Below are 235,290 nucleotides of genomic sequence, written 5' to 3'. Positions count from 1 at the left end.
TTGAGGGGACTGCCAGAATACAGCCCCAGAATACAATATTTTGCTGTATTTCAATGCAGAAAGAGATGTTTAGATTGTGATATTACCTTTCACAGAGGAAGTCTCATGCCCAGATTTTTATGCTTCATTGGTCTGTAGAGAAATTCTCCTTGATCCCATGAAGAATAGCTCTCCTGATGCCTCTGCACCGAGTAATGAATCCTTGGAAGTACATACTCCTCCTCTTCCGCAATGAAGATCATGACCCTGGAGCTGAAGGGTTAGACATTTTAGCTGACTGTTGCACAGATCTCATGTACTCTCCTAATTCCATGGTCTCCCCTCCCAGAGGCTGCTCCGGCACATTTGGAGCAAAAACAGAAGCTGAGAGAAACAAGACTTCAGTGCTCGTTCATGGGGCTGGTGCTGGATAGAGCTGGGGCCTCATGGCACCAAAGACACAGCAAAGCATCTCTGCACTGATGCTCTCAGAAGAGAAGCTCCAGACACCAAGACATACACTCCCCCTGTGCAGCCCCTGGCTTCCACCCAGTCCTGACATCAATCTTCTTCTGAAAGTTAGACACAACACCTTCAACTGATCTGACTCTGCAACGTCAACACGCAGCAGCATTCTTCCTGCTTTTGAGATCCCACCGGACCATGAACTCTAACACTTGCAATTATTTGCTAAGCCTCCATGTTGCTCAGGAGCTAGTTCAGCATCCTTAGAGCTGAGATGAAGATCATGCCTGTATCTCTGAGGTGTTCTGCAGCAGAACACTAAACTCCTTCTTGCTGGACTCATTCAGGGTAAGGGGTTTCTGACAACCAGCTTCAGCACTGGAGGGCTAGCCTCTGCTGTCTCCTCAGTAGTTAGCAGAAAGCAGCACCTCCAGAAGGCAGTTCAGAGTAAGAGATTGATGCTATGAGCTATGTGTTGAAGGGCTGTGATTGTCTGCTGGCTGAAGAAGCAGCCTTGGGAGACATACTGCAGTGTGCTCAAGTTGGGCTCTGTGCATCTGCAGCACCATCAAGATGCTTACTCTGGTTTCCTATAACCTGTGCTGTAGTCCTTACTGAGTCCCATGTCCAGGGGCATTTTCAGGCTGCTCTTCCCACCAGATGTGCCTGGGCCTCCCTGTTCCAGCTATTTCTGCAGCTCAAAGTGCTGCAGCACTGCAGTTACCTGGAGATCAGTGTGACCAACTGGTTAGGAACCCATCCCCAAATTGCTACTGGCAGGCTGATGAAGGCGCTGAGGCGCCACCATCACTTGTCATCATCAAGGAATTGTCATCTTAGGAAAGTTCCTTTGGCTGAAGACACTCTGTGCATGCTGCAGCACAGGCTCTTCATTTACTTCAGCACCAAAGCATGATAAGAGGCATGGGAGGGACTTAGGGCAGGGTGCGACAGGTCAAAGTGGAGCATCTTCCAAGAACTGAGCCCCAGGGTGGTAACTATTGCCTAGAGGATCTTTTAAGATTGCGATCTCTTGAAAATCAGTTGCTGGTTATTTTCACTTTCCCCTTATCCATCAGAACAAATGAGCTTTTCTTCTTTCCTTGGCTTTCCTCACCACACACACTGTTGGCCAGCTTATTCATCTGGAATCTGCCATTTGCTAACTGATCTGATTAGAGTTAATTACTAATTATTTGTATTACTACAAACCTGATGTTATACGCACCATGGGAATATAATTTAATTACAGCATAATATCAATTAGATGCATAAATTAAAATGTTCACATTTTAATATAAGCCCACTTTCTGTTTTCAGTTGTATGAGCTGCCAAGTTTGGAGGAGAAAAAAATCTGTTGCTCCAGGCTGTTGAGCAGTGAGAGGTGGGCAGTTCTCCCAAAAATCAGGTGGGAGAATGGGCTCACAATTCCCAGGTGTGGGAAGAATTCTTCCTGAAAGGATTTTTTTACCAGAAAAGCTGTGATTCTACACTATGTAAGTTCTACAGCATCTAGAGCAAAGAGTTTAACTACGTGGTTTATGAAGAACCACCTCTTTGTGTTCACTCTGACCCAGACAACAGCTGGGGCTGTTGCTGGACATAGGTAGAAATGCAGGAGAGACTTCTATGGTCCTTCCTTTCCTCTTTGCTAAATAGGTCAAAGCGGGGAGGAAGGACTCCGCGCTGATCTCCATCACGCCACATCCAGTTGCCTCTGACTGATGCAGGATAAGCCACCCATCACTCCTCACCAAGACATTTAGTTTAAACGTAAGGCATTTTTTACTGTGAGGGCGGTCAAACACTGGAAGAGAGTGCCCTAGAGAGGCTGTCATGCCTCCATCCTTGGAGATACTCAAAACCCAACTCAACATAGTCCTGAGCTACCTGCTCTAGGCAACCCTGCATGAATGAGGCAGCTTGACTGCCAGCCTCAGCTCATCTTTGGTGCTGCAAGACTCTCACAACAGCTTGAGCCATGACAAATTAAGATGCTCAAGCCCAACATCTGGCTCTTGACATGATTTCTCAGGAGTTGGCTCGTAGCGAATGAGAAAGAGACTTGCTAAACCCTGGGATATGCTGGAGCCCAGGAAAAGCACAAGGGATTTAGAAGAGACAAACTCCTCTCATCCCTTCAAAGTGACATTGCTGAGGCCACTTGCATGAGACAGACCTTCTCTGTGTAATGTGTTTCTACCTCTGTAAGTTCTCTGGACCTCTCAGAAGGGTTTAGAAGGGACTTCAGTGTTCAGGTCTGACCCAGCCCACGGCACCAAGCCACATGTGAAGCTGAATAGCAAAAGCATTCGACTCCAGCATGAAACCAGCCCACCTCCAGCGCGCACTGCTGCAAGATGTTGCCCTCTAGTGTCTCCTCTACTATGAGCTTTTCTTCTTCCCTAAGCTGTGTACCTGGAAATTTGGGCAGCCCACTGGCAATGAGAAAGGGTTATAACATGCAAGACGATTCTATTACATAAAATGAGGGGAAAAAGTTACCAACTTCTGGCAAAAAAACCCAACAAATCAAAAACCACAGAGTATAAAGTTCTTCCATGGGAGACAGCCATCCGTGGTCAGTCACCTAAGTGTATTTCCCCCATAGCATCTTTTCCTCTCCTCTGCTTGAGGAGGGGACCATACCTACCTGCCCCACAGCCACTACATCTGCTCACAGGAAGCTGCAGTCAGTGACAATAAGGGGGATGAGAAGTTGCTCCACTGAAGCTTCTGTGCCTAGCATCAGTATCTGAGCTGTCTCACTCAGACACATCAGCCCACTTCATCTCTTTAAGCACTGCCAGTACAGCAGGAAGGCAACCTCCCTGCTCAGCTCTGGGTGGATTTATCCCAACACTGGCTTTTTATGTAGCTTGGGGAATAATCCAAAAGGAGAACATCACGAAGTGGACAAAATAGCACATTGGAATAGGTCAGCTTAACAAGGGGGTTCCAAGGAAAGCTGGAAAAAAGAGACATGGTCACTGGTGACCTTAAAGACATCTACACAGTAACAGAGGGGTATGTAGGCTCACCAAGCCTCCCTAAAGAGCTTATCAAAGCTGTCTGGTGTCAGGCAGGTCGCCAGTCTGCACTGATGGGGTATTACTTTCGAACATTCTGCGATTGTCCCTGTGCTGTCTCTATCACCCAGCAGGCAGGCAGGAAGCAGATTACAAAAGGTAATCTTTATTGACAGCTCTTAAAAGAAGGACTCCTTAAGGCTGGCTTCCCAGTGTCACTTTTAATGTGTTGAGCTTCGCCTTATCCTGAGCAGGTAAAAAAGGTAAAGATGTCAAGAAGCTGTATTTGACACCGTGGTGCCCATCACAATCTGGGCTTTTCTGGTTCACCAACTCCAGGAGAGTAAGGACAGCAATAAACTGAAGAATAGGCACATCATTTGTCTATACTGCAGTAACCACCCATGATCCCCAGCCCAGCCCAAAGCCCCTGGGTGCTCAGTGCTCTAAAAACACATCTCTGAATTTGCACTTCCCACAAAACAACTGGTTTCCGTTCTGCCCCTGTCCGTTTTTGGTGAGCATGAAACAGGTCAGCTCATGATTCCCCTGGGAGGTGTCCTGTGGGTCTTTAATACCAGGATGGCCATTCTTGCACCTAGACAACGCTGTCCTTCAGGACATGTCACTTCTCCTACCTAAGCTACTTTGCCCTTCAAACTGCCTCCCATGGGATCTCTTGCTCCCCTGCTCTGAGGCACAGTTAGGAGCCTGGTTCTGAGGAACTACTTCTCCCATCTTCCCAGACCCACAGCCTCGGAGGGCAATAATGTCTTGCCAACGCTGCAAAAACACAAGCAGAGTGAAAGGAATACGTAACATCAATCCAGGACAGTGCTGTAGAAATCTCCATACAGGACCCATTCTTTGAAGAAGTAAAGAAGGGAATGCAACAAGGCAAATCAACCAGGGTTTATGGAAAATAGGGCTTGTCAAACAAACCTGATTTCACCCTGTGATGAGATTACAAATTTGGTTGATAAAGGGAACTGTCCAGAGGCTAATAGGCTTAAATCTTCAGAGGGCTTTTGACTTAGTATCAAATGATATTTGGTTTTAAAAAATGTGTACTATATAGCATCAATAATACATGAACTAAACAGGTTAAGAACTGCCTACCTGATAGATACCAAGAAGCAACCAGTCAGGGGAAACCAGCATTAAACAGGAATAGCTCTAGCGAGGTGGCATGAGGAGCAGGACTATGCCCAGAATGGTTTGCTGTTTTCTGCTGGGCTCTGGGGTTGATGCAGATGAAGTTGGAAAGTGATGCAAATGCCAGCAGCTCAATAGAGAGTGATGAGGATGAGGCTGCTGTACCAAGACATTTGGGTCACTGAGGGAGCAGAAATCATTTACCCAGAGTCAACTTGAATAAGCAAAGTCATGTGTCTAGCAAGAAGAAACACATAAAACAGGGATTGTACCCTGAAAAGGGGGTTTCAAAGGCCACAGGACTGAATGTGACCTCCCAGCATGAGGATTTGGCAAAGAGACACAATCCTTGTCCACCAATAGAACACATGTGACTTCACGCTGCGACAAGGAGACCAGTCCTGGCATACACAGCCTTCTGACACGAGGCAATCAAGAAAGTGTGGAAAAGTCAAAGACAGTGACGAAGACTGCTACCTAAACTACCTTGGGCGTGGGGAACAGGGAGAGGAGTGCATTAGCAAAGAGGCTCAGCCAGCTTGAGCTGCTGAGAGCTTTGTGGCAAGCCCTCACCCTATGCATCCTCATTTCTTCTGAGTACTGCCCTTCAGCTTCAAGGACTCCTCTTTCCTCCTGATGTACAGCCAAGATGGTGAGCAAAGGCCACGTCCACCCACAGCCTCGCTCCTCTGGGCTGACACAGCCCTGTGACCATATGGATTCTGCAGACCAGTCCCAGCCTCTCCTGCACAACCCCTCACTGCAGGTAGGGTTGATCTGCATACTTGGAGTGTCTCGGTGATATTCAAGCCTCAGCAGTGCACTGTGTCACAGGAGCAAGGCTGGGAATAACCTCTCTCTAATTTGCAGCATCATAACCATGCAAATTTGCAATTTTCCCCAAATGAGACACTTGCACGTCAATTGTCTGCTACCAATTACAGGACAGACAGTAAATGCCTCAAAAAAGTAGCATCAGCCTCTATTGGGATCATTAAAAGACAGCATTGTAATCTCACCCAGGCATTTTAGGTGCTTAACAAACCAAAAAGGGCAGACTTTCCTTAAGGAAAGCAGCAAGAAGCTGCCAAATGTGTCTTTTAACCAAGTGGAGCTTGCCAAGGTGAGTTTAGCAGTGCTACCTTGAGCCTGCCAGGCTGAATTACCTTGAAGATTAGGTTGTTCCTTTGGTTTTGTTGCTTTTCTAAGGAAAAGAAAAAAAGACTAGGATAAAAGAAGAAATACAGTAAGGAAAGAGAAGGAAAATAGCAACCTATAGCACTTCACTAGGAGAGCTGCAGCTCCTTGCTAAAAATGCAGGCAGGAAACTCTGGAGAACACACAACAGCAACAGAAGCATAGACTCTGCCAGTTGTAAAGTGTCCCTTATGCCAATCCTGCTGTACAGCTATTCAGCTTCACTTCTCTAACACACTCTTCATATCTCTGTGCCCTTCAGGAAGGGTTTTCCCTGACTCAAGGCCTTGAGGAGAGTGGAAACAGGACCCTCTTCCTGAACGTAGCAGAACGGGCTGCAAGGCAGGCAGGATGGCGTGTGCTTGGGTCATCTGCCAACACAGAGCCTGCCTGCTTTGCTTGTTTGTGATGTTGTTGCCCCTTTCTGCTAGATGAAGCCTCAGCTGTGGAGCTGTGGAGGAGATATTCATCTTCCCACATATGGATGGCCCTACCTGGGGAGCAGCCTTCTCCACTCCCAGCTGCTTCAGAGAACAAGACTTTGAGGTGAATCCATGTGAGGGGCATATTCTACTCCACTGGGTAGACCTCACGGATGCAATATACTGCTCCTCGACCCTTGCCCTGACAAAGAAGACGACATAAGGGAAATTAGGACCTCTGCGCTCCTCTTTGCAGAAGTGGGACACTTTATTGGTAGGGAAGCTGGTTATCAGTGCATTTAAAAGAACAGGATGATTTTTCAGAGCATCACCCATGCATGGCTGGAGCTCCTCTCACCAAACTCCTGGGCTCTGTGTCATTCCAGCTGCTTCCCCTATGACAATAACACTCCACTTCTTTTGGGTTCAAAAGATGCAACACACGCAGCAAAGCTGAACGAGTTCTCCAGCAGCACAACTACTGCTGCAAACTGGCCCCAGCAACCAAAATGACTTGGAGCAGCCCAAAGGAGGCTGAAATAAAACCAGTGCAAGTGAAAGGGAAAGAAGCACTACATAGCCAAGAGGCTTCTTCTTCAAGTATTTGAGAATTAACCTCCTTGTCATAGGGCTGGACAATGGAAGAGGCGAAAGAGCAGAAGAACTTCACTACCAAGACCAACATGCCCATGTTACGGCAGCTCTTTTAACTGCTACGGCTCTTCAGGAAGCTTTCTGATTTATGCCTTCCTCATCAGCTGCCTGTTTGCCCATCCATAGCTTTGCCTCATTTCCTCTTCCAGCCCTCACACTGCAGCCAGCATTACTTATGCAGGCCATGTTTTCCAGCAGACAGCAAGCCCTTGCACTGCTAAAACACATGGCACAGCTCTTCCCTCAGAAACCCAAAATGTACTGCTCACGACACTGGAACTGGATGTTGTCCCCTACTCTCAGAATTCTGATTAAAAATTCATCATAGTGTTTACAGTGGAAATTCTGAACATAACTACCACTGTAACTCAGGTCTCCTCATATTTACTCATTTCTTGCTTAGTTTTAAATCTAGCCAACAATATTCACAATAGAAAAATTCTGTAGAGCCATATTGGAAGAAAACATATTACATTTTAAAAGGTGAAAAGCAAGAGGAAAATTATTCTTCTGTACTAATTCAGCCATAACTATACCTGTGAAATCTATCATGCATGAAAGTCTTAAACCACTGCATGGTTTAGTGTACTTAATAGGCAGCAACAGTAGACTCTCCTGTAGGCTGGCATAGTTTTTCCAACATCTCAAAGAAAAACAACATGAAAACATGATAAATACCTCTGGATTCCTATTGCCTTTTAATGTACACTTCTCTTGCCAGTAGATCACATTTACAAACCATGAATAAATGTACACCTCAAAAAGCCTGCAAGCTTCATTTACTGAGATTGAGCATGGCTACTTGTGAAGAGACCCCACAAATGTTCCTTGGACATTTGTCAGTCAATCAGCCTGAGAGCCAGCCCAAATTTCTAGTCTGAAAAATGTATTTCTGCCTTTGGTGGTGTTTTTGAGGTGGCAGGGGCTGTGCAAACATGCAGTATATATAAAACTGATGCTCACCTGCAAGCACACAGGGCTACAATTGCTCCTAAGCCATTGCAGAGAGATGTCCCCTGCCAGAAACAAACAGGAGCTCTATAAGTCTGAGCTGTTAATAATGCAGAGAAGTCTCATTGTACACCATAAGGGCTCATTTGATCATGATAAAGACAGGGATGAAAGGCAGCACAGAGGCTCACAAGGTCTATGTGAATGCTGCACTTTAAACCAGCAGAGCAAATTAAATTCTAAGAGAAAAATGCCATAAGGCACTTGGCCAGGGTGCCTGAGCTGGAGGGTTATTTACGCAGTTTCTTTCTTTCAACAAGTAAGTTTTCTGAGTGAAGCTAAGGCAAAGATTCCCTGGAGAAACTAATTTGTAGTAGATCTTGAACACTTAAAAAAAGAAGGCAGAAGAGATCAGACTTGCCAGAAAGAGATGGCTTCATCCATGTTTAAATTATTGAACCACTTGCTTCTGAATAAGCTCTCAAGAAAGAAGTTCAAACCAGGAAATCCAGACATGGATAGTGCACACCCCTCATGCTGTACTCCATCTACAACCAACATGCTGCATTAATGTACAGGAACTGAAGACTGCATCCTGAGTTAATCAAAACTGGTATTGCCCTTTTAAAGTTCAGGTTGAGTTCAGATAAGCTTGAATTTGACCATCAAATTAAGACTGAGTCAAAATGCTTTTTTAAAGCAGCATAAATTACTCTCCACAACAGGACTGCCATCTCATGACCAAGTTTGGTTTTGCTGGGGTTACTTTTTTGAAGTCCCACGTTTTGGAGTCCACTAAGTCCAAGATAATAATTCTCTTTTCCAATCCTCTAATTTCTAAGTTCATTACCAAGGAGTAGAGAGATACCATCCCTATTATTTACAAGAGGGAACTGAAGAAATCTGAAAGACGAGAAGTTTGTCTGGTAAGAGCTGTAAATTAAACAGAGGCTCTCCCCATAATTTTATGTACCACGTTAATAGCAGGGTGTTCTGGATCAGGCTTCCAAGATGACTGGTGAACATAAGATGGAGCTCAACATGGAGTGGATACAATGACACTGAAGATGCTGTCTGGCTCTTCACCTCCTGTGTGCCCATCATCAGGCCACAACACGACACCCACTACAAGGCCAAACACTCCCAGTGACCAGAGAAGACCAAGGAGAATAAAATCCAGATGTGAGACTTCTATTTGATCAGAACATCTCTCTTAGGTGCTGTTAACCACCAGGTGAGGTCCTAGAACATAAAGGAATGAGGCAGGAATAACTAGTGCTCTGACCACATGCAGCAATTCAATCTCCATCTGCTCCAGAAGAACCCAAGGTCATTACTTAGTGTTGTCAAGGTTGTTAATGGGCTGTTTACTTTGGTTGGTAATATGCCAGCACACCTCAAACACAGACAGCAAAATGAATGGATCAAGACAGGCAAAACACTGACCCAGATATTTCACTTTTCTCATGCAAACCATGACAGAAACAGAAGGGAGATAGAGGAGAGCAAAGAGCTCATCAAAAATACTTCTGTCTTCACAGAATTACAGTTTTCAGCAAAAGCTCTGGCTGCCCTCAGATGAATTTTTTACTAGAGAAGAAATATATTCAAATTTAAAAAAGAAAAATAAAAATAATTCCTACTACAGAAACTTCAGGCAAAATGTTCCTTGTCCAGCCACAGGGAATATCAGATAAGAACAAAGCAGTGCTTTTAGACTGTAACATATCCTGTATCTATTTTTCCAGATGAAGGTTAAAGAAAAAAGAATGGTTCAAAAGAGGGAAAAAAGCCTACTGGAGTTCTGGAAAAGATGCTGTATAAAGAAAAACATATTCCAAAGCTCCTGCCTGTATTAAATTATTTCAATGTGGGTTATAAAAGTTATGGAGAAGTATGAATTCTCCAGTTTCCAAAAGAAGCAAAATACAGTTCAACACTGAAAGCTGAACATACTTAGCAGAGAGTGAAATCAATCACTCGGGAAGTGGTAGAATCACCATCACCCAACGTCTACAGCCGGCTGGCTATAGGATGCACATCCTAACTACATCAGGAGCTATGGACTAGCTATAGAAATTGCTGGGTAAAGTTTCAAGGCTTGAATTATTATAGAAGGACAGGATATGGATTCATAATGACCCCATCCAGCCTTAAGATCCATGAATAATGTCGTTAGTCCTGCTTTCATTTTGGCAGCAGCCATTGTCTTCGGTGCAAGTCCCCCGAACTCCACTGTGCACCCTGGATCTAAGCTAAGGAAGCGAGGATACCAGCTGAGCATACAAGCTCACAGGATGGAAATTTACAGAACTGAAATGAATTCACAGCTTCCCAAGCTCAGCAGTATTCATCTGGCTCTTCTACTCTGATGTGGTGAGAACACTTGCACTTTGATGGCTGTAATTACACAGCCCTGTTCCTTGCTTCACTGCCTAGCCAAGGTTTATAGAGCAACACAAAATCTGTAGTTGTTAATCCTGGCCATTAGTTACTGCTTTCATTTCATCTCATCCCAGTCACAACTGATGTTTATATTTACCACGTGCTTTATGAGGGGTTTGCAGTACTTCTAAGCCCAGTTTCAGTCTGGCAGCACTGCAAGCAAACCGTTGTCCTTCTCGCTTGGTAGGATCCTTCATTCTGAAAACAGGTTTGGAACTGCAAGCTGGGGAGATGAGCTCCGATTCCCCATTCCTCAGGCCAGCCTTGCTGCAGTTTGCCTTCTTCCACATATTCCAGTATCTCTGTCATCTCGTTTGGATCCAACACAGGGATCTTTTCCTTTCACCTAGCAGTTTTACAAGGTGATCTTCAAGGCATCCAGAACTGCTTCATCATTGCTTTGTAAATGGACACTTACCTTTTAATATCATGTGGTGATTGTATGGCAAACATGCATTACTCTTACATTATCAGCTGCCTCTGATTTATCACCACATTTATTGCAGATCCATAATGGACTCAGATTTATGCTTTCATTTATGTCTTAAAGAGACCAGCACGTTTCATTTTCCTCCTTTCCTGCTCTCCAGCTGAAGACACTCTTTGCAGCTTCCCAACCAGAGATTTCTTCCAAACAACCACAATCTCCCTTCCCACATGGGGAGAAACCCAGCAACTAACACTCTTAAACAAAGTTTTTACTTTACAACTCCCAGTCACAACCATTCTACAGGCTAACGTGCCTAAGATCGGATTTGGGAGTCTTCTTAATTAATCAGACTCTTAATAGCATTAATAGCTCTATATTAGCACCTATTTTTTCACACAGAAATCCCTACACCTCTAAATGTGACAAGAAAAACCCAGCACTGAGCCAATTAGGGTTTTCACAGCACATCTTCCTTTATGGTCTCACGTAGCTTCTAGGCATGAATTGAACCCCTGCTTGTTCTGATATCCCCACAGCCTCAGCTGAAACCTGGTTTCAGATAGGAATACAAAAGAAAGCATAAAGCAACAAAGATATCAGCCCCTTCCTGGACAAAGCAGAGCACTGCCAGGGAAGGAACTTCTTAGTGCCAACAACACTGTGCAACATCAATACAGGTAGAGACTGCAAAGTTATCCATCTCACACCGTTATAGCACAACTGACTGTCCTTGGTAAGCATAGGCTATGGTTAATAGACTCCTCTTTATTAAAGTACTGGAAATTTGTCTTCATTGCAGTTCCAAAATGGAGAATGCCTTGATTTGAGTTTCTCTTCTGGCGTTAAACACTTCAGCATCTCTTTTCAGGCACAGTTTGCTCCCTCTTCCCCTAGTGACTCCTCACTTAAGAAACATTAAATGTCTCCCCATTCTGCTCCCTCCATCAGCTGAATCGTTTTTATATTAGCATCCATCATGTCTCCCATTTGCTAGATAGGTTCAAAGTCAAAAGGCTCAATGCCTGCTAGAGAATGGAACACATTTGGTTTTTTTGAGAATCAAAGGATCACAGAAGGGTTCAGGTTTGAAGGGACCTTAAAGTTCATCTAGTTCCAACCTCCTGCCTTGAAATCAAGCAGACTGTACAGCAAGGAACAGTGGTAATACCCAGCCCAAAAAGGTAGTTTAGAATATGCCTTTACATGGGGTCCCAGACTGGCCACGAGCCTCAGCTCTGTGACAGCCCATGCCTTGCTCCAGCAGAATTGACACAGTTTGAACACACAAAACCTCCTTGCTGCTGCATGGGACTGTCAGACCATTGCCACATCTATCATGCCCCACTTCACTGGTACCATTCACTACCACTCAAATTGGTACAACTAACCCCAGCTGGACTGTATGGGCCTGAGCAATCAGGATGACCCTTCTGATTCAGCGGCCCAGGACATACACAAACCAGAACCACAGGTCTTTTGCCTGTTCCCCATCAGCAAGCAGCTGGCCTGCTTTCTGCAGCATGTAGTATTTATAAGTCTGAGAAGGGAAGACTTCAGTGGCCTATCATTTTACACATCTGGGGCTTTGTAAAACTCTAGGCTGAAGGCTGATTGCCTCCAATCACCCTCGACATCTATTATTGGTCCATAAAAACACACAGTGCACCGCCCCGGAGTTGCTAATAGCAGCTCAATTACGAACGAATTTGCACTGGAAGCAGAGAATCAGTCTCATTCTTATGTGTGTCTCCACCCCAGAATTCAAGCACTTACTCGTGGAGCCCAGAATTCATTTTCTGAGGCAGCCTATTCACTGGTGTCTTGCTGAAAGATAGAGAAGTGGCCTCTTCTGGGTCTTTCACTTGAACAAAGCATTCCCTCACCCTTGCTTAAAGCAAGGTGGGACACGGGGAGCTGTCACTTGGCTTAGGATAGGTTTTAACTACAACAGATGACTAGGGCATGTTGCCCACTCACTGAGCTGTAACGTCCCAGCCTGTGAAAGGAGAGACTGAGAAAGCCTCACTGCAGTCCCAGGGGCAGCACAGAGGCAGCAAAAGGAAATCATAAGAAAAAAAGAAAGAAAAAAGGGGGGAAAAGGCAGTAATCACCAAGGAGCCCGGGGGCTGGATCATCCTGACATCCAGGCCATGCTGTGCCAAGCCCAGAGGGTAAGACTCAATGAGCAAAGGGAGGCTGAAGCCCTGATTAATGGACAGATGCAGAACACTGATCCCCAGTTCACCCCAGGCCTAAGAAAGCACCCTGCTTTGCTGAGACCACGTCATTCTGTGCCATCATCTCAAAATGCCTTAAGAGACAGCAGGGAACAATATGAACAGGGAGGAGAAACACTGCTGGGTTATGCAGAGGGCTGGAAGTATACCTGCCCCCATCTGCTGTGACCCACTGCTTGAAGAGGGCAAAGGGCTTTCACCTTCTGCTCCTTCTCCTCCCTTCCCTACCTGAACAATCTTGCCTTGGGTAATGGCTGATTAAACCCTGCACACTGCATAATTTTTTTTGCTGCTGTGATACAAAGCTAACTTCTTCCAGAGGCAATACCTGACAAAAACAAGCAGAGATACCTAAAGCTCCTGGAGGAGGAATTTAAATTGGTCAGAAAGACTCTAAAAAACAAAAACTAATTACAAAGTCCATTTTTGAAAAGCAACCCCATGGAGAACTGTGTTTTTCCTCACATGATCCTCTCCATTGACCTAAAATACAATCAACTGTCATTTTTGCTGTTGATAAGAAAGACTAACTTAATAAAGCCCCTTTGCTTGTGATCTTCAGGGTTTACTGTAACCACCTAGAAATGAGGGTGGATACCCAAAAAAGGGACATGGACCACTTTTTGTTTACTATGTCCACTTCATAATGGCAGTACTTGGAAAAAAATAACATAATAATCTTTTATGTATTAGACGCTTCAAGGTGAACCAACTAAATAAGCTGCAAGGAGTGCCGCAGGATTTATGATCCAAAATCCTTGGGGTGGTTGCCAGGCCTAAGGATGAATTCTTCCCTGATGTTAGGACAGGTCTATTTGCTTCTGTGTGACCACAGTCAAAAGGCAAAGGAAAGATTAGAAGGGACAGGCTGTGCCCAGGACAGGATGAAGACAGGAAGCCAATATAGAGAAAAGGAGGTAAGAGGGAATATGGTCTCCTGTTTCATATTCTGAAAATCAAGATGTTGCTCTCTACAAGTACCTGACAGGAGGATGGAGCCAGGAGGGGGCTGGCCTCTGCTCCCAAGGAACAAGGGACAGGACAAGAGGAAATGGCCTCAAGCTGCACCAGGGGAGGTTTAGACTGGATATTGGGAACAATTTCTTCCCCAGAGGGCAGTCAGGCATTGGAACAGGCTGCCCAGGGCAGTGCTGGAGTCACCGTCCCTGGAAGTGTTCGCAAACCGTGCAGACAAGGCCCTCAGTGACATGGGTTATTGGTGGCCTTGGCAGTGCTGGGGAACGGTTGGACTTGATACCTTGAAAGTCTTTTCCAACCCAGCTGATTCTACAATTCTATGGAACAGCATGAGTAGCTCCAGCATATTCAGTTCTGCTTTCTTGCTAGCAGGCTAGTGTCCTGCTGGAGGAGCAATCGCAGGAGACCAGCTCCTTGGAAAAAAACAGAATTCCAGCTGTCCTTCTCCTTGCCACAAGTTAAGAAAATACATTAGATTATTTACATCATCACAAGCTTTCCTTAGGTAATGACTGTCTCTTGCTGAGTATGCACAGCACTTATCACCTGCCTGCTAATTACTAGGTTTGATTTGGGTCCAATACAGACAGTCTGGGGGGGAAAGTATTGAGTCACATTCATTTCGTCAGGTCAGCCTCTGTGAGACGCTGCAGCTCTCTCTGCATGGGTGATTTTCCCTCCCCTCTCCCTTCTCCCTTTAACAGTTTTATTTTGTGGAGCTACAAGACTTCTTTTTTCTCCTGCCGAGTGCTGGGTTAACAAAATGCAGGAGGCATACATATATTAACAGTATTCTTTGGAGACCACCTGCAGCAGTGGGATGAACAATAGGCCTCAAGCCATGACTAATTTATAGCCCAGAAATATAGTGTATGAATATTTTTTAAATGTAAAACCATTAGTCACACTTAATAGTTTATTTGAACTAAACCCATATTATTATCCCCTCATTATTTTACCTGGTGTATTTTAGACCACTTATCTCAGGGGTTGCCATAGCTACCTGCTGAGTGCCTTTGACTGGAGTGTTTGCAGTAATCAAAGTTAAAGACTCCTTATAAAAAGAAGCATGTTCTGACTAGAGAGGAACCTGGGCAAAAATTGCCCACAATTGTGTTCTTTCACTCAGTGCTGCAGCTGTGGGGTGAGCCGGTACCTTGGTCTCCCAATTGGTCGCTGAGGAGGGACCCTTCAGGTACAGTCCTTATGCTGTGCTATAACATCACAGGAAAATGAAAGTTTGGAAGGGCATCTGGAGGGCTCTAGTCTAACCTCCAGCCCAAAGTGCGTCCAGCCATGATCATGGCCTTGTCCAGACAGATGTTGGAGATCTCCAAGGACAGAGAGGGTGTAAAGAAGCACTTCTCAGTGGTGCCCTGTGTCAGGACAAGAGGCAACGGGCACAAACTGAGACACAGGAGGTTACATTTGAACACCAGGAAACACTTTTTCACTGTGAGGGTGGCCATTCCTGGCACAGGTTGCCCTCAGAGGCTGTGGAGTCTCTTGGGATATTCCAAAGTTACCGGGATATGGTTCTACGCAGGGAGCTCTAGGTGACTCTATTTGAGCAAGGAATTGGATGGCTCCAGAGGTCCCTTCCAATCTCAACCATTCTGAAATTCTGTGAGACTTCCTGGAAGCCAACAAACCTACGTGAAGCTCTGCTCTGCTTTCTGAACTGAGACAAAACAACGTAGACATCTGATTTGCAGAGACACCTGCAGAGCAGCCTATGTGGAGTCCAGCTGGGGGGCATGGGGTCTGATCAGGAACATGGAGCTAGTGAGCTATCTCTGAGCAAAGGCAATGGCCTCACCACCAAGGATGCAGTCCCACACATCCTAGAACTGCAGGCAGGACAGACCCAGTGAGACCTCTATCTTAAAAGCCAAATGCAATTAACAGCAGGGAGACCCCCCACCTCCTCCAAAAGCTCTCGTCAAAGCTGAACGCCTGCGCCATGCCTAAGGTGACCCTGAACCACTACTTTGCTAGAGTGCCATTCCCTCTTCCTGCTCCCTTTGCTTCAGCCACTCCTGCCCTGTTGCGCTCTGTGCAACAGGAGTAGAGCCCCTTCTCCTAGATAACTCTACACAGCACATTACCCATGCTGGGAAGTGCTGGAGCCCAGTATCACACATCAGGGACCTGTAGATAACAACAACTGACCCCAAGTCCCTCACAGCAGTAAGAAGAGAGGTACCTCAGCTCTTCAATCCATCCATTCCGCAGCAATGTTTCAGGCTACCTTAGCATGCATCTCAGTATTTAAAGAAAGAAGTAAGAGGAAGAAAGATGATACTTTTGGAAAGAAACCAGTTCTAATCAGAGCTAGTAAGCACTCTGGAATCATCCAAATGAACTGCAAGCAATTAAAGTCAAGGTCATTAGAAGTACACCCTGAGCAGCCATCCTGACAGAGCACAGAAGTACAGGGGAGCTGGATACTGCAATTAAAACAGTTTGCACAAACACAGCTCTGTTGGATTAGGGACTGACTTCTCTAAAATTTACAGGAACAAATCAATAAGGCAACAGGATTCACACTGGTTGTACTGAGAAGACAGATCCCTTCCCCGCTGTGGCTAACAGCAGGTCTACAGTTTAGTGGATCTGAGGGCCATGAGCTTCTCCCCTGTTTACACTCCCCATTCCTGCACAGCTGGAACACCATTTCCTATCCGAGAAACCTGCAAAAGGGATCTGTCCCTTCGCAGTTCACCAGTCCTACCACACAGAAGAACATGGTGGCCTTTCAAATAAAAGGGAAAATTGGGAATGCAGATGTTAAAGAGATGCTTTACCTCAAGTTTCACAGCAAACACCACTCCCCTGTTTGACCAGAGCACTTGTTCCCTTTTAGCATCAGGAGTGGGTAAGTCCCTGCGATAACCTGTAGAAAGACAATGCAGAGTGAACATTGTGTAGAGTGACTGGAACTCTACTGGAACTGCCCTAATGCGGGATTGCTGGCCCCCACATCCAGTCATCCAAGCAACAAGAGACCACCATCCTCCACAAATTCTCTTCATTCTGCCCTGTAGAGACCTGACTAAATGCCCTCCTTCACCCCATCAGTGTGACAAAGGGCAGCCAAAGGACACTCCAGCTCCTGGTTTTGCTTGGAGTTGTGATACACTCCATGGGGACACCATAGCTCCTAAGGACAGGCAGGCTTGCCAAAGGGGAAATAACATTAACACTTTTACAATTTCTTTTGCAAAATGGCTGCTTTACAATACAAAGGTCCAGTATTCCCTGAATTAAAGGGAAAGAAGATAATGCTCAGGCCCTAAAGTAATAGAGGTGACTAGAGCAACAAGTCCTAGGAGAGAAAAGAGCGCGATGCTGGATGACTGCTGGAGGAGCTGAATCCCCAAATCACCGAAGAAACAGCTCTCAAAGCAAGAGGTTTGAAAGGGAGAGCAGTTTAGCACCACCTCTGTAAGCCACACGTGGCAGCAACAGGCTGGTGGAGAGTCATTTTAGGAGGTGGTGTCCATGGATTTTCCAGAACCAGCCTGCCCCATGCCCACACCTTTGCTGTAAGGGCTGCACTTCTGCCCTTCTACACTCGCATGTACCCCACACCCAGAATAGCAGATGGGCTACTTGGCTTTGCTTGTGGTATTTCATATCTTACAGCTTCTGTTCTTTCCAGCATCTCTTCCCCTTCTGCTCCAGACCCAGAAAGATGTCTCCACTGATAAACTCAGCACTGGCAGCCTGTTCGCCAGCACCCCTATGCTGCCCTGCACCACTCTTTAAAAGGCCTTTTTTTACTGTACAACTGAAATACGAAACAAGGAGCTCTCCAAGCACTGCAACCAGAACCTTCTCATCCAAGCTTTCCAGGTGAAGCACCAAGCACAGCTCATGCTACTCTGCCTGGGTAGAACAACAGCACTGGGTTAGGTTTTAAGCCTTTTCACCAAAGCAGTTTTTCCAGCATACGCTGTAGCATGAACATTAGTAAAAAAGCAGGTTTGTTAAAAACTTATCTTCAGAATCTGTGTGTCGAAAAAGATCTGTAATTTTTCCTCCTTCCCCACCCCATGCTGCATTTCCAAATTTGCTTTTCATTCTATAGTCTTCTCTGCAGGCCTGCAGCAACTGGAAGAGAGGGCAGTGTAAGGGGATTTCTGGGTTATTACAGCTCTGATAACACACGATGTAACCAAATACTGAGCTGCAGAAGAGAGTAACAGACTAAAAATGAATGCATTCGTTGAACCTCAGGTAAAACTCAGTTGCTCAGTGGTCCGTGCACTTGACAAGAGCACTTCATAAAAATAAATGAAAAAAGAGTCAGCAGGAAAAAAATTACAGATTTGTTCCTCTCACAAAAATACATACCTTGGACTCCCAAGGAAAAGTTCTCTTCACAGCTCAGAAATCACCCAGGCTAGCCTCATGCACTGAGAGCATAAATCAAGATTTCTCCACTTCCAGGGCTTACCCTCTTGAAACAGCTGGATTAATGGCTAATCCTTAAAGCAACCTTATACATTTCTCTTAGGACACATCACCAGAAGTACTGAAAAAATGACTTTGGAGTGAAACAGAGAGCAACTAAAATAAGCAAAACCCAACTTTGGTAAATTGCCAGATGACATTACCATTACACTAGTCTAGAGAACATTAGTTTCTAGCAATACCATGACCCTAACCTCATCTTCATCTATTTTGTTCCACCTCTTGACTTTCAAGGACAGCCACATTTCAAAGTAACTCACATAAATGGTGATGGGAGAAGAGATACTGAGCTATATTCAAGACAAGCATGTTTTCCTGGGATGCTTTCCTGGGACCTAAGGCTGTTCAGCTCAATGGCCTTGGGATCTGACCCCAGTAAGCCCATGACATGTAGTCCATATACTATGCAGATGAGTTTCACTGCCTTGCTCATTCATTCCCACACTTCCAAACCTGCTCCTTGTGCTGCACTGGCTCCCAGTCTCTCCTTAGCTCAACTGTGTGTTAGGCACCATGCAAATGGGCCCCTTCCTACCCCCAGCACAGCAAGGCAGCCACCTCCAGGGCTCCATGGAGGAATATGGCTTCAAACACACCTCTACCCTGAGCCTTGGCTTTGAGACTCCTGCAAAAGTCTTTTACCCTTGACTTCTAGAGAACAGTGGGCATGAATTGTTCCTGCAGGAACCACCAAGGAACAGATGCTAGTGGAGAAGGGTGAGTCCAAGTATTTGCACCTTTGCTCTCACTCTCAGGTGTCACAAGAGATAAGGAAACTGGTCTCCATCTCTGGAGAAGAGGAAGAGTGGGATCATACATTTACAGAAGCATTGGTGTGAAGCAGCTCTGCAGGTCTCTAGTCCAACATCTCTCTCAAAGCAGCATGAGCACCAGAACTAAACCGGATCAGTTGCAGCTTTGTCAAGCAGAGTCTTGAAAACCTCTAAGGAAAGAGACCTCACCTCCTGCCCCAGGCCTGCTCCTGGAATCCACCCAACCTCTCACACCTCAGCCTGTGGACATGGCATGCTTTTATGCTGGCTGGCACTGCCTGAACAATTCAGCCCCATCTTCCATGCAACTGCCCTTGAGGTAGCTGGTGGAGGAAATCAGACCGCAGTCAGAAACTGATATGTATTAATAATCCTTATTATAATGAATGAACTATTCTTCACTTGTCACAGGTGAAAGCAGGGCAGGGGTTCACAAAATAAAATTAGTCTTTGGTGAATAAGCAGCAATTTGAAGTAGCTAAACACTGTGACAGGCAATCTGCACACACACACACACACACACACACACACGGAGTTTTCCATGTATTCAAGCATCAGCTGTTGGAAACCAGTGAAATTTTATCTTCCACACAGGAGGGAGAAAAGATAAACCTGAGCAGTCTGTTATAGCATGAAAACAGCACAGCAAGAGAGATTGTTTATTTAAAACAGATTAACTGTAACATAATTCCCAAATCTTTTTAGCTGATAATGGAAATGGTCTGGGCTTGAATATCCATTTTAAAACATGTTTATGTCACACTTCAGAGAAAGGTCAAAATTAATGTTATACCGAAAGAATTTTTCAAAGTGCAATTATCTTGATTCTCAGAGCAAAGAACATTGCTATTAGGTTTACCACCTAGGGTTTAAATTACACCTTTTTTTTTAGTATCTTTTTTTTTAACTAGGTAACTCACAGATTATATTGGGAGCTGCATTAAAGAGATCTTATCGGACAGAGCTTTGAGCAACCTGGTCTTGTGGAAGGCATCCCTGCCCACAGCGGGGGGTTAGAACTGGATGAGCTTTAGGGTCGCTTCCAACCCAAAGCATTCTAGGATTCTATAGCTACTAACTATGATGCCCACTAGCTGCTTTTCCCTCACTAACCCACCAACCCTAATTCTCAGGGGGTTCCCATGTGATGTCTCCACAGAGAAAGGGGAAGTTATTTCTCTGTCTGATCAGCCTGCTGGACCCATTGCCATGTTTCTCTCAGTTTAACTCAAGGGCTCGTGTCTCTCCTCTTGCAGGCATGTCCCCAGAGACAGTGGAAAGGGAGCAGATTCAAAACCCAGACTACCCAATCTCATGAAGGCAAAAGTCAAGACAGAAAAATCATCATTTTCCTATGCCCTGGAGCTTGCAAATTCTCCTCCTCATTTTCACAAGCTTCTCAAGCCTATTTGTTGACATCCTTACAGCGACCCAATGCTCTGCGAGCAGATGGCATCAAGCCTGGAAATCTTACACACGCCATGTTACATTAAGCCCTGGCTGACTCAAAGCAATTCCCTGAGCGATATTATTGACTTTCTTGGAGTAAGCTGTAAACCCATCTTGGGAGTTTTGCAGGCTGTTGTATTAGCAAAAGCAAGCAAATGCATAAGCCAGACTCCCCTGGACGCTGGTCTGTTTACAAAGAGTGTATCTCAACATTTTTTCCAAGTGTGGTTCAGAAAGAAATCAGCTCATAATTCCAAGTCTACTTTTCCATTGAGTTCTCAGCCCAAAGAGTACAGTTGGCTTTCCCCTCTCGTTATTTCTAGAAGGACTCTTCGTTCCTGTCCTCCACCTCAACCAAGTTCTCTCTTCTGTCCCTCCTCACTCCAACAGACACATAGATCATCATGACCTGCTTACTCCTTAAGTCCCACACCTTCACCCAACTTGGCCTTTGGGTAGTAGCCTTCATTCATCCAACCATCACTGTGCTTCTCCTTCAGTTGCTGTCTGTGAAAGGTACTCACAGGACACATCAACATCAGCAAGGCCCAGGTTTGCTGATGGAATAAAGCTGTTCTAGTTGGGACCCACCACAACAGAGGCAGCTCTAAAACAGGCTCAACAAGTAGTTGAGTTACTTCAGCACACCCCAGCCAGGAACGAGCTCTTCCTTCACCACAGCTCTAGATAGAGCTGCTTCTTTCCCCATCAAACACCAGCTCAGATTTTGCACTTGCCTGCATTGTTTGCACAGGAGTCATCAAATGCAATGCTCTTAGAAGCCAGGCATGCTGGAAGAAGAAAACTGCTCCAGTCCTCTGCCCTACAGCAGTTAGTGCCTTGCCAGTGAAGCAGCTATAACCATGCTGTGATTGACCAGATGAGCCCTGGTCAAGGTTTTGTATGCCAGATAAACATCCAGGCCTGGGCTCTTACCAATTGCACTGAAATGGAAGTGATGAAAAGGTGGTGAAGCTCCATATAGACAGATCTACACAGCCAGAAGGAGGTTGGAGGAGAACAAACCTGTGCTTTGCAAGCGTGCCCTTTGAGTCTTACTCCAGCTCTGTGATTTTCAAACCTCTTAACTTGGGAGTGAGCAAAGCTTTTCATCTCCACCACTTGGAGTTTTGCACAGTGTCACACAGCACCAGAAATTGGTCTGTGCTTCAGTAACAGAAGGTGCAAACAGATGCTCCAGTTTGCACAGAAGAGCACACAGAAGGGAGCCAAGGACAGTGCATGTGGGCTCAGCAATGGTGGTGATGCCCCACAGAGCACAGTCCAACACCAACAGCACCAACTACTCCTGGCACATCAGAGGCCTCAGCACAGACTGACCTCCCAAGGAAGGATACGGCAATGCAAGATGTGCCTGGGGCCCCTCAACGAGGCCAGGAGAGGGGAAATGACCTTCTTGCCTGCACAACAAGGTGAGCACTTGTTGGAGAGCTGCAGGAGGAGGTGGGATGTCTGCACAGCATGAGAGATCATGTAAAAGAGGACAGTATCTTCTCCAAGACCCTACAAGAGCCTCACTGCAACTGCACAAATGGAGGAGCATTCAGAATCTGTACTCATTGGGTTGGGAAAAGGAGACGCGCATGATGGAAGTTGGTAACTTCTAGCATCAGGAGGAAGGCTGCTGCTCCACCTGTAGATTGGCAACTACAGAATAGGTTTAGTGCCATGGTATCAGATGAGGGGCTGGGAGCTCTGTTCAGAGCAGCATTGGAGGCAACTGAGCCTAAATCACATGGCAGCACCAGGAGAAAGTGGGAGCAGCAATAGGAGACTCCCTGCTGTGCGGGACAGAGGATGCTGCCTGGGGAGATTTGGTAGGATCCAGGACACTAAGGATAGTCTGAAGGCCAGAAAAGCCTCAGAAGTCTATTATCCCCCATTGCTCATCCATGTGTGCACCAACAAAATTGCCTTTGGAGACCTGGAAGGTATCAAGCAATACGACACGGGTCGGGGGATGATGGTCAAGGACACAGGTGCTGTCCTCCGCAGTCTTGCCTCTAAAAGGGACTGGTAATGGGGAAAAAGCTCAAGGAAGAATGGACTGATCCTGCAAATCAACAGCTTGTTGCAAAGGGCTTTTACAATCATGGACCCTCTCTGAAGATCAAGGGCTGTTAGAGAGGGGTTGATAAGTGGAACAAAAGTATCTGTGCCAGTAAGTTTGTAAGATGGTGAGAAGAGCTTTAAACTAGGAAGGATTGGAGGAGCGGGGAATGACAACCCCCAGCTAAGAAAGGAAGTGGTGTGTTGGGTTGGCAGCATCAGCGTGCTTTGAGGTTCCTTTTATTATTAATGTATCCAAAAAGAAGTGAGAGAGCTTAAAGGGGAGAAGACTGCAGGGCTGAAGGGACTAATTGGAGACAGATGGTCAGACATTGGCTCTTAAAAGCATGAAGATCAGCTAAGAACATCAGTCATTTATCTGAAAATAGCTTGAAATACTCAAAGAGGGAAATCATATCTCACACCATCAGTGCCTTGAATCCAGCTGCAATCTCCAGCTGTAAAACCCAACGCAGCCCAGTAATAGGAATCTGGTCATAACCAGCATAGGACCACAGACTTTCTGTTGATCTACCAGTACAGAAGAAACCAGTAAAAGACTCAGCTGCTCTTGTTCCCTACTTCACCCATTTTTGCCTGTAAGCTGATACTACCTGCCTAAGGCTTCCTTCCCTTTTCTTTCAGAGTTAAGCTTTTTGTCCTGATCTGTTAAAAATACTTTAAAATGAACAAAAGCTGCTGCCTCTCGCCTCCCCTGAGCCAAGCCACAGGCTGACAGGAGCAGGGGGCAGAGGAGTCACCTGAAAAAGCAGCCAGCCATGAAGTCAGCATGAGATGCAGGGCAGCAAGTCTGCCTCCAGCATGCCTCACAATAGCCTTTGCACCGGATTTGGGTCTACTCCAACCTGAAGTTAACTTAAGGGCACTGCTTCAGGTCTCACATTTTTCATCTGCTGTCACATGAACTTGCTCTCTCCCAGAAACCCAAAAATCATTTCCCACTTAAATAAAGGCAGGCACAGGCTCAGGACATTGTGTGGCTTTCCAGGACTCGGAAACCAGTTAGACACAACTGCACAGTGCCTTTTGATTTAGCTGTAAATTCTGCATGCAAATCTCTTCTCGTTTCTTGTTCTGAGACCCAGTTAGTAGAAACACTTCGAGAGCATTTGGCATGATCCCAGAAGCCTCCTGTGAGATGGCTGTGTGAAGAATTCAGCCACTGGGATTGCGGTGCTGAGCCTTCCAATCCCTGATGCTCTCCCCGTGCTTTCCCAGAGAGCCAGCCCTGCAGCAGGTCACAGTTTTCTCTCTCTGTATTTCCTCCTCCCTGTCCCAGTCACCCTCCTGGACCCAACCATAAGCAGAAGGCTAGTGCTGCATTGAGGCAGCTGCACAGTATGGGACAGATGACCATAGAGTCATAGAATCAGCTGGGTTGGAAAAGACCTTTAAGCTCATCCAGTCCAACCGTTCCCCAGCACTGCCAAGGCCACCACTAACCCATGTCACTGACGGCCTCGTCTGTACGGTTTGTGAACACTTCCAGGGACAGTGATTCTACCACCACCCTGGGCAGCCTGTTCCAATGCCTGACTGCCCTCTTGGGAAGAAATTGTTCCCAATATCCAGTCTAAACCTCCCAGTTCTAAACCCTGAGCCAGTGGAGCAGAGGGCTGTGTGTCCCAGCAGACAGCACAGGAGGCTGCCCATGTCCCCAGCATGATGCCTGGCTATGCGAGAGCAGGCTCCCCACCAGTGACGCCACACAGGCAGCTGAGTGACACCCCACATCAGCACTAACCTCAGAGCAGGCAGACCTTCCCCGCTGCAAATGGCACCAATCTTTCACGCTGTCAAGAGGACAATCAATCTTGGGCTAATGCGGCTTGTTACAGCAGCAGCCATCACTTTGATGAAGCAGCACAGCTTGCATCCTGAAAGACTCACAGTGAGAATGTAGTTTCCTGGCTGCCACATTTAGGGAGATGAGCCCAGAGGTCCCAGATAATGAAGCTATTACAGAAATCACACAAAGCAGCAGACAAGCCTTACCGTGCTATCCCTGCCCACTCCTAAGTTTTTTTTCTCTCCACCTTACGTATTTCTCTGTCATGTTCTGTACACATGCTATACTCCCTCCTTCCTTCTCCTGTGTTTAGTATAATGAAGTTTTACTCCATAGAGTCAAAGAGTTTAGGTTGTAAAAGACCTTTAACATCATCAAATCCAACAGTTAACCTCTCCATCCCAGAATTTCAGAAGCAGCATCTGTTAAGTTCATAAGTCAAATCCATCCTGGTGGAAATCAAGCCCTTTGTGGCACATAAGACATGCTCGAAAATCCTGTGCATTAACTTGCCCCCGTTATCCCACACCATGCAGAACTTAGGGAAGTGATGCTGATCTTTTGGAGCCAGGAGGATGAAAACCCAAATAGGAGAAACACCACTTTCAGGGAAATATTACCACACACAGGCTGCGAATGGAGTCAGAGCAAATGATATTTAGACATATCGATAGATTTCTTCTTCCTTGGTAGGGACACTGTACCTATGTGAAGCTAATGTCTCTGCCCCTCCAGGTCTCCCTCCCTCTCTCTCCCTCTTCAGTGTTTTCCTTTTGTTTGAGACTCCCTGCCATCAGACTTCCAACAGCATGAATTTGTTCCCAAACACTGCTTGTCATGCCTCTTTTTGAAGCATGTTAAGGATGTGACACAGCTCTGAACTTCTTTTTCTTTTGGGGGTGGGGGTTAATCATCAGATTTCATATCTTTGCTATTAAAATCCATCAGACAACAGATGAATCTAAGTAATGAGACAAGGCTGTCACTTTGTAGGAAATCAATGTCATGGTGTTTTAGAAGCAAAATCCATTTACAATTACATTCCAAGAAAGAAAATATCTGGGCCACTTATTTCAGTGTTGGTAATGCAAAACATTGCCTTCCTGAGACATGCACCATCAAACACCAGCTATACAGCATGTGCAGAAGATGAATATGAGTACACAGGTTCGGAAGTTAAGATGCTAGACTCCACTTCCCTAGATTTTTGGATAAAGGCTTCCTATTTCTTGTAGCTTACCAGTCACATTGGAAGTTTTAACTGGAAGTGGTCCGTGTTTAATCTGCTTCCTCAGATCACCTGGACCTGCTGCCTTTTCCCATAACCACAGCAAGTTGCTGACTCTCCCTTGGAAACCCTTGTTCTGCAGCAATCTGCACTTCTTGCAGCAGGTCCAGTGGACACACATAGTTCCACACTCTCCTCTTCCACAGGCACACATCATACATCAGCACAAACCTCCAACCCCAGACACTTCTTCCATCCATACTCCATACCAAGATTGTGAGTCTCACTCTGTGTCCAGCCCTGGCCTTACACATTCCGGTCTTCTACTCACCAACTACTAGAGCTTGAAGTTTGCCAGTGAAACATCCACATATTCACATACACTGAGACAGAGAGGGAAAACAGAACTATGAATCAAGTTTAGTATGAGACCAGGGCTCAGTCAGAAAAGCACACTGATTAGCAGCCTGCTTACACACAGTGGGACCCTTTTATCCTCTCTCCTACCCACCCTCCCATGCTTTTTTCTCCCCGGTTTGCTCTGATTCCCCCTTTCTCTGCCTCTGGCCCTTCCCTTAAACATCCCATAATGTTTTGTGCATTCCTGTAATCCCCTTTAAATATCTGACTCTTGAAAACTGCCAGGGATGGGGCAGCCACAGCTGCTCTGGGCACCCTGTGCCAGGGCCTCACCACCCTCACAGGGAAGAACTTCTTCCTAATGTCTCATCTAAATCTCCCCTCTGTCAGTTTAAAGCCATTCCCTGTTGTCCTGTCCCTACAGGCCCTTGTCAAAAGGCCCTTGTCTCCAGATTTCTTGTAGCCCCTTTAGGCACTGGAAGCTGCTCTAAGGTCTCCCCTTAAAGAGCCTTCTCTTCTCCAGGCTGAACCAGCCCAGCTCTCTCAGCCTGTCTCCAGAGCAGAGGTGCTCCAGCCACACAGGCCCATGGAAGCAAGCCACCTTTCTACTGGACGGCAAAGAAAACAGGATTTGCCCTTCTCTGTGAAACAGTATGTGTCCCCAGTGCTGAATCTGCCTGTATTTAACTTCCCAGAACTGTGTCAGCGTGCCCTCATGTCTCACGAGCAGCGCATTTGTCATCTACAGACACAGAACCATTTAGCTGCTAATGGAAGCAGTTGCTGCTCCCCTGACACTGGTGTTCATGCAGCCAAGCACAGCCCAAGGCTCTGACAGGGTAATGCTCCATCATGACTGCCCCAGCAAAGCAGCACCCACGTGAACCCAAACACCACCAGGAGTTCCCCAGCTAAGTTTAATTAGTGCAGAGCAATGGCCCAGCATTGCTTGCTGAGCTGAGGGTCTGCAGTGCCAGAGACCCCGCCTGTCTACACAAGCGTCTGTGTTGGCAGCAGGGTCTCCATACTCAGCCCTGCTCTGAGCATCTCCTGTCCATCCTCTTTCACACCTCTCCGGGGTGCTGTCTGCGTGCATCCTAGCACTTGGTTTACCCCAGGAATGCCTAAATTAATTAGAAAGGCTAGCTTGGACAGGGCTTGGAGCAACCTGCTCTAGTGGAAGGTGTCCCTTCCCACAGCAGGGGATTGGAACTGGATGAGCTTTAAGGTCCCTTCCAACACAAACCACTCCATGTTCCTATGATGAATACATCTGTGTCACCCTTGCTTCACCAGCGTGACTTCCAAATGTAATATGAAAGCTGGAGATGCTCAAGATGTGAGTCAGGAGGCTGCTTTCCTTTTCCATGCCCTCTCCCAGGAGAGAAAGGCAGGCACCTTTCAAGAACAAGCCCCAGGAAAGGCCTGAGTCCAGAGCCATGGATAGCATGCCTCCCTCAACTAGTGGATAGCAGGATGCTCAGGGCAAGCTTTTACAAATAAGCACTGCACTAGGTCTGGGTTTAGCATTTTAGCATCAGTCACATAATGGGGATTGTGGTCCCCTTCTGTTCCAATGTCTTTTTAGACCCACCATCCTAATGAGATGGAGTTGTCTAAGAACAATCATTATAGACACTTTCTTAGCCATTGGAAACAGCAGCAATCCTCTGTGTGCCCCATTACTAAAGGGCTCATTTATGACCCAAGCGAGAGGAAGAGGCTTCATATTCTCCTCTCCTTGATTAAGTACTGTGCTTGAAAAGCAGGGTTAAGTGTTTACGAGCAGCACAGGACTTAAACTATTTCTCACATTCTACCACACTTCACAGCTTCCTGAACACAGCCAGACACAGCAATAAAAGCATTCCTGCCAGCAGCACAGACCACACGTGGAATATTGTGCATGGATAGACACAGCACTTGCACAGAGTCCCCCTGGTAAATTGCTGCTGGTTTCCCCATGCTTTGGCATGGGACAAGTGGCAGCCCCAGACAACCCATGGATCTCGCAGGATCCTGAATGTCCCTCTGCAGAAATCACTGACAGGGATCAGAGAGAATGGGGGTGAAGGGATGTGACTGGTAAATAAACACGTCTCTGAGTTTCAGTGAGCCCGAGCCCAGTATGTCCCCAGACACTGACATTTTAAGAGGCAATATGTAACTAGTGAGTAAAAATAACTTCTTTTAGGTCTATTACCATGAAAAATGGGAAGGGACTTTATTGACTGGTAATTAGAATCTTACTACTTTTGGTAGCATATGGCAACTAAGGAACAGGCATTTTTGTTAAGGGTATAGAAGCCAAACTGCACTAGCAATAACTGTGTTTTATCTTCCTAGGAATATACAATAAAAGATTCGGATCTTGTAGCTGAAGTTTGTGAAAGGCACCAGTAGTCAAATGTCAGCACAGAATCTTATCAAACACTAATATTTAAAGACCTGGTTTTGTGCCTGTCATTTTCATTCTGGGATGTTGCACCTGTCTCATCTTAATGAGCTGATGATGAAATGGAGATGAAAATTACCCAGCATTTCTCCTGAAGCTTGCTCAGTGGGACTATCAAAAGGATGCTCTCTGCAGCATGGGAATGTGGGTCAGAGTGAGTTTTGGTGGGGGTATTTTTCTCAGTGTGTCTAGATCAAAAGATGAGAAAGGAAACCATGGAAGGGATGGAAGAACTGCAATAATAAGTGGTGTTCCCAGTGTATGATCACTTTGACTCAGGAAACTGCACCAGTAAAAGCCTGCTCCAAAGGCCATCAGCAACTATGCAAAGGCTCCTGCAGCATTGGAAGGCAAGGGCAAGGTCACAAATTGGGTCTAAGCCACGGCATAGCGACAAGGCTGAAAGAGCCACTATACTTGGCCGTTCAGGACCCGAGTCTCATTCCAGTTGTGCTTTCCAAGGATCACTCAGATGTCCTAAACCTTCACAGAGAGAAGGGTTTGAAAGGTCCATCCTGCTCTCCAGCCCCTCCAGCCCCTCATGGCTTTATTGGGGAATGAATTCTGCCAGGTTCAGCAAAAAGGAAGTTCTCTGCCGCAGTCTAACTTATGCCTTTCCAAATGCATTTGTACTTCTATTAAGCAAGCCTCTCCTAAGGCACTGCCAGAACAGTCCAGATCTTGCATTCACAAAGCTAAGATACTGCTACCAATAAAAATAAATAGATGGCAATTACTAAGGAATTATGTTTACACCAAAAATGACTGAATTTATTACCCTCTGAATACGTGCAGCATAAAATGGAGGTTCCTGCAGGAAGCCTGAACTCTGGCTGGTGCATCATGCAACAGAGTGACAAACAGGCACTTGCAACACACAGGAGTGTGTTGGGATCTGGTGACAAGGGTCCCAACCACTCACTTTTCTTGTATGCTGGAGGACTCTACTACAGGCTTACAAAGATACCCACCTCCCCCCCCCCGACTCTCAGTGAGACAGGAACTGCAGAGCACAGCTCTTGAGGAAAAAGGGAAGGCTGAAGATACTCGATTCAGTCCCTATCTGTGCCACAGCTGAGGGACAAGCCACCAATGCATTCCAGAGGCTCTGGAGTCTGATCAGAAGCTCTGTGCACGCAGGACTGATGATCAACGTGACTCACCATGCTTGCCCCGTTCCTTCTTGGTGAGACATTTCAACAGAGGATTTACCTAACCCCTTCCTACAAGGAAAAGATTTTCATCCAGCTTCTTATGCATCACCCACACTACCCTGCATTAGGACTTTTCTTCAGGCAATAAGATGTCTTTGCTCAGAAAAGAGCATATTTTTTTGCTGGAGCAATGAAAGGCAACCATCACCTTCCTGCTTGCCTGAAATAAGGACACATACACAGACTGAGGTCCACCACTCTCAGCCCTGCAGTGAGATATCAGTTCATCTCCCAGCCTCCTGAATCTGGCTGCTGGTTATTTCAGGTCCATCACAAGGTCTGACAACAAAGCCCCTTCCCCAGACTTGCAAGCTCCTCACCCTGGGACAATCCTGCCTGGAGAGGACCTCACTGGAAACCAAGTACTAACCCTGGGGAATCCAGCCCCAGAGCTGGAAGGCCCTTCAAGCCACAGAGGCCAAACTACCCACTGCCCATGTTTCTCTTGCTCTCTGGAGAGCATCTAGAGAAAACCTCACGTCCTCTGAGCCAAACACAGCCCTTTCCTGCTGTCAAAACACCTTTTGTAAATGTGGGGCACAGTGTTTGTTCTCCTCTGCCAACAAAACCAAAAACCTCTTGCAACAGGCTCTGGTCCACACAGCCCCACAAGGCAGGTACCCCTAAAACTTCCTTGTCTTCCTCACCCAAATCCCCCCATCTCCATGTCAGGGGAAGCAAGACAGTGGGCCATCTTCTCCATCAGGCTTCTGCCCACACGGAGACCCATTTACCTGGTCTACTTGAAGATGTCCCTGCTCATTGCAGGGGTGTTGGGCTAGATGAGCTTTGAAGGTCCCTTCCAACCCAAGCTATTCTATGATTCTATAGAAGTCAAGAACAACATCCCCATAGATCACTTCCCATTTCTTAGGGATTACATTTCCCCATGAATCTTAAAGCACATGATGGGTATTCCCTGCGCCCCACCCCACCACTTCCCAGTGCCACATCACACCTATCTGCCCATGCTTTTGCTTCATGATCCTCAGAGGTTGTGCAAAGTCCCTGTGTGATGCGGGGTTGGTGCTACTATCACCAAGCCTGAGTGGCTGCGCTTTGAGGTATTTGGTCATTGGCAGGAAACGAAGTCTGCATCAGAGCTGTGATGATTATGGGGGTTTTCCTCTTTCCTCCCAGCCAATAAGAGCACCCAGACGCACATCTTTCCCTGCAGGAAGCAGGGCTGTCACTCCTGTTGCAGGCAGGCTCCTCTTCTGAAGTGGTGGAGATGGCAGTGAACTCGACCTGCAGCTTCACCACGCTTTGCTGTGTAGCACTCTGGAGCTTCGGCAGGGCTTCAGGAGGTAAGACTGGAAAGTAACTTCTGTTTTCCTTGTGCTTGTCCTATGAGTGCTGCTTTCTAATGCATTGGTAACTAACCGCCCTTCTCCAACTGCTGCCCATGCTGGCTCAGCACAGCAGGGTTCAGGCTGCAGCTGAAAACCCAACTGCTTAAAAGACTTTCTCCCCTTGTAGCCAACCATGTTATCTGGGGACAGCATCGAAGGATTTTAAAGGCAACTGAAGGCTTTAAGTTATTTGTCAGTATTTAAACTCTGCACGACCTTGATTATTAAATCTAAAGACTGTGGGTAACAATTTGACTGCTAAGTGCAGATGGGCACTTGAGTGCCGATTAGCTGCCTTTAATGAAGCATTACTGCGTGTCATTTCTTTCTTTGCTGAGCAAGGAAACTCTCTTGATTGCAGCTGGCCTTAAATCTTTAGAATGGGAGCTGCAGACAGGAGTGTTTTCTCTGCAGGTTTTAGCTCTACTTCAGTTTTACTCTGGCTCCCATACACGCAGTACTAATGCACCCAGGGGCATTGTACTTGGTTGGCTGGTAGCTTTTTTTCAGCTGTGGTTTCCTCTGGGGGTTGCAGAGGCATGCAGGAACTCTGCTGCATCTTAAATGTACAGATAAAGGCTTGCTCCTACTAATGGGGAGGAGGTTTTGAAAGCACCTCATGGGGAAGAAAAAAAAAGCAACCTGTTGCAATCTGTCTGCTTGCTTCACTGCAGGCTGGGAGGGAGCATCCACAGGATTGCTGTCTCCTACTGCAGGAAGAGAGCCCCCAGAGTATTTCTCAATGAGGAAAGCACAGGAGAGAGCTTCTAAGTACAGTATTCAACTCATGTCTGCAAGAACAGCCCTCTCTCGCTTAATAGCAGACAGTTTCCTGTTAACTCAGAGCAAGAGAAGAGTGTACCCTGCTACCACTTAACGGGGGGGTGCGGGTAGGGCAGATTTTCTCCCACCTCTTCCCATTTCCAAACCCAGAAGCAAGGATGGGGTCTGAAACACAAATGTTCTGGCTCCAAGAGCTGTTTTTCCAAGCCATGAGAGCAAATCCTGTGGGCCTCTGTGTATTGTAGGTGCTTGGCCAAGTCATGCAATGCAAGGCCAGGTTGGATGGGGCTTTGAGCAACCTGGTCTAATGGAAGATGGCCCTGCCCATGGCAGGGGTTTGGAACTGGATGAGCTTTAAGGTCCCTTCCAACCCAAACTAGCCTGTGATTCTGTAAGAAGCTGTCATGGAGGTTGTGGTGAAGAGAATCAGAACTACAGGTGCCCCACACCAGAGAGTTTCTGGGTTTTGGAAGGAGAGATTCCAAACATCAAAAGTGATCTCAGAGCAGTGCGAGCACCTTGCAGCAACTGCCTCGAATAAGACTCAAAGTATATAAAGAATAAGTAGTCCTAATCTTGAGGAATGTGGGTCACTAGAGGAAAGCAGGACAGGGAGGGTGGGTAAAGTTCTCCCAGGGCTCAGTAGATTATATATTCACTTTGTTCTGGTCCGAGTCCTTCTCAATACCAAGTTGCAATGGGTGAAGAAGGTGCAGTGCCCTGTGAAAGCTGAAGCATCTACACTAGCCTACCACCTGACTACAACACATGGTTTATTACCAGCCTGCTACCTGTCTGCATCTGTTCCAGCTTGCTAGACTGTGAGCCCACCTCTCCGTTGCATTTGAGAGGCCTTGACACATGTGACACTGCTGGATCTACCAGGCACTAGAGTCAGGAACAAGGGACCTTTGGGCTCCAACTCTCACTTTGAGCATTGCATTTCATAGTTTTCTTTCCATACACACAGCATGAGCTCAGCCTCACTCACCCTGCCCCACATGCCTAAAATAGATGCCACCATGACTCTCGAGGTGTTGAGGGACATTAAGCAGCAAGAGACCTTGTGCTGAGTTTGAAAAAGCCCATGGTTATCTCCTCCTCCTACAAGGGACAGGTTCTGCTGTTGACACCCCAACCACTGCCACATTTGATTTTCCAACAGGCATAAGAGCATAGATTCCAGCAAGGTCCTGCAGAGCAGGCAGAAGAGCCCAAGCCAGTGAGCTGCTCTCAGCCTGGCACACTGTCCCACCCAGTGCTAGGTAAGCTCAGGTTGCCACTCTCTATTCTGCTCTGCTTTCTCAGTAGAAACTGGCTTAAATTCACAGTCCACATTTGGCTGTGAGTGAGAAATCTAGCTGTGAAAAAGCTGGAGGTGATAAAAACCTTGACTTTCACAGCATATTTAGCCCAAGCTCTGTGTGCATGTTTGCATGCATAGGCAGGCTCACTGCCTACACACACAGAGCATGAGCTCCAAGGGCCATGGCCTGCACTGGCGGGTCTTGACATCAGCCGTGGCTGCACAGCAACTTACAAGCAAGAGGGAGAAATCCTCAACCTGTGTATTTCACAAGCAGGAAAATAGAAGGGAAGGCAAGTGTAAGAGGGGAGGAAATAAGGACAAACTGTGAGCTTCCAGCTTCTTTAAAATTATTGAAAAAACAAGCAGGGCATGGGGAAATGAGCCACACAACCAAGTAAGAACATATAGTATGTGGAAAGGAGTGCTCAAACTCAAAAGCTTGTGGGTTCCCCCCTCCAATCTCCATCTCCTACACACCTTGCTCCTCCACTTCATGGCTGTGATAAGATGGTCCTTTGCATTTTGGTAAGGGCAGCAGCACTTCAGCACCCAAAGCAGCCTGTTCTAAATAATATTCATGATACCTTGGCTTCTTCTAAGTCACTCTGAGCTCTATACCACTTCTAGCAGCATCTTTTGATGTCAATTCATTCTACAGGATTGCTTCATTATTTCAAACATATAAAGGAAAATGACTTTGTAATGGAGGTGAGTAGAGTCCCGAAGCTGGTTTAGAGGACTGAAGCTCCATGACTTCGGGCTCCTAATGTGTTTTGCACTCCTGCTTTGTGTCATTTCAGCTACTTATGTCCCACCACCTAATTCGACCGTGAAACCTGGCTTCCCTGTCCCCATGAACACTGACAATCCTGGTGTCCGCAAGGCAGCTCGCTTTGGAGTCTACAGATACAACAACAGTTCCAATGACCTCTTTCTGTTTAAGGAATCACAAATAAACAAAGCTATGGTACAGGTAAGAAGAGCTCAGACTTCTGGCCATCCTCCAAATCATTTACCAGTTGACCCTCCTACAGAGTACCCAAGAAAAAGGAGCCCTGATCCTCCTCAGGACTGGTATGGATGCCTAAAGAAAAATAGCTTGTGTCCCTCTGTTCCCTTCAACTGCTCCACAGAGCTTTGTCACCCCATCCCTACCCTAGTAACAGCACAATCCACACACAATTCACAGAGGGACTACTTGATTTCTAGCCAAAACCTTAGCATCCCTTTCCCCTGCCCTTACTTCAGAGCAGGAAACTGCTTTCTCTAGATCGTCAGAGGGCTGAAATACATGCTCTCTGTGGAGATTGGACGCACCGTGTGTGAGAAGAGGGAGCACTCCAGCCTGGATAACTGTCACTTCCAGAAGGAAAAAAATCTGCAACAGGTACATATCTAATTCCTTTGGGGTACTCAGTAGCTGCAGGTGATTCTTGGCCACCTCTAGCTGTACAGTCACCATCAGAGCAGCTCTGCCATGTCTCAGGACATATACAAGCGTCCTCTGTGCAGCACCAGCTGAAGTAAGGCAGGGTTATCAGTATATCAGGGTTATCAGTTATTTGTCCCTGTGGCAGGGGAGTTGGAACCAGATGATCTTTAAGGTCGCTTCCAACCCAAACCATGCTGTGAGTATAAGCAATGTAGTACCTCTCATGAATCCAGGGCCCGCTCCTGTCTGTTGACCCAGGCACAGCCATCTAGCCCCTCTTCCTCTTTGACAGAGTCGAAGTGTGCTGAAATACAAGAGGTTTTGAATAGAGATTTCCCAGGTGGAGGAAATCCTTACACGGGCTTTCCAACAAAGATACCATTACCTAGCAAACCACTTTCCCTAGGATAAAGAGGGCAGACAAAAAGAGGCTGTGCTGTCCTGCCTCATAGCTCCCCATGCCAAGACCAACCAGCAGCTCCCTGGAATTTCCTCACCAATTCCCCTTTTATTTGCAGATGCTGAGATGCTATTTTGAGGTCTGGATAACACCCTGGTTACATACAGCATATGTTCCCGTTGCTCTCTGTCACTGACTCACCTTTTCCCACGAGAGCCTGACTTACAGGGGATCTACCACCATGAGTTTTGTTTTGCCTTGCCTGGTCTGTTGAGGCCAAAACTGAAGTGGGGAAGAGCTGTACAGAACTACCACAAAGCTTTTCTCTCAAAGCACGTGGTTCCTCCCTGAGAAAGATGCTCAAAAGTGACAAAGACAAGACCTGCCCTAACTGAATTCATTGCTATCCAGTTATGTATCTGTTTTTCCAAAACTAAACTGTAGATGAGAACATGTTGTCATTCATTCAGTAGAGCCGTCCACACTCTGGCTGAATTTCCAAGCCATGTGAACACACCTAGGGAGCTCTGTTGGACTTACTTTATCCTGTGACAAATCTTCATGCAGCTGTGATGTGAACAAGTCTATAATCACACCACATGTGACTACAACACTGAGGAAAGCTTTACAGCAATGGGGTATCTTGCCTGGGGATACATACACATACCAGAAAAAGAAGTCTTAAGAGCATCCTGTGCTAGAGAAAAAGTTAAACTTACCTGTCAGGAATGCATGAGGCAGAATTGTTCTTTCTTCCAGACAAGAGACTGGATAAGGCTGTGCTTGAATCAAGTGCTTGAAACACACCCACAACCCACAAATGACACAGTAACTACTGCTTCTATTTAAATCAAAAGCTAATCTAGGCTATAAAAGGGCATCATTGCAAATGTCAAGGCAAATAATCCCAACCATATTCCCAAAGCATGTTTTTGCTGAGGTTAAACAATGAAGTTTCATTCAGGTTAATATGTGACATTCAGTTGCTGGCTGATTGCAGTTTATAGTCAAGTTTAGTAGACTGATGGTCTTTTCTAGGTGAGTACCCACCCTTCCTTCAGCTTTCACTCTTTACATATGCACAGATTGTCGGTTACAGTGGACTAAAGCACTTATTTGTCAGAATTTGGGTAACTGCTTCCTTAAAATAGGCATAAAGTCTGGGCTCTGCTGCACTTCCTTTCCACAAACACCCCTTTTCTGACAGTTGTTGCCTTTCTGCAGCAATATTGAAATCCCTATTAGCAGTTACACCACCAATTTCAGCCTTTATAACAACCATCCAGTCAAGAAAGGGCACTCTGTTAAATACCTCTCATATCTGATATTCTCCTTCCCCTTCCCCAAGAAAAGCAAGTTATTCACATGACTTCTGGGTCTGCTGTACTTGCTGCTGAGCTTCGAGTGAACTAAAGAAGACTCAAAAACTTTTTGGTGGGACCACAGGTTCATCAGTGTACTGAGTTAGTCTCCAACAGTGGGTAGAAGAGTAGAAAAAGGATCAGAACCAAAAAATTCCCAAGGGACAACTCTTCATATATCTTATCCCTCCTGAGCATCAGCAGCACTACTGCCTATTTTCTTTCCCACTTCATACCTTCATGAACAGTGTCCTAAAAGGGAATTAGTCACACAAAAGCCATCCCATTTGGCATGGTGAGGTCTCCTTCACTGCAAAAGACAGCACAAGTTGTTCAGTTAAGATACTCTGGCAAATGAATCACTAGAGGTAACTATGCACCAACAGGCAAAGCTGCTTGCCCCAAGGCTACTGAAGTACCAGCATGACACAAGCCCCACAAAAGACTTGGTTTTGCAACCCCAATTTAAGATCCCATCCAGCTCAACTTTCATAGCAAGAGGGCTTGCAGCCACAGGACTGCTGCAGCCTGGCAGTCACACAGAACAAGGAGATGGAAGCACTGGCAGAAAAGAAACACTTTCATTTGCACATCCCTCCATTACTGAGGACAAGCGCAGAAGGCCAGCAAAAGCAGATGACATTTTTAACATCACCTTTCCCTTCTCTGGTGCTTTGCATTATATCTCAAGCAAATCTTGATTATTTCCTTTTCAAAGGTGAGGAAAATGAGCAGTAGTGTAGCTTTATGTTTGACTATCACCCAGTGGCAGAAAAAGAGAGCGCAGCAAAGTCTTCAGTCGCAAAGCACGACTCAATCCACTAAATGACACAGATAACCAACCCCTTTAGCTCTTCAAGAGGCAAACCCTCTCATTTAAAATGTAACCACACAGCCCTTCCTTTGTAGTAGCTGACAGAAAAGCATTCTCTGGATTTACTAAGCAGGGTATCTGTTAATAGAGGAAGTAAACAATTTCCTCTGAAGGTGCCAGAAAGCATCCATGAGTTCCTACTGCATTCCAAAATATTCCACCAAAGCCTTCCTTATCTGTTATTACTATATTTTGCAGAGGCCTTTTAGCCCATGTACATCTTCAGACACCAGTTTCCCCAAAATCTTTACCAGTTCTCCATAAAAAGCATGCTGAAGAGGATTCCTAGAGCAGGCCCTCTTCCCTCCCACATCCCTCAGGAATGCCCACCTACATCAAGTACAGGAGACATACAGGACCTGGTAAACATGGAGGAAATACCACCACTGACTCCTTTTAAATCACCTGGAACTAGTCTTTAATAACATAGAAAATGCAACTTTCATTCATCATCTGACTATAGTGCTACAAACAAACACAGGAGTCCACAGATAATGAGCAAATCTGATTCTGCATCTTGATTAACAGCTAATTGTAGCGTCTGATGTTGATTACGCAGGCTGGAACTGAAGAAACCCAAATGGTATAACTAGATTTCTAGGCATGTTCTGGATGTTGCTGCCTCTACCACAGCACCATGGTATGACATTAGAACATGCACTGTAATCACTCCTGACCAGGAGGTTCTAAAACAGAAATAAACACATGCAAGACATCCTCTTCAATCCAAATCATAGACAGTTAAATTCCATACATCACAAATCCTCCCAGTACAAGATGACATACAGTTACATTAAAGGTGACAGATGATGTTTAGGACGACTCCGAACAGAGCTAGGCATGGAAAAGCAATGGATTTTCTTTAAGGAGCACATATTGGTATGAAGATGCCCCACCATACTCCTCAGATACCAACAATGAGGCATGCCAAGTCCAAAGCAAGAGCAGTCAAACCAAGGAAGAGGACAGGTACAGTGAGCTGTACGTTTTCCTATGGCACCAGAACAGTGCTACTGCACATGAACAGACTGTCTTTCACGTTTTGTCCTTGGTCACGTGCTGCCTGAAGCACACACTTCCCTCGTACCTCTGGAGTATTCTAGGACAGTGGCACTTTATCATGGATGGGCAGTTAAACATGCTGAAGATTAAGTCTGCAAATAAACGGAGACCGGAAGGAGCCCAGGTAAAGATACCCATTGTGCTCATGTGCCTCGCTAACATAAGGTACTGTTACTCCATTGGGATCATGAAAGCTGCTTTTGTAGGCTCCTGTCTCGCTAAGTTCAACAACAAGGCTGTATTTGGGCACAAACTTTGTCACGGTTTCCTGACTCAGCAACTAAAGAAAAAGAGAAAAAAAGAGCATTAACAACAGAAGATTTTGTTCTCCACAATTAGATCTCAGACACTTAGACAAAGACCACACTCCTTGGACAAAGCACGTAAGAACATTTTGAGTAAGCAGTACTACACTGTTCTATGTTCACCTTTTAAATTTCAACTAATGCTTTAACACATGGTGGTCTTTCTTCTGTAGGATCAGGCCAATTTTTAAAGCCAGAACTGAGGCTTTAGGAACAGGTCAAACTGGAACTGTTCATCTAGAGTCTGATGGGCAAGAGTAAGGATTAACCAAAGTCACTGACTTCCCATGTACTACCTAGGCTATCTTAATGCCATCTTCTTCCTCCATAAAGGCAAATTTAAAGCATACAATCTTGGAAGAAAAGGATGCCAAAAGAAGACACAGCCAAGGAAATGACCCTGTAAGAGGTCTTCCTAAAGAGGCTATTCTTTCACTGCCATTCACTGCAATGGTACCTCACTGAAAAACATTTCACATTTTCAGTTTTTCGAATCTTAGAAGGGAAAAAAGATGAGTTACACTACGCCAGGGAACACACTGAACAGTTGTCAGATCTTGTCTTATATTGCTACCAAGGACTGATACTTTCAAGCCATAGCTGAAGACACATGTAGAATTCAGGTACCTGTGTTAACTCTACTCACTCACAAACTGCTTTCTTATGAAGACGTTTTTTCTCTCTGTGGTTAGAGTTTCAGCCTATTAAAAAGCCCTGTTCTTGCACTTGTCACATTTGCTTGAAACATTTTTTTGCCTTGAAAAATGCTGCGTTTACTCTGAGAAAGAAAAGAAGACTTCTTAAAATATCAAGGAAGAATTCAGAAACTCATTATTTTTGAGGAATAGGCCTTTTTCCCCTTTGGATTTGTCTGCCTGTAGCTTAATACTGTCCCTCACACTTTCAATGCAGCTAAATGATTTTGCAGTTTTGCCAGTTTTTTTTCCACTGTCAAAAAAGCGTGAGGACACGTATGGAGGGAATCCCACCAGGCCAGTTCTGCCGCCACTCCTGTTGATAGGAATTAAGAAGTCTGAAATTTGTTTTCATTGAGAACAGGTTAATGGTTGGACTCAATGATCTTAAAGATCTTTTCCAACCCAAAGGATTCTGTGATTCTATGAACAGGCTTAACACATTAACTTCCACACTATACACTGCTTGTTCATTTATTTGGGGTTTTTTGAGAAATGTTTTCAAGTCTCTGTACTGTTTAAAAAGCACCATGCCATTTCTTTAGCATCAGATATCCCTTACAAAATACATTAATCTTGCTCATCCTAAAGGGGGATGTGTCGTACCAGGCATACAGAGTCAGCACCTAGCAGCACACCTAACATGCACACTGTCCTGGGATGCCTATGGTAGTCATTAGAACAGGTCAGACTTCCCAAATGCTCTCCAGACATCTGGCATTAAGTAGTTTAGGCATTTGGGGCACAAAGGTGAAGTCTTCACATATCCAAGTGTAGATCCTGTGTTGCTGCATGGCTAGGGCAGAGATAGTCTCTTTTTCTTCCCTGACATCAAGATGGAAAGCAACTTAAGAGATGTGTACCTGCTACTCAACGTGTACATGTTACTCAGAGAAGCAAATGTTAGTTTTACTTCCTATGAATACAAAAGGGCTGTTCTACCTGGGGACAACCACAACAGTTTTAACCATGGCACTAAAAAAATCGTAAAAACTTCCTGTCAAGAGGAAGAAACAGGACAAACTAAATATTTATCACTTCTACTCCTATACTAAAGGTGATTTTTTTTTAAAAAATAATTTTTCTTCTCTCTCTCTCTTTTTTTTTTTTTTTTTTTTTTTTTTTTACCTTAAATATCAGCCTTTTAATCCATGGTTTTTCAGACAAGAAATCCAACAAAGAAAATCCAGGATTGGGCCGGACAGCTGCCATAGCTACCCAATATCCTCCAGAGCTGCTTAACCTGATATTATCCGGAAGACCAGGCATATTCTCAACAAACATATCTGCTCCACCTTTCATCAGCCCAGACACGTAATACCTGAAAGGTATAGATAGTAGGATTAGGACATCTCAACTCAAGCAGTCTAAGTAATAAATAAAAGTCCCAAAAGGAATTGACTTCAAAAAAAGAAAAAGAATTTATTTTTCCCTTCTTCTGGTGCAGAGAAATACAGCACAGCCACATTCTGCTCCCCAGAAAAGGAGGCTATGATAGAAATATTATGTAGTCCAGATGTTTACAGTGAAAGCAAAACATTAAGTGTCAAAGAAGGCCACCTTCTTTGCCTTGGTAACTTGGAATGAATAGTGTAGTGTTTCTTTTGTGATTCATTTATTTAAACAATATCTGAATAGAAAGTAGTAATAATTTCAGCAAAATCATAGTCACCTCCTGATTCTAGCCATGGTTGTCTCCTGCACCAGGACAAAATCTTCTGCAGGAGAGAGCTGGACACCATTGGGAAACCTCAGCCCCACCATTAAGACTTTCACTTCTTTTGTCACTGTGTCATATTCCAGCAGACTAAAAAGAAAGCATAAGGTTTAGAGTGAAGATATATATTTACTCATCCTGGTTTCCTTCTCCAGGCATTAGATCTTCTCTCACATGTACTTCACCTAAGTTAAAAAGGCAGAATAGCCAGGAAGCATTTGTTTATGAACACAGCAGAAATACTAAGCCACTTGAGACTGGCAGCATTCACGAAGGATGTAGGCTGGATGTAATGCCAACATCTTCGCTTTTAAAATAGATGGTCCATGAAAGTCCTCTTGAAGGAAAAAGAGGAATCTCAATTATTTCACTACAACTCTCTTTAGCCATATCCACCTTCTCTCACCCTCTCCTGGGCAGTGCAGTGTTTACACTGGGGGTGCATAAAGAGAAACAGACGACTGAGGAAGTGGTGAAGTACCTTCCTACAGCTGAGCTTACAATAAGTTAAATGTCTTGGGAAAAAGATACTTGCCGCCCATCATCTGAGCCTTCCATGATCAAGTATAAGTAATCTCGTCTTTGCCATTTGCTACTGGAGTCAGTGAAGTAGATTTTCCTTCCATCCTTGGTCACTGTAAGGTCATTCACAAATGACAGCTTCTGACCTTCAATTAGTGTTTTGGTTGACACAAGCATTTTCGTTTCACCTGGTTACAAAAAAAAAAAATAAAATTAAAAACAGAAGACACAAAACATAAAAAAAGCTTTTTTTATGTCCTGCCTTGGAAAGGAGTGAAATACTAACAGGAAATTAGCAGCTACTTCATATTTTTTCCATTCATGCCTCTGTTAACTAATAAGGTTCTGGGTTATAACAGAACAACACAATACCAAACGTGAATGACCAGAAGAAAACACTCTTTGGAAAAACTGGAGCAGTAGATGATGTTCCCCACTGCTAAGTGCCAGACTTTTCAGGTTTCTGAAGTTCATATGAAACCAAGTGCTAACTCAGGCCCCAGCCCTGTAAAAGAATGCAGGCAAGCCAGACACTATTGCCTCTTTCCCTATAAATCTGTAGGAACAAATAGTACTTTCTCAACATTAAAACATTGGAAGGTTCACTAAACTGCTCTCCCACAGTCAGCTCTGACACATATTACCAGGCAAGTTATTAAGGTCAAATCTCTAAAAATTAACCAAAAATCTATTAAAGTCATCTTTGGTTATGAGTTTTGGGTTGGATTGTTTGCTTGGCTTTGTCATGACTGAGGTAATATGGCAGTTGTTTGCCATCAAAAGAGGAGACCTTGATCATACGCTCCCAGAGCCACAGAGTCTGAGCCCTTCTGTTACATCTCACCTAGCATTTGGCTAGCCTCCCTCTCCCTTCCTGAGCGAATTTGGAGATGTAAACTGTAAGAAAATCAACCCTACACGAAAGCAACTCTTGCTTTCTGACAACACAGCTCTGAAACTGAGGTCCGGCTCAGGGACATACAATGAAGGGCACGAAGCAATAGTGCCTTTCTCAGCAGGAACAAGCCACTTGATCTTCAGCTGTACCAAAAATACATCTTTCTTCACTTTCTATCGACTGGGGTTACAGGGAGTTAAAAGCTCTTCACTAACACACCACAAGGTCAAGACAGAAACAAAAGTACAGCAAACATGGCAAAAAGCTTGTGTAACAGCAGTATTTTTAATTCCTTTAATGAAAACTGAAACAGCTACACAAAGCTTTATTCAGGGATCCTGAGGTACCAATTTTGACAAGCAAAAAGCATATGTCATAAGAAGATAAGCCAGTGGTAACTCTGATCCAGACATACAGATAGAGAGAGGAAGTGATTGCTACAAGAAAATACACACCGAGTTCTCGCATGGCATATTTCATCCCGACAGCTCCAAGGCACTCTACAAAGGCAGCAGGCATTGCTTTGCCTGCAGTGCCTGACAAAACTGCAAATGAAGCCCAGGTTTGGAGGAGAACTTCTGAGCAGAAAAGTCATACCTGTACCAGGATTAACTTCATAGAGTCCATAATAAGCATCTGCCACAAAAAGGGTGTTATTTGGTCCCACTCTGATGCCAAGTGGTCTTCCACACGTTGGCTCATCATCACGGGTTCCTTAGGAAAGAATTTTAAGATGGTTTTCCAAACAGAAATAAATACAAGGCATTCAGGCTACCTACACAGGTCAAACTGTACAGACAGACCCTAAAGACTTCTATGTGAGGAGGAAGGGGAATACTGCAAATCCATAGATTTTGTCTACTTGAGAGAGTCCTGAGGAACATCTGTAGTTTCGAAGATTAGCAAGAGAACTTCAAGAGTGCTTCCAAATCAGTCCAGAGCCTAATGATAGAATCAACCATGTTGGAAAAGACTTTCAAGAAGAGAAGGCTCAGGGGCGGCCCTTCACCTCAGAATCCTGCTGACTTCAGCTTCCATAAATATTAGGCCAGGTTGCTGCCCATTTTTATTTTTTTTGTTTAGAACACGTGATTTTTCTAGATCAACTAACAGGAAAAAGGAATGTTATTTGTGATGCACTTCAACCTCATCTTCCTCCCAGTGTTATGGTACAGGATCTTCCACCAACACATCAGACATTTTAGTCAGGCATGGGAACAGGCTGCCCAGGGCAGTGGTAGAGTCACTGTCCCTGGAAGTGTTCACAAACCGTGTAGACGAGGCCCTCAGTGACATGGGTTAGTGGTGGCCTTGGCAGCGCTGGGTTATCAGCTGGACTTAATGATCTTAAAGGTCTTTTCCAACCTGGCTGATTCTGAGTCATCTATGCTTACAAGAGCGCAGGCCTTGCAGTCATGACATAAACCGAGTGCTCCCACTCTCATTCTTTGGGCCCTTTGTTCTACTGTTCCTTCCAGTGCTTATATACATATTTCCACTCACATTTCATTCATACAAATCTATTAATATTTCTGTTATCATAGAATGGTTAGGGTTGGAAAGGACCTTAAGATCATCCTGTTCCAACTCTCCTGCCATTATAAATCTCTATCGAGGAAGATATGCACTTGCACAAGGAATCTGGACAGAATACCAGTTTATTCGACACATGCCTTGACCCAGACACTTTGAGGCACATGATGTTCAGGAGATGTCACTCACCACAAGGACCATGGCCAATTCTGGCTATTGTTTGTATTTCCCCATCTTCAATTTTGATAATCTTCCCATCAGCTGTCCCAGTAAATAGCACATCTGCAAAAACAACTGGTGTGATTAGCTTGATCACAAAACTTCAGTGGCATCCTTCTACACAATCCTTCTATTAGCATGAAGTAGAATTCACGTTTAAGATACAGTGAAATAACAGCCTTCCTCACTTGTAGCAAAAGAATAAAGAGGGAAGGGGAAAGATGAAGGCAAATGAGAGAATTTTGTTAGATTTTTTCCAACTCAGAAAGAGGAGGAAGGATTTAAACCTTAGGAGTTATGAATATGGATATGAAGCTTTTCACCGATAAGTAGTCCAAACTCTTGGTTAAAGATGGATGTAACAACTTAACAGACAGTCACTGGATTGATCCCTCTGGGCAAATTTCTACATCAGCATCAAACTGGATCAAGCACTGCATCCATCTTACCACTCTTCAACAAGAGACTGACTAGATAAGACTTCTCATTCTGATACAGTCTACAGGCTGCTGGACACCTGCCAATGCTCATATTATATCAGGTCCGGAGAAGAATTGCAAAACCCACAGCAACTGAACAACCGCTCAGATCCAAATCATTGCCAAATTACTATATTCATGCCAAGTGATAGCATCAGACAGATTCACTGAATACAAACACCACACAAACTTTTCGATAGAACCAAATTAAATAAAGACCATTGGATTAGAAGAGACCACTGCTTCGACTTTTCCATCTCCAATTTAACTGACTTTGTTTTCAGTTTGCTAATTACACTTTCAGAAGGGAATAAGAAGACTTCAACATTTATTCATCCCAAACTTATTTCCAGTCTGGTTGATTATTTCACCCATAGGTCAGTTGTCCCTGGCAGGAAGGTTTCCTTCCAGTTTCCAATGAGACCGACGAAACATTGGAACGTTACCAGGCCAGCCACCTTGTTAAGAAACTGCTCTGAGGTGGCATGGCAGCTGTAATGCATGTACCACAAACATCTAAATATGCTATTTATCAATCTGAGATATTTTTTCTGACATATAAGCAAAAATTAACACCACAAAACTCAGCTCCCTCAGTGGCAGTGAGCATTAAAAGAGTAGATATTATCCTACAAATATTAGTTCCCAGTTAAGAGCTAACTAGATGAAAATTGGGACCACTGCCTCCAAATATAAGTGGCCCCTGACTACACTGATGATGCTTTCAGTCCTGCAATACAGGGATTTATTTTATATAGGTACAGAGGAGAAAAGCAGTATCATAGAATCACAGACTGGTTTGGATTGGGAGGGACCCTAAAGCTCATCTAATCCCAACTCCCTGCACCTTCCAGTAGAGCAGATTGCTCCAAACCCCATCCAACCTGGCCTTGAACACTGCCAGGAATGGAGCAGTATATAGCAGCCAGGTTTTGCTGCATAACACATTTCTATAAAAAACCTGCACATTCAAAATAACTTCCAGAGTTTGTTACCTAAGAGTTATACCGCTGAACAAACAGTTCAATAGAGCAACATTTCGAGACCCTTCTTTAAAAGGTTATTTTGCCAGTGCTTACCCCCGATGTTGGCGATGGACTCGGGTCCAAGCAGCTGATTTTCCCATAACCGTTCAGCTTTGCGCAATTTGACATTGGGCTCAAGCACACCCGTCAGGAGGGGAGGTTCCTTCAAACTGCAAAACAGAACACAGACCTCATGATCCTTCACACTGATCTGCAAATATGCTTGAGCAACGCATTGCGTCGTTTTCTTTTCCTGGTTTGCCAACTGCTGCAAACCTGACCTACGCTTTACTTACAGCATATTTCCAAAACCAAAACACAGCTGACAAGCTGAGAAATCGATCCTAATTTTCTGGTTCTGATCAGAAAAGTTGCAGTTATGTTTTCCTAAGACATATCTGGATATCTATATAGCTTAGTCCAACAACAGCTTATCACTCTGTACAACTGCCTGAAAGGAGGATGGAGCCAGGAGGTGGCTGGTCTCTGCTCCCAAGGAATGAGGGATAGGACATCAGTAAACAGCCTCAAGCTGCACCAGGGGAGGTTTAGGGTGGATATTGGGAACAATCTCTTCCCCGAAAGAGCAGTGAGGCATTGGAACAGGCTGCCCAGGGCAGTAGTAGAATCACTGTCCCTGGAAGCGTTCACAAACTGTGTAGACAAGGCCCTCAGTGACATGGGTTAGTGGTGGCCTTGGCAGTGCTGCGGGAACAGTCGGACCTAATGATCTTGAAGGTCTTTTCCAACCTGGCTGATTCTGTGATTTCTGCACTGGCACCACACAAAGAATAACTACTTTCTTACTCAGCTGAACGAGTTGTTTGCACCAAAATAATTTTCCCTAGTAGAGATACAAAATTCCGAAGCAAAAAGACTTTCAAATTCAAAAGCCTGGCATTTTACAGTACGCTGAGAGCTGACGCTATATAGCACTTTCATCATGCAAAAACAATAAAAATTGTTAACTGGCATACAGCTAGAGAAAAAAAGTGTTCCAGTACTTTGAGCACCAGCACACACCTGCTTCTGTACCATATTGAAACATATTCCTGTTCGTGACTTGAATTTATTCCCACAGAGAAAGGCCAACTCAAAGCACTAAGTTACACAAACTTAAAGGGTATGGAGTCGACTCTCAAAATGACAAAGTAAGGTCCAATCTTGCAAACCCTTATTCACATGAATAGCCATGTTCAAGCCAACTGCAGTTCCAACTAACTAGAGATTGATTTAAGCTTACACAGCTTCGGCTTAAATGCCAGGCTCCAAAGCACTGTGCTTCAAAAACAGCCTTAACTGTGCTGACAAACTTGGAGATGTTTCAATCTCTTAGGTTCTTAAAAACTCACACATAAGCCACCTCAGTCCCTGTGACTTAAGCGTTTCAAGTTACTACTAAAAGCTGCACACGTCTAAGGTGGTAAGCTCATTAGGGGTTCATTCACAAGAGTACAGTAAAGACTCCTCACATGAGCATATGCAAATGCCTTCCACCTGTAGAATCTTTAAAAGATGAGTTTTGACTCCCAACCTTGCCCAAATTCACATGATCCAGGACCTCTTTGTCATCAACCACACTGCAATTCATGTGGTGAAAACCATTACAATTTCTAGAGCTGCAGTGACTGGGGGAAGTCAACTGAAGTTGCAAACTATAACTGACAGAAACAGGTTCACAACACAAAGAATTCAGAAGGAGAGAAAAAATACATACTTTTATCTGTCTGGTTACAGGCAGCAAACCTTCCTTTAAGTATCTATTACTGCAGTTGCAAAGCCAGATGAATTACTAGCTCCTGTCACAGGTGATTTACAGCAGAGTTGTCTTCACAATGCTAACACAAATTCGGTTTCCATCCCTTCTTCCAAGCATTAGAGAGGTTAAGATGAGAATAGCAGCCTTCAGATAAGGAATTCATTTGCTGGTATCTTTGGACAGCTGTGTTTGCAAGCAGAAAATCCTCCCTGAGATCAGTATTATCCAAGACAGGCTCATAGAAAAAGGAAATAAACCAGAGATGCAGGAATTTCACATAGAGTTTCACATCTGATCTCTGTCCCCCTTCTTATTCCTCATTATTTCCAGTGGCTTACAGGAATAACATCACTATTGACAAATGAGATTTCTCAAATGTGTCCTATCACCAAAGGGATTGATTCAGGCAGCATCTACCTCCTTGAGCTTCTTCCAGATGTCTCATAAACATCACACAGAATCATCCTTTCTGCTGCACAGACCAGAACCACCTCTGCCAGTGAAGCTAAGCAGCTAACTGAGAATGTACAACAATATAAGCCAGGGATTTGGGTATGAAGAATAGTTCTCTCTGTCTTGTAAAAGGGACTTAAAGTAAGAAATGTAAGCATGCAGAATACTTTTACTCTGGACCAGAATTAGACCAGGCCTATATAATAGGAAAAGCATTATAAATATCCTACTGGCTTTCAGAACTACTGTTCAGTTGCAATGTAGTTCAGGGAATTAGGTTTTGTTAAACCAAACCACAGCAGAAAGCATTTCATTATGATTTGCAATGAGGCAGCTTATGTCTCATAGCCTAGTGGCAAGACTTGCAAGTACTACCCTCCCACATTAACAGTTTCTTTCAGCTCTAGAGATATTTACAGTGTTGTTCCTTTTCACTAAGGATTTATAGAGAATATTGTAATATTTATCAGACTGAGCATTTTCAATTACTTCAAAAATGCCAGGAGCACTAAACAGCCTGACTTCACCCTACGCTAGCAGTCAAAACACAACTTCTCCCAAAACAGGTCACATCTTCTCACATAGAAGATTCGCCGTTACACCACACATTTGATACAGACCTCAATTCAGACAGGGCAGAAATCACCTAGCTGCATTACGTGATGAGATTTGCTTTTACATATAACATCACCATGTGGTTGTGCTGGTACAAAGCACCACATCAACCCAGTCAGGTTATCCATTTCAACTCCCATCCTCAGACAAAGAGTCTCTCTTTCTGCAGAACTACAGTAACAGGGGTAGAGCTTGGTCCTTAGTGAAAATGCAGTTCTTGTCTCACAGAAGGCAAGAGTGCACATAAGGAATCAAAAGCTCCACTGACAGCTTGGACAGCATTAAGTCTTTTTCTAGATTAACGATCAAAGTAATACAGCTCCTTCAATGATCAGTAGTAACACAACTGCACAAGATGGCTCAGAAACAGGCTGGGTATGCAAAGCAAGCCATGGCAATGAATAATACCACAATCACTCCCCAATTTCTTAACCCAGTTAGAACCCCTTTACACAGTTGACTCCTGTTGGGTGAAAAAAAACCCAACCAAACCACCAAAACCACTAACAGAGCACATACAAGAAGTCACCCTTCAATAGCATTTATTTTAAAACAAAGCAACAATTTACCTTATAGGCTGAGGGTCTATAGGACAATCCAGTAGAACAGTTACTCCAAGCAGGGGTACAGTTAGAGATGCAGCCAAAGTCAAGAAGGTAACCCGGAACACCTTGCTGCTGTAAGCACTGCCAAAGCAGACAAGAAATAGGATTAGCATGCTAAGCTGTTTTAAGATACAATAGTCCTTAAAAATCCTTTAATGGCCTATTTCTCCACAAAAGGAAATAGGAATACTTTTGCCTAATCACCACCCCAAATGACCTTTAAGATCCATTTTAAATTCATTGAGACAAGAGAAAGGGATATTTAGCCAGTCTCAGCTTACTGGCACCATACATGGTTCTCATGTACACGTTTCATGCATGCTGCAAGTTACAGCTGACTGATAACAGAACAAAAAAACCCTAGAGCAACACAAGAGTGAAGTGGACCTTCCCCCAGCATAAGAGGGACATAGAGCTGTTGGAGAGAGGCCAGAGGATGCCAAGGAGATGCTCCAGGGGATGGAGCACCTCTGCTCTGGAGACAGGCTGAGAGAGATGGGCCTGTTCAGGCTGGAGAAGAGAAGGCTCCAGGGACACCTTAAAGAAGCTTCCAGTGCCTAAAGGGGCCAACAAGAAACCTGGAGAGGGGCTTTTAACAAGGGCCTGTAGGGACAGGACAAGGGGGAATGGCTTTAACCTGACAGAGGGAGATTGAGATGAGACATTAGGAAGAAATTCTTTCCTGTGAGAGTGGTGAGGCCCTGGCACAGGTTGCCCAGAGAAGCTGTGGCTGCCCCATCCCTGTTTCATTCTGGTGACACTGAAGGGCAGAGGTAAGAATCTGCAAGGTACTCCAAGCAGAACAAACATAACAGATGGTGAACTAAAGAATTAAAAAATCATTAACTACTTTATTCAGTGGAAGGCAAAGCAAACACCACCACTTCCTTATTGCAGCTACTGCCTTTAGTTACAGTGATGCTCGTTTTTTTATAAAATTCCTAAACAGAGAATTGTAAATGAAATCATCTTTAACTTAACCACAAACAAATAAGGTTAAGATTTATAAGGTTATCCTATCTCAGACATACAGAGTAGTCTTTAAACCACAAATTATTCTTTAAACTATTGCCAAATATAAACAGGCTAACCAGGGTTATACAGGATTTAATCACACACACAATAAACCTGTGCAAGCCACAACGGGATAACTGCTATTTCTTCATAGGGAGAGATAAACCGTGCTTAAACAAATCCATTGAAAACAAAACAAAACAAACAAAACACTCCATAAATTAACCCGTTTTATTTTTGTTAACAGCTCTTCCTGCAGCCTGGCAGGTGTGCAGGCCCTGCCCTCACACTCCTCTCTCTGTCAGCCACCCCCAGCAGAAGCCGAGCACTGGAGAGAGGAGCCCGCGCTGCAGGGTCGGGGGTGCTCCCAGGCTGACACCCACGGGATCCCCAGCACCAACCTGCGCCGCCACCCAGGAGGGGAGCCAAGGCCTCTCTCCAGCCCCTTCCACTGCTGCCCCCAGGGCACTCTCACCCAGACCGGGGCCCCCCTCAGCAGGGCCGGGCCGGGCCAGTGGAGCCTCTCCTCTTCCAGCACATACAGAGTCACAGAACCAACTCGGTTGGAAAAGACCTTCAAGATCATCCAGTCCAACCGTTCCCAGCACTGCCAAGGCCACCAATAACCCATGTCACTGAGGGACTCGTCTACACGGTGTGTGAACACTTCCAGGGACGGTGACTCCACCACTGCCCTGGGCAGCCTGTTCCAATGCCTGACTGCCCTTTGGGGAAGAAATTGTTCCTAATATCCAGTCTAAACCTCCCCTGGTGCAGCTTGAGGCTGCTTCCTCTTGTCCTGTCCCTTGTTCCTTGGGAGCAGAGACCAGCCCTCTCCTGGCTCCAACCTCCTGTCAGGCAGTTGTAGAGAGTGACAAGGTCCCCTCTGAGCCTTCTCTTCTCCAGACTAAACCCCCCCAGGTCCCTCAGCCGTTCCTCATCACACTTGTGCTCCAGGCGCTGCACCAGCTCCATTGCCCTGCTCTGGACCCGAAGATCTCCCTCAGTCCGGGCGCAGCCACTGCCCTACAACACACCTACTATGAGCGCTCCTCCTTGGCTCCCCGGACTCTTCCCTCAGGTCCAGCCGAACACCCGCTCGCACGGCCCAGGCCCGGCCCTCAGCACCCCCGCACCGGCCCTCCTCTCCCCTCAGGCTAGGCCCAGCCCCACCCCGGCGGATCACAGCAGGCGCCTCTTCCCTGCCCACGGCGGGGGACCGCGCCGCGCCGCACCTGCCCTCCTTGTCCTGCTGCGCGGGGCTGTCCTCGGTGATGACCTGCGGGCGCAACGCCCGCCGCTGCCGCAGCCCCTCCGCCTCATTCATGCTGCCGCCGCCGCGCACCGGCGCTGCCGCCCGGCCCCGGCGCCGCCCCCTCACACACCCCCGCACGCCCCGCCTCCGCGCTCCCCTCAGGCCGCAGCCGCCCCCTGAGGTGGCGGGCGCTGCTGTCCCTCGGCCGCCGCTCGGACCGGCGCCGCTAATGGCTGTACCCAGCGGGGGTCTGGGCGGGCTGGGGCTCCCGGTGCGGCACCGTCCCGCTCGCAGGCGCTACCAGCCAGAGCCGCAGGGCCCCGCAAGATGGCGCCAGGAAACCGCGAGGGGGGCAGGCCGGCAAGGGCGGGGAAATGGCGCCCGGTGGGACGGGGAGACGGAGGGGTCGCCGAGGGCCTTGGGGAAGGCAAATCCCTCTTTGGTCCCTGGAAGCGTGAGCTGGCGGACCTACCTTTATGTCCCCCCTGCCCCATCAACAACTTGTGCAGCCATGAAGGCTGACACCCATAGCTCCCAGAACATCGCCTGTGCTCCTCTCTTGGGCTTTTGGGTAACACCGTGTGCCCAGGTTTTACCCTTAACTTGCTCAGGAGCAGCCGTGGTGCAGAAAGGACCCTGGGTGCCAGCAACAAGATCAGCCCCGCGGCTTTGTGAACACTGCAGAACACTTCTAGCACGTGGAACTCAAGTGCAGCTCCACAGACAAGGGCTGGAACAGGGCACTGGCCCAGCTGCCAAGGAGGGGGAAAGGTTATTTGGCGTCATGCCTGGTAACAGAACACGTGGGGTTTTCCAGAGAGGGGCTGTGGCCAGGAAAGGGGTTGGGAGCGGCGGGAATGGCTTTTCTCTCTGCTCGGGTTGAATTCAGGCAACAGGCGCAGCAGCTGCAGGAGAGCTTAGCAGCATTGTTCCCTGAACACCCATCTCGCCCCAGCCCTAGTTATTGCACAACCTAACTGCCATGAGGCCACTGCTCTTACTAGGGGTGCAGAGGGCTGAGGCACAGAGGAGTAAAATGGCATCTCCAGGGTCTAATATATAGAAAAAGAAATGTAATTGAGTCGTCCTGCATGCCGGGTGCAGGATGAGCACTGACAAGCACCGGGTTTCCACTCAACACAGCAAAATAGCCAAAGTAAGCTTTGTCACTGCAGCCACAGGGAGCCCAGGCAGAGAGACACCAGCTACAGAGGAACAGAAGCAAGAGTGCAAAAGCTGCTGTAGCAGCTCACTCACCACCAATGTTTGTAGGCTGGTAATTTTGCACAACCATCACCATTTCTACCCCAGAAGATGGTTACATCTTCAAATCCTTCTAGCCATGACAAAGCAAGGCTAGGCTCTCTGCCATGAAAAACATGCTGTGCCTCTAGACTCAGCCAGAAGGCAGTTCCCTATCCAGAATTGTCTATTCCAAGCTGAAAAAAAAAATCATCTTTTCCTGCTTAAAGACAGACACTTATTGCTGAAATCAGTTTCTATAGCTTTAACTGGACACAGAGACAGCTGCTAAATCTAATTGTGTTAGGCTGGAAAACAGTCTCCATTTTACCAGTAAATTCTCAGTAAATTAATGAGGGCAGCTGCAGTAGCAAACACAAAGTGAGGAGATGGGCACCTGCCTTTCTGTCCAGCCCTTTCCATGTCTTGTCAGATACTTCCCAGACTGTTCCAAGAGCGGCATTGGAAGCTTTCCAGAAGCTTTAGCCGGAGGTAACAGGAGAAGTGGCTAATGAGGATGTTCAGTGTCCATCCCTGCATTACAACTGGGGTGCTGCTCATGTGGCACGCAAAGGGTGAAACAATCTTCCTCACTTCTTCATTGACAAGGCACCCTGTAGAGGGTGTGTTCCTGGCACTTCAAGTGATCCATGGCACCTGGAAACAAATTTCTTCTCATCTGCTCAGCTGTGGGACAGCTACATGCTCACTTTCTACACCATGCTGTCTCTCGTGTTCCCCACACACCCCCCATTTTCATTCCTTTTCTACCTGTGCATGCTCTGCATAAGACAAGGAGATTCGTGGCTGAACCACCCATATCATAGGTTGGAAAAGACTGTGAAGATCATCCAGCCCAACCGTTCCCCAGCACTGCCAAGGCCACCACTAACCCATGTCACTGAGGGCCTCGTCTACACAGTTTGTGAACACTTCCAGGGACGGTGACTCCACCACTGCCCTGGGCAGCCTGTTCCAATGCCTGACTGCCCTTTGGGGAAGGAATTGCTCCCAGTATCCAGTCTAAACCTCCCCTGGCACAGCTTGAGGCCATTTCCTCTTGTCCTGTCCCTTGTTCCTTGGGAGCAGAGACCAGCCACCTCCTGGCTCCATCCTCCTTTCACATACTTGTAGAGAGCAATAAGGTCCCCCCTGAGCCTTCTCTTCTCCAGACTAAACCCCCCAGTTCCCTCAGCCGTTCCTTATCAGACTTAACAGCTAACAATATCAATTAATGGTAATTAATTGTTCCCACTAATTGTTCCCTCTTTGCATCAGAGGAAAATTAGTGTAGAGCAGTGGGACCTCAGAGATATGCGGCTTATTGACATGCAAACACTACTTCAACTTTGAGTTGTTATGCAGCGGAAGTTTTCTGGTACTAACACGTTTCCTGTGAGCTACTGTTCAGAGCAAAGCAAAACAACAGTTTGGACCACAAGATGACTCATGCTGACCTCAGTCTCCTTTGGCAGACTAAAATAATCAGGACAGGCAGAAGCAAGCCCAAAGAACTGAGAAAGTCCCAGACCCTTTAGGGCATGGAAGGCCAGACACCTACAAGACAAAGCCAACCCATCGCACAGAGAAAGGTATTTCCTTTAATGAAAGTATGAATACAGACATCATTGAAGAAACTGGTTTTGGTCAAGGACAATAAATGTGTTTAAAGCATGATTACAAGAAAACAAATGAAAGGCTTAACATTAGGCTGTGCAACACACACCTCATCTCTAGAAAGATGGACTTCCCCCTTCTAAAACCTCACTGCTCCTCTCCCTGTCCTACCAGATCACCTTGCCATTTCCTGCCTCCAGTTAGGTGCACAGATTGTTTTTCCAGTACACAGTCCCACTGGAAAAGGCAGTGCTGCTCCGCTTAAATCCAGCAATAAGTTGTCCCTGTAAAATTAGGGCAAAATCTGGTGATTCTGCCTATTACTATGAGGTCAAAACACACAGCTCCATGAAACTAGGCAGACTGTCACCTGAGAAAGACAGAGGCAGGACTGCAAAGTTTGATGGAGTGACCCCAGCCACAGCGTGGCATGCTCCATAGCCTCCTCCAACCACTCCAAACCCCTCAGCCAGCTTAAACCAAATTTAGCAGTGGCAGAAGTCTCAAAGGCATCCATCACCTACAGGCTTCTCCATGACCTTCAGTAGCGTACTAGAGGACAGGAGACCTACTAGCAAATTCTTCTGAACAGCCCAAATATAAGGAGTGCTTCAATCAAAATGTGTCCATCATAAAATGAGTCCAGAAATAAACCACTTAATATATTAGTTGCAATTTTGAAAGAATACGAAAGGCAAAGGTTATTGTTCCCTGCTGTTCTGAGGTTGCTGGTCTAGAATGCAACTAGCACTTTCCAGAAGGCATCTAAGAGGCACTTTGTTCTTTTTTGTGGATTGTGCAGTTTGTGGGTTCCCACCTGGCACTTGACTCTTTGGAAGATCAGCATGGCAGCATGCTGATTATGGAAACAATAAGCATTAAGTCATAACTTCTGAGAGGAGAACCAACCTACCTCCAAACTGCGTCCCCATGTTTGTTGGAGCAGAAATCACACAGTCTGACAAATGACAATGAGCCCTCCAGCACACCTCTCAGCTTCAAACCTCTCTTGAGTACTTCAGGACTTGTTTCCCAATGCTTCAGAGCAAACATTGTCCTTTTTCACACTGACTTGAAGAAACAAAGGCACCTACACAAATCACCAACTGGCAACAAAGATCTCCCAGTTGTTGACCACCAGTTCTCATATGCAGAAGTGAACCATGATGGACAACATCAATGCAGTTGTCATCACCAATGAGGAAGAGTTACTTTAAAAGCCAAGTTAGTGATCTCAGTTTCTCGAGGCAGAATAAAACCATGTGGAACCAGACCCTTTCTATGCAACTGGTAATGCATTGAGGACATGCAGGGAGACCAGCAGCAGACTTAGTGGCTCAGTTTTGCAGCTGGAAGTGCTAGTGCTGGGTTGCCTAGTTGGGGCGCAATGAAAGGACACAGGGTCACCATCTCCGGCCAGTCCCAGGACATAGAGTGGTAGGAATGAATCCTTATAAGTAGAGCAGAATGAGGTATTAGAACAACTGGGTAAACACAAGAAAGAATTATCAGACTAGCCAGGTCCTTCTCATTTCCCTAATAGCATAGGTGAAACATCTACTGGAATACCCAGCATTGCTGAAAAGGCACCACAGTTGCAGTGAAATACAGCTACCTGGACTCAGGTATCACAGCCGAAGGAAAAATTGAAGTAGTGCATTCCAGGGCTTCTTTTAAAACATCAAAAGTATTGTATAAAAACATTTCCCTGTAGAGTAACTTTAAAATGGGAAACATGAACATCTGCCTCTTGCTTCAGCTAGTATTAAATCTCATCATAGCTAATGGGAACCACCAGTGGCTGCTCTACAACAGCCCTAAAAGCAACGAAAGGGAGTTCACTGACTGTGCAAACCTGTGGGTTACTCCTAGCTCTGTGCATCTCTGCACAGATACATTTCCCAGATACATTTCATACATTTCTCAGGGAGTGGAAAATCCTGTTCCCCTAGAAGGGGACAGAGGTTTTTTAAAAAAACAAGAAAACAGAAAAACAAAAAAACCCAAAACAAAACAAAAAAACCAAGAGAGAACTATGTCATTTGCCTTGTTTTCTGAGACCTTCCACGTTTCCAGAGGAGAGAGATTCCAGAGCTGCCTGTTACAAGGAGTTCTTCTCCTTGTATTTCTGGTAAGCATCCAATATCTCCTTGATAACATTTGGATCATCAAGTGTGGTGACATCTCCTATGTTGCTTGACTGTTCAGTGACTACTTTCCTCAGCAGCCTTCTCACTATCTTCCCTGATCGGGTTTTAGGAAGACGTTTCACCACCTGCAGAGAAGGGGAAGAACCTGGGTCCTGCTGGAAATCACAAGGAGGATGGGCTGAACTGTCCTAAGGCTGCCAGAGCTCTTGCCAAGCACAGTGCTTTCAACACTCTCTGTACATGCTATTTAAAGGGTCGTTCAGCACAAATGGAGCAGTCTTATGGTAGCTCTAAAACATGCTCTTGTAACAGCCCCACCAAAAAGCAGCTGTAATATTCCAGCCACCCTCTGCGTCACTGCTGATTCTCAGGGATGGAGGAGGAGCACGTGCAGACCACTGCACCCACCCTCCCCTACCTGGGGATCCCTCCAGCTACTTCTGGTTCTCTGCTTCTTCCTCCCACCAGAGAGGAACCACAGCAGCACTGCAGGCAGGAAGGTGAGGCTTGCTCAGTGTGACCATCTCCTGCTCCTGGTACCACAGTTAAAGTCTCCCACTTACCAGAATGTGGTCAGGCACAGCGTATTTTGCTATCTTAGAAGCCACTATAGTTTTGAGCTCTTCTTTGACACGCTCTATATTGTCTGTCTGCTCCTTTAGCACTATGAAAGCGAAGGCACCTGGAAGACAAACAAGCAGAAGCCACACAGCTCATATTAGATGCCAGCTGGTAAGACCAGGGATGCTCACTTGAATGCCAAGGCAGGTTTCAAATCACTCCTATGCACGATCTAGGGACTGCCAAGAAAATTATAGATCCTGTTTAAAAAAGGGAGTCAGACTCCAGCCTTCAAATGGTGGCCCAGCCTTGTCTTGGCATCTACAGACCAGACTGTGACAATGACAACTCAACATAAATGACCAAGGTGTCACTGTCATCAAAAGCTGGCCAACACCAATCAGCTATTCCCATTCCAGGACATAGAATCAACTAGGTTGGAAAAGACCTGTAAGATCATCAAGTCCAATCGTTCCCCCAGGACTGCCACCACTAAACCATGTCACTAAGGGACATCTCTGAGCACAATCATTTTAAAGGAAGCTCTGCCACATACATAAACAGCATGAGCGAAAACAGTGTAGGAAGTAATACCCGAGCCCAGCTTAGGAACATGCAATTATTTTCACTGCTGGCTTTGCCTCTTGGGGCTGCAATGCCAGGCATCCTAAGGATAACTGCTCTCCCATTCCCTAGATACCTCCTAACACACAGCTCAGGTTAGAAGCTGAAGAAAGCATCTGTAGGCGTCACATCAGGATGCTGCTTTTCACATACCTTCGCCCTTGATCTTGTGTGGATACCCAATCACAGCTGTCTCAGGGACCTCAGGGTGATCAGCCTTCACAAGAAGGAAAACAAAAATACACAGAGAGTAACAACTGCTTCAAGCTCTGCAGAGTTTGCTCTAGGAACAGAACACCTTTCCTTATCTCACCCTCCCCTCTGCAGATCCTACTGGAAGCACAACAGGACACCTGCATGCCGCCTTCCTACTGTGTGGTCAGCTGTGGTCATGATCATGGCCACATCTCTGGGATGGCTCTGCTTTTAAACACAAAAATAAGCACTCCTACACACACTGCTAAGCCCACTGCACACCAAGCTGCACTTGCACCAGCTAAAAACCTGCTTTCTTTTTCTCTGCCTATGCTCTTGTGCGTGCATGGCTTCGGTCCCAAGTGGTGACTGCCATGGATAAATCAGAAGCAAAACCAGTTCTGCATTGCTCTGTGCCACAGGGAGCTGTTGCCAGCACAGCAGAAGCAAAGCTGCCAACATCACAGTCCACATTTGACCAGTGTTTGTAAGTGCCCAAAGCACACCGGGAGGCAGAAACAATCAGGCTTCTTCACCTTCCCACAAGGGGGAACGGTTGTTTTGCCAGATGCATATTATTATGCTACATGAGAGTGATTTATTCTGTCACACTTCAGAGTTTAACTTAATATTCTCTGCAGCAAGGAGACAGTTTGGGTGTACAGACAGGAAAAAATCACAAATCTGAATCCCACACCAAAGACTGGATTATGCTATCTTAAATGAGATTAAAATATGAAAGAAAACATCATAGAGCAATCTAAGCATATAAATATATTTGTATATACACATACATAAACATACATAGAGTGGGAGAGGAACTGGATCCTACATCTACGATCAGAAACCCACAGAGACACAAAATGACAAAGTAGGATGCTGTGTGACACACAAACACAGCTTGGGTTTTATCGAGTGTTACATTTAAGTGCCATTTGCAGGCAAGGCACACAATACAGGAATAAATATTCAGGTCAAGCTTTGAAAATAAATGCTCTGAGGACTTTTTGTTTCCAATTCCCTGAGCTAATATTGTTTTCTCTCAAAATGACAGGCTGGCTTTGCAGCTGACATGAACTGAGATTACTTCATACACTGCTGAATTCTCAGCCATTACTCAGTTGAATTCTCAGCCATTACTCAGCTAGTTCAAACGAGCAAGAACCACATATGTGGGAACAAGAGGCTGGTTGTTAGCAGAGGGGAAGGAACAAACAGGAGAGCCAAGCCCTTATGGAGACTCCACCAGCATCCAAAATGACAACTGCAACAGCAGATCACCAAGAGGAAGCACAGCTCTGACAGTGTGACTGCAATGACTGCCCATGGCGTAACTCCGCTCTCACTTCCCTGGTCACTATTTCCTTAATATGGGAGCTGTTCCCTTTTGCTGTTCATGATGTATCAAGCTGTGTGTATGCAGGGGCAGGGGCTGGAATGCAAGAGAGCCTGTGCTTGTTTCGATTCATCAGCTTCTTTGAAAGGGCCACCTTGCCCCACAGATATGTCCTGTCAAGATACCTCCACCTGCTTGGAACTTACCATTGCATCTTCAATCTCGGCTGTCCCGAGCCTGTGTCCACTGATGTTGATGACATCATCCATGCGCCCTGTTATCTGGTAATAGCCTTTCTCGGTCCTGTAAGCACCATCCCCTGTGAAGTAGTAACCTACAGCAAAGACATGGTGGTGCTCAGCAGCAGGAACTGTGCCAGCCTGGCACTCTGGGCTCTGGCGCAGAACAGGCTGTGCTCTAGGATGGCGGGTAGCTTAGGTGGACTAGGCAGCTCGTGAGGCCTCCTAAGCCACACACACGATTTCCCACCTTCCCAGCCTTTGTCTGCTCTGCCTGGGCTGCGCTGGCTTCTAGTAAGCACATGAGCAGCATGAGCTCAGATCTCTGCCAAGATGGGCAAAATCAAATGGGGCACTTTGAGCTATGGAGACAGGCTGAGAGAGCTGGGCTTGTTCAGCCTGGAGAAGAGGAGGCTCCTTAAGGGGAGACCTTAGAGCAGCTGCCAGTGCCTAAAGGGGGCAACAAGAAAGCTGGAGAAGGGCTTTTGAAGGGCCTAATATTGGCATATCTGGGGAGAGAAGTGGCCCCAAAGAAAAGGTATTTGGATGTTAAAATTTGTGCAATAACTTTTCTAAGAAAGAAAAAGAAAAATCCCTTTTGACAGCTGGAAAGGTCAACACCAGCTCAGACTATCAGTGCAGGCTTGCAACACAGGACACACAGCCCCAGGGAACCCAAATCTGGCTGGCACAGAAACATCACAACGTGCTGCTGCAAATATTCAGTGTGCTTATAAGTGGAGTGCAAACTGCGTTCCCCTGGCACTCCCCTTACCTGGGTAGACTTTGAAATAGGCATCAACAAACCGCTGATGATCTCCATAGATTGTTCTCGCCATGCCGGGCCATGGCTGGGCAATGCAGAGTGCACCGGACACATCGTTGCCTTCTATAACCTTTCCCTGCAGGTTCAAGCACAGGAAGGATGATCAGGTGAACCAAACAGGATTCTATGAGGACTTCTGTGCCATCAGTCTGGCAAGAGCCACCCTGCTGCTCACAGGGCCACAGTGGAGAATATTAATCAACTCATGGAGCTACTATGCACTGTCTGTATTGTGCCTTCCTCACCCCTAGAGATTTGCAGACAGTTTGCACTGCTCTGTTGGCAATCCATATGGACATCTGAGGTATGCTCAATACATAAATTGTTCATCCATTCCACCATTTTAATGGAGGAGCAAACATCCTCCTGGATGCTGTTCCTCTGCCATCAGAAGAGTGATTAAGGCAGAAGCACATACCAGCTTCTTTTGGGCACCCAGCACAACCTCAACTCACCTTCTCATCCATCAGCACGGGCATGATCCCAAAGAAAGGTCTCATGGCCATAGCAGGAATGATCTCAGCTTGCTCCTCTGAAGGCCGTGGGGCAATGCAGATACCACCAGTTTCTGGAAGAATAATGAAAAACAAAATACATGGGGTCCATCCAATGCTGGATGAAAGCAAATGACAGCTCTTCTTAGTTAAAGAACAGATTAGTGAAGCCACCTCGCAAGAAAAAGCCACTGGGAATGAACTACGCAGCACCAAGTAGCACAGTCATCTGAAAGCAGCATGGACCTGCTAAACTAAGAGCTCTTTATGAGCAGGGACAGCACTCACCAGCCTCATTTCCTACTCCAGAGGTGACTTTACAGGAAACTATAAGCATGACAGGCTGAGAGAGCTGGGCTGGTTCAGCCTGGAGAAGAGAAGCCTCTGGGAACACCTCAGAGCAGCTTCCGGTGCCTAAAGGGACTGTAGAGGGCTGTAGAGGGACTTTTGACAAGGGCCTGTAGGGACAGGACAAGGGAGAATGGCTTTAAACTGACAGAGGGGAGATTTAGATGAGACATTAGGAAGAAGTTCTTCCCTCTGAGGGTGCTGAGGCGCTGGCACAGGGTGCCCAGAGAAGCTGTGGCTGCCCCATCCCTGGCAGTGTTCAAGGCCATGCTGGATGGGGCTTGGAGCAACCTGCTCTAGTGTGAGGTGTCCCTGCCCATGGCAGGGGGTTGGAACTGGATGAGCTTTAAGGTCCCTTCCAACCCAAACCAGTCTGGGATTCTATAGTTCATGTCAGGGGATTTATTTCCCAGTGCTGTTTTTACAGCTATCTCAGGTTACAATGTAAAGCATTCAGGAGTCTGAATTACTGTTATTACAGAGGATGAGATTAACCCACCACTTACAGGCAGGCCAAGCTCATCTTCTATTCAAAACTGAACCATTTAATTATCCTTTTTCATTCCTGGTGGGATGAACATTAAATCAGATTCCAACCTTAATCAGATCTTTTCTATTCTAAAACTAATTCACAAACACAAGAGAGAAACAGAAACATAGGAGCATAAGGCTTTTAAAAATACAGCTCTATAAATCACAGAGTCATAGAATCACAGACTGGTTTGGGTTGGAAGCACGTAAGGAGGTGAAGTCACAATGCAGAGGGAGCTGCATGGTGGCAAGAGGGATTTAAAAATTATTAGCATGGTAAAGACCAATTTTAAACTGGGCCAGCTTAGACAGGATGCACACAGCTGGGACGGGATGCACACAGCTGGGACATGCATGTTGCCAAAACAGAAGCACACTGGTTTTGGGGGCATCAAATTTCCAAGGCCAAAGCAACTACAAGACAGTACTTCACTCCTCAGAGAAGCTGCTCCCAGGCAGCCCCCCTGGGTGACAGCCCCTGTCCCATACCCCCTGATGCAGAGCCAGCAAAGCTTCCCCTCACTCCTTCGCAACCCACCAGCTCCCTTTGACTACACAGCTTAGTTTTCCACCTTCGTCTGACCATTCCCAGGGTGGGAAACAAAGTACACCTAACTGGGGATTGTGGCTTCATGGTGCTGTAAATGCATTTTCATGATAAGACCATATCAACATCAGTACATCTGGAGAAATAATTGAAAACAAGGTTTCCAATTCAAGCTGCCCACTCACAGCTTCGCCCTGAAATTCAATCTCTGTCTCCTGTTTCTAGAACCCATCGAGATTTCCCAGCATTCAACATATCAAAGAGCATTTATAGAGAAGAAAAAAAAAATTACTATTGCTTTTATATGTTTTTACATTGCTATTATGTGCTGAAACTCCCCAGAGACCTTCAAAAGCTGATCAAAAAGACAGTAGGGGTTTTTTGAGAGACTTGTTGGATCAAATTGAAATGTATTAATCTTTCTTTACCCACCAGCAACTGCCAACAGTCAGGACCCTCCATGTTTCCCAAGGATGCCTTTTACCTGTCTGCCACCACGTGTCCACAAGGGTACAGCGTCCTTCTCCCACCACATGGTAGAACCAGTGCCAAGCTTCGCTGTTGATGGGCTCTCCCACTAGACCAAAATAAAGAAAGAAGCAGCCTGAGGCAGTTCATTCTCCCTTTTGTTGTGCAAGCTGAATGCATGATCTTTAAGCACAATGCTTAAAGAAGCTTAAAGAAGATGCTCCGAGGGCTAGAACACCTCTGCTCTGGAGACAGGCTGAGAGAGCTGGGCTTGTTCAGCCTGGAGAAGAGAAGGTTCCTTAAGGGGAGAAGGGGCTTTGGACAAGGATCTGTAGGGACAGGACAAGGGGGAATGGCTTTAAACTGACAGACAAAGACATAGATGAGACATTAGGAAGAAGCCCTTCCCTGTGAGGGTGCTGAGGCGCTGGCACAGGGTGCCCAGAGAAGCTGTGGCTGCCCCATCCCTGGCAGTGTTCAAGGCCAGGCTGGACACAGGGGCTTGGAGCAACCTGCTCTAGTGGAAGGTGTCCCTGCCCGTGGCAGGGGGTTGGAACTGGATGAGCTTTAAGGTCCCTTCCAACCCAAACCAGTCTGGGATTCATTCTGTATGTTTACAGCATTTCCTCTGGGGTGTGCACAGGACTGCAATGCGCTCATGTAATTGAGGACTGATTTTTCCAAGAAAGTCCAAAAGGCAACCAACAAATACCACTGAAAGTAACTAATCAATGCAGGTCACGTATAACAACTTCTAGAATCCTAGATAATGCAGGAAAATGCTGCTTAGGTCACCTCTGTTAATAAAATTCAGTGATATCATTTACCACTGGATAAATCATTTTAGCAAAGAATGTGATCCTGCAAAATAAGCTAGGAAACAGGCAATCACACTAAGGTCAAACGGCTCCAACTTCAGCTTGTTTCTCCTTCTGCTGAGAAAATATCTGAAAAGCCAGATAGGAGCCTGCTTTATCCTCTATTTTAAACCACATCCCATGTCATCAGCCAAGCTCCTCTGATACCTAGCTTTTTTAGATGAAGATTTTATGCCCCCTACCTGATCCCAAGGTCTTCAAGGACGATCTGTCATACTTCTTCACCCACTCTTCTCCATAATTCAGCAGCAAGCGTATAGCCGTGGGTGCTCCATAAAACTGATTAATTTTCAATCTCTCCACCATTTCCCAGTAACGACCTGCAACAACACAAACAGGCTTCTCATGTGTCTAGCACTGATGTACCACTGCAATTGCTCAGCAGGAAGCTGAGCAGCCAAAGCTAAAGCTGTGACTACTGTGAGTACAGAGCAAAATCAATGTCAACTTGTCTTTTCTCTTTTCACCTGGATGCACAGATGTTCCTCAGTGTCCTAGACACATGTTCCAAAGAAATGGAGCTTACCTCCCCTGTGCAGGCAGGTCACATTGGACAGGTTTCTAAATCTCCTCTGTCACACCACCATGTCTAGCCAAACCTTTGCCCACCACTTCCTCACCTGGGTCAGGGTACACTGGAGTGCTTTCAAATAGGACAGAGGTGGCTCCATTGCAGAGTGGTCCATATACAACATAGCTATGTCCCGTGATCCAGCCAATGTCAGCCACACAGCCAAAAACATCGCCTTGCTGGTAGTCAAATACATACTGCAAAGATAAACGTAACGCCAGCTGACTTCCTGTTGGCAGGCACAAAGAGCTTAAAGGTGCTGGACTGGACATCCAAGTGGAAGCAAGAGAGCACACAGGGCAAGTGGAGCCAGGCACACAGGACACAGCAGCACAAGGGCTAGCCCAAGGTGAGGAAGCAAGTCAGAAGGGCAAGTACAAGGGCTTCCAGGCTCCTGATTGCTTTTGCAAACATAAAGGGAGCATGGCTGTACCAGCAGCTCCTCAGATTGAAGCAACAGAACTACAACCGAAGCCCAGAGCCCTGCATACCAAAGGTTTCCTACTCCAAGCAGTACACATGGGAGAGCTGACCCTGAACTGCAGGGAAGCTGCAGGCCTTGGAGGCTCAAACCCCTCACCGATATCAAGAGCTTGGTTGAGAGATGGAGAAACTTGCATGAGAAAGCTGGAGGAACTGAGAGGTGCCTGTGAAACATTTTCTGAGAAATATTCTTAGCTGCTCAGCCTGTCAGTGTATCACTTTCCAGATGCTGCCTGCTACCCTGCTCATCAAAATCAGGATAAAGATCTTGGAGAACACATTATCTTGTCTTGGTTATAGAAAACGCTTCCCATAAATGTAACTCCTCTCCCTTATGGTGAAGAGGTCCTGACTCATAAAGCAGAGTCAGCTTTACGTTTTAAATGAAAGAAAGTGGATCAGAACCAAAAGAAAACCCGATGAGTGTGTAAAGACCCATAGGCCATGCAAGTTGTCTCATCCCTCGGCCTAGGAGAGACAATTCTCACCTTATTTTGGCAAGTGCCTTTCTCTCTCAGGCTCTAAAGTCCCTATAAAGGGACTGCAGCTGCACACAGTGCCTCCCTGCACCTCTGCATTGGGGTGCAGGATCTACCTTCTGGACTAAGAGATGCCTTGGAGGTTAGGCTGTTACTAGCAAAGCTGACGTAACAAATAACCCTCAGGCAGAGAAGGCTGGCACTCGCACATTCAGATGTTCTAAAAACTCCACCGTGTCAGTCTAAAGAAAGCAAACCTCTGCCTGAGGTGCGGGTGATGAGAAACAGGGTGATACCACCACAGCCAGATGGAAATCTTTCACCACAGCTCTCTCCACATTTCACTGTTACCTTTTCATACACAGAGCTCAGAACAGAAGCTTCAAGCAGCAATGCCTTTACTTTTTCCTGTGAGAAAGGGGGTTAAAACATTTAGCGCAGATCACACAGAATAGCAGTGCAAAGGTGCAGCCACAGAGCATGAATGTAACTTTTGATTCAGACAAGTGCTACGCAAAGAGGTTGTTTTAAGTCCATATCCTTTCTGAAATAAAAAAGGTCAGAATCCCGCTGCAAAATACTACAGTAATATCCACAGTACCAATGCCAGTAAGATACTTACCTGCATCTCCTCACCTGCGTCACTTTAACGCCTGCTGGCTGGCAACACTAGCACATTTTAAATGCAAAAGTAGCAGCACTGCAGTTTCCTTCCTTTCATAACTCAAGCTCTTGTTTGCAGAGCATGACATTCCCCAGGAACAAATCCTGAAGATTAATTACGCATTTTCAGCCATTCTTCAGTTTGTTGAGACCCAATAAGCCAGCTGGGCAGCGAACACAAAATACGCCCCCCCTCAGCAGTCCAAGGCCCTCTCATTAGTACTGTCAGAAAATAAATGGAAATAAATAAATCCACCTTTCCTGGAGGGTGCAGCTGACGTACCTTGTGCGTGAGAGCAGCATACAGCAGGTATCCAGCCTGGGTGTGAACAATTCCTTTGGGTTTCCCAGTGCTGCCTGAGGTATACAGCATGAAAAGCATGTCTTCACTGTCCATGCTCTCTGGAGCGCATACAGAAGCTGCCTTGGCCATTTCCTAAGGGAAAGAGAGGTGGCAATAACAGAAAGACTTTGCTTGAGCAAGTCCAGAGGAGGCCACGGAGACATTCCGAGGGCTGGAGCAGCTCTGCTCTGGAGACAGGCTGAGAGAGCTGGGCTGATTCAGCCTGGAGAAGAGAAGGCTCCTTAAGGGGACACCTTAGAGCAGCTTCCAGTGCCTAAAGGGGTTGACAAGAAACCTGGAAAGGGGCTTTTGACAGGGCTTTGAGCAACCTAGCCTAGTGGAAGGTGTCCCATTGCTTACAGATGAAGTACTGATTGGCTCCATATAGAATCATGGAATCACAGAGGGTTTGGTTTGGAAGGGACCTTAAAGCCCATCCAGTTCCAACCCCCTGCCACAGGCAGGGACACCTTCCACTAGAGCAGGTTGCTCCAAGTCCCGTGCAACCTGGCCTTGAACACTGCCAGGGATGGGGCAGCCACAGCTTCTCTGGGCACCCTGTGCCAGTGCCTCACCTCCCTCACGGGGAAGGGCTTCTTCCTAATGTCTCATCTAAATCTCCCCTCTGTCAGTTTAAAGCCATTCCCCCTTGTCCTGTCCCTACAGGCCCTTGTCAAAAGCCTCTCTCCAGATTTGTTGTAGGCCCCTTTAGGCACTGGAAGCTGCTCTAAAGTGTCCCCAGAGCCTTCTCTTCTCCAAGAAGAACACAACCTCAATTCTCCAACCTCAATGAGGTTGAACATTTTTCTTACCCATGTACAAACTTGGAATAATCACCTTGTGTTCCAGATGCTCAACATATGACTGTAATACAAGAAGCTGGCTTGCTTCTCTCAGCTATGTCCTGTCCTAGATGAATTCCTGCAAGGGTTACAAGGTGGCTCTTTGAAGGAACTTCTAGGTACTGCCTTGTTACAAGTATACACTGTAAACATGCTGCATTAACAAGTGAGAACACTACCAAGGGCAGGCCCACTTGTTTAAAAGTGTCTGACAAATAAAGCTTAATGAAAAACAAAGAGTTGATACGGTCAGATCTAATTCTTAGCCTCTGAGTTATAGCACTCCTGCTCATCTCAGGTATTGTGACATTTCAGCACAGCCAATTTGGGCTGACTTGCCAGTTTTTGAAACTAAGATAGAGTTCTCTTATGCTCCATTACAGCATAAGCTTAAACGTTGAAGTAAGCTATTGCACAAGAGCTGGAAAGCACCACTGTTCTGAAGATCAGTAACAGCAGAATTAAGAGCATTAATGGTTTAATTCTTGCTATGTTTCAGGCCCTACAACTAACGGTGGGCTGAGCTCAGCTCCTGGATCACCAAAGTGCCTCAGATTGCTTGCAGCCTAAGGAAAACCATTGGAATATGCTTTGTGGAGTAAGTACTAACACAAATTCTGAATAAAACCTGCCTTCTCCAGTGTTTATCTTACCCTAGTAGCTTCTCCTATCTCATGTGACCAGCACATGGACTCCTGCTACGTATCTGGCCTGCGCATGGGTGTTTCCAGGCATCATTACAATGAGCAGTTTCTGTTTATTGCTGCCAGAAAACTGATAAGACTACTTCTGCGTTAGGCTGCTGTCCCATACGTACCAGCTAAACACATTACAATGATTGCTGTTTTCTCCCCCAGGACGCACAGGTTCTAAATATTCCCAAGCCATGATTGTCCTCCCATCACAGGGTAACCACCACACATCCACAGGCTATCTTAAGCCTCTCCAGGAGCTTGATTATTTCTGCACTGCCTTTCAACAGTGCATATGACAACCCCTAACAGAGTGTCTGAACACAATATAATAGCAGCAGCAATTGTATCAGTGCACTCTGGGTCTCAGGAAATACTCCTTCCTTAAATCTCAGCAGTGTTTGCAAGACTACTCAAATGGAGCAGCACACCTCATCCCCACATTGAGATGAATCGGGCATAGACTGAGCTGCTTCAACTCACAATCCTAGAAGACTGTAGATACAGGCAATCCATTAGAGGATGGAGATCCCAGTGCCGTAAGGGGCAGAACGGAGGTCCAAAAGGCACAGATGGAGAGAAAGATGATCTAGCCAACACTAAAGACCTAAAAGGAGTTACCCAGAGTGCCAGGGGGTATCTGCAGAGTGAGGTGACTGCAGGGATGTGCAGATGCTGCCACTGCAACACAGGTGTGTCCACTAGCCCATCAGGGTACTGCGGCAGCATGGGAAGCACACCACAACCTGAAAACCTGCTCCAGAGGCAGCATAAGGGCCACTCATCACTGGTAGGTCTGGTGTGGATACACTGTCTGGTTCTTGCTATTATTAGTGCACCATATTTCTGTCCCCAAGCACAGTAAACAACACATACTTCAAGAAACATCTGGAGAAACAGGCAAGGTTTACCAACACACCTCGTCAAGTGGAATATCATGGTCACCCATCTGGACTTTGTTATCTGTCCTCTGAGCCACAAAGACATGTTTGATGTTTGGACAGTTCTTCACAGCTTCATCCACAGTCGTCTTCAGCTCTATGGTCCGTCCTCCCCTGACGCCCTGGTTGTAGGTGATAACTGCTTTGCATCCAGCTAAAAAGAGAAAGAATTAGCAGACACACAAGCCCGTCTACCAGGCTCGTATGCGCACCCAGCTGTCATTACTTTTGGGGATGATGTATAGGACAACATGTGTGACAAGCACTCAGAAATTTTATCTGTTAAAACCAGTCAGTCACTGACAAAAACACTTTAAAACCTGAGACTCACAAGGATTACGAACAGCTGGAATGTCCATAGTTATCTAGTTCATCTCTCCTAGCCCAAGGCAGGGTCCACTCCAGCTATAACACTTCTGATAGCTGTCAGACCAATCTTCCTAACACTCCAATGGTAACTGTTATACTCTCTCCCCACCAGTCCACTCCAATGCAGACATGCGGAACAGTTTCTTCTCAATTACCTCTGTTACAGTGAATACTGACTGTTACTTTAGCCTAATTGCTCACACACTGCAACCAGGGCGAGACTGCCTATGATCTTAGTGAACAAGTACCTTTGCCCCTTTTTCATCCTCTCTCTGGGGCTCCAGAGACCTGCTGTAGTGAGTCCAGAGGAGGCCATGGAAATGTTCTGAGGGCTGGAGCAGCTCTGCTCTGGAGACAGGCTGAGAGAGCTGGGCTGGTTCAGCCTGGAGAAGAGAAGGCTGCTTAAGGGGACACCTTAGAGCAGCTGTCAGTGCCTAAAGAGGCTACAAGAAACCTGGAGAAGGGCTTTTGACAGGGGCCTCAGGGACAGGACAAGGGGGAATGGCTTTAACCTGACAGACGGGAGATTTAGATGAGACATTAGGAAGAAGCTCTTCCCTCTGAGGGTGCTGAGGTGCTGGCACAGGGTGCCCAGAGAAGCTGTGGCTGCCCCATCCCTGGCAGTGTTCAAGGCCAGGCTGGACACAGGGGCTTGGAGCAACCTGCTCTAGTGGAAGGTGTCCCTGCCCATGGCAGGGGGTTGGAACTGGATGAGCTTTTAGGTCCCTTCCAACCAAAACCAGCCTGTGATTCTATGATAAATGTCCGTTGCAAACGGAAGTGAACAGCACCAAACTCAGTAGCTTCTCAGAGACATTTCCCTGCTCAGAGATACCTGTAGCCTTCCAAAACTCACATGGATCTTGAGGGGAAACCTCCTGGACACAGCAGCACTCTTGCAGAGCACTTCCTATTGAATCATACTACATTATTGCAGAGGTGTGGCTGCAGAGAAACAGCTTTTTAGCCCATTGCCTCCAAACAAGAGGCCTGAAGTGAGGGAGAACTAAAACATGTACTTGCTCTCTATACCCTACCTCTACCAAAACAGGGGAAAAAAGCACGAAAATTGTTGTAAGACTTATTCCCTCACACTACCCATAAAGAAACTGATGCGACTGCTAGAACATGAGCCACTTGCTATTTTGTTCTTCTGCTGGTATTTTTAGTATTGCTTTTTACCTAATCACCCTGCAAGTGCTTTGGGCTAAGAACAGCTCTGCCTGTAGATACAAAGGCTAACAGAGCAGGGGCAGGCTGCCAACACTTCCAGTGCTACACATAAATCATAGTGCCAGTTGAGGCTGCGGAATTAGCACTGTGCGGGAATATCAAAGGAACACTGCAATTGCACTGTGAAAGAACAAATCAAGCCCCATTCCTAAGCTCTGGTTTTCCCTCCAGCTTCGCTGCTGTCTGGCAGTAACCCAGCACAGACTGAATTTTAAGCAACTTAGAAAGTATTTTAAGGCCAGAGGATGCTGCCGCTGCCACTAAGGAAAAGGCTTTGCAAGGGAAGGTGTACTGTCCCACCAGCTGAGAATGAACCTCTTCTCTTTCTGCCAAGAAAACATGGAACTGGGATACGTCCTGGAGCACTGTCCAGTGGGGTTTGCTCCCGGGTCTGCATCTACTTACAGTCCACGATCCTCCCGGCCAAGGAATCTGCACTGAATCCAGCGAAGACCACGGTGTGGATGGCACCAATCCTGGCACAAGCCAGCATGGCTGCCACTGCCAAGGGGGACACGGACATATAGATGGCCACCCTGTCCCCTTTCTGTATGCCATATTTCTTCAGGGTGTTGGCAAGACGGCAGGTCAGGTCCAGGAGTTCCCTGTGGCATGGAAGCAATGCTGTCATGTTAATGCACAACCTGGTTTCTGCCACAGAGCAATAAAAGGATGAACTTGAACTGAGTGAGGGTCACAATCCCTTCTGGATCCTGTCATCTCAGCAGTATAGGGCACGTCAGCTTTGGCATCTTAAAGAAGGGTGAGAGCCAGGCTGCTTATGCCACTAGGAAGAGAAGAAAAGCAGGGCAGAGTCACACTTGCTGCAGAAGTAACAAGCCAGGCTCTGGTGTGGATAAAGCAGCCAGCGAGCCAGTAGCTGTCCTACTGCCTCCAGAAGTCAGTGTCCACTTAGCCATCCTTGACGACTTTCTCACCTATAAGGGTCAGTCAAAAGCTACTAGGAACTAATGTGAGATAAACACAATATGAAATGGAAGCATTGTTTTACAACTGGTAGCTTCTCTTTAAAGTGCAAGGGTAAAAAACACATTTCACAGAGTGGTTTGGGGTTGGAACGCACCTTAAAGCTCATCTAGTTCCAAGCTCCTGCCATGGGTAGGGACACCTTCCACTAGAGCAGGTTGCTCCAAGCCCCTGTGTCCAACCTGGCCTTGAACACTGCCAGGGATGGGGCAGCCACAGCTTCTCTGGGCAACCTGTGCCAGCACCTCAGCACCCTCACAGGGAAGAATTTCTTCCTAATGTCTCATCTAAATCTCCCCTCTGTCAGGTTAAAACCATTCCCCCTTGTCCTGTCCCTACAGGCCCTTGTCAAAAGCCCCTCTACAGATTTCTTGTAGCCCCTTTAGGCTCTAAGGTCTCCTCAGAGCCTTCTCTTCTCTCTCAGCCTGCCTCCAGAGCAGAGCTGCTCCAGCCCTCAGAGCATCTCCGTGGCCTCCTCTGGACTTGCTCCAACAGCTCCACGTCCCTCTTGTGTTGTTGCCCCAGAGCTGGACACAGGACTGCGGGGGGGGGGTCTCCCCAGAGCAGAGCAGAGGGGGAGAATCCCCTCCCTCGACCTGCTGGTCACGCTCTGGGGATGCAGCCCAGGACACTGTTTGGAACAACAACTGTAAAATCCATCACCAACACACAGGGTTTCTCTGACGTACTTCAGGGATGCCTGGCAGAAACATTTTCCCCAGAAGCCTGATGCTAATCTTTTCCCGCAGCGAGACAGCCTGCAGCTTTCTAAACACAGGAAGCCAGTTCCTTGTACATCAAAAATCAGAAAGCAGCCTATTGCAAAGTGTTTCTAGACTTTTTCCTAATACCTTCAATGTTATATATGAGCTCTGGCAGTGCCTGCTTAGGAGGCTCAGCACAAGCCAAGGTCTCTGATGTCTCTGCTGGGTTGAGTATTTCTGGCAGCGACCAGTTTATTTCCTGGAACCATTGTTTGGATCAGGCTGAAATGATTTGAAAATTCAGGTCAGATGTCCCAAACAGGTTAGTGGAGGAAAAAACAAAACAACAAAAAACCCCAAACCAAACAGATCTGGGCATCTCTCAGCCCAACACCCTCCCATCTCACCTCCTAGCTCTACATGAATTACTGTGAGTAGCAGAGTTCAAAGGCTGCCTCTGCACCTTGTGATCCCAGAGTTATGGGCACTGCCTTTGAGATGTTTGACTGAGAATAGCTGAAAAATATAAATCTCAACATAAGGTTTTTTGGTTGTAGGTCATCCAGTCTTCCTGCAGACATCCTAAACCCAAGACAAGGAAAACCTTCTGTGCCCTTTTTCAGGCGAGAAGGTGAAAAGTCCCTGAGCTGCCTCGGATGGAGAAAGCTGAAAGCCTGAGCAAGATTTAGTTGCAACTTCAGCTTAGAACGCCAGCCTTAGGAAAGAAGGAAAAGAGTTTGCTGCCAATGAAAAACACCTTCTGCATTGCACAGCCCAGTAAGAACCCACATGGCTCCTGGCTGAGGTCTTCACTGTGATCTCTAACACAGTTACAATGACTTCCTCTCAGGCTGAGGAACCACCACCCCTTGGCTTGTCAAAGGCTTAGCTGTGATGTGGCTAACAAAGATGTCGAACTGCTTCTCTCCCGCGCACCTAAGAACCCTACAAGTAGCTACTTAAGACCCTAATTTCTGGCCCTTCAGCTTCTGCTTTCCTCTTTGTATTTTGAACATTCCCTCTGCCTGCATCAGAGGGAGATCCTTTGTAAATTAAAACCCTTCCATTGAGACCCAGCCTGCAGCCCTTTCCAAAACCAGGTTAGCTAACGTGTTCTGCTGCCCACTTCTCTGCACAGCTTCAGCCACCAACTCCTGTTTATACAAGGCACTTGATAATACAGTTCCCTTTAAAACCCAGGCTCAGCAAGGCTTTGGGGAATTCCTCTGGAAGATTTCAAAGCTCCTGGGCCCTGACAACACCCATGGAGCAGGACAAAGCACTCCCAGCTGGGCTGGATCCTTCTGCCAATAAATTCAGCTGGCTGCTCACTGCAGCACACTCCTGGGGCTTAACTGCTGCTTCACCACTGCCTACCAAGGACTTTATGGTGGTTCAGCCTCTGGAGAGCCAGACCTCTTGATAACAGATTGGTATGATCTGTCCCCACTTGCTGACTGCAGTCACCAAGTCCCAGGAGAGCTGCAAGCCCTGTTTGCACAAAAGCAGTAAAAAAACCAAGTCTCCTGCCTTCCCATTGAGAAGTGGATATAACTGGAAACTTAGATGAACTTCTGCTTAATAAAAATGAAACCCAGAGGCAGGAGAAAGCACAAGTGGAGCTTTTTTCCCCCAAAGGCTGAGTTGCATCAGCCAGAGAGACAGGAGAAAACTCAGGAGTGAAAAAGATGATCACAACTGAGCTTGTGATGCAGCAATCACCATGCAAGCAAAACTGAAATGTTTCACTCACGGCTTTGTGTATCTTTGCCAATAAGGAGATGTCTAGAATTCTCTCCTAGTACAGAGCACTTGAACCCAGCTGCGTAACCACAATCCACCTTGCTGACAAGCAGGTATAGGGATGTAGGCTGACCTATGGCACAGCCACACTAGCCCTTCACCCGCTGTGAGGAGGCAGTTAGTGTGGGGCAGCAGAGGCAAACAGGGGCTCTTATTTGTCCCAGGGATGAGCAAACTGGGACAGCACTTTCCAATGGCACTGTCTTGCTAGTGCACAGAGGAGGTCCCACTGATCGAGGCTTTCCCCTTCCTCAGGGAGGAGGACGCCTGTTCCAGCCCTTTTCCTGCACAGCCCACTTCCTTTGCAGTGATGGGAATGGGGCCAGCACTCAGATGTTTTCTCCCCAGAGGAGAAGGGGGAGTGCCCATGCCAGCAGCCATGTCCTTCCTTGCGCCACCCAGGCCTTATCTATAAGGACAAACAGCTCACAGCAGCAAGCTTTGCAAAGGAGATAATGCAAAAAAATAGTCCCTTGTACCTCTCTGAACATAAGCCCTGGACACCTCCCAGCCCAGGTCCATAAGGCAGTGGCCAAAATAAAGTCTTTATCTTCCTAGCGCTTGACTTTAAATCTGTTGTCCCATAAATGGCACATCCAGATCCTAAGGAAAGGGGAACATCTTCTGTGCCACAGAAACCAGATTTTGGGTCCTCTAAAGAGTTAGATACCAAGACTTCCTATATCTCTTCTGCTTTCTAATCCAGCAGATCAAACATTTGGCTTCCTAAAACACACACTGAAGAACGTACAAGTCTGGGAAACCTTTAACTCTCACTAGAGAAACAGATGATGTAAATTGCATTTTGGCAGGCAGGCCTGTCTCCTGAGGGAGGGCACACAGCAGGGAGAAGAGAAATATCCTTGGAAACTGCCATATTCTAACAAACCCTACAACCTATAGCAGCAATTACAAGTCAGCATCACGCAGAGCAGCCTCAAGGTTGCTCTACACTGCACCGAGGATGGGGAAGAAAAACAAGATGATGCCAGATCTCAATTTGAGCCACAGCACTGGGGCTGCATGTCCAATGCTGTGAGTATCTTGAAGAAAGCAGAGTTTCACAGAGGTCTCTTCTCCCCATGCCACCCCCAGGCATCATGAAGCCTCATGAGAAGGTGCCATACCTGTAGGTGACATGCACTGCGGTGCCAGGCTCATCTCTCTCCCAGATCAAAGCCACTCTGTTGGGAGACTTTTTGACATGCTGATCCAAGCAATTTACTGTAAGAAAACAGAGGTTTAAACAAAGCCTGATCATATGCAAGGTGCTCTGTAAACTTAGCTCAGTCAAGCCTAACAGCAAGCTAGCCTAAGATGAAACACCACTTGTTAGCTAGCTAACCACACGCTTATTTATAACACCGGAAGTGAGAGCATTTGTAGCACTGGTAAAGCTCTCCTTTGCCATACCTGTAGTACGCAAACACTACAAACACTACACTTACTCGGTGTTCAGCTGCCTTAGAAATGGCCTCCTGATGACAGGCCTCAGCTGATTCAGCTCAGCTTAAGCTCCACTGGTTAAGCTGAAACCAGCCCAAACCTCTCCGCTGCTCCCAGCAGCACAAAGACAAGACACTCTTGATGGTTTGTGCTGCCCAGAGCAGCTCTGCACTATGTCAATCCGACAGGCTCCCTTCCTCAGCCTGCGTGTTTAGCACTGTCTCATTGGAATTTTCTAATTAAAGCTCAGGTGAAACATTTTAATTCCAGGGTATAACAGAAGAGCTGAACCTCAGCTAACTGAAAATATCTAAACTTTTAAGATCTAGGGTAAGCTCACAAACATCTACACATTACCAGACATCCGGGAAAGGTGAACATGGCTCAAGCTGTGTGCTACACCTCCTAAAACTTGAAGGTATAAAACTGCCTCCTGAGGGTGCATCTCTACCCCCAACAACTACATGAGAAGTTCAAGTGGACTTAGGGAGAGAGAGAAAAAACCTGCCTGCGTATCCAGCAGCAACTTGCCTGAAGGTTAGAGGTTAACCTTGAAAAGTCTTAACTCCAAGGCTAAACTATGCTCACTCGTTATAATCTTCCAACTTATTCTATTTCAACAGACAACTATTAAAAACCAGTCAGGCACATTGCTGTATAACTCACAGAAAAAAACCTTAAAAACAGGTGCTGAGTTTCAGATTGTGTTTCCTGGAAATGTAATACTGGTGGGGCAGGATTTTGTTGTTTTCCCCAGATAAGTTAAGTGCAATGAAAGCTGCCTGAGTTTAAGTCACCTGCAGCCTGGGAGTCAGCTGAGGCTGGTCTGTGGTCACAGTTGATTTACATAACCACACAAAGAGTGGGAATGAGCTCCTAAAGGCACAACGAGAGACAAACCCCTCAGAATTCCACATATTTCATTACAAGAACAATTATCAAACTCAAAAATGTGAAGAAGCTCCCTCCAGCTGTTTAAAGTCTTAATTTTTTCATATAAATTCCTGCAGCAATACTATGAAAATAAAGGAGATAAAGCCATTTCTTAGGCCACGTTAATACGAAGTTCATCGAGTTCCAACCTCCTGCCACGGGCAGGGACACCTTCCACTAGAGCAGGTTGCTCCAAGCCCCTGTGTCCAACCTGGCCTTGAACACTGCCAGGGATGGGGCAGCCACAGCTTCTCTGGGCAACCTGTGCCAGTGTGACTGCCGGGTCGTGGGGAGCTTCTGACTGACCGACACCCGAAACCCTTCTCCTCAGGGCTGCTCCATCCATTCCCCACCCAGCCCGTGTTCGTGCTGCGGACTGCCCCGACCCCGGCGCCGCGGACCCCCGGAGCCCATCGCCAGGGCCTTACCGGAGACGTTGAGGCGGCCGCCGAGGAACCAGCGCACGGCAGCGGGCGGTCCGGCCCCGCGGGCTGTGTGGAACGGGCGGTCCCAGCGCAGCGCGCCCCGCGCCACCTCCGCCCAGAACGCGGCGGGGTCCCGGGCCGCCCGCTCCTGCCAGACCCGGTACCCGCCGGGCGGCAGCGCGCCGAGACCGCCGCTGTCACCGCTACAGCAGCGCCGGGCGGCGACCGGGACATGGACCGGGACCTGTCCCGGCGGGAGCGGGCGGCGGAGGGCGCGCAGCACCCGCGCTCGGGCAGCCGCCAGCGCCATGGGCACGGCCCTGACCGCGGCCCCGGCACCGCCCCGGCACGGACCGCCCGCGGGGAGGGGCTGCACCGGCGGGGCGGCTCCGGGAGCTCCCACCCATCCACGGACCCGAGACAGCCCTGAACCCGCACGGGACCACGACAAGAGACAGCCCTGGGAGCACCCCACAGCCCTGCGAGCATCCCACAGCCCTGGGAGCATCCCGCACCCCTGGGCGCATCCCACACCAAGAGACAGCCGTGGGAGCATCCTGCACCAAGAGACAGCCCTGAACCTGGGCAGGAACACAAGAAGAGACAGCCCTAAACCCGGACTGTCCCAGGAGCTCCCGACACCCTGGGGCACCCTTGGGAGCACCCCATACCCAGAAACACCCCTGCACTCACAGGGCCCTGGGAGCACCCTGCACCCCAAAAGAGATGCCTGCACCCTCACAGCCCTGGCACAGACGCAGCATTCACACAGTTACTCTCCACCCCGAGAGACACCTACCCAAAAGCATCCCTGTGTACACACAGCCCTGTGAGCAACCCCTCTGTGCCCCCAGAGTCACCTGCAGATGCACTCTGTGCTCACAGAGCCCCAGGAACATCACCTGCACAGACAGGCAGACAGAGGTGCACCCTGCACGCACCCTTCTCATCACAGACAGCCCAGGTACAGCCACGCATTTCAGCACACACAGAAACACTCCACCACCAACTGATGGCCATCACCATGTGCTTGGACACTGTTGCCAGAGTCAGCACAGCCAAGACATGAGCCTCAAATGTGCCCAGCTCTCGTGCACAGACAGTGCTTGTGCACCTGGGTATGTAGCAAGCACATTGCGCCCTCATGCACTGCCATGTGCCATACCCCTGTCCCCTCTCTGCTCCAAACGGCGTAAGTCTCTCTAAGTGGACACATGCATGTTTTGCTTGGCAGCCTTGCGAGCATCCTCATTACCACAGCGTGGAGCTCCTGGCTTTGGTATCACAGAATCACACGTATGTGGAGCTGTTGGAGTGAGTCCAGAGGAGGCCACGAAGATGCTCTGAGGGCTGGAGCAGCTCTGCTCTGGAGACAGGCTGAGAGAGCTGGGCTTGTTCAGCCTGGAGAAGAGAAGGCTCCAGGGACACCTTAGAGCAGATTCCAGTGCCTAAAGGGGCTACAATAAAGCTAGAGAGGGGCTTTTGACAAGGGCTTGTAGGGACAGGACAAGGGGGAATGGCTTTAACCTGACAAAGGGGAGATTTAGATGAGACATTAGGAAGAAGTTCTTCCCTCTGAGGGTGGTGAGGTGCTGGCACAGGGTGCCCAGAGAAGCTGTGGCTGCCCCATCCCTGGCAGTGTTCAAGGCCAGGTTGGACACAGGGGCTTGGAGCAAACTGCTCTAGTAGAAGGTGTTCCTGCCCGTGGCAGGGGGTTGGAACTAGATGAGCTTTAAGGTCTCTTCCAACCCAAACCAGTTTGGGATTCTATGATTCTATAGCTCACTTATATGAACCATTTCTGCATGTGGTGCAGTTTTGGTAGTGACGGAGCTGTGCCCAGCTGTGGCTGCTGGGCCTGTTCCCAACCCTGGCAGGGCAGGATGGGGACTGTGCTGGTCCTGGTGGTGCAGTGTCTGGCGCAATGCTGGCGGACCCGGTGCAATATCCAGCCCAGGCTATGCTGGTGCTGGCACTCACAGCACAGTGTAGGGCACCAGACCCTTGCTGTTGGTGCTGGAGCTGGTCCTGGCCCTAGAGCACCAGAACACAAAACCTCAGGCCAGCAGTGCTGGGGATGACTCTGCTGCCAGTCCCAGTGCCACGCAATGCCCAGCCCCAAGCTGATGTGCTGACTCTGGCCTTGGTCCCATCAGTTCAGTGCCCAGGTCTACGCTGTGACAGTCCCAGGCTCTGTGGAACAGCCCTGGTGAGACAGTCCCAGGACAAGGAGTGCTGCTTCCAGTCAAAGCACTGGTCCCAGTCAGACCGTGCTGTGCCCAGCCGCAAGCTGGTTATGCCAGTGCAGGTCCCAGCCGCGCAGAGATGAGCCTTGCACCAGTCCTCGTATTGGCAATGCCCGCGGTCATGCTGCCGGTGCCGGTCCCAGTCCCGGACCCGGGGCGGTACTCAGCATCCCGTGTCCCGGCAGCTGCAGCGCCCAGCCCCGTGTGCCGGCGGTGCGGCGCCCGGTGGCGGTGCCCGGTGGCTGCGGGGCGGTCCCGGGGCGGTCCCGTTGGGCGGGGGCGGCCCGCGGGTGATGTCAGGCTGATGCTGTCGGTGCGGCACGCGGTGCATTGTGGGCAAATCCCGCCGCCCGCCGCGGCTCCAAGGGGGAGGATGCGCCCGGGGTCGTCCCGCCCCACAGCCGCAGCCGCAGCGCGCCGGGCCGGCGGCACCGAGCCCGGCGAGCCGCACTGAGGGGCGCGGGGCATGCGCTGCCCACGCCGGCCGCAGCGGGAGGCGCCGGCGGCGGGGCCAGGTGAGCCGGGCCGGGCCGGGCCGCGGCGGCCGCTGCGGGCACTGCCGCCGGGGGGGCGCGTCCCGGTGGCGGCTAGGGAAGGCGCGGGGCCGCGGGCCGCACCGGGCCGGGCCGGGCTGCGCCGCTGCGGGGCTGCGCGCGGGGCACTGTGGGAGCTGTAGTTCGCCGCTCCGCCCGCTGCCGGCTGCGCATGGGGAAGGGTCCCGCGCGGAGGACTCGGGTTCCCAGCATGCCCGCGGGGCTGGGCGGGCTCGAAGCGGAGTGACGGGACTGCACCGCCAATAAGAAAGCGGGACGGGGTGGGGCGAACCATCTGCCGAGAGGGGCGGCGGGGGGGGGCGGCGTGCCGGCAGCTGCAGTGCAGGGGCGGACGCGGCCACCTCCTCGGCGGGGGGAGGCGGGGCGGCCGGAGGTGAGGGGCAGGGCGGCGGGGGCCGGGGCGGCGGCGGCTTCTCCTCCTCTTCCTCCCTTTCCTCCCCGTGCCCTCCGCCTCCTGCCCGGGGCGGCTGCGGGCCGGGGCTGCCGCGGCTCAGGGCGAGGCCCGGGGGGTGCCCGCCGGGGGTGGGGCGGGGCGGGGCGGTGGCCTCGCAGGGGTGCAGGCGGCGGCAGTGCCGTGTGTTGCCGCGGGCGCCTTGAGCGGAGGTGTTCTGGTCCCTCACGCTTCGATAGTCCCCGCCGAGGCGGGAATGGCCCCGCCGGGTGGTTCCCCGGTGTCAGGGTGCGGGCTGAGGTGCGAAGGCAGCCGGCGGCCCTGCTGCCGGCCGGGGCTTGCGGGCGCAGGTGAGGCGAACCCCCGGAGGGTGAGGGCAGGCTGCGGCCGGGGCGAGGGGACGAGCATCCCTCCGGGTGTCGCTCGGGTTAACTGAATGCTACAAAGCTTCGCAGGTGTTTTGGGGTGGGAGCGTTTGCATTGCATTATTTTGGGATTGCTCCTCAGTGCCTAGGTTTGAGGCTGGGAATTCTCCTTGCTGAGCTTTCACGGGGTGGGAGGTTTTACTCCGGTATGTGTTGAAGAGTCTCCTGCAGGTCTCCTGCTATTGTGTCTTTATTACTCGTGGTGTCCCAAGTTTGCACTGGGGAATGTGACTGTAGCCATTCTGCTTTCCCTGCACACCAGGAGAGGAGGTATCCGGTAACCTGGGTCTGACCCACTGAGAGCTTTCAAGATGAACACGGTGACCTTGAAGTGCATCTTGTATTTACCGAGGAACCAGTGTGCTCTGTGAAGCGGTGGAGTGACATTGCCACTCTGTCAGTGTTACCGAACTATTTGCATGCCAAGTTCAAGACCCTCTGTGTGTGTTTCGAGGTGTGGAGATTTCAGTACCTGTTCGTATCATGTTTCTGAGCAGTACAGACCAGCTCTATAGTAAAATCTGTCTTCTGTGTGTTTGAATTTCCTTAGGCTTGCAAGGAGGAAGTATAGACAGTTTGAGAGAAAGAAAGGCTTTGTAACTTATCATTGCACATGAATTTCTTTATATTTCTTGTACTGCCACTGAAAATACTGCCTTTTAGCAGCAAACTTCTCAGCGGGTCACCACGGTGGTGTTCAGCCTCAGAACTTCTTTGTACGAGGGAAATCTCACCCCACGTTGTGTGTGAGGTAGAGTGTGCTAATGCTTCCCAACACTAATGCTTACAGGCGCTGTATTCAGGTGCTCTGACTGATGCGGTGTGTGTCAGTACTGCCTCACCTGTAGCTGCTCACCACAGTGTATCTCTCAGTGTAAGAGGGGTAGGTGAGGAATTAGGTGTTACTTTGGGAGCTTTTCTCCCTTTGTGTGCCAGTGATCATCCAGCTCACAACATTCTCATGGCAATGTATGTGGGATCAGAAACTTGAGCTGCGATGCTCAGGAGTGATGTATGTGGTGTCCACTGCTGTGACTTTTGTGTTCCGTGTGCTTTTGCGTGCTCTGTGCTAACCTCATTCTTCCAGGAACGAGCCAAGTTTCTCTTCTCCAACTGGCAAAGCAAAACACTGTAATTACCATTCCCTTGTAGGACTCTGGGGTTAGGAAATCTGTTTCACCTGCTCCCCAGGGTTGATGATAATGAAGCGGCATCCATGTGTGGATTTCCTTCCCCTTCCCTCTCCATCCCAGCCCCAGCTTTTGGTGGTGAAGGCCAAAGTATATCTCTACAGTGCAACAGGCAGCATGGATCTCTGCTCTGATGGAGTTGATGCTCTTTTTCCAAAGCAGGAGTGATGAGACAAATCAGACTGCCGTGTCACCTTAGTTTATTAGGTAGCCCACTACTCTTGTGGATCTTGCTCTTCAGTTGTGTCCTGTCTGTTTTCTGCCTTGGTCTTATTTATGTATGTCTTCATGGGTCCAGACTAATTCTGCAGGAATGGTTCCCCATCCTGGGAAGGTCCTAGGTTAGATTCATTTGCCAGTGCTCCATCATGACCTTCCAGTAACATTGGTTCACTTTGAAAATGGAGCAGAAGACAGAATATAAGGCCTTCTAGACGTTCCTATAAAGTTCTCTAGGGTTTTGCAAACTGTTCCCTCATTTTTAAAGGATCATTGGCTTTGTTGGCATCTTCTCCTTTGAACATTGCAAGGCACAGCCCAATATTTGCTGGAGTGATTGTGGAAGCATTTGCTAAAAGGGATAAGATATAGAATGGGCATGACAAGTGCTTCCCTCCCCTTCTTTCATCAAAAATAAGTAAAAACTGGGTATTCTTCTGAAACATCCTGAAATCCCCTTTAATGTCTCTGTGGGACACTGTCCGAATGGAGTAAAGGTTAAGATTGCTTTGGGAGAGAAGAATATGGAAGGCCACCAACTATGAAGCCTAGGGCAGAGGAAGAATGGGAGAATCTGCTGGGCATCTTTTGGAGCATTAGGAAGGAGAACTGGGAGGTGAGGGAGATGATGGGATTTTTGAACTGTGCGTTTGAACCCACATTGAGACTCCCTCACCTGTAAGAGCCTCACCAGCAACAAATCAGGCAGTGTCAGGCCTCTGTGTCATGCAGGACCAGCTCTTGGTCTTCTCTACCACAGTGCCCACACACAGCCTGTGTATAACACTGAGACCCACGACAGTCATCCCCCAAAAACGTAGGAAACAATCCAGCAATAGCAGAGTAACTTTGAGCTCAGTGTTTCAGGTGTCTTTTTTCACATGAACTTTTCTGTTTCTTGGAGACTAGACAATACATCATATTAGACTTGATGGGGGGAAGAAAAAAAATGCCACAGTAGCTTCTTTTCATCACTCAAATCCCTTTTGGTCTTACCCAGCTCCATACTCTTTTCCATTAAGTCTTCACTACTCAAGAGCTGTTCACATAGGAAAGGGTCTTTTTTTGTAGTCAAGAAGGAAGATGTTGACAGCTTGACGGACTGTAGAGGTAATGAGATAAGATGTACTTAGAAACCCTCTCCTTTGGGTGTCAAGCTGCGTCATCTCTAATTTGGTGAAAAATATGAAAGGGACATACTGCAGCTCATGGGTTGGCTCCAGCTGTAGAGGCACAACAGGAAGCAAAGGTAATGCCAGTGGGTGCAAACTGCCTTGTCTCTGAAGAAACGGGGCAGTCCAGCCTCAGGAAAGAGATCCAGCATCAGCCGTGACAGATGGAAGCAGTTTCCTTGCTGCCTGTGTGACAGTAAATATTGGGAGGCTCATGGTCAGCCTTGAGGCTGTATTGTAGTGAAATGTGGTGGGCTACCAATCGGTTATGAAAAGATTGCAAAAGGGATAAGGAGAAGTTGATGTCAAGCGAAAAAGGTTTGATGATAGGATTATAAACCCAACTGCTCAGGCCGAAGCCTTGTATTGCTCCAGTCCTTTTTGCCCAGTGACCAAGAGATGATGCTAAATGAAAGGCTCAGAGGACATGTACAACATGCTTGCTCTAGTGAGACCTTTCTTGATGTTGCAGTCTGCAGTTTGTCAGTCTTCTTGTATGTTATCCTGAATAAGCTTGTATGTACGTAAGGTGTGTTACCCTAGTGGTGACAGCACTCTGTTGTGAAAACTAGTTGTGTGTTCCTGTGTGTTTTCTTCTCTTGTAGCCAGTTACTAGTTTTAGGGAATCATAGAATTGGCTAGTTTGGAAAAGACCTTCAAGATCATCAAGTCCAACCATTCCCCAGCACTGCCAAGGCAACCACTAACCCATGTCACTAAGGGCCTCATCTACACAGTTTGTGAACGCTTCCAGGGACAGTGATTGCCCTGGGCAGCCTGTTTCAATGCCTGGCTGCCCTTTGGGGAAGAAATTATTCCCAATATCCGGTCTAAACCTCCCCTGGAGCAGCTTGAGGCCATTCTGGCTCCATCCTCCTTTCAGGCAGTTATAGAGAGCGATAAGGTCCCCCCTGAGCCTTCTCTTCTCCAGACTAAACCCCCCAGGTCCCTCAGCCGTTCCTCATCACACTTGTGCTCCAGGCCCTGCACCAGCTCCGTTGCCCTTCTCTGGCCCCACTCCAGCCCCTCAATGTCTCTCTTGTAGTGAGGGGCCCAGAACTGAACACAGGGTTCAAGGTGCGGCCTCACCAGTGCCCAGTACAGGGGGATGATCTCTGCCCTGGCCCTGCTGCCACACTATTGCTGATACAGGCCAGGATGCTGTTGGCCTTCTTGGCTGCCTGGGCGCAAGCCGCTCATGTTCAGCTGGCCTGAACGTGAGCCAGCAGCTGAAATGGATCTGAAGTACCACTCCTTCACTGTGCTGGCACTTGTGTTTGACCCTACAATGAACCAGTTCAAGGGGCTCTAAGCCAAGGAAATAACCTTATTAGGAAGAGGAACAGTTTTTCCATTGGTACAAGTCACTGAACTGCCCTGTGGTGGAATCCTGCCTGCAGAGGTTCAGGGCTTGCAGGAGAGAGGGGAACTGTTGCTCTTCATTGAAGGTAGGGTTTTATATTGGCTAACCAGGCACCTGAAGCTGTGGATTCAGGATCGGCTTTATGGAGGAAGGGATGTAGGTAATGCGATGTAATGGTATTTCCATTGATTGTCAGCTTCCATTCACTAGTGTCCAAGCACCCAAAAATGTGACTTTTGGTTTTGGGTTTTTTGTCATTGTTTGCCATAATGTTTGCCTGTTAAATTAGTAGAGGTTAAGCTGGACATGATATTAGAGGGATTTCCTGGTGTTGAATTTTCTGCTTGGATCAAAACTTGGAGCAACTCAGTCAAGGAGACTGATAGAAGGTAATAGACTTTGTTCTCAACCTCTCCTGCTCCCTATTTGCTTAGCTTTGTTGCTGAGATGTAGTTGGAGAGGATTAGGATCACATGAACTGCCAGGAGGGATGAAATTGTGTTTGGAGGGGTTGGCTTATTTTATTTAAGTCCTATGCTGTTACTTGTACGTCACTGTGCTGGCAGTAAGACATTCAGTTGGCTGTGCAACCAGGTAGCCATAAGAGTTCTTTCGGGGTGCATCTGTTATCATATTTAATATATTTCGTGGATGTCCTGTGTTAGCAGAGAATCTGGACCTGTCTGTCTGGATTGCAGCTTTTTTTGAGGGTGTTTGTTTGGTTTGTTTTGTTTGTTCTTCCCAGTCATGGCTACATCACTCCTTAATGGTCACAAACCTTTCAAAGGTGAAAACCAGTCCCAGTGCCTTGCAACCTCACCTTTAGATGTTTTGTTTTTTACAGAAATGAAAGGCTGTGAATAGCAAATCCAGAATTTCTAAGGCTGATGGTGCCCTTGCATGCCTATGAGAAGAATATCTCCCTGAGGAGACTTTAAGCTGCAGCTGCTGGGAGCTGAGCCTGCTCCCTAAGCAGGGTTGGCTACAGCAGTGGCAGGCAATGAAGGAGGAGATGTGTCTTCAAGGAACGATTCAGAACCTTGCGAGCTCCTGCTGTCAGACCTACCCTAACAGCCTATGACTTGTTTTTCATTGCTGTTTCAAGTTCAGCAGGAGGTATGGTGTATTCCAGGGCTGAGGGGCTGTTTTAGTCCATTGTGCTGTATTTTTTTTAACCAACTTGTTTTCTGTACTGTCATATGCATTTTTACCCTAATAACAGAATGCTAATGCATGGTACAACTTCTTTATACAAAGATTTAAGGGGTGATTTTTGATTCTTTTAATGTGAGAGATTTCATTTTCATAATTGGTGTTGTGTGTTGGAAGCAAATGACATTTGTAAAACAGTGAGGAACACTGAGTGTGTGCAGTTAATGCTGCCATTAGCTGAGCCCCAGTTCTCCTGATGCTCAGTTGCACTTGGAAACTCCACTGGTTTTCTTTCTTCCTTTGAAGCACTCTCAATCCTACTTGCTATAGTCTCCTCTTATTCCTCACCCCATCTGTTTCATTTTGCCTTAATGCCAGTAAAGTTCATGTTGGGAACAGCTAAGTTATGCTTAAATTCTATTTACAAGTGGTTTTTTGTTTGTTCCTCCCATGCATGTATTGGGCAAAGAGATTGATCTGATTTCTAGATTGCACTTTACTGGGGTTACTTCTTTTGTATTTGCAGATGTCGAGCTTTGTAGTTTGCATCAGCTTTCTAAAACAGCACTGGGATCTGCTCTTAAGGTGGATCCTGTGTTCATGGAGGGGAATTTGATCAGGTAAAGAGAGTCATGGGCTACAGCAGTCTAAATAAACTTCACTTGTTCTAATTGTTCTAATTTGTAGGCTTCCAGAGGTGAGGATGTGTCCTGAAATAAAATGGGATATTGCAGTTCCTCCACAGTGAGATTAAGACACTTAAGATAATCCAGGACCTTTAGTAAGATGGTGAGACAGATCTCCATAGCCTTGTTCTGTTGTTTAATAACCATCTTGCCTCTGAGTTTTCAACTTGATGTTTGTTTGGCTGTATTTTGAGCACTGCCACCATGGTGTATTTGGGCTGAAGTAAGCTATCATAGGAAAGATCTCATATAGATGTAAGGAATTTCCACAGGGAATGCTCCATTTTTTTTTCCAAGTTTAATTTGAAGAGTGCTATGATCCCCTTAAATTAGGAAATAATTTTTTTTTCCAATAAAGCTATTTAAAATGTTGTTTGCATGAAGGAGAACATCATAACGTAGGGAACTGAGTTGTGTATGTGAGACTTCTTGATTGATTGTTTTTTGGTCTCTGACCTCCTTGAAGGGATAAAAGAGACATATATATTATATACACACATTCCTCTGAAAGTAACTGATAAAAACACAAGTCTGGCAATATTGAGTCATATCACAGGTCCATCTAGGCCAGTATCCTGTCCTAAGTTGGCTAAGAGTGGGTATATAGGGTAGAGAATAAGAGCAGGGAAAGCACATAAAATGACTCTGCAGAATGCTTTTGCCACCTTTAGTGATTTGTGAATTGAAGCTTCCTAAGCTAAAGATGGAATATTTGTATGAAACTGCTTAATGGATTTTTCTATTATTATTTTTAGTGAATTTGTCAAGTCACTTTTTGAATCTATGTAAGCTTTTAGCATCTGCAGCGAAGATTTCTTCAGCTTAACAACTTGTATGAAGTTACTTTTGCTTGGTCTGGTTTATCTCCTGATGAGCACACGTGTGAACAAGGCATTTGATGTAAGAATCTGCCACACTAACTACAACCTCAGGCCTTGCACTGAAATTCTGCAGGCTTTCCTCCTAAGTTTGTTATGGTTGCCTATCCAGGTCATGCTTCTCTGCCCGGCCTTGATTTTCCTTTTGGCTAAATCATAGAATCCCAGACTGGTTTGGGTTGGAAGGGACCTTAAAGCTTATCCAGTTCCAAGCCCCTGCCACGGGCAGGGACACCTTCCACTAGAGCAGGTTGCTCCAAGCCCCTGTGTCCAACCTGGCCTTGAACACTGCCAGGGATGGGGCAGCCACAGCTTCTCTGGGCACCCTGTGCCAGCGCCTCAGCACCCTCATAGGGAAGAGCTTCTTCCTAATGTCTCATCTAAGTCTCCCCTCCGTCAGGTTAAAGCCATTCCCCCTTGTCCTGTCCCTACAGGCCCTTGTCAAAAGCCCCTCTCCAGATTTCTTCTAGTTTCCTATAGGTATTAGAAGACTGTTATATGGTCTCCCTGGAGCCTTCTCTTCTTCAGGCTATAGCGCATCAGATTTTTGTAAGGTGCCTTAAAAATAAGGAGACCATTTACCTGTGGGTGCTATTGACTGGAACTACCTTGATGGCACATAGAAGGAGGAGCTAGCAGGCCAACATGTCAGAGTTTATAGCGGGGATTATTGACCTGCTTAAGCATGGGGGGTTTAGATTTCTTTTTCAAGGTCAAGACTAAATTTATAAAACTCTAAAGATTCTCCAGTATGGGCTGGAAGAGATGGCAGTATGCAAGAACTGATTTCACACTTCTTCACGCTGAGGTTGGCCAAGAGACAGGATTTGGTCCTGTCGTCACTGTTTCTTTCTCACAGCTGCTTTCATTTCTGCTTCAATTCCTATTTCTAGGAAGCCAGTTTTAGTCTCTTAGGATTGCTCAGCTCTCTTGCCTGTTTTCATGGGAGAGTGGTACAGTCATTTCTTGACAACCTGTACATGTCCTACAGGAAAAGACAGCCTGAAAGTTCTTGTCTTCTCAGTCACTATCTTCAAAATGGTGCATCTTTACATTCTTATGGTCTGTACATTTTAAAGCTAAGAGTGATGCAGATATGTCGAAGTTCATATGCTTGGTCAGCTTTTGAATCAGGAGCAGCTTTACTGAGTTGGAGAGAGAGAATCCTTCCATCTCTCCTCCAGCTACCTTTAACATCACTTAATATTTAACATGCAGAAATTACGCTCTCTGCTGTGTGTTGGGGAGGAGGTGGTAGTGCCTCACCTTTCCCTCACTGACCATCCTTCACCACCTTCCTTCTGTAGCTACATTAGCAAATCCAGCTCTAGCAGAGGGCTGGCTGCAGGCTTTGATGCTGGTCAAACGATATTGACACTGTATTTTATTGATTTTAAAGGTACTACAGTAATGCATAAGTTAAAAGCATGATTTAAATGTGCTATTTATTCTGCACAAAGGTAACTTCATCCCTTTTGCCCTCAGGAATAAACTTTTGATATATTAACACTGCTTTGTGCTGCTGCTGTGATCTAAAACAGCTTGAAATTTGTCTCAAGCTGTAATTCAATTGGCTTTTGGTTTGTCTGGTTTGGTTTCACTCTGACTATACCAGAGCATATCCATAAACTTAGGTCTGTAATTCCCTATTGCCAAATGGCTGTAATTCATGGGAGTGCCAAGGAGGATTTTGGTCTGTTTCAATGCCAGCGAAAATGTGACTCCTTTAAATAACAGACACATTCTCTACTTTGTACAGATGTATTATAACACTGATAAAGGAACATGGAATAGTGCACCAGGGAAAGCAGCTCTACCTTGCGTAGCTTGGACAGTGCTTATAGACTTTCATGCTGTGTGTCTCCTCTGAAGTGACTCCTCAGGGTTACTTTCCACCAGCAGTCACTAGACTGAAATCTTGCTATGCATATGCATCATAGAATGGTTAGGATTGGAAAGGACTTTAAGATCATCCAGTTCCAACCCCCATCCATGGGCAGGGACGTCTCCCACCAGACCATGTTGCCCAAGGCTCTGTCCAGCCTGGCCTTGGACACTGCCAGGGATGGAGCATTTACCACTTCTTTGGGCAACCTGTTCCAGTGCCTCACCACCCTCACAGTAAAGAACTTCCTTATATCTAACCTGAACTTCCCCTGTTTAAGTTTAAACCTATTACCCCTTGTCCTGTTGCTACAGTCCAGATGAAGAGAATCACTAATGTGTACATCATGCACCATGCATGCTTTTGAGTGTTCTGCTTCAAAGTGGAAAAATCGTGGCAGATTTCTTCTGGAAAACTCCTAAACTTCCTCCTATCTGTCTTTGCTGCTACTACCACCCTGCATCCTGGATCTTGAGCTGCCTTTTTATCCCCTGCAGTCCAGAGCCTGCATTGTGCTGTACTTGTCTTGATGAAATGATGCCAAGAGACCTGCAAGAGTACGGAGGGCATACCTGCCTTTGTACCAGTGTGTTAATGTTGACGGTTTGGGACAGGCTGTAAATGACTTTCCTTTAACTAACGGGGAAAAAAGCTACCCTTTGGTTTTGACAGGGGTTCTCTCTCTCCTGTGCAGTCTGCAGGGAGGTGCACAGCATATGCAAAACTCACTGGTAGCTTAGAGATGCTCAGTTCAGGTGTTCTGGTGAGGATAATGTAGCCTGGGCATGGCATTAGGCTTGCTCATTAGGAGGAAGAAGCACCAACATTGCTGCCAAACACAGCAGGTACTTTCTCATTGGAGAGCTTTGCAGTTTCTTCTTTTAGTACCTGGAGACTGAAAAGGCTGCTACAGGTGCAGAACTCTTTCTATGAGAATTCAGTGTTGTGCAGCACTTTTCTTCTGAATTTCTTTACTATTCAGTTTCCTCTTCTTTCTCTTCTATCATTTTGATTGTCCTTTAGCAGATGTCGGATTATATGAACATATCTCAGCAGCCCTCTTACTGCATTAGTCTGGTGCTGCTTTATTCCATGTAGTTACCTTCTATATCTAGAGTGAAATCCCCTTTTGTGAACATCTTTTGAGAAGATCTCTCTGAGACGATGTTTGATCATCCTCCGTCTTGCGCTTCTGACGCACATCTGTCTGCTGCTTCCTTGTGCACACTACATGCTGGTCACTTTCTGTCCTTCTTTCTCAGCCCTTTTATTGCTAGGGAATGAGCACTTTATTTGAGCTCCTAATTCACGGGTGACTTGTTCCCTTTTTTGGAGCCTGAAGAAGTGTAGTGGTTGAATGATCACCTCTAGTCTTCTTTTTCCAATTTGGCATTTATGTTGTTAATCTGATTTAAGTCTGCAGTCAGTGCCTCAGTAACCCTCATTTTTAGGAAGGAAAATATTTCATATTTGGGGGGGAAGGACAACAGAACTGCCAGGAAAGCTTAATAAAAGGTCCATGCTTAAGAAAAGATCTGGCCTACTTCTAAAGTTAGAAAAATACCTTACAGGAAGAGATGAAATGCATTAGGAAGATCTTATTAGTCCTGTTTCAATTCATTCTCTTCCAGGAAAGTGGAGTTAATGTGTATCTGAAAGTCATTTTTGTAGAAGAATTACAACCAAAAAACCCTCAAAACAAAATTAATTTGCAGCATAAGCTGTCTGGAGCTCCCTCTAAAAGCAGGGAAAAGGGGCGTGAGGTAGAACACAAACCCATAGGAACAAGATATGTCTGTATTTTAACTTGATCCTTTTTAGCACTGTGTGTATGCTCTGAGGAGGACTAATTCATACATGGCTGAAGCCCTTTCTAACCATCCCTGTCTTCTTTGCTTGGCTCTTCATCACAGTGAGAGTGTCTGTAATCCTTGCTCTGTAAAGGCCCTTCTATCCTGTTCAGATGCTTTTAGGCTTATTGAATGTAATACCTGGCAAACCTTTCTGATTTGTGTTGGATGTCGTCCAGTGGAAACCATAAAAAGTGCCTATGCAGCAGCTGCTCTGTGAAGCAAGACCTTTTTGCCTGGTAACAATAACAGCTCTTGCAGCATTTGGCATTGGATTCTCTCTGACTTGTTGGCTGTCAGGCCCAAGAGCACTGGAGTCCTGCATGGTGTAGCCAGTAATTGTCACCCTTTTAGTTTGTGCTGCTGACTTGAAGCATGGTTGTGTCTGCCCAGTTTATGCATGGAGTGAGCTCAGGTGTTTGCAAGGTGAGTTTGCCTTCTTTCCTAAGAGACTGGATCTGATCACGAGCAAAACGTGGAAGTGTAGCATGTACTTCTGCCGTGACCTGTACTAATGTTGTCATTCATTCCCCCTGCCCCTTTTTTCCCCAGATAAATGGCTCATTTAAATTGGGAGCTACTAAAATACTCTCTGGCTGGCAAATGCAGTGCCTAGCAGCAGTCATCAAGGACGAACCAAACATGAGTGGAGGAGGGGAGCAGGTCGACATTCTTCCGGCCAATTACGTGGTGAAAGATCGCTGGAAAGTGGTGAGTAGTTCCAGCTTCGTGCTTCCTTTGGTAGCCCAAATAGATCTTCTCCTACTGTAGTAAGATAGAGACTTGTCTAGTTAATTCTGGTGTTTGGCAAGTGACGGAGGAGCGTATGGTTTGATGTGTTCAGGAAGATGGTTAATATATTGCTCTAGTGTTTTTTAGACCGTCTGGTATTTTGAGAAGACTAAACCTGCTGAGGATTTTTAGGCAGGATTGAGCTCTTGCAGCAGGCTGAGTCATCTTTGATTAAGAAACTTATATTTTGAGTTACTGTGGCAAAGAATACTACAGGCATGCCTATAAATAAGTTGCATTACAATAAAATAGTTTAAAGGTAAATGTTTAAGGTTGGAATGTCATCTACTTCAAAAGTCAGAAATTCCATGATTAGCTGGTTGATACAACTTCTGTGTCAATTTATTAGGCTACTTTTACAAGTAACATCATCACATGTTGAGAGTTTTAGTTCTTCATGGGCCAGTTGCCTCATCTGCCGTGCAAGCTGGATGGGACACACTGAATTAAAAGCCATTTCATCTTTTATATATTCATTGTATGGCTTCAGAGCTTGCTATCCACTTAAATTCATTACATGAGTTTGCCATTTAAACTCAGCTCTATTTCTTACTGCTGTAGTATGTGTCAGACATATATATATTGGAGGGTTTTATTCATGCTTTTACCAGGTGACACAAGAGAGAACTATTAGCTTGCTTTTACAGCTAGGATTTCAAATTGAGTTGGATCTTGATTTTTATTATTTCTTAGAGACTGCTTAATATTTATTACCAAAGCACAGCCCCATTAGACATCATGGGCATCTATGCATCATGCTCATCACTCCTACAGATTGGACCTGGCTGTCTAGCCTTAGGCACCCAGCAGATGAGTATGTGATTAATGATGGCTTGTGAGCAGAGACTTCAGCAGCTTGACCAGAGTCATGCAAGAATGCTGTGGAAGAGACATGAGGAGAATCTCATCCTCTGGGCGTGTTTCATTGCCATCAGATTTGTTTAGAGGATGCAGTTCCTCTTTGCGTAAGGCTTTCTCTTTGGTTCTAAAGTGAGGTCTCTGGGATGGAGGGGAGGTAGCATCATATTATTACCTCAGTTAAAGAAACTGGAATATCACACGTGAAGGGATCATATACCTTTATACTTCTTTAAACTCTGCATGTGTTTTCTGAGAGTTTTTGTTTTCTGGCTTTAAAAGCTTTGCTTTTAATAAGCTGAAAAAAATGTAAATCCCTTGTGTGCCATCATGTTCATTTTTAGCTTGGGTTACCAGCAGTGTCTGAATCATTAAACTCACAGCAGAAGCCTTGCTAGTTTGGGCTGAAAGTGATCTGTAGTAGTAGCACTAAGTAATTTCTTTGTGCTAACTAGCTGTGGTGCAGCTTTGCAGCGAGCTGTGAAGAGCAGAGGACTAGAGAGACTCAGAACTTTGAGCTCGCTTCACTTCCAGGCTGTGGGTGTTATTTTCAACAGCCCACTTCAGACAATATATTATCCTCTTGTTAGACTTGCCTCAAGCCTGTATCTCTTTGGTGCCCTGGACAGTTCCACCTGGCTCTGTTCTTGTTAATCCCCCATTGCCTCCCTCTCTTCTTTGTTCTCGGAAACAGCAGAAGTCTTAAAAGTGCCAAACCCTCAAAATATAGCCTAAAATAGGCTCAGTTATGGTCATAGGGGAACATTTCAAACTAATTTTGTTTGGTAGAGGCACTAAATGGGGGATTTGGTGACTTCACTGCTGCATGAAGCTGTGACTGGGGAATGCTAGAAGCTGCATGCACTGATTCTGCCTTAGAAAATACAGAAATGTGCAGGTGTATTGTCAAAACCAGCTATCTCTAACTGGAGAAATCCCCTCACATGGAAGAATTTCCTCTTAATGTCTAATCTAAATCTCCCCTCTGTCAGGCTAAAGCCGTTCCCCCTTGTCCTGTCCCTACAGGCCCTTGTCAAAAGCCCCTCTACAGATTTCTTGTCACCCCTTTAGGCACTGGAAGCTGCTCTAAGGTCTCCCTTAAGGAGCCTTCTCTTCTCCAGGCTGAACCAGCCCAGCTCTCTCAGCCTGTCTCCAGAGCAGAGCTGCTCCAGCCCTCAGAGCATCTCCGTGGCCTCCTCTGGACTCGCTCCAACAGCTCCACATCCCTCTTGTGTTGTTGCCCCAGAGCTGGACACAGGACTGCAGGGGGGGTCTCACCAGAGCAGAGCAGAGGGGGAGAATCCTCTCCCTCGACCTGCTGGTCATACTCTGGGGATGCAGCCCAGCACACGGCTGGTTTCTGGGCTGCAAGCACATAGAATTTATCAAAGGGCACTTGCTTTTTATCATAGACCTTCCTGAAGCTAAGCCATAGCATGCAAGCTGGACAGTCCAGGCTTTGCTGTGAGTGATGGCTCCTGATCACGCAGGTGTGTGGCAGTTTTGTGATGCTGGGGTTCAGCTGCCAGCAGGTTTCTTGTGTAATTTGTCTTCCTATTGTGACTGTCTCTGGCTGGGCATCTGCTTGGACCTTGTAGTTCTTAGTGCTGGCATGCTTCCAGTATTGAGCCAATTTCTAGTGTTAGATTGATGTAATGTATTCCTTGAATTCCTTTCTTCCTCTCCATCTAGATGCTGCCTGACAAAGCTTTGACAAATGAAGATGGTAGTTCTCTGCAGTTAGCCTGTTTGTAGTTCATTTTCCTGCCACTCCAAGTCAGTAAAGTTTGGCTGTCTGACAGCAATGATGTTTTTGTCCTTGTTTTTGGAGAAAGGCATGGGCAGGAAATGCTTATGCTTTTATTGGACCTGAAGTATTCTTTTGAACCATCATTCTTTACTTGCAATATGTTTGATGCTTTGACTGGATGAAATTTGGACAGTCCTGGAACCATGTGGCTTTTGCTGAGACCCCAGAGGGTGAACTGATCCACCCGTGCTCTGAATGATGTAAACTGCTTTGTTCAGGGGAGAGAACAAAGTCAAACTTCACTTGTACTTGCTTTGAACTAGGTATAGATGTCAAGGCTGAATGGATGTATCTCCCTTTTTCACCTAAGTGTTTTGCACTGGGGAGTCACGACTGAGATTTATTAGCAAGACAGAGCTGGCAGCTCCTGTACTGAGCTTTGAATACAAGTGGTGACTCTTGTACACGTGTATGCTCTGTTGTCAGGTGCCAAACCATGCTTTGGTTTCTTCCAGGTTGCTCAGGTTCTTGAGCTAAAGGTTTAGTTACACTTGTCCTTCTCCTGTTTATTTTGGAAACCTTGCTAGAAGCCCCACAAACTTTTTTGGACATTTACCTTACCTTGGTCACCAAGACCACTTCTGATTCCAAGAGGGAACTTGTGACAAGGAAGGTGTTTTGTCAGTCTTGGGGCCTGTTTTGGGCTCACTCTGTGAAGAACTGCTTTAAGTGGTCTTTGGCATGCCTTCAGATGATTTAAGATGTGGCTGGTTGACTTCTCTTTGATTGGCTTCTTAGTTCATGCCTGTTATATGTAAGTTAGTTTTCCCTTGAGATCAGTGTAACTCCAGTCCTCCTAAGCAAGTTGAGTGGACTATGGAGAGTTTGGTGAATGTAGGTCCACTCTTCATCACCTTTTGTTAAGTCAGGTGAGGCTTTGATCAAGTTTCCAATGATTTCTGGATCAAGTAACCCACTGAGTTGGGCTGTGGGAACTGCAGTGACTATACAAGTGCTCCTGAAAGCCAGTCACAGCTGCCACTATTTGACCTGGTCAATGTTTGAAGCTTGTGAGTGACAGCCCTGACCCTGGCTGAGTTCACCACGGGTCGCTGGTTCTCATGCCTTGGTCCTGGAGTGTTTTCCTGGGAAGGTTTAGACTTAGTATCCATGGAAGGCAGACTTTGTTTAGAGCAGTGGTGTCTTACATGCTTGCTGAATAAAAGATTAAATTTGGAATTCAGTTCTATTTTTGGTTGTTTGGAGTGGTGGGGGGGTGTTGCCTTGGTTTTCTGAACTGTCCCTCTGAGATACTGATTTCTGCTCAGTGGGAAGGCTGTGTGTTGGGGTTTTGTTGGTTTGGGTTTTAATACACTCTGGAGGATCAGGCTGCAAAGTCGTTTCAGGATAAATCCAAAATATTTCAGGATACTTAAAGGAGACTTTGAAGGGAGCCATCTGTGCCCTCTGTAACTACTGATACATCCAGGGGGGCATTGAGGAATGGCTTTCTCCATCAGGATATGGCTGGGTTTGTATCAGTAGTCCTGAGGGACAGTCCAGTGTGGGGGATTCCTGGAAGCCCCTAGTTGAAGACTGCCACAATGAGGGGCCGAGTAGAGTGGCTTTTCTGTAGCAGTTTATTCCAACATGGCATGAAACCTCTTAACATATGGGAGAAGCACTGCAAGGAGCTGTATGGTCGTGTGGCTGTTAGTGGGATGCTGAAAGGACTATTGTGTCTGAGAGGCAGGTTACTTACTTTTAATTGTCTATGTGCAAGTGCTGTATTTGGTCAGATGAATGCTTCACTTAACTCCACAGGCTGTGATGGAAACCTGGACGCTCAGCTGATGTACAGGCTCATGCAGTTAGATAGAATGGATCCTGCTGGTGGTGTCAGCCTGTGTCCCAGTCTTAACAATAAATTAACTGGTGGAAGGTAGGAAGCAGGGTGAGAAGAGAATATTCCTGGAGCAGCAAGGCTTAGCATGGGCTAGTGGCTCACTATTACCACTTAGGTGATTCTTGTTAGATGTTCCCTTCTCTTTCTTGACTTTGTGTTTAAGGGTTTCATTATTCATTTATTTTCTTGGGTGATGTATGCCCATCTCTCCTTTGTGTCCAGCAGAAGGCTGTGCTGAGTTCACCTTAGACAGTGAACTCGCAGACTACCCAAGCAATGAGTGGTAAGCCCCTGACCTCAGGCAAGACCCGGAGTTGCAAGGTATCTTGCTCTGCAACAAAGAAGAGGCTTCTGATGTTGCTGAAAATTCAAGGAGAATGGCAGTGCTGGTGGTAATGATGAATAGGGCCATCTGGAGTGCTGGAATAAGTATGCCACATAGTAATTTCCATAAGGGGGTGTGAAAGGATGTGAGGAAGCAGAGGCAGCTGGAGGGCTCTTGGGCAGTGAGGTGCACCCATTAGCTGGAATGTGTGTATTCAGCGGAAGCTCTGATCTTGATCTCATTTGCAACCCAGCAAGATGTTTGGGTAGCCTCTTTCTTTTCCATCCCAGCTCTGCTGTGTTACATTTATTACTATTGACTTTTCCTGGATCTGTTACCCATTTTCCCACTGACTTTTTTAATCTTCCTCAAAGTCCTTCTAGATCCCAACTATTTTGCCTTCTGCAGCTTTTCCCGTTCTTTTCCCTTTCCCTTCTGTGTCGCTCATACCTCTAGCAACAGAAGATCTTGTGTACTGAGTGCTGAGGTATTAGCTGGCATGTTGTTGCTATGCTGAATGCAGCATTGTTTTGCTAGGAAGATTTGTAATAGCCATCTCAGTGTAAATTTCCAAGTAGAAGTAGGACTGCACTGTAATGATTTATGAATAATACGTGGTGACCTAGTTATTGGACTGTTTACTGCATGAATATGCCTGTTGAGCCTAGTGCAAAGTTGTGAGGAAAATAACAAGCTAAAGGAGAAGGATGACCCTGGACAGCACCTTTCAAAGGGTTATCAAGAAATAGCTTTAGAGATGACAGTCAGGCTGTTCATACCTGCTTCGTGCAGAGCTGATCTTCTTGACCTGGGAGCCTGAAAAGCAAATGTCTTTGGTCACCTTCAGAAGAAAAAAAGCCCGCCCTTGAAAGGCAGGGCCCTTTGTTCAGCGAACAGGACAAATGCACATGGCAAGCCTTCTGCGGTACAGAAGACACTAAAATATCATCTAAACCTCATTAAATGTTGTCAAAGATACATGTTTGACTATCTGCCTGACTTAAACTTCTTTTCTTCTTCAAATGTTATTGCTGTTTTGGAAAGGAGCAGCACTCTGGGCTTCCTGAGCAGTTGTTAACAGAGGGAACACGACATGCTGAAAAGAAGGAATGCAGCTAGGTTCAGTGACAAAGTGCTAATCAGATCAAAGGAACCCTGATCTAGCTCTGCTGTAAACCTGAATTTGTTCCCGAGCAGCATAGTGTCCTTTAAATATATCCAAGAGAAACAAATATAAAATGATTTTCCTGGCATAGACGTTGACACTTGCAGCATGTTGGGAGTCTGCCTTATACATGCATATGTGGAACTGTATGTGCATATGCTGTCAAGTCTCTGCAAAAAGAGAATCAAGGAATCACCTTCCAGGAAAGGCAGAGGATCCCAGCTTGCTCTCTGGGTGAGTCGCTGCTCTAGAACAGGCAGAGGATCTGCCTCTGGTAGGTGCATATCAAATACGTTGGGACTTGGACATCTTTAGCTTTGAGTTTGTCAATTGAAATGGTTTTGATTTCTATGTAATGATGCCCTCCCATTGCGAAACAGTCTTCAAATCAGCTCAGAGACATAAAAGGCATTATTTGGTGCAGTTTAAGGTTTTTAAAAAGAGAAAGAGAGAATGAGAAACAATGGAGATGTATTCGTGGCTTGTACATGACATTTGAGGTAATGCATTTGGGCAGTTCTTTGGAATGTCACGCTGAAGTGACCTCAATAGCAGAGCAGGTCCAGCATCTTGTCAAATATCCCAGTGGATGTTTGGTTCTGTATTTAAAATCCTGTGAATGAGATGTAAACTGCATTTAACTTATTTCTTGAAAGCATTAGTTCCAACACCATGGTTGTGTTCTACTGCAGAGATGTGTTTGCTGAGAGGGAATGACAGTTTTTATCTGCCAAGGTCTAGATAGGGGTGCTACCATCTCCTTGAAGGGTCTTGCCTTGAATTTTGGCAAGAACATTATTGGGGTATTATCATTTGCTTTTAAATGTATCACATGTCATCACTTGCTAGGCTTATTCTTTGTTGTTACAGCAAAGAATTTATACATAGCACAGTCAAGTGGGTAGCTGGAATTTTGCCTAGCTTTGCGGTGAAGGGATTCAGGCACAGCACAGATTGGGAGCTGAGTTTGTTCTCCCCTTGCAGTAAAGGAGCTAGCGCCTAGCTCTGTGAGAGCCAGTTTGATGTCTCTCATGTGCATGGTAGCAAACCTCTTTGTCCTTTTCTAGTTGAAGAAGATTGGTGGCGGTGGCTTTGGGGAGATCTATGAGGCAATGGATCTGCTGACCCGTGAGAATGTGGCCTTGAAGGTGGAATCAGCCCAGCAGCCCAAGCAAGTTCTCAAGATGGAAGTGGCCGTCCTGAAAAAGCTGCAAGGTAAAGCAGAAAACTCCTCAGAAGTGCTAAAAGTCACTGTGCATGTTAACAATTAGAATCAGAAGTTGCAGATGTTAATCATTTTCTCTTCAGCTTCCACCCGTATGTTATGTTACAGTAAGTCCTTCAGCTCAGAAAGCTAATACATTCTGCAGAGTGTCTAACTACTCTCTGCAGTGAGATCCAACTACAGGGAGTATTTTTGTCTGCCAGGCTGTAGGAACAATGAAGAGACTCGAACTGCACCAGTGGTACACTGTCTGTGCAGTCTAGTGACACTGATTAGATAGTAAGGAGTAGACCAAGTAATATCTGATGAAGAAATGGGAGTAGCTGATTGCCTCCCAAGGCACCAGGACAGTGTTTGTGACTGTAGCACTGGCAGAATGATGGGGTGTCCAAGTAAAATGGTTGACTGAGTAGAGGAGTGCAAGAAGTGGATAACATGAAGTATAAGGAAACTGGCATTTAGTTGATTTTTCATGTACCTGACTGTCCTGAAGGAGGATGTGAACTAATTTTAGGTCTCTTAGTTTTGGAAGCGGGGGGGTTCGAATCATGTTAAATTATGTGACTATTCTTAAGTTTCCCTAGTACAGCTTTATATCAGTTTGGATGTGGAAGTCAGCCCTGGGAGCATCAGTTTCTGTAGTTGAACCCGACAAAGCTTATAAGCAGGTTTCAAACTGACTGGGAAGCAGCAGAATGGGAGCCTGCCTTGACTTGTGTCCAACCCTGCTTCCACTTAAGCAAACACACTGAAGGGAGACTTGCTTTATACCAGGTGCTGTTTGCTCAGATGAAACCATAAATAAGGTTAAAAGTTAAAACTTTCTCTGCAGCCCTTTAAAGTCTTTAAAGTCACAGTTATTCTCAGTGAGCTAGTAGAACAGTGTGAAAGAAGCCAGCCACTATCCCTAAGGCATTTGCAATGCTGATGAGCTACAGTTTAACACCAAAGGGTACACCAAGTCTTGCTGCAGTTGTTCCTGGCTGAAGGAACAGTGAGGGGACTTTTACTAAAAACTGATCACTAGGGGAGGATGTAAACTAGGAATTCCCAAATCTGTCTTTGGGGAACAGAGGAACTGCTCTTTGCTAAAGTGCATTGGGCATGGATTTCCTTGCGAAGGCAAGGGCAGCTCTTGACAGGTACAGTTTACATGTTCTAGTATATGCCTTTCAAGGGATGTTCCTTTTTGCAGGCTTCCCGTTTTGGATGAGGAAACACCTTCCCACACATTAGTATCCTTATCACCAGGGCTTATCCTTCAGAGACAGTGCTGTGGACCTGTGTCCGTTTCTATACTTCTGCCCTTGTATGAAATACCCAGGGATCTGTTTGAATTAGAGTGAGGTTGTTGCAGGTCTTGCGAAACGGGTTACTCAATGGTTGTGGCAGATTGCCTCTAGCTAAGAGTCAGTGAATTATTCTTGAAGGTCAAATGACTTTCCACAGTTCAGCCTTTCTGAGAGGAGGACTGATAAGGCCTTTTTGAATACACTGGATTGTAATAAATGCAGCTAAGCTGTGTAAAGAGAATTGAAACAAAGGAGAAATCAACCCAGGTCATTAGGAGGCAGCTTGTTCATGATCTGTGACAGGCCTGGAGACACAGAGCTCTCAGAGCAGGTGGCAAGGCAGAGATTTTGATTTTTGCATTTGGTTGTACACTTGGAAATGCTCTGAATTGAGTGAGGGCATGACTGGGTAAAACAGCAGATCATTAGAATACCAAGATGCTGTCATGCTGGCTAGTGTCACTGTGTGGTACATCTGCAGCAGGGAATGCTTGAACAGCAAGTCACATCAGAACTGTGGTGCCCCATCCCTGGCACTGTTCAAGGCCAGGTTGGACATGGCTTGGAGCAACCTGCTCTAGTGGAAGGTGTCCCTGCCTGTGGCAGGGGGTTGGAACTGGATGTTCTATAACTTTTAAGTCCCTTCCAACTCAAACCAGTCTGTGATTCTATGAACTAGCATCAGAAAATGTGCAATGAGTTGACTAATACTCATGTTTTGCCATCAGTGTTTTATGTCTGGAAAACTGAGAATACCAAATGCTTGAGAAAACACCCACCAGTGTACACTGTGTGATCCTGGGCACTGGGGAGAGGGAGCGGTGGTGTGTGGCAATAGCGAAGTCCCTTGGCAAAGCAGTTAGCAAATATTAAGGGACAGGAAAGACAGAAGCAGCAGAATTGGCTCTGCATCAGCTATCCTGCATTTGAGAACAACAGATTACTTCTGCCATATTTTTATAAATCAAGCTGTTCTGTGAAGAATTCAGCGTTTTTGGTTCAAGGTTAATCCCCAAATGCCTTCCTGAAATAAATGCTGGAGTTAAAATAAGAAATTAGGTTGAGAGAGTTGGGAATCATGTATTGTGTATGTTTTCACGGTGAGCTGTTGCAAAGAGGTAAAAAACATTTCAGAAAGGAAGAGACTGACTTCTTCCAAACAAGTGGTGGATGGAGGAGGTTGGTGGTGTTACCATAGGTGATGTGGTCGATTCATGGTTTTCCAGGTGAAAAGCAATGGAACAGTGTCGTCTAAAATTCCTCTGTACTTTTCTGGTAGAACTGAACATTGCAGTCCCTCTTAAATAGTACAGCTGAATTGTTTTGTATTCAGGCATCACATCAACATTAAAGGATTTAGGAGCTGCTGCTGCTCTTCTCAGAGCTTGTGATCAGGGTCTTGCAAGTTGCTAGAGCTTCACAGAGTTTGGGATAGAGCAGGCTGACCATTAGCCCATACTGCAGACCTACATCAGGACCTGATCTGGGTGCAGCTTGACCTCTCAGTGTGGTAGCTTTGGTTTGGACTGCAGGCTGTTGTCAACAGCGAGACTTTCTGGGATACTTTCTGGAATAGCCACATAATGAACACAGCTGCAGGTCCCTCACAGTGTCCCTTCTGCGCTGGCAGTCACAGAATCATAGAATACCAGATTGAATCATAGTCCACACCTGCAGGTCCCTCACAGTGTCCCTTCTGCGCTGGCAGTCACAGAATCATAGAATACCAGATTGAATCATAGTCCACACAGAACAACTGGGGAACTAATCAGTTAATGACTCTTCTAGAGAGTCTCTGTACCTTCTAATAAACACTGTGTGGAGTTTTCCACTGTGAGGGTGGTCCAACACTGGCACAAGTTCCTGAGAGAGGTTGGGTAGTCTCCATCCTTGGAGATCTTCAAAACCCAACTGGATGCTGAGCTGGAAAACCTGCCGTAGCTGTCTCTGCTTGAACTGGGGGCGTATGACTAGGTGATCTCAAGAGGTCCCAACATAAATGATCCTGTGATATTTTTACTTGGTCTATGTGAGATCACTGCCACTTCAGTGTCTCTCAGCTGCCCTGCAGAGTTGTTCTTTTCTGCTCTTACTTGATTTCATTTTTCTAGCTGTATAGTGCTTTTTGGATATTAATGTCTTTGCCAAAGGCAAAGTTCTTTCTGACTTGTATTGTTACTTCAAAGGATTATAGATCATCTTCTGACCAACCTTCCAAATCTTTATACTGTCTTGGAGCTGGGAAGCACCAGCAATGGTGCCCTTTTAGGCTTTGGGTGAAACATGATTGAGAAGTCAGCTTACAGTTCCTTGCTCAAGCAGGTGATGAGCTGAAGCTCTGTTTTCCTGTTGTTACACATTCACCCAAAAAGTTTCTACCAGATTTCTGTCCTGTTTTTTGCCTTCTATGGGCTATTTTAGTGAAAATCAAACCCTCTTGGTCCAACAGAGTTGCTGTAGAGTATTTCCTTGTTCAGGCTGGGCTTGCAAGGCCCAAAACACTCTGGTGCTACTCTGTCTGGCCAATTCTAATCAGATCACCACAAGGTAACACTTCTTTTTTCATCTTTGAGAAGCTGTGTTTGTCTTAGACTGTCCTGTTGCTCCCCTTTTCCAACAGGGCCTTGGCACTGTTGAACGAAAGCTATTTTCTCAGTGTGTGTAGGTTTTCTTGCTTGGGGAACACGGAAATCACATTCTCTTTTTGGTACCATTAGGAATGTTGACCTCAGTATCACAGTGTGTATTACTGTCCGTGATGCTCAGGAGGCCTGCATCCTCAACAGTGCCTGATTTTACCCATATAATCACTGCAGATGGGATCCTCCAGGATGCTGGGCCTCTTCCATGAGGAGTTGCTATTGGAAAGCAAGTCTGTCTTTCCACATCCTCACCACGTGGTGGCATGCAGGCAATCCCACCTTACAGAACCATTGGGGTTTCGAACCGCTATAGACTATGACCTTAGACCTCTCTTTTACTTCAGATCCCACCATGGGTTTACCCACTGTCTGCTGGAGGTGAAGTCGTCTGCTGTTTATCAACACCAGCCTGAGCAGCTCTTTTGGCCTGACTACAGGAGTTGCTCACCACTTGTTTCAGGCTTGGTTATCTCTGGCTTATCTGTCCCTTCCATGGATGAAGGAGTAAGCAGGACTAACCTTACCTGAAGGATCAGGAACTTCCCTTCCTTGAAGAAGGCTGCTGTGCAGTTCCCAGCTACTGGGTGTCATGGGGAGTCCAAGGAACCACATCAGAGAGTAGACTACTGCAGTAATATATATTTATCTCCAAAATTTTCCATAAGTAATAAGTAATATGGAAATGATGAATGAAAAATTCATAGTGTACAGCAACAAGAAATCTGCGTATGTAGTTGCCAAGTATAAGGATAATAAATCTAAGTAATACTATAAAAAAAGGTAGTAAGAAATACTACTTTATATCAGCTAATAGAGAATTACCATACTAGGGACAAATAACAAATTCAGAAAGCATTTCAGGGCTAGTCTGGCACATCTGCCCAGGGAAATTCTGCATGAATACAGCTCCTCTGTCAGAAGAATACTATTTTAGTGCCAAGCCCTCACTTTATTACCTTAATCACTACTGTAAAATTATCTTGAAGTGAGATAATTGTATATGATTGTACCACTTGCACATCATTTTAACCTATTGGGCTTTTCTACTTTGCAGTCAAGCATTTTGAAACCAAGCTAAGCTGCATTGGCACAATATTTCTTGCAGATACAGCATGGATCCAGCAGAGAAGGTTGCTGGTTTAGTTGTATCTGCAAGTGTTTTACTGTGTAGACAAGCCTTTTGGTCACATGTGTTAAAGAGCAAATGGAAAAAAGACCTGCACGGCTAAGTGAATTAGCAACTTATCCAGAGAGCAAGAAGGGCCTTTGCAAGGTTTCAGCTGTTTGACCCTCTTAAGCTCTGTCTACATTAGTGAGCAGTGTAGTACCAGCAGATCAGTGGATAGAAGCAGTTGGTCAGGCCAATATGTCTCCAGCATGTGCGGTTTGGGGATTTTACACTATAAACAACACGTGTTTGGGGGTCTTTGTTTTGGGTTAGTTTTAATCTGGTCCCCCTTGTCTGAAGGGCCAGTTGTTCATTTGGACTGTCTCCTTTAGGATTTGGGGACTATTTGGTGTGTACCTGGAACGGAGCTTCTGGGCCTGTTTGCTGAGGAAAGTTGACGTGACCCAGAGGCACTCAGTGAACAAGACTGGCACACAGTAATTGTGATGACCTAAGGCAGTATGGAAGCTTGCTTTAAAAACTCATTGCCATTATAAACCAGGACTCTGAGATTCCTGTTCTTTGGAATCATGGGGAGAAAAAAATGGGATGGTTTACTGTCATTGAACACATGGAAGAGTCCTGTTGCTTCTAGAAGAGCAGATGTCTTTGTGTCTTCAGTGCTTTTCTAACCCTTTGGAATACAGACAGATGGAAACCTGCCTGCTCTCTCTGTGACTTTTTGTCCCCCACCTTGGATTTGCCGCGGAGGAACATTCAGGTGGCAAAAGAGCATCTGTGAAATACTATCCAGACTCTGGTTTCCCATTTCTGAGTCTTTGAGGTTAATCAAAACGCAGTGGCTCTGTTAGAACAACTCTTGCACAGCTTTTGGGGAACTTGGCATGGTTATCTCAGTGTCAGTTTGCCTTTCCAATGGCAGCCTTAATTGCAAAAATAGTAATCCAGTATCCCTGCTTAAATCCAGTTGATTACTTGCTCCAGCTTTTGGGCTCCTGCAGAGAGGGATGTGGAAACCATCTTCACATGCGAAACCAGGTGCTGTGTCTGCTCTAGATGATCAAGTGGGGCTGTGTGAGGCCCAGCATCAAATGCTTTGAATTCAGAAATATTTTCCCTGTCCTTATGCCTCCTTGAGAGGTCTCTCTGGGAGCACTCTGAAGGCTTGTGAGACTTGGATGGTGCAAAAAGCTCTCTCATGAGGCATACAGTCCAGATGCCTTCTGGTCCACAGGCTCCCCAAAATACAGATTTGGCCACCGCATTCGCTTTCCTTTGCTGGCATTCTCCTTGGAACAGCCTAACAGTCAGGTCATCAGCTGAAATGGGCAGGTTGTTTTGGTGCTGAGCCCTGCTTTATGTCACTGTGGTGGCAGTTTTGCCCTGGTGTGAGGCCCCGTGTACGTGCCTTTGACCTCACTTGCAGCCAGATGCTCCTCGGCTCCTCAGCGTGTCACTTGCTCTGTCAAGGCAGCTTTTCAGCTGAACCAATCTCGTTGCGTAGGACTCTGATTAATTTTATTCTGCAGTGCAGAGATCTTCTGCATATTGAGTAGTTGTGCAAGATGCAGCCTGGTCACAGGCACTGTGGGGTTTGAGTACCTGATTTTACTACAGCAGATAGGGAAGTAGGGCTGTGTTCCTTGGTCCCCATTACAGCCAGGGGTTGGAAAGGTAAGGGTTTCCTATCAAAATACGAGAAGAAAAGGGATCTTGCTTTTTTTTCTTTTCCCTCATTTGCCAGTCCTAGTCTTTTCTTTTTGCATATGTGAGTTTTTCATGTTCAAGTGGTGCCTTAACTCTCTATGGTTCAGTTTGTTACTTTTATATACATGTTTTATATGTCTCTATTGTATTTTGCTAGGTTGATGTAACCAAGCTATCTGGAAAGCAGAGTAATTTACCCCTGGCAGGGGGTAAACCTAGCAGGTTTTTAGGCTGTCACAGAATGGCACATTCAAACACTTGATGCAGCTCTGCCCAGCACTGCATTTTTCTATGTGGAAGAGTCAAATGAACTGGCATTTGGACCACATGTTTTCTGTGTCAACAGTGATGTCACGAGAAGGGTGGATGAAAGAGGATTTAAAACACACTTTTCTTTGAGGTTGGGTTGAATTTTTGCTCCTTCAGTATTCTGCCTTGCCCTATGTGGGATCTATTATCAGCTGCTCATCTTAAAGATTTTAGTGAGCTTGGGAAAGGAGAGGAGGAACCATGCCATTCAAGGTCAGGCAGCTTTACCTTTTACTGTTTGATTAGAAGGTGACAACCAGCCTTTTGTTGCTATGTCCATTAGTTCACTCATTTATTACAGAAGCACTAGCAAGGATAACCCAGTTGATTAAATCCTGGTTGATTACTATTGGATAACATCATTATTTGAGCCTTACTTCCAGCATAGAATTTGTTTGCTTTCATGTTCAAAACTCCTTGTCTCCAGCTGGGTTGACAAGTCCCTGAAGTCAGCTAGTTTGTCTGGCCAGAGATGAAACTAGCTGCAAAGGAAAGAAAACTGTATGCAGGTCAGCTTTGCCAAGCTACAGACACTGTTTCCAAGCAAATTAGATAATAACAAAAATAACTCTCATCTCATTTTCTAGTCCTGTTGGATCCTCCATTTCTTTAGACCGCTTTTACAGAAGTGAATGCAGTATCTGTGATAAGCTGATAAACCCGATACTGATGTGGACAGGCAAGAGGACAGCTGTATAATGTATCTCTAATGTAGGAGCATGAAAAATAGCTGCAGCTTCCCAAACGGTGGTGAAAGCAATTGTATAGCTGGATGTCCACAACTGTGCGTATTACAGAGACCCTGGCAGTGCCAAGTGCTCAAGCAGGTTATGTCACTAAGGACTCGGGCTTTTCCTATGCAGCTTCCTTCAGGGTTGAGCTGCTGGGTGGCTGTGCCATGCTGGTTATTTTTGACCACCAGTATTCTGTTAGTTTTGATACTTTCTGTATTACCTGAATAAAAAGAAACTTGACAGACGATTCTAGAATTAAGCTGATTTTGTGATTAGAGGGGTCAGAGGCCACTGCAGATGTGAGAGGCAGGCCTTAAAGAAAATGGGTGCCTGGCATGGATAGATGCAGGGGATGATTTGGGCTGGGAGGGAGCACCTCTGGAGGTCCCTAGTACAACCTCTTGCTCCATGCAGAAAGGAGTAGATCAAGTTGTTATAGGCAGTGCCATTACTGATTAATGTATATTTTTGTGTTCCTCCTTTTAAAATAGGGAAGTATGAAACAATAAGCTTTGGTTGAAAAACTAGTTAAAATCACCATTATTCAAGTTCTGCAAAGATATACAGGGCAAAGCTCTGCAATGATACTCACCCCCTTCCTTGCCTAGAAACCCCACCAGGAACCAAAATACACTGTGGTGTGTATCAACCTTTACGCTGTTATCAACAGTCTGCTGTTAGAGGAACTCATGCAGCATACAGAAACCACACGATCTCAACTCCATTACAGGTCAGGATCTGAAACCACAGCCTCTGCTCCCTCTGCATTTTGTATCACAGAGAATGACCGTGAAGAACGAGCTGAGTGTTGCGGGGTGGCTGGTTGGCTTTGATTTTGCCTGAATAGATGTCGTTTGTACTTCGAGCACCACGCCAGAACTCAACATGAAACTGCCTATGTTTATTTCCTTCTTTTATTATGAAATTGCTTTAATGGATCCATGGAGTTTTTTTCCATAAGCATCTTTCTTTTCCAGATGCTTCTGACTATTAAAATCAAAGTTTGTCCATGTTGAAGTAGGATTAGTTTAGCCGTTCCAGGGTATGCAGTGCTAACAGGCAATTGTAGTGGTGCTACCATAAGTAGTTCAGAGATGGTGGTGGCTGTGCAGGTGTTGCCTGCATGTGGTGGTGGTATAAACTGCATTTTGGCACACTCACACTTGTGCCCTCTGTCAGTTTGAGGATTTGAGAATCCCTGACACAGATTTCCACTCATGGCTATTTCACTGGCAGTTTTCTTGCTGAATGTCAGTAATCTCCTGAACTATGAGACTGGGAAGGAGAAATAAAATCAGTTTGTTCTGCAGAACTCCCTGCCTGATGCCACTTGCATTTACAAGCCCTTGAGCAGAAACCATCTTTCCAAAAATCGTGATCGCAGGATTGCTATCTTCCATTTTGTATGTTTCTTTTCAGGGAAAGATCATGTTTGCAGATTTATTGGCTGTGGAAGGAATGAAAAATTTAATTACGTGGTCATGCAGCTTCAGGTGAGTTCTGGGCTTCCCCTCTATCCCTGTTCCATGGAGATGGCATCACGGTGAAGGATTCACAGTGAGAGAAGATGGGCAAGCGCTGGAGACTGGCAAAGTGTAGAGACTTTGTTGTACATAGAAAGTGGGTGGAATGGGAGTGAGACAGGGAGGGTGTTGCTGTGATATCCTCCCTTGGGATAACTCCACTTGTCAGGATGTGCTAAGATATTTCACATCACACAGTTTGAGGCAGTGCTGTCTATGCCGTGCCTGTTTCCCAAACAGAACATCAGTTGATTTCCCAGCATAATGGTCTGGTATCTTCTTATCAGCCAACACAGCATTTGAAAATTAAATGAAGTATTGGAAGATCTTGTACAAGAAATAAAGCAGACATAAAGTGAGCACCTGTCTGAGGAGGATTTCTGCTTTTGGGGGGATGCATGTTAGAACTTGCAGCTGTGAAATGCTGTGTGTGATGATTTAAGCATTTTATTGATTGTTTCAGGGCCGGAATCTGGCAGATCTCAGGAGGAGTCAGCCTCGAGGGACTTTCACGCTGAGCACCACGCTGCGATTAGGCAAACAGATTCTGGAATCAATAGAAGCCATTCACTCTGTGGGATTCCTGCATCGTGACATCAAGCCTGTATGTTGTTTTGAAAATTTGGGGTTTGGTTGTATGTCTGTCTGTTCTGCTTGAGTCAATCAAGACAGTCTGAATATGGGCAGATCTGAGTGGAGGCACTTTGTCCTTGCGCACTCACACTGTCTGACACATTGACTATTTTCTCCAAGTACAGACTAGTAATACAGTATTGTCGTTCCTTTAAGTGCATAGAAAACTAGTTAGTATAGACAGAGGCTGCTCCATGGTGGGTTAGTAGCTGTCAGTCATACTTGTACCAGTTAAGATCACATGATGAAGCAATCTAATTTTGAACAATCATTTGGAGTCCAACCAATTATTACTATAAAAGGGATTCAGAAAGGATGTCTTGCTCTATGACCCATCACGTGATAAATGATGCGGCCACAAATCCTTTATGGTAAAGGATATAAGTGTAAGATGAGGGGTTAAAAAAGAGCTGCTCTATTTGCTTGTTAGTTTATTTACTAGGAACCAAACCAAGTGATTTTTAGATGTCTGAATGTTCAGATCAATTGAGGTAGTGCAGTACAGCGGATGGAGATTCTGGGGGTTAGGGCAGAATAGTAAATGCTGGCAGCTGAACCATGATCGGAATCATTTGTCTGCAGTAACTCCAGGCTGGTATGCATGTGATGGAGCTCTCACTTTTTCGTGTAGCAGCTGGAATTTAGTTAAGCTAATGTGCAGTTTAGTTACTTTGAGACTCCACAGTCATTTGTCTGCATAGTTAACCTCTTAACATAGCAGCGATTGGCTAATCACAAGTTTAGGATGCACCTTAAAATTCTTCTCTTTGGCTTATGTTTCCACCAGAGGCATGTGCGGCTATGTGACAAAGTTTTGTTACTAAATGGCCACTCTTACCCAAGTTGCTGGTATCAAACTGATCTGGTTTTCTTTTTTTATCTAGTCCAATTTTGCCATGGGCCGCTTGCCTTCAACGTACAGGAAGTGCTACATGTTAGACTTTGGTCTGGCCCGTCAGTATACCAACACCACTGGTGAAGTCCGGCCAGTAAGTACATTTGAAGTCATTTCTTCCACTTCTGCAACTGCTTAGGCATGGAAAGCTTTGGGATTTTGTTTGGTTTGTGGTGGTTCTGCTCGGTCATTATATTGGACTGCATTGTCTGCAAGGTGAGACTTCAGCTGAGTTGAGAATCTAAGAAGGGATGCTTGTTTTTGTCTTACAAGGTGTGTGGCTTTGTTTTCTTCCTTTTCATTTGAGATAATCATGCTTTCCACAGGCTTGCAATACTTCCTGAGTACCTAATGGCCAAGCAAAGAGGGTGAGCCCAGTGCTGGCCATGTAACTTCTGTAGTCCCAGAGGACTGGTCTAGTTCAGTCCTCTGTGATCTGGGGAACAAGGTTGGTGTGTTCTTAAAGCTTTTTATGACAAAAAATTAAAATGCTGGAAGTTAGAGGCTGACTTGATCTCTGAGGCTGGGCTCACTGTGAACTGCAATCTGTGATGCTGTTCTAGCCTTGCCTGGCTTTGGTTTTGTGTACATTGCTCCCTGATAAGATTTCTTAGCAGGTGGATTTCAGCGTGCCTGCTTGGAGGGGAGGTAAGGGCAGAGGGCATAGTTGCACCACATGGCATGTGTGTTATCTTCAGTCCTTTTATCAGCACTGTGTTATGTGGGGTCACTCATAAGGATACATTAAGCTTCAGATGCTCTAGGTATCATTTAGAGCATTCCTAGATTTATTTTGGAAAACAGCTCAAGCAGGGAGGGCTCAAGACAATCTCTATGCTTATCATCCTAAGCCTGTACCTTTGGGGTCTGCACATCTCTTCCACCTGCAAGATAACTGTTGTTCTGGAAAAGATTGACAATGTGATAGCTAAATTCCAAGACTCTGTAGTGCAGGATAGTTGGGTAGTGGGAAGAGAGCAAAGATCAGTGAGCAGATTCTGTGTCTTTTTCTTTTTTTCTTTTTTTCCCCCCTGTCTTTTCAGTTGGACATTACAAGCCTTTTCTTTTTAGCTGTAGATGGGAGCAGCTCGAAAGGTTGTGTTTGCGTCTTATTCTTAAGACGACACACACTATGTATTGCTGGTCTTTCTTGTTAATGCTGTTGAGCTTAATGATAACCCTCCTCCATACTGCCCTTTGTAAAATGCAGTCCCACTCCTTTCCTCTTTCTGCAGTCAGAATTCTAGCCCAGTACGGGTTGAAACAGGGTTTCTGCAAAATCTCTACATTGCTTCAGTGAAGCCATGAATATGTGTGTATTTCAAGTCCTGTTGTTTGAACAGTGTTCTGTCTTTACAATTAAAGAAACCAGTTGTTCCCGATGTCTCTTCTTCTGGATCCTCTCTTTTCTTCCTTTCTCCCGGTAAAATTACTTTGCTTTTATTTTGCTACATCCTTGGACAATACTGCCAGGCCCTGTTTTTGGAAACAGCACTCCATCCAGCCTTGATGTATTTCAGGGCAAAAGACTCTTCAGCATGTCTTACAGGCTGTGTCCTGTTTGGGTTGGTGTGGGTGAGTTGGGGCTTTGTTAGGATGCAAGGCTTGGAGAAGGTTGGTCTTAATGCTGGTTGCTTGCTTGCTACAGATGGGTCTTGTGGAAGAACTAATGACATATAATCTTGTCTTGAAAAAAGACTTGGGGATCCCCAGAGGGGTGGGGTATCCTCAGCTGAAAGGTTGGTTTGGGTTGCAGGAGGATCATGGGGGGTGAAGTCTTGTATACCAACTGTGCCTGTTCCTCCTCGCCACACTGCATGTGGTAAGGGGTTTTGACAAAAATTATGCAATAAAAAAATACTGACTTCGGTTCCTTTTAACATTGTTATGGTCACTGGCCTGTTCGATCTTTTTGTGTCCCTGCTGCCTGGCCCCGTGGATGAGTCCCTCTTACCAGACTGAGACATTTGCCTGGAGGAGCATGGTGGATTGCTGCCCAAAGAATGTGCTGAGGATTGGGAAGGAGATGGGGGTGAAGGGTAGTGTGAAGACAAGTGAAATGAGATTTTTATGTAGGGAGGAGGAGGTTTTTCCTTTTTTTTCTTTTTCCTTTTTTTTCTTTTTCCTTTTTTTTTCTTTTTCCTTTTTTTCTTTTTCCTTTTTTTCTTTTTCCTTTTTTTCTTTTTCCTTTTTTTCTTTTTCCTTTTTTTCTTTTTCCTTTTTTTCTTTTTCCTTTTTTTTCTTTTTCCTCTTTTCTTTCTCTTTTCTTTCTCTTTTCTTTCTCTTTTCTTTCTCTTTTCTTTCTCTTTTCTTTCTCTTCTCTCTTCTCTTTCTCTTCTCTTTCTCTTCTCTTTCTCTTCTCTTTCTCTTCTCTTTCTCTTCTCTTTCTCTTCTCTTTCTCTTCTCTTTTCTTTCTCTTTTCTTTTCTTTCTCTTTTCTTTTCTTTCTCTTTTCTTTTCTTTCTCTTTTCTTTTCTTTCTCTTTTCTTTTCTTTCTCTTTTCTTTTCTTTCTCTTTTCTTTTCTTTCTCTTTTCAGAACTTTATAATTTATTTCACCAAAGACTATTTCAAGCCAGTAGGTAGATTCTTCTTTCTCCATTCTCTTTCAGTTTCTTTATCCATGAAGAACCATAGAATCCCAGACTGGTTTGGGTTGGAAGGGACATTAAGCTCATCCCATTCCAACCCTCTGCCACGGGCAGGGACACCTAGTCTGTGCTAATGTAGGACAGGTTTTGGACCATAACTCCTTGATCATTACTGGTCTTTATTCAGGTCTGCCAGTTGTGTCCTGAACACGCAGTACAGACAGCTTTATTCTTTTCCACTGCCTGTGACACCCTGCTTTCAGGGACATGTTCCCTGTGGCTCCACAAATAGTAATTGAAAGTGGTCCAGCGTTTAGCAGCTTGGTCTTAATTATTTATTTGAAAACAGAGGTGAGGCCATGTTTTTCATGGAGCCTCTCTCCTGTTGCAGGAGCTGACACTGGCCTGTTCTGCTCAGCAAGCAGGTTTTTTAGCTTAGTCAGCTGCAGCCCATTGATCAGCTCTTGATCTCCTCGTGGCTCCAACTGCAGTGCAGCACTTTGCAGCGCTGTGCTGAAGGCACCGCTCAGCTGTGAGGGCGGCTCTGTGAGTCAGGGAGCAGAAGGAAGATGCCGTAGGCAGGACAGGGCATAGCCTGTTCAGACGAGCGTGATGAAGGCTGCAGAAATGTGTCAGCTAATTGAGAAAAAGGTATTTCTTTTCCACAATATCTGCCTCGGGTTAAAAATAAACCTTGCTGCAGTGAACAAGGTATTAGAAGAGGAGAGTGTGATATGTGGTACGTTTTTCTACGAGGTAGTTTTCCCCCCACTGGAAAATGAGCTGTAAAATAGCATAAAGGATATGAGCTCCAGTATCGTAAGACCCCAAATGTTCAAACATAGAAGTCCAGTAGCTTTTATACTTGCTTAGTACCTGAAATATATGTACAGCTGTAACATTATGTAGGAGATGAGCATTTTGCAGTAAAATAAACAGATTTGTGGAGCTGTAGTACTCCGTGTGCTTAAGAAGAGATCATTTTTGTCTTGAGCTTCATATGTTTAAAAGGTAATTGAAGAAAAGGCTGATAGCACAGCACAGTCACATGGATTTAGCAGAGATGGGGAAAGGGAACAAAATGGACCTTTGTCTTTAAAAATATCTCACATTTAATATATTATAGAAATGCCATTTCTGTGGGAATGGGTCGGTTATAAAACAGATTGTGAAAATTACATAAAGGTTCTTGCTGTTACTTTTATTGTTGGTGCAGCAAATTTGGACTTGAGAAGGGAGTTCGTGTTCCAGTTTAAAACACTGCAACTACAGAAAGCCAGTGCAGTTGAAATGAAATGTATGAAAAGCAGGCCAGCTGATGGATTTTGAAATTTATTAGCAAGCAGGGGCTCTTGTATCTTGTTACAGCTAGTTGGTTCTCTATTTTCCTCCCCTGGTTCAGTGAGGGTGACCTCAGATCATGAGGTTGTTGGTGGTTTGATTTTATGTAGCAGCTCTGGTTAGAGCTCTTGTGCTACAGGGGTGAGGGAAACAGGAGGGCATCTCAGGCTCAAATCCCATATATACCTGCAGGGAACTGAGATCCCATTTTCCATTTCCAAGTGCCTTTGCTGCTAAGCTGCAGGGGGGATTTGGTACATCTGGATGTATCATTCCTTCTGGCCAATGCAGTTCCACTTGAAGCCTTGATTATTCTTCCCACTGGACTGCAGAGAGAGGAACAGGAAATTATTATTATGTCTGGTGGTGGGGGAACAGGGGCTTCACCCCCTGGGCAAGTGAATATTGAGTCGGATTGCAGGTTAAGTCTTCCCTCAATCAGGTAAGTGTATTTGCTGCCAGGTTACAGAGTGCCTGCCATATACTTTTCTCTCTCTCTTTAATAAATATTCAATTATTCTGTGCAAAAGAGGTCCATTCCAACCGGGATGTTCTTAGACTTGCATCTCAAATCACCCTGTGGTGTAGGGGTGAGGGTGTGCTCTGGAAGGAGGGTGGTGTGGTTTTCATTTTTGATCAAAGGGTGGAGAGGTTTGAACTTGGCTCTGCTGCATCTCAGTGGTTGCCACAACTCTCTCTTGTCTTCCTTTTAGTAGAAGAGGGTCATCTTCTCCATCTGACTCCAGGAAAGCATTATGAGCTGTAAATCCCAAAGGCAATGTGGTTAACACTCTACAACGCTCTCCAAAATATTTCAATTTCAGTGGCTCCCCAGCTCTGTGTTACAGCTCATGACGAACTTCTCTTCCTTCTTCAGCATTCCCCATGCTTTCCATGGAGGTATTCAGTACTGCATGTTCCCCAGTGGGACCATGCCTGTAAGAAACAAGTGCAGCTTTGAGACCAAAATTCTCTTGTTAAAAATAGAATTATAATTGAATAATAGGATTATAGCTGGAGTAAGCCTTTGAGTAAAAAAAAAAAAAAAAAAAAAAAAAAAAGCTCATTCTTAGCCCTGTTTCTAATGTGAGAAAGGCATCCTCATCTCCAGCACAGGTTCTGGTGCACAAATTGCATGATGAGGTGGTTGGCATGTGCTATTTGGAAAGACAAAATTATTACCTTGGTTTCTTCTCATGTTAAAATCCATCGGTAATTTTGAATTCTCCTGAAGTAAAGAAGGGAAGGTGTCATTTTAACTGATCGCCTTCAGGTCTTTTGCTTTGCAAGTTAACAGGAGATTCATGCAAAATCTACAGAGTTCCTAGAACTTGCACATTTTTAGGGAAGAGGAATAGCAAGACCCAGAAGAAACACCACTGAGTTGGTTGCTCTTGAATAGGTTGGTTTCTGTTGGAATCAGTGTCTCCTAACTGAGGTCTTTCCTCAGTTTACTGAATTGAGTTTTAAGGCTGTACAATGTATAATATTAGCTCTTGCCTCTGATCAGGGTGGCCCTCATATTTCTATACTGTGCAATGCACGTCGTAAGATACAGTGACTGCTCATGTGGCCTAAAAGCAGCACTGACTTTTGTTTTGCTCTCTTTCAAACCATCATAGAATCCCAGACTGGTTTGGGTTAGAAGGGACCTTAAAGATCACCCAGTTCCAACCCCCTGCCACGGGCAGGGACACCTTCCACTAGAGCAGGTTGCTCCAAGCCCCTGTGTCCAACCTGGCCTTGAACACTGCCAGGGATGGGGCAGCCACAGCTTCTCTGGGCAACCTGTGCCAGCGCCTCACCTCCCTCACAGGGAAGAACTTCTTCCTAATGTCTCATCTAAATCTCCCCTCTGTCAATTTAAAGCCATTCCCCCTTGTCCTGTCCCTACAGGCCCTTGTCAAAAGCCCCTCTCCAGATTTCTTGTATGCCCCAGATAACTTTAGGAAGAGAAATCACGGTAGAATCACCCAACTGGTGTGTGGTTAGGCTCTATGCATCTCTGCTCTAAGCTTAGGGGTTTTATACCGTTAGGTGTGATCTGTGAGCAAGGGGAAATCGGTCTCTAGAGGGACCCCTTTCACCACTTGACAGCACTCACACACCACAGGCTCACCCAGTGCTTGGGGTCCAGATGAAACTAGATATAGCATGGGCCAACAGCCCTGGGGAGGATGCTGGGAGATGGTAACAGCTAAACAGGACACCAGCCTTCTAGAGGGATACAATATTAAATTGTTTTTTAATTCATTTCTGTTTAATTTTTTTCTCATTTTGTTGTTTTTTATCATGTTTTTCTTTGGGTTTCTCTCTGTTTTACAGTTCTTTTGGGCTCTTCTTTTGAGGCTGTGTTTGATGCGTTGGCTTCCCATCCGCTGCTCGTAACCATCTCTGCTATGAGTTGTGAGTGAGCCATCACCATGCTTCTGGGTTTTCATTTTGTTTTGTGCTTTTGTTATATACCGAAGTCCGAATGATACCTGGTTTTTTTTTTTTTCCCCTCATGATATGTTTGTCTTTCAGCAGGAACGTGACAGCCACCTAAATGTGCTGCAGAGGCCTAGAACACTTGGGATGCTGCCTGAGGGGCTGGCAGGCATTTGGGTGGTGCCAGAGACTGTGTTTTTGTCACTTCTGTTGTTGCAGAGGCCAGGGGAGGGGAGTTCTTTCCTCTTATGCTTTTGCCTCCAGCTTCCTCTAGTCGTTTCTGACTGCCCATTGGGATAAAATACTACAAAGTGCTGCTGTTTAAATTAGTGTAAATCACATATAAGAGGTGCAGAATTTGCCTCCACGGAAGAGGTGGAAATGCATATCCCTGTGTCTCCTCCATGACCCTAACTGATGGAAGCAGAAGGTTGCTAGAAGTCACAGAGATACTTCCTTTTAGTTCAGTTAAAGCTTCCTTTCACTTTTCCTTCTTATCACAATTTTTCCAAGGAGTCATTTCAATTCAAGATATATCTCCAAGTGCTTTCCATGATCTGTGGCATTTCCTCTCTCCCGTTACCACCTTCTATTCAATCTGCACTCTCTTCTCATTTTCTTACTGCTGGGAATCCTTTCCATGTTTCCAGGAGAGGTGGGTCCATAATCTTAGATGATAGCAGGCCTGCCAGGGGCAAAGGTGGTGGATCTCATGGAATGTTTGTACCTGAGGCTTCCAGACACTGGGGGAGAACCAGCAGATATGTTCCATGAGAGTAAATTACACAGGCATAAGAAACAGCAGGAGGAAAATACTAGCATCCAAACATAAGTTTTTAGGAAGGAAGCTGGAAACTGGGACATCCAAAACACCAATCTAGGATCCAGTGAGACAAGAGGAAAGATTCAGATTAATGAGGAAATATGAGCACTCCTGACATAAAGAGAGCATATCTAGGAAAGACAAACTTCCCATGAATCATGAGGGTTGGCACTTAAAATACCTATGGTCATGAGTGTTTGAGCTGGAGAATGATGAAAAGCTGATAGGTGCCAAAGGGCACAGTTTGGAATAATGCATCTACTTCCTGTAGGATTTTATTACCTAATTCTGTCTTTGTCTGTGAGGTAGTGTTCATTGCTAATGTACTAAAAGAAACACAGAGTGTAATTTTTGCTCTGTGATGGTGATCTAACACATTCTCCCAAGCTGAAACTCATTTTAAACCAAGCTTCTACCAGTGCAATATACTTCATATCTTGATCATCTCCCTGACAACACTGCGTAATAAATTACTTTAGCTTTGTGCTAGACACAGTCTGAATGCAGGGAGAGATGCACTTTACCCCGAGTAACATTTTTGATAGTAATACTGACATGGAAAAATTAAAGAATAAATCATGTATGGTTTTAAATTGTATTTCAGTTTATTACTTTCTTACAATCTGGGGGATTCACATAGGTTGGGTTATTCCATAGTCTGAAGCTCCTAACTTCTGCGCTTTCAGTTCTGTGTCAAATGTGGACTGATCTGGACAGCAAGGATGCTTTATCTAGACTCTTTTTCCACTGCTGGACAATTCAGTGGTGGCATGGAATTTATTAACTGGAAGAAATGAAGCATGTAAAGAAATCATCTGGAAAATTAATGTTGATGAATTCAGAAAAGAAGTCAATAACAGTTGGGTAGACAGCATGTGCTACAATAGATGCTCAGGCATCTGTTTGCTTGGATGGAAAACAAAGTATCTCCATAGCCATGGAAATATTTGATTGCAATGATTAGTGACACAGTCAAAAGGCATGACTGACTGCCTTGTGACTGCCTGGGCAGTCAGATATGGTTAAAAGAGGTGAAACCTTTACAAGAAGATGCTGTTCACACAGCCTCTGCCTGTTGTATTCAAAGCTCTAAACATCTCGTCAAATAAATTGCATAGTCTTGCTCAGTTGCAGTGAGGTACCCCACGAGAGAAGACTGGGGAGAGCCCCTTATCCTCAGCTGCAGGACTGGCTTGGTGAAGTGCCCTGTGTTGGCTGTGGGACATGCTCAGTTAAAAGATGGCTGGGCTTCTGGCTTGCTTCTGAAAGAGGAGGGGAATACATTTGCGAGCTGCCTAGAGTTGGTTTCAGAATAGATCTAATTAAAGACTGCAGAGATAGCCTGTCTGCCAGGAATAGTGAGTATTGATCTAAAAAGATTTTCAGAGACATTGCCAACCGTGCTGAAACCATCACAAGTGGTACTCGCCTCAGGATATACACAGCTGATAACTGAAGACACTGGAAGTAGGGAAAGAACATGAAAGACAAACTCCCATGGGCTGCAAACATTGAACAATGTTTGTTCTGAAAGAATCAGGGGTTACACATTAGAATTGTTCATAATACACTTATGGCCCATGGAAAGTAACCAAACACGCTGTGTTCCACTTGTAATGGAAAAGAGGAATGTCCTCTTGCTTTTGAATATGTAGAGGACATTTACAGTGATGGCTGACTCCAACAGATGTATTCCATTGGCCAGTATTCTGCTTTTCAGGAACTCACATCAGTGAAATCACAGGAATTCTGAAAACTATTTTGCAGTCATTTGTCAGTAGGAACCCTAAATGTGTGCTCCAGGAGGGATGAGGTTCATGTATCATGAATAGAATATCTTAACTATTACCTGCTGCTAAATAAGTAGCTTATAGTTCAAGCTGGAGTACTGCAAGATTAAAGCCTGCATTAAGTGCATGGGGTATGCATATGGGTTCACCTCATGGAGTATTTGATTAGCATAAAGGAGCTGTAAGATAGATGTAGCTTTTTTTGCTTGGAGTCACTATAGAGAGCTGCATTATGCACCATTCAGGAGTGTGTTAGTAGCATGATATGGTGAACTTGCTTAAAAACCATTTTCTTTTTTCTGAGAGTACTGAAACTCAGAGCAACTTCCCTGTACCCAGCTGAAGCAACTGAATTGTATGTATTTAAACTGATAGAAGAGTGCCCTAGAATAAAAGTGCAGAGCTTTAGGCTTAGTTCTGAAAGCACAGGTACTGCTGAAAGAACAGACATGGATCAACTGACCTAAGGTGGGACAAGTTACATAACTAGAGTTGTTATTAATGTGCTCAGATTCCTGCCTAGAGTAGGATCTTTATTATGAGTCCATTTAGTTCTTTGCCCAAGCTTAGCCCAATGGTGGCTGGGCCTGAACCCAGTTTTGCCACATGAATTTTGAAAGCACTGCTGTTAACTCTAGTGCTTGTAGCTAAGCTGGAAGGATTATGTGGATGTCTTTATTTAAAAAGCATATTTTTTTTCAGAACAATGACATCTTCAGTAAGTGCACTCATATGGTATGATGTTCTTGTGGAGGCAGCAATGGAAAGAGTTGGAAGTGTTGCTCAGCCCCCAGAACAGAGAAAGCCTCTAGCACAGAGGAACAGTCACAGGAGCACTGCCTTCATCCCAAGGCTGCTATATCAAGCTGAGGATGCAAGGAACAAGAGAGTCAGAGAAAGAAAAAATAGATACCTGGTTTAGGATATACACGGAAGAACCAGGAAAAAAACCAAGAACTTTGAAAGTCAGAGGTTATTGATTTGTTTTAAGTCTCACAGAGGATGTTGACAGCAGTGCCAGCAAATGCCTATGGCTCTGTGTCAGAGTAGGGATCCCTGTACCTGTCCCAACCAGGCTGCCCTCAGACTTTGCTCAGCTCATGTTATTCACGACTCCGTTTTGCGCTTGCACTTCTTTACCAGCTTTTCCCTTAATCTGGAATTTAAAAAGGAAAATATGATCTTGAATAATGTTCTTAGCTCTGTGCCTAGACTTTTACTGTTCTAACACTGTCACCACCTTGCCCTCTCTGTAAAATCAGCCTTTCTAGAAATGCACAATTGGAGACTGCTGGCTGCTACGGCAGATGAAGGCAAGTAGGAGCTTTTTATTCCTTGGGTGCATATGAAATAGCAGTATAGAGGAGGAGTTCTCAGCAATTGGCTGCACAGGGGGTTTAGTAATCTGCTCTGTCACTGAGATGTTTCTTGTCTCCCTTCAGCCCCGCAACGTTGCTGGTTTTCGAGGAACGGTTCGCTACGCTTCTGTGAACGCACACAAAAACCGAGTGAGTATTTGGGCTTATAAGGAGCTAACAGCAAGGTTATTTCTCCTCAGAAACCCATTTTCAGGAGCAGAGGAGTAAGAGGTGTGATTTGTGGTTTGTTACTTTTACAGAAGTTGGTGTATCAGATGAATTCTATGAGGTGGTCAAGGGTGTTGGCTGTAAAATCAAAGTAATGATTCAGTTTTTGGATCCTCTCTAGATTTCAGCCTTAATAATTGCATTGTCAGACACTTTTTAAGGGAAAAAAACCCAAGTCACACTAAAGTGGAAATCAGGTTAAGTGCCAGGCTGCTTGCTGCTCGTTTCTAGCAGAACTTGGCTGTGAAATACCAGGTGCCAGGTCCCCAAATCCATTCTCCACCTGAAATATGTAATATTAACATCATGCCATCAGATGAAGAGCCACATGTGAAAGCTAGGTTTACATTTCCCTGAAAATATCCATTATTTACCCAGTGTCTGGCCTGTTTTATTCTAAATGTTCCAGAAATCTCATCTAACATTCTTCTCAAAACACTTGTTTGTCCTATTTGATCAGTTTACGTTTCTGTGTAGACAGTAAACAGTAAGTTCTCTGGTTCTGCTGCTAAGTGCTTGCAAGATGGAAACTCAGCCCTCCTGAATTACCTTCAGGTTTCTGGCCTCATTGGGGATGACTCTGTAGGATGACCTGTGACACAGGAGGAGGTTTCAGGTTTCTTTAGTGAAAGAAGTCCTTGTCTGCAGAATGTAGAAAGTGTGATGTGGGGAGGGCAGTTGAACACCATCATGAATCCATTTTATTTTCTGAGAGATGCTAAGAAACCTGAGGTATCATTTTTGGAAAAGCTGAATAGTGCCAGCTGTAGCTGGCATCAGCTGAAGGTATATTTAGACACGAAAATGGCTGTATAATGCTTGCTATTCTGAGAGATAACATTCTAGACATTGGATGTTGAGCACAAAAATGACTTCATGTGCTTTGACGATTTCAGCCTTAATCTCTGTGTTTCACTTTCCCATTCGCTGAAGACTTTCTACACACAGTTTGGGGGTTTGTTGGTTTGGGGTTTGTTTTTCTTAATCTGGGTTATTTCACATCCCATTAATAAGTATTCCCTTTTGTACACTCAGTGATGGAGAGTCTAATGGAAAACTTGTGCTTTGCTGTATAGATAAACTCTTTCATTGTCACAAAAACCAAATGAGGTTATTCAGGTAGCTGTATTGACATTGCCAAGTTTAATAAATACTTGGGTTTGCATCTTTAGTCTGTAATCTGGCTTTTTTAATCGTTGAATGGGAAGTATGACTTCTCTTCCTGCTTTCTAAAATGAGGTAGCTCATCTGGCGAGCACAGCTGGACTCCTGAGCAGCAGGGAACTTTGCTCCTCAGTCTTCATCTCTCTCTTCTCCAGGAGATGGGTAGACATGATGATCTGTGGTCCCTCTTTTACATGTTGGTGGAGTTTGCGGTTGGTCAGCTTCCATGGCGGAAGATCAAAGATAAGGTAGGAAGCCCCACCTGTGTGCTTAAGATAGGCTGCTACATGTTTATTAGCATGACTCTTATCATTCCTCTTGCAGCTCAGTGCAGCTTTTTGCTGAAGAAAGGCCAGGGCCTGCTTTTCATCAGATCCTGCTGCAATATGCTGACCTGCTTTAGTGTATTCTGATGCACAGTGTGGAGCTTGTCTTACTTGGAGTAGCTAGACACTTTCTTATGCATATTGTTCATCACATTTGATCAAGTAACTTTGACTCTGTTCTCGCAAAGCAAACAATAAAAGTGCAAAGGCTGACAAATAAACAAGAGAGGAAGTGTTCCAGGAATGATAGGACTGTGTGAATATGAAGCAATAAAAGAGACTTTTGGCTCTGAGATATTTTCTTTTTTTTTTTTTCCAGGAGCAGGTTGGCATGATAAAAGAGAAGTATGAACACCGAATGCTGCTAAAACACATGCCTTCAGAATTCCACCTTTTTCTTGATCACATTGCAAGCCTAGACTACTTCACCAAGCCAGACTATCAGGTAGGAACTTTTCTTTCTTACCAATCTGATGCATGGCACTCTGGATTGGCATTTGGATTTTCTAACATTTCCATGCACGTGTTCATATCTGGCTGAGGAATACCTTTCCTAGGACCAGGAGAAAAAGATTGGACTGTACAGTTCTTCAACATCTCAGAAGTTTTTTCTTTTCCTTCTATTACCCTGTCCAGAATAATTCCGTACTCCAGACCAGAAAGCACCAGAGTACTTTTGGCTTTCATTAAAATACAAAAGTATTGAGATACTCCATATGTAACAGAATTTTAGCACAGCTTGCCAAATGCAAAGAGCCTATGCCAACAGCTCAACAGTCATAGAATTATAGAATCAGACTGGTTTGGGTTGGAAGTTCATCCAGTTCCAACCCTCTGCCATGGGCAGGGGCACCTTCCACTAGAGCAGGTTGCTCCAAGCTCCGTCCAGCCTGGCCTTGAACACTGACAGGGATGGGGCAGCCACAGCTCCTCTGGGCAACCTGTGCCACTGTCTCACCACCCTCACAGGGAAGAACTTCTTCCTAATGTCTCATCTCAATCTCCCTCTGTCAGGTTAAAGCCATTCCCCCTTGTCCTGTCCCTACAGGCCCTTGTCAAAAGCCCCTCTCCAGATTTCTTGTCAGCCCCTTTAGGCACTGGAAGCTGCTCTAAGGTCTCCCCTTAAGGAGCCTTCTCTTCTTGAGGCTGAACAAGCCCAGCTCTCTCAGCCTGTCTCTATAGCAGAGCTGCTCCAGCCCTCGGAGCATGTTCATGGCCCTCCGCTCACTTCATGACATTTACTTTCATTTCTTGGTACCACTCATAAGCAAGATGGAGATTATAAGATGTGCTTAGTCCTTATGCTTATACTTCAGATTTTTTGAGAGCCATCCTCAACTACTTCACATAAATTGTCTTTTTTGTAAATTTATTCCAGCTAATCATGTCCGTTTTCGAGAACAGCATGAAAGAAAGAGGTATCACTGAAAATGAAGCCTTTGACTGGGAGAAGGCTGGTACAGATGTCTTGTTGTCCACTAGCACCTCTACTCCACCCCAGCAAAACACCAGGCAAACAGCAGCCATGTTTGGGTGAGTGTTGCGGTTGCACAAGACAGACTATTGACATCCTCAATGATAAGCTCAGTATCAGCTTGTTTTTTGAAATGTTTCAAGGCCTTTATGATCCTGGGAAGTTGAAGTTGCACGGCATTTGCAGCTTCAAGGCATAAAGTCTTGATTTGACTTTATGTATACTGATGTGTATCTGAAGTGGTAGAACCCAGTTTGAGACCCTTGCTGTCCTGAAAACACGTCTTCTACTGGGGATGAGTGTGTGGGTTGGAGTCACATTAAGGGATGTCTGGAGATCTTTGGCCAGATTGATGAAGCCCACATGCTTGTAGATTTTGCGTATTGTGTGGCACACATGGCTGAAGCTCCTGTGAGAGCGCCTGCTGTGAGGCAGTTGTTGCCTTGCTGTGGGGCGGGTTTATGACTGATAGTGAGCTGAATCCAGCAGAATGCATGCACTGGTCATGGCTCGAACACAGGCCCTCAACTTTTACAGGGTGTTTCATGTGCTGGTGCAAAGGTACACAGAGCTTGGTGCTCAGAGATGGTGATGGGTCCAAACAGAAGTTGATAAGGTCCCCAGATCCACTGCTCTGTCTTGGTGCTTTTGAGGGGGCTGACATTAAGGAATAATGATAATTCTGAGTAATATTATAGAAGATAAAAGCTTAATATTTTAGAAAATAAAAACTATAAGGCCTTTTAGGCCTCATTTACTCATGCAGAGAGGGGAAGTTTCTTCTAAGCTAAATACTGTGTAATCGGCATTTCTGAAGAAGTTTGTAGCCTGCATGTAAAGGGTCCCAAGGTGCTTTCACTGATCCACCCGACTGTCTTTGTGACTATAAGTTAGGTGGAATCCTTCTGTTCTGTTTCAGATTGTCGTTTCTGGGATAATGCTGGCCTGCCTGTTTTTTCAACCCTAAAAGCTGCTAAGGAATTTCTGTGGGCAGAGTGGTAGGCCTCCTTCTTTAAGTACAAATAATTTTACTTTTCTTCTTGTCTCTTCCATAGGGTGGTTAATGTCACTCCGGTGCCTGGGGACTTGCTTCGTGAGAACACTGAGGATGTCCTGCAGGGTGAACATCTGAGCGACCAAGAGAATGCTCCTCCCATCCTGTCCGGCCGGCCAGTGGAAGGTCTTGGTCAGGCTCCAAACACCGCGTTCAATGAGGGGGAAATTTGGGAAGAGACAGATGTGAATCGCAACAAACTCAGGATCAGCATCAGCAAAGTAAAGAACATTTCTTTGCCTCTGGCGGCTGTTGAATTTAGGGAAGTGGATTCATAGACTGCTAGAAGCTGCTTGGATCCACTACATCCAGTGTAGTGCAGCCCAAAAAGCACTGTAGAATTTCCATGTGGAAATTGGAAATTACAAACAATTTTTCCACAAAGCCATTGGGATTAATTTGGATCTTCATGCAGATTACCTTTTGGGAGCCAATAATGCTGGAGTGAATTGTTTGTACAATCGTTATATCAATATCTAGGACCTTGCTAACTCAAGCAGTGAAATTCTAGTCCTTGTGTAGCTGATGCAATATCAGAAACGTCCCAGGTTTGGAAATTATAAACCAAGATTTGGTTGTGTCCTAAGGTCTTGGCTAAATACATTTCATCAGAGATGTCTTCATAAGCCATATTTTTCTAAATCTTGAATCATTACTAATTTTTCACTTCCAATTTTTTAACTTTCTGTTCTAAGGGTAGCACAGTCTATAAGGAGCATCTAATGGTGTTTTCAACCCTATGAAGAGTCAGATAAACTATCACTTAATATTCTCATTTTCTGCATTCTGAGATCATACTAGACTTTTTAGCTTGCAGGAAGTATGAAAACCAAATCAGTTGGTTTTCTTCATAATCCCTGAGGTGTTTCTCAGTCGTTTCTTGTAAATGTTACCTAATTTCTTGGAGGTGTCCCCACTGAATGATGATTTCATAGTAAATGAATGTGTGAGAATCTGCCAGTTAGTTTATTTGTGAGATCAACTTACATATTGTAAGTAAATTAATATTTGTTGTGTTGATCCCAATTCTGATTTAAAAATCAGAATGTCACATGGCATGATATGAGATACATACAGAGTCTGTTAACAGAGAAACCTCACTAAATAGACTTAAAATCTTATCAGGGCCTATCAGATGCACTTCACAAACCTGTCTTTAATGGGCTAGCATGTTAAATCTACCAGACTTCTGTGTCTGACAAGAATTCACTTCAGTCTCTACTGACAAAAAGTTAGTCCTTTCAGCCCTGTAGAGATCTCCACTATCCTTGGTCTTATTAGAAAACATTATTCTTGGACAAGAAATAATCTCATCTAACTTGCTTATAATTCTCCAGTGCAAATCACTTGGATCAAGATGTTATCTGTATGGACCATTACCAGTGGCATCCCCCCAGTTCTTCATCTCTATCTGGGGAACTGTGTGCATTCCCAGAAGTTCTCATTTGAAGGCACATAAAATAAGAACAGTCTGGCAGAGTGGAACAGTTCTGTTTCCCCAACATACCAAAAAAAAAAAAGTATTACAGAAAAGTCCTAGTTACTCCTATGTGTTTCCCTGTTCCTTTGAACCACCAGCTGCCTTTATGCTCTTCGGTCCAACTGAGGTGTTGACGAGGGAGTCCCAAATGTCCTTTCGGCATGCCAGCTGTACATCATGACTTAGGTACCCAGCACTGTCATTCACAAGCCCTGTCATAACAACAGCTAGAGACAAGAGAGGTTTCTACAAGATCCACAGCATGACCAGGTGACTCTTCTGCCAAGAGATATGCTATTTCTTGTCAGTGTACTGGCAAAGGAGCTTAGGGAGTTAGTCGGCGTGGCAATGAGCACTTCAGTTCTGACAAGCTCTGTAGCTACGCAGCAGTCTGTGAAACAGAGCCCAGGGCATCGTGCTCTCCAAAGCTAAAGAAATCTGTCCTTTCTCTCTGTGAGGGTTATCTTTAGTCTGACTGTTCTCTCGGAGAGAATCAGGTTTTATTTTTCAGTCTCAGTCACCACATGGAGAAAAAAACAAAGGAGGCTGCAGATTTGATCTGTAAAAGGGCACAGCCCCACCTCTGCTTGTGATCTCAGGCATCCCTTGTGTCTCTCAGAACTGCAAAGGCAGCTGGTGTGTAACACACCCTTCTGCTATTCACAGCTTCACCATCCTTCATCTTCCAGTCCTGTAGCACTAGAAGTAATTCTGGCTCTCCCTGTCTTGCTCTTTATATTTAGGTGATGAGTAGATCTTGCTATGTTTTTTCTCCCCAATACCTCCCCAAGGTCATTCTTATTTCTCTGTTCACACAGCTCAGATGTCCTTCTATTCCACTTCTCCCATTTCTCTGTTAAGGACAGTTTTTCCTTGCTTACTGTCACTGACCTCTAAGTCCTCCTTCTGGTTCTCCTTCCTCCACTGGATCAAAGTTCTCATTCTGTGTTTCTCAGAAGCCTCTTCCTTTTCTCCCACACCCTCCCCCAATTTTCTGCTCTTGGATATTATTGAGTTGCCTGTTACTCTACAGTAACATCAGCGCTTTGCTCCTCTCACAAATACGTTTGACCTTCACTAACCTTCTCCTGGCCTGAATGGGTTACAGATTAAATCATTGTCATCTATTCTGTTTTTCCTACAATGCCTGAAAGTTCTCCACCCTTCGTAGCTGCAAAGGCTCTGTAGTTATGCATTCCAAACCCAGCCTTGGATGGTTTAGATTTGCTCACTCACAGACACTGACTGACTTACCATATACACAGTACATGCACAAAGGCAACTGTCTTGATCAGCAGCATTTTGCTGAGAAGCCTGCTTACGTTCAGAGCCTCTGGCATTAATAGAGGACAAGCGAATGTAGGGCATGCTGCAGAGAAGGGTAAACACTCTCCACACCGGGAACTTACACTGGCACCTCAATGCACATCCCCACCCAGAGGCACTGTGTGGCTGTTGCATGCTGGGCAGCACAACAGGGTTGAACTCAAATCCTAGGCTGCTGTTGCATTCTGCCTCTATGCTTTTGCTTAAGCAAGTGGTCTCTTCTAAGGGGAAGCAGCACAGTGGAAGGCAGAAGATATCTGTGTTAGTCACCTAGTTTTGCTCCTTAACCTGTCAAATTCTCTAAGGCCATATGAAAACAGAAAACATGTATGGTAGAGTATGAACACTCAATGCTCACAAGTGACCATGAACATGTTCAGGTCCCTGCATGACCTTGGATCTGTGGAAAGCTCTTACAGATCTTATGGTTGAGTATATGTCCGGGGAGACTTTGTTTAGAGGACCAAGATTAAAACAATAACACAACCACAAAAGTCCCAAACCACCCTGGGAATTAAGAGATACCCAAGTCATGTCAAATTCATTAAAAGTGAAAGTATGTGCATTGTAATATAATGCATAGAGAAATATTGACAAACAGGGGCTCTTGGGCATCTGGAATAACCAGGGTTTGTGTGTGCAGTAGGTTAGCCCATGATAACTCTTTGGATTGACTATTCAGGGTAACTGAAACGCAAAGGCTACCTTATAAAGATGTTTTAATATTTGAATGGATTTAAAATCCATACCTTGTTTTAATACTGGATAATTGCCAGGGCATCCTTCAATGTAGATTGTGAAAATGCAGCTGGAACTGTATCCTAGGAGAAAGCACTGAGCAACAGTGAAGGATGGGAAATAAATGTCCTTGGTCAGAGTTTGAGGTTCTCTGTGTTTACCCCCTACAGACTCAGTGCATGGTGGAAGAGGAGCAGAGGAACGGTGTCTGCCCCAGCTCCCCTGTCCGAGTGCCTCCGGAGTCCCCCACCGCCCAAGCGCGCTCCCTGCGGTACCGCCGTGTGAACAGCCCGGAGTCAGAACGCCTCTCCACTGCTGATGGCAAAGCAGATCCACATGAAAGAAGGTTTGCTCACCCTCTGTAGCCTCATGGCTTTTAGCAGTGTCTTGAGGATTGACTGTTGAGACCAATTCAATCATTAGATCCAGGCGCTGGAAGTTTGTTTCTGATGGGAGGTGTTCATGGGCTTCATGATCTTTCTGGTGAGACATTCATGTCTGTTAATAAGGAGAATTAGTGGGAATGATTCTTATCCTGTCCCTGGATAGGAAGAACTCCACAGATGGAGGGGGCAACATTTGTCAGAGGGAAGGCAAAGCGTCAGATCAGAGATAATGTGAATAGTCGCAAAGCTTTCAGGTGGCCTGAGATGGGAGGGAAAAACGGTTCTTGTTAGGGAACATACAGGGATGCATGTATTCTGGGAGCTAGCTGCAGATCCTGATCTGGTGGGTTTCATGATTTCATTATTTTCCATTAACAGTACTAATAGTATTCATTCTTCAGCATATAGCATTGTACTTATTTGCATGTGAAAAGTACCCCAGGAGGGTCATGGGAATACCTTCTCTCAGATCCACAGCAAAGAAATAAAAAAGTAAGATTAGTGAAAAGAAGCTTTTAAAGTATTGTGTGCTGGAGAAGATGTGTTACAAGACACAAGCCCTGGGTGCTGGTAATCCCCTTCACATCCTTTCCTACTCTGTATTCCTCTGTCCATTGGAAGTCAGGGCATGGGCTGTGTTGCAGGACATACTGGTGAAATGGACCCTCTAAAAGAGGCAGGGGAGAGACAGGCCTTCTTAGAGACAAGCTGACAGACTTCAGCCAAGAGGAAAAGCCACAAGGAGACAGTAGCTGGAAACAAAGGAGGATCAAAAACAACTAGAGAGAAGATGCACCCCTAGCACTACCCCGGTCTGTTAGGCACTGGTTTATCCTGGGTGGCTGTGGGAAGCTGTAATGCTTCTCTGTAATTCAGGAAAGATTGCGTTGCTATTAATAATTTAGGTTTTAAATAACGAATCTTGGGTCTTGCTATCTCTTCCTTTTCTTGCTCAGAAGGAAGGCCATTTAAAATAGGAAGGGAAAAAAGCCATTTATAACAGCAATACTAGTCCTGTATGTTCACTGTATATATATATGAACAGCTTTTAACTCCTTCCTTTATTTCTCCCACTCTTCCTTGTCTACTCAGTATCATGCTAGCTTAATATAGAAAATCTGTATTCTGCAAAACACATCCCTTTCTCCTGTGTTCTTCCTTCCGCTCCTGTTTTTAAAATCACGATCTTTTTTCATCTTCCAAGTAGCCTGCACCAAGTGTGGTGCAAATACAATCTCACTCTGCCACACAGTCTTCCCTTTATCCTGGTTTTGTCTTTTCACAACACAGACCTGAATCCCAGCACTGGGAAATTCTTCCACTCCGGGAGCCTCTCCTCTGCTGCAGAATGGGTGAAGATATTGGCTAAATCCAGAGTTTGTTCATTTTTTTAGCAACAGCTCTTTAAAATCCAGTTTTAATTCACACACACAGTACAGGTCATTTTTCATTCCTCCCTTGCATATTTAGTGTTCCCTATTCACAATGATATAATTGTAAGACTTTAACAAATGCAGCCCTGCTTCTTTCACATCCATCAGATGGTTTTGTTTTTACTTACAACTTCCTCTATATCACCCTTTGGTTCACCTCCTTCTCTAATTCCCCTTTCTTCATAACAAACATTTCATTTTTGCTTGTAATTCTTTCCATCTCAGCTCTGGCCTTCCATGGTGTTAGCGTTTTGCTTAGCAACCCTCACCCAATGGTCTGTCACTTCTCTGTTGCCCCTCATGCTTTCTCGTGCATGGAAGGCTTTTCCCGAAAGAGTCTGTAAGGCTCCTGCATGGTCCTTGTTGAAATCCTTTCATAAAGCACACTGCAGCTGTCTTTTGCTGGGCAGCAGACACTGGTTTGTGCAGCAAGCTGCTAGCCTCTGGGATAGAGAAGTAAAGCAGGTGCAGGCCAAATGAGAAGCATGGACCATAACACTGTGGAGCAGAAAGACAAATGCCACTGGCTTTTTCAGCTGCGATGCTGCTCAGGGCCACTGGGGCACAGGGAGCTTCCAGGGCCTCTTGGAAAAGAATTTCTGCATGGCTGCAGAAGCTGCTGCTTAGACTGAGCTACTGAATGTGATACTACTCTTTGCAAAAGGATTCTTGCCATGTTTTCTTCCTGGGGGTCATCTATGCACAATGGGATCAAAGATTCTTCAAAGAACTTATGTGGCCACCTTAGATGCCTCAGTGGCCACCACAGAGACAGCACAGTGCAGTTGAAGAGGTCATAGGAGCCCAGCAGAGGCACTGTTAAGTCAAACAGTAGATTTAGTATTTAGAATCATAGAATCCTAGACTGGCTTGAGTTGGAAGGGACCTTAAAGCTCATCCAGTTCCAAACCCCTGCCACAGGCAAGGACACCTTCCACTAGACCAGGTTGCTCCAAGCCCTGTCCAACCTGGCCTTGAACACTGCCAGGGATGGGGCAGCCACAGCTCCTGTCATCTACAAGGAAGAGAGATGCTGAACTGGCTGTCATACTGAAGCACTTTAGGGCAAACATCTTTATGCATCATAGGTTCTAAAGAAATACTTTTGCTTAAGCTTGTCTTTCTGAAGCATACCAAGAAATGTGTGAGAAGGACTATACAACTCTTATGGTCCCTAACTTTAACCACAAACCTGATGTATTTTTAATGGCTTCATATTCTGTCTTTAGATCTCGAATGGATTTACCTGGCTCTCCATCACGGCTTGTGTGCTCCTCCCAGCCAGCCCAGATGCTGTCCATTGATACTGGCCAGGCTGACCGGCAGGCAAGTGGTCGGATGGATGTGTCTGCTTCAGTGGAACACGAAGCCCTCAGCAATGCTTTCCGCTCAGTGCCACTTGCAGAGGAGGAGGACTTTGATAGCAAGGAGTGGGTTATCATTGATAAAGAGACAGAGCTGAAAGACTTCCACCCAGGTGCTGAGCCAAGCACCTCTGGGACCACGGATGAGGAGCCCGAGGAACTAAGACCAATTGAAGATGGTGAGGAGAGAAGGCGCCTGGGGGCAGATGCTGCTGTCAGGCCGAAGACGCACGATGGGCGAACTCGGGGTATGCAGCCTGTGACTGAGGAGGACAGTTCCCACAGACATGAAGGACCTTCTCAAACAGTATCTGACAGTAAACACGAACAGCAGACAGGAAGTCCAGCCCACTCCCCCCTACATTCAGCACCAGCTATCCGACAAAGGAGACGAGAATCCGAACCTACTGGTCCTCAGAGACAGGTAAGATCCCTGGGTCTGTATCTTGTTGCCTAGCATATCATCATCTTAGGAGACCTCAGCTGTGCTGGAGAAGTCTGTGGTTCCAGGCGTGGATGCTCTTGTGAAACTCCTTCTGACAGTGCTTGCAAATGTTGTGAACACCTTAGAAGCACTCCCTATAGCTAATAACGTTGTCCCCTACTGAGGACACACTGTTATCAAGATCTTTCAGCCATTTTGGCACAGGGACAAGAGGAGAGCACTGTTGTGATTGTGGGTATCTTTAATCAGTTCTCTTACTGCTCTCCCATGGTGTTTTGTTAATAACTGCTTAGTTCTATGGAGGTGTTGCTAGCAAATCTCCACATAGTTTCTCATCAGCAACAGCAGTGTATGGCAAGAGAATGCTCTCCAATCTAATTCTCCATCAGCACTGGGCCGGCCTGCAGCAATGCAGATAACAAAATAACTCCCTGAAATGAAACTTTCTTCTAAATACCTAACAAAGCTCAGAGTAACCAGCACGCACATCCCGTCAACCTTACTTCAGTGACTGGCATTGCTGTTACCAGGTATTTACTCACAGAAATGTTCTTGACCTACTGTTTTTTTTCCAGATAGTTGTAGAGGGCTTTTTTTCTTCCAGTTTTGCCTTTTATTTTTCTCCTGTGGTCATCTGAAGATATAAAGAAGTTCAGTTTTTAGTGGGAGCTAGTTTATTGGATTACCTGAAAAAACATGATATACTTTTAGGTTCAGATTTCCTCTATCATATCTAATCTTCACTTCTCAGACATTCAGAAGAAGGCTGTCACAGAGTGTCCACTGCAAGAGACAGTAAAATTGTTCTCCTGAGGGCTTTATGTATTTGTATGTTGATGAAGATCTCTCATGCACATGGGTTCCATAAGTGCAGCAAGGAGCAGGCGAGTCTCAGGTCATGTACATGGTGGTACCCTTCTACAGCAGGTGTTTGTGCAGTCTGGAAAATGGTAACTCCATCTCTCATTCCCTCTTGTTCTCAAAGGGAGTGTTTGCTGGACTGGAGCAAGTTAAAGGAATATTCTTCTGTCCAGGCCTTGCCCAGATTCTTTTCTTCTCTGGATCCCAGAGACGTATAAGAAAAAAGGACTGTTACTTTTGGCAGCAAAACCTGAATGATACAAGAAACTATATGAAAAGAATCAAATCAAATCCTTGACTGCCAGGCAAGGGTGCACCTTGCTAAGGTGTATGAGGCTGCAGCGTTTACAGGAAGGATAGAAGTACTGACAGCAGCACTAGTGAGACTGTCCTGCTAAGCATGAAATAGTAGCAGTACATGCTTCTCATGGAGACTGCATCCAGTGGCAAGGTTCCTAGGTGGAGGTGTTTGCTGTATAAAGTCAATATGTTGGATAACCCATATATCTAGAGGTTGCATAGGCAAGATCAGAGAGTTGGAAGAGTCTGTGTATGAATTTGCTCTGGACACTTACAGTGCTGGTCAGCGCAAGATGCGTAAGATCTGCAAGATGCAGTGAACGTGGCAAGAACCAGCTGTAAGAATCAGCAGAGGCACTTCACTGACATATTTAGTGTAGCTGAAGTAGGCTGGAGGCCTTCTTGGCCATGGCACATAATACTACTATGTGAAATGACTGGAGGAGTTGGGTATGATGCAGTATGAAGGCTGTTTATCACTGCACAGGGATACTTACAAAGCAAGCAAAAATAAAGGGAGTGAATGGGATTGTGGGGCTCACTGCTAATATATTAGACAGCCTTGGTTCTCCAGCAGATTATGCATTTTATAACTGCTATGTTCTGAAATACCCTCTAGTTTCTCCTGGGTGGCTTTGTGCATACAGACCTGCACTGGACTTTGTTGGCTGGCCAGGATTTAGTTGTGCTTCCTTTGATGTTTGGATCTTTCAGTTGCCTCTCTGTACACAGCTTTACAGTGACATTCACGTTTTTCCATTGCTGTCACAAAACCGACTGCTGACTCAAAGGAGAAATGACTTGGTGCCTACAGGAAAGCAGAAAAGTCTTGGGTACAGCAGAGATGGAGGGACAGTTGGTTGGGACACTAATAATAAGTTCATAGAATCCTAGAATGGTTGGGGTTGGAAAGGACCTTAAGATCATCTAGTTCCAACATTTCTGCTTCTCTGGGCAACCTGTGCCAGGGCCTCACCACCCTCATAGTAAAGAATTCCTTCCTAAGATCTTGTCTAAATCTCCCCTGAACTGAAAGTTTAAAGTCATTCCCCCTTAAAGCCATTCCTGTCCCTACAGGCTCTTGTCAAAAGCTCCTCTCCAGGTTTCTTGTTGGCCCCTTTAGGCACCTGAAGCTGCTCTAAGGTCTTCCCGGAGCCTTCTCTTCTCCAGGCTGAACAAGCCCAGCTCTCTCAGCCTGTCTTCATAGACATGTCTTCACTTCATGCTGACTGCTCTCAGTCACCTTCTCTTTCATATGTTTGGAAATGGCTTCCAAGAGGATTTGCTCCATGGCCTTTCCAGGTTGCACAGCCTGTAGTTCCCCAAGTTGTCCTCATGTAGAACTCAGATGTTTGTTCAAATGAATGAACCTGTTGGAAGAAAGATGGTGTAGTGCAAGTGTGAGGAATGGTGGTGTCCTCGTGAAACTGTGGGTGTAAGAGGGAGCACAGTATGATCAGATGCTGCTGTGGGGAAAGTCAAGTGCAGAGGAGGCTCTGAATAGCCTGAGGGAGTTTCTAACCCAAAGATTCTCACATATTAGTTCTCCTAGTTTCAGCTGTCAAGAAGACAGCTCCAGTGGAGCGTAGACCCCGTGGGAAGCCCTGATATAGGAGGATAGGTCTGTTGTGAAACTATGTCCTGGCCCTTCTGTCTGTGCAGCGCTGAGGACCCAGCAAGCTGTTCAACAGAGCTCTTGGGGTTTGCTTTGATGTGTGTGTTTCAGGAATGTACTAATAAATCTCTGCTTGCTTTTGTGCACTGATGTGCAGATAGAGCTATAGAAATAGCTAAAACCGAGTGGAAGACAACAATTGAACCTGCGTTTCTGTTTACATATTCATTCTGACATAGGATTGCTGTTATTGTTGGAAGTAATTTATAACAATATAATTTAAGTCTGTCATGTTCTTAAAGACATGGCGTAAATTCACTGACACTTGGCAGGAATGGCAGCTAGCTCCTGCCTTCTCTGTTGGAAAGAAATGCAATTGATCGTACATTGATGAGTTTAGCAATTACTTCTGAAGACTGAAAGCTGAGCAGGGCTTGATCTGGGTTGTATTTTGGACACTGGAGTAGTGATGAGGGAAATCCTTGTCAGTGCCAGAGTGCCTGTAGACAGCAAGAGGGTAGGACAGAAATTACAGCTTCCCTAGCTCTGAGGCAGAAAGAAGAAAAGCTGTGCTGAAATCATCAAGCAATGGTAGAAGCAGAGCACAGCAGGTTCTCATGTTTATAAACTCAGGATTATAAACCTGAGAGAAGAGGTGGGCTGGGAGACGAAGGCAGCAGGACAGATGAGATATGAAAAGGTGTTATGTGTCTTGGTTTCCTTTCCCTCCTACAGCATAATCCGTGAGCTGGTCTGAGGGACCATTTCTCAGTGGGGATTTCTGTTTGCAGAAGAGGAGCAGGCTCATTGCCCCGCACTCAGTGTAATTCCCATTGAGCTCCACGTGGTGCCTTTCGTAGATGATGTGATTCTTTGACATTCATCTCCTCTGGCTTCCCTCCACATGAGAAGAGCTTGCCAGCTGTTGGAAAAAGGTGTATGTAGACTGACCTATGTCCCTAATGCTCTTCAGATTGAAGGTTCCTGTCCATCCATGTGTTGGGAGTAAAGGATCAGCAAAAGGGTGATGTTATAAGAGTATTGTCAGGCCTGTATATATACATATATACACACACACATAGGTCATAACTATCAAAGCCTTAAACTCAGTAGAAATTCCTAATTACATTTTATAACTTTAAAATATATTGAGCTTTACCAATATCACATTTTTCTGGGACCTCACATGAGAGGTGTCCCACTGCTCCTGTCCAAACAGAGCAGAATAGGCCTGGTGGAAGGTGGTCCACCCTGATTGCTGCCAGTGGCAAAGGGATAATGGGGGCAACATCTCCAGCACTGGCTGTGTAATTTAAGCATTAGAGCATCAGTGAAGAAAACTGACATGTCTGTAACCTCAGCTTTAGCCAGGAGGCAGCAATACCAAAGTGTGCTTGCTGGTGAGGTGCAAGGTCCTTCGTCCTGTGCTGTAAAGGAGGTCCATCTGGGCAGTTGGAGTGATCCTTTCTGATCTGAGAAGTCTTTACCATGTTGGGATGGTACATTCATTGGACATCATACAACATGCTGAACCCAAACATGGAGCAAAAAGTAATAATAAGAATTCCGGTATACTTAGTCAAGCAGCCTCCAACCAGTACACCCAGGACTGAATGTCTGCACCATCTACACAAAGAAGAGATGGTTGTCTTTATGAGAAATCAGAGCTGCTGTCTAGAATTTCTTTGTGTCTCTCAAATACTCTGTATGACAGCATTACATTATTATTATCTGAGAGTCTGATCCATGCAGTGACATGCAGTACATTTAGGACTGTGAATAACTGCTTTTCACATTTAATGCCCACCACAAGCTGAGTAGTTCTCAGATGCTTATGAAGATAAGGTACCTGCCTCAAAGCACTGCAGAGATACTGAAGGTGACAGGAAGGAGATGAGACTGCATGAAGTTCAGCTCTTTTTCTTGTATCATTTGCAAAGGCAGCATCTCTAGTAAGGTAAGGAGAGCAGTGCTGGCGTAAGAAAATACAAGACTGCCTTTTCACATTTCCCAATTACATTGTGAAACCTACAGAGAGACTTCCTGAAAAGAAATGCAGTACGAGGAAGGGAATGGATTTGAAAGGGAAAATGTAATTCCAGGAAAAATGACCTGGTTTTGGAAGTTGAAGTTGCTGGCCCCTGTGAAAGCCCTGTTTCGCAGCAGAGGTAGAAAGCAGAGGAAGGGTTTAGTGTTTTCAGGGTGAAGAATCTGAACTCATTCTTGTAATGCCTCTTTCTTCCATTGAGTTTGTAAAGGGAAGGTAGGGACTGCGATCTCATCCTGGCACAAGCTGTTCTCTGTGAGTCTACTTTCCTCCCTTTCCTGGCCATCCCAGGATCACAGAAGCAGAAAAGGGACCTAAGAGCACATCTTCTCCTCGTTTCCTCCTGTGGCTCTGTGGTTTGAGTTTCTCACTGAAAGGAGAACTATACTTTGCCTGCCTTTCCAGCTGCTGCCTCTCTCCTCCAAACTGGAAGCATTAACACTCCCCCTGCAGGGACTCAATATAAAAGTGTATCGGGAGGCCAGCAGCGTGAGAAAAGGAAAGTCCACTAACAAACAGCCCCGAGAGTTGCCTTTGCAAATCCCTGGAGCGAGTTTTAGTAAGAGTCATTGCAAGAGCCCCTGAGAATCCCTCACTTTGAAATACATATAATCATTTTAGCACTGGGTGTTTTGCCTTCTCTCGTACACGTGTTTTCCAAGTGGGTTTGTTACCTATATGCAAGGTCTATGAGTAGCCTAGTGACAAGCTGAGTGGTGCTAGAGGAACAGAGAGGTGAGGCATGTGGCCTGAAGAGCCAGAGGAAGGGACTGACTTAGCAGAGGCTGACACCGCTGGTGTCACTGTGTCTGCACATGGCTGGGGAGAGCAAGGCAGGCCCCTTGTAAAGGCAGGATCCCCGGGAATTTGTAGGCACAGAGCAGTAAGTAGAGCCCCACATAGGGCAAAAAAGCATTTTTCATCCGTCGGCGAAGATGTCTGCAGCATGCGCATCACAAACCAGGGGCGAGTCAAGTCTTTGCCTGACACCTTTTCCTCCACTCTTCTTGGTCTTTTTCAGTTGGAGGAGGACAGGCCTTCTCAGCACTCCCTCCCGAGGTACAGCCCCCTGAGAAGACTGGCGTCCTCCGTTTTCTCCTCCTCAACCCTGGAGACAGAACACTACCCTCACGTTGGTGGCACTTTCATACAGCGCAGCCGTTCGGCGGAGAGCAGCCCCGTGCGCATGCCCCACCGCAGGCACATGCCCCTCACGGCAGGAAACCACAGACTCATGCCTTCCGTCCTCCGCATTTCCAGGTCCCAGCTCCAGCAGGTGTGGGCCCGCTTCACACACAAAACATAGCCTGGTCAGGGAAGCAGCAGCCTCCATAATGCAATAATAGATCCCACCTGCCCACAATGTGTCACCACTTAATGCAATATTGAATCCCAGACAACACTGGACTGAGGTACCTGTAACTTCCAAAGCCCCTGCAACCAGACCCCACCGAGACTGAAAACATCTGCCTTTCTAAACCTCCCAGCACCCTGGGCGAGGGGTGGCAGCGTGGCCGAAGAGGAGAACGCAGAAGGGGAACGTATGATGTGTGAAAGAGGGCTCATCTCAGAGGCTCCCTCATGTGTCCTGCAGCCTTGGGGTAGGAAGTGCAGGGCTGCCTCACTGAACACGGGCAAGCAAGCCACAAACAATGTCTAATTGTGACTGGAGGGGAGAGACTGTGGAGGTATCGGCAAGCGTTGTCTTCCCCGGGGCGAGTTGGTTCAAGCATCTTTGTTGGTATCTTACACTAGGCCAAACCTATAGGTGGTTTTATTCCATATCTAGATATAGGCAGACTCCCATTGGAAGCTCATCTGAGGCAGGACCTCAGGATCTGTCCCTCTTGTGGAGTTAGGATTATGTATCTCTTTGTTTCTTTGCTTTTGTTGCAGTTTGGTTTCCATAGAGTGACCATCTATTTCTGTCCCTTTGACTTTGCCTCTGTTCCATGACAGAGGACCTGTTTGTCTGGTCTCCACTCCTAAGCTGCTCCAAATCTACCTGCCTTCCCCCAGAGGCGCTGACTGTCAAGAGTTGGACAGCAAGGATTTTCCTACTGGTCCAGCTGTATATTACACTTTTTCTAAATCCCAGAACTTACAGGCACCTGCAGCTTTTCAGTGGCAGAGCAGCCCTGCCTTTCGGCCTTGCTTTGAAATGTCCGTGGTAACAGATCTCACTTGAGAAATAAACCAGCTTCAGCAGTTGTTATGCAGAGCCCCTGAAGCCCTTGTCTAAACCTGACTTGAATCTCAGAGGAAAAGGGGGGTCAAAGTTAATTTAAATGGTCATGAGTATCCTTATTTCCCTAGTTTGCAGGGATATATTGCCCTTTCAGTATAGCTGCAGTGCAGAACACCAGACTGCACAAAGCCATTCTGTAAAGTGAATGTAGTAACTGTCTTCTATTGAAATGAGCCTTGAGTCTGGTCCTCTGGAGAAGAGACAGTATGGATGTTAAGTGTAATGAAGAAAGGGTCATTGCTGGTGCTCAGTGCTCTAGGAAAGTACAAGTGCAAAGTAAAATGCTCTGCGGAAAGTATATAAACACAGGATACTGACAAGGAAAGCATATAGAGAGCTCAGACAGATGTGGCTTTACAATGACAGAGGGGAGATTTAGATGAGACATTAGGAAGAAGTTCTTCCCTGTGAGGGTGCTGAGGCCCTGGCACAGGGTGCCCAGAGAAGCTGTGGCTGCCCCATCCCTGGCACTGTTCAAGGCCAGGTTGGACACAGGGGCTTGGAGCAACCTGCTCTAGTGGAAGGTGTCCCTGCCCATGGCAGGGGGTTGGAACTGGATGAGCTTTAAGGTCCCTTCCAACCCAAACCAGTCTGGGATTATATGTGAAAATGGGTGTTGGAAGAAAGTTGTGACACAGAGGTACTACTACATAGGTAGGGTCTTCCCAGTGGAGTTACAATGAATGCTTCCTTCCAAATACTTATTTCTGTAGGTGTATCTGCCCTACCTGAGGCTCCCTTAATGTCATTCACTCTTCTATAAGCCACCTATGGTCCTTCCTGAAGCTCATAGCACCTGGTTCAGTGGGTCTGCATGCTGCAGGACATGCTCAGGAAGGCTGGGTGTGTGCTGCCTGCCCACGGAGCATCCTGGTGGGATGGAGGTGGAGGGGGCAACACACCCTCCTTGAGAAAATGCAGCATGGGCACGACCAGTCTCTTCCCACTGTGCTTCTTGAACTGGTGACATCAATTTGTATTGATTTGCCCCAAGAACATCAGTGAGCAGGACACTTCACTGCCCAGCCAAAATTCATATCTGCAATTTTTTGATCAGTTTTATTTTTGCCAGAAATACTTGGACTGAATTGACCAGTTGCCTAATCCTGTTTCCAGTTCTTCTCTTGTCAGGCACAGAAACCAGAGAGAGCAATGCTTTGCTTTTCCCAAAGTGACAGGAGAAGGGATGAACTCCTTAAGTAGACTCTACTCTGATGTTATTTTTATCGTGTTCAGTAGAGTCTTTACCATTACAGCAGGTTTCAGAGAAAATGGAATTTGTGAAAGAAGTTCATTTAAAATCAGTAGCTCTTAATAACTTGTAGTTCCTAGTCTCCAAAATGCTGATGGTCGCTTTTCAAGGTCAGTTTTAGGAATGAAAATTTCTTTTGTTCTATTAAAAAAAAATTCAATAATTTAGTTTTCTCAGAGAGAAAAGGGAACAAGCAGGATAACGGGGTCTTGACAAACTCTAACGTTCCCCTTTCAGCCAAAACCAATGACTAGCTGATAAGTAGCTCCATACATCAAATTTACAGGGCAGTAATCTATTTAACACTACTCATCATGGTTATATATAGATCCGTCCTTGCCAAGTAAGCTTAGTACTGGTATTCTTCCAAGTTCAAAAGTGCGATTGATAAATATGGTTGATTTATACAGACTTTTTATAAGACTTTCTTCTAGATAAAATTATTAATAAATTGAAAACCAACTAACCAAACAAAATATGTTTATATGTTGGTATCTCTTAAAAGAGGAGATGTTTCTCCTTAGGACTCCTGATCTGCCCTTAGCTCAGCACTATGCCATGCCTTTAGTGGCTGTCCAGAAGAGAAAAGAAACCACTGTGGAGAAAGCTTGCAGTGACAGGATGATGGGTGGCTTGATAAGATAAGTGATGTGATTGCTTTTAGGAGCACCTGTCTGAAAAGAGCAGGACAGGTTTTTCATCTGCGAGGCAAAAATATGGGTCTGGGTGCTGGAAGATAAAGTAACAGAGGTCAAACTAGAAGTAAGATGCTCATTTTAAAGACATAGGTGGGTGGTAAACCTCTGAAATATGTTATTAAAGACACTGAATTCTTTGCTGTTCAGATTCTGTAAAGTGGGATATTGATTTCTAAGCCAATCCTGTTAAACCATCAGATTTGGGCTCTATACCAGAATAACTGGACGTGCTGCTGTTGCCTGGGGTTTATGGGAAGTTTTTCATGCTCAATATGTCTTTTACAGTTTAATTCTGAACAAATTAATTGGTGCTAATGGCTGGAATCCTGATGTTACAGTAGTATGCAAAGAGTATTAAAAATAGTCAATTTGCAGATTTTTTTTTTAACATCTTCATCTAATGCTGTAATTACTATGGAATCCACACATTGTAGAGGAACAGTTGGCAAATGGAAGAAATGTGAAAATAGCTCTTTTTATATATCTGGAAATGTAATAAATTAATATTAAAACTAGTTACAGTGCCATTTTAAAGAAGAACTCTGTAGATTACATTTATATTGCATTTATTTATCGTTTCATTCATAATGACTGCAATTATAAATGTAAATATGTCCAAAATCAAAACAAAAAAACCCAAAACCCTCAACTAGAAAGCTCAAGGGAGGTGGCAGGCAGCCATTTCCCATTGAAAGCTGCGCTTCCGTGGTCAAGGTAGGGGAACAGAAGCGTCAGTTCTCTAAGAGGTACCCTCTTACCCCCACCCCATCCCAGCCACCCCTTTGAGCCCTTCCCCCTGTGCCAGTGCCCGTGTTTATGGGGCTCACGGACCTGCAGAAGCAAAGTTCTTTTCAGCTTTGGTTCATTTCCTGCTTTGGTTCACTGTCCATTTGCACAGCTGACAGCACTGGCAAGCCAGGGTCAGTGGGGAAAAAACCAACTGATGGAGGGCTGTCAGTCCTCATGGGCGTGATGATGGAGTTAATGGGCTGAAAAGTTCGGTGCCCTAGTTATTTTTACTTTTATGTTTGATAAGGTTCCTTAAATTCTTCAGCTGGGGTCAATCAGTGCAAGTCAATCCCAGTGCAATAAAATTCCCTTTCAGCATCAGGCTCTTAGGCAAATTGTGTTCATCAGAAGGGTCCAAGAATCGGGTTTGCATCCTGAAAGAGATGTTCTTGTTCTGCTTCCCATTGTACATACGCTTGTTCTCCTCAGATTCCAAAATGAGGATTGAAATGAGCATTTGCTACTCCTTTACGATGCAGTCCATTAGCATCAGAAGGACAGGTAGCTGCTGCTAGGATCTCATGCTCTACTTCAGTGAGCAAATGCACATCAATTGTATATACATACAAAAGCCATCTTTTTATATCTTGGTCTCTTGGTTCCTTGCACTTTCTTTCTATGCAGAATGGGAAATGTTTCTAATTGATGACTCTCTTCCCACCCTCCTTCCCACAGGAGATAGGATTCCTGTGAAGATGTTACTGTAAATGCTTCAGTTAAGCTAGCATGAATTGGGTAAATGCAGCTATGCAGCACATGTTCACTTCCAGTGGAGAAGGCGGTAGTGGGAGGGGGTTGGCTCCAAATAAGTGAAGGGCAGGTAAGTGGCAGAGTTACGTTGCATCACCTCTTTCACTGTTTAAAGTCTCTTTTGTTACAGTGAATACAGAATGTAAGATAGAAATGCCCTGTAAGATAGCCATATGGTGATATAATCCCATCCGTATGCTACCTCTTCATGATGAAAAGCATCTTTTGCTCTTCCACTCCTTCTCTTTGTTGTGGGTCTGAACCTGGACTTTGTGGTAGTCAAGGCTCCTGCAAGGCTATTGCTCTGAAAGGGACAGACTGGTTCAAAAGTTGTATTTGTTGGGCTAAGTGTCTTTGTGGATCCTAAAGACTTCCAACCTGGACTGATGCTTTCCTTTCCATGTGACAGATGTTGACTTGAAGACCTTTCCTGCAGCCTTTTTCCTGTAGTTCATGTGGGGATGCTTTAAGGGTCCCCAAGGACAGAGGCAGATGAGCCCACCTCTGCAATCCTGTGCCCAAGTGACTTCTGAGGAGTGTGTATGTAGGAAGGTGCTCTAGCTGCCTTTCTCTTACGCGGTACTCAGAGTTTGAGCATACCTTCTCCATTGCAGAGCTGGGAGGCATCTGAGCTGCGCAGGATGTTGGGAGCTGGCACTTCCCAAGCCCAGGATGAATAAGCTGCATTTGGACAGTTGGCCTCCAGGCTGGATTGAGATATTGAGATAAGGCAGCTGACTTACCTGCTGGCATTCTCCTCTGGGATCTCATGGATTGCTCCATAAGCAGAGATACTGCTGCTTAGCTGCGACCTAATTAGCTTATGTTTAAATCTGAATTTGGATGCAAGAGCAGCAGTCAGCAGTCTGCTGAGCTGTTGGTGGGCTTCATATACCTTCACCTCACTGCTTGAGAACCTCTCTTAGATCTGGCTGCCTCTTTGTTCCCCTTTGCCTATCCTATATCTTCCCTGTAAGACTAAATTTCCTACTCCAAGCTGGTTGCCAGTGTCTTACTCCACACATCCACCTGCCCCATCCTTTATTTCCATTGGCATTTGTGGTATCTTATCCCTTGCATCCTTGCTGTGTCCCTGGGTACCTGCTCTACCTGCTGCCTTTGCTGTTCCCAACAACATGGGAGCCTTGCCCCCTGCACCAGTTTCCTACATATTGCATATCTCATGTTGCACCATATAGTCCCTGTAGCACTTTGATCATCCTCTTGCCTTCCCTCCTTCTGATTTCCTTGGGGGAAACAGTGAAAAATGACACATTTGGCACTTGGAGCAATCTCAGCTCTGCATTGAGTCTGCGTGAGGAATAGTGATAATATTGTTTAAAGGCTGTTTGATTTCAAAGGTGATAATGGAAAATACCTTCCATTTTCAGGAGACGTTCACAAGTTTCAAATCCTGGAATCCTTAGGACTTAGAAACTCCCCAAAATGCTTGTGTACGTGAACAGCTAAATTTAGAGAGCTGGCAATGCTTTTTCCCTGAAGGCACAGCTACCATCTGATTGCAGCCCATGTAAATGCCTGGTTAAACACCATTTCTGTTGTTGGGAGCTTGCCTCTTCGGTTCCATTTAAATTGGTGCCTGGTCTCTGTGAGTGAGAAGATGTCTCAACTTCAGCTGCAAATAGTACAAGTTCTTCATCTTCTGGATGTCTTCTGGGCTGGCAAAAGTGGCTGTGCCCATTCTCCAGCCTGGAAGCTGGGGAGGAGTTCCAAGTGAAAACAGTAATAAATAGGGTATCTCAAACAGCCAAGACAGGGCAATTTTAAGTGCAACAAAGCTGGCACTTTGGTCACGTATTCTAAACTTTAACTCACTGGTGTTCCCTCTCATTGCCCGTGCTATCTGGAGGTATCACAGAGTGGTGGATTTTTTCCTTGAGGATGGGTGTTCTTCACTTTGGCACATATCATGACAGTTCTTCCCTTGTCTAACCTGTGCCACTGGTATTAGGCTGTCAAAGGATCTCGTTGCTTTAAAGAAGCTCTGTGTTTCTTCTGCCATCCCAGTTGTCGATCTCCCAAGCTGCTGCTGCAGTGTTACGTGAGAAGGCAGTGCACCTTTAAGAACCAGACAAAAATCTTTTTCACTTTTTGAGGTGAAAAAAAAAAATATCAATTTTTGATCTATTTTTTGCATACAGGACTTCTGGCAAAAGGCCTATTGTTTCAAACTGATCAGATAATAAGGAAAGGTGTCCTCAGCAGCTTCCCTTGCCCACTCATGAGGCGGAGACGTTGAGTGACTCTTCAGTTGTTTGGTTACGTTTCTTTTCCAAAGGTGACTCCAAAGCCAGTTAGCATCCGCCGCCTTTTCTGTCTCCTCTAGGCTGTAAGCCTGTAAAGATGAGAAACGAAAGAGATGTCATTTGGGACATTTCTCTGCTCCCCGCTTCAGACATTTCTTCCAAAGGGTTTCCTTTCAGAGCAACTCCAAAAAGCTTTGGAGTGTTGAACTACCTCATTTGTCTTTTGTTTCAGTAGCATTCCCAGGCTTTGGTACCATCTTTATCACTGGCCACACTGCCCCAAGTTGTATGGCCTCTTCTGAGAGACTTATAAGTTGTTTTCTAGTAGAAGCCTTCTGCAGTCAGATGGGAAACCTCATGTCAATTTAGCCTTTCCAGAGTTTATTCAGAAACAGTACTAATGGTCACAGTCCTTGTATCTTCCTATGGCCTCTTAATCCAAAAGATTCCCAAGTGCTTTATTTTTCCTGTGAGTCACTTCCCTGCTGTTTGAGGAAGCCAGCAGCAAATAAAGCCTTTTCAGAACATGTCAGGATGAAGCCAGATGTGAGAGTTTGATTGCACAGAGAGAATTCAGGAGGCAGAATATCATTTCATGATCTGGACATTGTCAGGACAGCGGGTGGGACCTACATACCAAATATAACCAATATCACTGAGGTATTTCCTTGACTGCGAATCACCAGGAGCTTCACTTGCTCTCTCTCGTGAAAGTGCACTATTTGACTCTGGTGCTGTGATCCTATGTAAATAAAATTAAGGCAAGAAAATATAACCACTGCTAGTTTAGTCCTGTATTGTAAAATAGCTCAACAATAGGCTGCACTGTGAGACTGAAGATCAGAAAGCATGGAAAAATATGTTCAGTCCTTTCCCTGTTTTCTAATGCCCTTCCCTCTCACACCTCCATCTGCCATGATGTGTATATGTGGAACCTCAAAGTGCTTGGCAGCAGCACAAGATTGCTCTTGAAAACATAAAGAGATTTTCTGCTGCTCATCTGGAGGGATTGATGATTCCCACTGTGTTTGTCCAGGGGATCTAGAATGTCTTCCTTGAGCTATATAGAGTCTCTCTGCTATCCAGTCACATTCACACTTACAGGCACATAATACTGTGTCAATGACCTGCTTTATTCTTATTGTAATTGTAAAGTGTTGGGTTAGATGAATGATGCATTTTATTGATGTTTGGTTGTCAGTGGAGATTTATTCATGCCACTCTCAGAACTCAACCTGGAGCTGAGATCAATTTTCACATTGAATAAGAAAGGGCTCCTTTATCGCAGTCTATTCAAAAGAGAAGTTTTTATATTTATTTTTCCTTTTCTGTTTTTCCCAAATGGGAAAGAACTATTTGGAGATAGCTATGGTGTATTCATGGAGCTCTGTTGGCAATGATGGATGGGCTTCAAGGGGCAAGCTATAAAAAAAATAAAACTACATTTCCTAGCAGACAAGGTCCGAAGCCTTGAAAATCATGGATGATTTGCAAATCCCTAAACTCCTGTTAAAGTTTGTAATGAATGAACTGCCCCAGGTATTTCTCAGCTGGAGCACAAGGGGTGCTTTTCCTCTTGACCTGCTTCCCCTATAGTTGCCAGAGTCAGAGGTTCTGGAGGAGTTGACAAAACTAAGCCAGATGTGCTTCCTGAGTTCACTCTTGTCCCCAGGGTGGTGTTGGGATGCTTTTTGCTGGAGCTTCCATTTCTGATTGTATGTATGTTTCTATGTGTTCATGACTCACACATGGCGTGTGAATGGCCATATGTGGTCATGCCTTACAGAAGCGTTCCCGTGCCGGTCATGGGCCACTTTGCACACATCCAAGTGCTCAAAAGGCTGTTGCAAAGAACGGATCTCAGTCAGTTACAGCAGGTATCCCCGTGGTGTCTGGTTCAGGTGGCACACTGGCCTCCTTTGCTTGTGGCAGATCTGATTTTGGCAACCTGGCCCAGCCCAGTTTCTTAATGCAGTGTCCTGTAGCACACATACCTCTCCATTTGCCATCAGCTGGTGGCAGGTGCTGCCACTTGGGATGTAATTTATTAGTATGCAACCACCTATTTTGGGTAATGTTAGAACATTAAATGCATAAAGGCTGATCACTGCGGTACTAACTTCCTTTTGGTTGCATTGTTATACCACGAGGTTTGTGTTTGGGCGGCTGGAACGCACAGACCTGCGTTTGCAGTTCCATGGGCCAGCGCCAAGATTAATTTCTGGGAAATGTTTCTAAGGATTATTTGATGTATTGCAACTCCTTTGTATTAAACCTGCTGTTGAGAGAACAATGTCACAATGAATGTACATTTTAAACAAGCTGCTAACCATGTAAGCTGGGGGTTGGAAGCAGTCCCCGCTTTACGTTCACCTGCATGTCTCTCAGTGTTTGAACAGGAAATTGCTTTGTGTTTGGAGGTTTTATTTTTCCATATGCAAAGTGTTTCAAGTCGGTTACCTCACCTCGTGCACTTGCCTCGTAAGAATCCCCAGGGCTTCCTCCAACACGTTTCTTTATTTAATTCTGAGTGCAATTAATTGATCTGGCAATGTGAAACGCAGTAATGGCAAACTTCCTCTGAACAAGTCTGATAAGGAGGATTTCCATGGGACTCCTTCCCCTCCAGCTTGGTCCTTCCTAAGGTAAAAAAGCCAGATCAGGTTCTTGCTCGGCGCTGCTGACTTCTGGTTATTTTTGTGGCTAAGGAAGATGTTTAGCTTTCAGAATTTCCTCCTTCTTCTTTCTTGCTGCTATTAAGTTGCCTTTACAATTAGGGACTAGGACAACTTTTGGATTATCATTTCCTTCCACTTTGCTCACCATTTCCTGAGCCTCTTACGAGTGATAAGAATGAGGTGGGAACCCCATGTCTGCTCAGACCAGGAGCTCTGCCTTTACTCTTGCTGGAGACACTGGTGGGGCAGAGGTGTGAAGTGAAGGGGCAGGTATTCCACCTTCACAGAGCTATTGCTTCCGTCCAAGACACTAGGAAAACTGGCACAAACCTAAACATCTGAAAGCACAAATAGGGAGGAGCAGAGCATTTATCCAGCATGGGACTGGACTGTCATGTTCACCTTAGTAAAAAGAAAAAAGAAGAGAGAGGCTGTGGAGCATTTGATGCTGGAAAGAACAACATCTCTCTGACATTTATGGTGCTGATTCTTGGAATGCGGAGGTCCTGCAAGCAAGCATGGCAGCTCTAAGACCCCTGCTCCTTTTACCTCATCTGATGCTGGGCTGAAGAAAAAGCTGCTTCAGAAAGTCAGATTCTAGGGTTTTTCCCACTCACTGTTGTCAGTCCTGCCCGATCTCCCAGTTCCAAACAAGCTTAGTCTATGTTGGCAGAGGATAATGTCACTTCCAGGATATGCTAAGGTCCTGATAGTACCCAAATCAAAGCCGTTACAGGGAAGACCGGACTACGGCTCTTGCTGCCTGTGTGCCACCTGCATCTCTCAGGACTAAGGCCTCTTCCCATTCCCAATGGAACAATTAACGTCATGTTGGGAACTTGATTTCTGCTTCTCTGACTTTTCCAGCTCCCATTAAGAATCTCAGGGACCAGCATATCCTTCCTTTGCATTACCTTGTGTCACCTGCTAGACTTCTGTTGCTGCTAAGCAGGAGAGAGTCCAAACTATATAGAACCAACTGCTATTCAAAGTAGGAGATGATTGTGGGTTTCTGTAGTCATTTCTACTTGGAGGAGACGAAAGCTGTAGGTAACCTGTCGTGCTTCCTGGTTTGCTTGAGAAACTTCGTCTGCTGGGATTTGAGTTTGCTGGAAGCAGTGGATCTCAGGGAAGTCCCCTTCGGGCAGGTCTCCGGCATTCGGAGCACAGCAGAAGGGCTTCCTCAAGTTGCCAGAAGTCCTCATCAATGGCCAGGGATGGGAGGTTTGAAGAAGTTGTGGAAGTTCGTCTCAGGGGGAGGGCAGCAGGGAGACGAGGGGAATGCTGTAGCTTTAAAGGCCGTACTGAGCAGGGATCCACTTGGGAGGACGTAGTTGACTAAAGGGATCCAAAGCTTGTTTTCCTTGGGTCTTTTTATTCTTCTTGTATCTAATCCCTTTAGAGCCTAAGGTCAACCCCTTTTTGTACTGCAATAACACTGTAATATATGCTTGCACTAATTCTTCTGGCACACCGAGCATGCAAGACCAATTTAAAGCTTTTTTTCAGAAGAAAACCACTGTATTATTGTGTATATAGAAATACTGAGAGAGAATTGGAATTCTGTCTCCTGTATAAAAGCATGCATTGATTACCTGTATGTAGACCATGCTGTAAATGCTGCAGAGTACTGTAAAATCCTACACTTGAAACCACAATGAACAGGCAATGTCATCAAAAACAAACAAAACAGAAGCTGTGCAATGGATTTTGTGCCTTTTTTAAATCCATGTATGTTAATCCAGACAATCGGAAAAAAAGAAAAGGAAAAAAAAAGCTTGTATACTACCAAAACCTTATTAAAGAATCAAAGGCAGCACCCTGGTGATGGCTGGGCTGTTTGTTTGCTTTCTGGCTTTGTTTTTCTACTCCCTTTGCTTTCCAGCTCTGGAAGGCATTCCCTGCTCGACCTCAGGAATGTGGGAGCACCAGGCAGGGAGATGAAGGAGCTCTGGTAGAACAGTGAGAGTTTCATTATCGTTTACTGATGTGATTGCTGAAAACTTGCTGTTAAGACTGATCTGGGAATAGAAACTATTGGAGATGTGTTCAGTGTGCTTTGGGAAGGCCACACTGTGAGTTCAATTCACGTCAATTCAGGCTAGTACCAATTTGACTGACTTGAACCCAGTCACAGTGCAGCAGCACATTGCAATTAAACCCAACTTATGGGAGTTTTTACAGCTCTGCCTTGCTGGTTACCAGCATCTAAACTGGCTGAATGTAAGCTGGAACAATCCACACCTACAAACACAGCACAAGCAGTTCATCACATTTCAATTGGTTTCCTGCACTGGGCATCTTCCCCTGGCTGGCAGCACAGGGTGGATGGATGGCTGCCTCCCATCGGACATTTAACAAGGTGTCCAGGAACATCTGGTAAACTTCCAGCTCCTCCACCCCCCAAAACCCCAGGGCGTGTGGTGTGAGGTGCACAATTACTAATTCAGTGTTTTCCTGCAAGTGGCTGAGAGGGAAACTGCAGGCAGTAGGTGCATGCAAAGACTCTGGTACCTGTGGAGAGGCTGGGGGAAACTTTGCCCCTTGCAGAAGAAGCACAAGACTCCAACTCCTCAAAGGCAGAGAGCAGTTTGTGCAGGCAGGTGAGCAAGGATTAGGCTGTGGTCTTTGACTTTCCAGGTACAGTGTATGAGTCCCTTTTTTTTTTTTTTTCATCCTGGGAATTGAATGGAGGGTCAGGATTCTTCTGTAGCCTTGAAAATACTCAAAACTCAGCAGGACAGGGCCTGGAGCAGCCAGCTTTAAGTTAGTCCTGCTTTGAAGGGTGGCTGGAGCAGAGACCTCCAGAGATTCCTTATACCTTTGTTATTCTACAGTTTTAAGCTACAGACTAAGCCTTTCCACTCCTGATCTGACATCTTCCCACAGTTCCTTTCCATTGGTACAGCAGAGCAGAAAAGTTCTCCAGCCTTTGGGGAATAGTCCTAAAGCAGCTGGGTGTGCTGTAGTACAAAAGACACGCGATGGCTGTCAAGAGAGGACACAAGCTTCTCTAGTGAGGTTTTCAAACTGGGAACAGCTTTTCAGGCAGGATGCCCACCTGCAGCTGGATGCTGATCACATTAACTCAACAGTGAAGACTTTGATGCCCTAGGACAGTGTTCCTTGTTAACAGCTTCAGGTGATGATAGGAATGAAGGTAAGAAAATATGTGTTAAAATAATATTTGACCCAGAAGATATTTCAACTAAGTCTTTTTTTTTTCAGTTGGGTTTGGAGGTAACTTCTATGCTCCCTGTTTTTGACATATTTATGCTCTTTGGATTTTCTCCATGGTGCATTTACAGTGGCAAAACAACCCCAGTCTCAGGCTGCTTTAAGGAATGCTGTCTGGCAGTTCTGGGGTACTGCATGCAACAGGTTAGGCAGCCCAAGTCTCACAAAGGTAGGTTGAAGCCAAGCAATTACTGTTGTGCTTATGGTGCAGTGTCCACGCAGGGAAGTGGAAAAGATGTGAGAAATGAAATGACAGACAGAAAGGCAGCCCATTTGCTAAACACCACAATGAATTTGTACAGCCAGAGGTGGAAGTACATGAGTTTAGGAAGGTATTACTGGCTGACTCAATGACAGCAAAGGGGGACCAGAGCAGAAGAAGAACCATTATTTCTATTACAGCAACGTCGTGCTGTCCAGCTCAAGGTCACACCTTACTGCTCAGTGCAATCTCATCTCAGAATAACTTGTGATGTCTTGCAAGGGAAAGAGCTGTTGAGGAAGGAGTGGTCGCTGGAGACAGGGCTGCTGGTGGGACAGACTGCAGGGCATGGAAACCATCTCTCTGGGCTATCTAGGATGTACACTGCAGGACTGGATTCAGTTCTCCTCAACCAGAAAGCAGATGAGATGACATAGGCTCCTAAGAGCTGAGAGGAGATTTGAAGGTTTACAGAGGCAAAGAGGAACCAGTGGTCCTCCAACTGTACCATCAACCACAGCATCTAGAAAATGGGGTGAAGTAGTTGGGGATGGGGTACTCACTCTTTCCAGGGAGGCTCAGGTGTTGGTGAGAGCTTCTTTATCAGGTCCTGGTCCCACTGGAGAAACACATCTGTGTCATCAGGACTCCAGGGATAGCACTGTGGGTGTATTTCTTGGGAAAACCAAATCCAGCCAGCAGACAGAATCCAATTTTGGGCTGCTGAATGGACTTATTTCCAATAAATGCCTGAGGGAGGAAGCCAAATGTGTAATTTCCTTTCCAAAGGGTGGTAATTATCTCTTAGCAGTCCGAGTTCCGCATCTGTCATCCTGATACAAAAGGTAGAGTGGGTCAGTGACAGCCCAAATCAGGCTAATACAGGCTCAGCTTCAGGGCCAGGCTTCAGCTTGAATTACAGAAGAGAAGCAGCTTTGGACTCCAGAGGCATTGCCAAAACCAGCCTGTGTTTTAATTTACAAGATATAAAAAGAAATACTAAATAGATGACAGTTTATCACCATGCCTAACAACTTGATGCTGTCCACCCATCTATTTGAAATGTCCCTCTTTATACATGAGCATACAGAGCTTACACTTTTTTAGGCATACTAATAGGGCAGTTGCTCTGCACAGAATAACATGGAAATCCTCAGCACAATTTGAAGTCGTATCATTGGACTGAAAAGCTGTTGAGGGCTTTTTTCCCTCCCAGAGACAAAAAGAGATGTTCCCAACACCAGGTGGACATGCTAGCTGTTGGCTGCTCTGTAGCCCACACAGTTAAATGGGTGCTTGTTTAGTCATGTAGCCTAAATACCCTCTGACACTGTCAAATGCTGCTTGAAAATGCAGATGTTTGGAGCTCTTCTCTTTAGGATTAGGACTTTTCAAGGTTATTGAGTGGTTGAGTTCATGGGGAGGCTTTTGTTTTCCAGCCCTCTTACTAGAAGGGTGACCTAAATGGCTTTTTTTAAACCCATTTTGCAGAGTGGTGCTGCTGTGGTTTTTCATGGTTTTACAACCACTTGTTAATTAGGCCAAACTTCGAGGGGATTTCCTATTTATGCTGCCCTTTTTGCTCGGGTGGCTGAAGCGTGGGCATGTGTGTGTGAGCTGCTGCTTTTCTGCTCCTATTATCTGCAATCATTTCACAGCCTATTCCTGGCGCCTTACAGGCAATCTCTCCACCCCAGCCTGCTGCTCAAGGAGCACTGCCTCCACCAGCTGTCCTCTCCTCCTGTTGCTTTTAATGGTTGGACACCCCAGAGTCTAATAATGGTACTTTATATGTCAGCTTTCATGACTTTTCTATGATTCTATGATTCTATGACTTGCTGATCATTTTAGTGAAAGCAGGAGCCTGTAGAAGGCAGAATTAGGAGTTGCAGGAGCGAAAGGAGGAACACAGCAGGGAACACAGGAGCTCTACAAAGGTTCCGCAGTGGTGGATGGTACCGGAAAATGATCAGGAAATTTATCTAGCCCAGAGGGGCCCTTTGAGCTCACTTGCCAGGGCATAAAAGACGGCTGCTGAATGGTTCCAGTAAGGAAGGAGTGAATATGTAAATATATAAATGGAACTAGATGATTTTTAAGGTCCTTTCCAACCCAAACTGATCTATGATTCTATGATAAACACTGAAATAAATATATAAATACTGAAGAAGATTGGGAAACATAAAAAAATCCTGAGGAATTGCTTGCAAACAGCTCTTTTAGGTCCAAGTTAAAAACTGCTAGCAAAGGCAGCTTAGCAAAGGCGGCACCTTTTTTTGCCTTCATTGATCTGTGAATCTCTCTAAGGTTTGTACAAATTGAATGATCAAGTGATCACTGCTCAGGCATGTATTTCGGAAGCTTGATGGACTCGATGCTTTCCACTGATGCTTCCCACTGCCATTGATCCTGATGTTGTCTGTGTTAATGCTATGTCTGAATACTAACCCGTTTGTCACATGTGTCTTCTTCCAGGCTCTTATGCTGAAGTCATTTGAAATGAATGGTCTGCCCAAGGCGGTGCCTTTAAGTTTGCCTTATCAAGACTTCAGAAAAGATGTGTGCAACTACTGGGAAAAGCCTAAGGTATCCCAGCGGATAAAGAGAGTTGATTTCTCAAATGTTGTCTTGACCGCTCCTTGCAAACCTCTGGAACCTTATCTGGAAATTAATGGAAAAGAGGAGGATGAGGAAGATGAGGAGGAAGAAGATGAGGAGGAAGAAGATGAGGAGGAGGAGGAGGTGGAAGAGGAAGGGGATGAGATTGACATGCACAGCGGTTCCAGCAGCGACCTGAGTCAGAAAAGCACGGAGCGCAGCCAGGAGTGTGCCCCATCCACGCTCCTGGCTGATGACCAGAAGGGATCCAGGGGTCGAGCGTCCACTGCTGACGGGGACCTGGAGCTGGAGGAAGGCTCAAAAACACTAGTGCTGTTTTCACCAGGTGATCTGAAGAAATCGCCGGTGACCACAGACTTGCCTCCAGAAGTTGATCTGGGCACTCTTGCTGCACTGACACCTCAGAGCGAGCGGCCACAGCCTATGGGGAGCCAACTGGATGTATCTGAGCCAGGGACCCTGTCCTCAGTCCTTAAATCTGAACCAAAGCCTCCCGTGGCAGTGGCTACAGCTTCCTCCCCCTTTACCAAAGTAGAGCGCACATTTGTTCACATCGCTGAGAAGACCCACCTAAATGTCATGTCTTCCAGCGGCCAGCTGATGAGGCATGAGGAGTACTGCCCTCCAGGCCAGTTTGAGGAGGTCATCATTGAGGAAGAGCTGGAGGACAACCTGGTGCTGGTAGAGAACGGGAGCATACATTCGGGGCTGGAAGCGGCAGAGACGGAGAGCTGCGCGCTCTCAGCTAACCCTATCGAAACCACCTCAGAGACAGTGGGGGAGCAGTTGGCCCTTCCCAGTGTAGCAAAGCCTCCTGAGGACAAGGCAGAGCTCTCTGATAAAGTGGTGCTCCCGGTGGATGTGGAAGAGCCTGGCAAGATGGGTACAAGGGAGCCTGACCTGGAGAAGTCAGCACCGGTGGCAGAGCCCCTTAAGCGAGCAGAGACCCTCCTCGACACACCGCAGCAGGGCCCCAGGAGACCTCTGGGCTCCAGGTACAGAAGTCGGATACCCATCTTGTTCTCCGAGGAGGACACTGGCTCAGACCTTTCAACTTCACTCTCAGCCAAAGAGAGGCTTTATAAGAGAGCAAAGCAACCTGACCTGGCTCGCCTAGTGATGGAGAAGAGGCAAAGCCGCCTCCTCCGGCTGGCCTCGGGCGCCTCCTCCTCAGCATCCTCCAGCGATGAGAGGCGACGGGCCTCAGAAACGCTCTCAGCCACTGGCTCCGAGGAGGACACCCATGACTCGGATGACTCCATCCCAAGGAAGGCAGGGAAGGAGAGGGCTGCCCTCCTGGGGAAAGAAGAGAGACCCACAAGCACAAAGAGCAGGATTCCTCGGCCCATCACCCCAGTGAAGGCACTGCTGGAGACAGCCAAGGCTGAGAGCTCCATGGCTGCCACAACAGCGGCGCTGTGCAGCTCCCCGCAGGATGCGGCTGTTGCCCACAGGTAAGACCAAAACGGTGAGCAATGTGAAATGCTGGACTGGTTAAGGAGGTGCAGCCAGGGCTCTGCTCATCTCCCGCTGCTCTACCCTTACCTTGGCTTGGTGGTACACGTGGTCCATCCCTGTTTCCTACAGTCATTTCAGCTCATGGTGTGTGAAATTCCCACCTTCCTGTCTTCTCCAGCTTAGTTTGGCCAAAGGGCTGAGCCCATTTTCACTTGCCCTGGTTTTGAGGCCTTCTCCTCTTCCACAGGCTCCTCCATATGGTCACATCCGGCTAACAGCAGGTCCCTCCAGTGCTGAGCAGGTTTGCAGCATGCTGGGTACAGCCATGTCTCCACAGGGAGACCTGGCCCTGGCTACTGTGATTAGAGCTGCAAGGGCTGCGAGGTGGCCGCTTGTGATTCCCTCAGATGATGGCCAACATGTGAAGAGCTGGAGAGAGGGAGGTGCACACGCATGGGCTCTGCATAGCATGGGCCACCGCCGCAAGGTCTGAATCCCCTACATCCCTGTGCCTTCAGGTTTTCTGGAGGTACCTGGCTCTCCATCAGATAAGCACAGAGATGTAACTGGAGGTACACCTGAATTCACCAGGGTTTGGCTTTCATGCCTGGCCTTGGGGCTGGTGGTCCAGCCTGGGAGCAGAGCTGCTGCTGTGGCTTTGCCACAGGTCCAGCACATTCTGCTCTTTCAGAGACATGGGGTGAAAGGAGGGAATCCCTGTGGGCTGGTTTATCTTCCAGCACAGAGGACAACTGGTTTGAGCCAGCTCATGCCCACATACCCAGATTGTATCTCCAGCCTTGGAAGAGGCTGTTGCATCCATGCTGCATGATATATGCTGTCAGCCAAACCATACCCGTGCATTGTCCCAGAGGGTGCTGCAGGATCAGGGCAAACACTACTTAACAGCATCAAGAGTTAGAGGGTGGTGTCCAAACCAGTGCTCCATCTTCCTCACACCATAGCTCCTGTCATCCTGGTGCCAGAGACTCCTTGTAATTGCCCAGCAACATTCGTGTCAAACATGCCAGAAGCCCAGAGCCCCTTGCAGATACTCCCCTTCATCTTCCCTCTTCTCTTCCTCTGCAGGCTCCAGGCACAGAGACCCGCTGGGAGCATCCCAAACGAGTGCCGGACAGCGCAGATACAAAGCCGGCTCCCTCCTTCGCCGAGCTCCACGTCCCTTCCCGCTCGGAGCAGCTTGCGGAGGTCCAGCTGTGCATCCCCTCGGAGCCCAGTCCTTCCTTCCAGAAACCCCAGTGCTTCCCCCAGAAGCCAGCTGCCCCCTCGGGGGGAAAGTCCTTCTCCCTGCTGGCAGCATAAGGCAGGGACTGCTGCTCCTCAGCGAGTTCCTCCTTCCCCCCGACCCCAGCCCCCAGCTCAGGCCCTGGGGCCGACAGGAGATTCCCTGCCCTCTCCTGGCGTGGCCAAAAAACGACAGAGAGGAAAAACCCAGACTCAGAGTCCAGCAACCAAAGGAAAGCAGGTGTCCCTGGAAAGCAAGGCAGCTGCCAGATAATGATCTTCTTCTGCCAGCCCAACAGACTGGGTAACTTCTGCATATAGTATACACTTGAGATGCTGCAGCACAGCCTTCCACGCTGGACCCACAAGTGTATAGCAGTAGCTGTTCTTCAAAGCTTCACTCACTCTCACCCCACACTGTCGCGATCAGCTCCCACAGGCCTGAGAGCCTCCGAGCCACGGAGCCTTCTTCAAGGGAGACCCCAGCCCGCAGCTCACGCTTGCTAACGCACAGCACCAAGCAGTGACCCAGGCAGCCTGCCCAGTGCCTGTCCCTCCGCCCTCCCCTCTCCCCGATAGCAATACCAGTTGCCAACGCCAAGCCTGGCTGTAGAAAGAGGTGCAGAGGTGAGGAGAGCAAGGCCTGCTGGAGAGGAAGCTCCTGTCCTGCAGGCAGCTCCCTCCTCTCTCCTTGCTGGGAAAATGCCAGCCTTGGCCACCACCATCTACCTGAGTGTTGGCTCGCCTCCTGCCACCTGTGTTAGCAAGGGATGGCCACCAGGTTAGCCAGGAGGGATGGATGCATCCTTGTGTGCGGAGATCTTCTAGAGGGGGCTCTTCTCTCCTTGCCAGAGATGCCTCTGCAGGTGGGAATGGGAGATAGGCAGGTCTTGCTGGATGCTCCTACCCACTCTGATGTGTCCCACAGAAGAAGCTGTGTGGCACTGCTGTTCAGTGACACTGCTGCTGTTCCAGCAGATGCCAGTATGGTGGGTGTTTAAATGGAAGTAGGGATGTACTGGCAGCTTGCTGGGAAATCAAGAGCACTTGCTAATTGATGTAGAAGGGAGCACACTGCAGCCGCTTCTGTCTCAAATGCCAGACTGTGATCTGTGGAGACCACATCTCCCAACATGGGTGGTTCCTCTTAGCCGGGATGTGGTTGGTGCCACAGACCCGTAGTCCACCAAACACAGCTCCAGCCTGAAGATGTGAATAGTCACTGGATGCCTTTAGCTTGGGTGCCCCTTGCACCTAAATTCCTTGTGCTTTATTGTCACGCTGTCGGTGTTTGTGAATTTTGGCACTGTGGTTGAAAGTTCCCCTACATGGCAGGGTAGGAAATGATTATCCTGTCGTATACTCAAGAGCTGCTGCTTTGTTGGAGAGGTTTGTTGGCACATGGGTACCATGTGCATTTCTTCCTGCAAGTACAGAGGGCTCAGTTGCAGAGGTTTATGTCTTTCTCTTTGTCCTGCTCAGCTCTTCACACACTGCGTGAGAACTAACAACGTGAAGGTAAAAACAGGGGCTGTGCTCTTCAAGTGTTAGTATCAGAGCAGAAGCTTAGTGCTCAGGTAGAACTAAATCAGCCAACTTTTTAGCCCCAGGCTAATGAGGAAGCCTTGAAAGTGAAGCCAGGAGGACTGATGCATGGTGATCACAAAATTAAGTAATCACAAAATTCTCACACCTCATAGGGAGAAATGCTCCAGACCCAAATACCTGGGGCTTCACACCATTGTCATGCCTAAGAGAGGCTCTGCGTGAGGCAGAACAAAAATACAGCTGCTCTGTGCACCCACTCCCACAGCTGCAGCTAGCTGCAAATATTCACTGTTTGCAGACAAAAAGCTTGATAGAGGAATATGGACAGTGTTAATAGTCTTGGTTCATTTGAACGTGGATACAGAAGTCACACTGATGGCCACTGACCATCAGTCGAATCCTGAAGTTGTTCACATCTACAGGAAAGGAAAGGAGCATGAGAGCTGTGGCAGGGTGGCTAGGAGAACAGGCTACTCCTTGGACAGCTGAACAGCAAAATGTCTAGGAATGGGTGACAGGAATTACCTCTTTACATGACAGTCTCAGTGTTGCCTGTGCTAAGAATTCATCCGGCTCAGTGCTGACTGTTTCCACTGATGTTGTTCAGGTAAGAAGCACAGCTTCTGCTCTACAAACATGCCCTCATCTTTGCAGAGAAGCATGGGGAGCATTTAGTCACACAATAGAAGTAGGGGAAGGAGAGGAAAGTGTGACCACTTCTTCAGGTGGCACTTCATGTCAAATTGACTTGGGGGGAGGGTCAAGCTACCACCTAAATATGCCTTGTGTGTTCAGAAGCTAGAAAACAGAATAAAGCCAAAGACAGATTCTTTCCAGAAATATAAACTGTACTGGCACTTGTATTAGTTTGTTGGGGGACTGTTCGTTTAAGAGTGCTCAGATGGTAAGACTGGAATGTGAAGCCTTTACCAGATGCTCCACCCAGGTTTAGATGCACATGCCAAACATGACCTTGAAAGAGCTTGGAGAGAGGGTACAGGACTATTAACAGGGTTAGCAAACCTGCCTTAGCACAGGAGGCCAATAAAGCACAATCAATGTATTTGTTCAAAAGGAGGTTTAGAGTTTTCCGTGGCCCAGCATCTGTTGTTGGTGTGTGGCTGCTTCCTTGCTTCACTGCAAAGAGATCAAATTGAAGATAGAGCTGAGCAAATCAGAGGAAATGGCTAAGAAGGATAAAGAAAACTGGGGTCATGGAGGATTCCCAGCACTTCCCCATGTTTGCAGGAACTTCCTGGAACAGCCTGACACTGCTTGGTTCCCCATCAGTGTCTGCTGCAGGGTCTGTCCTGGCAAGCTGCAGATGGTTGCTGTGCCCATGTGTGTTTTGAGGGGACTCCTGGGGCAGGCTGCCACCGTGCCTGCATTTGTGTGGTGGGAACAGATAACACTTGTTCAGGGGAGCATACGGGTGTTGGGACCATAAGTGTCTTTGGGACTGCTTAGTATCATGAGATAAAGCAAATGCTCTGCTGAGAGCCTTTGCTTTGCTGGGGCCTGTGAAGGTCCCAGCTCTTTGTTACCTGCCAGCTGAGAAGGTGGCATGCTGGCTGGTAAAAACGAGTCAAGGGCTGCTGTCTGGCCATGAGGTGCTTGCCAAGAAGCAATGATACAGGGAGAGGGGGCATGCCAAGTGGTGAACCTGACAGTTCTCAGCACTGAGCCAGGGTGACAACAGGTGATATGAGCAGAGAGAGCAGAAGGACCGATGGCACCAGTCAGAGTAATGCCACGCAGGGGCTTGAACATGAGTGGAGATGCTTAACCCGTCAGTTTGGTTCACAGCACAAACACTTGTGCTTGTCCTGGTGCAAGAGGGGTTTGGGTAACAGACAGCTCTGAGTTAGTTGTGCTTGGAATCTATGAGGGGCAGGAGACTGTGCCCTTTCAAAGTAAAGAATATTATAATATATATATTATTATAACAATATAATATAAGTAGTGCCCTTTCTAGATAGTGGCTAAGGGTTGAAAAGGATTCTGCTACCTTCAAAAAAGCGCCCTGATGCTATGTGACTTGTGATGTGTGCAGGACTGACTGCTGTGGGCAGTGCGTGTGGATCAACGGGGTAACACTGCCAAAGTCCATGTGAGCTTTGAGGCTCCACTTGCCTGGGGCAAAACAACCCAGCTTGGATGGTGGCCATCAGAGTTGCGGTAAGTGCTGGGCTGCCACACATCTCTGTGTGCCATGGACCAGGGTCTGGTGGCTGCCCTCAGTTAACACAAGCATGGTTTTCTTGCTAGTTGAAACTCTGCAATCCAAAGCAAGTTGTATTGGGGCAAGAAAAGCTTTGAAGTTTCTCCTTTCCAACACAGAGGTATTTTCTCAGGATAGGTCCTCTGTAAGATGGCTAAGGATCTGTTGATAGCCTGACCAGCTCCAGTAGCAGCTCAATGGTCCCTTAGCACACTTCTTTCTTCTCTGTGCTGACCCGTGGCATGACCCCACCAGTATTCCATGTGCACTGATGCCCACCAAAGGCCTTTTCCAGCACATCAATCAACTGCAGTTTAATCTTGAGAACACACTAAAAGTCCCATGTGGACACAATAAGTTTGGTATCAAATGAGTTTTTTCTAGCTTGACTGAAACGTTTCATTTTATTTCTGGAGCTGCAAATGTCTGGACAGCAGGTTTAAAGCATGCATTGATGCCCTCTGTGCTGAAAGGGAGCCACCACAGCAGATCCAGAGGTGGGTTCCTGGTAGGGACCAAGGTGAGAACTCCTCCTCTTAGCTCCCAAAGCAGAGGGCTGCAGGGGTGAGATCTCTCTTTGGCGAGGGTACTGCTGGGGTGGTATCAGCATGGGGCTGGCCAGGAGCTGCTCTGCTCTGCCCTGAGCCCAGGGGGGTCTGGCACAGGGCCTCTGGAGGAGGCAGGGGCTGGTGTTTTCTGCTGGGGCACCAGGCAGAGGCTCAGCCCATCACTTGCAGGTGATGGGTGTGATGGGCTCTGCGGGATGCGGAGCTTTAGGTGAAGTCCAGGTCCAACAGTGTGTGTGAACACAGAGTCAGCAACACTGCTGCGCCAAGGGACCTGGGCTGCTGCTGCTCCGGACAGGAATTGGAGCTGGAAATGCAGATAATTTTGTATATCTCCTTTTAGCATGTGACTCTACACTCAGACATTGTACCTGGCGCACCGATGTTGTTTTTCTTCGCCTCTGGCACAGTCTGACAAAATCTTTTGGCCTGGAGACAGGACTTCTGCTCCTTGGTACCGCCTGCCTGGAAGTGCGACCAGGTCCCAAGGCTAAACCTCTCTACATATCCTCTTTGCATTCTTTAGGAAAGCAGCTGGAGAATGTTTACACACTGCAGACAGAATGTACAACTCCGATCGAGGAACCACAATCCGGTTCAACTGCATGGCAAGTTCTTGGCCATCAAATCTGGCATGCATCACAGAGGCCCCGTCTGTGGACAGACCCACTGGCATCTGTCATCACTTCGGATCACGTCTTGAAAAGAAATAAACGATGACGCCATTTCTTGTTCATATCAGACACAGCTGTCATTAGATTTGTTATTTCCAGGGGATTCTTGATCATGCCATTAAAAGCCTGTCTACCTTTTCATTGGTGTCTTCTCCCATTTATTAGCACTGCCACACATGAAGCAGAAATACCACCTGAATTGTTGGCAAGGGACCTTGGCTACGGTTGTGCTTGGGTTTCATTCCAGCTGTGTGCCAGCTGGGGCTGCAGCTGGACATGCTCACTGATGTGCTGGAAGTGAAGCAGAAGCAAACCAATAACTTGGGATAGTTTGACTATTAATACTCTATAGTCAAATTACCTGTCTACATCATAGATGGGGGGCAGCCACTTTCTCACTCTGGTGTGTTTATGCTTTGGAAATGAGGGACAACGATTGTGGGTCAGGCTGCTCAAGGGCTGTGGGTGTTGCACAAGGAACACAGGAGTGAAATGTTCCCATCGCTCCTCTTCCACCAGCTGAGGCAGCATGAAGGCCCTGACAGCCTGATCACCCCCACCAGCAGCCCATTACCCCTATCAAGGGGGTTGTAACTCATTAGTCCCTTCACCATCTATCTCATGGCCCCCGGCCTCCCTCCTGCACCAAAGGAGCGCCTCTCCACTCAGGTAAGGCTGATGATAGGAGTAGCCCAGGAAGAGCTGCATGGGCTTGGCATGGTGCAGGCAGCTCATGGTCTTTCCTCCTCAGCCACCCCTTCTGGAACCACAGCAACTGCTTAAGGGGATGTCTTGTGAGCAGGAGGGCACTGAGTTGGTGAGGGCAGGAGCAACATTCTGGAGCAGCCAGCATGGCCAAGGGAAGGTCACACAGTGGGTTGCACCAGAGCTCCCTATAGCCACGTTCTCTGATGCAGTCTCAATGCAAAATTCCAACATAATTTTATTTTTAGGTAACTCTATATGCCTGCAGATGGGCTGTATTGTCACGCATGTAACTGCCGAGGTTAATGTCATGTAGTGTCAGGTATGTAATAACTGACATGCAGTTCATGTCTTTATATCGGTTCAACCCAGTATCATAGAATCACAGGATGGTTTGGGTTGGAAGGGACCTTAAAGCTCACCCAGTTCCAACCCCCTGCCACGGGCAGGGACACCTTCCACTAGAGCAGGTTGCTCCAAGCCCCTGTGTCCAACCTGGCCTTGAACACTGCCAGGGATGGGGCAGCCACAGCTTCTCTGGGCACCCTGTGCCAGTGCCTCAGCACCCTCACAGGGAAGAACTTCTTTCTGTTGTCTCGTCTAAATCTCCCCTCTGTCAGGTTAAAGCCATTCCCCCTTGTCCTGTTCCTACAGGCCCTTGTCAAAAGCCCCTCTCCAGATTTCTTGTAGGGTCTCGACAAGTAGTTGGCATCCCCACAGGGAGAAGAAAGAAAGAAATATTGCAGAAGAAAACTGTACACATGAAGTCTTCTTTACAGCTCTACAGCAGCAGCAGAGGAGTCCTCCTGCCAAGCCCCAGCTGTTTGAGTCAGGTCCTGGGTCTAATTAACCACATGGCAGGGAACAGCCAGTCACAGCATCTGCTCACATGGTGGTCATTAACTACATCTGGTGACTGGTTAAATGAATGCATTTGGGTTAGAGAAATGCAGCCATCTGCTGCTGTACATTTTAAACAGGAGCCCCAGGAGCTGCAGAGCACTGGCCCGTATCCCCATCTCTGATGGGGAGGCTGGAGCTGCTTTGCAGTTCAAATCCGCAGCAGGATGCCAATGGCAGTTCCTGTTCCTTGCTCTTAGAAGACCAGTGGTGAAGAAAAATAACTTGTCCTTTAGTTCGACTTCAGCTTAAACTGTAACCCCGGAGGCACAGCGCTGTCAGATGTCCCTGCTTCACTCCTGCATGCTTCTTCCTTGCTCGTCCCAGGGTAACACCAAAATAGTTTGCAGCATTAGTCATTCATGGGTGACCAGGAATGCTGCTGAAAAGAGCAAAGGTCTCCTAAGGTCACAGCATGGTGTTCTCTTCCTGCTTAGTGTGAGCCCATGGCGTTGCCCAGCTCAGAGTGCTTTGTGCCCTTGCATCTCAGTGATGCTCAGCTGGGGCACCCAGCCACAGCAGGAGGCCCTACAGAAACCTCTTGTGGGCCTCCTCATCTCTACCTGCTGCCCTATAGCCATTTATCACCAGCCCCAAGCTGCATGTCCCATGGGGCCAGCCTGTCCAGAGCATTTGCTGCAGGGAGATGTCTTGCACCCAGTTGTGGCAATGGTGCTAAGGGACTTGCAGGAAAGGGTCCTGCAGGCTCTCCAGAGTCAGGGCAGAGCTGCTTCTCCAGCTGCTTCCAATTCAACTGCCCTAATCTCATCCCTTTTCCCAAGCTTGTTCAGTTGTAGGGTAGGGACCTGTGTCTATCTTGGCTTGAAGTGGCAGTCACCCTCCAGCCAGGTCTCTGTCAGCCATGGAAGAGGTTGTACACCTCCTGGCGAGCTTGACACGCCTGGGGTGCCTGGGCCTGCCATTTATGCTGGAGTTTTTTGTTTCTGGCTCATGGACTCTTCTTTGGGGCTCTTTCTTCTTCATGGGACTCTTCTCTGAACCACATTGGTTGTGTGAACCTGGCTGTACCAGCTCTGGTGCCACATCTCCTCAGATGCTGCATTTTCCAGACATTGTTTCTATAACTCTTCCAAAAATTCATTATTTCCCCCGCTTCCTTCCTCCCTGGGGTCAAAGCTTCTGCCCAGCAGCAGTGTGATGTACAGCGGTGTGATGTACAGCTGTGTGATGTACAGCTGTGTGTTACACACCACTGATGTCCTCTTTTTCAGCCTCTCAGATGCATCCCCCCTGCTTTCACAATGCTCTTCCTTTCCTAATGTGGATCTCACTCTCAGAAACCCCAACAGGAGGAAAGGACTCTATAAAGGGAAGGCACTTGGTGGTGGGTCCACTAGAAGTGGGTGTTGTGTGTGCACACAGGATCATTTCTTTGGCTCTACCCCAAATGGAGAGTTTCGCTGTGACTTTTGACAACCTTTCAGCGAGGTCTCAAAGTCCAGTGAAGAGGCTGTATGAAAAGCATGGCAAGTTGAGCTCCAAGGACAGAGACCACTGTCCAAGCTCATATTGCTGCTCCTTGATACATAGCTGAATGAGAAAACTTCACAGAAATGATGAAATTTGAGGATCTCTTCCTGGAAATTGGTGGCTTTGGCAGATTCCAGATTTTGGTTTTGTTTATCCTCTGCCTCCCAAGAATTAACCTTCCCATGCACTTCCTGCTGCACAACTTTCTCGCTGCCACCCCCTCTCACCACTGTGCAATTCCACCCCAAGAGGCATTTGAGAACCTCACCACGGAGGAAGTTCTGCTCATCAGCATCCCCCGGGATCCCGATGGCACCTTCAGGTCCTGCGAGATGTTCTCACAGCCCCAGTTTCAGCTGCTGCTCAATTCCTCTCTGCAGCCAGAAAACAGCTCCATCATCCAGCACTGCCAGCACGGATGGGTCTATGACCACTCGCAGTTCACCTCCACCATCGCCACACAGGTAATGCTTGGCCTGGGATCTAGCTGACGATGAAGTTAGCTCAGTGCTTTGAGGAGCGGATGGAGAGGTGATCACTGGGTGCGCAGAATCAAAGAGGAATTTTTGCATTTTAACCACTGGAAATTATTGTTTAGAAAAGATTTCCTGGGGAAGCTCTGAAGCTCTTAGTTAGAAGCCAACATCCTTATTATCATTATTATTATTACTATAATCTTGCTTAGATTGACAGTTAGAAGCCACATTTCTTGTTATAAGCATCTTAATTTCTCTGGGTGATTGGGAGATGTGTGGGGAGGAGAAGAAAGACGTAGAGGATTTTCTCTGGGCTACATGGCATTCACACAGGATTGTACCCTGTCCGCATTTCATGAGCCCATGACTTGCTTTCTGGATTTTCCAAACGCTTTGTAACTTCTATTCCCTTGGCCACCCCTTCTCACTGACCTCCATCTTCCTCCTCTTCTCCCCAAGTCAGTGCTGCCTCTCTTCTCCTATCACCAGCGCCTCTTGCTGTCAAGTCAAGTATGCTCCCCAAGGGCCTCCCACTGAGATGGAGCCTATGAACTTATATGTTACATAGCTACATAAATATGGTTGGATTTGATGATCTTAAAGGTCTTTTCCAACCTATATGATTCTATGCTGACCAGCCATAACCTTGAGCCTGCCCAAGGTCCCTGCCCATCAAACATTAATCACCCGCCTTCTGAAACCCTTTGCTAGGGCTAACAGTGATACCTCCGGCTGTTAATGCTTTACCTTCCTTGAAAAGCAGCCCAAATCACAGGAGGTCTTAGGGAAGGGGATGGTCTGGTCAGACTGAAGGGGCATGGTTGGGTTAGAACTGGCAGTGCTGGCTGCCTCAGTGAGAGCAGGGCCAAGACTTAACCTCCCCACCAGCACCCATCCCTGCTTTTGGCAGCACAGAGGTGAGGGTGCACCAGGTCTGTACCTCACTTCTGCACTGGTTCAGGGAGAAAGCTGTAGAGCACCCTTGGTGGGAAAGGCAGGGGAGGTTCTGTGCAACACAGATGCTGAGCACGGAGCCTTGTGATTTTGCACCCACAGCGCACAAGCAAGGAGACAAGGCTTTCTCTGGGGTCTTCTGCTCTCATAGCAAGAAAGGTTGCTCAAGGTCTGGCCTCGTCAGAGAGGCTGTGGGGCCGGGTTGATGATTAAATTCAGTTTTGCCAAGTCTGCACATAGAGAAATTTGCTTGGCCGCAGCGTTCAGTAATGATTAGCAACATTCGCACCCCCAAGAATGCAAAGTGATGCCCATTAACTTCATTAGGAAGAATGTGTAGAGCAACTTCTCGGTAAGAAATCAGTAAGTTGGCATCAAGAGCAAGTATTTGGTCTGGCTCCCCCTCTGCCCAACCTCCTCCCTGCATGGGCAACTGCAAATGAAACTGGTCAGGGCAACAGTAACTGGGTATCAACACGACATTCCCTAACTGAAGGTTGAGGTCCATTTTGCAGCTCACTGCAAATGTCCATCTCACCAGTGCAGCCCCTGGAGCATGACACAGGGAGCTGGAGGAGACATGCACCAGGGGAGGAGGAGAGCAGCTATTGCAGGAGCTCCATGATGAGCGGTACCCAGGAGAGCTTCCTGATGCCCAACAAGTGTTGATGGAGAGGCTGACACAGTGTCTGAGTTCTGTAAGATGCAGCTTTATGTTTTTCAGGACTCTGGCCCTGTCCTTTGTGCAGTTTAGTGCAGGGCTGTACCACTCAATCAGATTTGGGTGGCATAAATTGCAAGACACTATGGCTGACCACCGAAGGGAAGGGGTGTGAACAGGCAACAGAGACTGAACTAAGTGTCACTCTGGCCTTGTGTTTCAGTGGGACCTCGTGTGTGAGCAGCGTGGACTGAACCAGGCAACTGCAACCTTCTTCTTCATTGGCGTGACGATAGGGGCCGTGATATTCGGATACCTTTCAGACAGGTTTGACCTTCCAGGCTGTTCCTCCAGAGCTTCAGTTTCACAAACGCCAGGTTGGACGGAGCTTGGAGCAACCTGCTCTAGTGGAAGGTGTCCCTGCCCATGGCAGGGGGTTGGAACTAGAGAAGCAGGGTGAAGGAGGTTCTGATAAGCAGGGAAGCATTCCCCAATGGAGGCAATGAGGAAAACAGGAACACACCTGCTCTTCCTGGCTAAATGCTAGCATGTCATAATATAAACCTTAAAGAAAAAATAACCTTGCAAGGGCATCAATTAAGAAATCAAATATTTTTGCAAACAGCAGGAGCAGGAAACCTACCAGAGAGTGTGTAGTGCAGGCATGCAGTCAGGATGTGCTCTGCACTGTAGGCTGTTCAGTATTCAATGTCTGAGTTTCCTTTGCAGGAAACTGCTTCCCGATTTCCTTCCTCTGGGAGCAAACAAGTGTTAGGGTGCATCAGACTACAGAATCACTGCATAGCAAAGGGGAACCAGCTCCGCAGTATGAAGCACCTGGAGACTCAGTGCTGAAGATGGGGTTTTTTACATCCATATCATTGCATGTGGGTACACTGGTATGCTTTTACAAGGACCCAAGACCTGGCTGATCTTCAAATTGTGTGTCCTGGCTTTGTATCTATGGCAGTTTTATAGCACAATTGGAAGGAAATGAATTCAGAATCAGGAAAAGGAGCAGGACAACTAAGAAACATTAGGAAAGGAATATAAGCTTAAAGAGAGTATCGCTACGCAGTAACATGTAAACGCATGGTGGCCCCACATCTAGAATACTATGTGCAGATCCCTTCACCCTCTTTCCCATCTCAAAAAGATACAGAACAAATCACAGAATCATAGAATGGTCAGGGTTGGAAAGGACCTTAAGATCATCTAGTTCCAAATGGAGAAAGCTTGGAGAAGCTAAGAAAGACCAAATTATGGGTTGACTTCCAACCAGTCAGACCAGGACCCCTTGGTCTGCTCATGTGGCAGGTAATGAGGAGTGGACTGGCAGCAGCCTGGAGCAGAGCAGACTGTGCACTGCCCACCCCAGCTGCCTGGCACAGGGCACACAGCTCACCTCCAGAAAGGCTTGCACCCATGGCCTGGCACCACACCCAGTAAATTGCAGTAAATGGGGCAGATCATGCCCCACATCTCCCCTAAGGCCCCTTAAAAGCTGACACTCCATTAGAAACCCTCCTTTTCTCTAATAGAGATGAGGTCCCACTTATTTGTTCTGACAGTAATGCAGGGATGTCATCTCCAGTGCTCCAGAGTGAAAACCATCTGGTCCTGGAATTCTGTTACAGCTCAGGTTTGGTTTATTCTCCACAGACATTTGGATTTGAGAATGTCTCTATTGGCAAATTTCACCCTGGTAAACTCTCCAACAACTTACGCTGTGAACATATATATGCAAATATATATATATTGTTTATGTTATTGCCTGCTCTTTTCCAAACACTCTTTTTGGACCTTGTCCTTGCACAGAACGGGCTGTGCGATGATTTGGCCAACTTCCAAACTGGCATATTTATAAAAACAGCTTTTTATTCATTTTATGCTTTTGCAGTTTGCTCCTTCTGTTGTATTTTCTGCATTTAATCTTTCAGAGGTTGCGGTTTCCCACCTCTCCCTTTGAAGACAATTTTAACAGCATTATTCCTAGCAAAATAGGAAGCCTGCAGTTCAATCCTGCCTCTGCTCTCCCCAGCTGGTGGTGTGCTTCTGCTGAGAGAGCCCAGTAATGGGCTCATAAATAGCACCGGGGGGAACCTCACAGGTTTATATCCCTCTTACTGTATTGTCAAGAAAAGTCTTCATTTAATAAAAGCATCTTCTCTCTTAGGCAGTTCCCTGCTGGAAACTAGAGCCAGCTCTGGGGTGTTTCTGGGTAGCTTCGTTAGCTAGCTGCTGCAGGAAGTCATTTATGATCATCTTTAGGAATGTTATTGTGCATTATATCCCAGCACATCACTTTTTCCCCTGGAGCAACTTTTCTCAGGTGGCACTGAGAGAGCCCTAATGCCAGAATCAGAGCAGGATTTCAGTCCCTATAGACTGAACATTACCTGTTGACAGGGTTAATGTCCTACTCCAGGTTGAACGAAAGCTTTGTTCACATGCAGCGCTGATGCTCATCAGAAGACCGATGCCTGGTGCTCCATTACATACATACATTTTCTCTGTGTGTGTGGGTATACATGTGCATTTGTGTGTATTTGATTTTCTGTGCTCCTCCACTCTCCACACAAAACTCTGCACCAGGAGTAAGATGGTCCTACAGGGGAACAACCCCCTAGCAGATTCCTTACAGACCCCTTAGGATGTCAGGGCTATTAGCACGTGTGGGCTGACATTTGGATTCCTTTTATTTTCCTTTGGGATCTTTGTTTTCCTACCAAAGAGGGAGGTGGAAGTGTCATGGTTCTCTCTCCTCCTTGAGAGCAGTAGCAGTGACTGGTCCTGAATGAGCCACAGGAGAAGGAACTGCTGAGCAAGGCATAGGGACAGGCACTGGAGGATCAGGGTGTGCCAGCAGCACAACGGTCAGTCTTGTTTAACATCTCCATTGATGACCTGGATGGAGTGCACCCTCAGTAAATTTGCAGAGGAACGGCTGAGGGACCTGGGGGGGTTTAGTCTGGAGAAGAGAAGGCTCAGGGGGGACCTTATCGCTCTCTACAACTGCCTGAAAGGAGGATGGAGCCAGGAGGGGGCTGGTCTCTGCTCCCAAGGAACAAGGGACAAAACAAGAGGAAACAGCCTCAAGCTGCACCAGGGGAGGTTTAGACTGGATATTGGGAACAATTTCTTCCCCAAAGGGCAGTCAGGCATTGGAACAGGCTGCCCAGGGCAGTGGTGTAGATGAGCCCCTTAGTGACATGGGTTAGTGGTGGCCTTGGCAGTGCTGGGGAATGGGTGGACTGGATGATCTTAAAGGTCTTTTCCAACCTGATTGATTCTATGGTTCTGTGAGACTTCCAGTTGACATCACTGGTTTTGATGATGATGTTGAACAGAGGAGGGTGATATGTCATTTTGATCAGTGCTGCTCTTCCCATTGGAGAGCTCTGGGGGCAGGCTGGCGCCCCAAACAGTATCACACTGGTGTGGCACTGGCTATGTCCAAAGCCTCTTTGCGGAACAGGCAGTATTTTCCCTTCCCTTCCCAAGTTCCTGCTTGCCCCATTTCAAACCCTACTCGTGGGACAGGTTTCACTGCTGTAACCCAGCCTGTGCTTGTGGCAGGTTTGGCCGGAAAGCCATGCTCCAGCTGTCACTTGTGTGCTCGGTCGTGTTTGGGATGCTGAGCGCAGCCTCCGTGTCCTACAGCATGCTGGCCATCACACGGACCCTCACCGGCGTGGCCCTGAGTGGTGTCTCCCTTATTGTGCTGCCTCTGGGTAAGTCCATGGGGGTCTGTGGGTGTCCAGTTGCACAGGGGGACTTCTGACAGGCAGTGGGTAGGGAGGGACTTGTCTAACAGACAGAACAGAGCTAGTACAGGGGCTTGAAAATCATCATATATATGCAATAACACTACAGACAGCCAAAAGAACATCCCTCCTGGGAGGATCCAAGAATTATAATTTTCTGATAGTCTAATTAATGGTTGAACAGGCTTCTTTAAATGTAACAACCACTTATGAGAACTTCTGTTGCAACGTTAACACTTGCAATCCGTGCTACATCATTCCTGTTCAGGTTCTTCAGTAGCACAATAAAAGACAGACCAAAGTATCTGCCCCTTTCCTCTGACACTGAGTTCTCACCCTTCAAACACGTTGTTAAGACAATTCATCAGCAGGGGGAGGATGGTGTGTCATCCGCAGGGTATTCCCACCCACCCCGGTCTTGAGTTTGCTCACAGTTTTCCTGAGTTCCCAATCTGTATTTTTAGGAAGAGTGTGGGGAAAGAACCACACAAAAAACAAAATCATGCAGAGCTCGGCAAACCTGAGGCTGAGGAATTTAGGTAATTATGTCTTAAAAACAAGCTCCAAACTTCGGGTACCCAACAGAGCACTGGGTGATTCTGTAGGTATAGTTGGGACATCCTAGGAAAGACTCTTTGTACCCAAGAGCAAGTTAAAGGTACAGCAAAAAAATTCCATTTTTTTTGCAGCTATAGCCAAAAATCAAGCCAGAATGGCTTCAATATTGGAAAAGCCCGCAGGAGACCTGACAAATCCCGAGGGTTGCTATGGTTATTATTGTTATAAAGGTTGATGCCCGCAAGACAAAGTGGAGCTTGGGAGGGACATTTCTGAGTGTGAGAGATTGCAACAAGATGTCAAGATCTTTGGAGGAAAAATGGCTTTTAGTTCACACACACAAACAAGAAGACCACCATCTCTTCTGGCTTCACATGTGCACTGGTATCTACTCCAGCTGGATTCCATATGAAGGACAATTCATCTTAATGTATTTCTTTAATCTGGAATAACAAGTGGGCAGAGACATGGGAAACTGTGCACTGTGGATAGGGGAAAAAATATTTGATGAAGACAATCATTTAAATACTCTTGATGGGATTAAAAAAAATCACCTAAGGTGTTTTTCACACTGTTTCTTACTGTATGTCCAGTATTTCTTCTTTTAAGGCTTTATTTCAGTTGCTTACAGCTTTGCCAGAGGTTAAGCATTGTGGATGAAGGTTTTAAATGTGCCAAATGTCAGCCAAACAGTGGAGCTTTCCTGGAGGAGAAGACCAGGGATGTCACCTCGCTTTGCCCTTGTTAAAAGCCCTGCAGACCCCTTCCTGGAGGACCCCTGTGTGTCCCAGCTGAACGCTGCCTCCCTCTTGCAGGGATGGAGTGGGTGGACATTGAGCACCGCACTTTCTCCGGGATCCTGACTAGCATCTTCTGGAGCATTGGGAACATGCTGCTGGCCATGGTAGCGTACTTGGTGCGGGAATGGCACTGGCTACTAGTAGCCGTCACAGGACCTTGTCTTCTGAGCATTGTCTGCCTGTGGTGAGTGCAGCCGGATTGCTGGTGGGGATGGGAGCGGGCTTTGGGGGCAAGGAGGAAGCAGTACTGGGGCTGAGGCATTTGGGGGCCAGGTTGCAGTGCAAAAGAGCAAGATTTGGTGCTGTAAGCACTGTCAGACATGGCTTAGAGCAAGAAAAGAGAGCCCAGTAAAGGCAGGCAGGACCAGGCCGGATCCCTGGGTTTAATCCCTGCTAGACTCAAGATAGATCGTTTATCTATTCTCTGTCCCCACCTCATTTGGGAGGATACCTTTGGTACCAGTTCTTTCATACAAGCCTATGACATCTGCAGGCTAGGTCAGGTGCATTTATCTGTACACTTCCCACGGCCTTTCTCAGCTGTGTAACCATCCTGATGGGCCAAATAATACATCTGCTTTCTGTGGGTTATTTCTCTCCTGTAGCATTAAGCAATACCTTACATCTCTTAAGCTTTAAAATAGGACATGGTTCATTTAATCAAAGAAACTAATTTTCCTCCTTTTTTTCATGTAGTAATACAGATAGAATGGAGGGTCGATCCATGGATACTGTAACTAACATAAAGTTTATTGGATCAGTTTATTCGATGATCCAAAGCAGCTCCATTTCCTGGCTGGACAAAAGTCCCATGTCAAAATAATAAGCAGGTATTCCCACAAGAATAGCTCCGTAGCAGAACAGCATCCCTTGTCGCTCGGTGACTAGCATGGATGCTTCACTGGGGGCCACAGCTGCAATGATTTAGACCTCAGTTGACTGCCTTGTGCAGGAGGCTTTGACAATTGTGAAAAGCAAATCATTTTAGCAATGAACAAAGTAAATGTAGAGCTCACTAAATCCTTCCTACAGAGTAACACTTTTATATCCTACAATTTCAAAGTTCACAGCAGACTGTACTCCTTTAAGGGTAGAACAGCATGTACGTGTGACAGGGGTGTCCCACTACTGCACCAGAGTTGCTATTTGTAGCTGAGGTTGAAGTCTCCTAGAGAAGAGAGACTTTGGCCAGGGCCAGGTATGTGGGCTGGAAAACATGGAGCACCAACGGGAGCCCTGTCTTCTCTCCCTGCACCAGCTGGGTCCCAGAGTCTGCCCGGTGGCTCATAGCCAACGGCCAAGTGAAACAAGCTCACAGGAATCTGCTCAGATGTGCAAGAATGAATGGGAGGAAGGACTTCACTGTCTCAACAGAGGTGAGAAACTGGAGATCTGGACACATGTTCTTCCTCCCCCATCTTCTCTCTATTTTATCTCTATTTGATACCTGAAGCAATGCTCAGCCTGCGGTGTGATCTGTGGGCACTGTGGTCCCCAGTATGCCACTTTACTCTAGAAAGCAGCTACATCCACTCCTAAAATAAAGCAGCAGCTCAGCTCCCATAAGGCCAGAAATCCCCTGCATTAGGTGGGGTGTCTTTCCATTCATTATTGCCATGACAAGAAGCCTCAATGCACTGGATGATGGACTAAATACACAGCAAGAGAGAAGCACGGCCTGAAAAAATACGGCAGAGGCATCTCTCCCAGAACAGAGAGAAGAGTATGCAGATACATGAGCAATTTGTGCAGCTCAGTGTTTGCCGCCTTGGTTGCTTTAGTGATTGCCAAGTACAGTGCTAGCAGAAAGAATATACACATTAATAGCATGTAGTTGGCATATTTTCTCATGTTGCACTTGAGATCCTTCATGTAGTGTTATCCAAAAATGCAAGAGCTAGTTCACCTTAGGCTGCCTCTACTGTACATGTGAACTCGTCAGCCACAGTACCCCAGTGACCCTAGGGTGCAAAGGATGGAGCTGAGCTGCTCAGCTAGATGACTGAACAAACAAAGGCAAAGGAGAACCCTAAAGACTGGCCACCTATCCTCAACTCCTCGTACCTTTTCTCAAGGCTCATCTGGAGATCTTCATCTTATGCTGAGTTCTATCTTAAAAATGTATGTTTTGCAGTTAGACTCACAAATGCTGACACCTTGGTGCATGATGCTTTTTAAAGGACACGGTTGGCTCCAGTTGGATGGGATAAGCTCAACAGATGTCCCAGTTCTAGGCAGGACTCAAGGGCCAGACAGAAGTTGGTCTCTCCCTTTGGAGAAACACCAGAGCACAGTCTGTCGTCACACCAAACCTTCACAGCCAGGCTTGGATGGCTGCACATCTGACACCTCTAATCATGTGGACTAATTTGGTCCACATGATTTATCTTGACCTTCCCAAGAGCAATGAAGCTCAGCTGTGAAATCCAGTGGGTACACAAGTTTGTGGCTCATTAAACATTGATCTCTTCTTTCACGTCCATTGGTTTTCCTCTTACTAAAAGAGGAAGATAGGAAACCCTGGGCACCAGCATATGAGCCCCGTGCATGGTCCAGCTGCATCTCTGTGTGCACCTACTGCTCCTACATCCACACCACTTTATTATCCTGGCCAGCATGTCATTTGTTAAAAGCAGCATCTTAATATCTATTGAAGAGGTGTTTAGCCCTTTTTATTTACAACATAAAAGTGGTGTTTAACCATGTGGGGAATGATGAGTTTACTGGTTGTGGCAGACAGGAGTTGAGTGTGACTCTGCCTTGCCTTTAAACAAGAGTAGCTCTAACTAAATATGTAAAAATAAAATGTTACAACCTTTTTCATTCAGCCTTGGCTGATGACTCTGTATTTCAGAGCACAGTGTTTCACCAGGAAGGGCATGAGGTTGCACCCTCATGCTATTTTAGGGTTAGAAAATGTAGCTGGGACTTCCCCACTATGACAGCCTTGCACCAAGTCACACCATACTGTGGCCACTGGACCACCATCAGGAAAGGCTTCCAGTTGTGACACCTTGAAGTTTATAAGGACATACTTGTTTTTTCTTATTCATATCCAAACACAACTTGCCTGATTCCAGTTTACTTTATTGATTTGACCAGGCACCAGTGTGTTTTGATGACTTATTAAAGGAACAATTGATTCTCCTTAGTTCAGAAGACTTTGATTGTGAAAGATGTATGATCTCAGGGTAGTTGCACAGCACGTTACTGACATACTCTCAGATTTAATGGCATTGTGTTACAGAACTGATTAAGGAATTTCCCAGTGTGATTTTTTTTTCAATAGGAAAAGCTTTATCACTCATCTAGAAACTGCAAAGAATAGTATGCAATTAGAAATAAAATCTTAGCTCTTCCCTAGAGAAACAGGCTGTTACTTACAGCTATCCTCTTCCTAACACTTGCTTTTATTTGGCACAATTCTTTTAACCAGAGAGCTCGCTGGGCTGGGATTTCTCTTTTATTAGATATTTCCACAAGTCCCCAGCCCCTGGAACTGTTCAGCACCATATTAACTGTAGGTGATGCTCTAGGCCTGCAGATTCCCTCACCCTTCTCCCTCCCCAGCCACCACTGACTTCTGTGCATTTTAAGTTTCTTGGGGTTCTCACTGTTCTGGCTCTCCCAGTTGTCCTTCCACATGTCAAGAAACCTAGCTAACGATCCACACTGGACAATGTATGTCCAGAGAATTCTTGTGCAATGGAAACCTATGGAAAATCCAAGGTGGAGTTGGGAAAGGCAAAGGCCCCAGCCTGTTTAGGGTTTCCTAAAAGTACAGCAGCTGAGCTATTTCCTTCTTTCCACCTCTCCTAGGCCCTCAGAAAGATGGCAATAGACAAAAAGCCAGGAGGGAGTTACTCCTACATCAGCTTGTTCAGGACACCAGTCCTGCGGAAGATCTCTCTGTGTTCTGGGGTTGTGTGGTAAGCAGTGTCACTTCATACAGCGAGGGGTGAGGGGGTTCTGCAGTTCCGCAGCTGGATTTCTCTAATCCCCATCTCCACACACTCCTTACAGGTTTGGTGTTGCCTTCTCTTACTACGGCATGAGCATGAACCTAACTGGCTTTGGGCTCAACATGTATCTCTCCCAGTTTGTCTTTGGCATTATTGAGATTCCAGCCAAGATGATCATGTATGTGTTGGTGAATCGAATCGGACGTCGGCAGAGCCAGGCATGGTCACTCATCCTGACTGGACTATGCATAGGAGCCAACGTCATCATTCCCAAGCGTGAGCTCTCCTTCCAGTCCTTGCTAAAGGGGAGGGGTCCATTATGTGCATCCCTAGAGAAGGAGAACTTGTTCACAGGCAATTCTGTATAGACATGTCCTCTACCTCAAGGCCATCTGTGGGACAAGGTTGCTAATGTGGGCTAGCCCTAATATCTCGTGGCAACAGCTGGTCTCGAGTCACTGTGAAGTGGCTAGTAAAGGGTCCAGTGATGGCGAGGTGAAGTACCTATCTTTATTATAGACATTGTCCAATGGGAAATGTCAGAACCTATCCTTTCATCAGTTCAAGCTCCCACTTGGGCTAATAGTTACCAAACTTACTGATCCAGACTTTGGAGACAGGAGCTCCTATGAAGCTCCTTGTTTTGTCTGTAGGAGCATTGAACCTTCTTTCTTCTTGCACCTGAGGCCAAAAGAAATTTCTTCCTAGAGGCTGTTCTTTCACCATTGTCATAAATGTCTTCTCTTTCCTTCTAGCCTTCACCTCCTTGCGCTCTGTAGTAGCCGTTATGGGCAAAGGTTTCTCAGAATCTGCATTCACGAATGTCTTCTTGTACACCTCTGAGCTCTACCCCACCATACTGAGGTAAGAGATGCTACTTGCCTGAGTGCACAACCAAAGATGGGATGTTACCTTCAGGTCTTCGTTACCAGCACTGCAGGATGCGCTGTTGGCTAGAATGTAAGGCTGATGCCTTGCCTCTAGAAGTAGCAGGTTCTAGGGATTACACATACTCAGTCGTCTCAGGAGGAGAATCATAAAATGGTTTGGGTTGGAAGGGACCTTAAAAATTATCCAGTTACAACCCAGTGGCCTCCTCTGGACTCACTCCAACAGCTCCACATCCCTCTATGTTGGGGGCAATTATCATTGTAGGAAGATACGACTATAGAAAACAAAACAACAAAACAATCCAGAAAAAAACTGGCAGAGGAAAAACCAGGGAAAGGGAAGGAGGAAAAGCCTCAGCACTTATAGAAAAATATGGAGAAAGAGCAAAGGGTCTGCACTTCCTCCCAAGCTCTGATATGAGAGAAGTCACCATCTGTTCCTTGTGGTGTTCTGCACCTCCTCGGTGCCCTCCCTCTCCAGGCAGAACGGGATGGGGTACACCTCCTTCGTGGCACGCCTCGGCGGGTCTTTGGCCCCACTTGTGTTTCTGCTGGATGAGGTGTGGAGGTCTCTGCCCGAGGTGACCTACTGCGGTGTAGCGGTGTGCTGCGGCTCGGTGGCCTTCCTGCTCCCAGAGACACTCAACGTGTGCCTGCCTGAGGGCATCGAGGACATCGAGAAGACACAGTGAGTCAGCTCCATCCTGCCCTGCACACGGAGCCTGCTGAGACAGGCAGGGACCCCCCTCTCTGCCACCCGTAACTCCCCATCTGCAGGTGGCACTGCAGTGGGGATGGGGGCTTTCAGCGCTCCTGTTCTTCTGCCCATCTGCCCAAACCTGCCTTCTTTTCTTCCAGAGTGAAAGGGCCACCACAGGGCAGTGCTCCCGAGGGCATGCCGCCTCTGCTGAAGTGACGGACTCCATGGGACAGCCACTGTGTAGGACCGTAAAACTGAGCTGTGCCCTGACCCGTCAATGAAAGAACCTTTACTTTCCACCTAGCCTCTCTCTGCAGGGAAGAGGAGCTGCGGACAGTGGAAGAAGGAGGTGGATCACGAAACCAGCTGGAGGGAGCTAACCCACTCTGTAGTATGGCCAGGAGCAAGAATGCAGAGCTCTAAAATGGTGTGGAAATAAAGTGCTAAGCTCTTCCAGTCTTTGCCCTTGTTGGACTAGCAGCACCTTTCAGATCACTGCACAGCCTTCCAGAAACTACCATCCACTGGTTTACACACCACAAGGAACACAATGCAGCAAGAAAAAATAGTGTGAATTGTACAACCCAAGTCATCTCCAATACATCTGACTGGATGGTGGATTAACCATCAGCTGCAGCTACAAATATTTCTTGAATTTGGAAACTGTCTGGGCATTTCTCACCCTGTGGCTCAACACCAGCAAAAAGCACATGCAGAAATCTCACCAAGAATGGGAAAACTGCAAGTATTTGTCTCACATACACAAAGAAGAGAAAAAGCTTTTGCAGATTACTTAAATCTAGTGTGTATAAGTACCCTTTAGCTAACAAAACCCAACAAAACAAATCATACCACATTGCTAAAGGAGCCTTTGCATGGAATGTTTACTAATTCATTATTGGACTTCATTCTGCTTACTGGTCTAACATATTGATCTTAAATATATACAATGCCTTTGCCTTTTGCCCTTACTTCTCCGAACAATAGAGATGAGCCACCAAATTATCTACGGAATTGGAAGCCTGACAAACAGCACTTTCCTAAATTGGGAAGAGGGAATGGCCTCAGCATTTGAGTCCCAGGGACACCGTGATTCCCTGGGTTGTGAGGGGTTTAAAGCACAGCCTTTTGAGGGTAACAGAGAATGCATCTGGAAGCGGGTGGAGAGACCCATCCCAGGTCAACGAGCGCCTCCTAGGACAAATAAGCTGCCTGGCAAAATTGCATACATCACCTTCCTGCTTTCATAGAATCCCAGACTGGTTTGGGTTAGAAGGGACCTTAAAGCTCATCCAGTCCCAACCCCCTGCCACGGACAGGGACACCTTCCACTAGAGCAGGTTGCTCCAAGCCCCTGTGTCCAACCTGGCCTTGAACACTGCCAGGGATGGGGCAGCCACAGCTTCTCTGGGCACCCTGTGCCAGGGCCTCAGCACCCTCACAGGGAAGAACTTCTTCATACTGTCTCATCTCAATCTCCCCTCTGCCAGGTTAAAGCCATTCCCCCTTGTCCTGCCCCTTGCCGGGAGCCCTGCTCACGGTGCCGGTGTCCGTGCCGGCCGCGCGGCCCGCAGCGGTACCACAGCAGCAGCGGCGGCGCGCGCTGCACCGGGGCCGGGGGCGCTGCCCCGCGCGGGGCTGGACGAGGGCGGGCTGGGGCGCACCCCGGTACCGGGGCCCGCAGACGGGCGGTGCCCGGTGACGTCAGGGGGCGTTCCGCTCCACTTCCGGGTCACCCCCCCGCCGCGGCGGGCCGGCCCATGCGGAGGGGGGCCGGGCGGCGCCGGGCCCTGCCTGGGCTGCGGCGGGGCCCCATGGGCCTGGGGTGCGCCCCGGGCCGCCGCGGGTAGGGAGGGGTGTCCCGCCGCCATGTACACCTTCGTGGTGCGGGACGAGGGCAGCAGCGTGTACGCCGAGGTGAGCCGGCTGCTGCTGGCCAGCGGGCAGTGGCGGCGCCTCCGGAGGGACAACCCCCGCTTCAACCTCATGCTGGGCGAGAGGAACCGGCTCCCCTTCGGCAGGCTGGGTAAGGCTGCGCCCCGCACACCCCCGCTGCAGCCCGGTGGTGCCCGTCCCGCTCGGTGCGGACCCGGGCGCTGCGGGCAGGGCGTGCCCGGGTCGGGAGGGGGTGCCGCCGGTCCCTGCGCTGGCACCGTGTGCTGGGCTCCGGTCACGGGCAGGGATGCGTCGCCCAGAACAAAGGGCGAGAACCGGGAGGGTCGCGGTGCAGCCGCTTCCCGGGCAGGGCTATCGGCAGAGACGGCTCCCGGGGATCGGCTGGATCGGGGCTCAGAGGATCACCCTCGCAAGCTCTCGGAGGGTGGTTTCGCTAATACCGCCCCCCGTCAGAACACACTGCCCAGCTTGGGGGACAGAGAGCACCCGGGGATCCCCCTCTCATATGCCGCAGACCCTCGGCGTCCCTGCACCCACGGGTGCAGCACCCACCTCCTGCCCTGCCTGCTTCGTACTGCAGCAACGCGTCTGGAGACACCACTGCAGGAGCTTTTCCACCGTTGCATGGGCTTTGGTCACCCACCATGGGGTTGTGGGGAACACGGTGGTGCCTGGTGCAGGGCAGGGGCGTTGCAGTGCTGAGCTTACATGTTATGGGGGTGTTGCTATGGTTTGGGGCTGATGAGGGAACAGGTATGATGAGGGAGCCAGGCGCGCTCAAACCTTGCCCTGGAGCTGAAACCGGTGGGGGTGTGCCTCTGCAGGGGATGACAGCATGTCCAGTGCCTGCTTGGAGCAGGTGAGGGTTATTCCAGAGGTTCTCTGTGTGTATAAGCCCAGGCCACCCTCCATCCCCACCTTTTCCCCTCCTGCCTGAGTCCCTCGGTCACACTGCCGACGTGCGAGGTCTTGGGAGCATCCGTGTGCAGCCTTGTCCCCTGCCTGCCATGCACGCTGCCTGTCCCATGGCTGTCGGCACAGCCACCCTGGCCCTCTGCCCTGATGGATGGGGAAGAGCCCAAGAGCAGGCAGGGAGAGTGCCATGCACTGCCTGCAAGTGGGGAGAGCTGAGCCAGGAGGCACTGGCAGCGTTGTAGGGACCAGAGATGCACCGTCATTGCCCATGGCTGGCAGGTTTCTGTGCATGGTGCCAGCTGCTGTACTGGCTCCTGTCACCAGGCCTGTTGGAGCAGGTTTGGAGTGAGAACACTGCAGACCCCAGCAGTTTCCCTCCTGCAGTCCCCTGTGTCTGCATCCACTGGCTGGCAGGACCCTCCTGGTCTCCCTCCCTGCCCTTGGACCTGGATTCTTCCTTTCTAGGGTGAGTTTGTGGCACTGCTTCTGGCTGCAGAAACATCGGAACAGGAGGAGCCCCCTTGGCCCAGCAGCTCTGGAGCAGGATGGCTTTTGCAGCCCTTTTCTTGCAGTTGAGACCCAGCACTGACTGCTCTTTCATACTGCAAGTCACCAGCTGCAGCACCTTTTCCCTTGTCTCCTCATGTGTTTGTGAGTGACAAGTCCCCATCACATGGCGATGCCATCTGGTCACCTCCCAGCGTCATGGTGTCTGCAGCAGGCAGGGAAGCACCAGGAGAAGCTTAAAGCAGCAAGGATGCTCACACACAATATAGCCAGGCTCTAACGTGGCCAGCAGGTCGTGCCTTGGCGCTGGCTTCTTTAACCCATCCTCCTGTAGCAGGAGCGGGTTGCCTGAAATCAGTAGATTCAAACCAAAAATAACACGGTTATTTTGGTGCATCTTCCAAAAAGCTGTATCTTCTCTATAACATTTTCCGAAAGCTGTCGTCCTGAGCAACTGTTGCATCAAAGCTGGGTTGGTTTGGTTTTCCTAAAGGCTCTACTCAGTGGAAGCAGGCATGAATTCAGGGAGCTATAGGGATTTGCATTACTTGGGGTTGTACTAATGGGGAGCATTCAAGTAAAATTAGATGAGACATTGGGAAGAAGTTCTTCCCTGTGAGGGTGATGAGGCGCTGGCACAGGTTGCCCAGAGAAGCTGTGGCTGCCCCATCCCTGGCACTGTTCAAGGCCAGGTTGGACACAGGGGCTTGGAGCAACCTGCTCTAGTGGAAGGTGTCCCTGCCCGTGGCAGGGGGTTGGAACTGGATGAGCTTTAAGATCCCTTCCAACACAAACCATTCTATAGCTTTATTCTATGTCTTGCACTCAGCTGGAAGCAGGACAGGATGGCAGCAGTTGTCCATAGTGTAACACAGATCTGGGCATCGCCATGCAGTCTCTCCCACACAACCACTGCAGCTGAACATGGATGTGCAAGAGACGAGTAAAGCCTGGGGCAATACCTGGGTCTGCCTCTGCGAACTGCCAGAGCAAAGCAAGACACAAATCCTTTAACCTTTCCCAGTGTTTTGTGACAGCAGGTCCTACAGAGAATCCTGCTGTACACAAACAAAGAAATGAGGCCCTGTCCTAAGCGGTGATGTTGTGTCATGGTGTGCTTCCCTGCATCCTCCTGCTGCGTTTAAGTGTAACTGAAACCTTTGCTTTTAAAAACTGCCACCAGGAAACAGAAAACATTCTTTGGGTGGTGCTGCCAGTTCCTAGCATGAATTAGGAAATCATTATTTTCTATTGGAAAATTGAAGCATCAGGTTTTTGTAATTAAAAAAAAGGAAAACAGAGGTGCTAGTACCAGCTTAGAGCCTGTTTCTGTGACGCAGGGCAAGGAAACAGCCTCCATTCTCTGCCCTCCTGCGGAGGTCCTTTGCACCAAGCAGATGTTTTTCCTTCGTTAACTGAGAAGTTTGTCTGATGTCTTTGTTTTCCCTTTTTAGGCCACGAACCCGGTCTTGTGCAGCTGGTGAATTACTACAGGGGAGCAGACAAGCTGTGCCGCAAAGCATCTCTAGTGAAGTAAGACATGCACTGAAACATTACATGGGTTGGGCAGAAATTCTTCTAAGCATTGCTGGGTGTTGAAGCTCTTGAGAAGGTATTTCACAGAACAGCTGCCCTGGGAGTGTCCCAGCATGTGCTGTCTTCAGACTCCTGTGCTGGTCTCTGGAGCTATCTGAGTGCATAAAGGCTTCTTTGTAACTTCAGGGGAAATGCTGTTTCCACTGAATTACATCTGCTTGAAACCAGAGAGTGCATTGAATCAGATTAGAGCCAAATCAAAAGAAAGGAAAGAAACCAAACAACCCATATCTGCTCTTTTTCCTTGTGGACATTTAATTCAAACTTACCCCTTTTATTCTCTGTTTCGTACAGAGATGAGACATTAATATGCCTTCAGCTAATGAGATTTGTTGGTCAAACAAATGCTTGGAAACATCTCCAGGAAGAGCTCTGGGAGTTATTTCTGCATGACCAGCCATGCCAGGGTCTCCTGGGGAAATGTGGATGAGCTTTCATTGTAGATAAGCTTTTCCCTGTGCAAACTCTGCAGCCATTAGGGCATCTTCATGTCAGAGCTCTTGATCTCCTTCAAGCATTTGATTCCACATTAGTGTCTGCGCCGCCTCTTGCTGGTGCAGTCCTGCAGACTGGCTGTGCTGATCCAAGGTCTCCCCTTCCCCTGTGAAGAACTTGGTCCCAATCACTTTCTTCACAGCTGTGGTGGTGTTTGTCAGGAACTAGCAGAGTATTCTTTACACGAGCACTTGCGGTGCTCCCCAGCTGGATTTCTCTGGCCCATGGTCTAGAGGCAGTGCTGAAAGTGCTTGCACACCTCTTTTCTCTCCTGGAGCTTGGCTGACCTTTCTAACTGTGGGTGAACCATGCATCAAGCTACTTAGGAACCCAAGGGACCACAAATAACATTCCTCAAGGCAACCAGGATGTCACCGAATGCCAGTCAGTCTCTCACAGAGAGAGTCAGCAAGTCATGAGCTCTGCTTTTGGCCTTCAGCAAAGCTCAGAGTGAGCATTAAGAGGGGCAGGCAGCAACCTTGACTCTGAAAGAATACGGGCCTGGGCTCTGCTACCAGGAATTTGCTGGCATCTCTAGACGTTACTGGAAGGAGAGAGGTGCCAGAGACATCCCAAGCATCTTGGGACATGAAACATGTAGCTGTGTCCTTACTTTCAGTGGGTTCCCAGCAGTCTTCATTGGCCACTGCTATTTACCACCAAGCAAAAGAGCCCAGTTAATGATGAGTTTTACTTCTTAACTGATGCCCATGCAGGTGGGGACTCTCTGAAGATTAACAACCTGTCTCTCTTCACCCAGGCTAATCAAGACAAGCCCTGAACTCTCGGAGTCCTGCACGTGGTTCCCTGAGTCGTATGTGATTTACCCAACAAACTTGAAGACCCCTGTGGCTCCAGCCCAGAATGGAATTCGCCACCTCATAAACAACACAAGGACGGACGAGCGGGAAGTCTTCTTGGCAGCTTACAACAGGCGGCGGGAAGGCAATGAAGGCAATGTGTGGATCGCCAAGTCCTCAGCTGGTGCCAAAGGTTCATTCCACAGCAAAATGAGCCACCTTCTCATTATTCCTTACTCTTGACCAGTAGAGTCCCGGCATTTGGCTAAGTTAAACAGATATCTAGCCTGTTTATGAAGGGCTTCACCTCCCAACTCTATGCCAGTCAAGCCAGCACAGGGCTCTGCTTTGTCTGCTTGGTGGCATGGCTCCTGGCAAGTGTTGTAACATGCACACAATGCTTAGGACATGGATGGCAGTGAAAGGACCTCCCATTTTCTATGTTTGTATCTCAAAATACAGGAAAGTTTGCTGCAGGGAGAAGGCAGCAGGCACCAGCAGGCAAGGGAAATACATAGAGCAGGAGATAACAGAGAGCAAAACGGGTTATGGGAAGGAAGGCAGCAGGCAGGACAGCAGCCTTCAAGGGCAAGGAGCCTAGCTCTCCATGCTGTAGCTAAGCCTGCTGCAGGGAGTCTGCATGATAAAACTGTCCTTCATGCTGGCTTCCTTCACTGCTCTGCTCTCTTGGCTGTGTTACCAAGAAGCAGCAGCAGAGTATGCTTGTATTTGTCAGGGAGGAGGAGAGATGAGTCATGTTAATCTTCTAGAGGAAGTTTTAAATGTCTGGGGATTACTTCTGATGAAGAGGAAAGCTTGTCAATATTAATTGCTAAGACAGGTCCAGCTCAGGCACAGCCACTGACTTGGGACAGGTCTAGCGGAAGCTTGGTTGTCCATTAGTGAAAGGAAAATTAAAGGTTTAGGATGTCACTTAAAAATTGAGGAATTTTTCAACTGTGGCTAGAGGTTTTGATCTTTTCTTTGGGAGAAGGGTCAGCTGGCCCACGTAAGCTGCTTTGCTGCCTCACTGGGTACACAGTTAAGCTGACCTCCCCCTTGATTCACTGTCTGTCCAGTGCAGAGGCTGTACCAGCTTACAGAGGTGGTGGTTGCCTCCTTCCCCCAGCGCACAGCCTGTGGTTGTACCAACGCCAGAGAAGTGTTAGATAATTTTACCTGAGCTGGTTTATCCCTCGTGTGGCACCGTGCCATCTTTTTATCAAATCCCAGAAGGGATATGTTCTCTCTTCGTTACTCTGCAACAGTGGCTTCAGATCTGGGCTCCTGCAAGAAATACACAGTGACAGCTTCAGCCATAACGTGGCAGTATTTAAACAGCACATCTAACTTCCTTAACGAAGAGCCTCCACAGCTCTTCATGGAAGGGGAAAACACTGTCTGTATGGATAAGCATTTTAAAATAATACTTTTCCTAATTCAACAGTGATTTTAATAGTAGCTGAAATGAATTCGGTGAGCAGAGCAATGCTGTGCAAGTGTGCACATGCTGCCTCTGGCAGCCAGAGAAGCCAGGCAGGGGAATAAAGTCAGAGTCTGCCATCGCAGGTACCCTGGGTTCCCATTCGCTTTAGCCCTGGTTACCGGGGAGACAGATCCCTGTACTGTGGTAACAGCCACATGGCTTTGTGGGCAAATGAGCCATGGTCAACTCGAGCCCTGAAAAAGCTTCAGCAAAGGTAGAAGGATCCTCAACCTGATTTTGTCTTTGTCTTTCTGTGCCAGGGGAAGGGATCCTGATTTCTTCAGAGGCTGCAGAGCTCCTGGACTTCATCGATGAGCAGGGACAAGTGCATGTGATTCAGAAATACCTGGAGAAGCCTCTGCTTTTAGAGCCAGGGCACCGCAAGTTTGACATCAGGTAACCTTTTCTGCTCTTGTAATAACCAGTCTCCATTTTCATGCTTTTTTCTTTTTAAGCCACTGTGACTTGTTCTTTTGCCCCTCAGGAGCTGGGTTCTTGTGGATCATCAATATAATATCTACCTCTACAGAGAGGGTGTCCTGCGGACCTCTTCCGAACCATATAACAGTGCTAATTTCCAGGACAAAACCTGCCATTTGACCAATCACTGCATTCAGAAGGAGTATTCCAAAAACTACGGGCGGTATGAGGAAGGGAATGAAATGTTCTTTGAGGAGTTCAACCAGTATCTGATGGATGCCCTGAACACAACGCTTGAGAACAGCATCTTACTGCAAATCAAACACATAATAAGGTAGCCAGCTGCCTGTTGCACGGGGGAACATAACCCTTCAGTGACAGGGAATGTGTATGGACACAACTGGGGGAGCAGGCAGACTGACAAGGGAAGGGTTTCAATTGCATAAATTCGAGATAAAGCCATAAACACCCCGATGTCATTGCTTAATGAAGATGGACCTTCGTATGTGGTGTTCTCTCAAGGGTATGTGTCAGCGTGTCTGCATTTTGCTAGTTGTGGCTGGAGAAGGATGCAGTGAGATCACTTGGTAAGGGAAGACGGTAGGTCAAAAGACAGGGCCGGGAAAGGCTGATATTAAAATAAGGTATAAGGTGTAAGAGGAGAAATGAAGCGAGAGGAGAAATGTGGGGTCTCGCTACTTGCCCCACCATTAGGAAGCAGCACATCTCATTGGCATAGGTTGTCTTACTCAGTCCACACAGAGCCAGCTACCTTCTGGGCACAGAAACTGCCTGGAGAGAGATCCTAGAGATCATGGTGCCACAGCGAATCCAGGTCTTCACAAAGTGATCCTTCATAGTGGAATTTACTTCGCAAGTACCCCATTGTTGTTACTTACATGATATTTGAGGGTCTCTGAGGCAAATGAGCTCTGAGTGGCAGTTCCCTGGGGACCTGGTGCAGCCCTTTATGGCTCTGCCTTCTGCTCCAGGCTTTAATTGCACAGCATGGTTTTCAGCCTAGTTCAGTAGTGAGGGTGGCTGCTGCTCTCCAGCTCTTTGGGAGTTAACTCAGGGATGTCCCCACATGTGTTTTGATGGTTGCATGATCTCAGTTGCGGGGATGTGGTTAGCATGGTTGTGTGTTGGATATGGCTTGTAATTTGTGGCAGGCCCAGGGCAACAGGGGACCCCTCCAATCAACCGAGCTATGCACATGTCCTCAGAAACTGCAGTGTGACACGTGTCTGCAGGGCTGTTAATCTTGAGTTTCTGTTTTTCCCTTCACAGAAGCTGCCTTATGTGTATAGAGCCTGCAATCAGCACAAAGCATCTTCACTACCAGAGCTTCCAGCTCTTTGGTTTTGACTTCATGGTGGATGAGGAGCTGAAGGTCTGGCTGATAGAAGTCAATGGGGCCCCAGCATGTGCTCAGTGAGTAATCAGTTTCTGTAATACCCTAGTGATGCCAGTGTTCACGTGCCTCACCCAAAACATGGTTGTGTCCCAGCTCCAAGTGGAAAAGGTTGAAGAAAGTGAATGGCAGGGGAGTTTTCTAGGCTAACCTGTACCAGACACTGCTCTAAGTGCCACTTGATTTAAGTTCATTGCTTCTGTGTTTGGCATCTTGCAGCTTCTTTCCTGTGTGAGATGGAGCACTAACCTTAGTTTTTGGACATAAAGGTATATGTCCAAGGTATAACTTGGGTCATCCTTATTGGTGCTGTTGGGTTGAAGTTCTGTTGCAGAATTAATGCTTCAGGGGTCAGGTGGTTTCTCAGTTTCCCTTGTGGAGCCACTGGTGGCTGTTCTTTACATGAACACATGATAAATGAGTAGCGTTAAGGGCAGCAGCTGGGAATGAGTGACTGGATTTGCAGGCAGCAGGATCCCAGAGCACACTGTGGATGCTGCAGACATTGGATCAAAGCTTCCAGCAGCTGCAGGGAGGCTGGGACAGCCAAACAGCTGTGCCCATGAACATCTCTGCATAGGCACAGCAGGAGGTGGTGTATTATGTGATGGAGGTGACTGCAGAAGACTGGAAATCTTTACTAATTGGGCATCTGTGTCATGTACAAACCCAGCAAAACAGTCTGTACATCACTACATTAGAATTTGATTAGATTAGATGTAGATTAAATTAGAGCATCACTAACAGTAGTCAAAAAATACAGGTCAAACCTATTAAACAGCCTGTTCAGCAGCTTTTTCAGAGCTAGGGCTTGGGGAGCTTTCTGAGTTCAGGATGCCCCATTCACCACGTGCACTGTGGTGCAGCACTGCCTTGCACACCCTTGTGGTGCTGTATGGGCAGAATTTGGCTGTTGCTGGGTGGATTTGGGTTGCAGCAATGCCCTGTTTGCTTTGTGCCTCTATGGGAAACTGCATGTCTACATAAAAATTGGTCAGGGTCTGCTGGTTTGTCCTGCCTGGGCAACTGATTCTGTCTCTCTCTCATCTCTTAGGAAGCTGTATGCAGAGCTCTGCCAAGGAATTGTGGATGTAGCCATCTCTAGCGTGTTCCCCCTCAGCGACACTGGGCAGAAGACAAGCCAGTCATCGTCAATCTTTATCAAGCTGTGACGACAACAGGAATTGCCTCTGCTGTGCACAGGGAGAGACTGCACCCGTCGGGTCAGCACAGTCCAGTGGCTTATCTCAGTATCATGCCAAAAAGTGATAAAGACAGGCCTCTTATTTTCTGGGGAATCATGGAGGAAAACAACAAATCCAGGCATCCACACAAGATCTGCAACGAGCCAGAGCTCTGGCCAGATAACTCTGCCTGCATTCACCAAAATCCACTTTAGAAACAGCTCGTGTGACTTTGATACCTGAAACAAATCTCTGGGAGAACAACAAAATAACCTTAAAATGAAACCCCAACAGGGATACTATAATACTGTATTAGCTCCTTCTTTTCTATAGAGATAACATTGGGTTTTTTAAAGGAATTGAGTGAAGAGAACGATGATCTCCCAGGATGTCGTGGCTGGGAAGTTGTCCTCCTCCCGCTGTGTTTCTTCTTTCCTCACCTACTGCATCATTAGTGCCTTAGCTCAGCTCCAAATAGGTGACTCCTTTCCTCTGTTCCTGATCTATTTTGTAGAAAGGAGCAAGCTCTTTTGCATCGCAGGATGCCTAAAACCAGGAACACCAAGAAGTCAGTTTCCTTAAGTCATGTTCCAAGCTGGTTGGCTGAACACCCAGGCAACGGCTGGCAAAAGGGTGCTGAACTGCAGGCGGTGAATTAACCCAAGCAAGGAAGGCAGTTTTGTTTATTTATAGCTATCCCGTTTCCTGATGAGATTTGAATCGGTGTCCGTCCCAGTCTGATGCAGTTGTATTGGGTTAAAAGAGGTAGAGACACCCCTTCGGGGCTCACTGTCAGGCTGTAGGATTTCTAGCATCACTTTTGTGCTGAGAGTGTTTCAAATAGCAGGAGCCCAACCTCCTCAGTTTCTTCTGAGACACTGCAGTGGATTTAGGCTCTTCTCTCAGCTTTCACCTTCATGTATTTGAGGCTTGAATCTGAAACCTTTCAGCCCAAATGATTTTTGGGCCATTTGGTCCAGCCAATTTTATTCTCCTTCATTTAACAAATACCGTCATTTTTCTGCCCTGAACTCAGTCCACAGCTCAGTCCCAGCTCTGGAGAAGGTGGGTGAGATTTTGCAGACCAGGAGAGACATTCGTTGTGTACAGGTTTGACACACAGCTGGGAAGGCATGTGTTTTTGGTGGGGAAAGGGGAGGTTAAATTCCTTGAGGTTTCTTGAGTTTCAGAGCTAACATCTACTAAATCCCTAGCTTATTGTCCACCCTGTGAAGTGCATTTGCATTTTCAGTGTAAGCTCAGCGCATCGCTCCTAAGAGCAGAGCTCAGCGGGTGTTGTTCAGGGCTGTGTTCTGCTGCCTCTGGCAGGAGAGATGGTTGGCACCCAAATAAGCTGGTTCCTTTTACCCAAACCAAACAAACAAGAAGAGGTTGCGGAGGTTTACAAGCTTCTGGCTGCCTGTATGTAATGGGAAGTGAATCAAGCAATGGGATTTCTGCCTCCCTCAGAAGATCCTAGTGCTTTGGTGTACTTGTCTCTGCTCCTGGCAGAGATTTCAGAGGTCTTTGTGCCAGCAGGATGATCCTGGCACCTTTTTAAAGGCAGGACTGAAGTGCTCAGGCCTCCTTGGAGTGATGTATTCTGATGGTGCTGTCATGGGATGGACATTCATTGTGGCATGCTGTGAATCTGCAAGTGGCATCATTTCACACAAGGTGAAGAGGGACCATGAATGCATCAGTTCATGAGGTGGGGAGTGCTGGGTTAGAAGCTGGGAGAGGGGTGTGGGGGAAGAACTCGTTTGGGTTTTTAATCTTATGGTAACACATACGTTGTCAAAATTGCACTGCAGGCCAGGTAAAAGCATAGTGGTGACACTCCAAGGTAGAACGTAGGCTGTAATGGTTGTCAACTTGCAAAGTTCACCACATCTCCATTGGCATTTTCACATTAGCTCAAGTGAGCCTAAAAACCACACCTTTTTGGCCAGCAAAGGGAAGATCTAATAGCATTGCTCTGGTCCAGGATGTGCCTGGGGTGACAGAGTAGAGGCTGGGCTCTGCCAAGCTCCAGGGCAGACGAGAGCAGAGCGCAAAGTGAGAAGGGAAAATGTTCCCCATTGTGAAATGAGAAATGCTCATTTTCTGGGGTGCTCAACCCATCCTTCTTTTCCTCTCAAAAGGGAAATTAAAAACTGAATCACTCCCTTCCTGCACAGTAATGTGAGATTCTTGCCCCTTGCCTGGAAGTAAGAGCAATGAAGCTGCCTATATGAAGGCAAAAGCAGCTAGTGCTGCTGGGAGGAGACAAGAGCCTAACTCCAAGGCCTTTTCTTCCCTGTTTTCCACCCCGGACTGCATTGTGGCACATCAGCAGCTGGCCATTTTTTGCTGCTGAGCTGAAAATGGGGCTTCAACAGGCTGGTAGAGCCATGAGCACGGGTGATGCAGTGATTCATACCCTGCGCATACCAAGCTGGGCTTGGGGGAGATGGCAGGTCAGGGTTGCTTTAATTGTTAGCTTGTCTGCTGAGTTTTATGGGAATAAGCAACAGCCTCTGGAGGCGAACAGCAGGTATATGTGTGTTTACCCCCTGCTCCCAAAGTCCTCCCCGGGGTAGAGAACAGGAGGTTGAATGATAAAGGACAGAGAGCACAGTGCCTAAGGTCTTGCACAACATACTAGCTACAAGGTAGAGGAGATGTGTGTAGTTGAGGCACACATTGTAGCCATGGGTGCACCTTGGGATGCTCAAGTAGCAAGGGGTGCTTGGGAGCGCCAAGGGATGCTCACAAGCCCTTGTGAAACTTCTGCTTGTTTCTCTTTTTTTAGGAATACACAACAATAAATGTTTCCTAGCTTATTTCAGCTAAAAGGTCAATAGGAAAACATATTACTCCCTTTCCTGAGCTTTCACAGAGGGTGGTGCTGGGTTTCCAGAAGACACCTACTGTATTGCAGAATGTCTCTAGTCTTAGTTGTATCCCTTCATGTCAGGCATGAAGGATTTCAGGCCCAGGTGCTCTGGCTGTGTTTTCCAGCAGGGTCTGGTCCCGCTGGACTCTGGGTTTCAGGAAACTCCCATGTGGCTTGTTTCATACCAGGTTAGTCGTGATTACCATGCAACAGCTATTGTGCTCCTGCTGAAATCCAGTGGCTGCCCGCAGAAAATGCCGGAGAAGTCAAAGAAGGGCTCAAAAGCCACTTCATCCCAGCTTCCCAGACCTGCTGTGACCATGCATGTCCCTGCTCCTGGCGTTTCTTGTCCTCCACATGCAGCTCTTCCCCAGGAGAGCAGTGCTGTGCCGTACGTAGGTTCATACTCATGTCTCATTGCCAGTGTCCACTATGGCAGCCCTCAGAAAACCCCGGTGCTGAGAGGATGGTACGTGTGGCGCTGCCACCCAGCTCTGGTTCGTGTCCCCAGCTGCTCCCATGTCAGCATGTGCGTGTGGGGCTGGCGGGTGCCTGAGCTGGTGGATCTCCGGTGACTCTTATCCACATCTCTCCTAAACCATCATTAAAACATGCAAACCCCGTGGCCTGCAGTGTTCCTTTGGGGAGGTCAGGTCCCCTGGGAAGGGGGGAGTGTTGCCCCCTTGGCATGGAGGAGGTTTCCTTACCTCCGGGTGATAAGTGTGAGGCAGCAGCATGAGGGGGGCTGGCCTCGCACACCAGGGTGTTCCAGCACTCACAGGAGGTGGAAGGAGCCTGTTTTGGGGGTCAGGGGTGCAGGGGCAGCAATGTGGGGGGCATGTCAAACCTTCCCCACTGCTGCTGTAGGGGCCTTGGGGTGCAGATGGCTGGGGACGTGATGCTGGGAGTACCTGTTGTGGGGAGCAGAGCGCTGGGGGACACGGCTGGGGGAGGCTGAGGGGGACGGCGATGGGGCACATGGCCGGGGGTGACTGAGCGCGACGGCGATGGGAGGACTCAGCGAGGGGTGGCGGTAGAGCACCGCACAGGGCGCTGCCTGTGCTGCCGTGCGAGAGGCGCTCCCCGCCACCGAGCGGCGGTGCGGGTGCAGCAGCGCCCCCCGGCGGCCTGGCGGCTGCGGGCAGCGATCCCCCCGCCCCGCACGCTTCCCGTGAGGCGGCGCGCGGCGGGCCGGCATGGCGGGGCTCGGCGGGACGGACCCGCACAGGCTGCGGCCGAGGCCGGCGGCGCGCAGCGCGGCGCGGCGGGACCTCACCAGCGCCCACATCGAGTCCTTCAACTACGCCGTCAGCGAGGGCGTGTACCGCGCCGTGCAGGTCTGCGGGGCGCGGCGGGAGGGGCTCCCGGGGGTCTCCCCTCCGCGCTTCACCCGGTGCCGTTGCAGGATCTGCCGCCGCTGGAGTTCGCGCTGAAGGGCAGCCGGGTGTCGCTGACCGTGGCCGGGGTGTCCATCGCCCCCCCCGCCGTGCCCGCTGGGACCGTGTGCCAGGAGAGGAGAGTGTTCCCCGCCGAGTGCCGCGGCCTCCGCAGCACCTACCGCGGCAGGATCGCTGTAAGTGTCCGGCTGCCGGGGCCCGCCCGCCCGGTCCGCGTGTGCCTGGCGCTGGGGTAGCCCCACGCCGCCGGTCCCCTGGGGGGCAAAGCGGGCTGAGCCTGAAGTTAAAGACCCCCCCGAGTTAAAGGCCCCTTCCCGGGTTCACCTGCCCCGGGGGGATTCCGAAGCGCTCTCTCTGAGCGTTGGTGAAGGACGAGCTCTCTGCGCAAACCTCCCTTCAAACCGAGCTCCTCATGGGCCCCGCCTCCCCGTCCGTGCGTTCATGGAGTCATAGAATTACAAAATCAGCCAGGTTGGAAAAGACCTTCAAGATCATCCAGTCCAACCGTTCCCCAGCACTGCCAAGGCCACCACTAACCCATGGCACTGAGGGGCTCGTCTACACGGTTTGTGAACACTTCCAGGGATGGTGACTCCACCACTGCCCTGGGCAGCCTGTTCCAATGCCTGACTGCCCTCTGGGGAAGAAATTGTTCCTAATATCCAGTCTAAACCTCCCCTGGTGCAGCTTGAGGCCGTTTCCTCTTGTCCTGTCCCTTGTTCCTTGGGAGCAGAGACCAGCCCCCTCCTGGCTTCATCCTCCTTTCAGGCAGTTGTAGAGAGCGATAAGGTCCCCCCTGAGCCTTCTCTTCTCCAGACTAAACCCCCCCAGGTCCCTCAGCCGTTCCTCATCACACTTGTGCTCCAGGCCCTGCACCAGCTCTGTTGCCCTTCTCTGGCCCCGCTTCAGCCCCTCAGTGTTTCTCTTGCAGTGAGAGGCCCAGAACTGAACACAGGATTCAAGGTGCAGCCTCACCAGTGCCCAGTACAGGGGGATGATCACTGCCCTGGCCCTGCTGCCACCCTGGTGCTGATACAGGCCAGGATGCCGTTGGCTTCTTGGCTGCCTGGGCACAAGCTGCTCATGTTCAGCTCCATCAATCAGCACCCCCAGGTCCTTTTCTGCCAAGCAGCTTTCCAGCCACTCTGCCCCAAGCCTGGAGCGGTGCATGGGGCTGGTGTGGCCCACGTGCAGGACCCAGCCCTTTGCCTTGTTGAACCTCATACAGTTGGCCACAGCCCATCGATCCAGCCTGTCTAGATATCTCTGTGGAGCCTTCCTACCCTCCAGCAGATCAACACTCCTGCCCAGCTTGGTGTTGTCAGTGGTTTTGCACAGGACCCTACCTGTGTTCTTTACCGTCAGATTTGCTTTGCAATCAGCCAGCCTGTTTGGAAGACCTTGGAAGGAGACCTGTGTCATCCCAGAGCATGTGATAATCCCAGTCTTGTTTCTGCAGGAATCGAGGTTTCAGAAGCAGCGTTGTTCCCACACAGTAGTTCAGGGCTATAAATTCACATCATATGTTCACCATTTTTCTGAATTGCTCTGAAATTTGCTTAGAGGAGAAGCAGCATCCCCAGCAAATATTTTCCTTTGCACCCAGTGCAAGGGAGATGTTTGCAACTTCAGTTGTTTTAATTTTTCTTAGTCCAAAGCATTACAGTGATAAAAGCAGCTGCAGGTGCAGGATTTTATCTGAACATGAGAGTGGGGCAGTGGCAGATTGTTCACAGTCTTTCTCATGGTTCTTAGATTTTTCTGAGCTAGAGATGCTTTATTTTTCATACCTGAATTACGTCCCATCTTTTTTTTTTTCCAATATATGTTTAATTATTTTGGGTTTGTTTTTGGTTTTTGAACCTGTGTAAATGTTTGCAATGGTTGGGACAGGACTTTTGCTCCCACAGTGTGTTTTATCGCCTTGTTATGTGCAGTCAAGGAGTCCTCCTGCAGACCCACTGACTGATCTTGTTGTTGTAAATACATCAATAATACTATTTTTACAGTGGTGGAAGTTAACAGATTGTGGTTATATTAAATGTACAGTTAATACAGCAGGAAAGATTAAAAGGGGAATTTGCTCATTGTTTGCTTCATATCATTTCAGGCTGACATCAGCTGGTCAGTGAACGACATGCCAGAAGGGACAATCAAACATCCTCTGGGGTATATTCCAATCATGGTGAAGTCCAAACTATGCAACCTCTATAATCTTTCTCCACAAGAGCTCATGCAGCACCATGAGGAGGAAGAGGTAATGGGGATTTTGTGGGTCAGGAAAATCTGCATTTTACATGAGCAATGTAGCAGGCAGCTTCTCTTTACTGAAGTGTTTGTATTTTGTTCCAGTTTGACTTTCTCTTTTCTCTGAACGTAAACCACCCTATTTATGGTGGTTCCGTACAGCATCATGTTAAAATTTGCAGTCACAGGTGTCTTTCAATACATACTGTTTGAGAAGCTGTAAATTTATCGGTGTTAAGCTTTTATGTGACCAGAAAGAGGTTTTCTGCACTGAAGATCCCTCTGGCTTGAGAACTTCAGAGTATTTATTTAAACAGTAGTTCATGTCATCTCTACAAAGCTGTTCAATTGACCACACAGGTTTTTTGCATTTTTCTTTTCTTCCTTCCTTTAAATTATGGAGCATGCATCCCTTTCCTTGCACTGTGTGCTACATTTAGACTTAACAGTCACTGGCAAGGAGTGCAGCCTTTCCAAATGTAGTGCTGAAACATATGTTTTGTTGTGTGTTTCATAGTTAAGACATTAAATGTTTGTTTTTGCTGTATAACTCAGGCATTTTTGTCTTGTACTTAAAATGCTGGGTTATGAATTTTCTAAGCACATTAAAATAATTCTTCTTCCCCTGCCAGGAAATGGGAGGTTACTTTATAATTAATGGCTTAGAAAAGGTTGTTAGGATGCTGATTATGCCCAGGCGAAACTTCCCTCTTGCAATGACAAGACACAAATGGAAGAACAGAGGCCCTGGTTTCACAGAGTACGGTAAGCTGAGCAGTTTCCTGCAGCATCCTGCTTGTAACTACTTGAGGACAAACAGGAGCGACCATCTAGAGCTGACTTTTGTTAGTTTGGTTTATTGTAGCTCTTGTGTAATGTTAATTTTTTTACTACATAATAGTGCAAGCACAAGGCAGGTGCTTGCCTTGTGGGAGCTGTCTGAGCTCCCCATGCTGAGCAAGGCAACTGTATTGCAGTACATGTAGCCTTTTCTTATGTGGAAGGTGTAGCTAAAACCCTGTCTTCAGTAGAAGTCAGTGTAAACTGCTCAACTTGTCTGGTTGAATTTGCTTATCCATACTTTGAGTTGGCAGATTTAATTTATGTGAAGGAGATGAACCAGATTCTTGGCTGTCCTGTTCCTGTGTCATGCATACTCAGTAAAAGGAATTTAAAATTGAATTAAGCTAGAGATTTACAGTTTAAACTCAGGTGTTACCGGCTGTGTTGCTTGAGCACACACTGTAGTTCCACAGTAATTAATTTCAAGGCACTGTCAATTTAAATGGTCCCATTTGGTTTTATTTTGTGGTACAGTGGTACAGGGCAGTGGTACAGGGCCAGGCATGGGACAGGACCAGGAAACACTGCCTCAGTGGTACCACCTGAGCACAGAGATGTGAAAACTTCACCCAGAGGGCAATTAGGAAGATTACTTGTGCATTGCTGAATCTTACAGCAGAGGTTACAGACAGAATAGTTGAGGCTTGGGGCTTGGCTTTTCTCTTTATGCATCTTCCAAGCCTCTCTACGAGTGTTCTGGCTGTCCTGAGACATTTGTCCACTGCTTGGTGAATTGAGCTGTGTATTTATTTGAAATGTCAGCCCTAATGCTGAAACTAGTGATCTGCCTTGTATTCTCAGCCACCAAATACCAGTTTCTCTGATACAATTGTCTCATACCTGCTCAGACACGTCACAGCAATGCAGCCAGCTGGATTTGTACAGCTCACATTGGTCTTTGCTTCTGTTCATTTTTGCAGGAGTGGTGATGCACTGTGTTAAGGATGAGCACACTGCAATAAATATGAACCTTCACTACTTGGAAAACGGTTGTGTCATGGTAAACTTCATTTTTCAGAAAGAGTTGTTCTTCCTTCCCTTAGGATTTGCTCTGAAGGTAAACAATTAATGCTTGTGCTTTCTGGGTTGAATGAATACAGAAGTTTTGCTAAGCATTTTTATTTAAGTAATGGGAAGAAGATAATTGCATAGTAAGTACATTTAGTCATCTTTGCTATACTGGCTGAAGAACTATAGTCCAAGCCAAGCCTATGCCTGTAATGTAACACTTGGCTGCAGCAGAGGAAGTGTGTGCAAGGTCAGGAGAAGAGAGGGTGCATGGCTTTTTACTAATTAATGCTCTGGAAGAATAGCTAGTGGAGGGTGGAAGAGTTTGCCACCTGATGTGAAAGATCTCCCAATATTAGAGGACATGGAGCTGTTGGAGCGAGTCAAGAGGAGGCCACAGAGATGCTCCAAGGGCAGGAGCAGCTCTGCTCTGGAGGCAGGCTGAGAGAGCTGGGCTGATTCAGCCTGGAGAAGAGAAGGCTCCGGGGAGACTTTAGAGCAGCTTCCAGTGCCTAAAGGGGCCAACAAGAAATTTGGAGAGGGGCTTTTGTCAAGGGCCTATAAGGGACAGGACAAGGGGGAATGGCTTTAATCTGACAGAGGGGACATTTAGATGAGAAATTAGGAAGAAGTTCTTCCCTGTGAGTGTGCTGAGGCCCTGGCACAGGTTGCCCAGAGAAGCTGTGGCTGCCCCATCCCTGGCAGTGTTCAAGGCCAGGTTGGACACAGGGGCTTGGAGCAACCTGCTCTAGTGAAGGTGTCCCTGCCCGTGGCAGGGGGTTGGAGCTGGATGAGCTTTAAGGTCCCTTCCAACCCAAACCAGTCTGGGATTCTCTGATTCTTTAAACCTGCTGTATTCATATTGCTGTTGCATAATGCATTTCACTTTTTCTTCACCGCTTCAATTTCTATTTCAACAAAAGTAGTTACCAAAAGTAGCCGATTACCTGTTGGTTTAATATGCAGAGGAATTGTACTGACTTTCTGGTAGTTCATGAGATCTCTGGATAAGCAGGCCCTGTTGTCTGAAGTTCAGAATCTTCCATGAGTAGTCCCTCTATGGGTTTGCATCCCTGCATCAATCAAGCTCAGTTCTGTTCTGGTTCCCTGTGGCCAGTCCAGGTCCCACTGAGGCAGCCTCACTGCTCCTCTGTTGTGGCTAGAATTCTGGTTTCTTCTTGTGTAATCATCCCAGTTCTTTCTTCTTGTTCCTGTTGGACAAGAGGCAGTACATGCTCTGGCAGTTTCCAGGTTGTATGTATCATGATCAAGCAGCAGAACTGGGCTTACATTGCTCCCTTTCTGCCTTAGTGTCTTTTTCATGCAGCCTTCAATTTTTCCTGAAGTTTTTGAAGCCTACTTAAATGTGATGAACAGTCTACTTAAGATGAGGCACGTTTGTCAGTAAATACAGAATTCATTGGTGAACAACATATCTGCTTTATCCTGATGTAAAGAAACTAGGAAGTGATTATAACATCAAGAGCTAAGAAGCTGGATTTAAGTATGAGCATTAGTATATGAAGTGCTGAAACTGAAGTGAATTTGTCCTAATAGTTTTCATCAAAAAGCTAAATTGCCTTTTGGTTTGCATGAGAATAAGTAGCAGCTTGAGAAAATGGTGAATTAAATTCATGTTTCTAAGTGAGCTCATTCTGCAAAGATAATTAATAAATCTTACCTAAACAAGAGAAGCCCGTTAATTTGGAAGGTACCAATTTGGTTTTTTTTCCCCGAGGGTCTCACTGGATTGGGAGTACTTGTAATCATCATCAGGGTGTGAATATCCCCTGCATTACTTACTCTCTAAGCACCTCAACCCCACAGCATTTTTCACTTTGCATGTGGAAGATTATTTCCAGAGATCTGAAAACCTAAATCAGTGGGGTGCCCTCGTTCTTTTGCTGTATTTTGTGGACAGATGTTGCTGTGACTTTGTTTTTCTGACCCGACACACTTCTGTCTTTCAGGCATTAGTTAATTTCCCAGACTACCAGATTTTTGAAGAGTTGGTCAAAGGAAAGGAAGATGACACCTTTTATGTGAACTGTGTTACGGAGATGATGAGAGCAGTGGTGGATGCAGGCTGTTATACACAGCAGAATGTCCTCGAATACCTGGGAAAGAGCTTCAGAATAAAACTCAACCTTCCTGAGTGGTACAGCAATGAACAGGCTGCAGCTTTCATTTTGAAGTATGTATTTATGCATGTAGGAGCATGTGATTTGGTGTAGTTGTATTGATATTACAGGCAGATTTAAAAGTACTCTGCCATATTACGTACATCCCTCTTTGTTCTAGTTTTCATGTACATTTTAAAAGCAGTGGCCAGTTTTTGATGGTGCTCCAGGATACTGTGATATACAGCTATGATGCTGCATTTTTGGGGTTCAGAAATATATATTTTAATGGATTGACACAAGTATCCCCAAAATAGTTTTGGGAGAAGGTATCAGTTGTTATTTAGAGGTGATTTTCTGATGTATTTGGTGAAAAACATAAAGATTAAGGAAGAGAAGGTAGATGACTGAGGCTCTCTTTGTTGAACATAAATGCTGCAATTTGTGGCACTTCATCAGTTTCATACAGTCGCTGACAACTCTGACAACAATTACATTGATCTTTTAAAATGGTAGAAATTAGATGCTTTAAAATCTTGCTTCTTCCATGGAATAACTTAGAAAGGAACTGAAAAGCTGGCTGTGAGCCTGTCAGTGTCACAGGCACTCAGCTGATTTCTTTTTCTGGTAAAAGTAGGTGTAAGCTTTTTGAGAGGTTCTTTTAGCACATGGAAAGGATCATTTAGGATGATGTACTTGTAAATAGGGGGTGGTCATATGGCTGGAAACCCAAGGGCAGCCTGCAGGTGCCTCAGAGGGTGCTTAAAAGTCCAGAGACCAGCTGATGAAGACCAGCAGTGGAGATTTAGACTTTCTGTGACAGGACACTGATAGTGTAAACAGTATTATTTTGTGATTTGCTGCTAGTTTCCAGCTCAGATTTGGGTGCATGTGTGTCAATATGTGTGTGTATATGATTAATGTCATAGCTACTGTAAAATAACATTCAAACCTCATCCTTTGACTGGCCCTGACTGGAGTATCTGCTATATAAACTGTATACTTACAAGGACATCTAACATGGAAGTGTGTAAAACCAATCTTTCACAAGGTTTATCTTTATCTAATCACTCAGGTATATCCTTAACAAAACTAGCACCTTAAGATAAGTGGATAATTTTTCGGCTCATCTCTGGGATTTTTGTATGATTTCTTGGTATTTTCATACACTGCTAAGGGCAACTGGAAAAGCGTATGCCTTGTTGGGCCTTTTAGCAAAAAAAAACCACCTTGGTTTGTGATTGTTTAGGAGAAACTTGAAGACCAGGTAGCATGAAGAGATGGCGTTAGTTATCTTCCTCCTTCCTTTCCCTCCAGCAAGTGTATTTGCATCCACCTGACAAACAGAACAGAAAAGTTCTACCTGCTCTGTATGATGACCCGGAAGCTGTATGCCTTTGCCAAAGGGGAGTGCATGGAGGATAATCCAGACAGTCTGATGAACCAAGAAGTGCTTACCCCAGGACAGCTTTTCCTTATGTTCTTGAAGGTAAGGTCTTACGGAGTTTAAGCCTGTGAATGGAATGGTCATCCAGTTCAGACCCCACAGTGACCATGGGGAGAAGGGCAGGAGCCAGGCTAGAGAGCAGGGAGCCTGGATATGCTGTGCAGGCTTGAGAGAGTGCTGGACGTAGTGCAAGCAGGCAGTGAGTTGAGGAAGGCTTGGGTGTCTCAGTGTAAGGTACTCAATATGCTGAAGAAAAGCCTGTACAAAACATGGATTAAAGAGCTTTGTAGCCTTCCAGAGCAACTCAAAGTGCCCCGTTCAGAGTGGAAGTCTGAGGAAAGAGGAATACTGATCCCTCCAGTGCTTTAGGACGGTTTTGAAACAGCATACTTCTGTTGCATCAATTGATAAAGGAGTGATAAAGCTTACCTTGTTCTGGTGTTCTTACCTTGTTCACATGGCAAATGCACAAGAAAATAACTTTCCCCATCTTCCAAAAGTGATGATTCATGATGTTGTCATCACTGTCCCATCTTGAAATTCCTTTACAGATCAGGAAGTTGATAGCAGGCTTCTGACTTACACAGTGAATTCCTTACTGCTGATGTAAATATGTAGTTTCCTGGTCTATTTCAATTCAGTATTAATTCAGTTTTTTTCTAGGGATTCCTCATTTTAGGATGCTGGGAGGAAAGCATTCCTGTTCAGAAGCTGGACTATCCCATGAAAATCGTTGTGGAATAGTAGTACATGCAACTGATGTGAAGTTTTAACTTGAGTCTTTATTTTCCTGTTTTAAATGTGAATCTCTCACTTTTAAACCATAGGAGAGGCTTGAAAGCTGGCTGCAATCTGTTAAATTCGTTCTGGAGAAAAGAGCAGAAAAGGCTGATGTCAGCATAAACGCAGACAGCTTGGTGAAGGCTTTCAGCCTGGCCACGGACTTTACCAAGCCCTTTGAATACCTGCTTGCAACTGGTAACCTGCGATCTAAAACTGGTAAATCTTCAGGCTTAAGAAGCCTTTTTCTTTTTTTCCCTTCTAAACAGGATGAGAATCAGCATAAAACTGAGCTCTTAACTGAAAACAACTGCTTGTATGCAGATATTGTGTTGTCTATGCAGACTGAATCAGGGGAAGTGGTTAAGGAAAAGAATAGTTGAGGAAAAAGGCAAGATTTCTCCTTAAGCATAGACTTTCTGCATGGTATAAAAAGCCTCTATGCAGATAAATAGTTGAAACTAAATTTAGCATTGTCCAAACCAGCAACCATATTATGATTTGTTTTCCCAAAGAGTGTCTCCTCTTAGAAGGTGCAATGTAAGGCAGAGAAGGGGCATTTTTTTTACCAGGACTGCCCCATTGGTCATGTGAGAGAAACTGCTTTGCTAACCTGTATTTCAGGTTTACCTGGTGCTTCCATGAAGCGTCCAGTGTGATGTTGTTGGGCTGGAATGCCCACTAGAAAATGAAATGAGATGAGAAAGCCACAGAATTTCAGCAAAATTTACCAGCTACAGATCCCCAAGTTGCTTCCTTGGGAATGACTTTCCTATGTTCCGGAAAGGAGTTAGATTTTGAGCAGTAGCTTGGAATGTGAAGTCTCCAGGCCTCTTGCACATCACTGAGTTGCCTGTGCACAAGTAACAGCATGTGAGCCTTCTGCTGTTTGGAACCTGTGTGAGCACCTTTAGGGCTTGTCAGTGAAAACCAAGAAACTGCTTTGCAATGTCACATTTTATCTGTTAAAGCTGGACAACACCCTGACATAAATCTCCCTTCTGTTCCCAAGGCCTGGGCATGTTACAGGACAGCGGCCTGTGCGTGGTGGGAGACAAGCTGAACTTTGTCCGGTACCTCTCCCACTTCCGCTGCGTACACAGAGGAGCCGCGTTCTCCCAGATGAGAACTACCACTGTCCGCAAGCTGCTGCCCGAGTCCTGGGGCTTCCTGTGTCCTGTGGACACCCCAGATGGAGAACCCTGCGGGCTCATGAACCACATGACAGCTCTGTGTGAAATAGTGACCGAGATGGTGCCTGTGAGGGACATCCCACCTTTGTTGTGTTCCCTGGGTATGTTTTACTGGCTTGATCATTTAATGCAGCAGTCTTCCTTTTTACCTTTCTGCCTTGCAAACCTGTATCTGGGAAAGCTTCTCCCGCTTTCACCAGAGAAGGTGAAATCAACTTAAACCTGTACTTACTGTGCTGCTTCTTAGTGGTAAGTAGCACGTTGCTCTTACAGGCGTGTCGAACTTTTGGAGAGTGTAAAGTTCAATGTAAATGTGTCTTAGGTGTGTGCTGTAGAGTGAAGATGTTCATGAAGCACAAGGAATTGCACAGTAGAACCTCTAAGAAATTGGGCCAAGCAGGGACTTTCTAATGCTGCTGGTGACTTGCATTAAACTGTAGCTTGCTTGTGATGACCACAATGGGAATCCTTATTCCAGTCAGAAAAACGGGCAAGGGAATTGCATTCTTAGTTGTGCATGTCTTATATTTTCCACCTGCAGCTTTGCCCTGTAGGTCTGAAGTTTTGGATGTCTCAGAAAGCTCTTTGGTGTGCCCTGGGGCTTCCTGCAGACACAACTCCTGTGTTCTGTTTGCTTTGCTGGGCTGTTCCTTCTACCAACCCCTCTTCCCACAGGTGTCACCCCCCTGGATGCGACTCCAAGCAAGCCTTACGCTGAGTGCTACAGAGTTGTGTTGGATGGCTCTGTGGTGGGCTGGGTAGAGTGGGACCTGGCTCCTGAGATCGCAGAAACCCTCCACCGGTTCAAGGTTGTCTTCTTTAAAATGCTTCTTAGCTGAACATGCTTAATATGCAGCAGTCATAAATAGGCATGTTTGGAACTCTTCTCTCTTGTTTTAATGTGACCCAGTACGTTATCTTTGGCTATATATTGGTACTGGAGTGGGCTTTTCTGTTTTTCTTGTTTATATCCATATGTTTGGTCTGTTGCTTTATGGACTCATGATTTTTGAGAAGGAATTCTTCTCAAAGATGGACATACTGTGTCCTTTTCTTCAAGTATTTGTAAAATCTCCTCTCTGCCATTTTATATTAGCAGCTACACCTGTGGTTGGCGTTTGCATTATGTAGGCTGTTGGATGCAGCTTAACTAAACCAGTGTTGGTTTGTTTTTCTAAATTGGTATTTCTTTGCACAAACAGATAACACAAGAGAAGAGATTTCCTGCGCGGGCAGAAGTGGTCCTTATCCCAATGACAGGAAAACCCAGCCTGTATCCTGGGTTGTTCATTTTTACTACCCCTTGCCGGATGGTGCGGCCTGTCAGAAACCTGTTCTATGGAAGGAATGAATGGATTGGTACTTTGGAACAGGTGGGAATTGAATATTTCCTTTATAAAGCACTGGCTGTTACAAAGGTACCTGGCATCAAAAGCAGAGTTTTGGAAAATATTTGTGAAAAGAGCTGAAGATGGGACATAAGGAGCTTGTGTTGAAGAGCTGGCATAGGCGGCAAAAGGGTTTTCACACCTCCTGCTTGTTGGCTTCTGGTAAATGTAGCTGGACTGTAGGGATCTTTTTGAGAGACTGAAATCTGCTCTTAGTGAAGCTTTTGAGGTGAAGGATAACTGCCTTGTGTGTACTATCTCATCTTGTTTTACATCATGTTCTTCAAATTGCCCCTGGGTAGCCAAGCAGTGGGTGCTGGGGAACTGGCCCATTTGGAACAATTAAAATGGGAGACAGGAAGGAGGACACATTACTGCAGTTTTGTATTTCCAGACTTGCTTTCCTTGCAGCTGGTCTGTGATTGTGATAGGCAGTTTAACAGCTGCCTGATATTTTTCTTGCCTGCTAACAACACTAAGGTGCAGGCAACAACCACAGCCAAAACTGAAGTAGATAAAGAGATATCAGAGCCAACTTTGTGTTGCTTTTCCCTTTAAAAGAAGGAAGTGAATGAGCATTGTCCAATTTGATGCTTGCAGATCTTCATGAACGTGGCCACGATAGAGTCGGAGGTGGTACCTGGAATAACCACTCACCAGGAGCTCTTCCCTCACAGCATTCTGAGTGTGGTGGCCAACCTCATTCCCTTCTCTGACCACAACCAAAGTCCACGGAACATGTACCAGTGCCAGATGGGTAAGTGCTGTGGTACCTAATGCTGCAAGTCCCTGGGCATTTTTTCCCCAGAGGGAAAAAATGTCTTGTGTGTCTATTTTAGTGTGTGTTCCCGCGTTCCCAAATAAAAGCTCTTTCCAGCTGCTCTTTCAACATTGAGGTTAATGAACAGCCTTTTTTTTCTTTTTCGTGGCAAAGAAAATGAAGTCAAGTTTATCATTCTGGCTGCCTTCTGGTGGGCATTCTAGGTTGTTGCAGTCATAGAATCATTCCATCAGCCAGATTGGAAAAGACCTTCAAGATCATCCAGTCCAACCATTCCCCAGCACTGCCAAGGCCACCACTAACCCATGTCACTGAGGGGCTCGTCTACACAGTTTGTGAACACTTCCAGGGACGGTGACTCCAGCACTGCCCTGGGCAGCCTGTTCCAATGCCTGACTGCCCTCTGGGGAAGGAATTGTTCCCAATATCCAGTCTAAACCTCCCAGGTGCAGCTTGAGGCCATTTCCTCTTGTCCTATCCCTTGTTACTTGGGAGAAGAGACCACCCCCTCCTGGCTCCATCCTCCCTTCAGGCAGTTGTAGAGAGTGATAAGGTCCGCCCTGAGCCTTCTCTTCTCCAGACTAAACCCCCCCAGGTCCCTCAGCCATTCCTCATCACACTTGTGCTCCAGGCCCTGCACCAGCCCCATTGCCCTTCAGTAAGTTTTGTTTGGTTTTTTCTTACTTAGGTATTGTTGATCACATAGACAAGCAAAGGGCACTGCACCAGCTGTGTGGTGGTGTTGGTGTCTGACAACTGTGCTGCCAGCAGTCTTCTTGTCCCCACAACCAAGAGAGGTTAACTGACTTCTCACTGGTGGGTACAGTAGATGCTCTGCAGTGCTCAGGGTGAGGTTTCCTTGCCACCTGCCTTCACTGAGCGAATGCTATCTTGACACTGCAGCTGTTGAGAGGACACTTGCCAGGCATCTGTTGCAAGAGAATACAGCACTGTGGCGGCACAATAGGGTTTTTTTCCTGACAAGTATATGACAAAGATTTAAATTGACTGATTTGCTTGTCTGAAAGAAGAAGGGATAGAATATGAGGCACTTAAGGACACGGTTTAGTGGTGGACTTGGCAGTCCTCTGGTAATGGTTTGACTTGGTGATCTTTAAGGTCTTTTCCAACCTCATTGATTCTGTGTAGTGGGGTTTCAATCAGCTGAGGTGCAAGAGATGTGCAAGAAGCTTATTAAAACCAAAAAAACCCAGGCTGAGAGGATGTGGGTGGGGAATTCAAGTGAAGAAATCTCATTATTTTGATAGCATCACTGGCATATTACATTCCTGACAATATTAGCAGAAAGATGTCCTTAAACTGCTACTACTTTTTCATACTTATCTGAAAGTACCAATGTGGCTATTGCTCAAAACTTGCTTTCCTTGCCGATATATTTATACTGCAAAAGCAAACACTTTTCTGGCCTGGACATATGTAAGGTGTGCCTCGCTATGGGAAACTCTGGGGATAGTTAAAAAATACCTAACCAACCAAGCAAAACCCCAAACCCCACCATACCAATCTTATTGGAGATTTTGAAATTGCAGAAAAGACACAAAATAACAACTAGTCCTTAGGAAATGCTATGAAAGGAATTGAGGTTGTGGTTCACAGAACCTTTTATAGCTGGACTTTGGGCAAATACTACATTCCAAGAGTTTTAAGATTGATAATCCCTCTACATTGTAAGTATTTCCAGCTTTCTTCCTAACCAGATACATGGGGAATGAAACAGAGATTAACTTTGAGTTGATCCTGGGTAAATCCAACTTTCTTTACAGGAAAGCAAACCATGGGGTTTCCAGTTTATAACTACAAGGATCGCTCGGATAACAAGCTGTACCACCTTCACACTCCCCAGAGCCCTCTGGTGCGGCCCAGCATGTATGACTATTACGGGATGGACAGCTATCCAGTTGGCACCAATTCAATTGTGGCTGTCATCTCCTACAGTGGCTATGACATGGAAGATGCGATGGTAAGCTACCGAAGGAGAAATCCTGCTGTCCTGTAAAGGGACTGGGAGGAAGGGTGGTACCTAACTGAAGAGAGCCTGTTCTCTGCTTCTGCTAGTCCACAGACTCTGTTAGGACAGATTCTGGGAGCACAGTGGTTAAGTGTTGTTACAGCAGGTAATGCTGGAGGTACTGAGAGCAGAGCGGAGCTCCCTTGTGCAAGGCGGTGGGCTTCCAGCATTGAGAAATACTGGGGTTCCAGGAGGTTTGGGCCTTTTGGAACTTTTGTGACTTGCTGGGAGGCTTTGTTTAGGAAGGCAATGATAAAAACATAAGCATCAGATGAGAATGGAAATGTGTTTTGTGTTGCAGTTACCATCAAGTCTTTAACAAGCCTTTGTTGTTTCTTTGCAGATTGTGAACAAATCTTCCTGGCAGAGAGGGTTTGCCTATGGAAGCGTTATCAAGATGGAGAGCATTGACCTTTCCCTTAAAGCCAGTAGGGCAGGCGATAATTTAGTCTTTGGCATCAGGCCTGGTGACCCGAATGTCTCAGAGAAGTTGGATGGTGATGGACTTCCTTTTGTTGGCTCCATCCTACAGCCTGGGGACCCCTTCTACAGCTTCATGAACCTCAACACAGGGGAGACCTTCACTGTGTACTATTCGTAAGTACAGCTTGTTCCTCCTGGCTCCACACACCAGTCTGAGAGCAGTTGGTCCTGATGTGCTGTAGTATCTTCTCTAGATCTTCCCTTCTCTCCTCATGTGATAGTGTCCATGTCTTGACAGAGAGAGCATGAAGTTCATGTTGTCGGTGACTCCCATGCATGTGTCACAGCTTTTCTCTAAGCCAGTGTATGCTGCAGAGCTTCTTACCCCAGGAGGAGAATCTGAGGCCAGTAAAAAGAGCGAGCTTGCAGAAATGTTTTGCTGTCTCCCAAGGACTGTTCCTCTGCCCAACCCCTGTAGTCATTTTCTGTAGCTTTGTTTGAACTGATTTGCATGAGGGCTTCTGTCTTAAAAAAAACCAACTAAAAAAACACCAAACAGAAAACCAAAACAAAGTTCCTGGTCCTAGAGACTTGCCAGAAAAACTTGTAAGCAAAGTTAGATGAGACATTACGAAGAAATTCTTCCCTGTGAGGGTGGTGAGGCGCTGGCACAGGTTGCCCAGAGAAGCTGTGGCTGCCCCATCCCTGGCAGTGTTCAAGGCCAGGTTGGACACAGGGGCTTGGAGCAACCTGCTCTAGTGGAAGGTGTCCCTGCCCGTGGCAGGGGGTTGGAACTGGATGAGCTTTAAGATCCCTTCCAACACAAACCATTCTATAATTCTAAATTGTTACAGGATTAGGGGTTCAAAGAGCATTTCTATTAACATTGCAGTTTCCAAACTGATAGTACATTAAAATGTGTCAACTATATGCTGCGTTCCCACCTGGAATATTTCAGGGATAAGTTTTATCAGATTGATTTTGAACTTCCATTGAAAGAGGGAAGGCTGCTGAGGCTTTCATTTAAACCCTCTTAATTCTTTCAGGAAAGGGAAACAAAAATATTGACAAAACCTGATGTATTTAAGTGCATCCTGCACTCTGTACAACTTCCGGCCTTACATGTGTCTCTACAGCATTGACAGAGTGAGGATAATGCTGTGTAGCATTATGAAGGCAAATTAGATTGAGAAGAACTTGATTAACACACTAAGTGGTCTTACTGGGAAAGCTGTTGGTTATTGATCTAACAGAGCCTAACAGCGCCTTAGCTGCACTGGGGAGACTGCTGTGGACTCAGTCATCCTCGTCGTAGAGCAGAGCGAGGAGATTCAGCACATTGTAGTGGGGATGTGGAAGCTCAGCTTTGTCCTTGTACTTGTGGAGCCCTTTGGCTTTCCCACCCCGTGCTTCTGCTCCCCAGCTCTCTCGTGGCAGTCCAGCCTTAGTTCTGATTCCTTATCTGGAGACACATTTTACCTCTACCATCCAGCTTTTTTTCATTCCTGGTCCAAATCAGACTTAGAATTCCTATAAAGACATGAGGTTCCCAGCTCTCAGAGTTGGCTCCTGCTCCTCATTTGCCAAAAAAACCCAGGGTCCTTCGGGTGGAGTTCTCCCTACTGTCCTAAGTGCTGCATACACTGCTAGATTTTATGTGGGGCTTGGAAGAGAGAGAAGAGAGAGCCTTTGACTTCAAAAGTTTGAACAAACTTGGAAGAGGCTTATGAAGCACGGTTTGGGGTGTTCATGGTGATGGCCAGTACTCTGGTTGCACTTGGACACAGAAAAATAATAGCTTTCAAACAGTAGCTAAACTTAGGCAAACACTGTGTCCATTAGGACTTTAAAGGAGAGAAAGAAAAGTGACCTTGTCTTAACATGGGACAAAATGTATTTATTCCTTAGCTGTTGTCTCCAAAACCAGGGGATAGTTTGGGCTGAAAACTCTAGAACAACAGTTCAGCCTGCAGAAGACCCCTAGCACATGGAACACCAGGCTGAGGGGTCATCAGGAGAAGCAGCACGCCCCTGAACAAGGCACTTGCTGGCAAAGCGCTCACGGCTCACACTGTGCCATCCCCTTCTGCTCTGAACTTTATTTTCTTTGCACCGAACCTGGATCTTTATTTTGGTATCCCACCAAGATGGTATTGAACGTACTGGGGGGAGGGAGAAGGGCTGCTGCCTTGACACAAAACAAATGGCACTGGGTTGCAGTTTGTCAGATAAAGTAGGATGCAGATAAACCAGGTTCAAATGATCTTTATTTTAAATAACCTAAAGTTGTAGCTATGAGAAAAAGCAACTTAATGGCACTTGTGTGATGCCGCTGCGTTGCTTCATTGCCCTAATTCTCATGCAGTCTGATTTCCCCGGCTACTGAGTAGTACTTTTTCGGAATGGTAAATTAGCCCCTAACTGCTTTGCTGTGGTTGTTTTTTTTCCACATCCACAGGAGTAAGGAAGTCGGCATTGTGGACAACGTCAGGTTATGCAGCAACGACCGTGGCACTGGGAAGTTCAAGAAGGCTTGTATCACCGTGAGGGTTCCCCGGAATCCAACCATCGGAGACAAATTTGCCAGCCGTCACGGACAGAAAGGTATCCTGAGCCAGCTCTGGCCAGTGGAGGACATGCCCTTCACAGAGAACGGGATGGTTCCAGACATCCTCTTCAACCCTCACGGCTTTCCCTCCCGCATGACCATTGGGATGTTAATCGAGAGCATGGCGGGGAAGTCAGCGGCGCTGCACGGCGTCTCCTACGACGCCACTCCCTTCACCTTCACAGAGAAGAATTCTGCCCTGAAGTACTTCGGTGAGACTTTAGTGAGTGCTGGTTATAACTTCTTTGGGACAGAAAAGATGTACAGTGGCATCAGCGGCCTGGAGCTGGAGGCAGAGATCTTTGTGGGAGTGGTTTATTACCAGCGCCTGCGCCACATGGTCTCGGACAAGTTCCAGGTGAGGACAACGGGGCCCCGAGATGCTGTCACCAACCAGCCCGTCAAGGGGAGGAACGTGGAAGGTGGGATTCGCTTCGGTGAGATGGAACGAGATGCTTTGCTGGCTCATGGCACCTCCTTCTTGCTGCAAGACCGGCTGTTCAACTGCTCCGATGGCTCCATCGCCTATGTGTGCACGAGCTGCGGCAGCATGACATCTCCCGTGCTGGAGAAACAGCCCCACTTCTCCTCCATGCCAAGCAGCAGGAGGTACTCCTGCTCCATCTGCAGCGAGGTGGATGCCATTGAGGTTGTCCCGGTGCCCCACGTCTTCCGGTACTTCGTGGCAGAGCTGGCAGCCATGAACATAAAAACAAAGCTCAATGTGAAGTAGCGCTGCCCCCGGGCACGGCGACGCTGCTGCTGGCAGGGAGGAAGCACAGGTCAGTCCTGCCTCTGCCCCGCTGCGGGCTTCAAGTGTTAAGTCAGTTCTCAGGTTCTTAAACGTTTGGAAGATTAATTTGGTGTTGGTATTTGACGGGGCGGTCACTGAGCTGTGTGGCGAGGAAACACAGCTCTGCCGAAGTTCATTTGCACTTCCTAAAGGATCACGGGCACCAGGCATAAGGAAATCAAGCAATATCACTGCTCCCACCAGGCTGCTGTGTTGCGAGCGGTGCGGGTTCTTCGTTCTCCGAGCGCTGGCTGCAGCTGCAAAGATGAAGTCATAAAACAGCATGAAGTGAATGCTGGAAATGATGGGAAAAAGAGATACTTTTGGTTTTTGAGGAAAAAATCCTTGCAAAACGTATGCCTGAATGATGGGTACGTGTTAAAGTGATTAGACATGTTTTGCTTTGCTTTATTTCAACACATATGCCTCGGAACTCATGAAAAAGGCAGCACCAAGTTTCACCGCATGAAGCTGCAGCCTTAACCCCAAGAGACCAGTGTGGCCAAGCCAGGCCTGACCCGAGGAGTGTTCGGTGTCGCTGAGCCCAGCGCCTGGCTTGGTGCAGCACCGCAAGCGGCTGTTCGGTGCGTTGGCTGAAGCAGCAGCAAGCAGAGGGCTTTCCAGCCTGGCTCCAGCGCTGGAACGCAGGGACACGGTGTGACAGGAGCTCGCCGCGTCCCCTGCTACAGCGGCTTTCGCGGTGGCCACCGGCCCCGGCGCTGCGTGCCCGTTAAAGAGTTCTTTTGTACGTTTCTAATCACCTGCGTGCTGAGCCGTGCTGCGGGCCGCGGCGGCGGGCGGGCTCCGCGGGCCGCCCTTCCCAGGGCTTGGCGGGCGGCGGCAGGCGGGAGGCGGTGGGAGTGTCCCCGGTGGGCGAGGCCCGGGGCCGCCGCACCCCCGGCGGTTCCTGCCCGCTCTGCACCAGCCGCAGCACCTCGGCGAACGACGGGTCGGGCGGCGGCGGCGCGGCGGGGACCGGGGCCTGCTCCATGGCGCAGCCACGGTGCGGATGGACCGTACCACCGGGGCGGGGGGGGAGGCGGTACCACTGCTGCTGGAGGGGAGGCGGGCGGTGCCATTGCAGGGGAGGCGGGGGACAGCCGCCCGTCCCCGCAGCCCCGGGGGCCGTCCCGCCGCGATGCCAGGTGATGGGCGGCGGTTGTGGGGTGAGCCGTCGGCAGCCCGCTGCGGCTGCCATGGAGGTGCCCTGGGTGCTGCTGGCTGCCGCTTTGCTCCCGCTGCTGTCCCGTGAGTACCCCCGCGAGGGACAGCCGGGCAGGGTGCGAAGGGCGAGCGTGGTGGGTGGGATGCGCGGGGGACACGGTGCCCCCCTAACCCCTGTCCCCACAGCTGGCAGGGCTGCTGGGCCGCTGCCCACCCTGGCCCCGCCGCTGAGCATGGAGGTGGCTGGGCAGCACCGGCGGCTGGTGGTCTGCGTGGTGAGCGAGCTGGCCCCTGGCTCTGGCCATGCTGTCTGGATCTCCGGTGGGAATGGCAGCATCCTGCAGTCCTTTTCCTACGGGGCCTCCCAGGAGGACGGTGGCACCATCTGCACTGTCTCCCTCCTTCCCGATGACCTCCCAGCTGAGGGGGATCTCGCCTGCCATGTGGGGCCCACCACGACATCCCCAGCCCAGAGCTCCAGCCCCATCCCCATCACGGGTATGGCCCCCCTCGCTACCCCTCTGCTCGCCTTGGTGCTGCTGCCCAGCACCCCGGTGCCCTCCGAGGATGGGGGCTCCAGGAGCAGGTGCGAGGCCCCACAAGCCAACGTTGCTGCCCCAGCGGGGAGGCACAGGAAGGGGTTTGTGGCCGGCCCTGCTGCACACCTGGTGCCTCCCCAGCTGCTCTTTCATCCCACAGGCAACGAGGAGGTGGCAGAGCTGTGTCCCAGCAGCACAGCCGGTGAGTCTCCAGGCCCTGCCATGGTGAGAACGTCTGTTGTCAGGAAAACCCAGGAAACCCTGCTGGAGTCGTGGCAGGGGCCCGGCTGGGGCTGTGGAATGGTCAGGGTGGGTCCCCACAGTGTGGTGGGGCTGGGGAAGAGGGGTTGAAGCTCCATCTGTGCAGAGGAGGGAGAAAGTGGGTCAGAGGGACAGCGTGAAGGTGTCACAAGTGTCTCAGGGATTTGTGAGGGTGGCAAAAGCCCATGACAGGCACTGAGGAGGCTGCTGAGCCCGAAGTTTTGGGGTCGCTGGCCCCACTGCAGCCCTGGAGGGGATGTTGGGGGACAGTGGGGTGCCTGTGAGAGGCATCACCCTGCCCCTTCCATTGCAGTGCTGCTGCTCCACGCTTCAACAGCCCTGCTCGTGGCCGTGCGGGTGGTGCTGCTGAAGGTCGCGCTCTCCAGTGCCCTCCTCACCTCCGTTCTCCTTGCCCAGAGCTGAGGGGTAAGTCCTGGGTTGGCCTTTGGAGCACCCCCAAACGCTGGAGGGAGTGACCCAGTGCTTTGGGGTGCTGGGGGGAACCCCACGGGGCTGGGGCAGAGAGAGGGGCCGCCGCCGCCCACGTGGGGCCCAGCGGCTCACCCCGCCGGCGCGTTTACGGCGGTCGGGCGGTCCCCGCCCTCGGCGCGCCCGGGATGGCGGGACGGGATTGGCCGACCCTACCACGCGCAGCGCTGCGATTGGCAGTTGCCGCGCGGTTGCTATGGTTACCCCGCGGGGCGGGCACAGCGCGCCCGGAAGCGCGGTCCCGGAAGTGGAGCCATGGCGGCGGCGGCGGCGGCGGCGGCGGCCGCAGCGCTGCTGCTGATGGCGGCGGCGGCGGGAGGCGACGACTCGGACTGGGTGCGGCTGCCCAGCAAGTGCGAGGGTAAGCGGCGCCGGGGCAGCCCGCGGGCGCGTGGGTCCGGCTCCGTGTTCAGCTGCTGGGCCGGGGCGTTACCGGTGCGGGCGTTGCGGGCTGCCCCTCTGCCCGGCGCCGCCGGCGGAGGAGACGAGTGAGCCCAGGGGCTGCTGCGTGTCCAGCGGTGCCCCCGCGGCGGGGCACAGCGGGGCCTCCCGCGGTATGTCCCTGCTGACGGGTGTCTGCTGCCCGTCCCCCGGTGAGGGGCTGCTCTCGGTAGGCACTAATCGCCGGGCGGCTTGTAACGGGGCTGGTCGTCTCTGCCGCTCACCGCTCGGACGCGGCGGTGCTTCCTCCCTGAACGATCGGCGGCTTCACAGGCGGTCCAGGGCAGGTCATGATGGACCTTTGTTGTGTGCCCTGGTTTCCTCTGTCTTTGCTGTGCAGGGACATGCGGAGCTTGGCAGCAAAGAGAAAAGGAAGAAACGAATGTCCGGAGCTCTTTGCAAAGCTTCCCCTGCCAGGGAAGCAGCTCTGGAGACAGGGATGCGGGAGCTGTGCTATGGCACCTGCATAACCTCAGAGAAGCACCACAGTGGGCACTGACTGCGCTGCTCCTCTCCCTGCCCAGGCTGGAGCCTGTCAGCGCACAGCAATAGCTGCGGCAGAACCTGGATAACCGGACCCAGCAGCGAGTGCTTCTGGTACACATAGTGTGGTCTGGAGAGGGGTGATTTTGAGTCCAGAGGAGCTGCAGGAAGGAGCACTCGTCCCATCTCAGAGATGGCTGCAGTCACCTCCAGCCCCTGTTGCCAGCAGAGAAAGGGAAGTGCAGGAGATGTGCACACAACATCCAGCACGTGGTGGCAGCCCCAAAGAAGCCACCTTGCTCTTTCCTTCCTTCTCTGTTCACATCATTGCCTGGGAGAAGATCTGGCAGCTGGTTGCTGACAGACCCTTCCTGCTGGAACTCGGCCCTTCTCCTAAAGCAGGGCTGGAAGAAGATGCAGCTCCTGGCAAACAGGAGTCCACAGCACAGGACAAAGCTCTCTCCAGCCTCCTGGGAGCCCAGCTTTGGGGAACGAAGAACCACAACGTGCCTGCCTTCCATCCCTCCACGTTTTCACTTGTAAACCCCTAAGATGTTTCTCTTCTGGTTTCTGTTTCTATAGCTCTGTTAGACTCTAGTACAGAAGAAATAAAGCTGTTGTTCCTTTTTTTTTTTTTTTTTTTTTTTTGAGCCAGTGGAAACCTGTGCTGTGTGATAAAGCTGTTGGTGCTGTGGTCTCAGCTGCAGGCAGTGCCACAGGCAGTGTGGCTGGAGCTGACTCCACCTGGAGCCCTACATCCAGCTCTGGGGCAACAACACAGGAGGGACATGGAGCTGTTGCAGTGAGTCCAGAGGAGGCCATGGAGGTGCTCCGAGGGCTGGAGCAGCTCTGCTCTCGAGACAGGCTGAGAGAGCTGGGCTGGTTCAGCCTGGAGAAGAGAAGGCTCCTGAAGGGGAGACCGTAGAGCAGCTGCCAGAGCCTAAAGGGGCTGACAGGAAACCTGGAGAGGGGCTTTTGTCAAGGGCCTGTAGGGACAGGACGAGGGGGAATGGCTTTAACCTGACAGAGGGGAGATTTAGATGAGACATTAGGAAGAAGTTCTTCCCTGGGAGGGTGCTGAGGCCCTGGCACAGGTTGCCCAGAGAAGCTGTGGCTGCCCCATCCCTGGCAGTGTTCAAGGCCAGGTTGGACACAGGGGCTTGGAGCAACCTGCTCTAGTGAAGGTGTCCCTGCCCGTGGCAGGGGGTTGGAGCTGGATGAGCTTTAAGGTCCCTTCCAACCCAAACCAGTCTGGGATTCTAAGACAGCCCTTTGTGTGGTGACATAGTCCATTGGCACCATCTTTTCCTGCAGCTTGGTCCCCACACTGCCCTTATGTCCCCAAGGCGCTGGGACAACTGTTATGGGGTAGGATGTGCTGGTGTCATGAGGAGGAGCTGGGGCTTGTGTTGCCAAAAGACCCCATCCTCTTCCAGGAGGAAGGGAACAGCTTGTGGTGCAGAGGCTTTGGTGGCTGAGCAGTGGAGCTGTTTGGCAACCTGCAGGCAGAACAGGCACTGCCTTCCCAGCTGTGCCATAGCTCACACCAAAGCATTGATTCAGGTGCTTCTGCTTCAGTGGAGCTCCAGTGGAATTGGTAAGGCCATTCCTAGTTATTTATTCCAATGGCCGAGGTATCTCCTCTCTGCTTACAGTGGCTTTAGCACGCCCGACTCCTGCGCTTGTTTCTGCTGCTGTCACCCTGCAGACCCCCCCCCCAACCTCTGCTTTCCTTCCCACAGTGTGCAAGTACGTGGCAGTGGAGCTGAAATCTGCTTTTGAGGAAACCGGCAAGACCAAGGAGGTGATTGACACCAAGTATGGCTTCCTGGACGGGAAGGGCTCTGCTGTCAAGTACACGCAGTCGTAAGTGAGGGTGGGACAGGGGTTCTCCTGCTGTCACTGCTGCAGAACGCAGAGCGGGGGCTTGGGCAGCCTGTGGAGGGGCTGAGGAAGCTGAACTGTGCCAGGGTTGGAGGGGCTGTGCTGAGCCACAGCCCTCCCTCCTCTCTGTGCAGGGACATCCGGTTAATCGAGGTGACAGAAAACATCTGCAAGCGGCTCTTGGATTACAACCTGCACAAGGAGCGGAGCGGCAGCAACAGGTTCGCAAAGGTGAGGGCTGTGCTCTGGTCCCCAAATGTCCCCTCTCCTGCCCCTACACTGCCGGGTGCTGAACTGGGGCTCCTTCTTCCATCCCCTGGCAGTGGCAGCATGCGGTGCCGTGTTCCCCCCAGGTGAGGTGTGGGTGCTGCACAGGGGGAGCCAGGGGCTGTCTTGCCCAGCCTGTGTCTTCCTCTTGCTTTTGAGACTGGGTTTGCAGAGGGGGACTCCCTCCTGGCAACACTGGTGCCCCAGGGACCCTGATTTTGGCTAGTTTGCGGGGAAGTGTTGCGGTTTCTGTGGATGAGCAGGTTTGTTGTATTGCTCAGGTGTTTCTGGTTGGGGCAAGTTGTGCCATGCTTAGGATAAGGACAATATCAAGGCTTGAAGGGCTGCTGTGTTAGCTTCTGCACACCCCTGCCATCAGCCCATGAGAGGAATTACATGATTCCAACTCCTCAGCCCATGATTAGTACAAATAGGTTGTTAGCAATGGTTGATTTTAGTATAGCTACAAGGAATATTAAGAGGTAGGAAAAAGACATTGTCATGTATGGTTCTGAGGCTGTGTATCATGTTGCAAATTGGAGAATGGATCATGTTGCAAATAGGGGAAGAATAATACGGAGTATTATTGATCTATTTTGAAGCTAAGTGGGATTTTGATATGTATGACGAATTGTCATCCTCAGTGGGAGGCGATGCTTTCTGACCCTGAGTGCAGGAATAGGGTTACTGGCACTAGGCTGGTTAGAAAGGCTGTTCTAACAGCGAGAGTGATGGTAGCTGGAGAGGTTTGGAAGTTTTTTGATAGCAGGGGGAGAAGTCTTAGTGTGAGAATAACTGTTAGTGTAAGGAGGATGGAGCTGTTAAGGAGCACTGTAGTTTCCATCACTTTTGCTTGGGAGGGAGTAACAGGAGGAGCGAGGTTTGACCAAGCACCACTGCTCCCCCAGGGCATGTCAGAGACCTTCGAGACCCTGCACAACCTGGTGCACAAGGGCGTCAAGGTGGTGATGGACATCCCCTACGAGCTCTGGAACGAGACCTCCGCTGAGGTGGCTGACCTCAAAAAGCAGGTACCTGGCTCAGTGGGATTGACCCTCGGCAGCCACCATTGGTCTTGAGGGTCTGGGAGTGGGGGGAATGCTGGGAATGGGGGTGTCAGCAGGACCTGCTGCGCTGGTCCTGCCATGGTGCCGCATGGCTGGAGCCAGGCTTTCCTCTCTGCGCTAGTGCGATGTGCTGGTGGAGGAGTATGAAGATGTGATCGAGGACTGGTACAGGCACCACCAGACGGAGGACCTTTCCCAGTTTCTCTGTGCCAACCACGTGTTGAAAGGGAAGGACACAAGTAAGTCCTGCCTGGTGCCCTGGGCAGCACAGGGCTGCTAGGGGGAGGGCAGGGGAGCCCCGCTGGGGCACGGGGATCCCCGCTACTCCCTCAGCATCCCCCCTGCCCCTCTTCTTCCCAGGCTGCCTGGCAGAGAAGTGGACTGGCAAGAAGGGTGACTTGGCAAGCGTGGGGGAGAAGCAGAGCAAGAAAAAGAGTGGGAAGAAGAAGAAGAAGGGCCGAAAGGATGACAGTGAGGGCGCTGCTGGCCTCCCACCCGCAGGGGAGGCCCTGGAGGAGAGCGGGGTGCAGGAGGAGGTTCCGCTCACCCACAGCCCAGCCGACGAGCTGTAGGGATGCAGCCCCAGCCCGATGCTGCAGCCCCAGCCTCCGCGGCCGCCTGCTCCGCGGCCTTACCGAATGAGAAGGGACTTGAGTCGCGGCGTGAGCGACCCGTGAGAAGCGGCAGGAAGCGGAGCCGCCGACCCAGCCTCGCTGCCTCCCTGTTGGGGCACCAGCTGTGGGAGGCCGCGGGTGCTGCCCTGGGGCGGGCTCCTCGCCCTGCCCGCGCTGCCCGCCCCCTGCCGGGACTGTAAATAAAGACGTTTTTTTGCTCCCCGGAGCCGCTGCCGCTGCTTCACCCGGGGTGCCGGGACAGGCGCGACCCCGCTGCTGCCGCCCGCCCCGCCACACCGCGGGGCCATACGGGGCGCCGGCGGGAAAACAGGCCCTGGTCCCGCCCCCTTGCCTAAGCCCCGCCCTCACCGCCCAGCCAATGGGGGGAAAGGCATGGAGGGCGAGAGCGGCGATTTGCGGGTCCGTGGGGGCGGGGACGGCAGGGATTGGTGGGGGTGAGTGCCGGAGGCGGGGCGCTGGGGGGGTGTGTGTCAGGAGGGAGCCGTGATTGGCGAGTTGAGGGGGGCGGAGCCTGCGGGGATTGGTTTGGCGGCGGGGGCGTGGCTGGAGGCGGAGCGGCGGCGGGGGCGCGGCGCAGCGGGGCCGGGGCTGGTCCGGTCGGTGTCGGCGGGATGGTGGACAGCGTGTACCGGACGCGGTCGCTGGGCGTTGCGGCGGAGGGGCTGCCGGACCAGTACGCGGACGGGCGGGCGGCCCGCGTGTGGCAGCTGTACATCGGGGACACGCGGGGCCGCACGGCCGAGTACCGCAGCTGGCTCCTGGCGCTGCTCCGCCAGCACCGCTGCCGCTCCGTCCTCGACGTGGCCTGCGGCACCGGGTGAGGCACCGCGCCCGCCCTCCCGCTCGCCCGCCGCACAGGTCCCCGCTCCCGGGGCTATCGTGGGCCCCTCCGGTGCCCCCCGTCCCCGCTGACAGCCGTGTCCCCAGGGTGGACTCCATCATGCTGCTCGAGGAGGGCTTCCAGGTGACCAGCGTCGATGCCAGCGACAAGATGCTCAAGTACGCGCTGAAGGAGCGCTGGGAGCGGCGCAAGGAGGAGCCCTTCGACCGATGGGGTGCGGGGGCCGGGGGGGGCCGGGAGGGGCGTGAGGACACCAACACCCCACCCCGGCGCTGGGCGCACGGAGCCCTTCCCGCGGCTCCCCCCCCGCCCTCCCCGGGTGCCGCTGCCCGGGTGGCCTCGCTGCAGGGACGGGCAGGGACCTGCCGGTGCTGCCTGCTCAGCAAGCACAGGCCATGGCCCTTGCCTGCCCGCTGGCCCCAGGCCAGACCCAGAACCCACAGGGCCCAGGGAAGGGGTGGGTGATGCTGGGGTAGGGTCTGGGGTGCAGGGGGGGCTGTTGGTTAGGTGGGGGGTGTCCCTGTCCCCCTCAGCTGCTCCCCTGTGCTGCAGTCATTGAGGAGGCCAACTGGTTGACACTGGAGAAGGACCTGGAGAAGCCAGGGGATGGGTTTGATGCAGTCATCTGCCTGGGGAACTCTTTCGCTCACCTGCCTGACTTCAAAGGTGAGTTTTGGGAGGGGTATGGACCTGTGCACATCTGAGAATGTGCCCTAACTCATGCCATAAGTGAGGCAGTGGGTTACGCGCAGTGCTGTTGCTGTGTCATGGCTGAGAACATGCCCCATTTCGTGGCATGAGTGGGGCCATTGGGTCCTATGGTGGTGGAGGAGCTGTGTGCATCTCTGTCACATCTCTGGCAAGGCTGGAGACACACCCAGACTTGTGCCACAAGTGGGGTGGTGGGTTCCCCCTCTGCTCTGTCCCAGTGAGGCTGAGAACGTGCCTGAGCTCATACCATGGGTGGGGCTGTGGCTGCTCCAAGCTGAGACTGGGGAGGGGGGGTGGAAAGATGAAGCCCCACAGGCTCTGCCATGGGGTACAACCGGTGCCTGGGGATGCCATGATTTCCTCTCCAGGGGACCAAAGTGACCACAAGCTGGCCCTGAGGAACATTGCCAGCATGGTGCGGCCCGGGGGTGTCCTCGTCATTGACCACCGCAACTACGACCACATCCTGGCCACGGGCTGCGCGCCACCGGGCAAGAACATCTACTACAAGGTGAGTGGCTGGTGGATCCTGGCCCACCCCCATCCCCTCCGCCCCAACCCCAGCGCTGAGGTGAGGCCAGGGAGAAGGGCTATGCCCGGGAAGCCACCACACAGCCGTCCTCCTGCGGTCCCCAGAGTGACTTAACTAAGGACATCACCACCTCGGTGCTGCTGGTAAACAACAAGGCTCACATGGTGACCCTGGACTACACGGTGCAGGTCCCCCCCACCGAGGTGGGGGCAGCCCCAGAGCTGAGGTGAGAGGGGCTGCAGGGGTGTCTCGTGGCCTGGGGTGGCTGTCACCGTGTCCTGCTGTCCCCCTGCCTCACCAGCACTGCCTCCCCGCAGCAAGTTCCGGCTCTCGTACTACCCGCACCGGCTGGAGGCCTTCACAGCCCTGCTGAAAGGTGCCTTCCAGGGGAAGTGCCAGCACAGCGTCCTGGGCGACTTCCAGCCCTACACGCCGGGGCAGGCCCACGTCCCTTGCTACTTCATCCACGTCGTGAAGAAGACAGCCTGAGTGGGCCACCGAGATGGGACTGTGGTGGGCTGAGAGCTGCCAGCAGCTCTGGGGACAAGCATGGGGCTGGGGACATTGCTGAGAGCTGCCTGGGAGCCCACTCCCCTTCATTAAGAACACTCATGAGAGCTACTGGAGCCTGTGGTCCGTGTGTCCATGTGCTCAGGGGACGGGGTGAGGGGACGGCCGCAGCCTCTTCAGGACTCCCAGGGGAAGAAGCACCCAGCCTGGGGCAGCATGAGGTGGGTGCAGGCACAGCTTCACCCCCAAGCCCCAGCTGCAGGGGCCAGTCATGCCTGTGGTGTGGGGTTTGGGGCTCCTGGGTGGGTGGTTGCACATCTCCACTGAGCACAGCCCATGGGTGCAACCAGTTTTCTCCCTTTGCACTCCCAACATCAGGCTCTGACCCGTTCCCTTGACACCCTCAGCCAACCCGGGGTGGGGAGGCTCCGCACATCCCAGCCTGCTTTTGCTGTGGCTGCAGCTCCCGCCTGCCCGCCCTGGGGAAGAGGTGGTGGCCACATCTAGCAGCGCATTGTGGTCAGGGACAGCTCTGCCTCAACACGCTCAGGTGCCAGAGCAGCAGGGCCCTGGGTCTTCATGCACGGAACGGCTGGAGAACCAGTCCTGCAGGGTGGGGAGGTGGTCCCGGACAGCCACGCTTGGCACAGGGATACGGCTGCCACAGCCTTGGTGCAGTGATAAAACCTGGCAGCAACCACCCCTGGGTGGTTGAGCTGTGTGGTTGAGCTGCCCCCAGCCCCACACACACGGCTGCACACATGGCACAGGAATGGATTGATGTAGCATTGCTGGCACAGGCCGGGAAGCAGGGCATACGTGATGGTGGCGGCAGCCACCGCGGGCTGCAGGAGGAGGTGGGACAGGACTGCAAAGGGGGTCTGGCACTCAGCACAAGTTAGTGCCGCTCCAGCCAAGAGGCGAGTATTTCCAAGGCTGGAGCCCTCCCTCTCCCTGTGATATGTTTTTCCTAGTATCCAGCGGGAACTTTACTTCCTACAATTTGCCTCCACGTCTGCTCTCACTCAGCACCTGCAAGAAGAGCTGGGCTACCTCTGCAGAGGATGCTCAGCTCCTGCCCGAGCACACCCACTCCCTCAGCCTCTCCTCACCTGCCGTGGGCTCCAGCCATCCCGGAGGGTGACCCCAGCCTGGTTTGCAGGCATGCTCCCCTCTACCTGCAGGACAGTGGTTCCTCTACAACACCCAACCTGCCCAGGGGCTCACAGGGACCTTCCTGAGCCTACAGACACCATCAGCAAGCGAAGACCTGAGGCCAGTCAATGAACACCAAGTGCCAAACCGCTGTATTTATTGAGAGCCCTTGTCGAGGCCAGGAGAGCTGCAGCAGCAGTGTCCTGTGTTCTGCTGCCCTCCAGCCAGCACCCCTGACTGGGGGCTGACATCCCAACAAGCTACTGCCTCCAGTCCCGCTCTTGCTGCCAAACCAGGCACAGTTTGGGCTTTGCTCCCTCACCAGTGCTCTGTCACCCATGAGTCACTCCTATAGTGTCCACAGCCATGAGACTCGGCTTCCACCCTGTGGGAGAATGGCCCCAGTATGCTCCCAGCAGCCACACAGTGCTCCAAGAGGTAAGGGACTGCTGCAGAACCAGCACAGCTGAGCAGAGCACTGCTTCCACCAACCTAAAGAAGCTGCACAGCTGCTATTTCCAACTAAGCTCCAAAGAAGGGGCCCAGGAACCACCAGAGAAGGGCAGGCAAGCGCCTGTGCCTGTTCTCTCGCACCCCTTCACACACTGTGTCCATCACTCCAGTCCCAGCTCTGCCAAGCATCAGCAGGCAGCAAACTTCTGCTGGATGAGTCTGTACCTGAGCAGCTCCTGCTCAGAGACTGACGGCTGCAACCTTGCAGCAGCCTGCAGGAAGTCATCCATGGTCAGGATCAGAGCAGAACTCTCAGTATCCAGCCCTGCAGGAGAGAGGACAGGAACAGGCTGAGACAAGCACAGAGGTAGCTAGCAAGATCCAACAGCCCCCTCTCCAGCCACCAGAGACTGGAAGGAAAACCTGTGTCTCTCTCCCTCCCCCTGAGGCCAAGCACTAAAGGTAAAGATGATCCATCTGCAGAAAACTCCCCTTCTGCTCTGGTGAGACCCCCCCGCAGTCCTGTGTCCAGCTCTGGGGCAACAACACAAGAGGGACGTGGAGCTGTTGGAGCGAGCCCAGAGGAGGCCACGGAGATGCTGCAAGGGCAGGAGCAGCTCTGCTCTTGAGACAGGCTGAGAGAGCTGGGCTGGTTCAGCCTGGAGAAGAGAAGGCTCCTGAAGGGGAGACCTTAGAGCAGCTTCCAGTGCCTAAAGGGGCCGACAAGAAATCTGTAGAGGGGCTTTTGACAAGGGCCTGTAGGGACAGGACAAGGGGGAATGGCTTTAACCTGACAGAGGGAGATTTAGATGAGACATTAGGAAGAAGTTCTTCCCTCTGAGGGTGCTGAGGCGCTGGCACAGGGTGCCCAGAGAAGCTGTGGCTGCCCCATCCCTGGCACTGTTCAAGGCCAGGTTGGACACAGGGGCTTGGAGCAGCCTGCTCTAGTGGAAGGTGTCCCTGCCCATGGCAGGGGGTTGGAACTGGATGAGCTTTAAGGTCCCTTCCAACCCAAACCAGTCTGGGATTCTATGACTAAACCGCTGCAGTAAGCCAGAGCCAAGCGTTCAGACATGGTCCCAAAGACATCAAGGCACAGGCCAATCACCAGCAGTGGTAACTCTTCCCTGTGTGGGACAGGCAGGGGCCGGGCTCCTACCTTCCTCGATCCATTCCACCTTGCGTTTGACAGCACACATCATGGCATCTGAGCACAGGGCGTAGATGTCTGCTCCTGTCAGCTGAGTTGGGCATTTTTCTAGGACCGTGGTGAGATTCACAGAGGGATCCAGTTGAAATCTGCCAAGAGAGAGAAACCTGCAGGTGTAAAAGCCACAGAACAAAAACAAGACCAGAAGAGACATAGGGAGTTGGAAGAAGATGATCTTAAGGTCCTTTCCAACCTTAGCTATTCTATGATTCTATGACACAGCAGCCAGCATGACTGGGCCCCACATTCCACAGCTTCTGCACTGTGCTCTGCGTGCCCCAAACAAAAATCAAAGGGGGTTTGTGTTTGTTTTTTAAATGCAGTCACTTCTCTTTGGAACATCCCTGCAGCAAGGTCCTGTGTCCTGCTAAGCAGGATCAAAGGCAACTTTGAGTTTTCATTCAAGAGACATTGAGTGCTCCACATGCCTGGGAACACCCTACGGCCAGGGCTGGACACGAACGTGTTTAATTAGAGACAGTACAAACCACTGTAACACCAAAGCACCCTATCAGAGCCACGCTGCAGACAGTCAGCCTCCGTCAGCACCAGCACAGTGCTGCAGGGCACGACTGCCAACACTGGTGTGAAAGGACGCCCGTAGCCAGCCCATGCTCTTGTCTCCTGCGAGCCTATCCTCAAAAGCAGCACTGACCACAGCTATCCAGGAGGGGAAGTTCTCACAGAGGCAGGTTCACAAGTGCTCACCCTGCTGCGGTGGGTGGTACCTCTGCCCTCACACTGCAGGGATTGCTTTCCTCCTCCAGAGATGCTCTCAGGAGCCCAGAGAAGCTGGACAAGCAGCCGAACCCTGCTGCTCATGGATCCCACATGACCAGTGTTAGGAAAGACACACAGAGCACAGGCTGAAGAGCCCTCAGCATCACAGGAGGAGAGGCAGCGAGACAAATGGAGCTTCCCATGTTGCTGCACTGCAGTCTCATCACACTGTTAGGATCTGGCTGAGCTCCTCAAGAACAACAACTGCCTGAAAGGAGGATGAAGCCAGGAGGTGGCTGGTCTCTTCTCCCAAGGAACAAGAGATAGAACAAGAGGAAATGGCCTCAAGCTGCACCAGGGGAGGTTTAGACTGGATATTGGGAACAGTTCCTTCCCCAGAGGGCAGTCAGGCATTGGAACAGGCTGCCCAGGGCAGTGCTGGAGTCACCATCCCTGGAAGTGTTCACAAACTGTGTAGACGAGGCCCTCAGTGACATGGGTTAGTGGTGGTCTTGGCAGTGCTGGGGAACGGTTGGACTGGATGAGCTTAAAGGTCTTTTCCAACCCAGCCGATCCTATAATTCTATGATTCTGTGTGTGCATGGTGACCGGAGAACTCTGCCAACCCCTCCACTTTGACAGCACCTGAGCCATCTTGCAGGAAAACCAGCCCCAGCTGTGCTTAGGAACCTGCTCCATCCTCTTCCCCTACCTGCTGGCTGTGGGCCAGCATCTCAGGTGCTCCCCAGGGCTCAGACATGAAGCCAAGCTGGAGCACAGCACACACCAACCCTAAGCAGGCTGTGACCCATGGTGGGTGGCAGAAGGCTGCTGCAATAGCCCAGGGTTACTCACTTCCTGGTGACGGCGCTCAGCACCTGCAGCTGCGACTCCCGGTCTTCATTTATGCCCACATAGACCAGTTTGTCAAACCTGCCAGCAGAGAGCAGAGACAGCTGAGAAGACACCAAGACCATCCTGCCCCTGCTGCACCAGAAACTGAAGGTGGCCCTGAGGCAACTCCTTGTGCTGTCAAGTTCATGGATGATACAAAGCAGTTGGTGTGCTGGAGGGTAAGGCTGCTCTTCAGAGGGACCAAAGTAGGCTGGAGAAATGGGCTGACAAGAACCACATAAGGTCCAACAACAGCAGATACAAAGTCCTGTCCCATCATGGGCAAGCCACAGGCATGAGGACAGGCTGGGGGGGACCAATTGCTCCCACCAGTTTGATGCTGCAGCAGGTCTCTTCTTGCCCTGCTCTACTGCTGTGGCAATAAGCAGAGTGGTGGGGGTTGACAAGCAGTGGTATCTTGTGCTGCTGCTACAGCCACAGGCACTGGCCTCGTCTTGGCTTCCTTTATCCCCAGCAAGCCAAGGCCAAGGGGCTTTAGGAACAGCCTCTGTGGAGGGAACATGGTGGGGACACAGTCCAGCTCATCGCTGCCTGAGAAACTCTGGGGAACTACCTGGAAGCAGAGTAGGATCCAACGTACCTGCCTGGCCGGAGCAGAGCTGGGTCCAGGAGGTCAGGCCTGTTGGTAGCTCCAATGACAAACACCTCTCTGGTGGAATGAAGGCCATCAAGCTCAGCCAGGAGCTGCGAGACAACTCTGCAGGGAGCAGGACAGGATGCACACAACTAGGCTTTGGTAAGTCACCCACTGCCACCCTCAGGACACCCTGGCAGGCCAGTGATGCTGCCAAACAGTCCTCAGGGCAGGGAACAGCAGACCAAGCTCTGCAGCCACAGGGCTTAAGCTGCTCTGGCAGCACAATACTTCAGTGCTGCACAGACCTCCTGGAATAGAGGTATCTCTACCAGGTCCTGGGATCACCTGAGGCAACCAACAGGCACCATACCCAGCCCCTTCCAGAGCTAGTGGTTTGTCTGTGAGCAGATGGGACAATGGGGACACATGGTGTCACTGGAAAACTCTGCAGAACCTCTCATGGATGGAGAGGAGGATTCCATGGGGACTATAGGCTCATCAGAAGAGACCTGGGGGAAATAACCCCATTTCTGGGTATGTCCACACTGTACATACTTGCTTGTACCAGAGGCAGCTGAAAGGTTTCCCACTTCAGGGAAGCAACAACTAATAGGAGAGCACAACAGGGGTGCAAAAGATGACCTTGGAAAGGCCAAAGGAGCAGTTGGCAGCCACAGAAGCAGCTGGAGGAGACTTTGTCTGACCATATGTTTGCACAACAAGCTTGGGCAATTGGGAATGTGCAGCAATGCAAACAGCAGTACTAACGTCCAGAGAGAGCAGACAGGCCAAGGGAGCAGGGAGGGGGAAAAGTGGAGAGTTGGGATGGACTCTGCCTTGCAGGGCAGCCCCATGCATCACCCCAGCTAGGCAGGTATATGCTCTCCCAAGGATGCAGAGTGCTCACTCACCTGTCCATGACACCCCCCGAATCTCCACTCCTCCCACGACTGGGGGCCAGGGAATCCAGTTCATCGAAGAAGATAATGCAGGGAGCAGCTGCCCTGGCTCTGGCAAACACTGGGAGAAGACAGCACAAAAGGTGAGAAAGACCTGGAGGAGCAGCCAGCAGCAACAGAACCTGCTACACCCCCAGAAGGGAAGAGCTGTGGGTGGAAACCAGCTGCCCACTGCCTCCCCACCACCAACTGCTACTGCCTGGGGGGCTCAGAGGGAGCAGGGTCAGGCAGCACCCAGCATGACGGGCCCTGAGGCTCAGCTGTGCCTCTGAGGGGCTGCTGCCCCATCAGGAGCACTGGGGATAAGAGTGACAGGAGCAGATAAGAGCAGGAGGGAAAGCTGCAGCGAGGCAGGGAACAGACTGTATTATACTGTTGGGTTCATGCCCTTACTGGGGGGTTTAAGCACTACCTCTTCCCCTCCAGCACCACAGAAAAGCCCCATCCTCCCACATGCAGGAGCAGGATGCACCGCCTCACCATTACGCACGTTCTCCTCGCTTTGCCCAACGTACATGTTGATGAGCTCTGGCCCTTTCACACTGTGGGGCAAGGAGAAGAGGGAGCCAGTTAGAGGATGCCTATCCACTGCCGGGAGAAAGCCAGTCTCGTTGTGTGATGCCCCACTCTTCACCTAAGGAATGTCATGGTGCACGTGGTTGCCACAGCTTTTGCCAGCAAGGTCTTCCCTGTCCCTGGAGGCCCGTACAGCAGCAGCCCAGAGCGGCACAGACCCAGTGACAGCAGCTCCGGGTGCTCCAGGGGCAACTGGATAGTGTCCAGGATCTCCTTCTTCACCTCCTGGAGCCCACCAACATCCTGCCAGGACACGGAGGGGATCTGCCAAGAGAGGGAGGGTCCCTGTCAGCGCGCCTGGGGAGCCCCTGCTCCAGTGAGGTACCAGCCATCAGCCTCTTGTGCCATCAGCACCCACATTTCCCCTCTCCAGAGTTTTGCAATGGGGAAAACAAACTGCATATGTCCCCAAGCAAGCTGTGCTCGCCTCATCTCCAATCCTCTGTTGTACCTCCTAGTGCCTGTCAGCAAAAATACCCTGGGGAAAGTATCTGCCAGGGCTGCCTGCAGCCTTGTGGGGAGACCCTTGGGACACACAAGGGAGGGTAAGAATAAGAAAAGGGGGAAAAAAAATATGAAACCCAGACCTACCGATTATGAGCTACTTGTGTTCAGGGCACTTTGTCCCGGAAGGCAGCGAGGCTGTGCAAGGGCATCACAGCAGAGTGATAAAACCTGTGCTACCTGGGCTCTGTCATGTGAAGGATGATGTGATGGAGATGTGAAGGAGAGACACGCATCCTGGAGGACACTATACAGAAAACTATCTGCTTTTGAACGGGAGGGATGCAAGAACAAAGTCCATGAATGCCTGCAAGAAATAGGATGGGGTCAACTGCAAACACCCAGGAGATCACTGCAAAGAGAGGAAAGACAGCAAGCCTGAGAGGGGGGAATCATGCCACTTGTGCTGAGCAAAACTATCTCAGAGGATGCTGCTGCTCTGCTCCTGGCTTTAGAAATAGCAGGAATGCCACAGTCTGCACGACAGACCCCATGAGAGTCACAGCAGCTCTCCTGGGAATGTGCAGAGAAAGCAAAGCCCCAACATGCTTCCCCCAGCTGCCGGCTGGGTGGGGAACAGGCGCCAGCACAAATGGGGAGCTTAAAAATAGGCTGGAGCAAAATTCTTCCCCCCTCAGCCAATTTGCCTCTCATTCCTTCCCTGCTTGAGATGATGCTATCCCGTGCTATTCCTCCAGCTGTCCAGCAAGTCCACCAGGAAAGTCAGGTCAGACAAGACAAGGATTTCCAGAAAAGAAAATCTTTGAAAGCAAAAGGTCACAGGCCTCATTCCTCAGTGCTGGTGAATGGGAGAGCTGCCTTTGCCCCTGCACTCCTGACTACACTGCCTTGCTAGAAAAAGCCTGTAAGAGCTGGAAAACTGCAGCAAAGTTGTTTTCAGAAGAGAACACCATAAGCCTAGGCCATGTCGCAGCCACTGCCAGCAACTGGAGGTTTGAAATCAGTTCTTTCCAGAGGCTCAAGCTCTAACTGCAAACAAATGTGACTAACCAGAAAATGCAATCAGGAAACTAAGTTATGTATGTTGAGAGCATCCACGTCTGCTAACAGCCTTTCTGAACCACAGCCAATTACTCAGAAATTGATAAAGGACTGTAAAACACAAAGCTCACTGCCCAGCATGCTCTGTGGTTACTATTTGTCTTATAGCAAACTTTGTAAACATGCCTCAAAGCAGAGCTCGTTTCAGTCTCTAAGTAGACTGATGAATGAACTAGGTCCCAGAGTAGCTCCTGGATGATGACACAAGCAAGGCATCTCCCTGCTAGGGCAGGACTGCAAGCAGGCAGTCAGGGAAGGGACCAGAGTAACTCCTCCAAGGCCAGTGTTTCCTGTCCTGTGCTGCCATTCGCACTCAAGGGCACAGGGTAGAAGCTCCGATCATTTTGCTTGACCCCAACACCACGTTACCCAGAAAAAACAGTCCCCCAAACGCTGGGTTGCCTGGGTGCTGAGCTGCCAGAAGCGGATCATACACCTCCCAAGAAGCTGGTTTTCTCTGACACTCCATGTCCCTTTCCCTGAAGAACCCTGAAGCTCTTCAAACTGCCTGGCTGCCAGAAAAGCCCACGCCAGCTCAAGCAGTGGCCAAGGCCAGGGATCAAGTATGTCTTCTCACACATGGGGGGAACCTCATCATCTGCTTGTGTCCCAGCCTCTCTGTTCCATTATGCCAGGAGGTTGGAGAGACCTCAGTGAGGCAGCCAGCCTGCAGCTACTCAGCTGCACCCCTATGGCACTAGCCAATTCAGTGGTCTCCAATTAGAGACCGCGGCCCAAATTTGAAGCCAAGAAGGTGAAAAGCACCCGTGGGGGAAAGCCCACGGTGGAACTGTTCCTCACTTAAGGCTGGGGGAATACATGCAAGGCCGCTGCAGGAAGCTATGTGCCAGAACACAGCCTCACCATCTGGTAAGGTCTGTGAGAGGTACCTTGAGCAATGGCTTTAAACTGAAAAGAGGGGAGATTTAGATGAGATCTTAGGAAGAAATTCTTCCCTTCTCAGGTTGCCCAGAGAAGCTGTGGCTGCCCCATCCCTGGCACTGTTCAAGGCCAGGTTGGACACAGGGGCTTGGAGCAACCTGCTCTAGTGGAAGGTGTCCCTGCCTGTGGCAGGTGTTTGGAACTGGATGAGCTGTAAGGTCCCTTCCAACCCAAACCAGTCTGGGATTCTATTACAATACAGCTCTGGAGAACCAACCCCACTTCCTCTGCCCAACGCCCTACCTTCGGGGCTCCCACTGCCTGGGAATGGGCATCATGCAGCTGGTCCAGCGCAACGCTGAAATCCTCCTCAAGCACTGGGAACCCAGCAGTGCAGAAATCTCTCTCCACTTCCTCACTCAGTCCGCCTGGAAAGCTGTCAAGAAAGAGAAGGGAAGGACTCAGGCTCTGCCCCTTTCCTGCCCCTGTCGTTATCAGGCTGGCTGCAGCCCCTGCCCTCCCTTGCCTCCTGCCCTGTTGCCTGCTCTACCTCAAGGCCTGGATGCGGGTACAAGCAGCCCGGCTGCTGTGGGACAACAAGGCACAGAAATCTCCCAGCACAAACCCCTGTGAACGCAGAAACAAACAGCATCAGTTCAGTCCCTGACCACAGCTCCAGCTACACCACAAAAGGTGTATGGGGAAGAATTCCTTGTAGAGCTGTTCCTGGAGCTTCTGTGCCCTGGTTAAAGGCTCCAGCTTTTTGCTGATGTCTGCAGACCAGTGTTATCCACTGAGGAAGGTGACTGGGCTGTGGGAATTGCCCCCTTCCTCCATGGCCCAGCATGGCCAGGTAGGGGAGGTTGGCCCAGCACCCCTGGCCTGCCCATCTCCACATGCTGCCATGGTTTCACTCACTGCAGTCCTGCGGGCCAGCTTGGATAGGCTCACTTCTTTGCCCAGAGGCAGACTGGCAGTCAGCATGCTCAGCATCGACCTCCTCTGCTCTTCTGAAGGGGCTTCGATTTTCACCTCATGAAGGAAAGCAGTCTGCACATCTGCAGGAACATCCTGGGGCTTGCAGGTTGTGCCAATCACCAGGACAGGGTGGCTGTTGAGAGAAGGGGAACAGTGTATGGCCTCAGCTCTATGGAAGCTGCCCTCTTACACTGCCACCACATACACCGAGTCACTCTCCACTGGCTACCCTTTCCTCTAAGAAATGCAGACATTCTGGCCAAGCTGTCTTGTAGCCACTCTACTCCAGCTTGCCTTGGAACTGCTTTGTGAGCTCTATCTCCAAGTCAAGGCCCTTCAAGTGACACCTTATTCCTTCACTTAATATTTCCCTCCCTGCACTCTGGTACTTGTCACTAGCCTCAAGATTCTCCCGGGGTCCAGCTCCCTTCTGCGGTCCCTGTGACCCTTGCCATGCCTCATTCAACAACTCAGAAACTAGCTTCAGACAACAAAGCTTCCTGATTCTCTCTGCCACTGAGCTGGAACACGGGCCCTCTGAAGTAAACAAAGCAAACCTGGGAAACACTCCACCAGATTAAAAATAAAACAGGGCATGTTAGCAATCAGTTACCTTGATGCAGCAGTGACTGCTGCCCTAGGAATGGCAGGAGCAAACAATCATCTCAGATACCCACAGCAAACATGCAGGGTCCGTACCTCAGTGCTGGGTCTCTGTCCAGGAGCAGCTGCCTCAGCGTGGCAATGACCCTGGCATCCTCTCCTAGTCTGTCCCGGTCTCTGCCAAGCACCTCGATGTCTTTCAGCAGGAGCACACACGGCTGATACTGCTGGGCTTGGGTGAAGGCCATCTGAACTTTCTCCTCTGTGGCTCCACTGGTGTCACTGCATAAACTAACACAATCGACCTACGAGACAGACCACACAACACACAGCCTGCAGCAGTTGCAACACGGGCAGCAGGGAACACAGGACAACGTTCACTTCCACAAAGCTTTCCATGGGCAATTCACAGCTGAAAGGAGATCCAAGTGGATTTTTCCCAGAGACACATTCAGGACTCTCTGGCATTGAAAAATGGCTGTTTGTTGCCCCTGAGGAGAGCAGGAGGGTCTTGTCTGAAAAGGGTGAGGCCAAGGGACCCGAGAAGTTGGTCCAGTGGCTGTCATTGCTCAGCAACCCAATCTGGAAGGGATGGGATTGCTATGGAAGAGGCCAAGACAGGGAGAAAAGGAGTCTTGGAGAAACAGTGCAAAGAGTGGAGAGGGAGACACTGTTCAACCCAGTGCTGCACGAGCTCAAAGTGCAAGAGGAAGGTAGAAGGGAGGGGAGGGGAAGCTAGAGGTGGCTAGAGGCCTAGGGGCTGTTTGCAAAGCAAACACTTGATGAAATCATCCCAAAGGGAGAAGTGAGTGGTGAGCTTTGAACGGCAGCGTGAACACTGCTGGAAACAGGCAGTGATGCCTCCTGGTGCTGCAAGGCCAATGCAGGGAGAGCCAAACCATCTCTGGGATTCCTTGGCCTCATCCTCTGAAAGGGTAGCTTGGTGCACGGAGAACACCTCAAGAGCTGGCCTAAAGGGTAAGGATGGGGGCACAGAGCATAGGAACTCCTGTGTTCCGTGTGCTATAAGAAATAACAGGAGTTAGGGTTGTAGCAAGCACAGTCAAATGGCAGCAGTAGCTGTATGCAAGTATAGAAGGGCAGAGAGAGGACAAAAAAGTGCTGATCATCATTACAATGTGGAAGAACTACTGGTGCTAGAGTAGGCAGAAATATCAGAGAAAGGGAAGAGAAGGGGGAATGGTAGTGTAAGCATTGCAGTAAGAAAAGGAGGGGAGAGGACAAAAGCTGGGCTAGGACCATAAGACAGACAGAAAACACCTCTGGCTTCAATACTACAAGTGTTAGTCTTTAAAAGCAGCATACAAGGCCAAAACCAGAGCTATAGCCTTGCTTATCACACTAAAACCTGAGGCCATGTGCCACAGGCCTCCCAAGCACATCCTGTACACGTATCTGAAGGTACTGTGGAGTCTCTGCAAGCTTGTACTGGATCCCAAGAGTTACAGCACATCTGCTCAGCACCTCTAAGGATCATGTCCAGAAGAGGAGCTGCATAGCAGCTCGTCAAGCTCCCCCACTGACCCACTGCCCTGGCTTTACTTGGATAGAAAAAGACAGTTAAAGAGAGCCATGTCAATATCAATCCTAATCCATTCCAGAGCAAGCTGGTAAGCTCAGCACACTCAGACTCCTTTTGCCTGCACGTGCACATGGGAGCAGGTTCTGGGTAGGCTCATGTCAGGGTTGCAGCAGGGGTGTTGGCATGGCTAACTTAAAGAACATTTCCCTAATTCTTTGTATGTTGTAAATCCACCCACCAACTGACCGGAGGAGGGATTACCTTGAAGAGGTGAAGGTTGAGGCAGCTACACACAGCTCTGACAGCCATCAGCTTCCCACTGCCACTTGGCCCTGAGAGGAGAACGCTGCTGGCCCCGCTCAGTGCACTTGCTCTGTAACACAGAGGGAGTTCTGCCAGTGACCAACAGGGTCCCAGCTCTCCCAAGGCTTTGGCAGAAGGAATTCTAACTCACTGATTGCTCAGGTGAGGCCTAAGAGCATCACAGAGCTGCTTCACAACATCAGAAAGTCCAGCAGGAGACAAACTGCTCCAGAACTCATGGCTGTTATAGGCTGGGGCAGATGGGACAGCGCTGTTTGTTGAGCCCACCTGTGAGAAGGGAAAATAGCACAAAGACAGGTATCGAGTGACAAAGTCTGTCCTGAAATGCCATTTTCCAATGGCAGGAGACACGAGCCTCCAAAGGCACCTTCATCATCCGTAGTGCAACCTCAGCCTCAGATCTCCCTGCCCTCCACTGACACCTTACCAGATACAGAGAGGTGTTCTGGGTGTCCACCAGGTAACCCTCAGACTGTTCGCTTTCCACCATGCCTAAAATCTTCCTCACTTTGAAGTAAAGCTCTGGCCACCTAAGAATAAAACCAAGTAGTTTAAATTGCTGACTCTAGATGCCGAAGGCAGGAACAATACCATTGTCAACAAGAAGACAGCTGAAAGGCTCAGGTAAGAAAGATACCCTTGCCCTCTCCCAGGACCCACACTGATCCTTTACAGTCCCCGCTGTGCTGTCTGGCCAAACAGAGCAACAGGACTGTCAACAGCTCCTGCTGGTGGCTTCAGTCTACAAGTACATCTGTATTCCATCTAAGAGCTCAAGACATTCTCTTTTCTCTCCTTCACTGCAACTCCGCAGATATTCACCTGCAGTGTATAAAATCTAACAGCACAGAGTCCTTGAGGCTCCAGGCTGGGACTCACCCAAATACCATGAGAGCCTTACAAGCATTCTGCCCTGGACACATGGATATCCCATTGGACAGATCAAGGGATCTGTAGAGGTTTCCTCCAGGGTTTTCTCCATTCTCTGAATAATTGCACCACTTGCACACCAACACACCAACACAGTTCCAAGCTCTTTAGGTCCCATAAGCTCTGCTGGCTTCTCTGGCTCGCCACATGGCTAATATAGAATGGAAACTTCCACAAACGGAAGACTTGTGCCTCCTGTGGTCCTGCCTCCCTCTGAGAAAGAGCCTAGGAAATAGTCATCATAGTGCTATTAACTATTACATTTTAAAGCACATAGTGGAGCTGAGCAGTCACTGGTGTATCCTGCAGGAACAGCTCAAGGCAGTTCTTTGCATCACACCCCTCGGCTGCCTGTGGCAGTTCCCTCAGCTGAAGCATTTACATTGCCACCACCCAAATTCTGCCGCAAGCAGCCTTACTCTGACACACGTTTAGCGCAGGACTGCTGCAAAGCCACCTGAGCAAACCGAGAAAGGCAGAATTGGTGGCCAGACAGAAAGTTAATCTATAAAGTTAATCTATACAGACCGATATTCACACTTTGTTGTTTGTCACAAGTTGACAAGCCCGACTTCTTCCCCTTTGCTTTCTTTAAGTGGCACTGGCTGTCCTCAGGCCACCCCTCCCTCTTCATTCCTTTTCTCCCATCAGTTTCTCTGGTTTTCCCTTTCTTCCCTCCATGACTATTTGAGTGAGCTAAGAGAGGCTTCCCTCTTAGCTGCAGCTCCCCATAATCCAATAAAAACATTCCCCTCTTCCCCCTAAAATGAAGAGCAGATAAACTCTAAACTCCAGGGACAGATCAGAATGGAATGAACTGTCTTGTTTCAATAGCCAACAACAGAAAAGTATCTTTTCTCTTTCAGTGCTATATAATAGAGCCACAGTTTGTTGCCACCTACCTTAGGAATTTGTCTGCATTTACTTCTAAAAACTCAGCATAGCCAAATGTTGGAACACACAGGATGTCCCCCTCCTGGACAAGCCTGCAAAAAACCCAGGGAGTTTCACCAGTGAAAGAGCCCCATACCCCATATACCATAAACTTCTCTGCACAGAATCTCTTGCTTTCTAGCCTGTTCTTGACTATGTAGCTGAGCTTGTAGAGTAGCCAGAGCTAAAAATCATATCATTATTTGCAAGTGAAGACTTTAAAACTTAAAGCATTAGCTAGTTTTCAGAGACTCCCAGACTGGTTTGGGCTGGAAGGGACCTTAAAGCCCGTCCAGTTCCAACCCCCTGCCACGGGCAGGGACACCTTCCACTAGAGCAGGTTGCTCCAAGCCCCTGTGTCCAACCTGGCCTTGAACACTGCCAGGGATGGGGCAGCCACAGCTTCTCTGGGCACCCTGTGCCAGCGCCTCAGCACCCTCACAGGGAAGAACTTCTTCCTAAGATCTCATCTAAGTCTCCCCTCTGTCAGGTTAAAGCCATTCCCCTTTGTCCTGTCCCTACAGGCCCTTGTCAAAAGCCCTTCTCCAGCTTTCTTGTACTCCTTCAGGCACTAAAAGACATGCGTGTCCCACCGCAGCTCACCGGGGTGTTTTGAAGTGCTTGTAGAGGACACGGTCGTACCCTCCCCGGGCGCTGTACGCGGGCGAGCAGACGATCTGGAGGTGCAGCTCCTTGGCGAAGGGCGGCACGGCCAGCACGGACCGGCTGCCCGCCCCGTCGGCGGCACCGCACCTTTCGTACCTCTGCGGAGGGAAAGGCCGCACGGTGAGACCCCGCTGCCGTGCCCCGGGCCCCGCACGTCCCCCCCCGGTAGCGGCTCACCCGCAGGCGGAGCTGCGCGGCGGCGGCGGGGTCGCAGCCCATGTTGAAGGCCAGCGCGGGGGCCAGCAGCGCGGCGCCGTCGGCTGGTCGTCGGCGGGCGGCCCGCGGATACTCCCAGGGCGGCGGGCGGGCCAGCAGCGCCGCCAAGTGCTCGCGGGCCGCGCCGTCGGCGCCCACCCGCACCCACTCCCCTTGGAAGAACCCGAGCGCCAGCAGCCCGCGCCGGCTCACCCACACCTCCGCGCCGCCGCCGCCTCCCGCCGCGCCGCCGGGGGCCGCCCGCAGCCGCGCAACCGCCGCAGCCCCACCGGGCCCGGCGGCGGCGAACCGCGACACGAGGGGCGGCGCAGCGGGGCACCGGCAGGGGGCGGTGCCGGGCTCCCGCGACGGCGGCGGCGGCGGCGGGGCGAGCGCGGTGCGCGTAGCGTTGCCCAGCAACCCCTGCAGCGCCGGCCGCGCCTCCAGCACCAGCGGGCCCGGCCCCGGGCCCGGCCCCGGCAGCGCCTCGCCCCGCCGCGCCAGCACCGCGCCGCCCGCCGCCCGTCCCGCCGCCGCCGCGCCCCCCAGCAGCACCCAGGCCAGCGCCGGCGGGCGCCGCACCGGCCACACGGCCACCCGCCGGCCGGCCGCCAGCCCCAGCCGCCGCAGCACGGCCCCGCGCAGCCACAGCTCGGCGCCGCGCCGCCCGCCCGCCTCCACCGCCACGGCGCTCAGCAGCACGGGCTGCGCCCCGCCGCGCCCCGCCGGCCGCACCGCCAGCACCAGCCCGCCGCCCCGACCGCGCAGCGCCGCGCACAGCGCCGGCGGCGCCAGCAGCAGCGCCGTCACCGGCGCCAGCTCCGCCGGCGGGGCGTCCAGCGGCCGCAGCACCGCCACCGCCATCGAGCCGCGGGGCGGGACGGGGCGGAGCGGCCCCGCGGGGTCAGGGACACAGAGCAGGCGCCGAGCGGCAGCTACACGGCTCCGCCCCGCGCTCGGCCGCGCCGGTCCCCGCCGCAGCGGCACCGCGAGCAGCGGGCACGGGGAGCAGAGCGTCTGCAAGACCCGCTCGCAGACTCCGAGTATTGCCCCTCCACCAGCTCTCTGGAGCCTTGGGCGGTCGCTGTCACCCACCAGCACCTCCTTCAGGCTGCACTGTGGGGCGGCGCACACCGAGTGCAGGACCAGGGGCACATCTGAGCCCCTGCACACCCGGCTGCACCCCGCGGCTACCTCTTGGCACACAGAAAGTGCCACGGCTGTGGAGGGTCGGAGTGGAGCCAGAAAAGCGAGTGAGGACTTCGCTGCCCTCCCTCAGCCGCGGCCAGCAGCACATGGAGTCAGGGGGAAATGGCACGTCCCAGAGCAGAACGGGTTGCCCTCAACAGTGCCAAACGGGTGCGGTTATGTGGGCTGAACACGTGCACTTGGTTCTTAAGAGTGTGGTTGTGTTGATGCTGTGCTGAACTGT

General features: G+C 47.9%; 11 protein-coding genes across 32 annotated transcripts; 7 read left to right on the top strand and 4 right to left on the bottom strand.

Moving 5' to 3' along the window:
• Positions 1-30,759: 30,759 nt before the first annotated feature.
• Positions 30,760-35,508, top strand: CST7 (cystatin F). Of its 2 annotated transcripts, XR_003993425.1 has the most exons (5): positions 30,760-31,088; positions 34,026-34,198; positions 34,496-34,612; positions 35,176-35,307; positions 35,377-35,508. XR_003993425.1 is itself a non-coding variant. In XM_030499124.1 (4 exons), exons 1-4 carry the CDS (start codon positions 31,013-31,015, stop codon positions 35,251-35,253), a joined length of 444 nt encoding a protein of 147 aa, XP_030354984.1. In that variant the 5' UTR covers positions 30,761-31,012; the 3' UTR covers positions 35,254-35,508. The 2 variants fall into 2 exon arrangements, 1 of the variants encoding a protein (XP_030354984.1); XM_030499124.1 differs by having other exon boundaries at positions 30,761-31,088; positions 35,176-35,508.
• Positions 35,509-37,686: 2,178 nt separating this feature from the next.
• On the bottom strand, positions 37,687-51,686 carry APMAP (adipocyte plasma membrane associated protein). The gene is made up of 9 exons (XM_030499119.1): positions 51,429-51,686; positions 49,144-49,260; positions 45,802-45,917; positions 44,214-44,306; positions 43,089-43,205; positions 41,607-41,781; positions 41,027-41,161; positions 40,483-40,675; positions 37,687-38,634 (listed from the first exon to the last, which is right to left on the bottom strand). The coding sequence occupies exons 1-9, from the start codon at positions 51,518-51,520 to the stop codon at positions 38,425-38,427; spliced, it is 1,248 nt and encodes a 415-aa protein (XP_030354979.1). The 5' UTR covers positions 51,521-51,686; the 3' UTR covers positions 37,687-38,424.
• ACSS1 (acyl-CoA synthetase short chain family member 1) lies at positions 49,182-76,757 on the bottom strand. Of its 2 annotated transcripts, XR_003993422.1 has the most exons (15): positions 76,422-76,757; positions 74,742-74,838; positions 70,526-70,725; positions 68,497-68,672; positions 65,984-66,136; positions 64,125-64,272; positions 63,687-63,824; positions 62,643-62,735; positions 60,694-60,806; positions 60,188-60,314; positions 59,380-59,507; positions 57,796-57,859; positions 57,021-57,139; positions 56,354-56,582; positions 49,182-49,260 (listed from the first exon to the last, which is right to left on the bottom strand). XR_003993422.1 is itself a non-coding variant. In XM_030499118.1 (14 exons), exons 1-14 carry the CDS (start codon positions 76,726-76,728, stop codon positions 56,409-56,411), a joined length of 2,037 nt encoding a protein of 678 aa, XP_030354978.1. In that variant the 5' UTR covers positions 76,729-76,757; the 3' UTR covers positions 54,272-56,408. The 2 variants fall into 2 exon arrangements, 1 of the variants encoding a protein (XP_030354978.1); XM_030499118.1 differs by lacking the exon at positions 49,182-49,260 and having other exon boundaries at positions 54,272-56,582.
• A 2,340-nt stretch (positions 76,758-79,097) lies between these two features.
• On the top strand, positions 79,098-160,476 carry TTBK1 (tau tubulin kinase 1). 12 transcript variants are annotated; one of them, XM_030499449.1, is made up of 18 exons: positions 79,823-79,959; positions 80,297-80,488; positions 84,823-85,094; positions 90,784-90,855; positions 90,982-91,140; positions 98,293-98,440; positions 107,683-107,756; positions 108,250-108,390; positions 109,304-109,408; positions 119,729-119,794; positions 121,192-121,284; positions 121,682-121,807; positions 122,741-122,895; positions 123,892-124,111; positions 127,605-127,780; positions 130,483-131,041; positions 152,482-154,079; positions 155,173-160,476. In XM_030499449.1, exons 4-18 carry the CDS (start codon positions 90,805-90,807, stop codon positions 155,600-155,602), a joined length of 4,101 nt encoding a protein of 1,366 aa, XP_030355309.1. In that variant the 5' UTR covers positions 79,823-79,959; positions 80,297-80,488; positions 84,823-85,094; positions 90,784-90,804; the 3' UTR covers positions 155,603-160,476. The 12 variants fall into 12 exon arrangements, with proteins under 12 accessions (XP_030355316.1, XP_030355318.1, XP_030355310.1 ...); XM_030499450.1 differs by lacking the exons at positions 79,823-79,959; positions 80,297-80,488 and adding an exon at positions 79,546-79,591; XM_030499451.1 differs by lacking the exons at positions 79,823-79,959; positions 90,784-90,855 and having other exon boundaries at positions 79,966-80,488.
• A 2,971-nt stretch (positions 160,477-163,447) lies between these two features.
• Positions 163,448-176,657, top strand: SLC22A7 (solute carrier family 22 member 7). Of its 2 annotated transcripts, none has more exons than XM_030499535.1 (10): positions 163,448-163,897; positions 165,748-165,851; positions 169,104-169,258; positions 170,665-170,833; positions 171,908-172,025; positions 174,469-174,578; positions 174,673-174,887; positions 175,367-175,475; positions 175,983-176,189; positions 176,360-176,657. In XM_030499535.1, the coding sequence occupies exons 1-10, from the start codon at positions 163,517-163,519 to the stop codon at positions 176,415-176,417; spliced, it is 1,626 nt and encodes a 541-aa protein (XP_030355395.1). In that variant the 5' UTR covers positions 163,448-163,516; the 3' UTR covers positions 176,418-176,657. The 2 variants fall into 2 exon arrangements, with proteins under 2 accessions (XP_030355395.1, XP_030355396.1); XM_030499536.1 differs by having other exon boundaries at positions 175,983-176,190; positions 176,346-176,657.
• A 1,278-nt stretch (positions 176,658-177,935) lies between these two features.
• TTL (tubulin tyrosine ligase) lies at positions 177,936-190,414 on the top strand. 3 transcript variants are annotated; one of them, XR_003993483.1, is made up of 8 exons: positions 177,936-178,227; positions 180,974-181,052; positions 182,371-182,603; positions 184,157-184,292; positions 184,381-184,650; positions 185,607-185,750; positions 186,785-188,625; positions 189,981-190,414. XR_003993483.1 is itself a non-coding variant. In XM_030499574.1 (7 exons), the coding sequence occupies exons 1-7, from the start codon at positions 178,071-178,073 to the stop codon at positions 186,900-186,902; spliced, it is 1,137 nt and encodes a 378-aa protein (XP_030355434.1). In that variant the 5' UTR covers positions 177,936-178,070; the 3' UTR covers positions 186,903-190,414. The 3 variants fall into 3 exon arrangements, 2 of the variants coding, with proteins under 2 accessions (XP_030355434.1, XP_030355435.1); XM_030499574.1 differs by having other exon boundaries at positions 186,785-190,414; XM_030499575.2 differs by having other exon boundaries at positions 177,937-178,227; positions 184,426-184,650; positions 186,785-190,414.
• A 565-nt stretch (positions 190,415-190,979) lies between these two features.
• Positions 190,980-209,606, top strand: POLR1B (RNA polymerase I subunit B). Of its 3 annotated transcripts, XM_030499442.1 has the most exons (15): positions 190,980-191,129; positions 191,198-191,365; positions 193,300-193,446; positions 194,069-194,201; positions 195,200-195,336; positions 197,258-197,481; positions 198,725-198,896; positions 199,682-199,853; positions 200,647-200,928; positions 201,503-201,636; positions 202,030-202,200; positions 202,816-202,972; positions 204,781-204,977; positions 205,369-205,622; positions 207,907-209,606. In XM_030499442.1, exons 1-15 carry the CDS (start codon positions 190,989-190,991, stop codon positions 208,787-208,789), a joined length of 3,372 nt encoding a protein of 1,123 aa, XP_030355302.1. In that variant the 5' UTR covers positions 190,980-190,988; the 3' UTR covers positions 208,790-209,606. The 3 variants fall into 3 exon arrangements, with proteins under 3 accessions (XP_030355302.1, XP_030355304.1, XP_030355303.1); XM_030499444.1 differs by lacking the exons at positions 190,980-191,129; positions 200,647-200,928 and having other exon boundaries at positions 191,284-191,365; XM_030499443.1 differs by lacking the exons at positions 190,980-191,129; positions 191,198-191,365; positions 194,069-194,201 and having other exon boundaries at positions 193,366-193,446.
• On the bottom strand, positions 207,698-209,861 carry C10H6orf226 (chromosome 10 C6orf226 homolog). Its single transcript, XM_030499446.1, has 2 exons — positions 209,611-209,861; positions 207,698-209,106 (listed from the first exon to the last, which is right to left on the bottom strand). Exons 1-2 carry the CDS (start codon positions 209,838-209,840, stop codon positions 209,028-209,030), a joined length of 309 nt encoding a protein of 102 aa, XP_030355306.1. The 5' UTR covers positions 209,841-209,861; the 3' UTR covers positions 207,698-209,027.
• A 112-nt stretch (positions 209,862-209,973) lies between these two features.
• On the top strand, positions 209,974-216,284 carry CNPY3 (canopy FGF signaling regulator 3). 3 transcript variants are annotated; one of them, XM_030499438.1, is made up of 8 exons: positions 209,974-210,097; positions 210,200-210,511; positions 210,713-210,754; positions 213,969-214,092; positions 214,245-214,341; positions 215,286-215,408; positions 215,566-215,683; positions 215,805-216,284. In XM_030499438.1, exons 1-8 carry the CDS (start codon positions 209,998-210,000, stop codon positions 216,014-216,016), a joined length of 1,128 nt encoding a protein of 375 aa, XP_030355298.1. In that variant the 5' UTR covers positions 209,974-209,997; the 3' UTR covers positions 216,017-216,284. The 3 variants fall into 3 exon arrangements, with proteins under 3 accessions (XP_030355298.1, XP_030355300.1, XP_030355299.1); XM_030499440.1 differs by lacking the exon at positions 209,974-210,097 and adding an exon at positions 211,127-211,239 and having other exon boundaries at positions 210,425-210,511; positions 210,713-210,777; XM_030499439.1 differs by lacking the exons at positions 209,974-210,097; positions 210,200-210,511; positions 210,713-210,754 and adding an exon at positions 211,250-211,663.
• Positions 216,285-216,597: 313 nt separating this feature from the next.
• On the top strand, positions 216,598-218,789 carry GNMT (glycine N-methyltransferase). Its single transcript, XM_030499441.1, has 6 exons — positions 216,598-216,896; positions 217,007-217,134; positions 217,473-217,586; positions 218,000-218,142; positions 218,268-218,389; positions 218,481-218,789. Exons 1-6 carry the CDS (start codon positions 216,691-216,693, stop codon positions 218,650-218,652), a joined length of 885 nt encoding a protein of 294 aa, XP_030355301.1. The 5' UTR covers positions 216,598-216,690; the 3' UTR covers positions 218,653-218,789.
• A 1,164-nt stretch (positions 218,790-219,953) lies between these two features.
• On the bottom strand, positions 219,954-234,737 carry PEX6 (peroxisomal biogenesis factor 6). Of its 2 annotated transcripts, none has more exons than XR_003993539.2 (17): positions 233,841-234,737; positions 233,601-233,761; positions 232,967-233,050; positions 231,562-231,664; positions 231,265-231,401; positions 231,072-231,183; positions 229,364-229,572; positions 228,605-228,797; positions 228,237-228,313; positions 227,990-228,122; positions 225,297-225,502; positions 225,178-225,204; positions 224,615-224,723; positions 223,707-223,823; positions 223,067-223,144; positions 221,441-221,580; positions 219,954-220,606 (listed from the first exon to the last, which is right to left on the bottom strand). XR_003993539.2 is itself a non-coding variant. In XM_030499850.2 (17 exons), exons 1-17 carry the CDS (start codon positions 234,720-234,722, stop codon positions 220,470-220,472), a joined length of 2,940 nt encoding a protein of 979 aa, XP_030355710.1. In that variant the 5' UTR covers positions 234,723-234,737; the 3' UTR covers positions 219,954-220,469. The 2 variants fall into 2 exon arrangements, 1 of the variants encoding a protein (XP_030355710.1); XM_030499850.2 differs by having other exon boundaries at positions 225,143-225,204.
• Between the last annotated feature and the right edge of the window lie 553 nt (positions 234,738-235,290).

The sequence above is a fragment of the Strigops habroptila genome, chromosome 10, assembly GCF_004027225.2.
Source record: "Strigops habroptila isolate Jane chromosome 10, bStrHab1.2.pri, whole genome shotgun sequence".
Lineage (NCBI taxonomy): Eukaryota > Metazoa > Chordata > Aves > Psittaciformes > Psittacidae > Strigops > Strigops habroptila.
This window is presented reverse-complemented; position numbering and strand designations above follow the sequence as displayed.

What these genes read in the sequence shown, in the direction of transcription:
- CST7 (XM_030499124.1), top strand. Translation starts at nt 31,013, where the DNA reads ATGGCAGTGAACTCGACCTGCAGCTTCACCACGCTTTGCTGTGTAGCA. An exon ending in CTTCGGCAGGGCTTCAGGAG is followed by an intron (nt 31,089 to 34,025) that starts GTAAGACTGGAA and finishes GTGTCATTTCAG; the next exon opens with CTACTTATGTCCCACCACCT. An exon ending in TAAACAAAGCTATGGTACAG is followed by an intron (nt 34,199 to 34,495) that starts GTAAGAAGAGCT and finishes TGCTTTCTCTAG; the next exon opens with ATCGTCAGAGGGCTGAAATA.
- APMAP (XM_030499119.1), bottom strand. Translation starts at nt 51,520, where the DNA reads ATGAATGAGGCGGAGGGGCTGCGGCAGCGGCGGGCGTTGCGCCCGCAG. An exon ending in TGAAGTTAATCCTGGTACAG is followed by an intron (nt 41,782 to 43,088) that starts GTATGACTTTTC and finishes TTTTGTAACCAG; the next exon opens with GTGAAACGAAAATGCTTGTG. An exon ending in GAAGGCTCAGATGATGGGCG is followed by an intron (nt 41,162 to 41,606) that starts GCAAGTATCTTT and finishes CTTTCTTTTTAG; the next exon opens with TCTGCTGGAATATGACACAG.
- ACSS1 (XM_030499118.1), bottom strand. Translation starts at nt 76,728, where the DNA reads ATGGCGCTGGCGGCTGCCCGAGCGCGGGTGCTGCGCGCCCTCCGCCGC. An exon ending in ATGCTGCTCTCACGCACAAG is followed by an intron (nt 64,273 to 65,983) that starts GTACGTCAGCTG and finishes TTATCTTTGCAG; the next exon opens with TATGTATTTGACTACCAGCA. An exon ending in ACACAAGATCAAGGGCGAAG is followed by an intron (nt 57,140 to 57,795) that starts GTATGTGAAAAG and finishes TTTGTCTTCCAG; the next exon opens with GTGCCTTCGCTTTCATAGTG.
- TTBK1 (XM_030499450.1), top strand. Translation starts at nt 90,805, where the DNA reads ATGGTTGTGTCTGCCCAGTTTATGCATGGAGTGAGCTCAGGTGTTTGC. An exon ending in TGAACGCACACAAAAACCGA is followed by an intron (nt 119,795 to 121,191) that starts GTGAGTATTTGG and finishes TCTCTTCTCCAG; the next exon opens with GAGATGGGTAGACATGATGA. An exon ending in TCAGGATCAGCATCAGCAAA is followed by an intron (nt 124,112 to 127,604) that starts GTAAAGAACATT and finishes TACCCCCTACAG; the next exon opens with ACTCAGTGCATGGTGGAAGA.
- SLC22A7 (XM_030499536.1), top strand. Translation starts at nt 163,517, where the DNA reads ATGATGAAATTTGAGGATCTCTTCCTGGAAATTGGTGGCTTTGGCAGA. An exon ending in TTCGGATACCTTTCAGACAG is followed by an intron (nt 165,852 to 169,103) that starts GTTTGACCTTCC and finishes TGCTTGTGGCAG; the next exon opens with GTTTGGCCGGAAAGCCATGC. An exon ending in CTGAGCATTGTCTGCCTGTG is followed by an intron (nt 170,834 to 171,907) that starts GTGAGTGCAGCC and finishes TCCCTGCACCAG; the next exon opens with CTGGGTCCCAGAGTCTGCCC.
- TTL (XM_030499574.1), top strand. Translation starts at nt 178,071, where the DNA reads ATGTACACCTTCGTGGTGCGGGACGAGGGCAGCAGCGTGTACGCCGAG. An exon ending in GCTCCCCTTCGGCAGGCTGG is followed by an intron (nt 178,228 to 180,973) that starts GTAAGGCTGCGC and finishes TTCCCTTTTTAG; the next exon opens with GCCACGAACCCGGTCTTGTG. An exon ending in CAAATCAAACACATAATAAG is followed by an intron (nt 184,651 to 185,606) that starts GTAGCCAGCTGC and finishes TTCCCTTCACAG; the next exon opens with AAGCTGCCTTATGTGTATAG.
- POLR1B (XM_030499442.1), top strand. Translation starts at nt 190,989, where the DNA reads ATGGCGGGGCTCGGCGGGACGGACCCGCACAGGCTGCGGCCGAGGCCG. An exon ending in CCTTAGGATTTGCTCTGAAG is followed by an intron (nt 195,337 to 197,257) that starts GTAAACAATTAA and finishes TCTGTCTTTCAG; the next exon opens with GCATTAGTTAATTTCCCAGA. An exon ending in ACCTTTGTTGTGTTCCCTGG is followed by an intron (nt 200,929 to 201,502) that starts GTATGTTTTACT and finishes CTCTTCCCACAG; the next exon opens with GTGTCACCCCCCTGGATGCG.
- C10H6orf226 (XM_030499446.1), bottom strand. Translation starts at nt 209,840, where the DNA reads ATGGAGCAGGCCCCGGTCCCCGCCGCGCCGCCGCCGCCCGACCCGTCG. An exon ending in CAGCACGGCTCAGCACGCAG is followed by an intron (nt 209,107 to 209,610) that starts GTGATTAGAAAC and finishes TCATCTTTGCAG; the next exon opens with CTGCAGCCAGCGCTCGGAGA.
- CNPY3 (XM_030499438.1), top strand. Translation starts at nt 209,998, where the DNA reads ATGGGCGGCGGTTGTGGGGTGAGCCGTCGGCAGCCCGCTGCGGCTGCC. An exon ending in GTGTCCCAGCAGCACAGCCG is followed by an intron (nt 210,755 to 213,968) that starts GTGAGTCTCCAG and finishes TCCTTCCCACAG; the next exon opens with TGTGCAAGTACGTGGCAGTG. An exon ending in GCTGTCAAGTACACGCAGTC is followed by an intron (nt 214,093 to 214,244) that starts GTAAGTGAGGGT and finishes CTCTCTGTGCAG; the next exon opens with GGACATCCGGTTAATCGAGG.
- GNMT (XM_030499441.1), top strand. Translation starts at nt 216,691, where the DNA reads ATGGTGGACAGCGTGTACCGGACGCGGTCGCTGGGCGTTGCGGCGGAG. An exon ending in GGAGCCCTTCGACCGATGGG is followed by an intron (nt 217,135 to 217,472) that starts GTGCGGGGGCCG and finishes CCTGTGCTGCAG; the next exon opens with TCATTGAGGAGGCCAACTGG. An exon ending in GCAAGAACATCTACTACAAG is followed by an intron (nt 218,143 to 218,267) that starts GTGAGTGGCTGG and finishes TGCGGTCCCCAG; the next exon opens with AGTGACTTAACTAAGGACAT.
- PEX6 (XM_030499850.2), bottom strand. Translation starts at nt 234,722, where the DNA reads ATGGCGGTGGCGGTGCTGCGGCCGCTGGACGCCCCGCCGGCGGAGCTG. An exon ending in AATGCAGACAAATTCCTAAG is followed by an intron (nt 231,665 to 232,966) that starts GTAGGTGGCAAC and finishes TTTTATTCTTAG; the next exon opens with GTGGCCAGAGCTTTACTTCA. An exon ending in AGGCCTCACCTGAGCAATCA is followed by an intron (nt 231,184 to 231,264) that starts GTGAGTTAGAAT and finishes TCTGTGTTACAG; the next exon opens with AGCAAGTGCACTGAGCGGGG.